This window comes from Cyprinus carpio, chromosome A14, assembly GCF_018340385.1.
Source record: "Cyprinus carpio isolate SPL01 chromosome A14, ASM1834038v1, whole genome shotgun sequence".
Lineage (NCBI taxonomy): Eukaryota > Metazoa > Chordata > Actinopteri > Cypriniformes > Cyprinidae > Cyprinus > Cyprinus carpio.
The window spans coordinates 8,286,832-8,530,239 of record NC_056585.1 but is presented as its reverse complement, the minus strand read 5'-3'; the positions used below and the strand labels follow the sequence as shown (position 1 = coordinate 8,530,239).

Sequence of the window (243,408 nt, the reverse complement as noted above, 5' to 3'; positions counted from 1 at the left end):
AAACTGTAATGAGGATTACAAAGTTAACTGAGCAATGAAATATCAGTTTTACTTTTGGAATTGGATTTGGAAGGCCTCTAAAGCCACACTCCATTCAAAGTTCTACATGAAATATTCAACAAAGGCGCATTAAAAAAAGCCTCTAACAACATTTTCGCAAAACTCCAAAAAAGGCACTTAGCTTATACATACAATTCACTGCAGTTTACGATTGAAATTACACTAATGAGAGTAAAACACCAACACATTTGAGCCCTTTTTACACTAATTAATACAGGACAAATTATGGATTAATAAAGATTTATTTTCATACGGTTCTTTGCAAAAAAAATAAAATAAAATTATTATGTTAGTCAGTTCACCTGTGTCCTTATTATTTGATCTTCCTCAGCTGTTTGTCCCTCGTTAGCTACCCTTTTTTTAATTGTAGTCTGTTCATTTCTTTTTCATCTGGTATTGTTAAATGTTACCCTGTGTGTTAGATCCTCTTCATTGTGTGGATTACCATTAAAAGGATTTGTTGTTATAATCTTCGTTGTTCCTTTGTCTCCCTAACAATAGTTTCGTGACAATGACTTATTCAGCACCGTATGTATGGCTTTTCTGACAAAGTAAACTTGCTCGCTTGTGCACCCGGTAAAGGTTAAAATGTAGATCATGGGGGTACAAATTCTATGAAACACAAGTCATGATAAAAGTTCAAAGACTTTTAAAAGCAAGACAAAATGGTAAGGTTGCTTCACCAAATATGTTTTTATCTCACATTTGCTTTTGTTCACAATATTGGTTAGGTTTAGGGTAAGGTTTAGTGTATACTAGTACCACTCACTGGACACTTCACTTCCAAACCGTTATGATACGTACAACAACCTGTGTAACAAAACAATGCCTCATTCATCTGTTTCAGATAAATCTGAGCACGCTTTCAACGCCACCCCCTGGACATTTCACCAATGAGTCTAGGTTGGGAAAACTTGATCTCTCTGGCTTATGACCATTCTGTGTTCTGTTGATTGTTGTTTAGAAACTAGTGTAGAAAGAAACAAAATGGCAATTTTCTTATAAATTTAATGACTGATAATTATTAACAGCGTGCATCTCTTTGGGTGCTGCAAAGTTCTGACACCATATCCCCACATCCGGTAAAGTCAGGCTCAAACATTTCCACAGTGAGTTGAAAGTAGTTTGAATTTGAAATGCCATTCTATCACGCTTTTCCATGCAGAAAGCTGGAAATTTCACCTTTGCGAGCTGAATGGAACACAATGGGTCAAAATATATATGCTCCAGGAGGTCAAGGTCAAGTGGAGAGCCAGGTTTTTTTTTTTTTTTTTTTTTTTTTTTTGGAATGACAGCATAAGAGAAAATGATTGTGTGTGAGGGAGTGTATGTTTATCTGCTTGACAGGTCTGAGCTACATTTATATTAATATCAAAGGCTGCTGGACACAGGGCTGAGCTCTGACCCAGCTGTGAGGGCGACTTGACTGCCAAGTGCCGAGCACCAATTAGCTCAAAGCTGCCAAGAGCACATCAACCCACAGTCAGCAAGTCGGTACTGCACTTACAAACACATCCATTTCTACCGACTTTAGGACAGCATCAGGGCCAACAGACTTTCCCTAGCCTGATACATTCAGTCCCGCAATCAATCAACCTGTGCTGTTAGGATGTAGGGAGCAAGAGCTGATCAAAGCATTTAAAGAAATCTTTGATTCATCTCAAAGACACTGATAGTCTTCATATGTTCAGTTTTTGATGGAGCTGTTTGTTTAGGTTGTATTGTGTTTGTTTAAAAATGTTTGTTTTCAGTTTGTGGATATTTTTTTTGTTATGGAGTGACCTGAGCCATATTTAGTGACCCAAATATCACTTAGGGACCACACATAACTGCCTAACAACTATTCAGAACACCTTAGCAATTGCATAGCAATGCCCAATGGCAACCATCCAACACTTAAGGATCGTGATGGTTAGTTTTGCACATTTTGTAAATACCATTCATATTTGCTCCAGAAAATAGAGTGTAAAAGTGTTAACATATTTATTATTAATTTAGGCAGTTACTGTTTTATTCAAATTCCAACATTTACGAAAACCCGAGGATTTCTAAACTCATGCTGAGACTTCATTACAACATTAGTCCTATGACTGCTAGCTGATTTACTAATACATTCTGTCAAAATAAACTATAAATCACCTACTAAAAGCATAGCTCCACACTGACTTCTGTTTATAGCTTGTATCCTCTCACTGCATATATTTCAGTAACATGTAATTTGGTTGGATTAGTGTTACAGATATAAGAATAGCAAGCATCTGCTGTAATTGATGGATAATCCTTGGCAAAAACAAGCAGTTTGAGCAAAGACTGAACAGTTTGTTCTTTGATTTTGGAAGCAGAGTCCACCACCTGCTCTTTTTGGACTTGGACGGTAATATATCTGACAGAGATTAAGGCTTAATTGAGTCGATAGTTGATTTATCAACTGTAACTTTCATTGGTTTTGGACATTTTTCTGTAGTTCACTCCAGATTCCATAGTTTGAAAGGTGATATATCTTCTGAATGTTTCTGCATTTTGATGCTTTAATCAATCTAATGTTGAAAAATATGCGAAGGAGATCACATAATGCGTTTGATGCTCGGTGTAGTACAGTTACATCATTAGCTGTTGAAGAACTGCCAGATACAAGCAACCGAGAATCTGTTGTTTATATTGTACAATTCATTGTTGAGTCTGTAAGGAAGTAATCAAGACAAGATGATCTTTTAAGAACATTAATATTAATATTAATCACTGTATTAAGCTAGAAAAATATATCTAAAATGGACAAAACCCTTCACAATAAGGCCCAAAATATATCGAAAAGTAACAAAAGCACATGAAAGTACATGAACGCAAATGCATCTAGACAATATTTGAATGCCTTTCTATTTAAGCTGATTTATATCTACATCTTTATTTTAATGTTTTAATTAAGATTAGATTAATGTAACTAAATGTAAATTATTTTAAGACTTTTTTTTCAACAATCATTGCATACAACAAACATGACTATTTCATATGAATTTGTACAATGTGACAGATTTTTAGGAAAAAGGTAGGCATGATGCTCCACTTCTAACCCAGCGCCTAAACATCATTGGGGCATCAACAGGTCATACAAAAGAGCTTGAACACTCGACATATGACAACGTTGCAGCACACGCTTAAAATAAACAACATTATCATGCACTGGTGTGGAATACTAATACTAATATAGTTATCATTATATTTAATGTTCTTGGTGTGAACAGACCTTTAGGCTTCAGTTGGAACAGGCCTTTCTTGATAAGCAGAATAATTTTGATCCCAGATGGAGCCCAGTTAAAGTTGTGTCACTAATTCCAATGAAATGCAAACTTTCCCATGTTTATCTATACAAAGTCAGACGTCAGTCTAGTCAAGCGGAATTGTCCTCCTCTCATTCTAAAGAATCCGGTTTGACTTTAAAGACAGGCACTGACAGATATCATATGACACAAGACGATGTTGAAACACAGCACGCTCCAGACAGTATCTGTTTCCCTGTTTGTAGACTATCTGTTTCTTTATCTCTATTTCTCTCTTGTCTCGTTGTGTCATATTTTCAGACTTTCTGTCATTGATTTGTCTTCCTCGCAAAGTACTTCCTGTTAGAGGTAAGATAGGCTATATATGTGTCCCCAGGGGCTGAAGTTGACATTACATTACATGCTATTTTTGCATGTTTTGCTCTTCCACGTTCATGGTTCTCAGACTTTTTTACTTGAAGGTTCCCCATTGTCCAACACAATATTTGAAGGCCTCTCATATTTCTTACTGTATTTCTGTTGTAAATATGATTTATATTAAAACAATAAACTAAGATTAACTTTCTGAATGAAAATAACGTATCCGCGTGGCACAGCTGTACTCTCCAAAATGGCGCTAGGGTGACCCGAAGGAGACGAATTGTTAAATAAAGTCCTTATTTTTTGTTTTCTTTGCATTCAAAAAGTATTCTCGTAGCTTCGTAAAATTAAGGTTGAACCCCTGATGTCACATGGATTATTTTAACAATCTCCTTGCTACGTTTCTGAGCCTTGATCATGGTAATTACATTGCTGTCTATGGGAGGGTCAGAGAGCTCTCAGAATTCATCAAAAATATCTTAATTTGTGTTCCGAAGATGAACGGAGGTCTTCCGGGTTTGGAGCAACATGAGGGTGAGTAATTAGTGACAGAATTTTCATTTTTGGGTTTTAAGTTATTCTTATATACTTAAATTTAAGTTACTTTAAGGCCCTTTTTGAAATTTTCTTAGGCCCCGTAGTGGGTCATGGACCCCTGGTTAAGAACCTCTGACCTACAGTATGATGGTAAAAAAAATAATAAAATAAAATAAAATAAAATAAAATAAAATAAAATAAAATAAAATAAAATTAACCTCATAAATGCACTTCAAATATTTTCATTTTGCATCTCAGGGCTTCCATACTTTTCTATACATAGCAGAAAAGTTTTTAGTCTATTTTATGTGAGGGGTGGATATGTTATGCTTGACAAGTCTTGTCAAACAAATTATAAGAGTCAGAGTAGAAACTGGCAACTCTTAAAATTGGGGAAAAAAGTGTCAACTCCTCTATGGTATGTCATTTAAAACAACAGTTAACTGTTATTTTGAGGTGATGGGATGTTCTGGACACAAATGATGAATCTTTCATTGAATGTGACGGTGATTTTGAAAACAGATGTTTCCTTTAAATTCTGTCAAGCTCAGAATCCCTCTGTAGTTCACATCAGTTCATATAGACACCAGACATCTATCTTAACAATCTTGAAACAAGCTCTTATCTTTGACTGTGACAGTCAGAGGACACAGTAAATTCACATAAAGACTGCCTAGTCAAGTCTGCATTAGCGGTGGGTTGACCGATGACCCAAATGGCTGAGACCCTGCTACCTGCAGCTGGTATACACAGTCGAGAGATTAAACTGCAGTTATTGGTGCCTTGTCACCGAGGAACCCCTGCAGAGCCTATTACAACCTAATGCATGAAATAGCTGAGAGGGCTCTCCATTGAGTAAAGTAATTAAATGTGGCTGCCTGCCACCATCGGATGTATAAGACCCCCAGCGCCCTGGTCAGGTAGAGTAATTACCATTCCTCTCTCTCATGCCTGTTTGATAAAAGATGACTATCTTTCTCAACCCTGAAAATTCATCTGTGTATCATAAGCTGTAAAACTGGAATATCTCTGAGGGTTTCTTTTTTTATTATTCCACCCATGATAAAACCTTGTCCATCCATAACATTGCCATAAATCTTGCAAGTTCTGACTGATGGTATTGGATGAAGAACTTTTTGCTGTGAACATGTTTCAAATTGAACAATCCACACACAGATGCATGTCAATGCAGTGACTCATGGTTGTACTTTCTGGACTGAAAGGTTTCGTGGGAAACACTGGGCAGTTTTTCCAAAACTCATGTGGCCACATTATTCATCTAGAGCTAAAAAACAGATCTATTCCTAGTGTGTTACTATAATTTTAATATTAACTGAAATGAATCTTATTAAGTGAGTGATTTGGAACGTACACCATGCAAATAGCACTCCTTACACAAAGCACACTGGATATTGATTCCAGTAGAGTTTGACATTTAATGTGTTTGGTGAAATAAGCCATATTTGGTTGTCTTAGAATTGTTAAATGAAATTAAATATATTGTGCCATTTTTATTTTTTTATTTTTATTTTTGTCTGAAATAGGTGAATTGCATTCTGGGAAAGCCTTCTTTTTTAATAATATATACTGTACTACCGTTTAAAAGTCTGGGGTATTATATATCATCCTGTGCTTTGATCACAGGAATAAATTACATTTTATAATATATTCAAATAGGAAAAAAAAAAAAAAAGTTATTTTAAATTGCACAAATATTTTACAATATTACTGTTTTTACCCAAATAAAAGCACCCTTGATGAGCATAAGAGACTTCTTCCAGGGTTGGGTGAGAGGGGAGCGTGGCTTTTTTTTTTCTCTGTCTCCATCTGCCTCTCTTTTTCTGCCGGCCGGAGAAGCGCCTGATGTATTTGCTGCTTGGCTGCTCTCAGAGATTGCTATCAGCCAAGACTCGTCTGTGGAGGTAAACTCACTACGCATATTTTCCCCCTCCAACCTTCATAACATTTACTTTCAAGCCCTCTGATTTGGCGTCTGTATGCGCGTGTGAATTTTTAGAGCTCTAATAGTGTGCGATTTAAAAGTGTGAGCGTCCGCTTTGGCCTTTCTAGAGATGCGATACAAATGTAATTCAAGATGAACCAATCAATAGACGTGTAATATTGAAGCCAGGACCTCGGTTTGTAGACGTGTTTTCAATAATAATAGCGAAGCGCAAAGCCAATCACCATTTGCCTGCAATCGTACGTGGGAAATGAATGTTGATGTTTCTGGCACATTCGAAGCGTCCAGATGGTGTTTCGAGAAACGTTTAATGTCGCTCCACTGCAACACGACTTAATAATCAGTTTGACTGACATGATATCACTGTGCGAGCTACTGATTTAAAAACTAGTTGTCAGCTATGTATAACATGTACATTCTCACTTCATGCACCCTGTCAACACAACATTATGAGGAATGGCAGATGGTGTTTTACTGGAAGCAGCGCAAGTGTAACACTTTCCTTGGGATACTTTACTGTCTCTAAATCACTTCATGCAAAATATGGTTTGTTAAAATTTCGCATTATGTTAGAGCTGTGGCCAATGGTTAGCACAAATGCAACTACACAGGGTGGAGACAGAGGTTCGAACCAAGTCTGCACCGAGTCCTGGATGGTATGTGATGCTGTATACCAGGCGAAATATGTCAGCTGCTAATGATTTAGCTTTACTATTTATATTGCAGCAGATATATATGTGGGGTCATGAATGGGCAGGACTGCTGCATGATATTTACAGCTGACAATGAAACGTGCAAATACAGAGCGGGTCCCAAACTAGTCAGGATAAGGATGAATTTAATGAATAAGGGATGTTTTTCAAGTACATTGTGATTAAATGTAATTATTTCATCCAATTATTTCATCCAAGTGTGTTCCAATCCAAATTTACAGTCAGAACTATCTATTTTACAATCTATTGTACATGGATGCAAAATTTTGTCGTTAGGGTAATTTTATGTTAATTTTTGGATTAATTATTAATTATTTACAGGAACATCATTAAATCATTAATGCAATTAATCACCCACACCTACCTGTATAAAATGAAGAAATTAAAAAGTAAGAAGTATTTTGTTTTTATCAACTTATTAAATGTTATTAATTTTAGTATTCTTTTCATCTCAGCTCTGTCATAAAAATGTGGTGCTTATGGTGCAAGATGCTGAAAAACTCATTTAGATGTACCTACAAATGTTATTAACAACAAAGTTAACTAAAACAAACAAACAACTAATTAATACATACATCATTTATAATTTATTTATTTAACCAATAAATAAATAAATAAATAAATAAAAATGGTAATTGAAATAAAATTAAAATACAATATTTTAATGAAAAACCTAAACTTAAAAAAACAAACAAATGGAAACAATAAAAAATGTTGCAACTGCAGCTAACTGGATTTATTAATTAGCTAGTTTAACTAATTTATAATTTATTAAAACTAAAACTGAAATAAAACAAATAGAAATATAAAAAATGGGAAATGCACAAAATAAATACAATTACTAAAACTTCATAAAATCGAGAATAAAAATAAAAGCTTATTAAAATATTAATGAATACTATAATAATAATAATAATAATAATAATAATAATAATAATAATAATAATAATAATAATAAAATCAACAAAAAGATCCCACAAGAAAATAAAATAAAAATAATAACAATAATAATAATTATAAAAGTCATTGTGCTTCCACTATTTTCTTTAAATAGCAAAAATAGCAAATAGTTGGTGTCTTGTTGTTTGGAACCATACATAAGGAATCAGGCTTGATTTATGAGACTGGTTGACAGCCATCCTCATATGTCAATGGCAGGAGCAGTGTCTGATCCTCCTATACTGTCTCACACTGCTGCTGTGAGCCTCCTGTTCTCCAACGCTTTGACCTGCGAGGGGAGTGAGAGCTGTCCAAACAGACAGAAGGCATCGGGTGAACAGCGTGACGGTGTTGGAGAGGTCAGATCTCCAGCACAGAGGCTAACAACAGGCTTGGGCTCCAGGGGAAAACAAGACCTTTAGATAACTGTAGCCTTACAGAGACTCAAAACATGTGATAAGCTGTGGGAAGAAAGAGGATTGGGGTCGAGGAGGTGGAAAGAAAAGAGGGAGACTAAGTAGAGGAGACTGGAGGATTCTCTAAATGAAGGGTGAGGAAATAATTTTCTGGAATATGGGATTCTGATCAAAGTCTGTCTACAGCAGTAGACTAAACATCGGATAAACAGCGAGTCCAACCTCAAGTACAACGAAATACAAGTAACAAAGAAGCCAACACCTCGAGTGAGCCTCCTAAATCAAACTGACAGTTATTGAGCTGGGTTACTATTTTTAAAAGGCATTTTCATAGGCATTCCAGGCCAGTAAGTTTATCAAAGGCAAGGTGGTATTAAGTTGCACAGAGAATATTCTCTCCCAACACAGAGCCAAACGCCACAGTGATTCTGCACAACTCTTTGATGATAATTAATATATACATGTATATATATAATAAAAAAACTATTAAAAATGACAAAAACACATAAAGCAATTTCTAAAACTTAAATTAAAATAAAAACTGAAAACTTAAAAAAAAACTACATGCGTTTAAAAAAAAATCTTATTTAAAATATTGGTAAATAATACAATACATAAATAGTATTTTAAAAAGCTGTTTTGAAATAGTGTGCACCGTTGATCATGATATATTTGTGTGTAAATTAGGCTGATTTTGACTTCATGTTAATTTTACATTTTTAAAATGTTTTTAAAACATCAGTTCAAGAACGCGTCAGAACCAATCAGAGAGCAAGAAAAGCATGTCAACCAAGAGCCAATGCCAAATTACACAGCCATACAGGCATTTTTGTTGTCGCCTAAAACATTTTCAAGTATGTATCATGCCTTAAGTGTCATTTTAAAGCAGACTTGTGGTGTGTCACACACCACTTTTGATGCCATAACAATTGCAAGGTGTGACTGTCAGCAAGCGACTTCAATGGGAAAGACTCCTAGGCCTGAGAAAATAATTACACACACAGAATGGCCAGTAATTTTCACAGTCTGTCTGGCTTTTTAGCTTTGATTTGATGCACAGAGTGGCTGCTTCTGGATTAGCTCTTGCTTCCAGGCCTTCCCAGCTCGAGGGTTATAAGTACAGAATGTCAAGTAATTGTGAAAGCCAGGCAGGCAGTCACGCAGGCAGTTTGCTGTGCTATGGAGCCCAGGGCTGAACCGTAGGGGATGTTTTAATGGGCATATTTCATTGTTAGGAGTGTGGCTGCTGAAATTGGGCTAAACCTACATGAACATCACAGGCTCTGGCAGACATTTCACAAATGTATCAGTTCCATGATAATTAAAGTACAACAGGCTGTTCCAACTGCAGTATTATTCAAGCTATGCTTTGTGGACAAGACTTTAAGAAGTTATTAATATAAACACATTACTGTTCAAAAGTTTAGGGACGGTAAATGTTGTTGGATAAATGTTTATGCTTGCCAAATGTGCATTTATTTGAATAAAAATGCTGTAAAAACATTAATATTATGAAATATGATCAACATAATTACATTATTATTAACAATAAATTAACTGTTTTATATATGCATATATATTTTAAAATGTAATTTATTCCTCTGATGGCAAAATTTTCAGCTGCATTTTTATTTTTTTGGATTTTTACTTTCATAAAGCATTCTAACATGCTGAATTGCTGCTCAAGAAACATTTCATATTACAATCAATGTAAAAACAGTTGTTGTGTTTAATATTTTTGTGGAAACCGTCTGATGACCAGAAAATAATATATATATATATATATATATATATATATATATTTGAAATAGAAATCTTTATTAACTATATAAATATCTTTACTGTCACATTTGATTGATTTAATGCATCCTTGCTGAATTGAAGTATTTTAGAAATTGTACATTGAAATTGTACACTTGAACAATACTATACTTTCTAAATGTGTATACATAAAGCATACAACATAGCAACGCTCTAGAAATCACAGCAATCATAGCGAACACCACTCACATTTTTTTTCCAGAACATATAAAAAATATATGATTGATACTAATGAATAATAAATTTACCAATTTATTAAACTTTTTCAGAACTCCGTCCTGTTTATTTGGTACCACTGTTTAATAACAATAGACATAAAAGCATCAAAGAAATAAATACTGGCTGCTTCTACTTCCACTAGAATACACGTAGTCACATTTAAAACTTCCTGAACAAATCCTCTCAGTGCACTTAACCACTATTACTCTAACCATGCTAAACCACCACCCACAATCCCCCACTCCTCTCCTCTCACCTCACTAACTGCAGCTGGGACGCACCTCTGCCCCTCACTCAGAGCCTAGAGCCTTTGGCTCTCAACCCCACACCCACAAACGCTTCCAGCTCCTCCAGTCCCAGATTCCCACTGCGGGAACACGGCTGTAGGCCATGCTTTCTCTCTGTCTCTTTAATGAGGCCCCATTTGCACCTCCTGTTCCCAATCCCAAGCCATCAGGACCACCACTACAGATAAAATGCTGATGAAAATAAATCCACCGTGATGCTATGGAATCGTGTCCTTGACTAAAGATAGTGGACGGATGTGATCCCGGGAGAAGATGGGAATCAAAATAATTAAAACAGCACTGGGCTTTTGGATGCCAACATATAAACAGGCATGAGACATTATGAAAAAAGAAAGAGCCTTCACAAAGTATAATAAACATAAATAATTTGGCATACACTACCTGTCAAAAGTTCAAAATAATTGAAATAATTAGTTTTTTTTTCTGCTAAATATATATATTTTTTAGAAACTGTAATAAACTTTCATTAAAATAAATACTTTTATTCAGAAAGGATTCATTAAGTTGATCAAAAGTATTTATTTGATGACAATAAGAACCGTTATTATTATTATTATTAACATATTAGAATGATTTCTGAAGGATCATATATATATATATATATGTATATATATATTTAGAATGATTTCTGAAGGATTTTTAAATTGCAACAATATTTCAAACTATTTTTTTTCTCTATTTTTGATCAAATAAATGCATCTTTGAGCATAAGTATGAGACTTCTCTCAGAAACATAAAAAAAAAAAAAACGTAATTATTCCAAATGTTTGACCTGTAAAGTATTTCTGAGCATGGGAAAAGTTAGATTCTGTACTGAATGATGTAAGGTGTTATCCACATCAGCATCCACAGCACTTTATGCAAGCGATTACTTCCTGAGCTCCGTCTCTACAAATAACCTGCTGTTTACCCAGCAGCCACACCAGCAGCAGCACAGAATAAGAAATGAATTGGACTTGATTAGTCACTTACTTGAGAGGAGCACTCCTGGGCTTGGGCTTCTCAGCGGCCTGTGAATAAGACAACAGCCCATCAGATTAAAGGTCGAAACCATGCAGAGGAAGATAGAGACTGCAGAAAACATCCAAACACAGCAAGATAGGCAGATCACAATTTTTGAGTGTTTGCTGGTTTCCCCTTATGGACTCACTTGCTCTATGTTTATGTGAGAGTGGAACAGTTAAGCATGACCAGAAACAGTAGATCAGTGTTGCTTGAGGAAATCTATATTGATTTTCTGGGATGGGGATTCTATTCAGGCAGAGCATTTGTAAATTCCTGTGATTTCTTGAGTTCACAGCAGTGTTCAGTAATTCATGTTGCTCATAAGATTCTATAGTGTTTTCTAAGACAAATACAACCAGTTAACTATTATTACCCCTGACAACCCATATAGCATATATAGAGCATATATAGATGGATCTCATAAAAACATGAAGATAAACTTTAATAAAGGCTGTTTAGTACCAATTAGGATTGTAATGGATGTCAAAAATGTTTCCGTTTGAATATTTTTCACTATTCAATTTGGTCATTTTCATGTGAATTCAATCACTGTAAAAAGTGATACATTTCAAAGCTTTTTTAAAACAAAACAAAACACAAAACAAAACACAAAACAAACAAAACAAAACAAAACAAAACAAAACAAAACAAAACAAAAAAGGCTTCAGTGTAAGTTATTTATTATTTATTTATTTATTTTATTTATTATTTATTTAGTTATTTATTTATTAACTTGATATGACCCAGGAATGTTCTTGACAGGCTTTATGAGATTCATCTCTTTGTATCAATCAATTAATAAATACCATAGTACAGTGATGATATCAGACCATAAGAACTGGTATTTTAAATTAACATTCATGTATTAAGCTATTTACCTAGTGTTTTAAATTAACATTCATGTATTAAGCTATTTACCTAGTGTAAAAACAAAATATTATATTATATTATATTTATATATTATATATTATATTATATATATATATTATATTATATATATATTTGTTTATTTGTTTATTTATTTAGTCTTTTGCATGATTTGCTGTCAACAACGACGTTGCTAGGGAGCTAGTAGTGAGAATGCCCACTAACGACCTCATATATATATTTGTTAGTGAATTCTGTGATTTAAACTTGTTGAGCATGAAATATGTTGATGAATTAACATTCAGCAGATTACAGGTAAAATGGTCAGCAAAATTTAAGCATTGACTATGAATTACAATTTCATTTGACTTGGAAAAATTAAAGTATGTAATGCCTGTCAGAGAAATCCTAACACTAAGTGCCCTAGCCTAATATAAAAGCAATCTCTTCACTCAATGAGATTTATTTCCTGAGCTAATCTTCATGTTCCTCTATGACAGCACGCTGTTTATTTGTTTTTTTTTTTTTGTTTTTAGCTGTGAATTTTTCGGCTGTAGTAAATGCATCACAGAGTGCTTTACTGGCCCATAAGTGCCACTTTCAAAATCAGATCTCTCAAGGTAAATAGGGATATATTGAGATATCCAGCACTACAGATGAACACAGTGCCGGGTTACCGCTACCTGGGCAGCTGCAGAAGCAGAGACGCAGGTTTTGGGTTTAATACCGCGGCCATTAATCTGTGTACAGTCCATTTATCATTCAGGGAGGGAGCCAGTGATCTTCACAGTGTATTAGATGAAACAACTCAGATCATCTGTCACAGGCCCTCTTATTGCTGTTTCCCTCTCAGTGGGGAATTTGGGCTCATTCCAGGCTGTTCGCAGATGGATGTTGCTAGGCAACATGGTTGGGGGCCGTTGCTGCTGGCGGTGGTGTGTGTAGGTAAACCCACACGTGGCCTGGGACATACAAATGCTGGCATACACACAAGAACACGTGCTAGTGAACTCTTATGAATGTCAGGTCGCCTCCATCATGAGTGTAAGGAGTATTTGGGCATTTGCTTTAAGGGTATGTATGTGAGAACCAGGAGGAGGAGGGGTTTTTAGGGGGGCATGTGAGAGTGGGCATCACTATTGTGATTCGGATCACATTAGCTTTCCCAAAAAGCCAGTGTGACGGAATGGTTTAGCACAGCGCCTGTTGAATCAACACAGGGCCAAAGCCATTTTAAACATGATCAATGTGTGCTATGTCAGACCTTAACTGTTGAAATCAACACAGGACCAAAGCCATTTCAAACATGATCAATCTGTGCTAGTCAGACCTTAAAAATTCAAATCACAACCATAGCTTAAGACGTCCTCCCCATTATAAACGAGCCATTTATTTAATCAAGCTCTAAATACAGCTTGTTCTGGATCCATGGTAAGAAGTGATGTCACGGTGCGAAGTGACGTTCCAACCATTTGCATATGACAGCCTCCAGCACAAGACAACTACACTCATTTCGTATCGTTGTCGCGCCGCGTGCCTCACAAGTGTTCAGTCGACGGACAGCGATGGGTCTGTGTACAGGAAAATTACAATGCCACGCAGATGTGCTCAAACATATAAGGTTTTATCATTGCAAGAGCCATTGCTTCGAATGCATCACCAGCTACTAAACAGTTATGCTCAATCCGCAAATGTTCTGGCTGGGGGTGTTGATAATTGATCCATAGGCACTGTCGTTAGCCAATCATAACAGTGGGCGTTAACACTGAACTCTTAAAGGGGAAACAACCCCCAAAACAGACTGTTTGAATCAAAGGGATGAGAAACAGGGTGGGAAAATGTCATAATTCACTACATTTTGAAAGTTTTTAAAAAAAAAAAAAAACTATAGTAATACTATAATTGCACCTAGGGGACCATAATAATAAAATAAAAAAAACCATCTCATGACCCCTCTATTCAATTCACAACAGAAACAAGGATAAAAGCCATTTTACGGCAAAACAAGAACATCAGTGTAGTCTGAATGATCAAAAACAATGAAAAATCGTCAACTGTTCAGCTCTGTGTTATGCAGAAATCTGTTACAAATCTCAATATAAAACCATGTAAATGTCCACCCTATAAATTAATATTCTATCATCATTTACTCATTGGTAACCAAAACAATTTTGGATTCCATTGACTTGGGTTCCATTTTTTTTTTTTTTTTTTTTTTACAGGTTTGAATTACATTATAGTTAGTAAATGATGACAACGGTGAACTATAACCCAATTATTATTTCAATTTAGGTGAAAAACAGGCCATTTTTATGGTCAAATGTTATTTAATATAAATTTTTAATTTTGTTATATGTATAACATGTGTAGTAGTAGTATTTTGTGCTGTGGTATTTATTTTGTTTTATGGGTTTAGTATCTTCCATGCAGGGCTCGGTTCATTTGTGAGATAATCCTTTTTTTTTTTTTTTTTTTTCTAATCATTTGTGAGATAATCCTTTTGATTAAATGCTTCACTTGTTGGACCCAAACATCTCAAACCCCATTATCTAGTGATCCATAACAAATTATGTCTTTTTGTACAACCATTTACTACTATCCTTTTCAATTTGAAGGTTGAGAAAAGACATTTGATTATTAAAAAGTAAACTGTTATTAACAATCTTTGCTGTATTATATTCAAGTATTCAAGGACATTGTCGGAGAATGCATTATTATTGAGTTGTTCAAATGCTGTGACTTTAATCAACTTCTAATAGATGATCTTTGACATTTTTTTGTAATTTTTCAAAAAATCCAGTCATTTTCTTTATTATTTTCAAAATGAACAAGGCAGTGTGAAATCTCCATATTAAGAGAATATTGCTGGTTCAGTTCATCTTAATACATTGCCTTTGACATGCTCAGTTACCACAGAAAATATTGCTGACTTGTGTCTCATTTTGTAGAAAAAAGTCTATAGACAACTGCTGTATATTTCCCCCATATGCACATGCCACAAACCTTAAATTGTATTTAATCTGAAATATGCCTTTTAATTGGTGTAGTTAATATTGTAAAATGCCCTAAAACCTTATATATTATATTATATTATATTATATTATATTATATTATATTATATTATATTATATTATATTATATTATATTATTTAGTTTATTTGTTTATTTATTTAGTCCTTTGCCTCCAATATGCATTTAGTGGAAAGAAAAATGATTTGCTGTCAACAACGACGTTGCTAGGCGGCTAGTAGTAAGAATGCCCACTAACGACCTCATATACACATACACACGCAAATATATGGAAGCTCATTGTATTGATAATCCAGCGTTCGCTCAGGCTGAGACTGTGAATCAAGCTCAAACAACATTCTGTCAGACTGTCCAAAGCTTCATCTGTCTGACTGCATCAGTTACCTGTTCATTGTCCTCTTCATCACTGCTGATTTTCAGATCATCCTCAAGCATTCTGCAAAAATAACCACAACCGAGTTTTAATGACATAGCAATCAAATGTGGAGTATTTCTTCAAAGTAAATATTTTATATATATATACTGTATATATATATATATATATATATATATATATATATATATATATGGTGTGTGTGTGTGTGTGTGTGTGTGTGTGTGTGTGTGTGTTTTAGCGTTTATGTACACATATATTGTGTATATAATATGTGTGTGCTTTAGTTTTATTTACACATATATTAAAATATATATGAATACTAATTAATTAGCTGAATTGTTATGAAAAATTTGAATAATAATTTACATTATAAATATGATTTATAGATAGATAGATAGATAGATAGATAGAAAGCAAGCAGTGACATCATCCAGAGAGGTTGCTGAGCCACATGTCTGTATCAACACTCTTCCAAGGCCTGATTGCCAGCAGGACACACCACAGCCATGAAATAAAGACAAACAGACGAATGCTCCCCTAAAACTCAAACAATAAAAGCCCTTTATATAAGAACAAAATGTGTTTATGCTTTAGTTTTCTATGACCTAAGCTGTCGTGCAGGAGTGTAGATTGAGAAGGACTTTGAACAAAACTACCAGTCATTACCCTGGTAATATCTAACAGATGCTGAGAAAGACCTACAGAGGAAACCAGGTGTTAAAAGTGCACTGCTTCTAAAAGAGCAGTTCCTGCTAACAGACGATTTGCAGGTAGAGTTCATGTATACAGTATGTCTCTAGATCATACATTATATAGAACAATATCTAGTTCGTAGACATAAAGCACAGTGAAACGCTTAGAACAGCAAATAATAAATATGAACTTAATAATATATATATATATATATATATATATATATATATATATATATATATATATATATATATAAAACACACACACAACACACACACACACACACACACACACACACACACACACATATATATGATATGGCTTTAACAATGGCTACTATCAACTGTTTTTTTTTTTTTTTACCAACATTCTTCAAAATATCTTCACTTGTGTTTAAAAGAAGAAAGAAACACCTACAGGATTCGAACTACATGAGGGTGAGTAAAATAATAACAGGGATTTTATTTTTGGGTGAACTGTCCCTTTAAGATGGAAGGAGTGTGACTTCATCCTGGTAGCTCTAGGAATATGGGAACACCAGATGGGAAAAAAAGTTTCTAGTTTTTTTGCAAGAAGGTAAAAACCCAGTCACACGGTGAACTCCAGAACGTTCCAGTAGACTTCAGTGATGTTTAGGTGTGGTGGTTTTTGGTTAACACCAAAGCCATTTGACTTCACCCTGGTGTAATTCCAGTAATATGAGAACACCATGATGAAAAGCAAGATTTTTTATTCTTTCTTTGCAAAATGAGGGAGGTGGGGACTCCAGAACTTTCCATTAAGCTTCAATGATGTTTTGAACTTTCAAGTTATCTTTCATCACTACTGTATAAGTCTAGGCAAGACGATTATCAGATAAGTTGACTCACATGGGATGTCCATGCTCTAACATGTTGTTCTCAGACACTGTGTGTTGACGGCACCATCCTAATCTACAGTAAATCTGCCCAGATGTAGGAGGTAGATTAAAAGATAACCCATTATGTAATAAAATACTTATATTGCCTTGCCATTACTTTTCCCATCCACTGGTCCAGGGTTTATTCATATATATGGCTAGTAATTTATTGGTGGAGAAGGACTTAGGGCACAAGATAAACAGATATAATGGCTAAAGCCTCAAAAAGCTTTGACAGCAGCTTGAAAAAAAAACCCTCCAAAACTCTTCTACTGCACATGATGGACAAAGCCTGTTGCTAAACATGCTCCACTGTACAATAACAGATCCATGGAGTAGGTAAGGTGTTGTTCAGGATGTCTAAGTGCTTGAAACAGCATTCACGATCAGGTCATTGATTCTCTTGGCTTTGCCTGCATTGATTTTGCTGCCTCAGTACATGCTGTATAAAAGCACAGAAGTAGGTGGCTCTCGTTATAAAATTCACAACAAAGAGATCTCACTCAAATACCTTTAATTGCTTAAAACACCGCAGAAAGTTTTGAAATTTGTCTAAATGGCTAATGGCTTGCTTAGTTGGGGACGCTTAACTGATTGCACAGACACTATTGGAAGAGAGCTGAACTGGATGACATCACTGAATCATCAATGAACTGACTTTAGCTGGAAATATGACTCTGTTATCGTCTTCTTGCATTATTGACAATCTGTTTTCCTGTTTAACACTGTAAAGCTGCTTTGACACAACCAGTATTGTATAAGGCACTATACAAATAAAGGTGACTTGACTTGACTAAATGAACAGCTGGTTATTAAAGTGAAACCAAGGCCAAGAAAAACAAGTATCCAGAGACAACCTCTAAACTTTAGAACTGTTAGCACATGTAAAAAAAAAAAAAAAACCTGGTGTGCTTTTTCTCAGTGTCACCACTCATTACTGTACAGCTTCAATGGGTTTAAAGGACCCAAAATGCTATGAAACAAATTTATTCCAGAATTCTGGTGTACATTTCCGCCAAGTACTTAATTCTCCATGTTTCTGATGTTCCTCAAAAAAGTTCATACTATGAGTTTAGGATAAAATTTAAAACCAACTAAAAACACATTTGAGCAACATATCAGACTCACAGTGACCTTAAAACATTGTGTTAAGCTGACACATGATAAATAGTTATCTAAAAGACAGTGCCCCATTTAAAAGAAGACTAAGAAAACTAAATCCACAAGCACTGGAAGCAGGTGATTAAAACTCTTAAGGTGTAATTTCAGACCAAGGTCAGATTGGTGTATCTTTGTCACCTTCCTGGCTTCAATGATATTCAGGCAGAGCGGATAGATGTTTTGGAGGACAGAGCAGACATTCTGTAGAGAGTGGGTCATGTAGTTTGCAGTAGCAGACTTGTGCCACATCACTGCTGGGCTTTGGACTCTGGGGTCTTATGGGTCGGCTTTAGGCTGTATGCCAGCTATGCTCCTAATTGTGAGAGTGGAACACTAGCTGGTCATTACTAAAATTTGGCATGTTGCGCAGAGGGATCCTGCAAATTGTGAGGCACCTGCTACTTGTCTCTATAGCTGCCTGCCAGCTACCTGGATGATTAATGTGAAATTCCAGGGAGATTCATGTACATTGACAGAAATGCCAATTATGATCACAAAAACCTTGTAGCGATTTCCAGTTCAATTCCAACTTTGTGTAAAGCACATTAAACAATATATATATATATATATATATATATATATATATATATATATATATATATATATATTATATATATATATATATAAACCTTAAAGGTGGGATAAGTGATTTCTGGCAGCCAATGTTGATATTTCAAACCACCAAAACAAACACCCCCCTACCCCAAAAGGGTCTCGCCCCAATTTTGATGCTCCACTCCACGCATACGTACACAACCCAGGCAACGATTATGGTGAAATCTGCTGTGCCAGCCAGCTGAGGGTATGATGTCATCAATAAGTGAAAGGAATGTGTGTTACTATGGTGATACAGGTTGAATGTGTTTTGGTAGTACTGTGTGTTTTAATGTAAGCCTTCTTTTGTTCCGCAGACGTTTTCCTCTTTTGTTTTTTTATCCACCATCTCTATCTTTCGGTCATTGCTCGGCTTGGCTAATGTCCATCCTGTGCACTGAGCGCTCTCTCATCCCCATCATGAGTAGACAAGCCCCTTACTGCTGATTGGCTACAAGTTTGTTTTGGTACTCGGCCGACTCAGTTTTCTAAAGCGTTTTTGAAAAAATACATACCCCACCTTTAAGGTCTAGATACCAGTAGTCTCGCGTAGCTGAAGGTCTGGAATCTACGGCAGGTTTCATTGGCCAAGGCCCACCCATGAGGCCATTTGAACGACATGTCAAACAACCAATCACAGTTCGTTTCTCTCATCACGTGGAAATGTCACAACAATAACAGACCGTAACAGTTTGTAAAACTCTGGACATATTTTAAAGATTCTATGCCGCGAAAAATCCAGCGTTTAGTTGATCCTGATAAGCGCTCGTCGTCACAGTTGTAAACACTAGGCTTTCTTCTTTCGTGAGGGGGTTTGGCGCCACGGTATCTTTGTTTCCAGGCAGAACGTTAAAGAACGCGACACACACGTCTCACAGAAATCCTGTATAATTCAACCAATCCGATGACGACCGACACTCCTCAAGAGTTTTTTTTTTTTTGCCATATGCATCAGACGTTTAGCCAACGGTCCGTGGGCGTGACGTCTGAGGCTGAGACTATGTTAAGAGTTTTTAACAATAATTTGAAAGTGTTAGTGTATAATATACCTGTGAGTAAAAATGTGGTTAAATTGGAAGTATTGTTCTTTTTCAGTTATTGCAGGCCGCACACAAGAAATTTCAAGGGTGCATTTGGTTTTAAGTCTGGTAAATTTGAAGCTGAGGTGAGTTCCTGACTGTTCTTCAGTTATTAAGTCCTAATATAATACCTAATATACTAGTATTAGAATAAAAGTATTTCTGAGAAATCAGCCCATGGCCAAATACAACAGTCACAAACATGTTTGCTAGCATTTTTACCTGACCCTTCTGCAATAACTCCAAGAGAATTAAGGATCTTGTGGGTAACTAAATTAACATAAATTATAAAGTCTTTCACTCAAATGTAGAGAAGACTGAGGTGTTTGAGGTTATCATCTTCCTGAAAGGACAGGGAATGATCAAGTTTTCACTATGCTGATCAGGGATGGTTAGTCCAAACCCTGGAGGGACACTTTCCTGCAGAGATTAGCTCCAATCCAAATTAAACACACCCAAACCTGCTAATCAAGATCTTCAAGATTACTAAAATCTTTCAGGCAAATCTGTTGTGAGCCAAATTCTGCAGGACACTGGCTCTCTAGAAGCAGGACTGGACACCCTAGATATTAATGGATCAGGATGCTTCTGAAATGGACAGTAATTGTCTTACTGGTTGTGAGTTGTTCAACTCTCCACAAATCACGGTTCTGCTTCATTCCAATATGGGTTGGACCAATATGGGTGAAATATAGACTCATCAGTCCACCAGACCTCACTCTTCAGACGTCTTTTGTGTTCACTCATGTAATTCTGCTTCTATGAAGCATGCTAAACAACTTTGCACAGCCAGTTGTGTTCTAGAGCTTCTTTTGTTTTGATTTTTGGAGTTCTTAAATGTATTTGTTTTTATTTTTGGTTTGACTGAAAATATTAGTTGTTGCAGTTGTTTTGTATTTTGTGTGGATTGGTTGAAGTTGTTTTTTGTTTTGTAAACATTGGCATACACTAGTTTTGCCCAGAATTGTTCCACAATTTGTCTGCATGAGTCGAAACTAATTGCTGAAAGTCAGAACCTGTTTGTAGTTCTTCCTCAAAATCCATCCAAAACAGTTTCAGGCAGAAGTGTACCTACACAAATCCATGCCCTGACCTTCTTCTTGACACCGTGACATCATTCATCAGGACAGCTTGTCACTTAAATACAGTGTACTGATCCAGTTTTCCTGGTCCAGGCTTTGCCATTTCACTGAGTCACACACCTTTATAATAACCCCTCACTCCCCCCGATTCTGCACACCCTCCACCCTCCCCAAAACTACTATTATTAGATGTGTCTCTGGTTATTTTATTTATTTATTTTGTAGGTGCCAAATTGCCATTTAAGAGTGTCCCTCTGGGTTCTCTCTTCTTGTTGTTATTTGATGGTGACAGCCTCCTTTGTTAAAAAGAGCTTTCCCTTAGCCCACTTAGCTTAGCGCTTTGACAGCTCCACAATAGAAGCCTTTTCTCCGGCGAGCTGCCAGGCGACCAGATGTGGGGGAGGAGGGGAAGCACTCTGGAGAGGAATCTTGTGTGCTGGTAACGACAGGGTGGGCGACTGTCACCCTCGTTCTCCATGTCAACATTGGCGCGGTTGAATTAATATTTCGAGGTGAACAGGGAGCGGGGTTCGTATCTAGCAGAGCTAAGAGCATATATGTATGAATATTGCTAACAGAGGGCAATAAATGTAAGTTTATGACAGGGTTTTATATTGAGTTTGAGGGCAGTATAGTTCTTAATAGAACAATAAACAAAATTTCTCCCCTTACACGAACAATGACCCCTATCTGTTAGCTTTACGGTGCGACACCTTGTTTAAAGTGAGAAACTGCTAATTCACTGAGGGTGAAGCACAAAAAGGGGGATTTCTTCTTGACATTCACACATGCTCCAGCATAAATGATTTTCCTTACAAGGCCTGATAGAAAACGTTTCCATCACTTCCTGGGGGTCCCTGAGGAACCCGCTCCTGGTTAAGTTGTTACTGTAGCCCCTTCGATAATGAATCCAGGCCTTATTAAAAAATAAATAAAAAATCCACACAGAGTCACCGCTTCAATCACAGGCAAGTACATGAAAATGCACTTGGACTTGCGCGGCAGTAAATAAACACATTGTGTTTTTTTCTGGGAAGATGAGAGCACGCCGGCACTGCCCTGAGACTCAGCAGCGTTCCAGTTCTGTCAACACCACGCACGTCTCGAAAGCAATTCAAGAGAGAAGGTCCCAAACGCTGCTACTGCTACCCAACTGCCACATACATCCACGTCAGGCCTCAATTACAAAAAGTACTATGGTAATACCATTGTTTACAAAGGCATCCAGATAAAATCATGGTTGATAACACCAAAAGTAGAACCACAGTATTTTTTGTAGTACCTATTATGTAAGTTCAATGCTATGAATAGCTAGTCATTTTGTACCATAGTAAACAACTAGTACCATGGTTTTCAGTGGACTGACATAGCACTTTTTGTAAAGGCTGTTTATGGGGAAATTCCAATAAAATGTCTATGTAAATATGATTTTAGCGTTTTGCAAAGATCCAAGATGCCAATCCTCATCCTCCAAACCTGTAATCCCCCAAACAAACTGTCAACTCAATGTCAATAAACCTAAATAACTGACAGAGAGAGAATGTGTCTGATTGGCTTAAAAAGTACAGGCCACGCCCCCAACTATTTTTGCCATTTACACAACTTTTTTTAGATTTCTCAAGACACCTATTTAAATGATATCTGTCAGGTAGTATGTATTCCAATTCCATATTTATTTATTTATTTTTTCTTTTGGCCTTTTTCTAAACCTGCACCCAAAGTAAAAGTATTGTATGATATAATAAAAATAATAATTACTAAACAGATGACTCAGAATTAATTACAGGTATTACTGCCATCTTGGCTGCTGAGATTAAACAGAAAATAAATAAATAAATAAATAAATAAATAACAGTTGGCGGGTGGAAAAGCACACATAGCATTAGGAAGTGCAAAGGCAACACCCCTCTCCTCCCGTTCTCCACCCTAGGAAAACTTTGATTAAGGAGCCCCTGATGGACGAGTGCTCCAGAGGGCTGATTCCACCTCCAGCCTGTCCCATTCATCCTCACACAACCTCCCCTGTTCTGTCTCGCTCTGTCCAGCGGGTTATTTACCTTGGCCCGGAGCCACTTCCTACTCAGATTCAGAGCTGACCGGAGTGTCACATCAAGTCTGTGTTAATGTTTGTGATGAAAAAGCACCTCCCTCCACCTCATGTCTGGGTTCCCTCTCTTTTCTCCTCAAGAGCAGGGATTCTGTTGTCTGTGTTTATCTTCACTGCTGAGGGAATGCCACTCTTTCAGAAGTGCTCTCTAAAAGGGATGAAAGAAGCTCCTTGCATGCCGTGAATTCAAATGTATGCTTGGACATGAAGACATCAGGAGGACTTTATACGGAGGGAAAATGCTTACAATTCTTTGTTCAAACTTGTTAACTATGTCACATCAATAATAATAGATATCTTTTCTTAAGTAACACTGTGTGGCCGTCCCAGAGGAACACTGCATTGCTCAAAGGTAGTTCTTCCACAGTTCACTTAGATTGACTGTTTTAATTATTAATTTTCAATTAGCTCTGAAGGGTCTCCTTATTTATGTTTTATTTAAATTTTGACTATATGACAGATGTTTGTGAAATAAACAGACATAAATCTGAAAATCAAAAAAAATCAATATCAACAAATGAGATGTGGTACATTTAGGTTTTGTTAATGTTTTTGAAAGAAGCCTCTTATACTCACCATGGCTGGATTTATTTGATTTAAAAATACAGTAAAACAGCAATAATGTGAAATATAATTACAACTGAAAATAATTTAATATTTTAATATATTTTAAAATGTAATTTATTCCTGACGCAATCATCATTACTCCAGTCTTAAGCATCACATGATCCTTCAGAAATCAATCTAATTTGCTTATTTACTGTACAAGAAATATGTCTTATCATCAATGTTGAAAACAGTTGTGCTGCCTCGTTTTTTTATGGAAACCGTGATAAAGTTTTGTATCAGGATTCTTGGATAAATAGAAAGTTTAAAAGAACAGCATTTGTTATAAATTATTGATTATAGATTATTGACTTTATTGCCAAAGTTGGTCAATTTAATACACATTTGCTCAATAAAAGTACAGTTACTGACCACAAAAATTTGAACCGTAGTGTATTATTGAGATCTTCCTTGTGATTTTCTCTCTTATGAAATGGTTTAAAATTAGTTCATCCTCTTCATTGTCTGTGAATGTTTGCCACAATGCTGTTTGAACTCTTAATGCAGATCTGGATGTTTGCGAAGGCTGTCTGACGAACCTCTGACTTTATGGCTGCAGCAGTTCAGAGCATCTTAGCATCATTAGAAACCAAAGTTGAAGACCATCTGCACTCATTTCCATCACGAAGAGAGCACTTACTGCTCTCCTCTGCCCTTCTTTCTGATGACTAATTAAGCCTAATCAATTACAGTTTGATGACTCCCTGAGTTGACTTCATGTGAGATGAATGCTGTATAATGTGCCTGTTTAATGAAGGAGTAATCAGACAGGCTTTTGTGTACTGTATGACAATCAGCTGAATGAAAACTATTTCTAAATACAGATATAAAATCTCACTGCACGGTCTCTGGCTTTGAAATGGCATTAATACATTGACAGCATACATCCTCGTCCACAGATGGACGCTGTTGGTTAGGTTAAAAACGCATAAATACTCAGTACATATCAAACGATCTGTAATATCATGCAAGGCAGTAGTGACCACATAATAAAAACAGTTACTCACACTTGTGTGGTGTGACATGACTGTCGGATTCAATATAGTCGGCACAACATCGTCTTTTAGTTTCAATCTTTCTAAAAATCCTGGTGGGCGTGGCTAAACAGGCAGTGATGTAGAAGCAGGCATTGATCTTCTTCTGTGGGGGCGGAGTCTAGCCACACTATTACATCATAAAGTGGAAAATTCTAGACTAATGAGACTGAGTTTTGAGTTCTGAATCTTGCAGGATGTTTTTATAGTACAATGACCTCTTATATGTTAAACATTCTTTAAAATATTGTGTGTGTGTGTGTGTGTGTGTGTGTGTGTGGGTGTGTGTGTGTAGTATATCAGGTGAATTTTATATTTATATATCAGTGTATCAGTGAATGTAAGTGCAGGAGATTTCTGGCTCAATGCATGGGAGAAAAATCAATTTGAGAAAACGCAAACTCTTTAAAGGCATGTATTGTAATTTAAATCTACAGAGAAAATAGATAAAATGCAATAAAATAAATACTTGGATTTTGCATGTTTTCTCTCCACTAGTCTGAAAGAAGTCAAATTATAAAAGCGAAATAGCCTAAAATCTCTAAATTGACCAGTCTATGAAAAAATAAAATAAAAAAAACATTGGCTTTGTCTGTGGTGTGTTGCTTTAAGGGAATGTGCTGGTCAAAATAAAACACATAGATACTCATAAATTTAATATTCCATAGTGGTACATAACACCATAATAATATCCTCAAGCAGAACATGTGAGCAGAGCGACATCCCTGAGAATATCTAATCTACAAGTAGAGGCTATCCTTGGCTTGCGGCCTTGTCTTTGTTTGACACTAGCCCATATTCTCTGGTGTGCTCTCACAGATGGTGGGAAAAGCGCCAGTTGAGTGTGACTAATATCAGGCTCCAAGTAAATTACACCACTGATCACCGGCACTCGCAAGGAGGTTACAAAATGGCCGATCTGCCGAGGAAAAGTGCCGTTTTACGACCCCTCACCACGGTAAACTTCAAATTAAAGCCTCTGTACTATCCACCTAATGGATGATTGTGGCTCAAGTGGGAGAGATTCAAGTGTTAAAGGTTTATAAGATGGCATATCTGAATCCTCCATGTTAGTCTTGAGGTATCTGTGTGGTAGAGTGAGAAACATTCCTGCCTGAGGTTATGGGACTTGAAGAGTTAACAACACTTATCAAAAAGTGTTACATAAAGAACCAATTAACCAAGATTATAAAGCCCACTTGTGGATCCATAAGTGGATGCAATTTAAAGAGATAGTTCACCCAAAAATAAAACTTGCCATCATTCACTCACCCTCAAGTTGTTCCAAACTTGTACTGTATGCATTTCTTTCTTCTGCTGAACACAGAAGGAGACATTCTGAAGAATGTGGGTTACCAAACAGTATAGAATACTATGGAATACTATATTATGAAATACTTTGGAAGTCAATGGGGACCAGCAACTGTTTGGTTATCAACATTCTATGGAAGTCAACAGTTGCTGGTCCCCATTTACTTCCATAGAATCTGAGTAACCAAAAAGTTACTGGTCCCTATTGATCTCCATATTATGAAATACCACAAAAGTCAATGAGGACCAGCAACTGTTTGGTTACCAACAATCTATGGAAGTAAATGGGGGCCAGCAACTGTTGATTCCATAGACTGATTCCATTATTGATTCCATTATCACTTTCTGATAAACGTGATTTTAAATGTTGGTAACCATACAGTTGCTGGTCCCCATTGACTTCTGTAGTATTTCATAGTGTGGAGGTCAATGGGGACCAGTAACTGTTTGGTTACCAACATTCTATGGAAGTCAGAAGTTGCTGGTTCTTCTTTTGTTCTGTAGAATGTTGGTAACCAAACAGTTTCTGGTCCCCATTGACTTCAATACTATGAAATACTATGGAAGTCAATAGGGACCAGCAACTGTTTGGTTATCAACATTCTATGGAAGTCAAAAGTTGCTGGTACCAATTTACTTCCATAGAATCTGAGTAACCAAACAGTTACTGGTCCCTATTGATCTCCATAGTATGAAATACTACAGTGAGGACCAGCAACTGTTTGGTTAAAAACAATCTATGGAAGTAAATGGGGACCAGCAACTGTTTGGTTTCCAACATTCTATGGAAGTCAGAAGTTGCTGGTTCTTATTTTGTTCTTTAGAATGTTGGTAACCAAACAGCATTTGTTTTGTTACCCACATTCTTCAAAATATATTCTTTTGTGTTCAGCAGAAGAAAGAAACTCATACAGGTTTGGAATGACACGAGGGTGAGTAAATGATTCAGTGAATCACTGAAAGTCCTGTCAATTAAATACATTTTGATTGAAAAAAGTCTCATTCATGATCGTGTTGAATTAAAGCATCTCACTTTACCCATGACGCATAGGCAACAGAATGGTTCTCACTTTCGTTCAAGTTCGTTTCAGCAATGCAAAGACTGGTCAATATCATGTGACATTTCTGTCAGCATGATATTTCCTGATATTCATTTCTGCCTTCACTACAATTCAAACATTCAGCCTAAGTTCATGCTCTCAGCTCTCGAGGACAAAGCCAGTATTGACATAAATGTTCTTACCCTGAGGGCTGCATCCCTAAACATTTGGACTGGTTAAATCATTTAAGACCTTTCAAATATCTGCACATAATTGAGAGGAATACACGCGGAGTGATTCTGAGCAGGAGCAAAGGAATAATGGAGCAATGTAAGAAGACAGTGGGATATGTGCAGTAAACACAAAGAGTGGCGCTCAAGGCTTGCACTGGGTCTTTGGAATGAAGAGAAAATGACATATCAGAGACTGGGGCCAGATCAGCAGATAACTGCAGCCTTTAACTGGCTTCTACGAGTAAACAATGCAGCATTCCTGCAGCTATTGTTTGCAGTATCACCCCATCGCTGCCTCTCCACACACACACACACACACACACACACACACACACACACACACTCACACACGCACGCACGCACGCACGCACACACACACACACACACACACACACATACACACACACACATGTTTGTTTTTGTTTTTCCATAGGCATAATGGTTTTTATACTTTACAAACTGTATGTGTTATTGCCCTACACCAACTCTACACCTAACCCTACCCCTTACAGGAAACTTTGTGCATTTTTACTTTCTCAAAAAAACTCATTCTGTATGGTTTATAGGCGTTTTGAAAAATGGGGACATGGGTTATGTCCTCATACTGTAAGTCACCCTCTCCTTGTAATACCTGTGTCATACCCATCTCATTATACAAAGTTGTGTCCTGATATGTCACAAAAACACGCACACACTCACACACTCACTCACATTTACATTTGTTTGACTTTGTCATATCTGTTTAGAAACATGCTTTTGAAGAGGTTCTAACACATTTCGACACTACTTAAGTTCAATATGTTTTTGCTTTTCATAGAAAATATACTCATAAATTTGGACAAAAAAAAAACAAAACACAAGGTTCTTGTTGTTTTCTTCTTTCTTTTTTAAACCATATGTTTAGTTTTAATTAAATCACTCATGATATTAAAGCATCTGTGTCTTAGCACTCTTACACTGGTAAGTCAGGGCACAAAAAGTGAAAATGGTTTTCAGTCAAGAAATTAAAGGATAAACATCTGTAAAATATATGAAATTTATAGCAACAACTGCCAAGTTTCCATCCACCTTTTTCCTCTGTTCTGCTATCGACAAAGTAAAAATATAAAGAAAAAGTTTGCTGTTTATCTTTGAAAAAAAAAGCACGAGATTTTGCATCAGGCTGTTATGTTGCTAAATGCTAAATACTATGTTCGAAGATGAGAAAAGTGTGGTAAGTGTGGAAAACATGCAAGAATTTGGATAACGTCATAAATATTGAATGGAAAAAAGAAAACATTCTGCAGATACTATTTTACTGTAAATTGAATTATATTAAGGCTTGTTAAATTAGCAAACAGTGTTTTGCTTTAATTATAAACCTCACTAAACCCCTTAATACAGAGATGATATTTGTTTTGATTTATGCTAATAAGCAAAGTAACTTACAGTATATAGATAAGTTATAACTAAGATACTGTATATTCATTGAAATAAAATCTTCATATCTGATGCAATGTTCCTTCTCAAGTAATTTCATTTTGTTTTTAAGAATTAATCCTCACAAATCACTGTATTAATAATGTTGGCTAATTTTTATATTTATAAAAATAATGTTTATTAAATATCCAATAAATCTCCAAGCTCTTTGTTTGATAATCAAAGTTCCTTTAAGCAGTACAATTTACCAGCATGAACACCAGAAGTGTTTTTCTATGAACAGAAATAATGCAGTTTTACATGTTTCACTTAAGATGCCTGAACAAAACAACAGGCAAAAATGATACTGCACAACAAAAATGCATAAAATGTATGATGGAAATGTAAAGCACTCTGTTAAGTAGTTTACAGTAAAATTGGAGTCCTCTACAGTCAATGTCACATTGAAGACATTTAATAAAGTGTTGTTAAATATGTCTGAGGAAGTCTAGGAAAGGGTTAAAGTGAGGACCACCAATTGTAATGTTTGTTGGTGAAGACCGCCTTTTCCCTCAGCTGGGAATTGGCCAGACGTGTCTCACTGGGAATTTTTTTACACGGGAACAAAGCAAAGGCTATGAACATGCTCTCTGTCTCTCTCTCCACCCAGGGGGGCTCCCTCAAAAAATTCATCAAATGAATACTCACGACTTCTGTGGTACCGACTTGGTTGCAGGCTTGTTACTGGAAACATTGCAGCGTTCTGTGAAAAGAATTTCATGGAAATATTAGAGAACAGGTTTGACTGCACATGTCCAAATACCAGCAATCTGGCACAGGATACAATGTGTCAATAACACAGCATTTCATGATATTCTTTTATTGGAAATCGGAAGTTTATTGCTTTTTTTGTCAGTACTGCTTTACTTTCAATTTGGCATGAGCTAAAATGTGAAATGTTGAAGCAAAATGTTTCTTACTTCCGTTGTATCCTGAGGTCACATTCTGGGAATCCTGCAAGAGAGAAAGAATGATATATTGAGAGACAACAGCTACAAAAAAAAAAAAAAAAAATTAAAAAATAATATAATAATAAGATTGGAATGAAAAAAATAAAAATAAAAAATGCTACATTCTGTGTGTTAACTGACTCGGAGCAGCTACAGATGGGAAATAGTTCTGCTGAAAGCTTTAACTGATTTTACACTAATACAATTAGAGCAGGCACACAAATCACACTCGAGAGGGTGAGCGGTGCGCAGATGCCACCATTACACATGGATTTATAGAGTCAGTGTATTATTAGCATATCATCCAAGCCAACTCATGAGATTCAGACCATGTCCTATTAGTATTATTAGAGCACCATGGGATTTGAAGGGAACTTGAGTGGAAAGTCCAATGCTTACTCACACAATGGTTCTTAATAGACCTGTTATTTCAATTTGAAATATCGCTCCAAAACTCCTCTCAGAAAAAAAAAAAAAAAAAAAACTTCCAACATCTCAGGACATCTGTCAAGTGACATCAGGTGACAACAGCCCAAAGTCTGCTCAGAAAAATCAAGAACAACTTTTGTTTTTGGACTTTTACTAGAATATCTCACAGTGCATAAAGCATGTGAGGGCAAAGAAAACAACACATTAGAGATTATTAAATGAGGAAAATGAAACTTTATTGCTAAAGCTAAATGACTAAACTATAAATTATAACCAGATTTGAATGACCTGAAGGACTAATCATGATTTAGTACACAGATATTAGGATGATGTAAATGCTGCCAATTTGATTTTGAATGCTGATGAATGCCAAAAACCAGCTGACACAAAATTGCACTAAAAGTTTATCTTGTGAGAAGCACTATTTGTATGTGTGAGGAGTTGCTGCCCATGCAGAGTGTTTCAGACCGGGTTCAGTTAGGACACTGCTTTATAAGGAGGCTACGCAAGTAATAGAAAGCTTGCTGGGATTTCGAACAAAGCCAGAAACAGTTTAAAGAATATCAGCTGCTTGCCTTGCAAGCTCTGTAATTAGTAATAATGATAACTCAGTAATGTTGACAAAAATCCATTTAGTATAAATAATTCAAAGGTACAGTGAGAGAGAGAGAGAGAGAGAGAGAGAGAGAGAGCACCTTTGAAGGGATGGGAAACTTGGTTTGTTCAGCTTTGCCTGGTGTGTGGATGGCAGTGAGAGGTGGAGGCCAGGAGTGGGTCATCTCCTACAACAATAACACAATAACAGTTATTATAGTAACACAGACAGACCGTCTTACTTGTTGTTGAAATGAATCAGTAACTTGTGAGCACAGATGAAAATCCAAGGCTAAACATAATCAGAGACGTAGAAGCTAAAAGAGCAATGAGCAATATTATGAAAATACAAGCTACATGATATTATCAATTATCAACATGTATCCAGTGGGAAAAGTGATGAAGGTATCCTAAGAGCGTAAGTACATAAGCGAACCTCTTGTTCAATTATCAGAAGTGACACTGAAAATGACGATGGCAAACGATCACAGATAATCCCTCATTTATTACATTGTCTTTCAAGCAAACTGCCATCTTGCCGAACGACATCACACACAGGAATTCGGTGAAATCTCCGGGGCAAGTACAGCACACTCTCTCCCAAGAAAACCTGTGTTATTACATTCCAGAAAAATGCACACAAAATCCATTCATTTCTCCGAGCTTCAGTGGGGGCGAGGCATGGCGGTGGAATCTTTGAGTTGCAAATGAAATTTATTAAAAGCAACGGAGCGTTTCTCCTGGAGCCAAACAAGGTTATCCAAACACGAGCAGGCCGGATCAGAGACTGTTTACTCTTACACTTCTCGGACAGCTCAGCTATACATCCCACACATATCTGTGTTCAGATGGGAAACATTTTGTTCCAACAACCTTTAGTGTACTTAAAAATGTTAGTAAACTGCTACATTCGTATTACATAATAAACATGAGTTATGCATTTTTCTTTACCTTTTCATTTTATGGAATCTTCATTTGCAATGTTACAGTGGCCCCAAGAAATGTTTTAAGTTATACTAAGTTATAAGTGTTTTAAGTCATCTGAATCAGGAGAGAAATATGTACAGATCAAGCACCTTTTACAAGTGAAAACAGTCCAAAACAGCTCGAAACAAATGTGTTGTGGGTTTTGATGTGAGAGACAACAGGGGATGGACTTTGTCACTGGAGGAAGCGTTCTTGTGGATTATGGACTTATATTTTGACCAGAAGCATTGGTTTAAAGTCAAAACCTCTGGATGGATTTGTTCCTTACAAACAAGCATTTTTTTCTTTATAAGTCATTAACTTATAAATCATTGAGTGGTGTGGATTACTTGTGGATTATGTTTTTATCAGCTGTTTGGACTGTGGTTTTTGGGGTTATTTTTTAACGAGGAGGATTGGTTTAAAGTCAAAAGATAAAATGATAAATTTATTGATGTGAGTACATTTTCAGATAATTTTTGGGTGAGCTGTTTCTTTAATTATGTGTGAATGTGAACTGGAGGAGAACTGACTTCACATATCTACTCAAAATCACTAGTTGATTAAAAGTTATTGCAAGAATGGCTCATAAAAGGGAAAGCAGTTCTGAGAAAAGCTCCTGCAGCATTTGATATATTAATGGTTGATTAATGGTTTTTTATTGTATGGATAGTAGTATGACAGACAAGATCATGTCGGTACACATGACACAGTGTGTTAAGTGGTTAAAGAGTGCCTGCATGCTCTCATCTGATTTCCACATGCCTCGCAGTCATGCAGTGACATGCTGCGAAATATTCATGATCTGCTCAGGATCTGCCAGACGAACATAAACTACGTTAACTCACTGTATAAAGTTTAATATTGTTTACATATAAAAATATAGAGCACCAACATAAAAAAAAAAATACACTGATTTTAATCCAGCTATTATTATTATTATTATCATCATTTATTATCATTAATGCTGCACATTTGTCATTAATATATTCTCAGGCACTGTAACATCCAGCTGCATCCAACTAAAGCTGCAAATCTGCTCAACCTGGCTCTGTTCAAGATGTTTTATGACCCTTAAGTTATGTAATGGGAATATGTGCATGAGCCTGGATCAGGATTTTTTGCTGTTTGGAAAACGAGATGATGGCTTAGCCTTTCTCTCCATGAAGAATCACGTCATTTCTTGGAGCTCTTTGATAACAGGAGATAAATGGGATAATGGGAATTTAATGCAGTGTCTACTGTCTTTAAGAAGAACAGAGGTTTGAGCTTATTGAATGACACACTACTATTGAAAACATTGGGGTCAGTAAGTTTTTTTTTTGTGTGTGTGTGTGTGTGTGTGTATGTGTGTGAAAGTAATTAATAATCTTATTCAGTGGGGATGCATTTAATAGAATAAATGTGACCATAAAGACTTTTTATTATTTTATTAATATTATTATTATTATTTTAGAAAACAGTTATTTAAAATTGTAATAATATTTCAAATTATTTGAGTATTAAACTCAAATTATTAAAATAGTCAACAATTAAAATATGAATAATTAACTTTCTTTGTTTTGTATAGATTTGTTAAAATTTTTCAAATTTTTTTATAATAATCTCTAGATATATATACAAAAGAGAACAGTAGAGGTCTCAAGACTGAACTGAACTGTTTTAAAAGTTTGTACGTTGTGTTAAAACACAACATTGAACAACAACGTCTATCTACATGTGTGCATAAATTTACATTAAAATAATCAGTGTAAACTGCTCTGCCTGATAATAGAGTAAATTATTATATTCATCAAATATATAGGCTAAATAGCTGTAACCTTTGGTTGCACAAAACTATCGCATTGCAAGACATAGTGTTTTGTTATGCATAAGGAACATTGCTCACAGCAGGTTATTTAAAGTCCCATACAAACTGTCTTGATGTTGAATGTTTTGGATTTGTTAAAAAGGTGACGCTTTGATGGCTGCAGGGGTGCTGCTTTAAAGGAGAACTTCTCTCAGAGAGTTGACAGTCTACAGCACACTGAAGCACATGCTCTCAGCATGCTACCATCCCACCTTCCTCTCTGAATTCATTACCTTTAAAGTGCTGCTGCCAAAAATATTAAAGCTAAAACAAAAATCTGAATAAATGGACTACTCAACTTCCCTAATCGATGAGTTGACCATCCTGGCCCATGCCTAGCTCTTTGACAATTTATCTATCTATTTATCCATCCATCCATCCATCTATATGTTGGACCATTTTTTGGAATTTAGTTTACTAGGTTACAGATGTTCTCATCAGGAAAAAAAAAAAAAAGCGACATTCAGCGCTGTTCTCTGTGAAAATTAGAAATATATTATTTAGATTCTTCTCTATTAGCTAGTAATTATTCTTCATGACATCACTAGGATTCTTCAGTGGATTTTCCCATGTCATGGACATGACGGAATGTGGACTGAATCATTAGAGACTGAAGCAAAACACGTCCTCATTCATGAGTCACATGTGAGTCAACATCAGCACAGCTCAAGTGTGAGGGACTACAGCGGTTCCTCTGAGCAATCCCACCATGCACTTCAGCAGACAGATGTACTCTGGGTTGCCCTGGCAACATGTTCTGCCTCTGCCCTCACTGACAGAATACAAGATGTGCGAACAGAGTCGGTTGACTGCACTTCAATGATAACTGTGGTGGCATGTCTTAACATTACAAAAAAAGAGACATTTTGAGGAACTTTTACTATGAAGCGTGTATATAAAATGCATCATAGATATATAAATGCATTCACAATCGTCCTTACAGATTCAACCTTAAAATGTAATGCATTAAAACACAAGAACAATAGCAAATTGCATTGTTTGTTTGTGTTTGTTTTGCTAAAGAAATAAATAAGCTATAAAAAAAGTTATGTGATAACATGTTTAATAAAGTATACTCCTTAAAATTGTGAGTATGAATAAGAATTATGTATTTGTAATACTTATATAACTGGGTACAGCTATTTATAGAAAATGTAATAGATTACATTAGAATTTTAGAATGTATATAAAGAATATTTTCAGAATGCATCATAGCACTTTTCATCAATTAACGTATAAAATACGCACTCGAGTGTGAGGAACTATGAATGACACATTTATACATTATAAAGTCATTTGAGACTAATAATAAAAAAGTCATACTAACAAGAACGTAAACATTCTTTTTAGAAAAACAATCAGATGCAGCTGGAAACAAATGAAATATCATGATTTAAATAGCTTTTAAGACTCATAATGAGTATCCAACAATAAACACAGTGAGGGTTTCACTGCCGTTACATTTAAAATGACGTAAAACATGACAGTTTCTTTTCACTGCCTTCAGCTTGTATGAACATATTCTTAAAGGTACATTCTGGAACAATAGGACCATTAGTCCTAATGTAATAGGGCTTCTATTTAAAAACGAACCCTTATTCTCATGACAGTGAAGTGTGTGTAAAACGGCGCTGAGCAGGTGACCAGGCATAATTAGTGTGCTAGAGAGAAAGAGAGTCAATCCAACTCACCCGCAGAATTTCCTCCACACAGCTGGAGTCGCTGGACAGGCTGACCTGTGGAGAAAGGGATAAGAAATCTCTCATTAAAAAGGCTACAATGAACACCTGAAAGAAGAGAGAAAGAGAGAGAGAGAGAGAGAGAGAGAGAGAGAGAGAGAGAGAGAGAAGCTGTTAGGAAAGCAACCAAAGAACAAGGTTGTAAATTATTCACTTTTGTGGGAATGTGTAATTAAAGGTCATTGACAACTTTCAGAAAGCCTATCTATCTATCTAATCTTTTTTATTTAAAATGGAAATAAATTGGCTAAAATATGTCATTAGTGCATCATAATACAAATGTGGGGTCCATAAGCTGGCACAATGGAAGTGATCCGGTTCAGTCTGGGACAGGCAAGGTTTTTGCCCAAAATGAGGTATCTTAGAAGGCAGCAGCTCTCCAAGTAGGCAGCTCACTAGGTTTTGGAACAGAGCAAAATGCTTCTTTTGCCAGAGTTGAAATTCTTAAATGAAAGTCCCACAGAACACCTTTGAAGAGTGATTAGTTGTGAGATGACATCATAATTGAGTGTGTCAGAAGAGGAGGCTGCTGGATAATGGAGGCTCAGGGTTCTCACACCAACGCTTCTTGAAACGCAGGCTGGGAATTGGATAATCACCAGCTTGCATCTGAGCATCATAAGGCATGGAAATATCAGCGAGTAAGCATGTAACCACAATGATTCTCAGACACTTAACAGACAGAAGATGAGAATACTAATTAAGGGCTAGCAAGGCCCCTGTTGACTATAGACTGCAATTGGCTAATAGTATGAGATCAATGGAATAATTTTAGTTGCAAATTTATTTATCAATAAATCATATATTTTCCCTAGAATTAACTAGTTCTTCTTCTAAAGATTATTATTAGTATTATTATTGCTCTAAGCACTTCCAAATCTCTACTGAATGCAGAAGTTTACATATTCATGTCCATACAATAATCTGAATAACAGCTGCTTTACATTCTCTCACACTAGCTAGAAATTTCATAAACACAGACACAAACACTGTCCAAAGCAGGAAATTGATAGATAGATAGATAGATAGATAGATAGATAGATAGATAGATAGATAGATAGATAGATAGATAGCACACTTGGCATTTAAACAGCGGCGGTGATGGGGCTCCATTTGCGTCAGGTGTGCCCCATCACACGCCGCCAGCCCCTCCTCTCTCACGCACCAACTCCTGTCGAGAGCCTGGCAAAGGGCGGCGACTAAGGGACGGGGTGATGATGATGATTAGGGGGGAGGCAGCCCACTCCTCACAATATATATATATATTATGTCCTGCCTAGAATATATTTTAGTCACTGAAGGTGACATTATTTCTCTCTGGCTTTATGTCTTGAGTAGTTTATTTTTTAGGACTTTGTGTGTTTCAAGTCACTGATGTTGGGATGAACTCAGTCCACATGTGAGTGCTGAGTCACAATGTGCCTGTGTTAATGAGATAGTAAATAATAGTGATGCTTTAGCATGGACCAGTAATAATGGCAAAATAAACAGCTTCAGAAACATTTATGTTAATATTTCTTACACTATAGACTAGTGTTCTGGCCACTGGAATGTTGTTAGCCTCACAAGATACTATAATAATATAGATACTGTAAATTTCTAATGACTGATTTAATCTCTGCCTTCTTTCAACCTACGCTCAACATGCCTAAAGATGCCTCCCTGGCCAGCGGAGTCGCACAGGCCGTTGTAAACACAGGTCTCAGACATAAACTTCCTGTTTGCTCAGGCCTGGCACATAATATTCTGTTCCCATAGAAACGGAATGTTGGAGCTCAGCCGCTCTAATCAGATGTTGCTCTGCCATTGTCCTGCTCTGCTCTGATATTAAGAGTGTTGCATAGAGAGCCCATTCCTCTGACACAGGAGTTCATTTCTCCGTTACCTGTGGTGAACCCCATTTCCATTCCAGTCATGACACTAAAAGGTGCTTTGTGGTGTGCTCTGAATGCAAACCTCGCTCTTATTGCCTCTGGCCTGACAGAAAATGTCAGTGATATGAAGGAGGACTTGTTCCCACTGCTAAATTGTTTTTTCCAGAGAAAGTCTCATTTTTGTTCAAGAACAGCTGAACGTTATAGTCGCTCTTATTGAAATTCCTCCAAAATAGGGCAATTTGTAAAGCTTGCAAAAGTTACAGTAAAATTTAATGTGCTTGAGCAAGAGGTTGGATATTAAAATTGTTTGCCAGAGCCTTTGAGGAGTGCAAATTGCTTTTATAATCATGTCATGTGTATATTTAGAGGCCCGAAGAGAACCACAGAGAGTCTCCTGTACACCTCATATCCCCCCGCCGTATTCAGGGAAATGACGGGAAAAAGGGACCGTCCAGCTGCGATCTTATTTCCACGTTTCAGCAGGGAACCTCTCAGTACTTGTGGATACAATGCGATTGAATGGGTTTTCAAATGATTTCCGTGCGACTTGCAATATCCCATCGTGAATCAAAAAGGCTTCTTGGGTTAAGATTATTGGAGAGTCAAATATTGCAAAGCCAAAAAGCAGTGCTACCAAAAGAAATGTCTGAGTAATTTGAAAAAATGAAACATTTTTTATTGCCTGTTGGTGTTTGCATGAACATATTTTTGTGATTTACATCAAGAAAATATTACAATATAAAATACTGTAATATAATAAAAAATATACTGTATAATATTATACAAAATATCTATTATATTATATTATATTATATTATATTATATTATATTATATTATATTATATTATATTACAATCTTGGTGCAAGGGAAGAATTATGTGCATTAATATACAATAACTATATTTGTATATACAGCATTATAAAATGCCACTGCTGTGAAATGAGTAATATTCATAATGTAATGAATAAGGAAACTTACATGCATTTTTGTTTGATCTTTTCTATTAATCTCAATTCTTCACTATAATGGTCACTGAATATTTGTATTCTAATTTTCATATTTATCATGATTTTTAATCAGTTTTAATGTGCAGCAGCTGACATTTTAATTACGACATTTGGTTAATTTGTAAAGTTTTCCATCTCAAGGCTGAGAAGGATGCATATTAAATGTGCGTATATGAAAGTACAAGATGGTTTGTCTGAATAAATTTAAATGTGAAAATTGGATGCAGCTATTTCTCTTTCAAACCCATGTTTTTAAAGTGACTCTCATGCATACGGAACAAAGAAAAGTGTGAAAAAGAGTGATCTACTCAGCTTTGCTAGCTTTAATCACAGTGAATCACTCCAGTGTGTCTTTTTTTCTTGGACAAATTTAGCATGATTTCTTTCTGTCTTCCTACAGGAAAAAATAACTTTTTAATTGGCAGATACAGAGATCACTGGAAGTGTCACTAATTTCTGCGAATTTCTTTTTTTTGCTCGGCTGTGGAGAACGGAGGAGGTGTCAGTCACGTCGTTCTGCATGACTGCGGAATCTTTTCAGCGAGAGAGCAGACCTATTCCTTTGAATTATTGCAGGATCTGCGGGAATAACGCAGTGACAATTGCTGGGTCAGGAGCGCGTTTTTCCTCTGAAATAGCTGTTCAGAGAGCATTTGTGCATCAGCAACAGATAAGATGTAGTAGTATTTGTCATGGGGGGGGGGGGTGTGAATTGACGTGGGGAACTGCTCTACAGCACTTTCCGAGCTCAAAGTGAGCTCTTAAGATACGGAAAGTGAGTGTGAAAAAAGAGTGATCTAGGCAGATTTGCTAGATCACAGCGAAATGACTCCCCGAGCTGAAATAGATTTTAAGGTGTGTATGAGTGACTGTGGGTGTATTTAGGAATGATTTGAGAAGGGAAGTTGGTGGATGATGTGGGAAAGGGCAAGTAGTTCTGATGAAATGCAGGCCAAGTCCATCTAAACACCTGACAGTGGATTGAGGAATGGAATTTCTTTTTTCTGCTCGGCTGTGGAGAACGGAGGAGGTGTCAGTCATATCGTTCTGCACGACTGCAGAAACTTTTCATTGATATATAAGAAAAAAGTCAATTTGGGTGCACATGTCTATGCAGGATAGCACAGATTGGATAACACCAAATGGAGATTTTGGGTGCACATGTCTATGCAGGATCGGTGTCCAATATGCAAATCCAAAAGAGTTTGGTATTGACGTGGGGAACTGCTCTGAAGCACTCTGCCGAGCTCAAATAGCTTTTAAGATGTGGAAGAGTGACTCTGGGAGTAAATAGGCAGATTTGAAAAGCGAAATGAGAGAGACTGAAAGACAGGCCAAGTCCATCTAAACACCTGACAGTGGATTGAGAAACAAACAAGTAAAGGCAGATGATAGATGACATGGAAAAGGCACACAGAGCTGATGGTGGAGAATATGATAGGTTATATGGAAGAGGCAGTGGAATGGGAAAAAAGAGCTGATGGTGGAGAATATGTTTATATTGCATTGACTGCAATATTGCATCTCGATATGGATGAGTGGGCAGATGAGAAGAGAGAAGAAGTTAAAATCTTTCCATATTTTTGGTTGACATGTCTATGCAGGATAGCACAGATTGGATGATTGGAAATATAACAGAGATTTGAGATGTGCAGTTGTGGGTTTCCGGTGTGCAATTTCAAAAGTCCATAGGGAAGATAGGGAAGAGAGATAAAGAGATATGGAGACATGCGGAATGGAATATTAAACCCACAACAATCATGAGAACCTGACCTTGCTCTGAAAGCTTACACAGTCTCAAAGGCTACATTCACACTGTCAATGAACCAGTTTAAAAAAGTAATAAATAAATAAATAAATAAATACACACACATGCACAAACCCATTCGCCCCCACACACACTTTACTGAGCCAGAATCATTAATTGGAATCAGGAGTAGAATCATTCCATAACTATAACATCAAACACAAAACAAAACAAAACAAAACAAAAGACAAATAAACAAACAAACAAAAAACAAGAAGACAAAATACACAAAAAACACAAAGTCAGCACAAGACAAGGCAAAACACACACAAACAAAACACAAAGCAAAAAACAACATAGCACAAGACAAAGACAACACACACACACAACAACATAAAAAAAAACAAGAGATCATAAGACCAGACAAGACACAACACAAAACAAAACAAGAACAAAAAAAACAAAACAGCACACAAATCTTAAAACACAAAACTTAAAAAACAAAAAACAACAAAACAAAACACAGAAAACAGGAAATGGAGAAAAAAATGTTTTTGTGTCAAGTTGGGTTAATAATTTAAATGTAGGTTAAAAGATTTTTTTTTAAGTGACATCAGATAATTTGATTGTAGAATTTGGATGTCACTCATGTTCATAACTAAACTGTTAGTGAACACAATCACATTTAGCTTTATAAAACAGGACAAACAACCGTATTCTGCTGTTGTGTGAACATAGCAAAAGAAAACGACTGCAAGGGAGCATCAGGCCAAAAATTAAAGATACATAAAACACGAAGGGGGTAAAATTGTGAGGCGGGTTTGTTTTCCACGCAAATGGAGATGTGTGTCTCTGGAAGCCTGTCAGAGAGTCTTTGATCTGTCATGTGTAATGGAGTCTTTGAGCTGAGAAGACAGACAGCGAGAGAGAAAAAGAAAGCCGGTTCACGCTCTCTGGCTTCTCGCCCTCGCTCCAACCCGTCCTATCATGCATGATTTAATGTGACCAGACCAAATGTAGTTGTTAAGGAGGCACCTTCACACAGGGTAGGCCATGAAGGGTAGCCTCTAGATGTGTTGACAAAACCAGTTCTACACTTGGATAATTTAATGCAATCTCTTTCAAGTTTCTTCAAGGGCCCCTACTGTTGGAAGACACAGCCTCGAGAAACCCATTCAATATTTAACACGTCTCTCGACAGCGTTTCCCTTTTGTAGACACCTTAAAGTCTGCTATTCAGGGCTGCTATATGCACTGTATTAAAAGCATGCTACAAGGTGTGACATTCAATAACACCAACGTTTGAATGACTGAATATATACATTCATCTTTTGGACTGAAATTCTTCAATATACAGCTCGCAGATGCATGACTGACACTGATGAATACTATGAGATGTACATTTTGGTCATGTCAACTGATAAGTCAGTCGAGAACTGGGAGTGATGCAACGACATTAGGCTGTTTTTTGTTTGTTTTATTTATTGGTCTGACTCTGAATCAGTTATAAAATAAATAAATAAATTAAATACATTTAAAGAGCAATTCATTCAGTGACTTTAATAAACATAATCTATAATGGACATCATTAAAAATTAAGCTTCTGAATTAAAGTTCATTATCATATTTTTGGAAGATTGTATTACATGTCAGTGTGATACAACTGTTCTGGAATAAAAAAAAAATGCAGTGGTTTGACAGTATTTAATTATTATTTCTTAGAAAAAAAATATTATTATTGTGAAGGGTTTTTATAATTATTAATAACTGGAAAACTGTTTCTTAGAAAAGTGTTTATGTATGTGTTTTTTTATGTTTTTTTAAAATCAAAAATCAAAGTCATGTAGTATTACCAACAAAGGTCAACCACCATGTAGTTGGAAATCAATCAATCAATCAATCAATCAATCAATCAATCAATCAATCAATCAATCAATCAAAACACTAAGATCATATTACAGGTTTCAAAGCTCTCTGAGAAGGTCCATGGCTATATTCATTCATTAATTAAACTTACATGGAAGAGGTCAACAGAACTCATTCATTCATGGAAAGAGCAATGCATTCATTTAGTTTAGTTTTTTTGTTTGATGAATATTAATTTGATTGAATTGTTTAAATAGAATTATATAACTTGAAAAAATAACCAAAAACTAATATTAGTAATGTTTATAATATAAAGAGCATTAGTGAATGGTGTTGTGAGGCAACATATGCCTTGTAAAGAAAAGTCACATCTCCATGAGCAAATCCTCTGAGAATCATAATAAATAAATACATGTCCATGAGCAAATCCTTGGATTACATCATGTAAATGAATGAAGTCTTTTAATGCAAGCCTCTCTTCTGCTGCATTCAGTATTCTTCTTAAAATGTTCCATTTTTTACTTGTTTAAAACCTTTTTACTTCAGTAAAATTGAATGAGAAATGCAGAGACTATCCTGGTGCTAACTGGCTCTGTAATGTGCTTGTTCCAGCAATTCTCCAGCTTTGCTTTAATTTCTCATGGCCTTTGCCAGATATGTTTTTTTTTGAGGTTTTTTATTAAATTCAAAGACTTCATAATGGGCTATTTTTCACAGCAGTTCCATTATCAGGCATTTTATTAAATTCAAAGACTTCATAATGGGCTATTTTTTAATTTCTTTGTCAACATTCCTGTACCCACACTTAAGAATTTAACTCAAGGCGGTGCCTGGCTCAAAGGATGAGAGTCATGTCAATGAATGAAGTCTTATAATGCAAGCATGTGATTCGTGTTTCACAAGTTTGTCTTCCGTTGAGCAACTGCCAAGAGAGCAGCAAACCACGTCATACCGCTTCTGCTGAATATGAGTGACATGTGGATATTTTTTCAAAAGTTTGTCTTTCTTTTATCAGATTCAAGGGGAGTAAACTTGATTTTTAGATTTTCTTAAGAGAAATAAGTAGTGCTTGCTTGCACAAAACTCACTGCTAGAATGATTCAGTTTTGAGAGTAGATGCTAATGCTAGTAACTATGAAGTTATGAAGTTATTTAGCAATTTTTTTAGCATACAGTATTGCAAGGGTGCTCTGGGTGCTACAGTATTGCTCTACAAGTGCAATGCTGTACCATGTGAGCTACCGAGCAATTTCACTATTTCAGAAAAGCCATATATAGAGCTGCAGTATATAGAGCTCAAGATTGCAGTGTCTCTTTTTCTACCCACTAAAACATGGGTAGCTGTATAAAATACAAGCTTTATATCTTTTTTTCCCACAAAACTAAATGCAGATTTTGCATAATTTCCTGCTGTTAAAACTTGGCTGTCCAAAGAATAAAATAATTATGATTAATCTGTTGTTATCGGTCTTTAGAAAATAGAAGGAGACCGTAAATGTATCCTATAAATGTGTTAAATAAATAGCTTTCTTAATTTAATTCAGACCCCCTTGAGGCACTTTGGTTGTCCCTGAAGCCCAGTTTGAAAACCCTTAGATTAGAAACACAAAAGCTTTATCAAAACACCAGATCTAAGGTTTAGTTCACATCTGTATCATAAATGTTAAGAGACAAGTTAAATGTATCCAGATCTAAGGTTTAAAAATTAATACTTAAATCTTAGTGCTGCTTGTCTCAGAAAACTCTACTAAGATACATGAAATAAACTTTGGTCATGTACAATAAGAGCGCCATCTAATTTTAAATAAATAAATAAATAAAACAGCCTTGCTATTCAGATGAAAGCTATTTCTGATCCAAGAAAATCTACAATAAGAGCGCCATCATCCATGACATCAGAGGGTCCTATTTCTGATCCAAGAAAACCTAGAACACTGGAATCCAATTTTTTTTTGCAGATCTTATTGCTCTTTTTCTTCTTTTGTGGTCTTTGTGTAAGCGACTGCTGTGACTGTTGACGTACGACGCTGTGACGTGTTATCTTTGTTATTGGGCGCACCAGTGTGTGTGCAGTGTCGTCGGTCTCACGCTGTCACGTTCAGCAGACCCTGTCTGAAGATTTCGTGCACTGGGAAGTCGTGCCGTTTGTTATTTTGTGGCAAAATGGCAGTTCGAATGTTCAAACGTGTGTTGACAGTTTGGCATCCTCCCACTGATGATGTTTTTATTCCCCTCTGGACGTGGAGTGCTATACCGTACCTACATTTTCAATGGAGGGACAGAAAGCTCTAGGACTCATCTAAAATATCTTAAAAACGTGTCCTGAAGATGAATGGAGGTCTTACGGGTTTGGAACGACATGAGGGTGAGTCATTAATGACATAATTTTAATATTTGGGTGAACTAACCCTTTAAATGCTGAAGTTTAATACCTAAAATCAATAGTGCTGCTAGTTTTAGAAAACTCTAATAAGACACATGAAAAAAAAAGAGAGAAAGAGAGAGAAAAAAAAAACCTTTGGTCATCTACAGTAAGAGCACTAATTAAAAAAAAAAAAAAAGAAAAGTTTGCCTAGCTATTCATGTGAAAGCTATTCCTGATCCAAGAAATCTTAGAACACTGGCATCAGATTTTTTAAAAAAAAAATTCTGTGCTCAAAAAAGCTTTCAGAGCACATCCATAACCTTGCAGATCTGTTGCTCTGGGCTGTTCTGTGGTCTTTGTGTGAACTCACTGTGATGTTCTGAATGCGTGTATGTGTGTGTGTGTCTGTCTCTGCTGCTCACTTCAGCAGGCCTGTCTGGATTTTGTGCACTGGGAAGTTGCCGGTTCGGCGGCAGTCGGGATGTTAACGTGTGTTGACAGTTTGGCATCATCCCACTGAGCGTTGTACAATCCCCTGCCACCAGTGCTTAGCCTGACACTAGCCATGAGGCTAAACATCAGCTCAGAGACCTGGGGAAGGCGTGTGTGGTGCACCGCTGCTGGCCTCAGGGACCGGGCTCTCCGCCGTTACCCTTGGGACCCGTCACCATAACGCTGGAACGGCTGCCCGAGCCACAATAGGTTAGCAGATTACATACTATCATAGTATTACGTGCACTGAGATGATAACGATAGCATGCTATTTGATGAATCATCTTGTAAGAGCTGCTATCAAGATGAACTTGATGCCTTTAAATCTAACATGGTTCAATTACACAAAACAAAAGAGATGTTATGAAAAAGAGCTACTGAAAATAAATCTACTGCTCCATAGATTGAATCCTGATTGTGAGAAACATTTTTAGAATAATGAATGTATGCTGACTCTGGGATTCACACTCATATCTCCAGACAAGGGTTGGGGAAAATTCAGAATTTAAGAATTGATTCAACAGTCAAACAACAGAGGAATTTAATTAGTTCAACACAACAACAAAATGACCAATGTGCTAAAAAATAAATAAAAATAAAATTTATTATTATTATTATTATTATTATTATTATTATTATTATTATTATTATTAATAATAATAATACAATTGCTCTTGTACTTAATAAATATTTAATAAAATATGGGTGGCATTACAAAAACTTTGTATTAATAATCTAATGATTATTATTATTTTAAATTAATTAATTTATTATTAATTTATTGTGATTGTTATGATTATTTAGGATATCATTTAGGATGTAATATGATTGATAATTAAATTTTATAATAATGATAATAATAATAATAATAATAATAATAATAATAATAATAATAATAATAATAATAATAATAACAACAGCAACAATAATATCATTATTTATATATATACTTATTATTATTATAAGAATCTAGTTTAGGTGGTCTACAAAGTAGATACAAATTTATATAGGTGTTATTTCAAACACTTTTTATTAATAAACTAATGATGATGATGATGATGATGACAATGATGATGATTATACATTATTTAGAATCTAACAGCATTAATAATGTAATGTTTCTAGAAATACTCAGTGATGGACAGTAACAAAGTAGTTTTACTTCGTTACTGTACTTAAGTACATTTTTCAAGTATCTGTACTTTACATGAGTAGTTTTATTTTGAGTAACTTTTACTTTTACTTCACATTCCAAAGCATAAGATTGCACTTTTTACTTCACTACATTTCATAAAACTTATCGTTACTCCTTATAATATATCATGTGCTTCGAGACGCAGAAGCGGTGTCTGATTCATGAACAAACTGATTATTTTCAATGAACCTGTTAAATTGGTTTTGCAAATCGCACCAAACGATTCATTTACAAATTGGAATGATCCGATTGCAGCTGTTCTCGAGTCAACAACTCAACTGAACCGTTTATTGCGAGTCTCCAGTGAACTGAATTCACAAGCAAGAACCGAGAGATCTTGTGCACGCGCGCATCTGATGCTGTTAAAAGTAAGTTACCAATGTCGAATTTTAGGATTAATTATTGTAACTGAAAATCAAATTTAGGTCAAAGCTGTCAGTCGTTTGTGAAGTGAATCTGCTGTAAAGGGTGATCTGTTTAAGCCCAGTGAAATGCTTGAATGCAGACACATTAACATCAGAATCTCTATGTTTTAGGTCAACAACATTAAAATAACACATAACAAAATAACTCATAAACGTTCATCATCCCTGCTGCTGTAACGTTAGCAGTTTTACTAAAATGCTATGCATTTAGCCCTATGAGATGTCTGTTTTTATATTGTTTGTCAGCACACATAGCCTAAGTTCCTATGTATCTTGATCAACAAACTGTCTAGCTAACGAGCTTGCTGGTGCTAAATTGAGGTTATTTAGAAATATGAGATTTATTTTTTAAATATTTTTATTCAACCACCTAGATAGATTACATCTGGAGGGAAAAAGAAAGGATGTGATGTTCAGAACATGGTAACTACAGTAATTATCAAAGTGGGAAGTGATGCCCTCTGGGGGCATTTGGCCAGGGGTGTTTTTACACCACAGACGAGGATTGAGAAGAAAAAAAAATCATTATGAAAAGTTAATTATATTTTTATTATTATATTCATTATTTACTTATTGGTTATTTTTGGGAAAATCCAAGATATTCTGAGCAGTAGGATAAAAATTTATTAAATTAAATGATAAAAGTAACCTGTATAAAACTGCAAAATAAACATTCATCTATCTGTACTTTTTACTTAAGTACATAAAAAATCAAGTACTTTTGTACTCTCACTTAAGTAAAACTGAGTACTTTTAATTTTACTAAAGTAATATTTTACTATACGGATCTGTACTTTTACTCAAGTACTTGATTTGTGTACTTCACTCACCACTGGAAATACTCCATATAATAATAATTTGATGATGATTCTAATTTTTTTTTTAATCACTCTGTATATTGAGTGAATAATAATAATAATAATAATAATATCATCTGTCTTTTAATATTAACAATAAAAATATTATTAGTAATGGCATTTTTATTTGTAGTAGTAATAGTAGAAGTAGTTAATCATTATCAATAATCATTTAACAATTAATAAAAATGTCTAGAAATACTCCATATGTTGAGTATATGCTAATATGTTTATGGGTAATGTATAGTAGAAAATGAAATGTATTATTACAAACTAACTTATAGTGGCATTTGATTTGTATAGCTACATTACAACAGCTTCCTTTATGTCACTTGAAATTCAAAAACAGGATCACAGTCCTGCTCCAGACGGCTGGAGTCTCTCGGGATTGTTGTTCTTGGAAAAAAAAAAAACTTTTCCAACAGCTGCTGCTGTCTTTTGAGTGAAGATGCATAATTACCATGCGGATCACTACATCTCTCAGATGCTTGCAGAGGTGTGACGGGGCAGGACAAGAAGAAGTGGGTAAAAACGGATCCCTAGGACACTCCAGATATGACCACCCAGGCATAAAGTAGGCCCGGTCAGGAATGCCACCGGAGAGGGAGTCGCGTAATCCTGCCGGGACTGAGATTATTAATCTGAGCTCGCAAATCATTCAACCTGCTACCCACGGTGCCCTCCAGCAAACACTGCCGTGCAGGAGAAACAAAGTTAGCAGTCTTGCCAGTCCCCTCCTGTGGAAATTAATAAGCTCGAGCACTGGCTCTAACAAATGAGGGAGGTAGAGACCACAGGAGGGAGGGAGAGAAAATAAGGGAAGTGAATGAGAGGAATTAAAGCACATCATCTTCACTAAATCTACCTTTGTTAGCTGATAAATTGGCTGGAATAAATCACTTCTGGCTTGTACAGCAGCGATACAAAGAAGTTTCTAATGCTATAACAAATATTATTGGGTGTCAAATATTACCGATTAGCCTTTAGCAAAGTCAGCTTTAACCAAACTAGTCTTTTAGTCCGAAATGCATGGACGCAATTTACAGTGGAAATCGTAGGTGTGGTGTGTCGCCAGCCTGTTTTACTATGGTCAGTTTTGTCCCCATCACTTCTATAATCAGAAAGAGCAACTGAAGTACAGCTGCAGTTCTGGCCCGGATAAATGAGACCCCGGATGACCTCATTATCAGAGCCAAATCATTACCACTAGAGCAACAAGTCATATTTAACATGCAGTTGCTGATTCAAGCATTTACCCACTGACCTACAAAACCGCAGGCCTGACAGCAGCTGATAAATGAAGGAATAAAGTTTTAAAATTAAAGATCTTACCAGTTCATCCGAGCACTTAGTCAGCAAAAAAGATTATGCCTTCAAATCACTGTATAACTAGAGCTGGGGTTTATGTCGAGAAATAGCTCTCTTCTGTTGAAACCGTGCTGTAGAAAAATTATTTATGGACATTGCTAATAATGTAACTGTTTACAGTTCAATTTTGACTGTTAGTTGTATTACTTCTATCGATGTAATCTTCAGATCAATAACACATACATATAAACACAAAATATAGACTATAGACTATAGACTATCCAAAAAGTAAAACTGACATCACAACCATTTTTTTTTTAAAGAAAACAGTGAAATGTAAAAATATATTAATTAGTTTACACACGCACACAGTGGTGACACACACACACACACACACACACACACACACACACACACACACACACACACACACACACACACACACACACACTCATTTAGCACCTGGGTGAAACAGTTAAGTTGCATATACATATTTCTTCACCGATTTTAAAACAATGGGAGACGACAGACATGATTTTTAGCTTTATAATCCTTTGAACACACACACTAGATGATTCGAGCAGACCGCAAGACCACACACTTGTTGACTGTAGGAACGATTTCACAGTGACACAACATCTCACAGAGACTCATCTAACTAGAGAAGAAAAACACATGGACAACATTGTCAGCTGGCTCTTCTGGCATGTGTTCTGTTATACACTGAAAAACAAAATAGAAAAAAAAAGAATATCTGTGACATTCTTTTTCAGTATTCTACTTTCGTGGCATGTTTGTGGCATAAGTTTGGTGATAAAAGCATGCAACATCTGGTAGGAGACACTTGCTCGCTCTCATTGGCTTTCACGGTTATCATGTCAGAGGTTTTTTTGGACGGGGATGCAAATCAGGCTTAAAATTGGCATTAAAATCTTTAAGTGTCTGGCCAGCCTTACTGGACTACCAAGGTCTCCCGAAAAAAAAAAAAAAAAAAAGATTTGTTTTTTTTTATTTATCTTTATTTTGTATTTGTAATGATAAAGTCAAACATTGGGCTAACTTACATAATGTGCTTCTAGCTTACATTATTAAATGTTTCACATATTTGTTTTAACTGTTTTGCCCAGGTGCTGAAACTAAACACATTGTGTGAAAGCGTCTCTGACTGCACAAAGCATATGAATATTTAATTAGGCAAGCATTGTTTAGTTTATGATTGGATGTCTGTTGCTAAACAACTCAGCATAAAATGCAAGCACTGCGTTGTTTCACACTGTATGAGAAGTGTGAACAACTTTTAATGTTCAGTTTCAACTGTCAAAACCTTCATTGGCATGTTTTATTCCACTATTAATGCAGACAAAGATGTTGGGGAAATAATAGGTGAAGACATCGTGATCATTTGAGTTCAGTGTCATTGGAGTTCAGTGCCCTCAGCTGCCAAAAAAAGGGCTTTGTTTGGATCAGTCCCATCGGCATTATGTTTGTATCCAGTAGTTACTTGGAAGACGTCCAGTGTTGTAAAAATGCCCTCACTGAAGGACTATTGAGGAAGGTTAATGAACTTTACACAATTATATTACAAAATCCAATTGTTCTATAATGACTCATTTTCAAAGAGTGATGAATGAAATATGTTTTGCTCCATGCAGACGTGCCTCAATGTGTCGGTGAAACATTTGGATAAGATGTTTTCTGCCTTACTGTGATTTGATGGTGTTCAGGCATGTTTGCTCTTGTAATGTTGACATTCTTGACACATTTAACCTTGTTTTCCAGGAAGTCCTGGCCCTGAAAGCACCTGGTCAGTTCTGCTCCCAACAGACCGAATCAAAGTCCACGCATGACAGATGTGAGAGTGGCAGAGTCATGCAGTCTCACCATATGGTGTCTAGATAACCCCTTTTGCAAATGTTGCATAGCTACCTCAGTTTCACACACGTCATGTTTCTGCTGTCCCTGGTGCCTGTTCTATTTCCCACAACTCTCCTTATAAACAAACACCTTTATCGCTTTACTACAGCATAGCCATATAAATGAATCATGAGTGCCTTTGGGGAATGACAAAGAAAAACACACATTCCAGTAATCTTACTATTACATACAAGTCCTGTGGTGTTATCACATCACAGTGATAGAATTAGATGGTATTACAATGGTAAAACTTGGGAATTTTGAGTAAGAACCAGTTCCTGTTTTGATGACACTAGTTTAATGACACCAGTATTTCACAACTCGGTCAAACATTTGATTGACTTTTACTCACTGAATCATACTGAGTGTATTTATTATGTGTTTTTGTTCAGTATAACATTTATACCATTTACTGTCACTTTGAAAGATTTAATGCGTCCTTGGTAAATAAAATAAAACATTTCTATAGATAGATATATAGATATATAGGTAGATAGATAGATAGAACACTTTTCATGATTCCGCATTTGTACTTCTGTCACATGTACAGTAAGTGTGCATTTAGACACATTCCGCCATCCTGAACCCTGCACCTTTGTTTTCCTTTCCGGCACATACAGAACCTCTGAAATCCAATAGCCCTTCATAGAAAACAATAGCTCTTCTGCTGCCTTCTGCTTTTATTTGAAGGGTCTCTCTCTACCTTGACCTCTGAGCGTTTCCTCCTGCTACAGCTAATTAGCTAAAGCAGTATGTTTCGCTTGCATTCCAATTATGCACTGGAACGTCAACCAAAGTTCCCGCTCTTATCCTAATTATCTGTTACTAATTTAAATTTTGGCTGCGGCTCTGCTCGGGAATGATGTTAATGTAAGTGTTCCTGTCAGTCGGAGAGTAATTTGATTTAGAGCGTCTACGGTCTAATTAAATATGCTGTTTATGCGCAGTATGCAACTTTCGGGCCGAAGCCCCATCTGCGTTTCATCACTTTGAGAGCTCAAGTGAGCGAGGGGGAGAGAAAGAGAGCGAGAAATTAAATGATTTTAAGGACTTTAAGAGGAGAGGAGCTGTGTAACCTTTAAATGAGGTGTTAATACTCAGCACATGCTCTTCGTAAAGTCAATAATTGTAATATTTCTGGAAGAAAACAGAAAATCAAAGATGGAAAAAAGTTTAGTAGGATTGGAGATTTGTAATTCATATATGTCTGTTTATATATATCTGTATAAATGTAAATATAAATTTAAATAAATGTTTATAAAAATTTTATATCAATTACAAAATAATAAATCAAATATATAATAATAAATAAGAAAATATTTATTTATTTTCAGCAGTCTTAAATCCAGTCTTCAGTGTCACATGCTCCTTCAGAAATAATTCTAATATGCTAATTTGGTGCTCAAGAAACATTTCTTATAAATACTAGTGTTGAAAAGAGAAAAGCAGGTGTTGTTCTGCTTTATCTGTTTCCAGAAACCATGATTGATTGACCTTTTTTTTTCTTTTTGCAAAAATGTAAAAATATTTACTGTCACTTATAAATGTATCAATTAAATTTTAATTTTGATACATTTAATACATCCTTTCTGAATTAAAGTAGAAAATATACTAACTCCAAAATACTAAAATACTAACTCCAAACTTTTTAAATAAATAAATAAATGTTTATTATTATAATATTCTTTATTAATTAAATTATAAAATATACTAACTCCAAAATACTAAAATTAATTTAATTTAATTTAATTTAATTACATTTATTTGATTTAATTTAATTTATTTATAGTGTGTGCATAAATTTAATTTAATTTAGTTTAGTTTATAGTTTATTGTGAATGAAAAAAAAAAAAAAAAAACACACAATGAGTCTTTCTGTACCCTTGCTGCATCTCTATAAATGGAATCCACACACAAACAAAATAAACTGTGTGCTCACCCAAAACAAAATTTAGCCAACTAGACAACATGAGGTTATATCTGCACTGCATGGTACTGGATGAAGCATACAGGCTTTTAACACACACACACACACACACACACACACACACACACACACACACACACACACACACACAGAGAGAGAGAGAGAGAGCTTCATTATGCCAAACAAATGCACATTCCATCATTAACACACCTGTGTGTAAGACCACCTAAGCGCACACACACACACACACACACACACACACACACACACACAAACACATCCACAGTGACGAACACACATGCAGAGCACTCATTTGCACCCAGTCTCTCTGCAGTGACTGTGTGTTAGGCGGTGTGTGTGTGTGTGTGTGTGTGTGTGTGTGTGTGTGTGCGTGCGTAAAGGCTGCTCATTTCTCTTGGGGCATTTCCTTGAGATGATTTGTCGGTTGCCTTGTCTCTCCTTACTGATGGCTCCTCAGGCCCATTAATATTCATTTGAGAGCGAGCTGGTTAAAAGAAAGTAAAAACACACACACACACACACACACACACACACACACACACACACACACACACACACACACACACATTGTGCTTCACATCACCGAGTCCTCATTTATTCATACTGTGGACTACAGTCTGATATCTTAGCCTTGCTATTACACATATCTACAGGAACCATGAGCTTAAGTTTTGTGACAAAGAGGTCTACAATACCTAGAGAAAAGTAGCCGCTAGCATTTCCATTCATCTCAATGGCAGTTGCTCAGCTAGCACAGGAGCTCCCAGAAGTTCATGAATTTCAAATCTGCCATATTTGTTCATGCGTGCTCTGTTTTGCAGTAGAGAATGTTACTAGCAACGGCAAGATCATGGGTTTGATTTCAAAGGGATGCATGAAATAATTTGAAATAAATGTAGACTATTAATTCACAACCTAACTAAATGTACACATTACATTCAATTAATCAAAAGTGAGAATAAAATGTCTTTACTTTCACTTTTGATTTATTCATTTTGTCCTTGCAGAATAAAAGTCACATTTGTAATGTTACAAATTATGGTCTCACTTTATTTTAAGGTCCAATTCTCATTATACAATATACTTGAAATTTTCTGCTAAGTTGTTAAGTTCTACATTAGGGATGCAGAATATGGGCATACATAAAAAGTGCTTTATAAGTACTAATAAACAGCCTATATGTTAATAATTGGCATGCTAATAAGCAACTAGTTAATAGTGAGAATTGGTCCCTATACTAAAGTGCTACCCAAATTATTTATATTTCAAATAAATCATGTTCTTTTGAAATTGAACTGAAACTGTTCAAAAGTTTGGGGTCAGACAAATTTATTGATTGATTTAATATTTTTGTTTAGCAAGGACGCACTAAATTGAATGCATTAACTCAAAAGTGACAGTAAAAATGTATATTGTTACAAAATATTTAAAATACATGCTGTTTTATAACTTCCTGTTCAAAGAATCCAAAACAAAAGTGTCACGGTTTCCAAAAAAAAAAAAAACATTAAGCTGCACAACAGTTTTCAACATTGATAATAATCAGACATGTTTCTCAAGCAGCAAATCAAGCATATTAGAATGATTTCTGAAGGATTATGTGACACTGAAGACTGCAGTAATGATGCTGAAAATTCAGCTTTGCATCATAGAAAAAAAAGTAATATATATGTAAATAAACAAGAGTTATCTTAAATTGTAGTAATATTTCTGTTTTTTAATTTATTTTTATTGTATTTTTTAATTAAAAAAAAAAAGTGAGCATTAGAGACTTCTTTGAGAAACATTTAAAATCATACTGACCCCAAACTTTTGGCAGTGTACATTTAGTATTGTAACAGCACGCACAAACATTGACCGGTGAATCAACTCTCACTCAAGCCTCTGCTCCTCATTTTTGGCCTGGATACTCATATTGAAAAAGCAATAATGTGCAGGATTAGAGAATCAAATTTTTTTGAGAAACTCAACAACAGCGTGGCAGGCTGCCATATGGAGGCAGGGCAGAGATAAGCCCCCGCCGAGAGAAGAATTGTGCTGCTGGAACAAACAGGACCACCTCAAACTTCAGCACAAAACAGTGTCAGCGCGTCATAAATCAATGATCAGAAGCGCTGCCTCATGGAATCCACTGCTCAGCACTTGACCTTTGACTGGCCCGGTCCTAACGTACCACTCTGACTTTCAGCTTCCAAAACAGAGAAAGGGCACTTTCTGGTGCCAACAGAAAAACATTTAGCCTATTATATGAAATGTCACCGGATCTGCAATTTCTACTATAAAAAAAAAAAAAAAAAAAAAGATTGTTAGTTTAAACTTTTTAGACGGGCATATCTTTGCTCAAGTTTATTCTGAAAAGGCCAAGGTAAGCCAATGCTAACCTGCTGGATGAACTTTCTGTTATCACTTATATTTGTACATTGTTATAGAGTATGAGCTTAATACCTTTTAAAATCAAAGTAAGCATGAAGAAGACATCTCTATACAATGGAATATAAACTATCCTAAATGTGGCTTTGACTTACTGACATTTCGAGAGTTGATATGCGGCAGACACTGATGACATGGGCATCCTTGAGATGCCGCTACATATATATAACATTCAGACATGAGAGCCACACATTCACAACACCAACACAAAAATCAACAGCATACAGTGCAGCTTCTGAACTGCTTGCTAGAGATGTCAAAGGCAATGATTAAAATACAGATATTTTTAATGCTGCACTCTTACTGGTAGCTAAAAACATTATCAAAATAGCTCAGATGAGTTATAGATGAACACATGTGGGATGGGATATGAGTAAAGCTGGGTGAATGACAGCTGTGGAAATTTGGTGAAGAATTCTGTGGGTGTAGATTCCACACAGGTCTAGTCATGGCTCAAATCAATGGCTCATAAGGCGTTCTGTGTATGACAGCATGCAAAATGAATGCTATATGAGATATTGGCATGTTTGACTAATACGCTGTGTATCTACACAGATAAAACACTAACTTAACAGTTTAGAGTATCACTATAAATCCTGTATAGAGTTTGAAATAAAAGCACACAGATGACTAAACACAGATCAGAGAATATCTACAGCATCTAAACACATAAACACATGCTTGAACACACCTAGACTTGCCTGAAGATTCATGTTTTTCATTTGCTTTTTTAGTTGTGACTTATTATGTTGAAGAGTATTAAAATTGATTTTTTGTTTTCTATATGCCTTATTCGATCTGACTTATTAGTTCACACACACACACACACACAAACAGATATTATTGTAATATGTATATAAGAGGGCAGGCATACAATTTTATTATAATGATACACAGAGTAGGGGGGAATGTTGTTTGTTATATATGTGGCTGAAGAGGAGTGGCAGCTAAACGCTGGCGACTCTCCTCCTTTTATGAGGCCATCACTATAAAATATCTGACACGGTACAATACTGGGCTCCATTTCTAAGATGTCCCGGCCACAACACTTCCATAAAGCAGCCGACAGTGCGCGAGAGAGAGTATCTCCAAACAAGAGTCGCCGTCCTCAGTGGAATCGTAATTTAGTAGTTACTAAGCCACTGGTCTGAGAGCTGTGCTTAAATATTATTACTGCAGCAAATCTAGTTTGGCTCAGCGCTGATGCCGTGGCTTTAATGCTCTACATGAGGCCCTGGTGTACTTGACGCCGGCGAGGGAGCCCTTTCCTGCCCTTGTGAGGGCCGGTGTTTATTATATCAGCTGTAATTGCCTCTCACATAGCTCCGTGCTTGGGATAGAGTTAGAGCAGTGTGTTAGGAAGGCCTCGAGTTGTGAAAAAGTTGATGGTAGCCATTGACTTCAATAGTATTTTTTCCCCCTGTGATATGGAAGTCAATGGCTACCATCAACTGTTTGGTTACCTACATTCTTTAAAATATATTACTTTGTTTTCAACAGGAAAAAAAGAAGAAGAAGAAGAAGAAGAAGAAGAAGAAGAAGAAGAAGAAGAAGAAGAAGAAGAAGAAGAAGAAGAAGAAGAAGAAGAAGAAACTCACACAGGTTTGGAACAACATATAAATGATGAAATGATGAAATATAAATTTTTGGGTGAACTGTCCCTTTAAGAAGCTGATTAGTAATTGCAAATGTTTCTTTTCAATTACATTTCACAATATTCCCTTTTTATATTCTGCATTTCTGATTAAGTGAATGCATTATTTTATTTTATTTTATTTTATTTTATTTTATTTTATTTTATTTTATTTTATTTTATTTTATTATTTATTTTATTTTATTTTATTTTATTTTATTTTATTTTATTTTATTTTATTTTATTTTATGGGCTCTTAAAGGGGTGAAACAGTTTTTTTTTTTTTTTTTCTCCCCATGTTCTTTGACAGAACAGTTCAGAATAGCAAAAATTATTATTATTTTTTCTTTTTTTTATACACCAATCCGAGTAATTAGTCACATGGCATTTACAATTTATATGCCTTGAGAAAGTTACAGTAGTACAATAGTTAATTTGCAGAGCAGTAGAACATGTCTCATACTCAATTTATTTTTTTTTCTGTTTGATTGGGAGTGATTGATTACAAATCCAAAAGGCAGAATTTGTACCTCTCTGTGTGAAGTGTTGCGTCTGTTGAAGAATGTGTAGATGTGTGAATGTAAAATGTGTGATGACAACCGCTCTACCATAGTATCTTTTACAGTAGAAGTGACACTAGCACTTCACCATATAGCTCGCTATCTGCTGCATGGCAGATAAGCATTTGATTTAACATCCAATTAAAAGGCGTCGTTGAAAAATTACTTCAAATAAGCCTTTTATTTTCTTCAATCAGTCTTCGATTCAACTCTTCCCTGGGCCTGCTCAACCACGAATCCAGGACTCATGAATTTTGATTAAAAAATCTAAGCCCGCTCTTAGCCGCCGCCAATTTTTTTCCCCCCTTTTTTGTTACAGGGTTTGATAGAAATTTAATAAATCTATGAGCTCCTGCCAGCTCAATTTATCATCCCTTTTCCACAAGACTGGCCCATAATGCCCACACGGCAAATTACGAAGGAGCCAGCTAACCAAAACTTCACAGAGTGAGATTGAAGAACTATAATCACCGCCACTGAACCATATAATTGCGATAGAATACAGCTAGCTGAAACATTAGCCTCCTCTGTAGTGTGTGACATCCGTGTGTTTGGTAAAAGCAAAGGGTAACTATCTTTTTTCGGATGATGCAGATAGGTGGAGCACTGTCAGTTGTGGGTAAATGCACAACATTTCTTTTATAGAAAAGTTTCCATTAAAGGGTGCATAGAATTGGTTTCAAGAATTGGTTAGAATTGGAGTGCAGGAAAATGAATAAGGGGTCAAAATACATGACACCAAAAATGAAGACAACAGAAGCAGACAATTTAATAATAATAATAATAATAATAATAATAATAATAATAATAATAATAATAATAATAATAATAATAATAATTAGTTTGATATACTACTACTACTACTACTAAAAATAATAATAATAATTAACACTATTTCTATGTATAATTTATTTATTTATTTGATTTAGTAATTACTTACTGTATTTCTGATTAAATAAATGTAGTATATGCATTAAAACACCTATTCTGAATCTGGTATTAATTTATTTACATAATGCAAAGCAGTTTTACCTACAGGTGTCGAGAAACATAAACTGCAAATAATACTTTATATTATAACATATGTTGTGTCTGTTTGTTTGTCAGTTTATTTATTAATGTATTTATATCTATAATTGTATTTATTTTAATAATAATAATAATAATAATAATAATAATAATAATAATAAATAATAATAATAAATTTAATAAATTTAATAAATTTGAATTTGAATAATTGAAATTTTAATAAATGTGTTTATTTATTAATGTATTTATATCTGTATTTAATACATCCAATACGTATCTATATTTAATTGTATTTATAATAATAATAATAATAATAATAATAATAATAATATTTATTATTATTATTATTATTATTATTATTATTATTATTATTATTATTATTATTATTATTGTTGTTGTTGTTGTTGTTGTTGTTGTTTTTCTTCACAACAATGTCATAAGACATTCACAATAAATGTAACTTCCACAATTCAACATATTCACCGCAGAAACAAATTAATAATAATAATAATAATAATAATAATAATAATAATAATAATACATATTATTATTATTATTATTATTATTATTATTAGATATCATCCATTCATTCTATCCATCCATCCATCCATCCATCCAACCATCCTTCTTTCCTGCAGGACTGTATCGTAAGACATTAACAAAACATTTAACTTGCATAATTCAAAATAATTAACAGATTCTGTAAGAAATAATGTAGGGTGAGGTTTCATTTTGTGCATCATGATTTGTTTGGATTATGTATATACAATATCATTTTTATTATATCATTATTTGTCCCTGCTTATTTGATTTGAATTGATCTGAAAGATTTTTATAATAGAAAATAAATAAATAAATAAATAAATAAATAAATAAATAAATAAATAAATATTATTATAATGATATAGTATGAGCTTAAATAAATAACTAAACTTCAGTGTGACAACTATGAAATAAACGCATATACGTGTTACAGTAAATATCCATATGTAACATTTTACCATCAATAACATTTTGGCCAATATTAGTATGTGTGACAAATTCAACAAATAAATCAGCATTTTAAAATGTGCCATCGATTTAAAGCCCAAATCCTTTCCCTCCCTTTTCATCTTTGTTCTCACGCTCCGACCGCAGAACAGGCATCAAGCATAGTTCAAGGAGAGAAATGTGTAAATGCTGGAGATGGCAGGAGCTATTTTTCAAACGGACACCGAGGAGCCCTCCCCTTCATCGCTGTGGGTGACAGCGCTGTGATTGGGCGCACAGACTGTCCAACAGCATATGCCTGTCATGGCATTTCCACGGCGACCCGGGCTCCAATGATGGGGAAAGGCTGGTGGGAAAAAAGACAGCTCTGTGCATACTGTGTCACAAACCCCCTCCCGACTCTCCTCGCTCTGTGCAGAATCCATTAGGAACCCCTTTTTCACATCTCTTTTCTGCTCTTCTTTGTCTACTCAGGCACATAAAATGGCCACCAACATTACATCCAGGCCAATAACACGCTTTTGATGAATTCAGTGCTATTCACGGGGGACATATTTGGCATGCTGGCGAGATTATCTCTTTTGTTTGTCTTCTTTATTTATTTTGTTGGTACAACATAACATTGCCCTCTTATGAGAATTTATGCAAATGCAGTGAGCCGGGTACGACTGTAATTATGCTCTGATTTATACAGCAGTCGCTGAGCATTTTGCCATTAGAGGTTGCGGCTGCATTTATTTTATATTTGTCTCTGAGTTCACAGGTGACTTTTTTCATTTTTTTTAATGATATGATTGACTAAACGAGATAATGAGGTCAATGCATTGTGTAACAGCGCTACTGATTGCACTGAGGCAACAAACTGCCACATCTAAAAAGCAATGCACACTCGCAAAGGAATGCTAAATATCATGTACATGAGCAGATTTCATTATTTCATTAATGTTACACTGTGTCATAACCAGGCAAGACACAATAATGGGATTAAAGCCAGAGCTTTTGTACTGCAAAACATATTATTGTCTTGTTTTTCCAGTAAAATATGCATAATCCTTAAAACAAGATACAGTACATCTATTTGAGTAGCAAACTGCAAATACTGAAAGCTTTTATAATATAGGCCTATTGTAAATTGAACCAAATTTAGTGATATTTATGCTTAAAATATGAAACACCTCAGAAATATATTTCAAAATAAGTAATTTTATCTCGATCCAAGGGTGTATTTTACTAGAAATATTAATATTAATACACTGCACATTGCAGCATTTTCCAACTGACCTGTCACTGGAAACAAGTCAAAAACAATGTACAAAACTACATATTTTCAAAATCAAAAGTCTTAGGGAAGCATTGTATAATTAGTTTGGTTTCACATCTTGGAGCCCAATTATACATGCTTCTTAGGGCCATTTACATAAGACAATTTGTGTTCATAATTAGCTAAACAGTATAGCTGCTAATTAATTAGCATCATTTTAGCATTAGCGTTTAAAGCACTATAGCTAAATACATACATACAAGCATACAGTACATACTGATTGTAAAGTATATTTAGCAATTAAGTCATCTTTAGCTTCTTCATGTTACCACAATGCAGCTTTTATGTAACAATCATATGTTAAATAAAACCAACATAATAATAATAATAATAATAATAATAATAATAATAATAATAATATAATAATAATAATAATAATAATTATTATTATTATTATTATTATTATTATTATTATTATTATTATTTATTTTTCATATCAATCATATGTTATGTATAAATAAATAAATAAATAAATAAATAAATGCCACATTATAATTATTATGTTAATTATTATAGATGGGTATTGGACGATAACATGTACTGTGATGTAAAAGGGGACTAAACGTTAACCCTGATTTAACCCCAAGTCCACTTGAAAGAATTCTTTAGACATGCAACTAGTATTTGCACTAAAAACATGATTCAGAAATTAAACAATAAGGACAATTTTTCACCGTCAGATTAAAGCATTACGACTAATTACATTATATATGAAACTCTTACAAAAAGTGTCCATGACTGGCAGGTCATACTGGAGTAATTTTTTCTGTCTTTGTTTCTTTCTGTTCCTCTTGTTTTTCAAACACTCTTGAAATGTGACATATGGGGCTCAGGTTTATTTTTCAAGTAACCTGCGCCCTAACACATTGTCATTAGCAATCACAAGCACTGTGTAGGCACATGGCATTATAATGGACTTCCATATATCTACCTGGGAGCTTGTCACTGGAAATGATGTAAATGTCTGTGTCATGTTTAACTGCATGAATAATACCATCTGTTAAGCAGGAGCCTGTAATTGTTCCCATATTAAAAATGCTGACCCCTACTTTCACTCCCCTTCAAATATTTCCCTCTCTCTAGGGATCACAGGCTCTGAGTGTGTGTGTGTGTCGTTCTCTCACTTTGACGGGCACAGTGGGCTAATGAAACTCTAGGATGTATGCTCTGTGGCTCAGAGGGATTATCGGTTCTCCATCAGTCGTATCACCTAACACACACTGGGCACACGCCACACTGTCAAGTGTGTGTATGGTGTGTGAAAACACAGGCCAATTGTCATGTTCACGGACACACACTCATACATACTGAAGTGTAAACATTCTTATATGGCTTTTCCACAGATATGGCTCTGGAGCCAGGAAATCTGCTTATCTCTCTCAGGATTAGTTTATAAATATTAATTAGGCTTTGCACAAATAATTTAACAAGATCATTTACTGTTTTGACAAATAAATAGGCTATATGTTGTACTGCTCCGCAGATCAATGGGGGGCTTTGGCGTTTTTGTTTATTTATTGACAAGGTGTAACTGAAATGTAAACAACAACATCACATTTCAAAAGATCTAAAAATTAACATAAAACAGAATAATTTAAGTAATTCTAACTATTTGCAAATATTACATTTTGTAACGTTTAGTTTTAAAATATGAACACAACCACTCTTAATCGCATACCTAATACGCTGGGAATGGCTCTGTTAATGTTTCTTGTTTCATTATATTAAATTATGAATTACATTCCATTTTTCATTAAATTTACTAGGGGTGACCCCGAGTAGTCGACGATTCTATGCTTCGATTCGAGAAGCCTGATTCGACTACCAATCTCAGAATCGAATATTCGCAGAGTGTTATGATTATGCCATTTTGACGAAATGGGGGTGCTCAAATGTCTGATTTCACATAGAACTACCGGTTTTCTCCCAATAAGTTAATATACAGCCTATCATGATAAAGCTGTAAATAAGAATCTGAAAAGAAGCTTCAAATAAATATTTTAAGTGTGTGAATAAATCCAACCACCCCTATAGACCCCTTAAAAGTTTGTAAACATTGCAACGTCTCCGGGTGGGCGGATCTTAGCTGGAGGCAAAAAGAGGCACGGACGCAATGTTGACAAGCGTAAACTAGCACGTTTTAGGAGGGATTTATTAAACATGGATGCAGAAGAAGGTTCGGAACTGTCCGAATATGTACAGTCACTGACTCTGCGGGACCGTGACAAAAAAAAATAATAATAAAAAAAGTGGGAGTTAGCATACATTTATCAATTAATTCAGTTGATCACTCAGTTCACTGACCAAACTGGTTATCTGACCAAAATATAATGACGAGTGATAACATTACAGTAGCCTAATTTATTTATTTATTTATTTTTAGCTAAGCCTGGTGTAGTTCTTGTATCTTGTTCTCATTGGAAACATTTTAACCAGGTTTTGGATATTTCCTAGACAACATATGAATTACTTTCGGGTGGTTTGGGGAATTTTGTCAAGGCTTATTGTCTAATGTAACCTATCGCTGGTCTAACTATGATTAGCAATGTGGATTATTTTAAGAGACCATTCAAAGGATTGGCACACACATCTTTTGCTGTATGTTTGTTTAACATTTAAGCTAGCTAGTGCGCTGAAGGTTGGCGACTTTTTCACCTATAAAACATAAACTTGCTGATTTGTACTAGATAAAACCAACACACCAGTACATATGCATAGATTATTTTACCTAATATGAAGTGTGTACTGCAAACACGAGCATTATTTATGATCGTCTCTGTCTAGTCTGTACGCCGTATTGCATTCAACCACAATTGTCTTCTTGATTTTTGTGAAGGAATGTCGGCCGGGATCCGGTGAAACTTTAGTTTTGAACCAAAAGTGCTGTTCCTTCTATTCTGGCAGCCAAAAACACAACAAGACGACATTTTAAAGTCAAAACCTCAAACTTTTAGCGCGCCTGCTATGAGTTCTTCGTTATGTTTTGCCTCCAGCTAGAGCGGTGACGTCACAGTGACGTAGGCGATTAAGGGGTCTATAGATTTATGTTTCACTTTCCAAAATCCAAGACCGACAGAGGAGCATCATGGCGGCAGGGATTAAAAACTTTAACAAAACTCAAACTGACACAGGCAGAGACTGGATTTTTTCGATCAGGTAGGGTACAAGTGATTTCAAAACATTTCAGCCAATTTATAACTATGGCTGGGACTGTCATACACATACCATTATAATGAGAACACCATTATAATAAAACGCTGTGAATTTTTAAAGTTTAGCTGCCGCGTTTCTGCACGTTGTCGCGTAAACAATGCGTCCACAAAATGAGTTCATTCAGAGCCGCGAAGATACGTTCATGTGCATTCGGGCCCTTTTTGCAGATAGCCTATCAGTCCTAATATTAACGTTATGTTGTATAAATAACAAAACCTTTCTATATGAAATGATGAGTTTAATCCCATTGATTAAAAACTTGCTATCAAATGTGTCACTCTACAGGTCATCTTTAGTGTGTGCAGCTCAAAACAGAAATGCAGAACATTAATAACTACTGTCATATAGCTAAAGTTATAATGAGAGCACTATTGTAAAAAAAAAAAAAAAAGGTGAATTGTTAGGGTTTCGCTGACATTTAGTGTCTTTTATCTTTTAATCAAAACATAAAACATTATTAACCCCGTTTGTATCTCTGAGGCGTTCGTTACACATTTTCCCTGTGTGTTAACGCCATTAATTATGACTGTCGAATGTCTGACTTGACTCAATGTGTTTTGCCCCGCCCCCAAAACATATGATTCGACTATCAGTCGAATATCGTCAAGATTCGAAAATTCTGATTCGACTATGAAAATCCTTAGTCGGGGACACCCCTAAAATTTACACTACATTTTTTTACAATTTGACCAAAAATGTTGAATACTTTATCACTGGATATTACAAGTCTGCGTTTTAACATTTTTTATTGTAAACAGTTGTTAAATATTAAATGTTAAGCTAATTCTTACGGTTAACTTTTTCACCGTTAAAACTGAAGTGTCACACTAGAAATCATGTTCGGGTTGTGTGAGCAGGAAAGCCCCCTTTCTTTGATTTGAGTGGCCATCGCAAACATTTCGACATTGACGAGGACTTGTTACCCTTAATTTCTATTCTGGTTACAGCCCTGCAGTGTTGATTAAAAAGTTTTCAGCATCTAGTTGGTTTTATTACTGGCAGTGTGTCAGAATAAAGAAATTTGGGTAACCCAACCCCCCCCAACTCCACCACCATGTCTTTATTGCACTCTGTTTTATCAGCTCCTACTATAACATTTTGATTTACATCTCTAACTCCAAATTAGCGCCTAATTTTACTTTCGTCATCCCGCCCGCCTTCGTTGTGTGTGAAAATCAAAACCCATTTAACACCCTAAATTACTAACGTCTCTGATAATTCAAATCAGCAACCTCCTAAATGTCAATAGTTTGCAGCCTCCTTAATTGTGGCGGAGGAAATGTGCATCAGATACAATCTCCAAGATCAGAATGGAGAACCCACAATAATAATTAATTGCCTTTCCCACCGTGTCGCCCTGCTACAAGCCAGAGAATAAAGCGTAATTGACAGAGAGCGCCGAACTGTTTTCCCGCATGTCTGTCTGTGGCGTCTCTCGTCTTCTAAGGACCTGGAGGTCCTCGTTTTTTCATCTTCTTTTTCTTTCTGGCTGTAACTGACACCATCTGTATCTGTCAGAGTGGGAATAAACCAGAGCTTAGCCTCAGCGGTTGGATGTGGCAGACGGGATGGGGTGGCCTGCCTCGTTGATATTAAGTAGCATTGATCTGCTTGGATAAACTCGCTTGGGTTCAGTGATCTGCTTGCCGTCGCTGGCCCTCAGGGTCAAGCGTCACCTCATCAACCGCTAATTCACCTTCCCGCAATACGATGTCTTCTCTTGTTTCGGCAGCCGTGCTGCCTTTTCCCTCCATCAATATTACAGCACAGTCCAATCTCTATTTATTGGCACCACCTGGCCTGGCTGCTTACAGTTTGTATCAATTCTACTCAAAACAACACATCCAAAAATGATTACAAATTTGCAAAGTATAATTTTTGCAGATGACACTGATTTCAGTTGCATAGCTAGCCTGCAAGAACAATACATTTTTTACAACATTGCATTTTGGTTGCAATTAGGTTATATTGCAGTATAGTGGTTCAAAAATGCTCTAGAAACCAAAACTTAAAACAATGAATTATTTTGCCAAAGCCAAATCTAGTACCAGCTGGAATGTGGTAATAAGAGATTTATGAGGTGTTTACATGACACCGTTTTCAACAACAACAACAAAAAAAAGCATTTCTGAGGCCTGAAAATGCAATGGGTTTTAAAAAGGTGCAAGTTTTTGGAAACAATACAATTATTGTCTCTGTGCAAACTCTGAAATCACACATTTGTGAAAACAATGATGTCATGCACAAGCGTGTTTAGTCTATAGGTGTATAGTGTTAGTGACATTGCCATCTACTGGCTTGGCATGCATAATACAGCATTTTTAGCTGCTTTTTGCAGATGTGAACAGGGACTTTGTGTAAAAATTGTAAAAAAAATGCTAAGAAAAATAAGGTTTTCATTTAAGTACAAAGTTGTGGTGTAAATCCACAACAATGTTCTTGCAATATGAAAACATTAAAGTGATTAAAAAAAAAAAAAAAAGATCACATTTTGTCATTATTTACTCATCTTTATGTCATTCCAACCTGTATGAGAATACAAAAGAAGATATTTTGAAGAATGTTGGTAACCAACAGTTTTGGCAACTATTGACTTCTACTGTACGGACAAAAACACTGAAACTATCTTTTTTACTATCTTTTCTATCTTATTTTACATTTGACAGAAGAAATAAAGTTATACAGGTTTGGAATGATGTAAATGATGCATTTTTACCTTTGAGTGAACTATCCCTTTAAGTATTTGAGATGAAAAAAAAAAAAAAAAGTTAATCAAACATTTTTTTTACAACAAACCATTGGTGTGTTAACTGGGTAGCTAGCATTTGCTAATCTGAGCTCTTGTGCTGATTTAAACAGCACTCTTATGTGTGTCCAAGAGAGACTTAGTTCCGGTGCAAATTGATTCCTAACGGATCGGACAAAGGTTTCTTGTTTGTTATTACTATATCCATTTTCTCATGCGTTTCACTGAACTGGCAACATCCACAGATGGTTTAACGTGAGGGTGGCTTGGAGTTTTTGGTGTAGAATTGATTCTGTGATGAGGTATATATTATGTGCTGGGTCTTAAGGGTGGGCATTGTTGGGTTTGGTTCCTTCATCCGTGCCAGTACTTTGACCTGGCCATTCCTTTTCTAAAATGTTGCTTAATCCTGTGCTGGCGAAGCAAAACCAGCCACAGTCGCTCAAGACTTCGCCACTGATAATCCAACACACTCACACTCTCTGTTTACTCAATATCAAAAAGTACACAATATCAAAAAGAATTGTGAACTTTTAGTCAAAAGAGTACATATAACAGCTGCAAAGTCTATGTACATCCATATAATTAATGTGTACATATTCATTATTAAATATTTAAGGCTCTTAAACATTTAAGACTTTGAAAGTGAGAGAGATTAAATTACTGTGTGACATTTCTGTTAATAACCAGCATTTAGTTTGGGAATGACATCAATCCACATGCTCAGATGACAAGACTTAATTTAATTTGATTCATTTATATTTGAAGAATTAGATTACAACTAGACTGAAGAAAACGAGAGTGGTCTGTGCCCTATGCAAAACGTGCCGACACAATGCTAGGGTGTTGCCTGGGTGACTCCCAGGGCTTTGCTATGGAGTTGCTAAGGTGTTGCCGAGGTGTTCTATATGTTTTAAGGTAATTCCCACAGGTTTTTTTCTTTTTTAAGCTCTGTTCTTTCTTTTAACATATCGGATCTTCAGATATTAATACAACAAAATATTCTGGGGGCCATGAAAACAATAAAACTCAAAAAACTGGTGGTTGCTAGCAACTTTTAAAAAAATGCTGGCTGGGAAAGAGTTAAATGCTCGAGCACTTTAAAGTCAAATGGATTCTGACTGGCTGTCAATGTTTTTAATGTTGGTCAGCTGGAAAATTGTTCTGAAAGGGAGGCGGTTTTGATTTGTATGCTGTTGGTAACATATGTGCTGATGTTTGATAATCGTATTAGCTTATCAGGAAGCAACTGAAGCAACAATTCTGTCGCTTGTTTCTGCTTCTTCTTCTTCACTTGTTTTTGGATCCAGAGATTTTGTATTATTTCAGAAGATGCATAATAGCGCCCTCTACCATATAACAGTGAAAACATGGATTGCTGGAAAATTCTGTCAATTGCAGTTTAGCATTGGCAATGGTAGGGAAAGAGTTAATTTTTTATAGTTACAGTTAACATTAAGGCCAATACGCACCAATAATGATAACTGTAACAATAACTATATTAGCATCCACACCAATTGAAGATAACTTTCTGTTTATAAGAACTGCAGTTATGTTGTCTACTGCTTTAAATGCTTGAGTGCTTTAAATTTGGGTGGATTCTGATTGTTTGCCATTGTTTGTATTGTTCATCAGCTGGAAAAAGTAGTTCTGAAAGAGACATCAGCAACATCTTTCCTTTGTGTCATTAACTTTATAGCTGAGATGTGGACTGCAATTATTACAGAATTAAAAGGATCTTTATAGTTTTATTATATATTTTAAGGCAACATGCTAGGTTTTGTTGTAGACTTTGTAAATCTATGGGATTATTTTGTCTATTTCATCGTTCACCTGCAAAACTCTGATCTGTTCGCTTAGAAAAAGTAATAGCATAATTGTGTCAATACACCTTGAGGTATCATTCAGTGTCTGTAGCACAAAAGGTGCTGTTAAAAACAATCATAATATGATGCTTGCCTAAAAAGATGATACACTAAAAAACCAAGAGCGTGGCATGTTTTGTTTGAATGATAATTATTCAGTGTGCATTTATATGAAAAAAAAAAAAATGCAGTGTGATTTTAGTCAGGACTCAATCCGTAACACAAGCAGCTCTGTGGCATGAGTCTATGACAGAGCCCGTAACACGATCTATGGAAATTCAAACTCTGCCTTTGTTTCTTTGAGTTGATAATCGGCTTCTGAAATGAAATGATGGAGGCCGTGAGTATCGGCATTCCCGAGCCAGCAGCAGAAGTCCTGGAGGGAGTGAAAGCCAATCCCCTCTATCCCAACCCAACTTCCTCTGCCCACCCAGTCTAGCCCACTCTGCCAGCTTCTGGCCTGCCTAGGGAACAAGGCAACCGCGTGGACAGATGCAAGACTCAAATCACGTTACCCCTGAGATTCTGCAATCCCGCATCAATTCGCATTCCAACTGAGTTGCTGAGGCTACACAGACCAGATTTTGCACAAACTGCAAGTCTGTTGCCAGTCCAAGACGTAACCTCCCATTTGCTTGCATTTCACGGATACTCTACATGATCTGTGACACTATCCTTAGCTTTTCGGACTGATGTCACCGAGAGATGTCAAAAGTGTGTCTGTGGCTCTGACATGAGCGGCTGTGATTTGTTTATGGATGAAACTGATTTTGTGTTCCAGTGGGCTGCTGCTGTCAGAGCTGTCATTTTCTGCCCGGGGACCAATGCTTGCGCCACTGTCTCCACAGGGACGCATCACATGATCTGACCTTCCGGCAGAAACAAGTCCCTGCCCATGATCCCCTGGAGCCCGTGTTTGTAGTGCCGTGGGATATGCAGCGGTCACAAACGTCAACTGCGAACATGCAACAGGGAACATCTTAATCCTTTATCGTTAATTAGCCAGGATAACCAGTAAACACTCATTTGTTAATGTAGAAGGAGCCACCGAGTGACTTCTACCTGGGAAAAATAAAATAAAAAATGCATAACCTTGAAACAATTTCTCGTGCCAGGCTAGCATTCATCAAGCATTCATTGATTAGCTAATGCAATTTACATGTGGATCTTAATTCGGGTGTTATCTCTGGACCGGGCTGTGTGGGAATAATCAGCATGCAGCAAGGAGCGTCGCGGCAACACGCCGCGGTTAATGGATGAGTGTGTCATTTTAAATTCCAACCATCATTAAAGAGCTGAATACATCCACACATTACCCCTAAGCTCCATAAACATAGGCCGCAAAACACATTGCCTGAGAGAGCAAACAGCATGCTGTAACTCAAACGAACATGCGCTCGCAGATCCAAGCTATGCTAATTCTGTTAATTAACGTCATCTGACATCACAGAGAAATTTGTGGATATAGCGCTGTTAAATAAGTTAGTATATTAGGCAGTTGCGTTGAGTCTTGCTAGTCAGCAATGTTTGATATAACTACTACAAGAGTATCTTTCACTACCCGAGTTATCACTATCATGAAGTGTTCAAGACTATTGGGGGTTTTGTCTTTGAAAAATTACAGTATGTAATGAAATAATAACTATAGATGTTACACACATGCTATCATTTATGCAATTTATTATAGATACCAGTAAAATCCCAGTCAAATAATCTCAATTTATAAGCAAACTTTTGTTGGACAAGTTGATTATGCAGCAAGGAATTTTTTTGGAGGTTATGGATCACTTGATGGAGTCAAAATAAGAGAACTCTGGGCATTTGGGATGTGTATTATAGACTTTAACACAGACTTTTAGATGCCACAGATAGACAAATATGATCATTCTCATGTGAGGGACCACAATCCTGAATTTTAAAATGCAACTATATATTTTCATGTGTAAAAACCGACTTTATATTGTAAAAAAAAAATATTATTAATATGTTTAAAATATTAATTGGTTAATATTTAGCTTCTATTATATTATTACTTTTTTATACTGATAGTACTGGACTGTTATTTATATATTTTATTGTTTGTTTGTTTAATATCACGATTTTATTATTATTTATTTATTATTGATTTATTTAGTTAAATCGGTAACTCTTTATTATACTGTGTTGTTACTCGTTACATTGAATAACAGTTAATTATGCATATTTAATGCATAAAGAGACCCTAACCATAACTCTAAACTTGTAGTAAGTTTGTAGTTATTTTTTTATTATTCATTTATGTTTTGCATTTTTGCAAATAAATCCCTTGTGTTTTGAAGCCAAGGACACTTTGCTAAAATACTGTTTAGAAGAGTATATTTTCATATGGTTATGGTTTTTGCATGGACTAGTTTGCTTTGAAAACCTCCAAATAGAAAATCTAACAGCCAAAAGAGTGAGGTAAACTTGATTGATGTAATGAAATTAATAATGTCTACCTGAACTTTTTTTCCCCAACTCATTACACTACAGATATTATGCTTGTTCACAACTGATAGAACAGCAGAAAAATATCTAAAAATGCATTGACCTAACAGTATTTTAAAACAAACTACTATTGTAAAGATATCAAAACCTATAACACAGACTTAGTTTTTAAGGTGGTTTGTTTCCTTGCCCAGCATACCAATTTCAACCATAGTATCTCTGACAGATTCACATGAAAAGGAGCTGTGAATATTGTATATGTCAGCATCCCAGCGTGAGACAAGGCCACCCTGGACAAAGTCTTCACCTCGGGGCACTGGCTCCAGCTATGTGGTCAAAAGTTCAGCACATGGCAACCTGTTTCATGCCACAACCTGACAGTGAGTGGGTTTGTGTTTGACTGTGCTTGTGTGCAGATAAGCCATGTGGTATTTCACACCACTGAATCACATCTAATGCAACAGTTCCATCAGACTCCATCAGGGAGAGTCAGGGAGAGTACAGTGACCAGGCTCACTTAAGCACTGCTCCTGCAGAGAAAGACTTTTATGAGCGGTGGGATGGGGGTTAAATCTGAAATCGATGATACTGTTCACATAATGGTGCAGCAGTCACCTGGAAAGGTTGCAAAGACAACATTTAAAAACAAACAAAAAATCTACACTAACATTTGCCTGAATTACAGATCAGTCAGGATCACTATGTTTGATTAAGATTATTGTAGAGGTCCTGAACATTATTTTGGCGACAGACTTTGCTCTGGAGGTTTAAGATTCTGAGCTGTCCACAAGCAAACCTCACTGAGGTTTGAAACCCCCAAAGCCTAGTTCAATTATCAGAATTTTTAATATGCAACAGATATAAAATTCCATGCAGATGTGATTGAGGTCTGTACATGAGACTGGACAAGATTAAGCAACGATTAGCTGATAGATGATTTCCGTGTACAAGACGCTAAGTGATCATGCCTGTATAAGGAGGAGCTGGGAATGGAGAAGGGCCAGTGCATGTCTGTGCAACAGACTAAGTCATATGTGATTACAGATGAACATATATATATATATATATATATATATATATATATATAAATAATATATATATATACATATATATATATATAGTGCATGTCTGTGCAACAGACTAAGTCATATGTGATTACAGATGAACATATATATATATAAATAAATATATATATATATATAATTTATTTGTATTTGGTGGTATTTCTGAACTACGTTTAAGCTCCATTTGTCACTCAAACTACATTTCTTAAAAATACCTTGTTGTCCTGCTACTGGGTCAATTATGTATACACAGTAAGTGTCCACTATAAAGAAAAATAAAATTATTTTTAAAAGTCTAGTTTAAAACCAAGATTTTAGAATTGTGCTCTTTGCATTCATCTTGGTTTTGAAACAACTTTCAATTCATGTCAAGTAAAAACTAAAACATCTTAATTATTATTTAAAAAAAAAGAAAAAATGATACATAATTTAAACATAGGTAAAAGGTATGTAAATGTTATGAATATTTTTATTGATTTTATTATCATCAATATTAGTTTTGAGATATTTTACAACCCAAACTTGCTTAGTCACACACACACACAATTTTTTTTTTTTTTACCTTTCTTCTCCACTAAAATATCAGGACTGTTGTATCCAGAAATTCATATCATAAACCTACTGACCATATATTCCTGGAACTATAAAACCAAGCCAATCAGATTGTGGCTTTCAATTTTTAGAAAGCTCTTGTCATTTTTATGTGCAACAGGTCTATAGGAGTCAAAACCTGCTCTCCACTATTCCACACCAAAATTCCAACAAAACTCCAGCTCACTCATCACTCATTTCCCCTAAACCAGTGGATTTGAGATCTGAAGCAGTTACACAATGACTAGAGAGAAAAATGCAGACTATATAAGCCTACGCAAATCCAGCCTAATAATCTCCAATTAAAGTATTGGGGAAAGAGAGGAGGGAGCCAGTAACCACAGATAAATGGTGACGGTGAGGATAGGAGGCCTGTAAAACACAGCAGCGGACATTATAGAGGACAGGCGGGTGACACAGACCCTGGATAAAGGTGTGTGTATACAGGAGATGAGCCAAAGCTGCATGCTCAGAGATCAAGGTTTTGAAATGAGCAGTGACATGGTAATTAGTGTCATCAATCACATTTGAGCCACGGGGGGAGCTGGTGGAAGCTGGACTCCGGTTTCGAATAAACAGAAGCCAGTTTGCAACTATCTGCATCTGCGTCAAGCTGACCTGGGAATCACTGCTGATGCACTTGTACTAATGACACCTACGGACAGTGATGTACAACATGCACTGAGTTTTGCATCCTCATCAAAGTCGTTATTGTAAGTCTCTATGGTAGCGGCGTACGTTTTTGAGCTGATGTGTGCACTAGCGTGTCTGCTTGCTAAAGTATTCAGCTCAGCATTTGTATTTTTAGTAACAGGAAGAGCATCTCTGATGACTCAATGTTATTATCGTCGACCATTGGGTGTGAATATTTTGGAGTGATACATGGGCGAAGGAAATTTCTAGGCGCCATGTTTGTGACTGTTTTTGCAATGCTGAAAGCCTCTTTTTTGGTAAATCAAGGGTAAACAAGATCGAAGGTGGGAGAATTTATGTGCTAGAACTGCAGGGGGTGGTTGGTCCAAGAAAAATGGATCTGACCTTGATATGTAGAGATAGATTGGCTGGTGGGGTGCTGGTCACATGACCATTTCGCTCTGTGAGAAACCAGACAGAAAGAGAGAGCGAGACCGATACACCATCAGACAGGAACTCATCCGTTCGAATTTCCATTCCTCATCTGCAATTTGTTATACCATTACACCACATGCTGTGTGCGGCCACTCTGTGAAAAAGAGACAGATTCGAGACAACAAACTAGTTTTTTATGCCGACAAACTGGGGTTTCTATCTAGTGTGGACACATCTTTATTATGTATTCATTGATTTCAAAACTGCTTTTAACAGCTCCCAGATGTGAAAAATCCTCAAAATTCCACTTTGCCACTTCTGTATTAAATTTGCATATCTGGTCATGCTCTGCTTGACACACTTGCAGAATTGCACAGCGGGTATTTCATTACAAGGCACTGCAGATATTCAACAACAGCACTGAGCATCCAAAATAAATTAAAAAGACTAAAGACCCACCAGTAGGCAGTATTATGTATTGTTTTGTAATGCCTAGAGCACCAGAGCTTTTTTCACAAGCAAAATTACATGGAAAGGGTTGACTGGTGGGGTTGTGGGAAAAATAATTGGGGGTTTCAGGGTTTTTACTGGCATTTAACTGACTGGGCTCAAGGCTGAAACAACTTAATACACGGTATTCCACAGGGATCGGTATTATGTCCATTTTCATTTTTTGCTAAATGGCATTCAAATTGATTTCTATGTAATCTTAGTGTATCCGGTGTACACCAGAACATGCAGGTAAATACTAAATAAAGGTTTGACTGAGCATTTGACAGGTATACATAAGATCTGTTTTGAGGATGTGTCTGAAAATAAACAAAAATACAGTGAAACTGATATCAGGACCAACCTGCCTGAAATTACATTGGTCAACGGAATGCATTGATTGACAAAACTGCTTTTAACAGCCCCCAGATGTGAAAAATACTCAAAATTCCACTTTGCCACTTCTGTATTAAAATTGCATATCTGGTCATGCTCTACTAGACACACTTGCAAAATTGCACAGCGGGTATTTCATTACAAGGCACTGCAGATATTCAACAACAGCACTGAGCATCCAAAATAAATTAAAAAGACTAAAGACCCACCAGTAGGCAGTATTATGTATTGTTTTATAATGCCTAGAGCACCAGTGCTTTTTTCACAAGTGAAACATGGAGAGGGTCGACTGGTGGGGTTGTGGGAAAAATAATTGTGGGTTTCAGGGTTTTTACTGGCATTAAACTGACTGGAGTATGGTATTCCACAGGGACAGGTATTAGGTCCATTTTCATTTTTCGCTAAATGGCATTTAAATCGATATCTATGTAATCTTAGTGTATCCTGTGTATTTCATATTTTGCAGGTTGATATTTAATTTTGGTTTTATGTGATCTTATTGTATGTATATGTAAGATATGTTTTGAGGATGTGTCTGAAAATAAACAAAAATACAGTGAAACTGATATCAGGACCAACCTGCCTGAAATTACATTGGTCAACGGATGCATACATCAGAGCATTCAAGCAAAGGTTAGCGTTTTCTCAACTTCTAGTTGCATCTTTGTTTTATTCATTGTTTCCCCTTCTATGTCATTTCAATACATTATTATTACTTAAATTGTCACAATACTGTAGTGTGTTAAAGCTCCTTAACATCAAGGAATCAGAATTAGAAACCATATTATCTTCAACAGTATGCTAATCTGATACAAACCTTAAGATGTCTGGTTTGAGGCCAGCAGCAGCAATAAATATCCACCCCTGAAAGGCACCATACATCTTGATGGTTTAGTAGCTCACAATGTCACACGACAAAGATAAATGCAGCCGAGATAATGCAGCTCTGACCTTAAACTGTGGTGTGGGGAAAGTGTGGGTCCTCTAAAAGAAGATGTTGTGTTTCTTACCATGCCTTCATGCAATTACACCGTTCTTACCTGCAGTCTAATGGTGCTGACTTGTCATTCTGCTTTTATTTATAGTGGCTAAAATACACTACAAAACCTGGTTTAATGGAGGCAAGGGAAGGGAGGCATTTGTTATTGTTATGAGGGTCCAATCCAGGTTTGACGTGGTCCCAGCAGCCCTCTACTGTACCTTTCAGCCATGATGCAGTCATGCAGAGATGGGCTAATTTAATAAGCAAATCTGCTACGGTTTTCCTTCAAGAAGCCAGTTTCATTGAGAACATGTAACCACAAATGGCCAGGGGCTGATGGGATCCAAACAGAGAGAAGAATTCTCTGGACATATATATTTATTTTTTTCTAATTTAAAGGGCACTTATTATGAAAATTCACTTTTACATGTTGTTTGAACATAAATGTGTGTTGGCAGTGTGTGTATACAACCAGCCTATAGTGATAAAAATATGGTGTCACATTTAACGCCCCGCCCAAAACTGTTGACCGACACTGCCGTGAAAAAACTCAGATGTGGTGAAGTTGGAAATAAACTTCGCAGGACAATGGGTCCCCAGGAGCAGGGTTGAAGACCTCTGCGCTAGAGCATTTAAAAGCAGCATTCAAGTAAGAAATGTCTTATTAATGCTATAGAAGTTATTAAGTGCATTGAGTTATTTTCTGTTTTTATTTTATTGTTTGGGTTATTAACATATTAAATGGATACTCCACTCCAAAATGAAAATTTTGTCATTAATCACTTACCCCCATGTTGCTCCAAACCCTTAAAAGCTTTGTTCGTCTTTGGGACACAATTTAAGATATTTTGGATGAAAACCAAGAGGCTTGTGACTGTCCTGTTGACTGCCAAGTAAATTGCACTCTCAAGGTCGAGAAAAGTATGAAAGACATCATCAGAATAGTCCATCTGCCATCAGTGGTACAATCTGAATTTTATGAAGCGACGAGAATACTTTTTTGTACACGAAGAAAACAAAAATAACGTCTTTATTCAAAAATTTGTCTTTTCTGTCTCTCCGCATCACCATAGCACCATTTTGGAGAACATCTGTTGAACGCAAGCAGCATACGCTCTTCTGTGCAATTTCTATCCTAGATGTTTACCTTCTCAGACATAACCGACTGTGTTTTTGTAACTCCTTAGTATGAGAAATTACATTATATATGACATCACATATGATATTAATCCCATTAAATAATACAACAAATAATAAAAACATTTGTGAATCTGACACACAACAGAATTAAAAATTACTACAGATGCTTAGGTACAGATATTGTTCATGGATTCTTGTAAATACCGGATAAAATCTGTCTTGACTGCAAAGCTACATATGCATATGAGTTCTTGGAAGCGCTAATGAACTAGTTTTTGTAGTGCGTTTTTTTTTTTTTTTTTCATCATGATTTGACAAGTAGCCTAGTAAAATGATGGGTATTATGCAAATGATACCAGCTGTTACTTTGGATGGGAAAGACTCCTAATAACTCACCCTCTCTCTTTTTCTCTCATTTTATCTTTCAGTGTGGACGTATTCTCTCATCTTCCTGTTAATCTTTCTGGGCATGTGTGTGACACGTCTGTGAGGGGAAGTGGCGGCTGTAGCCTGGCCTGATTAGCGTCTGGTTGAGGGTACGGTTGTGCTCGGTTCGGCTCAATCTTCTGAGGATGCTAGCAGTGTGTATGGCAGCTGAATAGAACTCATTAACTAGCACTCACAGAGCGCTAGTTCACCATCTGAGGAGGCTGCTGGCTCTCAGTGTAGTCGCTAGTGTCGGGCCAAATGATATCTTCAAGGTCAAACTACGGGCGCTGAGGGGAGCCAGTACACGTCAGGGGACAGCACATCATCACACAGACCTGGTCTCTGCATACAAATCACTGTATGCCCCTTGTTTGTCCTTTTTCAGAATATTTATTTGACTTTTTGCTAAATAAATTCAACAGTTCATGTCACAGCTTTTAGAGGAGTGACAACTGGCTCATTTTTAAAGTCAGAATTCAAGTTACAGTATAAGCCACTCGAGGCTGTGTGCTAGGGATTTCATCACAGATAAGAGTTATTTTATTTATTGTTTTATTTTAATTTTTTTCACAGCCTTGAATTAACAATTATTGTTGTTATTATTACATGACAGTAAAAACAATATGATAAAAAGACACCATTGTTCATGAAGTTATTAACTATAATATTTAGAATAAACAATTCTAGATACTAATATAATTAATAATGGTACATTACATTACATTAGTACACTGTAAAATATTTTTTGAAGTTATTAGACTTAGATTACTGAAGTATGTTTTACAAGAAATAACTAAAATTTCATGTTTAATTTAATGTGTAACTTGCCATTTCTTTTTTTTGTTATTTGTTGTGTTTTTTTTTTTAGTGTTTTTTTTTTTATTTGATTGATTAATTTATATTTTGTGTTCACAGGTTTGTATTTAACACTTTAGAATTGCTTGTCTAATCATATTTCAGAAGCAGAATTATTTAAAAATAAAGGTTAAACATAATATTTAGTAACTGATTTTTTATGCATCTACCTTAACTATCTTAACTTATATGATTATTGATAAAATGAAATTTATAGAAGTGTAAATAAATGTTAAAAAAACAATATAACACCACTTGTAGATGACATTGTCATCATTTATTTCCTATATTTTTCTCCTTTTCCATATTTGTGTCATTTTCATCGTTTATTTCCTATATTTCTGGAGCAAATCGTTTTATGTTTATTAGCCACATTACTGACTATATCAGTGCCTTCACAGCAAAGATTCCCATTAATGAGCCCAAATTAATTTTGAAGCGATATTAAACAAAGGCTGATGAGAACAGCCCATCATGCATGACTTGGAAGAAAAGCGAGAGAGAGAGAGTGACAGAGAGAGAGAGAGAGAGAGAGAGAGAGAGAGAGAGAGAGAGACTGAGAGAAGGCTGGGTAACCTAGTAATTCTGAGATGCAACTAAGCGTTGTCAACTATGATCACTTCTCCCCAGGCCCACCTACAAATGAACTCCTGTCTTTGCTGAAACTACATCAATTCCTCTATGTAAATGTGCTTCTTAATCTCCTCTATCTAACTACTTTTCTGTATCCATTTGAGTCATATTAGAAGTCTTTAGCTCAGAGCCGGCAGCGAGTGCAAATGGCGCTTGTAGTGTCACACTGAGATGTTGAGGATCAGCATGTTTGGTCAGGTGTGATGGCAGTGGTTCATGAGTAAAGACATACACTGCTGAACAAACGCTCTGGACTTTTGAGAGACATATTGCTGAGCTGCTTTGAAAAAATGTGTAATTTACTTCTCACAACACAAGTCCCACTTGTAGCACATTAGCATCTGTTTTTATAAGTGTTTATCTGTTAATTAAAGACACATTTATAGCACTCACTGGCATTGAAATGCAGCTTGATCATAAAGCCCTTAAGTAATTTTAATTCCGCTATAATGTCTATGTCATTAAATACTGAAAACTATTAATAACTTCCCAAGTATTTTACTATGTTTTTAGCATCATTTGCCCAAACAGTGCAAATTAGCAAATCAAATCTGCAAATGTTCACCTAAGCTCAAAAACTGTCTTGTGGCTGATACGTGCTGATGATCTGGCACTAAAAATATCAAAATCAGTCATTGAAATATCCATATCAGTATCCACTAAAATTAGTGACAGTGACACTAAACTTGAGCAGACAGTTTAATTGGCTTATATCTGTGTGTTGGGTCAACTACAGCTTCATAAAATGCATGGTGCTTTAAAAAAATAGTACATTACAAAATGTAATGTATTAAAAGCAATAACTTTTATATGTATGTACTGTATATATATATATATATATATATATGTATATATATATATATATATATATATATAATATATATATATATATATATATATATATATATATATATATATGTATATATTATATATATGTATATATATGTATATATATATATATATATATATATATATATATATATATATATATATATATGTATATATATATTTATATATATATGTATGTATATATATATATATATGTGTGTATATATATATATATATTGTATATACCCAGCCATCCATTCTCCAAACTGCTTATCCTCTTTATGGTCACTATCCATTTCAGCAAAAGGAACCACAGACACCATATTTAGATACTTCAGACTTCTGCATGTTAGATTCTACAGCTAATCAAATCAGAGCCTTGCATCCGTGTTTCCTCACCAGTGCACAGCTGAAAGATGGCTGTCTCTTCACTCGTCCTAGCTCATTAGCCTTTCTGGGGGGAAGTGCTGTTTTTGGGACTGGCGAGCGTGACTCCTAAACAAGCACATATTCAAATGAGCCATATGAAATTTGATAAGTGGAACCAACATGGGTGTGCACATTGTTGAAGAAGCTGAAAAAGAGGAGAGGATTTGGAATGTTTGATTGGAAGACTGTGACTGGATGTCCAAAAAGAGGAAAGTATTTTTCCATTCATTTTTTCCCCCAGTAGTTTTGTTATAGTATAGTATAGTATAGTATAGTATAGTATAGTATAGTATAGTATAGTATAGTATAGTATAGTATAGTATAGTATGTACATCTTTTATTTAAAAAAAAAAAAAGAGAAAATCATAAAATAGACAAAGGTACAAGACTGTGTACTTAACGGTTTTAATTAAGGAAATAACTAAAGCACTATGAATGACAATCAAATTAAAAACGATACATCTAAAATTGTTGATCATATCTATAGAAACCATACATTTCAAGTGTATGTAGTGTCGCTGTCCGGGAAAGTATCCTAGCCATGTAATATGAAAAATAGAGACATTTATCGAAGAAGATACAATTTAAAGTGTACGCATTGTTGCTGTTCGGACACAAGAAAGGGTTTTTTTCATTTTATTGGTTTTTTTGTGTTGTATTTTTCATATTACATGGCTAGATACTTTACAGACAACCTTTGTATACAAATGTTTAAGTACACTGACAGCATAGCAAGTCTCCATCACATTATCTGTGGTGCTTCATTGAAATGAACAGAGCCACAAGCCCTTTTAGTGTAATCTGCTCACTGTGACTCTCTGATTGGTTTTATTTTCTGTAGAGCATCATGGGTAATGTAGTTTTTCACCACAAAATTTAGCTGTTAAACTATTTTAAGAATAAGTTGAAATAATGCAAATAAATGACATTTATTCACAACCTCAGACTCAGCAAAGGTCTGTTTTTATTGATTTATAAATTATCATTAAAAATCAATTTCCTCATAGAGAAATCCTTTGAATCCTGTGATTCTGGAGGACATGCTTGTTCAAAACAAATTCAATGTAATGCATATAATGTAACCTCTAAGTTTAATATATATCAACCCAAGACACAAGCTAAGAATGCAGTACATACTTTACAAAACTATAAAGTCCATTTATCATAGACTGAGTGTCAAAGACTATATTTTCAAAAAGCAGAGCTGTAACAGACTACTGCTGTGAGTGTATACATAAATGTGCTTCATATATATTTAGAGTGAGCTACCCATATGCATCTCATTTCAAACATATATACCTGTTTCTAAAATATACATTTAAAGAAGTATGTATGCAGATGATTGCACTGCCATTAATCATTATAATACACCACAGTGTGGTCTACGTTACAGCTCCAAGCACACGATCCAGCACTAGATGAGTCAGTGTGGGTGAGGATGCTTTCTGGGGGGAAGTGGCATCTTGCTTTGTGAGTCTTGGCAGCCCGGTGTAATCAAATGTTCCTGGAAATGACTTCCTGTCCTTTGAGATGGAGCTGGGCTCCATTCGAGATAAAGACTTCTCTGGCTGTTACGGAAAACTCTGTTTTAATAACCCGGCCGGCTGGGCAGAGTTCGAGCGACTGTCTATTATAGACGCCATTGCGTGGCCGCTGAGAAACGCCATACTAAAAACCCTCTTGCTCTCATTAATGGATGAACAGACCTTATATGGTCCAATTAATTTTTTGAAACATTGAATCTTAATAAGTCAAATGAATTTTGTGTGAAACATTAGCTGGCAACTTTTCTTTGTAGACTGTAAATGTTAACAGTTTTGTTTTAGTAAAGGTATGCATTTTATTTTTTTTATTTTTTTTTGTGATATAACAGTTATGCATGTGGAAAGTATTAGCCCTTTTTCAATGTTTAAATACTTTTATTTATCCAAGCTGCAGCCTATCCAATAGTTTGATTTCCCAGAAAAGTTTAAACACTGTGTGTTTCAAAACATTGCAATGTTTACTTGATCATCCTGACCCGGCAACAATGGCTCAACCAATGGTGTGAGTTTGGGGCGTGACTGTCTGTCTGATTGATCAACCAATAGCAGATGAGGAGTTCTGGAAACTTGCATGGAAACAGTTATTATTCAATTTACTGAAACCTCTCCTTTAATTTCAAAGGTTTACAGAAGTCAATGTGGATTTGGAAACTAAATGTTAATGTACAGAGCTACATTATCAACAGCTGAGATTTTCCTGTGATCTTAATGTGATCGTGCAATCACTCTGCTCTGATCTGGGATCAACACGGCCCAAGGAAACACAGGGACTGCATTGATATGCAGCAGATGTCGGCTTCTCCATTATATCAGATCACAAAGAGCAATCAGAAGGGAGACTGCGGCTTGATGAGAACTCCTCTGCCAGACTCCCGGCCAAGACTCCAGCCCTCCACGCCATGACATCGTTCACCTCTGTTGCCCACTGAGATTGCTTTCAGGTACTGCTATATATAGTCAAAGAACAGACCAGGAATACTTTTGAACAGAAGATAATTCTCGGTGTCACCCAGGCCAAAAAAATACCACAGAGACCATTGGATATTACAAAATTCAAAATGAGTTGACATGACAGCTGGTATTATTATTTTCAAACGCCAAAGTATATAACTGTGTGTAATTGTATATCAAAATAATTACAGTAATATACCACAAAATAAATTAATTCACTTCGTCACTGTAATATCTTATATAAAAATATCATAAAATACATTAAAATAAAAAAAAAAAACAATCAGCCCAACCAGCATTAGCATGCTCTCTCAGCATGTTTGAAGCATCATTTTATATAGCCCAGCATGCAGCGGGAGAATATCTTCACCGGTATTTTTGTCTTGTCAAATATGCGCTTCAAGGAGCTAGTGATAAATCTATTAGTCACATAAAGACTGGGTAATACCGGGTGCAATAACTGTTTTTAGATGGATCAATAGTCTTATCTGTCTGTCGATGTCTCATACACAGACCCCAAAAAAGCTGCTCTTCACAGCAAGCAGCACAATGCTAGACACTAATCAATACACCAGGCGATAACAGAATGCTTCCAAAGCCATTTAGCACAGTCTTATAACTCCGCTGAGTGCTCAACCTGTCAAAATAGTTTTTGGTGGAGTGGCACAAGGGAACATTTCATGCCTATCAAGGGGAACAAGCTTCTGCTCTTCAAGCCAAAGGATGGCAGTTTTAGGATGAACTCTTTCAGCAGTGCAGAGGTGTGTGTGGCAGTCTGAAGACACTGTAATACAATTAAGACACTTATAATGACAATTAACGTTGAGACATTTAGTTTATTTTAGTGTACTGGCTAACAATTTGTTCAAAAAGTCTTGAATCAATATTTCATTATCTTTTTTCTTCAATGCATGGCACTCCAATTGAAACGTTATTGACAATTAGCATTGAAAAGCCTGATTCAGTTTAGCGAATTGGCAAGCTTGGATAGTTTGTTGACTAAGAACTGATAAAAGCAAATGATTGCGTCATTTGGGTCGTCACATATTTTCCATATTGTTTTTTTTAGAGAAGTAAATATGATGTTGAATGCTGCTATTTGTATGAGTATAGTTTTGAATATGTGATATATTAACTCTCAAATGTTGCATTATCTTGGTTCCAATATGTCATTCTCTTTACAGTTTTGTTTTGCCTGAATCATAACAAAGAACCAGCTTAGAAAGATTTGTACGTGAGCCACACCATTACCACTGACAATATTTCCTGTTTAAAAAAAAAATAAAAAAATTAAGCAACTGAAGAGCATTCTGCCAATTTTTGAGCACAATAAAATAACATCCGCTCATGTGACAACAAAGAAAACCTGGGAGGATATACAATCAGGAAAGGCTTTCACACAATTCAACACCTCAGCCAGAGCGAACCTGGATAAATAAGCCTGAAGAGCTGAGGAATAATAAGTAGCCAGCACAACACAGTACAGGTGAATCCCATGAGAGCCGCTTCTACAGAATCCACTCCTTTTAACAAACTAAAGGCAGGGTGGAAAAAATCAAATCAATGTCCTTGAAGATGTTTTCTTTACTCCCGAGAGCCATCTTGAAAGAGCGGCTCTGCATGCGCTCTCTTGCCGTCTATTTCAATCCTACTAGCCCTGTTTTCGTAACTCACTGCTTTTTCTCCAATTATTTATTTATTTATTTTCGTTTTGCATCTCTCTCTTTTCACTTTCAGGCAGTGACTCATCTGTCAGAAGGAGGGGTAGGGAAAGATGGCGTAGGCCCAGCTGGGGCCCACCCTACGGGGGGTCTTCTCTCTCTGTGCCTGCCCCTCTTTGCAATAACAACATCCATCTCCATTTTCCTGCAAGCTGACCAGTATGAGGGCATTCTCAGAGCAATTAAAATTCCCCAGGTTTTCGCTTTTGCCACATGGTTAACTGTACTGCACAAGTGCACCATATGCTTCAAGATGGGCAATAGTGCAATTTGCAGCCTGATAGCCGTCGAGATCCCCATAGAACAAAGAGGAAGAACAGCTGGCTGCCTCGCCATGGTTGGATAGCACAGAGTCAACCTGTTCCATCATATGCCACTCTTGTTTATCGCACCTTATCTTATTTGGTTTGTTTGTTTTATGTGGATTAAGCCCATAGGTAAGAGCGATTGGAATTTCAAACTACTGCTCAAACAAGCTCAAGGCATCGATACAAGGCTATTTTTCAAACCCTGGTGCTGGAAATACAGGAAAATTACGTCTCACAAGATACCACCTCAAAGTGAAGGAATTCATTAGTTGCTGCTGGGTTTTTACAGAGCCAAACATGAGCCTGAAGCATAATAACAGAACTATAAGCCCGCCACAATCTATTATCTTTAATCTAAGACCACCTATTGGCTAAATCCTAAATGATGGTATTCCCTGTCCTAAAGGGCCATGCTGGGTCTTCTACTGTAGTCATTTCTCTCTACAGAATGCCGAGGGATCAAATGCCCCCGCTGGCAGCCATTCAGAGGAAGTGACGGCACTGGATAGCCTGTAAATGGCTTCAGCGTGGCTCATGTATCATGACCCGGGAAAGGTCAACTGAACTCCACTCTAAGCGTCAACCTCACAGAAGGGAAGAAGTTAACATTGCCGGTGATAAAGCTCCCATGTCTTAACCTCTGGAGGGTTAATTTAGAATGTAGGGGGGCCCTCCATTGCTAAGAAATGTATATGTGTCTACATGTTCAAGACATGGAGGGTCTTCCGAGGTGTTTTAGGAACATGACTCTTGAGATGCTACCCAGGGTAAAGGTGAACAAGTCACCTAACTGAAACCAGATCGTATCTAGTAGGCAACCTTTTACATGGACTAGGCACTGAGAAAATAATTATTTGACATCAAAATAAAAGCCATAAAAAGTAAAAAACACATTCACACATCCTTACAAGAACTATTGTATCCTGGAGAAAGATACATCTGCAACTCACAATGGTCTTTAAGAAGGCCACTCAATATCTCTAGACAGTATTTTTCAACATAAAACTAAAGTCTTACAAAAGTTACAAAAAAGATTTCTTCGGACATTCTCAATTATATTATTAATCAATCTTGTCAGTGACTTTTTGAATATCTTGTTTTCAGGGCAAGGCACAGTAGATTCTGTAGCATCATGTTCCTTCAATCTATAGCAACATTTAGGAAATTTTATTTAATGGTAAAGCCACTTGGTTCATTGTAAATATACATCTATGCACATAAAGTATAGCCCAAAATAAACAACAACAAAAAGGAATTAGGTTATATACTTCAATTTGAGACACAGACAGTGATGACAAATTCAATCATTCTTCAGCAATCTGAACACAGCAAATTGCTGAGGTCAGAATTTCCCTCCGTTCAAAACTGTAAAGCTACAAAGAAAGTGATTAAACATGCCAACAAGAGGTTCACAAGAAAGCATGAGGTTCATTAGCTGATTAATAATGAAGCACTCCATTATGTCAACACCTCGTTTTGCCATGTCTCGATGCAAAACAGACCTAGTCAGGGGAAAGTCAACAGAGCCAAGCCTATCTGCCAACTGTTCCTGTCCAAGTACCGCTGCTTCTAATAGAGAGCAAATGATTATAACATCTGCAGGAAGCCTGCCCTATGACTAAGATGATAAACGGTCACACTCACCTCTCCGGATTGTGGCAGTGTCAGCTTAGGAATTTTTCCCTTGGTCCCAGCCGTGGTGCTTTTGGTATCCAGCAGACCTACGAATGGCACACTGTTGTACCCTTCCACCAGCTCCACAGGGGGTTTGAGCTCTGGGGAATCATTTGGGACCTGGTCTTGGCCGTCCATGGGCCTGACGTAGGCAGTGGGTTTCTGCTGCACAGCGCTGCTGGGCTTGCAGTGGAGGCCTTGGGGGAAAGTTGGTGTTGAGAGGCCGCTAGGGAGCAGGGATGTAGAGGCCACTGGCGAGTTTGATCCATGGGAGCACAGGTCCTGCTCGGCGGGAGACTTTCCAAGGCCAAGCTCAGCTGTGGCTGGTCCTTTGCCAGACTGGGCCTGCTTCCTGTTGGAGTGTGACGAAGTTGTAGGTCCGCTAGGATTGGGACTTGAGTCCTCTTGGTCCTGATCATGTCTACTAGAGGTCTGCTCATGACTGGAGTGCTTCCCCCGGCTGACCGGTTGAGCGGTCTGGGCACCACTTGAACCGTGACCCCCTCGGGACCATTCTGAAGAGCGTGACTTTTTGCCTTGATGTCCATGTACAATGCTAGAGCCCGGCATGGTGTTGGCAGGGGGTGGGGGCATGGAGGTGCTGTGACTTCCAGGTTGGGAGGGTGCAGTTCGGCTCCGCTGAGCTTCAGGGAAAAAGCCCGGCTGGTCGGGTTTCTCCACTGGAGTCTGGGGAACAGAGTTCTTAGGAATACCCACAAGGTGACTCTGGTTGGAATGGCTAGTCAGGAGCTCCTTCATTTCATCGTAATTTCCAAGAGTGTTTTGGACCCGGTTGGCCAGGGCATCTCCTTTGTTAGTCTGAAAGAAAAGGATGTCCTTGTTATCTTCTTTTTTTTTTAGATAGATTTTGTATTTTTTTTTATATACATCTTTTTTAATGAACTGTTTATAAAATATTTTAATTATAAAAAGCTGTTTTTTGCACTTTACTACTTCTGCACTACATTTACAGTCTCAGTGTAATAGCTTTGTGTGAAAAACAGACCAAAATTTTAGATATTTACTAATAATATTCACCTCCACCACAACCCTAAATCAAATATGGTACATATGAAGCAGGTTGGACTTAAACAACCTTAAATATCAGTGGTTCTCGAGTATCTAATAAACAGATGGAAATTATTTGATTTAAAAGCTGCAGCAGAGGTGAAGATTATCCATGAATAATAGCAATGATTTCAGGCGGTTACACAAATAATGGTATTGTATAATTTTAAAAGACTTGGAAGTTATTTTAACCAGTTTCATGCTCCTTATTTGGTCCTTTTTGAAGCTTTACCATGCAGTCAGTATGAGCTGTTGAATGAAATATATATATATATATATATATATATAATATATATATAATATATATATATATATATATATATATATATTCATACAAAAAATAACAGGATATGGGTTTGAAGTGACATGAAGGTGCGTAAATTAGTAGAGAAGTTTAAATTTTAGGTAAATTATCTATTTAATTTGAATTAAAAAAAATTAAAAATCAACTGTATTGCAAATGTCAGTGGACTGTAATTTTAAGCTAAAATATAAAGATAAAGACAAAACATTCCACAACACAGCAAGAACTCCATAAAACCCAAAAGTAAGACTCTAATCTGTGAGTGTGAATGCCAAGTCAAGGAGTAATTTAGTTTGTTAGAAGATTCATTTTTATTGTGGATGTATGTGGAGTGTGGTTTTGTCAGTATAAAGAAACTGAGAATTTATCATGAGCTTTAGCTGACTAGACCATTAACATAGTTTTGAGATGCACGCCAGCTCTCCATTTGATGTTAGTCAATATTTATGAAACCCAGCAACGTGTGATCACAGAAATGGCGAGACGCTGTATTTAGAATCTATTCAGTATTTTCTGTTTTTGTGCCGTTCCTATCTGTGCCTGTGTGCTGATCTACATAAAATAATGTTTGTAAACGTCTCCTGAATTTAGGGCGGCCAGAAAGATACAGTATTCTCCTCTCCAGAAATGTCAGTCCAATACTATTCTGTTTTTGCTCACAACAAGAGTCCATTTTTATAATAATCGTTATCTTTTAGGTTGTGCGGCACATCATTAGTTGCACAGCGTTCTACAGAAGAGAGATACACACACACACACTGATTATTTGCATAAGCAATATTTTTCTTTACAAGGCTCCTACCAGCACCCTAATTTTTAAAGAGTCTGAATGATGAGGTAGTAGATGTATTAATTAATTAATTTTTTTTGTTTTTTTTTTAAATTGTTGTTATTGGATGCTTTATTAATAGAAGGAAGGTGAGGTAGAGTGATAAATCTATTAGCATTCTCCATTCATTTCAAATGTATTTGCTACATTTATAACAGTGCAGCTCTTCTAAAATGCAAATGCATCTGTTATGGCTTTCAACAACATAAACAGTCAATAAACAAATAATGTTAAATGATCCACAACCAGCACAGCGCACGAAAGGCTATTAAAGCAGTGATGGAATTATGCACTGGACGGTTAACATGTGACCTTACACACAACAGAGGGTATGGTTATTGATGTTGTGATTGTGTTATGTGTTGTGCTGTTGACTGGGCACTAATGTCAGCAATAAAACCTTATTGACTATATGGTTGTTATTCAGAGATTTATTATAATGACATTTCTGAATTATGAGTGCTGTTCTCTGGCAGCACTTGGATGGGAATGTGGGCCAGTGTGGCTCTGCTCTGGTGTTTTTAGAGTGAAAGATCTGAAAGGGACACTCTTGAGTGAGAGGAGTGCGTAAACCTCCCAGACGAGGTGCTTCGGTCAATGTGAGGGAAAATCCATCTGTGGCTCACACAAAGAGCTGTTGTGTGAGCTCGACTGCTTGAGTGAAGCATGAGAATGCTGGACCGCAGCCAGACACGCATTCTACACGGCAGTTCCAGCTCGGGGGAAGGTGAGAAAGAGAGAAATGCTCTCATTTAAAGTGTTGATTGCTGACATTTTATGTTCAAAGTTTCTTAAAGTTATGAATAAGCCATTTATGAATGATTAATTGTGTACTTCCATTGACGGTTAAAGCTTTTACTAGCTAATTAAAGTGTTCATTGGAATATATAAACACTTTCAAATGGCTAGTAGGTTTAGGAGAGGTTTTGGGAGTTACTACATCAAAAATTAATAAAGTAAAAGAAACACATAGCAAACATATTTTAGAAAACATATTTTACTGCCTTGTTTTCTGCATAAGTGCATCATTATCTGTTCTCTATAAAATAAATTGAATGAATGAATGAATTCATGTTATATCTCTATATTCTTTATAACAACAATTGACTCACCTGTTTCTTTTTCATTTCTCTTAAAGTATTTGTTACACAATAGAACAACAGCCAACATACTCAAAAAGCACTGCTGACTTTGATGTAAACTCTAGAAGTTTCAAAAATAAATCAAGTCACAAATGCTATAATTTCTGGATTAAAGTATTTTAGTATGCAGTTAGGGGGATTAGTGACATCATCAATCACATCAATGTGATTTTAAGCACTCAAAAGTTTAAAGGGTTACAAGAGACTTTGCATTGACCATTACTTAATTGTCCGGATGGAGCATCTTGGGAAGAAAGGAAAGCATTCTTCTTCCCCTAGTGGCCTTCTTTACTTCAAGACAAGGACAGATTACCTACTTAAACATACTTAAGTGCTCCAGTGTCAGCTGCCTCTTTAAAACACTCCACAAAGTCTTGGTAAATGCTTGTAATGACTCGTACAGACTGATTTTTTTGAACTGTGAAATACAGTCCTAGTTGCAGGCCAAAATGAACATATGAACATAGAGGCAAAACAGAGGATACCATCATCAAGAGAAAAGTAGACACGCTTCTTGATAGATTTATGCCCATGTCTGTGTGAATGTTTGTGTCCTAAGTGTGTGTGTTTGTTTGTTTAGGTGGGACCAGCAGTGTAAAGGCAGTTTAATGGGGTCATATTAAAAAGACACTGTGTGTTCTAGAGATTTGGGTACTTGGGTGCTACCACTCTGCGCAGGCTATTCACACGTACAATGAGAGTCTTTGTTTTCTCTCTCAATTGCTGGCCCTTTCCAGCTTCACCAGAGAATTCTCAGTATTTGAAAGAATTTCCTTCATTATGGATGTTAACAAGAACCTCAGTATAAACAATCCGTTCACTCGTGAAAACGAATCAGATGTGTTTAGGAGCTATAAATCGTCTTTTAGGCTGACATGCTGGATAGGAACATTAAATGACTGACGAGTATCTCATCATGCAGTGGATTTGCACTGGCTTGATTTGAGTTGGGAATTTCCACATTTCCTTCCAAGTTATGATCTGCGATTTCCATGGCATATGTTCAAGAGAATAATATAAACGTCACTTCCAGCAAAACTGGAGTTAAATATAAATGGAGGTTGTAGAAATTTTGGAAGCCACTGTTAAGTGTCATAAATTACTTGTGGTTTACAGGGAGCAGACAAAAATCTCTGATGAACTTACAGTTTGCTAGAGAATGACAATGTTCAGTCGCATGATTGAGGTGCTTTTTTTTGATAGCAAATAAAAACTAACCTCAAATTTTCAACTTATGCATTTCCATGCACATTTAAAAAATTGTATTCACACTTTTGTAGATTTTAATTAACACTTTTGACCAGAATGGTTATATGATTTCCTAACATTCGCATTCAAATATTTATTGGAAATACCACTATTGACTCAACAAAATGATGTGAGTTTGGGGTGGATCACTGGTGGACCAGATGAGGGAGTGTCTGGGAAAACCTGTTTGAAAACCTGTTGAAAAGTCATTAGTAGTAGTATTATTAATGCTTCTCTGATTTTACACTCAAATAATATAATCCCAAAGTAGTGTTTCATTCCAGAATGATTCAGAAAAAGTTGAGTAATGATTCAGTGAATGAATCATAAAGGGAGTTGCTGAATTTGGAACCACATACTAGCATAAAGGTAGTTAGAGTAGTCTATCCATCCATCCATCCATCCATCCATCCATCCATCCATCCATCCATCCATCCATCCATCCATTTAAAATAAGAAAAGCAACTTTCTACTTAAGCTTTAATTTAAATAATTTCATTTGTGTGTCATTAAAATCTGCTGGCATTTATCAAACAACTAGACTATGTATATATGCTTTTTTTGTGTATTGTACTTATTTCATAAAAAAATCATATTCATTTAGTCCATCATCATTGCATCATCACTTTAACGCATGACTCTGCTACACTTGATGTGCCTCTCCTGCTTCTGTTTTTAACACTCTCATCTGTTAACATGGGCGCCAAATAATAATAATAATAATAATGAAACATGTATTATGGGTAAATTTACACACAATACAACTTGCATAAAGAGAGCTTTTGAGGAATGGAACTAACCTGTATAGTTACTTATAGTTGTCACTGCATATTACACTGGTATAGAAAAAAGTACAATACTGTAGTTTAAGTACTTTAAATTAGAAGTAGACTGTTATCTGTTGTTTGACATGATGCATGAGTGTGTGTGTGTGTGTGTGTGTGTGTGTGTGTGTGTGTGTATTTTTTTGGTTTTTTTTTTTGTGTGTGTGTGTGTGTGTGTGTGTGTGTGTGTGTGTGTGCATGCTGTCTGTCCTTGACAAGTCATTGGCAGTGTTTACAAAAGGGCCTTGTGCTCATCTGGTGCGAGCACTCGGGGCTCTTGCCCCCGGCCAGAAAACCAACAACTGCGATGGTAATGAAGGTGGCAATACCTCCAGATCTCAGACAAATAGTATCAAAACCTCAGCAGCACTCAGAAACTAAACCCACACAGCACACGTTTCTTACTCTGAAGGACGGTAATGTCAGGAAAACATCTTTGCAATAATTCAATATTTCTTTGCCAGTATATGTATCCTGTCTGGATCACACAAAGACAGGAACAGCAAACAGCAGTGGTCTACAGAGCCTTTAATGCTTCGGATGAAGGATCGATGCTGAGTCAAAAGAGAAAACTCAGACTACACATCATTTAAAATCAATAGAAGATTGGTTAGAGGAAAGGAGAAAAAGAAAGAATGTGTATGGTGAAATTCCATCAGGAAATTACCTTAAACTCTTGTGACAAGCAATAGCTCCAGAAATAACTTGGAGGCAGCTTAAAATTAAAACTGAACCTGCTTAGATGTGCTTGTTCCTTTGTGAAAAGAAAGAAAGAAAGAAAGAAAGAAAGAAAGAAAGAAAGAAAGAAAGAAAGAGTCTCCATATTTTTGCATAAAATCTGTGTACAAACATTTTCTAATGCAATGTATATGGAAATGCTTATATGGAAATGGTTTGACCGCATTTTATTCAAAATTACTACCTAAATATTCCCTCATTTAGAATAATTTGGATTCATAAACATAAGGAATTTTGCACGAGAATACATATTTTGTTCAAAAAGTATGACATTATTAGTAAATGCGGTCAAATGTCTATCTTCATAGTATAATACTCTGACTCTGAAACAACTTTCCTTTCAGGTTAATGTGACCAAGGTCACATTTATCGTTGCTATGCAGAATTTCGGGCAAAATCCAGTCATTTCAATAGGAATCTGTGCAATATGGAGTTTCACATAAAGGGCGAAAACGTTCTTCATGCAGATTTAGCTCTTGTTTAAGTTGGTCAAAGACACTTGGTTTAAAACTGACTTTTGTGCTTTATAAATTGCCACACAATTTTACAGTTGACAACATATTTTTTTTGCTTACAAAACTTTGCTAATGTGGTTTTATTTTTCAACCCCTACAACCATCTGTTATATAGAAAATATTTTTCATCATCTTATCAATTCCTGATGGATAAAATCAAGGATGCAAGTTTTGGGTTGTTGCATCCTCTAATATGAACATAAAAATATAAGCATTAAAGCAGACATAATTGATGATGACAAAGTTCATTGTGTTCACACTGTCGCCAAGTGAACCTGGTGGCAAAAACAAGGCAGCCATAACAACAATTCCCAGTGAGTCAAGCTACTGTAAATACAATTTTGAGCACAACAACTCAAATCACTCCTGAGACTGAGCATTAGACTGATTTTATTCAATTCAGACATACTAACAAAATTAATTAAGATGAATATTTAGACTTAGAATTAGACTGGTTTTTTTAAGTTAAGCAGAAACAAGGCATTGTGTGAACATGCACAGGTAGATGTCTATTCGCCCATTTAGTGCATTTGACTCAGCAAAAGTTGCTTGTGGTAGAGGGTAATTTAGGAATATTTGCCTTGGGGCAAAAAAAGAAGAAGAGAAAAGTCTCTCTGTGACTGGGGTGGTAGAAAACTCTTGGAGTCGCTCCAGATTTCTGACCTTGGCTGGCTGTAAGCTTTTAAAAACAGCCTTGCACAGAAAAAGCATGTCCAACAGGAGCGAAGGGCCATGAAGGGACACTGGGGGGAAGGTAGAAGCACCAGCGGGTGTCGGGGGCACTCGGGCTACGGCGTTAGTACCACTGGAACTGCTTTGAAGGTGCCAAGCGATCTGGGAACCAGTAAATTAGTCCCAAATAGCTGTTAACGGCACAGTTCCATTAAACAGGATTTAGGGGGATTAGCTAATAGCAGCCTTAGATGAGTGGTCGGGGGTGGAGGGCAGCAAAGAAACGAAAAAAAACGAAGTGCTCATGTCCTAGCTCTCATGAAGAGGAAAGTTCGTATTGACTTACGACATGGAAGAATCCATGTGGTTGTTAAATATTTTGCGCAATTTCAGCTATTTAAAGTTTTGAAGGGAAATGTTTAAAGATGCGGTATGTATTATCGGCAGCTAGTGGTTGAAATGAGTACTGCAGTCCAAATTCAAATTTTATTTTGTTGTTAAATTTCCTCCTCAGACTCTATGCCAGACTGAGGTCACGGAATCGGCAGCTAGTGGTTGAAATGAGTACTATGGCTGGTTGTTTTAAACTGTTGATTTATCCGTGTTTTAATATTCGTCTGGTCATTGAGATTTTTAGATGGTTAAGACTTTTTAGGTCGAGTAGAATATGTGTGCAATATGCTGTATTTTCTGCCAAATGGCAACCCGGGGAGTCGAAATACTATTGGGTAAATTGGCAATAGTTGGAATCACACAGACCAAAACAAAAACAGACATTCCGACACAGAACTCATTTCAAAGTAGAATAACTGACTGTAGCATTGTTTTTTGTAGAAACAAGTATGCGAGCTTAGCATTTTTCCTAATTATCTGCAAACATATTATGATATTTTCATGCTTTAGCATGATCAAAAAAATAAATAAATAAATAATAATAATAATAATAATTACATACAGCACCTTTAACTTTCATTCGCATTTTAAGGACATACTCATATTTACGTAGTGCTTTGCTTGTTAATCTATCAAACACTGGAGCGTCTTATGTGGTAAGATGCTCTCACAGAGCTTCTGTCTGGATTCTTCATTGTGCTCCGCTTCAGCGGCCGCTTTGAGCTCCAAATCCCTCTCACATTTGACAGGACACAGTGTGACTCACTGAATGGAGTCAGGTTCAAAGCACAGCACATCATTCAGGAGAGTGATGCAACCGCACAGCTGCAGAGAGGAATGCTGGGGCAGCACATTCCTGTGGGCCAGGAACAATTACATTCTCTATGCAAACTCACTCAGAAATGGTTTGAGCTTCCATTTGTCAAGTGCACCCCCCACCCCCCAGTACAGTGTTCATGTGTAGTGCCTCCAAAATTTAGAATAAATGTGCCTTAATTAAATATGTATGAACTTCATTGAATTGAAAAACAAAACATCACACCAAATGACATATGCAAATGAGACTAATCTTTTTTTTTTCAGAACTTATCTCCCTTTTTTTTTTTTTTTTTTTTTTTTTAAAGACTATTAGCAAACTGGAGTCAATGTGATTTATTGTCTTTTCCAATTGAATACAATTCTCATTATATTCTATTTAGAATAATATATTTGTATCCATTTTATCCTACCAAACATACATTAATAAATAGAAAAAAATAAATGTTATTATTGTTAAACCATTAAAGTAATTAAACATCATATTTTTTCATTTACTCAAATAAATAAAAATAACAACAACAAAAATAGAAATGGTGCCTTGTCAACTAACAGAAGAAAAAATAATTTCATGTGAAAGCACTAAAATTAATAGAACTAAAACTGAAATAAAAGTTGAAGTAGAAACAATAAAAGTAAAAACTAATAAAAATGACAAAAGCACAAAACACAATTACTAAAATTTACACTAAAATTAAAGTTAAACCAGAAAATATTAATAAACATAATATTAGTATAGAAATAATAATATAACAACATAAAATACATAATCTGTATGTTCATCTGTATACACAAAAAAAGTTATACATACAATTATTAACAAGTTAAACAAATGCTTATTCATATAGACATAAGATCACTTCCAGTAGATTAACACAGAGAGTAATTGATGCTCACTGTTTTTATGGTGCATTCTGGGAATTTCTAGGAAATGAACATTTCAGAGCATTGGACAGCTCTAGAAATGGCTCACTCCTTGTCCAGGGCACTAGTGAACTGAGACAATAGGGGAATTCAGTAGGAATGAATTGTGCCCATTGATTGTGCTGTTAATTTGCATGTGCTTTCTGTGTTGTTTTTGTGCGCGATTCACTAAAGGAATTACACAAATCAGGTAACGGCGTACATGCGCCCACAAAATTAGTGCCGAATGCAATTTTCACGGCACAATTCCCCATCTTGCAGTGCAGAATAGAATACAAAATTATTGGTGTGTGCAGTTTTAATGGGATAATTTGAATTAGCTCTGCTGAAAAAATGTTGAAAGTGTTGTGTGCTAAATATAACTTTGATTTTGTGATTTTTTTGTTTGTTTTTCTTTATTATTTCATTTGATGAATAACTGCCATGATCAATAGAAAATTTAAACAAACATCTCTTTTCAACGGAAGTCATTTGACCCCCTGCTTTTTCTAATAAAGCAATGCTAATTGCGACAAGCAAATAGCACTGTGCTTTGTGAATAAATGTGTAATAAGTCTAATTTACACAAAAAGAGGCATGTTTGTGCTGATAAGAATTACAATGACTTACTCAAGACTCCTGGTGGTTTCTCAAGGCTCAATTACGAGGTTTTTGCACTGCAGTGCCGTAAACAACTGGTCTTGGTTTGATTTGAGTTTTGTACTCTAAAGCAATACTTTAAATGTGTCTTAATTGTCCAAAAACCTTTTGGCGCCACTGTAGTTTCTTGTACAAATAGCAAAAAGATTACATGATAGAGACAATGGATTTATGAAGTTTTTCTTCTTGAGCGACCATAGACTGACACGTTCACCTTGTAGCCAATCTCCGTCCTTACTTAGAAAGTTTTTCATTATCACAAACACCTTGTGCTTGCTCACTGGGGATTTAGTCTTGGCATCTTGTAAAGCTGCTTTGAGACCATTTTCATTATTACAAATACTATATAAATAAAGCAAAAGAATCAACAAATGTACCCTTCACCTGATGTCACCCTGTAAGTATTTCAGAGACCAATGATTTTCACATTAAAACTCTGAGCAAAAGCTCTGCTCGCAGCTTCGTCTTGACGTCAGCAGCGACCCAATTTTAACTTTATATATGTGAGGCTGAAGTTTTTTAGTGGGGAGCTCTGATGATGAGGCAACTAATTTCAGAGGCTAAGAGTAAGAGGTCTGGACCAGATGAAGATAAATGGCATGTGTAGAGTTGATTAGAGAAAGAGAGAGAGAGAGGGAATGTAGATATGAAGTTAAGGAGGAAAAATAAATAAATAAACCCGAAACCAAACGGAGGGGGAGAGAGCGTGCCTTGTCTAAGGAGAATTGTAATTAGCCCTCAAAAAAAAGAGGCAGCACTACATATTTCTACTGCTGCTCTGTGGGAAGCAACAGACAAATTTCAGGCTCTTCTTCTAAAAAAAGGCATTCCTTTCTTTAAAGCTCCAGTTTACAGACACACCATCATGTTTGAACACCATTTATGAGGGAATTAGCTCTTCTAGTAAACTAAACTCGGATGTTCCCGATGGTAAATCGAGCTCATACATCATTTTCCATATCTGCATCAATTATCACAGATCCTTTGACAGAACTAAAATGCACAAGCTGACATATGCTTTACTCTATAGTATGATGACTATTCAACTCGACCAAGCTAAACAACCCTCAATCACAGCTTTTGAGGGGAAAATATCACAGTCGTTTAACTGCCAAACTCTAATGGTGTGTTCACAACAGACACGAATGTAATTATTCACGCAAGTAGATTACATACAAAGTCAACGCAGAGACAGGAATAGAGGCGAATTTGCGCCGGGCGACGTGAATCACTTGAAAAATTTCAACTTGAGCGGAAAATTCGCATGACTCGCGCAAGCCAATCAGCGAAGAGCTTCTTGACACGTCCAGTTGAATAGAAGAGAGCATTATTGTAGCCGTCTGTTATTATACAGATCTGGAGCAAATAAAACAATTAAAATCAATTGTACTGGTAGCTGTATTTTATTAGCATGGCTACAGAGATGCTGCTATCAATAATAAAAATAATAGTAATATCAGTGTATATATACAGTAGTAAAATGTAACACACACATTAATACAGAATCCTAACATTATTCATCCTCCTCTGGAAGGTGCTGTGAACCAAGACACGTCGGAATTTGGATTTCCATTGTATTTGGGACTTTTTGACAACAGGTACAAAACAGCGATTGTAGTTATCTCCACCACGGTTGATCATGCTGTTTTTATTCACAAGTGACACGAAAAACATCCCGTGAGTGATCTAGAGTGAGTGATGCAATGCGTATATTCGCTTCTCGTCTGGTGTGAACAAACCATAAGCAACACCGCCACTCAAACCAGAAGAAATCTTCAAACCACGCTCAAGTGAAAACTTTCTATTACAAGAATGAAAATCGCTGCCCTGGATCAGAACCAAAGCTGTAAAATGTTGTCATAACCTGTCACGACTCATCCCTTCATAACTGTTTACATGACAGTATCGCGGAAATGACACAGATGGAACAATTAAGGCATGAGTAAGTGGTGAGTGATGGTAAGATCGTCCTCATCCAGGCTTTCCAGTTCCATGACGCCAAAGGCAGTTCTTCTCCTACTGACTGAATACAGGGTTTCAAGTGGATATTGGTTGTGATGTTTTGCCCCTGAGGACCTCGGGATCGCCGCAATGACAGTTCTTCACTCTCTCTGAGATGGTCTGTCTCGGCCCTTGCTAACAGCTGGCTAAGGAAACAGATAAGCTACCTGAGGCTGGAAGGGCGACCTTGACACTTATTGATGCAATTAAAGTGATGTTCTTTGAGTGGTGACATGTACGGAAGTGTTTTACTCTCCTACTGTAGATCAACAGTTCTGAAAGTCAACAATGACCCTGTTTACTTCTTTAACACAAATTCGAGGGCTTTTTTTTATTTTCCACAAATCATCTGTGTACAATTTTCCTGTTTGCTTTCATAATCCTGAAAAGGGTAATAACTCTCAAAAACAACTTCCCTTTTCGACTGATGTCACATGGGCCACGTGTGAACGTAAAGCAATTTTAAGCAAAAGCAAGATAACTTGATAACAAGATAACTATTTAATCACTGTAATTTACAGTAGGTATGACCTTTCTTGTTAACAGTTGCAATACTGCAGTTATGTTAATGTAATAAAGGTAATGGCAAAGATTGTATATTACCATTTGGGTATGCTGAGATGCTCATGAGCGTGAATTTGACCTTTCACCTTCATGTCTGGGAAACTGGTTGGTTCATAACAAGCACGAGGTTATAAATAATATATATATATATATATTCTTAATTAACTGCAAATTTGCATTCAGTTCGGGCTCCATTTGGTGTATGTAATGCCAACAAAATTGTTGAATATTCTGATTTACTTGTAATATGCAAGATTATCTTTTACAGGTATTATAATTATTATAATTTTTTTTAATGTAGCCAATGTTTTATTGTTAAATAATAAAATAAATAATAAAATAAAAAAGAAAATATATATTTTTATATATTTATTATAATTATATATATATATGTGTATATGTATATATATGTGTGTGTATGTGTGTGTGTGTGTATGTGTGTGTCTATGTGTGTGTGTGTGTCTGTGTGTGTGTGTGTGTGTGTGTGTGTGTGTGTGTGTGTGTGTGTGTGTGTGTCATTTTGTTATTTAACAACCATTTGAATATCTCCCTTTTAAACACTCTATGGATACCTATTTTTCATTGATTGCAAATAAACCGTTAGCATGGACATGATCCCAGTGAATAGCTGGTCGATAGGCTCGAAGGATTGTGATGAATGTAAACATATTACATAAACAAAACATATTAACTAGTAATATGAATATGACAATAAAATTGAATACCATTTAATGCTGATTTTAAAATCTAGCACAGTCATTTTTCAAATGCTTTTTCCAGTTTTGGATATAACTTGACCCATTACAACTTAACTTTAATCCTAAAAGTAATATTTTACTGATGCATCTAAAGAAAAAAAAAAAAAAGTTGCATAACCCTGATCGTAAGCACTCCTTCAAACCAATTCCAGCTGAACCCGAGGGGGGACAGGAGTTGAGTAAATATTGGATGTAAAGAGAGCAACTCAGCATCCTTTAGCTGCCCTGCGTTAGATGATGTGTGTGTGTGCTCTGACTGGGCCTTTTGGCAAAACCCTTACCTTGTACGGCTCACCAAACAGATTAAATCCAGTAGAGAACAAGTCTTCATCTTGCTGCACTTCCTGTGTCCTTCGCTCCCACTCCTTCTTCTTCAGCGCCGAACGGTCTTGCTCGTAATGACTGCGGGAAATGAGAGAGAAAGAACGATAGAGAGTAAGAGCGTGATTCGAGTTGGCATGCGAGAAATCGACTGCAAAAAACCCTGCCTGTAAGAGATTCAAGGGAAGCCCTTATCTGTCTAATAGGCCCGAGCTGACACTAAGCAGATGAGGAGAGCATGGCAGAGGAGATAAAGTAACTGGATTGGTGCACAGATGCTTTGCAGGAACAGACAGGAGACTGCCAGGAAGAGGCAGCTCTGTCTGAAACGCTGTAAGAAGGGCTGGAGCCTCGGGGAGCATTTATTTAGATTTGAAGGACCTCATATGGCAATCAGTGTGGGGGATTGTTACAGGAAATTCAAGCTTATTTTAAACAAAGGCAGATGTCATACTGCGGTAGTTGACAATGCCAAATTCATCGTGTGGAGTAAATGATTTCACAAATGAAAACCCAAGCGCCGCCCTCTGAGGGACTCTGCCAGCCTCGTATTTTTCTTTACGTTCATTAAAATGATGACTTAATCTGAGCGGCTCCTCAAAAGCCTCTCCCAGGTCTCTTCTGAGTTATTTAATGTCTGTAAATGACTTACCGTTTAACCAACTTCATTTATTAGCGAGGAAACAAACATGCAGGGTGCTAAGCTAAGAGCGTGCGATGCTAGCTGTGGCTGGTTGGCCCCGTGGCCGGTGTTATTGGTTGACAGTGGCTGATTAGGACCCGTAGACTCGGTTCTATCATTATCATAATGCAGAATGGCCTCAGGTTAATGCAGACCTCCCTCAGGAACAGACACACACCACAGCCGCTAGCTGTAGCATTAGCATCAGTCCCTGAGGAGGAACAACGGTGTGATAGAAATGGTGAATTTTCATTTTTCTTATTATGTGCATGTATGAGGATGTTTAAGCGATTGTCTGGTCATTTGTTTGTTAGTTCACTCACTTACTCACTGAAGGATACATGACATGCTTCAAAAGATATGCTGTTCCCTAAAAACAAATTAGCTTGCTAACGGCACTTTTCACTATCAAACTTAGGGTGAGGGATTTGAATGGTTGGAAGCATGTAAATGACATGATTTATATGTTTTTCTGTCAATTTAACTTTTTTATTTCATAATGTTTTTTTTTTTTGTCTTGCAAAAGCATCTTTGATTTTTGCTATTGCTATTATGTTGCTTTTTTATTGTGATAAAATTAACCACCTTAACTAAAGCTGCACAATTTGTGCAAAAAAAAAAAAAAAATGTAATTGCAATTTCTGGGATTAAAAAAATTAAATAAAATGCAATTTGTTTAAAAGGCTCCAGGTTTTCTGTGCCTGTTTGTAGAGTTGTACAATTTGATAATATGTCATTATGACTTCAATAATAATCTTAATATTATTGTTATTATTATCATCGACATGGTTTTAGTTTAGGGTGAAATATTAAATAGTACTAATAAAGTAGATTTGTTCTAAATAAATAAATAAATAAGAAAGCATCTTCTTCTCATCTTCTATCCCAAAAATATTGTGACCATATATAAATATAGAAACAGCAATAATAATAATAATAATAATAATAATAATAATAATAATAATAATAATAATAATAAGCTGTTTTATTACTGATGTAATATTTTGTTATATAGATATGTGATTTATTTTTTTAAGTAAACTTAGTAGTTGCTATAGTGTAAATAATAAAAATATACAAATGTGTCATAAAAATAATAAATATATATATATATATATATAAATATATATAAAGAGAAATGTGAAAGGGTTTTATATAAATTTTAAGTGACGTGATTTGGAGCCAAGTATGGTAGGAGCAGTAGGGAGACTTTTTTTTTTTTTGCTGCAGTGGTGAAAATTAAAAAAAAAAAAAAAAAAATCCCTACTGGTACTGAGACTCGAACCTGTGACCTTTGGGTTCCAAGTCAGACGCTCTAACCATTAGGCCAAAACTATCCCCATGTAATTATGAGCATTAACAATAATCGAGTATCTACTGTATAGTATTTTGATCACAGGCAACATTTCAAATGCGTGCCTCAATTCTATTCAACATGCTACACAAGATTTGCTGTTCTAACTCATGACTCATCCCTTCAATTTTATAATTTAAAATATTTGGACTTTCTGCTGATAGAATCATTGCTTTCATCTAATGTCAACATTGCTAAGACCCAAGATACCTCAAACACATATTTCTTCAACCCCTGCTAATAGGACACTTTCCCAGAGCAACAGAGAGTCATCCAGCTCTTGGAGTTGATGGATAGCACAACGAAACCAGAGAACTGGAATCAGTCCGTCTTCAGTCGGCCTTTGCCGTCCTCCGAAGCGCACCTCGGAGTCCCGCGATTCAGCCACGGCGTTTAATCCATCACCAAATTATTCCAGAAGGCGGGAGATGAAACGGTGCGAGAAAAACGAGGCCTGGTCTGAGGGTGACAGGTGCTTCTTCTGAGGGGTCGAGGAAGAAATAAGTGACAAAGAAAAGTGGGAATAAACACAGCGACGAGAGATTGACGGTGCTTCCCAGGCCTTAATGACAGCAAGATGTCAGTTATCTTTATGTCAGCGTGCTGGGCACACCTGACAGGACGATAAATCAAATTTACAGCTGTCAGTGGCACAGCCTTCCAGGCACTTGGGTCTCCCGACACTGCATTACCCTCCAAATACAGAGCGCTGCGCTGGGCAGTGAGAGGGTGCTATAGACGATTAAGGAACTAAAGGAAGAATGCTGAGGTGCAAATAACCCCTAGTTATGACTGCAGCAGTGTGAGACCGTTTAACAGTGTGAAGACAATGGACTGTATCTGTGAGTGTGATTTCTCCTCAAAGTGGGAAAAACAGCAAGTATCCATAATGCCTCATGATGAAACTAATGATGGAGTATACTTTCAGGGCTGTCAAAACTTAAAGTCTGTATTTAAGATATCAATGAAATGAACTATGAATAACACTGAGTTTTATAGCGCGTGGCATTTCATTCATGAAAATACATCTAGAGACAAGAATCAGGGTGTCACGAGTATGTCCTGTTTGATTTTGTTCTAGTTTTTCTAGTTTCCTTTGTTTTGATTTCCCGGCCACTATTTTTGTTACCTTAGTAACTCATTGATTTGATTAGTGTCTGCACCTGTTTGCTTGCTTTGTTTCAGTGTATTTAATGTGTTCTCTTCTGTTCATTGTCAGTTCTTGTTGCGTGTAACCTTAAGTTATTCATTTCCTGTGTCCAGTTTTAAGTTTGTGTAAATCTAAATAGCTGTGCTTAGATCCGCACTGCATCCTTATTTGCCTTATTTGTGACATTGAGCTATTATACTTGTATTATTTCTCATAGTTGCTAAAGCAATATTTCTCATTTACATTTTTCATTCAACTTGATGTACTAAAATAACAAATTAAAACTGAAATAACACTACCTAAAATATAGTAAAAAAAAAGTAATTAAAAAACAACACAAACAAAATGATAAAACACACAACAAAATGATTAAAAATGTACTAAAATTGAAAATACAAATAACAACTAGTTCTAAATATACTTTTATTTTAAAGTCCAATTTTCTGAATTAGCAAACCATTAACTACGACTTTTGTTACAATAAACTTCTTATTGTCTGCTTATTAATAGTTAAGGTAGTTGTTAAGTTTAGCTATTGGCTAGGATTAGCGATGTAAAATATGGTCATGCAGAATAAGTGCTTTATAAGTACTAATAAACAGCCAACATGTTAATAATAAACATGCTAATAAGCAACTAGTCATAGTGAGAACTGGCCCTCATACTAAAGTGTTACCAGACTATCATGGAGACCTGAGGGCAGCAAGTTAGCAAGCGCAAAGCAATCTCTGAAAACACCCTAAAGTAAGACACGATTTAATCTCCTCTTTCGTAATGTCTGTTTTGTTTTTTTTTTTTTTTGTTTTTATTTTTTTTTGTACATGTTTATGATTTTGAGATGAGGACCTTCCTTCCTCTGAGAAAACACCAGTGATATATTCAGACTTCATATAAACACATTACCAACATTTTCTCTTGGCCATATATTCAGTCTTATGCATGCGTTGACAACACGTTGTATGTTAAACAATGGCGGCCAGTCGCTTTATTACGCTGATGTTGTTGGTGGAATGATTACGTTCTGGAATATGTGGCATTGGCAGTTTTCTCCTTCCATTCTTTCATACTCCACCTCTTCCTAACACTGCCGATGAAGGGGGGAAATGAACAGCGATATCCATGGAAAAGCGAATGAATTTAATCTTAGCTGAGCTTTGCTGCATTTGAAAGATAACTAAATAGAGCGCCTGCATCTCTCTCCCCCTGCGCAGCCCCCGGTGAAAGCCTCCCATAGAGAAATAATGTAATAAACAGCCGACGAGTGCCACTGTTATTAGAACGAAGCAGCCGCCACAACAGTGGGCCTGATTTCTGATTTAAGCGGCAATTATTAATTTGAAGCATGGGCTAATTAAAACTACCGCTAAGCATTTAGCCTCTTTTGTTACAATTATTTTGGAGGATTGTAATTATGTGGAGCTGCTTATCTCACACATTAAGGCAGTGACAGAAGAGGTGGAGATCTCCTCTCATTTATTTCCTGATATATCAGCGCTCGGATGAGATTGATGCGAGGAAGATAGCAGGCATTTGTCAGGAGGAAGCTGGGGGTCATCTGGTGGGACAGTCTAGCCTGAAGGAAAACCAAGCTCTCGGTTTTTCACTTTTTGTTTCCTCCTCCGCCTTTTTGACGGATATCACAGAGCTCCTGCAAATATGCTTTCCTTGACATATGTTTGACTAAAAATAGCACACAGATTGTGAACCAAAATGACAATATTGACAGAATTATATTGGGATTCTTTTCTTTCTCAAAATATTTTAATTTAAATCTATCAGATTTTTTTAAATGTTTTTTTAAAGTCTCTTAGGGCTCACCAAGACTGCATTTATTTGGTTAAAACACAGTAAAAACTGTAATATTCTGAAAAACTTTTACAATTTAAAATGTGTTTTTTTTTTTTTGAATATATTGTAAAATGTAATTTATTGCTGTGATGCAAAGCTGAATTTTCAGTCATTACTCCAGTCTTCAGTGTCAAATGAACCTTCAGAAATCATTCTAATATGCGGATTTGCTGCTCAAGAAACATTTCTCCTATAATCATTAACATTTTTGGGAAAACCATGCAATATATATATATATATTTTTTTTTTTTTTTTTTTTTTTCAGGGTTTAAAATTCAAAAGTTCAAAAGAACAGCATAAAAAAAGAAAATAAATAAAGTAGAAGAAATCTTTATAACAATGCAATGTATCTTTGCTGAATAAAAGTATTAATTTCTCACAAAAAAAAACAAAAAAACACAAGTGGTTCATTTATTTATCTTACAGACAATCTTTTGAACGGCACTGTTCTTTTATTTTTTCTTGAATCTTTTTGTTAACCATTTTAACCAGACAGCCAGTGTTGCTTAATAAATACAAAATAATAAATAACAACAATAACAGCAACATATCCAGCCTCAGAAACACCGGAGAGACTAATTCAAAAATGGTCTAAATTTAGCATTCCTTCAGTCAATCCCCCTTGAGCTGCAGAGCGAGCACAAATGAGCAGCCGGGCCAGAGCCACGTCTCCAGGACGGTGAGGCAGCGGTGGCAGCTGCTTGTAGGCGAGTAAAGGACTCTCGCAGATTAATGAGCAGCGCTGACAGTAATTGCCAGGTGCCAGGTTATCACCCTGACCACTGACACCACTTCCCCTCAGGACTCGTTCCATTTCCTCAAGGAGGCCATTGTTTGCACTCACATTAGCAGTGGCTCAGCAGGATAGCGAAGACACTGGCCGAACAATGAAGACTAAAACACGCTTAGTTCAATTCCCAGTCCAATGCTGACACTAACTTTTGATGCCGTTCATTCTTCAGAGCAGAGCTGAATAGTAATAAATGTGATTCTCAAATGCTAAAAGGCAATTTTCCAATCTAGAGAAACATAGTAACTAGTTAGATGTAATTTATTCAGAAATTTGCATATCTAATTAAAATTATATTACATTACATTACTCATAATGCAATATATTTTTATTATTTCAATTATCAAGTAATCATGTATTGTGTATCATGATAATACATTATGTAATAATGACTTTTATTATTAAAAATAAATGCGTGTGTGTTATTATTATTATTGGTATTATTATATTGTGCTCTTAAAATTGTGGCAATTTTTTTGGATTACAGTAGTGTTTGCAGTAATGAGAATGATGACTTACAAAACCTCAATAGTGAAACATCAGTTAATATTATTTAGTAATTTACTGGAAATGGGAAATATTTTTTAAATAATAATAATAATAATAATAATAATTGTATTTTGTATATACTTATATATGTTGTGTATAGCAAAATATAACTATTATATATTGCATATTTTTAAACATTAAGAACAACAACTGCGACAATAATAATAACCATTGTCATTTATTTATTCTTATTATTTCCATTTTTTACAATGTTTTTCCACTGACCATTTAGAAATACCTTAAGTTTTTAAAAACGCATGAACACCATTGCATACATTAAAATATCACATGCGATTGAATAAAACACCTTGCTTCAGATTCCCTCCAGTGAATGATGAAAGAATCTAAACGTCTAGTGATCTATTTTATATATATATATATATATATTAATTGTCTCATTTGTTTAATTGCTTTGTCACACAGCCTTGTGCTGTTTCTAATTCACTCCATCTTCTTCTCTTTTGTTATCTTTTTTTTTTCTGGGCACCCTCAACTCGCAATACAAGGGATCAGTGATTAACTGTGTCAACCAATTAGAAAGCAAGTCTGAAATGTCATTAATGAATATTGCAGGAGGAGCTCCGGCACATTGCCAGAATTTGACCCAATTTAGCAAACAGACGTGGGCGGGCACTGGAACATCAGAGCGGTGTCCACGAACAGCCGCGGCGGGGATTTACACCCGAGTCAAACAGCCAGCACCTGCGCCACCAAACCCGCCAAACAAATGTCAATTTTCCATATCATCAAACTGTAAAAACTGATCCAGACGCAGTAATAGTCAGAGACGCTGAGCGCATTCAGCAGACTGCATAATCGAGAGAGGAAATTATGGCAGCTGCACGTCGATTATCCCTTAATGGGCACCGACTTCAAATTAATGTCTTCTTCATGTTCCATATTTCACATTCATATTGAGGGGAATTTACCACAATTATGGTGTAATTGCAGATCTGCGGCTGAAGTTAACAGCATACAGGGTGCGTTTAAGAACTTATGTTTAATATTTGTCTTTCATATTGAGGGAAATTTAGAAAACCTGAATGCTGAGATAGGCCTTCCATGTGGTTTCGTGACAAATGCATTAGGGAGTTGAATGTGTGGTGGAAACAGCAACAAAATAATGCATAAACAAACAACTACAAAAGTAAGATCTCTCCTTTGAGAAACTTGCATATTATCTCTGGCTTTGAAGCTCAGCTTTTAGACAGAATATGGTTTCGAGACACTTTTTAACCCCTGGCCTGTAATTATGCAAAGGCAGCTCTCGGCTGCAGTGGAGAACAGAAGGAGAGATGGAGAGGCTGATGAAGTGGAAGGAGGAAGAGGTAGGTAGGGAGGTGTGTGGATAGCTATATATGATGTTTGTTTGTGTGTTATGTCTGGTTGATTAAATTTAATTTACATGTTCAACACAGAGGAGATTCAAACACTTCTCACAAAACCTGTCAAGAAATGTCTGGCTCATATTTCACAAAACATACAAACAAAAGGTTTAACTAAGCTTAGTTTATATAATAGATATATATATATATATATATATATATATATATATATATATATATATAATATTTTATATTGTAATATAATTTTTTTTTTTTTTTTTTATGTATTTTATTTTTTTTTTTTTTATTTACTTAAATTTTTTTTAATTTTTTTTTTTTTTTTTTACTTAAAGTATTGTACATTTTTCTGTTGAATTTATGACCTTTTTTTGCATTACTTTTTTATTCGTATATATTGTATATATATATTACAAACAAGCCAGGCTAACTATTTATTAATATCTTCTATATTGCTCTTTAAGATAGATAGATAGATAGATAGATAGATAGATAGACACAAATAATTTATTTGTTATTATATTATAGTTTTAAGAAAGATAGTTATATTCAAAATTATAGTTTTATTGATTGAAGTTTTATTTTTCATTTGTCTTGTAAGTATAAACAAGCCATAACTCTTTTATGATTCATTTTATATTGAAACAGCTGAAAGGGGTTACAAAACCAACCTGTGAAAACTAGCTGGCTCAAACACAACTGCTGGAATGGTAAGCATCAAAAGATGAAAACATGAAAACAAACGGAGCAGATTTCAGAAATCTTTACGCTTTAATTTTCCATTCCTTTGAACTCGTTTCGGCATTCGTTTATCAGCAGCCAGTTCTAAACATTCCCCTCAGAGGCTGGTGTGTTTTTCAGACACAAAAACAGCTGAACACCAAACAACAACTTCCCATCATCGACCGGCAGCCAGATGCCGCTTTCTGTCCGAAAGCTGTTAATTGCTGCATAATATCAAAGCGAATCCACCTGAAGAGATCTCAGGGTCCACTAGCTTGTCTTTAATCATGCTCTGTTCAATTCTGCATGGCAATGAATTTGTCACAAATAGACTGCAGATTACATTGACTGCACTGGAAGCGTAATTACTTTAATGTTTTCAATGAGAGACACTGCGGTTCAGCAAGAATAGTAGTGCGGCTCTCAATGTGGGTGAGACTCACAACCGCCAAGAAAGGTCCAGGTCATATTTCAATCAAAAGAACATTTATTTTTGTAAGAACATTTTTAAAAAGTAATCATCAAGGTTTTATTAAACTGATGTATGTATAATGTTACATGTATAATGTTACAAAATACTTCTATTTCAAATAAACGCAGTTATTTTAAATGTTCTGATCATTAAAGTATCACAGTATCCACAAAAATATGAAGCAACAATGATAATAAGAAACGTTTCTTGAGCAGCAAATCAGCATATTAGAATGATTTCTGAAGGATCATGTGACACTGAAGTAGTGGTCGACCGATATATCGCCAAGGCCGATATATCGGCCGATATTTGGCATTTTTCTAATTTCGGCATGGGCCGATAAGTTTTTCTGTTTGGCCGATGTGTTTTATTTTGACGGCACTGAGAGCACAGTGCTCACATTCTCCCTCTTGTTCACCGTCGTCACTAACAGTTCTGTGTAGAAGTCTGTCTAATAATCAGATAGAACAGTTAAACAAAGGCATTTATGTATTCAAAAAATATTATAACGATTGCTTTTATATTAGTAGTGATAGAAAGGCAAACATTATAACACTTTCTCGTTTGTCGTCAGCATTAAGCAAATACGCATTGTATAATTTAAATGAATCTTTGAATGACTAATGAACATTTCTTTTCACAAACCTTGCAAACTTAGTCTAATCCAGCTGTGAGATCTTGTGAAGTGTGCATTTTTATATCCAGCATGATCGCGTGTTCTCTGTGACGGTCGGTCCGTGTGAATTGAATGCTTTAAACTTTAAACTCATGATTTCAAATTATGCTGTGCTTTATCCATTTGCCCACTGTCATATTCATGTAATTTTCTCTGTGTGCTGTATGTAAAATGAGTGTTACACTGGTTTTATTTGAAAAATATGAGTGGCCGGTTGGTTACAGTGTTTACTTCCTTTTTAATTATATTTTTATTAAAGATTTATTTATTTGTGAAAAATAGTTTGTCATGTAAAGTATACGTATGTTTATTTTACACTTTTATTTTTTAATCCATTGTCAAATTTTTTTCAAATTTCTTAAATATTAAATAAAAGTTTTTAACAATTATATCGGCTTTTTATCAGTTATCTGCCACCCTGTTTTCCAAGATATCGGCATCGGCTGTCAAAAAAAACAAAAAAAAAACAATATCGGTCGACCACTACACTGAAGACTGGAGTAATGATGCTGAAAATTCAGCTTTGCATCACAAAAATAAATTATATTTTAAAGTATATTAAAATAGGTAAACAATTATTTTAAACTCTAAAAATATGTTAGGGTGTTTTTTTTTTTTTTTTTTATCAAATAAATGCAGCCTTGATGAGCTTACGAGACTTCTTTAAAAACATTCAAAAATCTCACTGATCCCAATCTTTTGAATGGCAATGTATTTCCATTGATTCATCCACGTATAAGTGTTTAATATTGATGATTCTTAAGGACGCTTGAGCTAAACTTCTGCGTGATGCTCCATGCTTATCTGCGATGTTCGGCTAATTACACGTTAACCTGACGTGGCTGGACTCAAAACGTGACAGGAATAGAATCTAGGCAATTAACTATTTCATCACCCCGGTTTTATGAATTTCCCTTTTGTCAGAATAATTGGTGTATAGCTCCATACTGTCTCTCTCTCACAAAACGTCTGTTTTCAGAAAATAATACTTATTCCAGGATCTAATATATGTCTTCTCTTGGCTTGGGTCCTGGTTTCTGTGTTACATATGTCACGTTTGAGCACAAAACGTTTTTGTCTGGCAGCTTGCTTGAGTTGAAATGTATGTTGTCTCTCTGGTGGGTGGAGGTTTTCACCTCCGTTATGCTGACACGGACGTTGGCGTCCCCACATGTAAATAAACACGTCTGTCAAAGCTGCTGAAAACAAATGTGGTTTTAGTCACGTCTAGACAACCGCGATGACTTCATAAGCCATATTCTTCCACACTTGTCTAGTCGAGCTGGAGTTACTCCGGCAGAGGAAACAGTTTCCTCAGTTTGTGTCATCCACAGCTGCTGAAGTTTCATCGCTTGACGAGAGAACCAGGTTTGATCCTGTGGAGGAAAATGTTTTGTGAGTTTTTGTCATCCAATGATGCTGAGATTATGATTGTTTTTTTACTAAGGCTGTCAGTCAATTAAAAATTCATCAAATTAATTTATATGATGTGCTCATTTATTCAAGGGGCAAGATTAAACACATACATTTTTTTATTGCATTTTTAAATAAATAAACAAATGACTAAATTAATGCACAGTCCTATAAATTAATGCACAGTCCTATTTTGTTTTTTATAATTTTTTTAATTGATTTTTTTATATATTTATAGTGTTGTTGCTATTAAAATTTAACTTTTACTTTTATATATTATCTATTACTTTATATTTCACCATAATAATAATAATAATAATAATAATAATAATAATAATAATAATAATAATAATAATAATAACTTATTAAATATCTAAATATTAAATATCAAAAAATATCTTCTGCTTATTTGGCATGCCATCACAGGATAAATGACATTTTAAAATAGTAGAAAGCAGTTATATTAAATTGTAATAATGAGTCATTATAATACTGTTTTAACTGTATTTTTGATCAAATGCATGCAGTCTTTGTGAGCATAAAATACTTCTTTTAAAACTTATAGTGTATTCTTGTTCTCATATTATTTATACACTACATTATATAATTTAATGACAGTAAATAAGATGCACCAAAAAATGACTTTACAAAACCCACCAGAAATAGTATAATAATAATAAAAAAAAATGCTGTGCTCCAAATGTCACAATTCAAACGAATACTTAAATTAATAAATTGCTGATAGAATTGATAAAATGAGCATGTATATTTAATAGAGCATATTGACTTCTAAAAGTCAAAGTCTAAATGTGTGTGTGTGTGTGTGTGTGTGTGTGTGTGTGTGTGTGTGTGTGTGTGTGTGTGTGTGTGTGTGTGTGTGTGTGTGTGTGTGTGTGTGTGTGTGTGTGTGTGTGTGTGTTTGTGTAATCTTAAATAAAAAAGAATAAAAAATAAAAATCAAATCCAAAAGATATAAAACAAAAGTTTCATCAGATTTTAATGTAAAGCACAACGAAAAAGGAAAGTTCAATCTGGATGTGCAGAGAGAAATGGAGTGTGTGTGTGTGTGTGTGTGTGTATGAGAGAGAGAGAGAGAGAGAGAGAGCGAACGAGAGAGGGACAGTAGTGGGTTCAGTGAGACGAGTGTCTTTGATCTCTGATTCCAGTGCACAGAGCACGGAAATGAAACCCCAGGCCCTTCCAGCCCCATTTGTGTTATGTGGGCAAAATAAAGCGAGAAACAATTTCAAATTAACTTCAAAAATAATGAACTTCTGGGACCCTTGCATTTCACACATGTGAAGTTCGATTCCTGATTGCTTTCAGTTGCAGGAATCATTACATTGCCTCAAATTTCATTTCATCACATTGTTGATTTAATTATTTGATGTAGGCTAGACATGATAAATGAATAATTTCAATTACAAAAAGAGAAGTATTTGATGTGGGTCAGACATAGTTGAGTTTGATTTTTTGTTGTAGGATTGACATTGTAAAATTTTATTTACTTGGGAAATAATAGCCAATATATAAGATTGCATCATTTGAAAAAAAAAAATATTTATTTCCTTTTAATATTTTCCTCGTAAAAGAAGATTGTCTTTAGCATTACACCGTATTGCAGCAAGAAGACTTTCTATGCTATCCGCTGAATTGCATGAATGAATCCCGACATTCCCAATCCTAGCAATAACAATTTGTGTTCCATTTCACCAAAAACGGCCAGTATCTCAATTCCAGCAGTAACAGTTCAGAGAAACTGAATTTGTTTTTCCAAATATATGAAGCAGTTCTGAGTAACTTTAACGCTTTTCGAACAGTTCCCATGGTGATGTGGCTCCTGTGGGTTGCAGGCTAATCTGTGAATTCTGGGGTGTGAAAGTTTTATTTTGTATTTAAGTTCCTCACACGCAGCCCATTCATAACAGAGCATTTATTAGTTGTGCTAAATGAGGATTTACAGGTATATATGAGAGCATTTATTAGTTGTGATAAATGAGGGTTTGTTTTTATTGTATTTATGTATTTTAATAGGTTAACAGAATTTATAAATGATACAATGTTTTCATCTGACAGTCAGAAACAAGACAAAACCAGCACTGCCTCATCAGTCAAAGCCTGCCAGCAGAGATCAGAAAACAGCAGCAGTTAAAATCATTTTATCTCGCTTTACTCTCACTTACACTGTAATAATGTTCATTTCATTACACCGGCTCAGACTCATGGAAATCCCAACCGGTAAAACAGGAATAAAAGACTTATAACTGATATATTAGTGTCTGATTCATATGGTATTGGGCTGGTGCTTATATGCTGCATGTCAGTAGAAATGTGTTAACTAATGCTGTATTACTACAACATTATGACTGTGCTATTTTATAATATTACTTGTGACTTAATTTTTAAAGGGTTACACAATGTTAAGCTGTTTTTTGCACTGATGTTACACTTTTTATGTAGGTTTGCAATGACAGTTTACTCACTATAGTTTAGAAAATGGTAATAAAATATGACAAGAACTCAGAGTTAAACTGTGTCAAAACAAATTCATCTTGATAATGTCATCCTTCTGTTAGACTGTCTCACAAATTAATTAGGTTGAATAGCTGTCAGCTGTTACATTTAAGTACACAATTAGATAATACCAATTTAGGTCAACCAATTACCAAACAATGCTTAATTTTGTTCAGTCTGTGGTATAAAAAGTTTGCATTAGCAATTAAAAGGGTCATATGATGTTGCTAAAAAGAACATTATGTTGTGTATTTGGTGTAATGCAATGTGCTTATGTGGTTTAAGGTTTAAAAAACACACTATTTTCCACATAATGTATACTATTGTTGCTCCTCTATGCCCCGCCTTCTGAAACGCATCAATTTTTACAAAGCTCATCTGTCTTAAAAGCGAGGTGTAAATGATGGGCCAGCTATCCAGTGCATTGTGATTGGCCGAATTCCTCAAGCATGTGACGGAAATGTTACGCCCCTTAACATACTGTGATGGCGTCTCCCAGCACGACCAGACAAAACCAATATAACCCATTTAAAAAAAAAAAAAAAAACTCTTAAGCAAAACATGGTTAGATCAAAGTGTCTGAATAATTTTTGGTTCCAATTTATTTATTTATTTTTTTTTAAATTTAATTTTATTTGTTTTTTTATTTTTTTTTTTTATTTTTGTATAATATGTTTATTTAGGTATCCAGACTAACATAAATCAACTATTTTGTTCTGCACCCAGTTAATATGTTTATTTAGGTATCCAGACTAACATAAATCAACTATAGTGTCCTGCACCCAGTAGTAAAAAAAATAAAAATATTTCTGGTGTACAAAATATATAGTCTCCCGTACCTTCAATAGATTTTTTGAGAGGTATTTTATCGCATTTGACTGTTTTTTATGTATTTTTTATTGTGTAACACAAAAAACATATTATAAAAATATTTTTTTTTGAGAGATAAAACCAATCAGACACACATGCTTATTTACTAACTTTACAAAATATGGCTACAAAAACCCATATATATATATACAATATATATATGCTTATATACCCCTATATATATATATAAATATATATATATATTGTATTCCAGTAAAAATGAATAGTAATAAAAAAAATATATATATAAATATTCAGACTATATTTTCACTATATATTTTCTATATATTTTTTTGTAGAAATAGTTTTTTACAACATATACTATTCATTTGTTTTGTTATGTTTTTTTTTTTTTTTTCATTTCATTTCTTTATTTAATTGAATTGTGACTAATTTACTAGCATTTATTGAAATTAATTCATCTCAAACATTTGACAATATTGCCAAATTTACCCTTTTAAAAGAAAGTAAAGAAAAGTTGAAACATCAGCAATATATCACACTTCCTATGTGCTTATATTTTGTCACATTCTAATGAAAATCTATATATTACCCTTTTCCTTTGTGATTATATTTTGTCACATTCTAATATGCGCAAGAGAGCGTTTCCATGAAGAGCTGGGTAATCAGTGCCTTTGAAGGGAAGATAGCAGCGAGCTTTCCGAGGGCAGTGTGCCAGCCGTTCTCTCGCTCCCTTTTTTCTCCCCATGTCCTTTAAAGAGACATCCCCTGAGAGGGGCCGTGCACCACAGGAGGATATTGCCTCTCACATCAGCAGGGGCCTCCGCCTCTCTCTTATTAGTCTCTAGTCTCCCGTCCCTTCACATAAATATGCCAGGAAGCTCCATCCATTTTTCACTCCCAGTGTCAGTGTGACGCCCGCCATGAGCTGCCTGTCACATCAATTACAGAGATTACATGTATTGGATCTTCCGTAGTGGAGCTTCCATCAAATGAAGCATGTTTATTTATTACATTAACATTAATGGACTTCAATAACCACAATTACAAGAGCCGCTTTAACACATATTTACTAGAGCTACGTTTTCATTTTTAATCTCTGTTTTTTGAAAACGCAAACTATGCTATGATGCACTGTCAAGAGCATGCCAAGCCAACAGGTGGCGATATAATCAATTAAAGCCATGTTGGCCAATCAGAAGCCTGAAAAAGTTTCCAGTAGGCGGAGATAACAGCACTGGCTCCCACGTCACAAGCCAAAAACCCTGGTTTCACTGTATACACAATAACACTGCAACCGGAGTTTTTGAAAATCTTTACCCTGGCAGGCATTTTCAAAAATGTTCAGTTTCAGTGACCTGGCACTACATTTGCATGTGAACGAATGGCCAAACAGTGTAGAAAAAGCTGCGGTTTTAAAAATAACCGCGTTCATGTGGACAGGGCCTAAGAACAACTGTCTTTATCTTTAAACTTGTTTGAAAGCCACACCCCCAATTGGCAGAGTGACACACCTGTTGCTGATTACAAGGATGTTTAAAGAGTGAGTGCTGCACCTTTTTCAATTGAAATGTGTCTAAGGGTATGTGGAGTTGTTTTAATTTGTTGTGGGTTTGAGTAAACGCTCTAAATTAGTCTATAAAAGTTGAGCTGTCGGCCTCAATCAATGCGTTTAAGATGACGTTGTACAAACGCTTCCTCTCTGGCATGAATTCAGTCGCAAGCCCCGAAGTCTCACTCTACAGCCGACTGAAGCAGAATATGTAATTAGTGCTCAATTCAAAATGAGATTTTTAGCTGAAAAAGTAAGCAGGTATAAATAAAACTCTTCTGAGCATGTATTGTTTGACAGCAAGGCTAAAACACAATCCAGCTCATTGTTCATTCTAAAGCTGACATTGTGATGTGGAAATGTGTCCTGACTTGTGTTTTTAAGCGGTAATACCATCAGATTACAGTGTTTCGACTGTGTTTCTGCAGTATTTTCCACCTGTTGTTTCCACCACCGCACTGACCTGCCTTGCCACAATTAAAACCATGTGGGTTTGCAATAGAAAAGCTCTATTATATTCTGAACAAAAATCCAGCAGAAAGGAATATATCATGTTTGACTAGAGCGCTGGTGTTCTCTGAAGCGACCGGAATGCATTCGATCCTGAAACCTGTGCCAGAACAAATGGTAAAATCCTCAACTCCACACTCACGCACAATCCTGTCCTTCTAGCCATCAGGCCTGCTGTTGAATTTTCAAACAGCCAGGATTCGAAAAACCGAAAACGGCACACACATTCGCTCATGGTATGTAATGCTGTGCTCGGACGAGATGAAATAAACATAAAAAGAGAATCTTTGAAAGTAAAAAGAGCCCTTATAATGGAAGGAATGACGAATACAGTTTTGTTTCCTTAAGCACTTAAGTCTGTCTTAATAAAAAGGAATTAGCTCTTAATTAAAGGATTGGGTTTTATCTCATGTTAATTAACTGATTTAAGGAGACATCTTGAATAAAGACAAGTCCAGGACTTTGAAATCTCAAGTCAGATCTGTATAATCGCTAACGTTACTTCACAAGGGTTTGATTCTTTGAAATGGGGGACAAAATGTTGGTATTCTCGGAGGGCAAAGCAGCAGGGTGTGGGTTTGAATCACTAATTCCAGCAAGTTGCATGATAGCAGAGGCTGATGGAAGCACTCCAATCAGTGTGAAATAACCAGGTTCCTGAACATGTGTGGAAAGGTGCAGTGACCCTGAATACCCACAAATGGGTCAATTCCAGTTCTAATGGACTCAGCTAATATGCAGTACGGCTCCCTTGAGAAGGGTGTTAAACCCCTCTCTTACATGTCAAAGACTTTAAGCCCTCTCACATAAATGGATTACAGACCACTCTCCCTACCTTGCATAGATTATAAAATGAATTCAAAATGGCTATATCGATTGAGCAACAAATCCTTGAGTACAATAAAAAAAAAAAAAGAAGAAGAAGAAAAAAGAGGTAACTAGTCAACCAACTGTCCAACAAACAACTAGTCGATTATTCAGGTTGACTAATTTGTATTAGTAGATGTAGAATTTATAATTTAATAAATTAAAATCTAATATTTAAAATAATAAACAAACAGAAATTTTGTATATAATTTGTTTACGTATTTAATATTAAAATAAACACATTAATACAAAAATCTAATATTTAAAATAATAAACAAACAGAAATTTTGTATATAATTTGTTTACGTATAAATAATAATAGATAATAGATAAAAAGAAACCTAATTGACTAGAGATGGCGTTTTTTTCTGATAGATTCATAGATAGATCTTATATAGATTTTTACAATAGATAAAACATAAAAAAAATAGATAATAGATATGTTTGATAGATTTAGGATATGCTATATTTTTGAGAATATGATACATAGATAGATAGATAGATAGATAGATAGATAGATAGATAGATATGGTTTTGCCTTCATTAGTGATTAAGTTCAGATGGATGCCGCTTTCTGTTGTTTGTATCTCGTGCTTTTTATGTTTTATATTTTATATATTTTTTTTATTTTTTTTTCATGTTTAAGTTTCGATATTTTAGCACAGTTTTAAAAAAAAAAATGTTGCTATAGGTAAACTTTTAAAAAAGCGTATCGAGACCATTTCTACAGCTGGTTTGAAAGCAAGAGAGTCTTATGTAACACCTCTAAAAAACATATGTGATTGCGGTCAGGAGAACATAAAACCAGCATAATTACACTTCTAATGCTTCCAACGCAATTACACAAAACAACGCTTCCTTAACTATCAGTCAACTAGTCGTTCAGATGACCCAGCAACTAAAAATAAATAAATAAATATCAGGCCTAGAAAAAGAAACAGGAGTATAGATGTATATGCAAGGCAAGAGGGAAAAGGAGAGATGACTGGCGAAGGATTTTTGGATCAGATAGGCCGTGTCAACAGATAGCCCCGGAGAGTGCAGTGCGTAAAGGTCACAGCCGTGTGGTAAGTTACATCTACAGACCCCAGTTCTGCCTACGAGCAGCCAACAGCCTGCCAAGTCCTTTGACCCCAAGGGCTCCGCATGCCAAAACCTGATACTGTCACTAATCTTCAGATAATGACTCTCCAGTCACCTCATTGATGGAAAGAAGAAGAGTCGGTTGACTGGGCTTGTCATAAAACCAATGGTGACAGAACACATCGAGAGCAAAAGACCCAGGAGAGAAATTTTACTTGCTGTATTAGCTGTTTCATTCAACTTCATTGTTATTTTGAAGAGATCTTTAAGTAGCTTTAGTTTTCCTGTACACAGTTTGTTATTTTAGAAGCAAGATACACTAATTTGTCTTTTCAGTCTCAACAGCAAGGTGAAATTCCTGCTGTACAACATGGGTAACAAAACGTTTCATTTTCTTTCATATGGTCTGAGTGTCCTTGAAAGGAAAACAAGAGTCCAGAGCAACTGGTATCAGATAATATATGGACTAATTTTATTTAATAGGATTATTTTTTACTTTATTTTTTTTTTATTTTTTTGTTTTTTTGAAGCTTTACACATTCACTTTCATTATACAAAAAGGAAATGCTAGGATATTCATCTTTTGTGTTTGACAGAGTAAAGAAAGTAATACATGTTTAGAATGACAAGTAGGCAAGTTTTCATTGCCTACTTTTTTAATGAGTCTCTTTTTTAGACCACACACAATCAGTCCATCTTTTGAAAACAAAGGGATCAAATGTAAACCCAATACCATTGTTTTATAGTAATGACTCTAGCATGAGTATGTTCCCATCCCTTCATCTCCAAATAAAACTGGTCAACAGGACAGCGCGCTCTCTCTTTATCACATGTGGCTGAACACATTTTACTGCTAGCACTGAACGTTGGCTGGTTTATTTTTTATGCTAGCACTGAAATTAAAACACAGATCTGCAATTATTTTCAGGGGCTGCTTTACAGTATTGTTTTATTGTGCTATAAGCACATGGCTTGTTGGCAGCCAACTCTTGTTTCTTTCGCCTTTTGTCTTTTTTCTAAGTGTTTTCTGTTTTTTTTCTTGGTGACCTTTCAGAGCTCTGTGTTCAGGCTACAGAGGGGTCCTAATAACAGTCATCTGGCATCACACACGGAGCCGGCGAGTTTGGAGGAAACTGGAGAAGTTGTCAGTCTAGAGGGTAATGTCCACCACATGGGGTAAGCAAAGCTGTTGAAGAAGAAAGTATGTGTCACTGCTGTGAGTTTGAAGTCGACAGTTTGAGCCAGGGAGAAAAAAGAAGAAGTAAAATAAAAAAATGCTCGATGGAGCCACATTGGATTCATTTGGCATGAATTCTTTTTTTGATTTTTTGGCTCACGCTCTCCTATTGGCAAAGACAATGAAGGCTGGTACATAAAGCAAGCCATATGAGCGGGTGAATGTGAAACCTTTCACACAGAGGTGCATTATTCATGACATTGGATAAACTGCTTGGACTATTTTTCATTCATTTTCCCCAGTAGTGCTGTCAGAAATTGAATCTTAAGTAAGTGGTTTTATTCAAATCGTTTGCTCCACCATTAACGACAATAATAACAACAAAAATGTTCAAACTAAAGCAATAAATGTTTGGGCGTTAGGGTTACTGCTATTTCATTACTATGACATAAAATGATCAATCAAGAGACTGTGAAATGACTTTACTGCCTCTTTCTTGGCATTAAGTGGCTTATATACTCAAAGTAGGCCTAAATTGTACAAACACACTTTATCTGATGGGAAATAAAGTACAATAAAATATAATTGGGCCTTCTTGGCTCACTAGCATCATTTTCCGTATGTATTCAGCAAAATGATCATGTATACAACTTGGGTTTACAGTTTGTATTTTATACTTTAGAAGTTTTAGTTTTATTTTTTTTATTTTTTTTTTTTTTTTTTGTTATTATTATGTTTTGTTTTTTATCAATCTTGATAAAGTGGTGCAAACATTTGGTTGTGCCTTTGAATAAGAAGGAATTGTTCATCCAAAAATGAAAATTCTGTCATAATTTATTCACCTTCATATTGTTCCAAACCTGTATGAGTATCTTTCTTCTGTTGAACACAAAAGAAGATATTTTGAAGAATGTGTGTAACCAAACAGCCATTGACTTCCATAGTATATTTATGTATTCTGTAGTATAAGAGTCAATGGCTACTGTCAACTGTTTGGTTACCAACCTTCTTCGAAATATGTTATTTCATGCTCAACAGAAGAAAGAAACTCATACAGGTTTGGAACAACTTGAGGGTGAGTAAATGATGACAGAATATTCATTTTTTGGTGAACTATCCCTTTAAGGCTCACTGAATATTTAATGAGATGGGATATTTAAAACTAAATGCAAACTAAATTTGCCAAAACCAGCATTGTTATCAGTGCATTCTTACAACAATGTAATTGTTGGGTTTGCTGAATATCTGAGTAAATACACAGCTCTAATTGTGGAAACACACTCACACACACATTTACAAGCAACAAAAACAAGGCAAATTCGATACTTTTGTTGGTGCAGTTTTGTCATTATTTCCCTTATTAGCTAACTAACAACAAATGTAGCAATCATTTTTGCCTGACTGTGAGTTTTGTCTGCTTATCTTGAGTGCACAGAATCATGAGATCAGATGGAAACACAACAACTGCTTTATCAGGAGAGTAAATTAAGACAAAGAAGAGATTAGAATAATGGGTGAAACCCTCTAACTGTTCTGGAACTGATAGTCCACCTCAAGATGCTTGCAACAAAACTGTGTGAGCTGTGTGTGTGTGTGTGTGTCAGTTCAGACTAGATATGTGAGTGGTTGTGTTTTTAAGTTGAGGTTAGTTGTGTGTTTGGTGTATTGTGTTTATTATTTTGGTGTATTTTTTTAATAAATTTAATAATACTTATATTCAGCAAGAATGTTGTGCTGTTCTTTTGAAATTTATAGTTAAAATGCATTTAATATATTTAAAATGTAAAGTTGAAATGATTTATCTAATTTGAAAAAAAAATGTTAAAATGTGTACGACACTCTCATCATTAAATTCAGAAATTGTGCCCTAATAGCATTTTTAAAAGAACAGAAATACAAGTATATAATATTAGACAGTTTTTGTTTTATTTAAACAGTCTCTAAACGACTCACACATTAATAACTCATGAATGTTCAACATGAATGTAGCACTCTGTACCAAATCCCCATTAAACCAGCTTCATAAGTTAAGGTGCACAAAAGCGTGTCTAAAGTCAACCTCAAATCTGGTGTATAATTTCTTGCCTCCTCTCCCAGCGTGTCTCGTTGTTTTGTCTAGCTTACATTTTTTTTGTCTATTATTTTTGTTTTTGTTAATGTTTTTATCTCTCCAGTTCGTTTGTCACAAGCGGACAGTGGGATTACAATACGGTTAATACGGGGATTTCAAGCAAATCTGGTGGTTTTGAGTGGAGACCTTGGACCCGCACTCATCACTGTCAATGAATGGGCAGAAACATGAAGTGAGACAAGTGGTAGGAGCAAAGCAAACAAGCCCTGGTTGGAGCTCAAGTGTCAAACAAGAAATAGTGGAAGGGTGCTGAAGTGCACATGGATGAATGATCCTGTGGCTCAGTGGTAGAGCATTGCATTAGCAGTGCAAAAGGTCATGGGTTCAATTCCCAGGGAACACATGTACTGGTAAAAAAATAAAAAAAATAAAATGCATTGTAAGTCGCTTTGGATAAAAGTGTCTGCTAAATGTAAAATACATAAATGTAAGGTGAGAAATGGAAAGATAAATCACAAAATTTCTGCCTATTCATTCAATAAATGTGAGTCTTTTCAATGGTTGATACCACAAATATTTAAACTGATCAATCAGCCTGTCCGTTATATCGGCTGCTGCTTTTTCTACAATTCTAAAATAAGAACAGAAAAAAAACAATGTGTCTTATTTCACTCAACCCCCCCCCCCCCCAGAGACATTTTATTTTTTATTACAGATCATGCGTGTACCAATATACCTTCTTCCCACCTCCAATCCACCCCCCCCCCCAAAAAAAAAAAAAAAATGAAGGTGGGGGGGGGGTGGTAGAAGATAATACAATTTCAGTCTCCTGCTGCATTAACTCTTCCTGAGGTTACCATAGCAACGGGCTCCAGGCCCAGACATGGTGATGGGGGGGGGGGGGGCCCCCAAGGACAGATGAGAGAGAAAGAGAGAGAGTGGATGAGGGAGAGGAAATGGTGGTGGGGGGGGGGGGGAGAGAGGGAGAGATGGGGGAGAGAGACACAGAGTGGCAGATGATAGTGAGGGTGAGAGAGTAGTAAGGGTTGACTAGTCCAATCGTCTGGTTTGCATGCTGATGAGTGCAGTCAGACAAACCTTCATAGACAGAAGAGAAAACACTTTCCCTTTACAAGGAATTGATTTAATCACTCGGAAATGAGACATGCAGGAAAGGCATTTATGGTGGAATGGTGAAGTCTTTTTCTTTATTTCTTTTTTTATTATCATTTATGAGTTTTTGATGATAAAATTTTATCTTTCTATTAATCATTCTTAATACACTTTCGGATATAACAATTTGACATTTTGTTTCCTGATTCCCTGAGATTGTACACTGTTCACCATATAACGACAAGATTTAAACACATAACATACATTTACATGATAACTAGACACTAGACTTTATCTGTTTAAAGTTTCAACTTTACAGCTCAAATAACATATTTTTGTATATGGAGGACCAAATTTGATGTCTGTTACCCCATTGATTTCCACTTGAAATACATTACTATTCTACGGAGCCCTGCACATGACATGCAAGAAAAAATAAACAAATCGTGTGCACAATTTACTGATTTGTTCCCTCGATGTACTAAAGAATGCACACGATTACTATTTCATTCCTTCGATTTGCTAAATTGTGCGCACAATTTACTAATTCGTTCTCTCGATTTATAAGTCGTGTGCACGCTTTAGCAAATCGAGGGAACGAATTAGTAAATCGTGCGCACAATTTGTAAATCGAGGGAATGAAATAGTATATCGTGCACACGATTTAGCTTTTTGTTCCTGCATGCCATGTGCGGAGCTCAATACTCTTCAAAAGTTGTTTTATAGTTTTAGATTTTTTTTATTTAATGCCATGTGCGGAATATATATATATATATATATAGGTTATCGTTATTATAATATATATATCAATATACCACAATTCTAATATATATATAAATTCTATGTATTGTAAATCAGTAATATTGTGAAATATATTACAATTTAAAAGAATGGTTTCTATTTGAATATGTGAATAATATTTTACATAATATTTCAAAATGTTAAATTATTTCTGAGAAACCATCGGCAATCATTCTAATATGCTGATTTGCTGCTCAAGAAATGCATTATCATCAATTTTGAAAAGAGCTGTGCAGCTAAATATTTATGTAACAGAAGGCAATACATTTTTTTATTGATGAAAAGAAAATTCAAAGCATTGATTTAAAGTAGAAAACATTTGTAACATTATAAATGTAACTTTTAATTAAATTTAATGCTTAAAAAAAACTTTAAAAAGAAGTGTGCATTAATGCAAATTATTTAGTTAACTAAAGAGACAATTTGGCATTTATTTCTGTAGTATTTGAAATGTGGTGTTGAGTTATGATTAACTTGTATTGAACCCATAACATTCCTTTATAATAGCAGAGGCCAATAAAAAATGAAAATCTGGCTGAAAACATTTCCCTTGGGTTATAAAACCATCCTATTATTGTATTTATGTATTAATTCAAAAATTTGTTTTAAACATAAATCTCGCAAACCTCTCATCTGATAATTGAAATCTAAAAACAAGCCTCGTTCCTGGTCTGTAAGAAAAAGCATTTAAAACAAAATGAAAATAATCCCACTATCCGCTGACTAAAATGTCATATAATTTTAACCACGCAATGCCCACAATAAAGGCAGTGGCATTGCAACATTCCTCCTTGAATTCTTTCACTGTGACTGCTTTCCAAAAATTCCCTGTTGGTTTTGAGCAGGAAATTCTGATGAATGAACAGCTAGGCACCACAAAGCTGCTAATCCCAGAATCCTCTTTCTGAGTATAACTTATCCAACACACACTTTCAAAGTGTATCGTCTACAATACATCAATTTGTCACGCCAAAATGGCAGATATTACTGTAAAGTGCACATTTACATGTCATCCAACAGCCACAAACGCCGCTCCATAAATAACCCTGGGTCATTTTTCAGCTAGATGGATTGCACTTGGCATCAGATGAAATACAGTTTTTAGCTCGAGTTACATTAGTTCCAATTGTCACAGCTCATCCATAAGGAAATCCGATATACATGGCAGCATTAAATAAAATGACATGAATATAATCAGATCTAAGACTTGAACTCTCTAGAGAGCAGTCGGACCCTGAAAAATGTGGCGTGATGGTGAAATGGATGGGAGCGAGGTGTTGAACGGGCAGGTCAGAGCAGACACACTGCCAGCGAGCTGACAACCAGCAGAGCTGGGTGTTGAGTGGGTAGGTCAGTGGGTCAAAGGTCATTCTGTCTCCAGAGGGTCTAATGAGGAAACATGCACTGGAGTCCAGAGCACTGGAGCTCTCTTTAACTCGCAAACACACTCACGGTGACAAAGGTTTGGGCCTCAGGAACTTGAGAGGTCCGCTTGTAATTAATTGGCAATAGAGGACATCTAAAAGGCTTTGGTCTGATTATGTCGGCTACAGATATCTGGAGATGACGGGATTTGATTTCTGTGGGATATTCACAGCATGTTTCTTTTTTTTTTTCCCTCGCTGATAATAACGAACCTCGATAATTATATGGTGCACAAGCGGCAAACTCCTCTAATCAAAGCAAAATGATATTTACTGTGAACATTCACATGAATTTATTTACAAAGAAATTTCCTTAGACGCGCCATTAAATACGCACTGGCTGCGTTCCAAAACCTGGTGAGCTCCATATGTAGGCAGCATAGACGTGTTTCCAACACAAACACTGTTCCAAATGGTAGACTATATTATGTTGCCTTTTAAGGAAGCTTCTTTTCACCAAATTTCATGGCACTCCCATAATGCATAGCATCAAGCAATGTGAAAAAAAAAAATGCCTACACGATGGTGGAAGAAGCAGTGCTGTATTACTCAGTTCCAGACTAAACCAGACTGGGACTCAAGTCTGAGTCTAAAACCGTATTTTCTAAAGCATTTGGACTCTGGTCTGACCAACAAAAGAAAATATAGTCTTGACTTTAGAAGACCGGACTTGAGTACTACAACACTGGGAAAAAAAGTATAATGTAATTCATTAAATAGCAAAAAAAGAAATAATACTATAGTTTAATCCCAATCACAAGTGGCTATTTTATGCAATATTTCAATGTATTTCGTGCTTTTTTAAAGTATTGTGTTGTTAGCTTAGCAACATGCTAATGCCAAATTCAACTGACAACAATTTTGAGTAAAGTCTCGCATGCACTTGCATGCAGTGGAATGAAAAAAAAATGCATTTTTCTAAATGTTGTCATAAACAAAACTCTACAAAAAGATGCAAGACGTGAGCGCAGTGTTAAAAAAGATGTCTGTCTAGTGCATGTAAATCAATGTAAAAGCAGCACAATGAAATGCAAAAAAAAAAACCTTGTTCTGTGTGAACGGCCCCTTGGAAAGCAGCTGCTTATGTAGAAAATAGACAGCTTACTTGATTTTGGAACAGATCCATTGTATGTTGTGAAATTATCATATTTAGGGCAAGCTTCTAAAGATAAAGGTAACGATAACAAAAAAAATGGAAAGCTAAGAAGCAGAATGACCTAATTTTGAAGCATAAATCACAAGAACAAAGGGAGACGCGATGGGTAAAGGAAAGAAATCTTTTTTTTTTCTTTTCTTTTGGAAGGGAGGTAATGCTCTTCTACCTTGATTTTTAGGATAACATGCTGAGTAGAGTCACCAAAGTGATTGTAATTTGGCAGCCTGGGAGGAAAAAGTTTGTACCCCTCTGGCTCAGTCACCTTTCCAGCTGGGTCTCATTTTCCCGGGACTTGGAGGGGCTCAAATGAACACAGAGCTGACAAAGTCATCAAGGTGACTTTTCTTACAGCTACAGAACTCCACCAAGCAGACCCTTAGAGAGATTTCAGCTTGTTAAAGAATGAGAACATCTAACATGGACTCAAATCTTTCACATTGACTAGGGCTAAACAAGCAGCTCTAACATTTTCCTGCCATACTGGGGTAAAGGAACGTCAACATCCTGCAGCGAACTCAATACGAGCCAACCGCATCTCAGCAAACTCCCCTCAAACTCCCACAATCCAGCAGGTTTAATGTTTGTTGACATGTTATGTCCTACCCTATTTATAGCCTGTGGTTGGACCGCTGAACTGCCGAATGGAACAGCTGCATGCCCATACAGTCCCGAGATGAAGTCAGGCGAGGAGGAAAGAGCCGTGCAGAGAGCGAGCAGAGCTTGTTCCACATCTGCTCGAGCCACCTGGATGGCACTGGGTCTTGGTGCAGAGCTGGGGTTATGTGCAGTACAGGGACGAGACGGGGCATTTGGTCCCACATGACCTCTGCGAGGCGTTTTAGGCAGATAGTGGACAGTATGCATTTGATTAATTAATCATATGACATTTTATCTCCGGTTGGACCATAGCTTAATCTGTTGTACACACTTCTAGTGTGACTAGATAAATATAGATGTACTTTGGCAGTCTGCGAGTCCACTAGACATTCGGTAGACTAGAGCTTGACGGCATGATGGTATACCAAACAGAAAAGATTTTGCTCTATTCCAAACTCTCACACAGGGCTAAAAGAAGTTAATAAACAAAAAAGGGGTGAACATTATCAGCCACCTAAGAACAGCAATCAAGCTAGGAAACCAAGAAAACAGGAACTTACCACATAAATGAGAAAACTAAAGAGCAAAATGAACTTAAAATAAAATAAAACAAGACTCCCAAAACAGAAATCCATGAACACTGTATGTAACTATTAGTGGGCGTGACTTCTAAACAGTAAATGTCTGTATTCTAGAAAGGCTATAATGTGAAGTGTTAGTTCACAAGCAACATCACAATCGTATGGGCTTGTACTGTATGTGTTGGAGTTTGGCTTATCCAATCAGAATTAAGAGTCAGAATAACACAGTTTAAATATATTACTTTTAAGTCTCATCTTCACTGGAATATAATAAATAAATAAATAAATAAATAAATGAGTTTGGCTTATCCAATCAGAATTAAGAGTCAGAAAAATACAGATTTAGATTTTTTTATATATAAAATATAATTATATTTTATAAATATAATATAATATAATATAATATAATATAATATAATATAATATAATATAATATAAAGTCATACCATCCAGACCATGTTTGTTTTGTTTTCATACTTACATTCTTACTTATTTACCAGACAGGTATCATGTTTAAGATTATCTTGAATGCAACCTCCCCAAACCCCTTCAAAAAATGTAATGCCTTTCATATTAGCATTGTCTTATCACAGCGGTCTCCATCCCTCTGCAGCGACATGCCTCCCTCTAATAGGTCCTCTATTAACCACAGAGGTCTGACTTTAGACCCCATCATCTGTTTGATTCTGCTCTTGAAGTGAGTGTTCTCCGCTGCCCCCCATACCCCCCATTGGCCATTATGCATTATGCATGCATCAGCCATTATGCATTGTAGATCAGAAATCTCTTTTTGAATAGGGAGGCTTTTTCCAAAGCCAAACAAGTGTGACAGTTCGTTCTTTGAGTGTGTCTGGAAACATTATTTGTTCATTTGTTCTGTTTTTTTTTCTTCTTTTGCTTGTCTTTTATTCCTCCCCTAGAAGCAAGCGATTTGCACAGCCTTTTTAAATATTCCTGCTTTTATTTCCATTTTACATGATCGTTGTCAACATGCAGCCACAAAGACTTCAAATAAGCACAACTTGTCATGTTTATGAGCCAGAATTTAAGGCGAAGCTGACTCTCTTGTTGAGTTATTGTTGAGGGTAAATATTTGATACAAAGCTAGGCTCTTTTGTGTTGTCAAGGCATTCGGAAGATGATAGTAATGGATACGGCTCTGAAAACTCAGCCAGGCACCAAGCGGAAGAAGTCTGCATTTAGACTTCCACTGAGCATCTTCACAAATCGCATATTTTAGTGAGTGACCATGCTGGATAAAAGAGCTTGTTAGCAGGAAGCACTGAGAAAAAAAGAAAGAAAAAAGAAAAGTGACTATGCTGGTTGAATAGTTTCCCGTCAATGTCAGCATGTTAAACACTGCAAAATAAACGCTTATATTGATTCCTCATGGGACCCCGTCGAGATTGAAATTAAATGTGTGATTCAATCCAGGATTTAACTGAAGTCATGTTAAGGAATTGTTTCAAATCTGCTCTCTTACTCCAGAAAATTGGCTGAGTGCCTGATTTGTAATTTTAGAGGCGTCGTGCACACAGACTACAAAATCTCCTCTCTGGATAGTAAAATAAATTCTGCAGTCGGGTTCATGTAATTAACAAGGATATCATTTTAATAGGAGTTACAGCGGAGGGACACGGCATAAATAATCATTGTTCCGCAGTCTTTTGATTTCAAAAACGCATTTTATATCATTTAATGGCCACAGATGCATTCTTTTCACATTACCATAATAAAATAAACGACTCGCGTATCACAATATAAACACTATTATTGAGATTTGGGCCTTTGCATTTGACAACAATGGATTTAATGACTGACATTATAACCATATTCATCTAAAATTACTGCCTCTGTCAATTCAAGAAGCAGGATTTGTCATGACAATATGTCTGCGGGAATGCAACTCTCCTGCATGCGGGGAATATTTCATGACAAAGGTGGGATGTGGTCTATTAAAACAATCCATACAAAATCGGTCTGAGCAACAGCCAATATACCCTGCCATTTCCTCAATTGGGAGTGAGATGGATGGCTGTTTATACGGGCTTTGTTTGTTTACATACGGTTGTGCATTTGCGTGGTGCACCGTATGTACTGTATGTTCCGTATTAAAGCTGTGGTTTGTTCATGAAGCACTGTGACAAGACAAAGAGGCAGATCCCAGCATGCTTCTTGACAGTAAAGTGTGTCAAAGAGAGGTGGGTGGGGGTATCAGCACACTATAGACAAACTCAACCCATTTCCCACCCCCGTGGCTGGTAGTGCGGGGGGTCTGTGGACCACTGAGCCCACACACACACACACACACACACACACACACACACACACACACACACACACACACACACACACACAAACATGCAAAGCTCAGTAAAGCGAGTGTAGATTACGTCAACACTCACTCTCACCAACTGCCTACTGTTGTGACTAATTGTTTGCTCTGATAAAGGGCTGTGAGCATCTGAAGTGCATTACATGGCAACAGCAGAAATATATAGAAAATTTAATGATTGAAAATTGTGAACTATATATGTGTAATTTTTGTTATCTAACTTAACAGATATACATATAATTAATTCAGAATAAAATAAAGCAGATGAATATATATATATATATATATATTATATACAGTGTGTGTGTGTGTATATATATATATATATATATATTCACTACCATTTAAAAGTTTTGTAATTTTAAGATTACTTTCTTTATTAATAAAATTAACTCTTTTTCCATCAACATTTTTGCAAAAAATTGCCAGACACCGCCAGCAATTTTGATGATTTTCACTAAATTTTCACTCTTTGGCGGGGAAGCGTTGCCTTCTAAATGACGAGATAACTCGTCAATGGTGGGGAAAGAGTTAATACTTATTCAGCAAAGATGCATTCGATTTATAAAAAATAACAATAAAGACATTTATAATGTTACAAAAGATTTACATTTCAAATCAATGCTCAAAAAGAATCTTGAAAACGGTATGGTTTCCACAAAATATATTAACTGTTTTCAACATTGATGATAATAATAAGGAATGTTTCTTGAGCAGCATATCAGCATATTAGAATAATTTCTGTAGGATAGTGTGACACTGAAGAATGGAGTAATGATGCTGAAAATTCAGCTTTGATTTCAGGACTAAATTACATTTTATAATATTTAAAACAGAAAACAGTTATCTTAAATTGTAATAATATTTCAAAATATTACAGTTTTTATTGTATTTTTGGTCAAATACATCCGACTGAGGTGAGGCTGCTCTCGGTGGGTTCATGAGCGCTGAACGGCCGCTGACTCCCTGGAGCTCACATATCCGAAAGTGTCGATGCAAATCTTCAAATAGACTTCATTAAGAAACCGCATATTTGAAGTCTATACAAGTACATTTTCATCTAAAAAACTCTTAAAACTACATTATGGAACACAAAAAAATATTGTTTTTACATTTTAGTGGATATGGGCGTCCGCCATGACACTCGCTGTGAGAAATATGGGAAGAGGAGTGATACAAACAACGAAAGGGCGTTCCTGTAGTGATACCAGTACAATATCTCACGGTTCTCAACCAATCAGATTTGAGAACCAGAAAGAACTGTTGTATATATATATATATATATATATACTTACCAACCTCAGTTTTTCAGTGGTAGTACATTACTTCATACTGTTACTGATTAAAACAGCACAAGTTGTGTTTTCAATGTGATTCCCAGCAAGGAATGTGCTGGTATTCCTTCTAAACCTCTTTCCGACATTTATCAGTTATCGGCCATAGCATGATAATAATTATTGTCTCATCTGTATCATTTAATATCATGCATCCCTAGTAATTATGACCAATACTAATTTGCTTCTGTCATGTTTCTTTAACTCACCCCCCAACTAGAGCTCACAGAAAATCCACTGTTTCTCACTGGTAATTACAACACTGTGGTGGCATTCATGTGTGATCATCTTGTAAATGTGATTATTCTGTGATGACTTGAAGGCAGTGTTTGTTCACACACATATAGCGCACCTTCTTCAGATGTGCTACCACTCTTCAACACATCCCTCTCACTCAAGCATCTGCAAGGAGGAGCTGAAAAAAATAAGCTGCACAATTACCGCTAGCACCTCTAGACAACAATCTGGCTATGAGGGCTTTGAGATTTTAACATTATTATGGTTTTGTGTTTGTTGTTTTTTTCTTTTTTGTGTTTCACTTGCATGCGTACCTCAGGGATGTGTTTGTATAACAGGGTGAAACATACAACCTCTGAGTTTGAGGTTTAAATGCTATGACAGTATTTGCTGTGTTTTTCCACTCTTTGTTGGCCTTCTGAAGCATCTGACCTAGACTCGGCCCACAAACCACCAACAGACCATCACTGACCATCAGATGAGATCACAGGTTCTTATCAGTCTGTTAGACACAAAGTCTTATTCACAAGTTCCCCAACTGTTAGAATGAGCATTTCTATTGAAGAACCAGTGGGACAGCTGGGCCAAAGTTAGCAGTGTCAAACTATTGATGAATTTTCAAAAGTTTTGTTTAGAGATTAATTTCCAAGCTCTATCTTTTAATCTATACATTTTTACAATTGATGTCAACATTTCCATTAAACAACCTCTGTAGCAGACTTGGTAGTCACCCAACACAGACATGTTCTCCACTCTAAATTTGACAATTATTATTTTTTTTCATAAGGAATAACAAAATATTAGGAAATATGCACATTTTAAAATAAAGTGAACAAAAAACATTAATTGGTGCGCCAGACTTTGCACTAACTAAGCATGCCATTCACTGCTGCGATCTGATGATTAAGCTAAATTGAAACAAGCCCATTGCAACACACTCTCATAGCTAACTATTTCATGTTTTTTTGAATGGTGGGATGATTTTTTTAATATTGTTTTATATTTTATTTTTAGATTAATAGTTTTTAAAATGGTTATGTTTTGTCTTGGTATCTGTTTGGATGTTTGCAAAAAGAGGGTTGAGTCAGAGTCAAGACTGAGACCTGAAGAGTGTCTAAAGTGATGAAATCATGACCAAGTCAAGAAAGAGACCAGATGAGGGTCCAGTCTAAGTCAAGACCAATACCTGAAGAGGGTTGAGTCTGAGTCAAGACTAAGACCTGAGGAGGATCTTAAATTATGGGGCCATGACCAAAACTGAAACTCAACTATATAACTCAAAAAGACCAGATGGATGACCAGTAAATGGTCCTCCTATAAAATTCAGATAAGACAGATATATTACTTATTGAATCAAAAAACAGTACACAGAATCTCTTGGATTACAATTTGCAACTAGACAGATGTAGTTACTTAAAAATCTGGGTGTTATATTAGACAGCAACTTGTCTTTTGAAAATCATATTTCCCATGTTACAAAAACATTGTTCTTCCATCTTAGAAACATTGCCAAGCTACAAAACATGTTACCTGTTCCTGATGCAGAAAAGCTAGTTCATGCATTCATGACCTCTAGACTGGACTATTGTAATGCACTGCTAGGGGGTTGTCCTGCATCTTCAATAAACAAGCTACAGGTAGTCCAAAATGCAGTGGCTAGAGTCCTTACCAGGTCAAGAAAATATGATCATATTACCCCAATTCTACAGTCTCTGCACTGGCTACCTATTAAGTCCCCTATCAGTTACAAAATATTATTACTTACCTACAAGGCCCTTAATGGGTTAGCTCCTGAGTACATACTGTAACTAGCCTTCTACCACGCTACAATCCATCACACTCCCTAAGGTCGCAAAACTCTGGACCTTTGGTAGTATCTAGGATAGCAAAGTCCACAAAAGGAGATAAAGCTTTTTCACATTTGGCTCCCAAACTCTGGAATAGCCTTCCTGATAATGTTCGGGGTTCAGACGTACTCTCTCTGTTTAAATCTAGATTAAAGACACAGCTCTTTGGCCAAGCATTCAAATAATGCATCTCATAATCTTGTACTGCAGTTATATCTGATCAAATGCAAATTACTATTCTTTAGCTTGGGTTAAACACATAAATTTTGCTTGGTTGGAGCAGCAGCTACGCTAATTATGTCTCTATTTGTTTTCTCTGTTTCTGTCACGTAACTAGGATTTACACAACCATCAGTCTGGATCCAGAACAACTGAGAAGAGATGATGCCAACCCCTCAGAGGACCTCAGATGATGCCAACCCTGAAACAACATACAGAACTCCCAAATTTTGCTATAAGTTAACATCCTTGTTGATCCTGGAACAACATTCCAATCAACCAATCAGAATTGAGGGATATGTTTTCAAGAAATGTCAGTTTTAGGCTTACGATCAGGGTTATATGCTTCTACACCCTTGTTATTCACCTATCATTTCTCTCTGATTTTAGGAATGAATTATGGGTAGGGTTAGGTTTAGGGTAGGGATTGGGTTAGGTCTATATTTTTGGACAGTAATGTTGATCCAGGATCAACAAAAGTTGTTGATCCAGGAAAATGTCTTACTTGGCAAAATCACGGCGACCTACTTAATACAGTATACTGTAGAAACAAATATTGTACAGCTGCTTTGCAATGATTTGTATTGTGAAAAGCGCTATACAAATAAACCTGAATTTAATTTAATTGAAGAGGGTTGAGTCCAAGTCAAGAAACAGTCCAGAAAAAAAGGTGAGTCTGAGTCAAGACTTACACCTGAAGAGGGTCTACAAATGTCAGAGTCAAGACCGAGCCCAATGCTCCAGAGTCCATGGCGAGACCAAAACGTCAGTCTAGAGATGGACTTGAAATTAAGTCTGTTTTGTTACAGCCTCATGAACAGTGACTTATGGGAGAATTATGATCTGAACATAGCAGACAGCACACTGTAGTTTGGAACACAGAAATAATAATAAAAAAGCAACAATATATTTCTGAAAACAGCTTGGATGCCAAAACATCAAATAATTTACCCATGACTTCACATTCCACTGTGAGTCCATTCACAAACCACTTTATAGATTTACAGAATTTATGGCTTATGCCCACAGCATGTTTCTGAAGCTCACATTAACCAATGTGAACAAGTGAAAGAGGTTGCGCTGGTGCGGTGGGCTGTTAGAGCCCCCTCCTCTTCCTTACTCATGGCTGCCAGGATACCCTTATCTCCATCCACAGGGCCTGTGCTATCTGCATCCCCCACCCTGACCCGCCATGGTTTCGCCAGAGCAGTGAGGCCGCAGACTCCAGCTCACGGAGCGGAGTAGGACCTGGCATTCCTGTAAAGCTCAGATACCATTCAGGTTCCTCATTCAGGAAGGCTGCCACAGGAAACGGGCCCTCAGCTGAGACCGAGAGGCCCACCACAGTCAAACGCAACCATGTACTGTATACATCAACACACTCCCAAAACAATCAACTCTGGGTCTTAATAAAATATGTCTCGTCAATGATTGTGACATAATTTTCGCATATTAACACCATAATTGTCATCATCACACTGCTGATAATGCTTCCTGATGTCAAATAATGTAGCCAGCTTTGACTTATGGATATTTAGAGTATAAAAATCAGAGCAGTTTTAATTTGGTTTCGATTTATGTCTGAAAAATCATGATAGATGGCAATAAATTCATGTGCTAGTCTCTACAGCTCCAGTTCCTTGTATACAAGCTAATGAAAATCTTTCACAATCACGTGACCCAATATATCATATGAGACATACTTCTTGCTTAGCAAATGTTGACTGTTAATGCTTTGTCACAACTGTATGGCTTTGCTGTAAGGTGGATAATAACACATTTGCAGTTTCATATCGATTTCTATGTTTTATGGATTGTTGGGCATCAATCAACAACTGCTGACTGTGCCTAATATGACCTTAATGAGAAAGTACAATGTTAATTGGTAGCATAAGCATAGTTTGGCCTGATCAATATTATTTCTATGTACTGTTTTTTGTTTGTTTGGTTCTTCCTCTAAAGATTTCTTTGCCTAGATAGCATGCGTCTGTTGTTTCCTCTCTCTCTTTGCCATTCCTGCCAATATCTTTGTTCTTTTTTTTTTTTTTTGTTTGTTTGTTCATGTTCTTTTATTTTTATGTATTTAATGTAAGGGGTGGATAAACTTACATTCTGAGAGAAATCAACCCATTGTTTCCAATCAAACACATTTAAATTACCATTCAGAAGGTTTGTCGATTATTTGCAGTGCAAGACCCTGCCAGTAAGTAAACTCATTTGGAGGAACAATTACCCTGAGTTAAAACTGGTTGTTTCGAAATCTTCACAAGTTTGTTTTCAGCCACCGTTTCAAGTTCTGATTGGTTTTGATGGATTTTGCCAGCAGTCAATGTTCTTGCAGAAAATATATTGTACAGAGGACTGACTCAATTCGATACCCGAGGTACTGAATCATGTCAAGCCAATCTGAATATGCAGGTCAAGACAGCCGTGACAAAATATGGCTATTCTGCAGTTCAATTTGTTCTGTTGCTTGTAAGTTGTTTCTTTGTTCTTTATTTTATTACTGTTTAGTTGAATAATTACCTGGGGCAATGTTTACTATGTGAGAAGGATTGTTTTATTAATGTTATATGTAACATGTAAAATAACAAAGCATATTCAATAAAACAGGGGGTTTCAAACTAAAAAAGTATTTCTAATTGTTCATCCCTGTATATTTTCTTTATCTTACTTTTTATCTTACCCATAGGGGTTTATAAACAATATTCCCTGTAAAACTGCTTTGGAATAATATTTATTGTAAAAAGTGGTATATAAATAAATTTTAGCGCTCTCTCTCTCTCTCTCTCTCTCTCTCTCTCTCTCTCTCTCTCTCTCTCACACACACACACACACAAAGTTTTACTTTAAGTTTATACATGTAGCTTTAACTTTAACAGTGGTTAGAAAAAGAAGGTAAACTGTCAATATGACAAAAATAATATATTTATATTTTCAATAAATATTAGTCATATGATTCTGCTTTTGTAAAGACAATTTAAAAGCCAATTATATAATTTTGGAAATTTATAATATGACAGTTTTTTTATACTTTAAAATATAGAGCTACCTGTATAAGTATAAAAAGGGGGTCCCTTGCGACCGGATGATCAGTTTTTGGGGTTCCCTGCATTAGTACATTCATTTTTGTACCAATAAACATGGATTTTCAGATATTGATATTGATTACTGAAATTCCCATATCCCTAACCATCATGATAACTTCCCAATTTCAGTCTCAAATACATAACCCTTGAAAAAAAAAAAAAAAAAGTTCTTCTGTCAACTCCGCGTTGTGCACTAGAGAGGCATTTTGCACTTAATTAAACAAGCTTAAAATTAGTCACAGTCCATCAGGAAATAAGAAGCTCTGAGAGCTGTGGGCTTTCCAGAACGTTCCTAATCTGTTGAACGCCAAAGTACTGAGAAAGTTCTTCAACTTCAGATAAATCCAAGGTTACCCAAGCCCTTTTAAGTGATGATCTTTTTTACTGCTTTTGTGCCAACCAAATGAGCTTCTGTCTCTTTATAAGAATGGAGTTTTGAGGTAATGAGATTTATGAATTGTGTAGTCATTTTTTTTTCTTGTGTGGGTTCGTGCATTTGGAAGCTGGGGTGGATGGTAATTATAGTATACATTATTATGACCCCCCTTCCCTCCTCCGCACTCTTTTTGTGGTTAACTGCTTTTGATAACAAATGAATTAATGAAGCTTCACAGGACAGTCAAAGTGGATCAGCAAGTGTAGGAGAGAAAGAGCTGGAAATGGAGAGAATGACAGCGAGAGCGAGAAGTTGGCAGATTACGACTTAATGGTGGCAGAATAATGGTAATTTCGCCACACTCTCCTCTCTCTCGGACTGTGCTAATGGCTTCATTAACACTTCCACTATCCAGCGGCCCACAGAGGACAATGTCACATCCATCTTCGTCACATCACAATAAAACCTGCTAAACACAACTGGCCTATCAGTCCAGGTGCTGAAGGAGGCAAGAAATGAACAGAGGAAAATCAATAGCGAAATATCAATGCAGGTAAAGCTGCGAACATGGAAGTCAAGCAGGCTCCCGCAAACAGAGAAAGTGCTGGATTGATCTCTAGCAGGTATGTTGCTCACACTTTGGGTAATAACTCAATGCCACGGCGGAGGAGGAACAGCATGCTGGGAAAAACAGCAATGTGCCATAAATCACCGGAGCCGGGCTCTTTTGTCGTCAGCGATGAATTGATGACGTTTTCCTCTGCCATCTGGATCATTCCTCTGTTGACTTCTGAAGCCCTGGCTTCCTGTCTGCTGCTGTATGGGCCATTTTAGCATCCCAACGGTGCTTCTGTAATTAAAAGGTTTGATTTTCCAAGCGACGAGAGGACATGCAGGTTTCACAGGGCTACAGAAACAGTGCATGGGGAATTATCTAAACATGGAATCAAAGAGTTAATGTAACACTAATGGTAATGCGTTTGCTGTTCCAACCAATCCAGTTAATTCCAATCAATCAATCAATCAATCAATCAATCAATCAATATATATATATTCATGTTATATTCAGTGTTGCTTGAAAGTTTGTGAACCCTTTAGAATTTACTATATTGCTGCTTGAATATGACTCAAAACATAATTAGATTTTCACATACCAGTCAATATATATATATATATATATATATATATATATATATATATATATATATATATATATATATATATATATATATATATATATATATCACATTAGCTGGAAAATGTGATTGTAATTTCCAATCAGTCGATCAATGACATAGATTTTGCAACCAAAAATTTACATTTCCAGTGTATTAGTTCCATTAATTTGCCCTAAACTCTCTTTAGCAGCTCTAAAAGCTCTTGATGGAATAATAGAGCGTTCTATAAACGTCTTTTGTACAAGACGTGCTGTCTAATCTAAGCGGACTGAAGTAATGGAGCTATTTTGCCACATTCACAGTGATATGAAGAAGTGCTGTGAAAGATTTTTATAAAAAAGAAAGACAGATAGATGCAATCAATAACGTACAACAAGTAGGCTGTGAAGCACTCTGAAGAGTGATTGCTGGGGTGGCACACTGTTTTTCTGTTTATGGCTGAATGAAGAATGAAAAAAAAATGAAAAAAAAATGATGCTACTGAATGACTTTGGGTTGCTTATTAACATAAAAGATATTTACACATTTTTGTCTAGTTTAATCAATTAATCGAATTAATGTTAATAATTAATAACAATTAATAATAATAATCATCATTTATTATTATTGTTATTATTATTTTAAGTTATTAAATTCTAATGTTGTTATATATTTAATGTCATAGTTTTGATAGAAATAATTATTGTTAAAATGTCTTTGTAACTTGTATTTTGTCTTGAAACTAATGATAATTGAAAATCTTATTATTATTAGTTTTAGTTTTAAGTTTAGTTTTAATATTCCAGTTTTGTCCTATTTGTGAATCTAATAAACAAACAAACAAACTATTTTCAGTATAAGAAACATTATATTTTCCTACAAAACTAAATGTAAGTATTTAAGCAAAAGCCTATAAATCATAAGGTTTTAAGGTCATAGCCTTAATTCAGTCATGTGTCTTTTTTACTGGTGGAGTCTACCTTCCCTTATCACCTTCAAAGCAAGATGTCCAGCTCAAGCTAGCATCAAATTGTAAACGTGCTGCTCTCCAGAACTTTCTTGCCTCCGGTGAGATCAGTCTCAATGCATCTGTGGTCCTTTTGTTACTCACAGCTCTTAACAGCTCTATGAGTTTCTCACAGGGAGACAGTCTTCCATTTAAAGCATTTTGGCTTCAATTCATTTTCTTATCTCAGCTTTTCTCTCCTCCTCTGATAAAGATGTGTGTTCTTTTCCGATCTTTATCAAACAATAAAAGCCAGGGGGAGTTTCAGAGCACTGGAGCAGCTAGAATGACAACACTGTTACAACTTTAAGCTCCATGTGAATGAGCCACGTTTAATGGGACAAATTAGCATGTGCTGTGAAAATAGGCGGACAGTTGGACGTGAATGACGGAGCTCCGTGTGATTGTGATATTTGGCAGGCGCGTCTGCTCTTTAGCGCTTCTGCGGCTCCCAATAAACAAGGTGAGATTCAATTTTTAAATGCTGAAGCCAAACGCCGACCGCTGTTTATTCAGTCCTGACACTTCAGAATGTGAACGTCAACACACTCAACCATCTCTGTCACAGTCCTTTGGCAAAATGCTTAAACATAAAGCAATGCTCACAGAATTGTCAGGAATTAAGCTTTGTTGCCTCCCAATATGCATGAACTTGAGCAATAGGCAATACACGTGCCTCTCACTTTCTGAAACAAAAAACATCTGTTCATATTGTTTAGTCGAGACATTCATTAATATTAAGGCTCTAAAAAAGAATTTGCAATTTCCTTCAGCTTACACCAAGCCAACAGCAAAAGGTCAGTCTAAAAGACAAACTGATTCATCTCTCAGAAAGAAATGAGATTGAAAAAAGCGCTCTACAGATGCATGCGTGGCTGTATTGAATCATCATATTTGTCATAGAGTGCTTTCTGTGGAAGCAGTGACCTTTGAGGTAGTGGAGTAAATTGATTTGTGGCATAAAGGTAAGCTGGAAGCTTGAAGCATGAAGCTTGATTAACCTGAAGATCTTTAGACGGAATCCAGCCAATCAGACGGCAACGGAAGTCTGCTGACAAATGAGAAAGGCATTCATTATGGATCTGCCGTCGCTGTTTCATTGCACACCTATCTGTTTGCTTGATTCATTTGATGTGAGCAGGGCAACTTTGATGTCTCTTATTAAATACTGGAAGCAGTCCAGAAGAACATCCATGACCAGTAGTTAATTTCCAATATCTTTGATGGCATTTAACAAAATAGCAGATATACACAACCTTTCAAAAGTTTACTTTTATTCTGCAAGGATGCAAGAATCATTAATAATATTACAAAAGATTTTTAATTCAAATAAATGTTGTTCTTTTGAAGTCATCAAAGAATTATGAAAAAATGTGCATCAGTTTCCACACAATATACAACTGTTTTCAACACTGATAATTATAAGTAACGTGTATTGACAGCAAATCAGCATATTGGAATTATTTCTGGAGTTATAATGCTTAAAATTAGGCTTTGATCACATCAATTACATTGTTAGTGTGTGTGTGTGTGTTACATGTAAAATGTATGGTCTTTGATATATCTAAAAAAAAAAAAAAATAGGCCTAAAGGATTTATGTATTTCAATTACATATAAAATTTCCATTTATTTAGATGGATGCAAATTTTATATGCAATTTAAATACATATATATAGAATTTAGTTCTAAATATTTTTGAGTGTATTCAAACTAATTTGTTCAATCAAATTAGTATTTTTAAATACCAAATCCATCACTTTGGCAACAGAGTCCTTGACCGCTAGTCAAAAACGTACTCAAGGCAAGTATCAAACACATTTACCAACAACACCTTTAAATTTTTAGATTAATCAACCACTATTTATGTAACCTTTCATTGTCCAACAATGACTTAATTAGTCTTTGGCATACAGCCTTAGCTGAAATCATATTCCGTTCATGTTTTGTTTCCTTTTTTATGCACCATTGATGTCTGAGTCAAAACAATCTTTGCACATAGATTGGTGCTGTCTAAACGAAACGGTCAAGGCTAATTGAAGCAGATATTTTAAAGCATTTGAATTTACAGGGCCATTAGCACAGCCCTTAGTGGGTCTATTGTAATTAGTGCTCAGTTAATAACTTCTCTAGAGCCGGACAGCCATCCAGAGACGCGGCTGAGAGACCTTAAGAAGGGCTGTGCTGGAGGAGTTTGCTCTTTCGATATCTCTCCTCGTGCCACTTCAACTGTTCTGTGTCAGACGGCCTGGCATTGAGATGCAGGATCGCTGTGAATCAAGGTAATCTGGTAAATTGGCACCTGCTGGTTCATCTGTGCAGTTTGTTTAGTTACAAATGGGCTATTTGATACTGACTTCAACTGGGTGAACAATAAAAACAAACAATTTGACTAGAAATCACCCAGAATGCCTAAACAATTACATAGCAACATCCTGAAAACCACCCACAATATTCCAGCATTGAAGCAGGGAGTTTTGCACAAGAAAAAATCACCTCAGATTTCCTTCAGAAAATGTGTTGAATATTATGAATATGAATATTCATAACAATGAATATTAATCAATTTATTCGTTTATCTCTATAGTTTTGGCTATGATAGCAGGGAAGTCATTTCAGAGGTGGTCATATATTTTATTTTTTAAATTCTAATTAATTACTTTTAGGGCCACACAGTTTGAACAAATTGTGATTTATTTATTTATTTATTTATTTATTTATTTTTAATAAAAATTCTGATTTTAATTTAAAATGTTGTTTTAGAATATTATTATTATTATTATTATTATTATTATTATTATTATTATTATTAACATCATCACCACCATCAAATAAAACAATAAGCAATATGAAATATTACTATTAAATAAAATAATACTAATAATAATACTAATAATAAAATAAAAATCATTTTATTTTACAGTACAATTGTAAAATTTAAATACTAATATTTATAGCTGTCTTAATTTCTTAATTTATTTTAAATTATGGATCACCAAACTTTTGATTAGGCAGAAAACCGCATGGAGCATATATTCATTTTAATTAAATCGCAGCCTTTGGGAATTGATAATCGCACTAAGCCATATCATCGGTTTATTTTGATTACTCGTGCAGCCCAAAATTTAATAATAGTTATCATTAATTATTTATTATTTATTTTCTTCAGGATATTCGGCATAATAAGACCAAACACATTTAAGATAAAAGTAAATCAGTCTAGATTAGTTTGCAGCTTTCATCTCCTTTAAAAGAAAAAAAAATACATATAACATCATATTTGTGTCTATAGATCTTTAGATCTCTACTCAAATTCGCAGATCTACTGACTGTGTCCCTCCAGAGGAACTCATTAATTGCGTGTCGAGGGCAGAAGGGTGGCACCCCCTCACCTTTTGTCTCTCCCATATAACCTGACTGGCGTGCCAACCTTGCTGCTTTATCATGCCACAGCATTTGGCTTTCTTTTTGCAGGTGGCAAAATGAGATGGGTGGTGCTTTGCTTGGTGGTCTGATATAAAGAATGGCATGTGAAGTGCCGAGCCTCCTCGCTTGTGCGGCCGCCGCAGAGATGTGCTGGGCACAGCCTGGCTTGGCTGCCTTTTCAAGCCGGGCACAAATGAGATTGGCACGGAGCGCAGCTCCTCGAGTGAGCCGTGTGATATATAGTCCCCAGCTGTGGTCAAGGTGGAAGCGGGAAGGCGAGGGAAGCTGGGAAATGTGGTAGATCTGTGCCATGACCACAGAGAATGTTCAATCCCTGTGACTAAACAGCATGGGAGCAAAGAGAAACAGCACATAATGTGCCACAAAGTGGACACGACACACACACATAATAAACCAAGAGAAAGTGTTGTTTCACAGCATTACAGAACATTTTGTTTGTCACACTCTGAGTGCCCTACTTTCTAAACTTAACTAAATAAACGCTACATTATGGAGGAGAGAACTTGGTTTGGCATTGGCAATATGCAGTTTCTGTTTTTGTTTGCTGCCATTAATTTTCTCATAGTTTGTATTGTATTTAACTGGTTTTGAGTGTTTAGCCAACATTTCAACAGTGTGTAAAAATGTTTCATTGCATCAGTCAATACCAGCAATAAAGAAAAATGTAAATAAATGCAACAACGTCTTGGCTAGATTACTCAGAATTGCTCAGTTCATTACTTCAGCATAAAATCATTAATATATATATATATATATATATATATATATATATATATATATATATATATACACACACACACACACAAATCCATCTTAAGTGTGCTACCGAATAAATATGTTACATTTATTTATTTTTTATTATTAATCCTCTTCGTCCCACGTGAGACATAAGGCCGCATTACATTTATATGCTCAATTAATCCTTTTTTATCAATGTAATTCTGTCAACTAAAATTGTCAGAAAGATTTTTTCTGTGTTTATCTTGAAGAAATTGATATATCTCAACATTTCTGCTTAGAGTTTGTAATAAAACCCTAATACTATGTATTACATTTCTGTGATTTTTCTACTTGGAGACTCCTTTCAAACTGTTTTTGTAGCTTTTGCTTAAATTCCTAAAGGAAATGAGAATCTAGTTTAACGTTCATTACCTTAAAAGATGATACACACTTTGAATGTGAACACCTAGAATGAATTAATTAATTAATTAAAAAACACACATTTAAGGTTTTTTTTTTTTTTTTTTTTTTTTTTTTAATATTGATACTAACAATACAAATGTAATGTCTGTTTTTTCCATACGCGAAACAAATGCTCAGAGTCTGAAATTCTGTTAACTTCTCATTCGGCTTTGCACATTTTAACACCAGGATATAAAAATGAGTTATTGGGACAGGAATCCCTGCTGAGAAAGGGCAAGTAAAAAAGGCACAACTGAGTCATTGAATAATCCCTCCTGGTCCTGCTCTCAGGGCGGCCATAAAGTCCCGCCAAATGAAAAGAAAGCCTCAATAAATGGCTGCACCTAATTAGGAGGTCTTCTATTACCACTAAAGGCGCAAACCTATAAAATATAGGCATATAAAGTCTAATTAACCATAGCTCCGGTTCTCTAATCCAAACGCATTGGCTATGACAAATACTTAACTCGCACTCTCATAATACAAAATGATTTACCAAACGAAAAGCTGCACCACACACAGAGAGAAGGGAGCATTTACTTTTGCAAAATAATCGAGGAAAAAAAATAAAAAAACTCACTTCAAAGCCATTTGACTCTGTTAAAGTGAAGAGCCAACATAATTGTGGCAGCCATTCATGTCACGGCTGTGTCAGCACGGAAAAAGCATGTCCCAATCCCCAGCGCCTCAATGCCTCCCATGCTTAACCTTTGTCCACAAATAAGGCACTGCTCTCCATTGAGCTCATTTTGCACCTCACTGAATTTTGCACCACCTAATCTGACTTGATTATATCCAACTCGTGTCGAAGCCCAAACCAACATACGGGAGATCCGATTCAAATCAATATGATTGCTGAAGTACAGCCCTGGGCCATCAGATAAAGATGGCAAGTATTAAGCACAATGACAATGAATTATGAGTGCATTATTATTGTACACGCTTGCTTCTGAAACATTGATTTATCTCTACAAAGCACAGTGCGATCATTCATCTAAGTATTTAGCCGAATCAAATTTTCAAATGTCTTTTTGGTTGGTTGACAGTCTATGGATAGTGGTAAAAATAGGAATGCTGCCTTTAAAACCCAAGACCAAGCAAACTTAGCACACAAAAAAATGTCTTTTTAAATACCCTCATAAATATTCACAGACTTAATGGGTAGCTCAGGGTTATGAATGTGGCAACAACAGACAAAATTGCCACCACTGCAGAAGTAATAAGCAACTAAGCCGGTAGCTGTTCCTGAGAGAGAATAGTTTTAATATCAGCACAGCGCATAGAAAAATAACCTTTAACCTTTAGTTTTGCTATATATGTTTGTAGTGACTATATGGAAAATAAAGAGTGTGATAAGAAACTCCTTTTCAGACAACAGACGGTTTAAGTCAACAAGCCAACGTGCCTTCACTGAAAGGAATTCAAAAAAGGATTCATATTTTATACAGCAAGTCCCTAGATAAAATACTGACATATTATAACACTTGAGAGTCGGTTTGATGGATGATTATATTCTTGTTTAAAATTTTCAAGGGAGGGATGTAACCAAAATATGTGCTAGTCCTTTGTAAACACAATTAAATAACTAAAAGAAAGGTGATATTTTTTCTTTAAAAAAAATAAAAATAGTAGCAAAATCATATGCTCACCTAACAGTTTAAAAAAGAATATTTGGCCACTTAAAACCATATCGTACAAATTATTGTACATTTCTGCTTATAACAGCTCAACGATCCTCTGTTATATGCAGGACAGTGAGTATAAAAAATAAAAAAAAAGACGATGAAGGTGTTGAACATGTGAAGCAACTAAGAATCAGCACAACAAAGGAAAAAAACGCATGTCATCCAGGACAATAGCAACTAAACAAACCGACATATCCATGTTCATGTGAATTTGTCAATATATGCCAAGTGATAAATGCTCAAATCCATGGAGAGGTTTCATTGTTATTGTTCATTTTCTCTGCTATATTGCTTTTGTATGGATTCATATCTGCACTCCACGGGTTCCTGCACTCTGCCACATGGTGGGGATGTAGTGAGTGTTAAAAATCAGCAAAGATTTAAGGCAGAGAATTATGCCGAAATCAAACTCTATTTACATAAAAATATAAATAGCACACAGCCCTGACCAGCAGGTGGCGCAATAGCTGACTGCCCACATTAACAATGATAATTAAACAGACTAAAAATATGCAACATTTATGTTTGCATGATAAAGTAAAAACAAACAAATCCAACTGACAATTACCAATAGAGATTTATAACATAATTCATGCATATCAATCTCTTACACTTTTGCACTAACTCAAATTTTTAAATATGCACATTTTTATAAGGGATTGTTTTATATAAAAAATAAATAAATGCAAACACCTCCAAATTCTACACAATACATAATATAGCTAATGTCCATGTGCATGTATTAAACTGCAGGATTTAAACCACTAATCAAATGAGTTTAGATGATTCATCACAATATATTTGATTAATTTGTATTTGTTTGTTTATTTTGTTTTTATTTGTTATTTATTTGAATGTAATTGCCCAAACGAGTTGACTAAAGTAAAGTGTGTTTAGTTGACTCTTAAGACTTTTGATTCATAATAATCAAATCAAATAATAATCTATGATCTGGTAAATTCAGTTAAAAGTAGCTCTTTGTTTCTTTTATGTAGTTTCAACCTATGCATCTCCACGCAGTTCATTAAAACAGCGATTTTGTAATTAAAGTTTGTCCCAATCATTTTTTTATAAATGCATCTATATAAACAGAAGAGCAGTCCCATCACCGGAGGCAGCAGAAGTCAGCACTACGAAACCTAGCGAGCTTCCTACCAAGACAGCATTTCTGGACATCATAGGCGCTTTGCGAATGCGCGTTCGGAACGCGTCTGCGGTGCCCAAAAACGCTGCGAAGGTAGGTTGCTCACTGGGGTTTGAGACACAGCCGTTATCATGCGTCATAATGGGTTTCACTCGTTGCGAAGGTAGGTTGCTCATCGGAGCGCATGACAAAGACATTTCATTCAATAAACTGAATGAAAATAAACACACAAAGCCCGCAGACGTACCACTGCTGCTCCAGCTCCCAGTCCCTGAAGAAGTCAAACTCGAATAGGTCCATGGTCGGTGTGTTTCAGTGAGGTGCCGGTGGCCGCATATGCAGGAACTGTGTCTGTCTCCCTCACTGACGCGCGCAGCAGCTCGCACTGCCGCTGCCTCTCTCCGCTCAGCGACACGCAGCCCTGCGGAAGGCGGAGTCAGGGCTCGCTGGAGGCGGTCACTCATTCTGAAAAAGACCGGCGCAGCACTTTGAACCAGAGCAGCTCCACCTGTGTCCAGCATACATCACCTGTGAAGTGAACACAGAATCGAGAGGCTTTAATAAAGCCATTTAAAACTCATTCATTCAACTTAAATGTTTTAGCATCTATTTTTATTTAGCCTGTCAAAACAGTATTAACTGTAGGCATATCTTTTTTTTCTTGTGTTGTTGTCCAGTAGTTATAAAATATATAGCTTGTTCTGAGCTAGATGTATTCTAATAATGATGATGATGATGATGATGATGATGATGATGATGATGATGATAATAATAATAATAATAATAATACATATTTAATACTATGTATAAAGCATTGTTAACATTGTTGACCAAAATTTAATGCAATTAATGTAATAATATGTAAATAAACATTTCACTCACAAACAAACAAACAAACATAAATAAATAAATAAATAAATAAATAACTACCTACCTAACTAACTAACTAACGAACTAACTAACTAAATAAATAACAGCTATAATAGCAGAGCTGGGTAAGAAATCTAATCTTAACTACAGTATGGCATTTTTGAAAGAAAATTTTTATGTTGGCTTGACAAGGTCTTTTTCCTCAAATGTAAAATAGTTTGCAGGTTAAGATAGGCAGACAAACAGATGGTTCGGGTTGCTACTCAAGTGTTGCTAGGTGGTTGCTGTGTGGTTGTTTGAGTGTTCTGCATGACCTTCCGTAATCAGCACATACAGACATTCTCAGTGCTTTGATATTTTGACCGTTCTTTCTAGCAAATGTGAAAGTTTTTCTTGCTCATAAAATTGATGCACTAAAACTTGTGATTTATATATCATCCAAGTAGCCTACATAAATAATTATGGTAGACTTACTCTAATGAGTTTAGAGACATTTAGAATATGTTGAGTGTTTACAGTCTTGTTTTCCTTGATATTTTGTTATTAGGGATCCAAGCACTAAATGTAAATTGGATCTCTAATAAATGTATGATTGTATCTGTGAAGAAACAGTCGAGCAACAGAAAAGGACAGCAGATTGTAAGTGTTTTGCCTTGTTTTCTCATTAGACTACAGCACGGGTCATCATTGCTAGGAAACTTTGTTTCATTTACTGTGTTTTTTTCCCGTGGTAAATACGTGCTGAAGTGGCGGGACTCCCCAGTTTCGGTCTGCTAAATAGTAAGGCGTGGCCAGCTGACTTTAATAACAGGTACTCAGGCAAATATAAAAGTGTTTAGTTTCACCGTGAAGACCGATGAGTGTAAAGACCATCGATTCTACCTGCGCGACTCCACCGAGCAAGGACACCGACAAGGCACTTGAGTATTGCTTTTCTCCCCTTTCTTTTCTTTTTGTATAGCTTGTTCTGAAATACTTATTTAGGTCACTTGTACTCACTATGTGCTTTCAGATCTCTACTATTACTACGAACACTCGGAGAGCACGCACTGTACGTCGGAGGCAGGCCTATCCCAATAATCTACGGCCTGGCCCTCTGACCTCTACTACTTTACTCTCTATTCCAGTTGATCTCTGGAACTGCCAGTCTGCTGTTAACAAAGCAGATTTCATGTCTTCTATTGCTACTCATTCCGGTCTCAACCTCATGGCCCTAACTGAGACTTGGATCAAACCTGAAGACAGTGCCACTCCCGCAGCCATCTCCACTAATTTCACTTGTTCCCACACCCCTTGTACGACTGGGAGGGGTGGAGGTACTGGTCTCCTTATCTCAAAAGAATGGAAATTTGATCTTTGACTAGAGGGCTGCATTGGGATTGAGTCCCGCCGGGTCCCGCGGGACCCAACGCAAATCTCGCGGGAGCGGGCGGTTTGAATTTTGCTGCGGGCGGGAATGGCCGGCTAAAAAAAACACCGCGGGATAGGGAGGTTGCCTAGCGACATGATGGAGAAGATGTCAATAGATGATGTAGAAAAGAACCTCAAACATGGTATTCACACATGGAAAACTCCTTAGCTGACAGCTCCCTAAATTATGTGAGACTACAGTTTCCACAGCAACCACACGTTCAACAAAAAGCGCTTCCCAGCGCTATCAAAGGTGGCACGTTTCATCTTTAGTATCCCCGCATCCAGTGCGCCTTCAGAGCGGGCCTTTAGTGTCTGTGGGCGCATCTTGGAAGAGAGACGCACTGGATTGGGACCAGGGGCAGGCCAGGGAAACGAAACAAACAACCCCATGAATCTCTTTAATAATATCAATACAAATACGTGTTTTTTTTTCCTGCGGGACGGGAGAAGACACAAAATCAATGCATCTCTATTTTTGTGCGGGAATTCTCAGAGTTTTGCAGGTGCGGGCGGGAGTGGACATACATATTGCGGGAGCGGGCAGGAGTGTAACACATACGTTGCGGGAGCGGGCGGGAATGGTCAGAAATTCGGCGGGCACGGGCGGGAGTGGGATGAAGAAAACAGTCCCGCGCAGGGCTCTATCTTTGACCATCTATTACAGGTAACGGTTCATTTGAATCATATGCAATTACTATAACCCACCATGTTAAAATCCACTTTGTGGTCGTTTATTGTACCCCAGGTCAACTGGGAATGTGTTACTATCAAACTTTCCTGAGGATGGTACTCCTCTGGTACTGCTTGGTGACTTCAACATCCACCTAGATAAACCCCAGGCTGCTGACTTCAACACTCTGCTCGCCTCATTTGATCTCATGCGAGCGTCTACTACAGCAACTCACAAATTAGGCAACCAACTGGACCTCATCTACACGCGCTGTTGCTCCATGGACAACACTTTAGTTGCTCCACTGCACACCTCAGACCACTTCCTCATAACTGCTAACCTCGCACTTACTCCTGAAGCGGCACACGCTCCACTGCAGGTCACCTTTCGACGGAACCTACGCTCACTCTCTCCATCTCGCCTATCCTCTGTGATTTCATCCTCACTTCCTTCACTCACTCAGTTTTCAGCTCTGGACATGAACAGTGCTACTGACACTCTTTGCTCCACTCTGACCTCTTGATTGGACAACTTTTGCCCACTGTTGTCTGGTGGAGCAAACACTACCCCATCTGCCCCCTGGCTGTCCGATGTTCTCCGTGAACATCGCTCTAAACTCAGGGCTGCAGAGAGGAAATGGCATAAATCAAGAAACTCTACCGACCTTAGTGTGTATCAGTCTCTCCTCTCTTCCTTCTCTGCAAATGTCTTCACTGCTAAAATGTCATACTACCACAACAAAATTAACAACTGTTCTGACTCTCGCACACTTTCCAAAACTTTCTCTTCTCTTCTTAGTCTGCCTCCACCTCCTCCTTCATCGACTCTTACAGCCGACGACTTTGCAGTTTTCTTCACAAATAAGACAAGAACCATCAGTGACCAATTCTCCACACCGCAGACGGATGATAACTTCACAACGACTAATGAACACTCTCTCTCCTCCTTCTCTCCACTCTTAGAGATGGACTTTTCCAAACTTATCCTGTCCAGTCATCCTATTACTTGTCTACTTGATCCTTTTCCCACTCACCTCCTTCAAGGGATTTCTTCATCAGTAATTCCTTCACTTACTCACATTATCAACACCTCTCTTCACTCTGGTACAGTTCCCTCAGCGTTTAAGCAGGCGGGTAAGCTCACTGCTTAAGAAACCATCTCTAAATCCAGCACTTCTAGAAAACTACATCTTCCATTCATTGCAAAGACACTTGAGCGAGTCGTGTTCAACCAACTCTCTATGTTTCTTGTACAGAACAACCTTCTGGACAGCAACCAATCTGGCTTCAAAAGCGGCCACTCAACTGAGACTGCCCTGCTCTCGGTTACTGAAGCCCTGTGACTGGCAAGAGCAGCTTCCAAATCTTCGGTACTCATCTTGCTGTCACAGTTAATCACCAGATTCTACTGTCCACCCTCAGAAAGATGGGCATCTCTGGAACTGCACTCCTGTGGTTTAAGTCCTACTTCTCAGATAGATCCTTTAGGGTGTCTAGGAGGGGTGGAGTTTCTAAGTCAACTTCTTGCTACTGGGGTTCCATAAGGCTCAGTACTTGGACCACTTCTCTTCTCCATCTACATGACGTCATTACGATCTGTTATTCAGAAGCATGGCTTTTCGTATCACTGCTATGCTGATGAACTCTACTTCTCATTTCAACCAGATGATCTAATAGTAGCTGGTCTCATTGCAGCCTGTCTGAGGGACATTTCTAGCTGGATGAATGACCATCACCTTCAGTTCAACCTCACTAAGACAGAACTGCTGGTGGTCCCAGCTAACCCATTGTTACATCACAACTACTCTATACAGCTGGGTTCGTCAACCATCCTTCCAGGACAGCCAGAAACCTAGGAGTTGTGATGGATCATCAGTTAAGCTTCACAGACCATATTGCTACAATGACCCGGTCCTGCAGATTTGCCTTATACAACATTAGGAAGATTAGACCCTTCCTGTCAGAGCAAGCCACCCAACTTCTTATCCAAGCCCTTGTTCTCTCCAGACTGGACTATTGTAATGCTCTCCTGGCTGGCCTTTCTGCATCTACTATCAAGCCTCTACACCACTGGCACAGCACCAATATACCTAAACTCACTAGTTCAAATTTATGCGCCCTCCAGAAGCTGGCGTTCTGCAAGTGAATGGCGCCTTGTGGTGCCATCCCAAAGAGGTTCAAAATCACTCTCACTGACCTTTTCCTGGACTGTGCCCGGCTGGTGAAATTACCTCCCAATCTCAATTCGAACATCCGAGTCTTTACTCATTTTCAAAAAACAGGTAAAGACTCATCTTTTTCACCAGCACTTGACCAACTAATACTAGCACTTATTGTATGAACATGCATACATTATTGTATGCATGTTTGATCCTTTTTATTAACAGATTGTAAAGCACTTTGTGACTTCTTGTCTGTGAAAGGTGCTATATAAATAAATTTTACTTACTTACTTTTTTGTTTTTTTTTCTTGTCTATCCTATTCTTGGAGAAAAAAAAAAAAAAAAACCTGCTACGGGTTCTGTGCTAGACTAACTGAGACTTGTTATGGCACTTGTATACTGTTGTTGTTCTCTCGTTGGTCTGATTGGTTCTATTGTTCTCATTTGTAAGTCGCTTTGGATAAAAACGTCTGCTAAATGATTAAATATAAATGTAAATTCTAAACTCATCAGCCACATTCAAGTTAAATATATATTAATATTTTTCCACTAGAGGGAGCCACAGGATAAGGAATGTTTTATGCCTCATCTTTTTCTATCAGTTTCCATCCCTTTGATTGGAAAATTAATGTAGACAGTATAGTTTTATATAACTAATGTAAATTGAAATCTGTAAAATTCTTATAGAATCTTATAATTTTTTTCATTTTTATTGACCCAATAAAACATTTTTATTCAGTTGCCAGACCTGATGACATATAATGCTATCCATTTAAAATGAAGAGACAATTGTATTTATCTTTTGCAAGATAATATATTTAAATATTATAACATTTCTATAAAGACACACTTTTACTATTGTGGTATGAATAATTAAACAAACACTTAAACTGCAAGCATAAGTTATGGCTATACATAATTGTAGAAATAAATGATAAAACATCCTTGAGAAAAATGCTTCAGATAAAGTATTGAGTTGCAAATGATATCTTCACATTCATTTGAAATGGATGGACATGCTATTAGTCTAAATGTTGAATATAGGTTCACACTTACACCAAATATATTACGATCACAGATCCGCCCCTGTTTTCAGCGTACAAACATCTTCAAAATAAAGAAAACAGGCCCAAGTTTGAGATTGATGTAAATTAATAATAATAATAATAATAAATATAATTATACATTAAAAAAAGATTAAGTGCATTTAATACATTATTAAGTAGTAGTATTATAATTGTTATAATTAAATGCATATTAATTTATAATTAAGGAATTCTAAAATCACTAAGTAGCTACAAAATTAACTTGCATTGTCAAACTAAAGTTTGAATACAAATGATCTAGCTTATTTTATGATATAAAGTTCAATGTATTGATTTACAGTGCTTCTAAGAAATAACCAACCAGAATGTAATAGTTCAGAGTTTGAAATGTTTTACTTTACATGTAATGAATCTAGAATATACGGTGTGTGTATACACATATATATATATATATATATATATATATATTTTTTTTTTTTTTTTTTTTGTGTGTGTGTGTGTGTGTGTGTGTGTGGTTTGTGTGCATGTGTGTTCACACTGTTGTGTGTGTCTGTTATGTTCAAATACTGATGACTGTTGATTGTTGAATTTCCAACAAATCAAGTTTATTGCAGCTCTAACCAGAGAACTGTAGTTGCAGCAGTAGGCATGTGCACCTCTGAAGGCAGTGGTATAAGAGAAATGTGAGCACAGCCGCTTGGCAAATATATTCATATCCCTGATAACACAATAGAAACATTACACAGAAGAATACGCTGTCAGAAATATGCCTCTTTGCATTATTCCTCGATACAAATGTTCAGCACGAGTAATAAAGAGCAAGCTATGAGACAGACACACATATGTTTGTTGTTGACATTGTGATGATTTGGCGAGAGCCATATGGTGATCATGTTCCATGCGACACACTGCCACAACAAATTTCACTTTTTGCATACTTTGCCTGGGGATGCCCTCTAGAAATTCATCGCAGAGCCTTCGAACTGATATTAATCTTACCTTGAAATAACACAGTGGGAGAGGAGAAATAAATTTCTGAGGCAGAATGGCTTTCCGGATGTTATACGAATGAATGCTTTGCTGATGGATTTCACATTGGTCAGGCAGCACAGAGAAGATGCTACTGTGTCTAACAATAGCTCACACTTATACAATACAGTTTATGCCCTTACCATTCGCTCTTTACTAGCAGTGCGATAAAAGTGGAAAAGATGAGTCAGGCTAGCACTTTAAATAAAAATAATATTTATTTTGTCAAAACGCTGAGTAAACCTGATTTTGCATTCAGTCCTATTTTTTTTTTTTTTTGTCAATCATATTGCTTCAATAAATTCCAACAAGCTTTTGAAAATCTCTTTAAGAGGTCATCTCTTCTAAACTGTTTTTTTTTTTTTTGTAAATGATTTTGATAATCTCTTTAAAAACAGCCCATGTTACTCCCTCTCCTCATCAGGTTACACTGGCTACCAGTAGCCGCTCGCATCAAATTCAAGGTACTGATGCTTGCCTACAAAACGACCACTGGCACGGCGCCAACTTACCTAAACTCACTAGTTCAATCTTATGCACCCCTCCAGAAGTTTGCGCTCTGCAAGTGAACGACCGCCTTGTGTTGCCATCCCAAAGAGGTTCAAAATCACTCTCACGGACTGTTTTCCTGGACTGTTCCCAGCTGGTGGAATGACCTCCCGATCTCAATTCGAACAGCTGAGTCTTTACTCATTTTCAGAAAACATCTAAAGACTCATCTTTTTCGCCTGCACTTAACCAACTAATACTAGTACTTACCTTTTTTCTTTTCTATCATATTCCCAAAAAAAAAAAAAAAAAAAAAAAAACCCTGGCTACGTGTTCTGTACTACACTAACTGAGACTTGTCATAGCACTTGTATACCGTTGTTGTTCTCGTTGATCTGATTGTTTCTCTCTACTGTTCTCATTTGTAAGTCGCTTTGGATAAAAGCGTCTGCTAAGATGATTAAATGTAAATGTAAATGTAAATGTTTTGTCAATCATATTGCTTCAATAAATTCAAACGATCTTTTGAAAATCTCTTTAAGAGGTCATCTCTTAGAGCAGTTTGAGAGGCTATTTCAGGATCTAGGCTAGTGTGTGAGCGGACAGGTTGAAGCTTTTCAGGTGAAATGGTGCTTTTAAGCAAGAACGGATTATGGTTCTGTGGAGCCCCGGGGCAACGGCTCTGTTTGGAGGCTGTGAGATGAAATGTCCAAATAACAGGAAATTATATTGAGGAAAAAAAAAAAAAGAGAGAGAGCGAGAGAATTAAAGTCACAATTGTGAGATATAAAGTCACAAAGTTGCAGTTATGAGAATGAACACACGATAGTATTGCTGCAAAAGAGACAACAATGTGCCAGGACTACACTATATTAAAGCTCCAACAAGGTGTTCGGAGGGGACAGTCAGTGCTTCTATATATGTGTTTTGTGTGGGTAGTGGTTTGTTTGAAGGTTATTAAATTTCTGTGTTTAATATTTATTTTTTCCTGCCCTTGATTTTGAACTTTAACAGGCTTATGTGGAAGCAGTTTTGTTGTATCACCAGTGAGGTAAAGGACTGATACCATTTACTGAATAAATAAGCCAGCAGAAAGGATTGCTTTATTTATGTTGAATTATTTGTTTGAGATAAAATGAGATTTAATTGATATAGTCTTCAAATCTTCCAAAAGTTTGTGATCGTTTTATGTCTATTATGTTTTTGAAAGAAATATCTTATGCTCACCAATTTAATTAATAGAGTAAAAACAGAAATATTGTAAAATATTATTAGAATTTATATTAGTCGTCAGTGTCACATGACCCTTCAGAAATCATTTTAATACTTATTTGCTGCTTAAGAAACATATTATTATTTTTATTTTCTTTTTGTGAAAACCATGAAGCAATTTTTTTTATTCCAGTATTCTTTGATGAATAGGGGAGAAAAGCAGCATTTATTTGAAATAGAAATTTTGTAACAACATGAATTGTTAATTTACTTTTACTTTAAATATATATATATTTTTTTTAAATGAATGCATCCTTGCTGAATAATTGTAGTAATTTCTTTCTTAAAAAAAAAAAATACAAGAACATACTGTCTGTGTGCCTCAAGTTACTGTTTACTTCTTTAAAAGTACTGTACATTACACTAACTGTTTGTTTACACAATAATGATGTACAGGTACAAAAAAATAAAAAAATGGAAACATTTTTCATTTAATTTTTGTAAAAATGATTCAGTTCACAGGAATCTGTGACTTAAAACACTGTTTTATGCATCCCAGGCCAGTAGTTGGCGATGTAAAGATGTGTTAGTAAAGAAACAATTGTGTGCCTGCACACATACCTATAGATTGAACATGTAATATGCATGCGCATGACATCACCCTTTTCACAAATTCATGTTTTTGGTAGTTTACACAGAGGCGATAATGGCATTGTCTTCAAAAACATGCACGTCAAAACCTGTTTTCAAAAGTTTGTGTTTCAAACACATGAAACAATGTTGTTGTGTAAAGGAACAGCCACATTTACTGAAAATAATGTGACTGTAACACTTGTTAAAGAAGATTAGAATCATTTAAATGAATTGTTGAAACTCCTGATTGTGAATCAGCCTATAATGAATTTTATCGCCACTCATCAAATGCAGAAGGAAACATTGCAAACCATTGTACTGTTTTTTTGAACAAACAGTTCTCTAATGATGAGTAATTTGTTCCTTCTCAAGCATCACAGCTCATATTTACCGTAGTTTGTTAAACACTTTCAAGTTTAAAAAGCACATGATATCTTCTTGATTACATTTAGTGAGAGATGCTGCTTTCGTTTGTTTATGAATGAAGCAGACTTTTGATGCTCATGTGAACATTCCACCCAGTCGGGCCACACCGCAACCGTTAAAATGGTGGAAATAGCCTCTGGCAGCTGGTGTGATAAATGATTTGAGAAATACTTCATCATAACAGCCAAGGCCATACGACTGGCACCTCATCCCTGTTTAATCTCATTGAGATGGATAAGAGAGTCATTACAGCTGTGCTGATACGGTCTAAAGGGGATCGCCTCCTAATTATACCACTGTAATTTCTGAGTTAATTATCTCCTGTCCACTGTCCAATTCAAACTTTCTACTGTAGTCGTCCTACAGCTGGAACATTCCTTTTATTTCCATGTCCCCCATCATATATGTCTTAATGCATTTGATTAAATATTAATCCCAAATTTTTAAAAGTGGAAATTAATATTCAATCATTTTCAGTCGTTTCATTTTTTGGTTGAGGGGATTTTGATTTTTTTTATTTAAAAAAATATTATTTTTTAATCATTTCTTTTTTCATCATTTTAAATTGTTTTTAAATCATTTTTAACCATTTCATAGGCTTTATCACATTAACTTGAAAAAAAAAATCTCAATTAATATGTTTAAGGCTACGTCCACATGAAGCCAAAGCTTTCCCTATCTGATCTATTTTTCCCCATCGTCTCAAAAAATATCTGCTTCTAGACAAAACCACGAAACCAACACAAAACGATGTAGTATTCATGCCAGACCAGCATGTGGCGCTGTAATTCTGCCACAGAGACACACTAAAACGGAGAAGAAGACTTGGACTATGCACATAAATCTTGCGTGCGGTATACAAACGAACATGGAGCAAAACATTTATTAATCTGTGTTAATGTTAGTTAATAAAAAGACAATTGTTCAGTGTTTGTTAATGTGTTTGTTGCTGTTAAATGACGTAGTGGTGTCTGACTAGGGGCGAGACGTGGACTGATGATGTCATTGTTTCAGAAAATATACGGATTTACTGTCAAGGGTGTCATTTTCAGATTTATCCACACTGGGACCCGGTTTAAAAAAATATCAGTTTCACTCTCCCAAAACGCGGATCCATCTGGACGAAACGCCTATATGATAAAAAACGTATGCGTATACAGCTAAACACGTCTCCGTGTAGACAGGGCCTAAGTGCCTGAACCTGACAAAAACATACTCCTGAAAGTAGTTGTTATATTTTTTTATTATTTTTATTTTAGTTATTATTACTCTTGTGAAAAGGTGCTTCAATTCAGTAGTGTACGGCACAAAAACATTCTTTTAGAAGAACAACAATATTTTGTCTTTGTATTTATTTACTTTAATCAAAAAGGGATAGATTTCTGATTGTTTTCAACAGACTGGCTTTATGTATTGGGTTTTGGAACTCATTCACTGACATCCAAATTTTAAAGATTCATGGTTTATCATTGATAAAATACGAAGCTGTCAAATCATCTTTATCAGTAATTATTTAAAGGAATAATTCATCAGTAGGCCTATCTCACCCCATGCTGTATTTTTCAGAATGTCCAAGCAACTCTTTTCATACACTGACAGTAAACAGTTATCAGTATTTGTCAAATTATTAATTTATACAGCTTTCACATTTAATTCAAGTGCAAAGTTTAAACATCTACATAGACATAAAAAATTGAAAGCTACAGCACAGGCATTTTTAAGCACAGATTGACTAAACTTTGGGTCTGTTCCTTATATAAAGCTACTGTATGGCTTTAAAACACTTGGAATATTTGTATCATCTTGTCTACTTTTATGGTGCTTTTGACAGCCCGTGCAATGCAAGCCTTCATTATGAGGAAAAGAGCAGCATGAACCTTCTTCAAAACATCCTGTGCATTTAAAAAGAACAAAGCAAGTACAGGTCTGGAGCCTGTGAAAGTGAATAAATAATAAAATTATATATTCTTTTCTGGAGAACTATTCCTTCCCTAACTGCAGTTTTAGGGCTTGAACAAAAGACACAACACCTCTGAAGTCAGTCGAACACATTTATTTGATGACTTCCCCTGTAACAATAACCCGGGCACTTTAACACAGATCTCCTATGAGTTCAGTGATAATTGGCAGGAGCACTGGCAGCAGGGCACTGCCATATCAACAGCTCGACAGCACTCCAGCATTCTGAGTGTGATGTGTGATTGGTGTTCTTTGAAAACTGCTGCTACGCTCAGTCTGTGAAAGTTTTTTCTTTTTTTTTTTTTTTTTAACACATGAGATGCTAATAGATTTAATCAAAAATCCAGATTCAGTCAGCAGAGTCGGGTGAATCACCTTGATATCGCTCTATAACTTGGAGTAGCAAGGTGAGTTGATGGATCTGACTCCATTGCATCATTGCTTCCAAAATCTGACATACTTTAGTGTGAAATGGGATATTTAATGAGTACTCTACCCTGATGGATGAAATCATTTTTCACACTTCATTTGTTTGCTAAAATAATGCCTGAACAGCTATTTTGGTAACAATTTATTTTAAGGACCAATTCTCACTATTAACTAGTTGCTTATTATCATGCATACTACTAATATATTGGCTGTTATTAGTACTTATAAAGCACATATTGACCAAATTTTCAATTTCTTAATCACACTTAATCATACCTAAACTTAACAACTACTTTACTAACTAGTAATAAGCAGCAAATTATGAGTTTATGAGGCAAATTACATAGTTAATAGTTAGTTAATAGTGAGAATTGGTCCCCAAACTAAAGTGTGACTGCTGTTTTTCTTTCCTATATTTAATAGTCTGCACAAAAAGAAACCTCATAAACCTGTTTGAAAACATGTCTGCCATTGGTTGGACAAACATATAGCATGCATCCAATGACTGCTAGTTGACATTTAGTTGCACAGTTACTTGTAATTAGCAGACTATCTGGACTATCGAAATAAAGTGTTACCGGACATATTTTTTTCTTTCAACAATGTTTGTGTTAGTTTTTAGTTTTTTTTATTTCAAAATGTTATTTCATTTTTTATGTTTCTTTTTTTTATAATGTAATTTCCTGGGTTACTTATAGTACTGTCTATATATATATATATATATATATATATATATATATATAAATATATATATATATATAGTAGATATTATATATATATATTATATATATATATATATATATATATTAGACATACAGTATATGTATATCTATATATATATACCTGGCTAATCCATCCTTTTGTTTTATATATTCATGTATTGTTTTATTGTTTGCTTGGGGATTTTGTTTTGTTTGAATTTTTAGAGTCATTTTCATTTATATTCCCTGTAGATTCTGCATATCTCCTGTTTCTTTCTCCTGCTTTTAGACAGCAGCCATCCAGAACGTTTGAACAGTGAAAGAAAAAAAGAAAAAAGAAAAAGAAGTGAGAAAAGGGGGGAGGGGGTGTGCTATAATGCAGTGCACAAAACCAAAATGCCTGTGGCTAATTTCAGCAGTAAAATCTCTTTGGCACTGATAGGTTTCTCAATATTTCTTTTGTGCTTTCAAAGCTTCAACTGATCTGGAATAAAAGGAGAGAGGGTGTTTTTTTCCTAATTGCAAAAGTGTCAAAGAAGAAAATCTCTAATGTGAATAAACAAAGCGGCTTGAAATGCAAATTAACATTATTGTAAAGTCATCTTTCTTTTATGATCAATCTAAAAATTACAAAAGTGTCAAAGAAGAAAATCTCTAATGTGAATAAACAACATGCAGAAATTACAATAAGTATTGTAAATATTGTGAAAATAATTCACTACACTATGATTTCCACATTTTTCTGAAGTACATTTTCAGTGGTGGGCCACCTGCCAAAATAAATATTTTATTTATTTATGTTTTTTACTACTGGGTGCAGGACACTATAGTTCATGTAAGTTATGATAGGCCAAAATGAAGTAAAAACTGTGACATATTGTACCAAATAAAAATTTGGGACCAAACATGATTCAGACACTGTTGACCTGACCCGGTTTTGTTTAAGTGTTCTCTGACATTCTCATTAATCACACTTAATCATACCTAAACTTAACAACTACTTTACTAACTAGTAATAAGCAGCAAATTATGAGTTTATGAGTCAATTTTTATTGTTTAGTTAATAGTGAGAATTGGTCCCCAAACTAAAGTGTGACCGCTGTTTTTCTTTCCTATATTTAAGTAGTCTGCACAAAAAGAAACCTCATAAACCTGTTTGAAAACATGTCTGCCATTGGTTGGACAAACATATAGCATGCATTTCAAATGACTGCTAGTTGGACATTTAGTTGCACAGTTACTTGTAATTAGCAGACTATCTGGACTATCGAAATAAAGTGTTACCGGACATATTTTATCATCCAACAAAAATTGCATTAGTTTTTAGATTATGTAATTTCAAAATGTAATTTCCTCCCTAATCCATCTTTTTGATATATATATTATATATATATATATATATATATATATATATATATTATATATATATATATAATATATATATATATTCATGAATCTTTCATGGTTTGCATGGCGCTATTGTTCTCTTCGAAACTAAAGGAGTTTGATTGAACGAGTTCTTGAGTCATTTTCATTTATATTCTCTGTAGATTCTGCATATCTCTTGTTTCTTTCTCCTGCTCTTAGACAGCAGCCATCCAGAACGTTTGAACACTGAAAAAAAAAAAAAAGTATGTCTCATAATTTTCTTAGAAAAGGAAAAATAAGTGAGAAAAGGGGGAAGGGGTGTTCTATAATGAAGTGTGTATAATAATTTTGTTTGTGTTTTGTTTCAACAGTAAAATCTCTTTGGCACTGATAGGTTTCTCAATACTGCTTTTGTTTTTTCTTTCAAAGCTTCAATTGATCTGGAAATGCTTGAGGGTGTTTTTTTCCTAATTGCAAAAGTGTCAAAGAAGAAAAGCTCTGATGTGAATAAACAAAGCTGCATGAAAGGCAAATTAACATTATTGTAAAAGCATCACTCTTTTATGATCAATCTAAAATCTGACTCAAAGTTTATAGAACCAGTGGTGCCATATCAACAACACATGCAGTAATTACAATATTAGTGTAAATATTGTGAAAATATGTCACTACAACTATGATTTCCACATTTTCTGAAGTACATTTCAGTGGTGGGCACCTGCAAAATATATATTTTATTTATTTATTTTTTTTACTATTGGGTGCAGGACACTATAGTTCATGTAAGTTATGATAGCAAAATAAAGTAAACTGTGACATATTTAACCAAATAAAAATTTGGGACCAAAAATGATTCAGACACTTTGACCTGACCATGTTTTGTTTAAGTGTTCTCTGACATTCTCAAGCTGAATTTGTTCTGACACAGTCTAACTCTGAGATCTTTTTCAAAACTATTGCGAATAATCTGTGATGTGTGAAATGTTGAAGGCATCGGAATAAAATTAGGTTTGACTGTATGTGATGCAGACATCAAAATGTATCAGTTTACAAATCATGCATAATCTGCCTCTGTAATCATAATTAATGTAAAAAAAGAATGTGTTTTACTGTCACTGTTTGGTCCATGTGGAAACTGCAGTGAATTGTATATATAGGTGTTGCAAAACTGGAGGTAGAATCGTGTTTGTGCATTGACTTTTACAGCTCAAATAACACACAAGTTCTATTTTATATCCTCTAAAAATGTCCTCATTCACTTACATTGTAAGTAACCTTGATTTTGACTCTTTTGAAAAAAAAGTGCTGTCCATTAAGCTTAACTTGTATTGAACACAGACGATTCCTTTCATATTGTTCCTGTACGTGGACAGAGACTTATAAAAAATAATAGAATAACTTCTCCATCTTGCCAACACTTGACTACATTAACTCACAGGAGACAGTTCACTCAACTGTCTTCACTCACTGCTAGACATCAAGTTATTCTGCACGTGCACACAGTTATTCTTAACTGTGTGGAGTTGTTGTGCACACCCACTTCCTGTTGCCAAAGGTCACTGTCGCTTACGTTGCCACAAGTTGTCAGCTCTCACTGAAAATGAATGATTTCGGGCCACTTTATTGCTGCAAGTCGCTTCCGGTTTGAATGAGGCAAGTGTGCGCAATATAACAGTGATTGCTCGCTTTAATAAAATAAAAGAAATAGTTCATCCAAAAATTAGAATTTGCTGAAAATGTACACATCCTCATACCACCTAAGATGAAGATGAGTGTGTTTCTCTGGAATATATTTGGAGAAATTTAGTATTACATCATTTGCTCCCCAGTGGATCCTCTGCAGTGAATGGGTGCCGTCAGAACAAGAGTCCGAACAGCTGATAAAAACATTATAATAATCCACAAGTAATCCACACCACTCCAGTCCATCAATTAAAATCTTGTGAAGTGAAAAGCTGTGTGTTTGTAAGAAATAAATCCATCATTAAGGTGTTTTAACTTTAAACCATCACTTGAGGCTGAAATATGAGTCCATAATCCATAATAACGCTCTCTCCAGTGAAAAAGTCCATCTCCTATTGTCCTCTCACATCAAAACCCACAGACATAATTATAACTGTTTTGGATTGTTTTCATTGTGCATATTTTTCTCCTGACAAGATGACTTTTTAACTGGAAAAAGCAATATTATGCATGGATAGACGATTGTACTATAGCATTAGTATTGGAGGCAATTGTTTGAAGGTAAAAACATCTTTATAATGGATTTGCTTCTTACTAACGCAGCTTTTAACCTTACACGATGTTAACTGATGTACTGGAGTAGTATGGATTACTGGTGATGTTTTTATCAGCTGTTTGGACTCTCATTCTGATGGCACCCATTCACTGCAGAGGATCCACTGGTGAACAAGTGATTCAATGCTAAATGATCAATATCTTCAGATGAAGAAACAAACTCCTCTACATCTTTGATGGCCAGAGGGTGAGTAAATTTTCATTTTTAGGGGAACTATACCTTTAAATATCATACATGTATTTAACATATATAATATCCAGTACATAGAAATCATGTGAAAGCTATAAAAAACTAAATGACACTAAGACTGTCATGCTTCTATGTGAACAAGCTCAAATAAAGTAAACAAAAATCAGAATAATATTTTCAAAGCTGCATTTGAAACAACAAGAGAACAGTGAAAATCATCGTCTGCATAATGCCACCACCTCTGTGTTTGTGCATTTGACAATGACATGTGCATTATGAGTGTATACAGATGCAATCTCAACTCTGTTGAGAAACATCAATTATTCGGCAACGGTGTCAGTTCGAAAGGCAGCACTTTATATCTGCCAGCCTTTCATTCCAGGCATCATCTGTTTGTGCCGAGTGGGAGAAAGTTCTCTGGCAGAAATAATGACCAAATAGAAGCAGGTCTTTGAAGACAAGAATCAAAGAATTCCAGCTGCTGGATCGAGGGAATTGATAATGACAGTGTTTTTCGTCAGGGCAGTGAGATTAATCATAGACCGAGGGGAGAGGGGTTGGAGGAAAAGAAGAAAAGGAAAGGCAAACATTTCTACCGATCCTAATTTTTCTGGCGTGGACTGACTGCTGAGCTCTATGGGTGCTGGTTTGTGGAGCAGACTGGGAGCGAGCTCATTAATGCTTGTGTGGATGGATCAGAAGAGAGACTTGCTATGTTCTCTCTTCCTTTCACCAGAGACTGCAAAAACACATCCACAAGATGGAAGAGGGAAATGATAAAGGTTGTGCTGCCTTAACTGGGGTTTCTGGTTGCAATGTTTCATTGGTATGTGAGTGGAGTGATCTATGGCAACATTCAAAGTTAGTTTGATGTCACCTTGTCATGCTATTTTGCTTCAGGGCTGTAAGAAATCACAACACTGCTGGAATTGCATTGGGGATTTTGTAAAGTTGTTTTTGTATTTTTCTTAAGGCATATTCTTTTTTTCTTTTCTATTCTGCAATGCATATGTCAGTGATTATACAACAGTTCTATTGACCAAATTGTCTATAAAGACCAGTTCTGGTAGAAATGCTCATGTATTAAAGATGAAAAGCAATAATGCTTGTGTGATATGCTATATCAGTATCAGCCAGTATTAATATGTTTCCCCTTAAATTACGTTACATGTTACATGCACTTAATATTTCAAAAACAATAAATTATGGATAATTGCATGCATGTAATGTTCAGTGTCACATAGATCCTTCAGAAATCATTTTAATATGCGGATTTGCTGGTCAAAACAGCAAATTATTTTTAATTATATTATTAATGTTGAAAAGTTTTTTTTGTGTGTGTGTGGAAACCATTATAAATTAAATACATCATTGACGAATAAAATTATTAATCATAAAAAAGTATATCTGACTTTTGTTCCTTTGATTTTTTTTTTCATTGCACATCAAATTAAAGCCAATTAAATTATTATTTAATATTCATGCATTACATATTAAATGAAACATCTACACTGTTCACTGCTTTTTGAGACTGTCTCATATCCATTAAACATCTCTTATTAAGGAATATTTAGCAAAACAAATATACTTACAGGACAACAACATATGATCCAAGCAACCTGTGACACAGTAATGTGTCCCTCTGCCAGAGCAGATCTGATGGGCAGGACTTTCTGAGCTGAGAGTCGGCGGACAGTGTGACCTTTTAGCGAGCGTAGGGGATAAAATAAACTGCTGTCAGTGGTAATGAGCCATCTGGAGCTCTCATCCAGCCACCGTCCCACCTGAAGGCCCTATCAGTCTGCTCCACTGCTGTTGAGGGCTGAGGGAAACATCTAACCTGCCCCACTCATGATCAGTTTCATCTGTTTTTTTTTTGTGCAGAATGATGTATCTTGTGCCTGGCTCAACTTGACCTGAGTGAGGAGGTTTTTATTGTAGTATGACCTGATGGTGTTTTCTATGGATTTAAAGGTAATAGGCTAATCTAGCTAGTTGTTTTTATTGTTGGTATTTTATTCAATTTTATTATAAGAATGCTAGTAAGAAGAAGAAGTGCATGCATGTGTGATGGACATTGGTTATGATCATCATTGGTATTGTTTTTTATCTCCTTTGAAGGCATTTTGAGTAAAACCGCTCCATATATTATTTGATAATATTTGGTAATAAGGATTTAAACTATATTCAATGTAACTGGTCTTGGAGAAAGTTTGTTAGTCTAGAGAGCCCTCAAGATAAATATTATAGTACCAAGTATCTCTATCTCTATAAAAATGCCACAATAATCTGTCTTGCACACTTTGATAAGTTTGTATTTATCCAGTGTGATACTATTGGGTTAATAATTTGTCAGACGTGCTCCTTTTGGTCAGACACACAGTGCTCCCTGCTGGAAGTGACAGGAACTTTACACTTACTGCCCGAGGGGACAGTTTTTATAGTTGGTAAGAGGTGGGGATCATTTTGATCATTGGAATCAGGGCTAAGCTCTATAAAAAGAAGGTAGTGGTTTGAAGGTCTGGATTAGGTACAACCTCCTGAAACTGGATAAAACCTATATTAAATGTCTAACATAAAATTACATATAAATAATAACTGAACATTAATTGAATATAACAATCATATAACATTTTTTCCTGTGATAGAAAAAAAAGTAGACTACTGTTTGGGGGTCAGTACTACTATCATTTGCTTGCAAAATTACCGTAAAAACAGCAATATTGTGAAATATTATTACATTTCAAATAACTGTTTCCTATTTGAATACATTTTAAAATGTAACATTCTTTAGATGCAATGCTGATTTTCAGCATCAATACTCCAGTGTTCAGTGTCACATGATCCTTCAGAAATCATTCTAATATGCTGATTTGTTGCTAAAAAAAAAAAAAAAAAAAAAAAAAAAAAAAATAAATAAATAAATAAATAAATAAAAATAAAATCTTATTATTATCAGTTGAAAACAGTTGTGTTGCATAACTGTTTTGTGGAAACCATGAAACTTTTTTTAAAATAATTTATTTGAAATATTTTTATAAAATAATGTTCAGAAATCATTCTAATATGCTGATTTGCTGCTTATATTATTATTATTATTATTATTATGCCATTCAGTTTTATCATAATTATACAAAATATTGTAGAATGCCTTGATTGACCAATCAGAATCAAGTATTCCAGAAAGCAGTGTAATAAATTTCAATGTAACAAAAACAAAAGTAAAAAGTAAAAACTGACTTAATATGTGAGAAGAAAAAAAAAAGGTTTGCACAGTATTCAAGATGATGGTGAGCAGTTATTAAATGGTTATTAAATAACAAAAATACATCATAAAAAATTTTTTTTGAAGGTATATCGTTTTGTGTTTTAGTTCACTGAAAATCTTAAACAGAGGTACTGTGTATTGTTTGGCTTCCCAAAGTTTAACGCAGCACACAAGCTATTTGACCCACTGTATATGATAGTGTGGTGCTTTTTATTCTTTTCAGGGCTTGACAGCCTCTGGCCACCAAACACCTTTAAAAGACCACCAGATTATTCTATTTAGTTCCACATAAACAAAGTCATACAGGTTTTAATTGTGGAATAGACTTGTGCATTTGGAGGACTATTTACATTATGGGTCTGACCATGGACACAAAGATCTTGTGTAAACCAACAACAATGGCACAGCCTGTGCAGTGGCTTGCCACTTCTCACTTCTGTTTGGCTTTTTACATCCTTGGACGCTGTCAAACGCAGCACGCACGCACACACACACACACACACACACACACACACACACACACACACACACACACACACACACACACACACACACACACACACACACACACGCACACAGTCTGAAAAACACTGACTCTCTCATTCACTGCCACTACTCCAGAGTCTGGGAGTGACTTTTCCCACATCCTGGCATAGAGACTGCTGCTTCTGACAGCCTAAGTCAAGAGAAGAAAAAAGACTTTGACTTTATGTGTAGAGACAAAGATGTGCCTCGTGGAAGCTAATCCATGTGTTCAGTTTTTTTACAGTAATTGGGCCAGGAACTTCCTCAGAAGGGTTGGTAAACCGAGACGATCCGTGTTTCATAGGTGCTTTCCATTAAGGGTATAAAATAACCTGAAATTCTTAACTCAACAAATGTTCTTAGGTAGGCGTGTGAGTTATGAGGTAGGAGTGTTAGTTTTAAAATCATTAGGTTTAATTTATGTTATTATTTGTTGTTTTTTTTTTATTGTAAGTTTTGTAGCCCAGTTACCAAAATGCGGATATATCAGAAATTTGGATACATCACCAGTTTAAAACACTGATGACAGCAAATGAAATACTACTACACTTGAAAATATTTCATAGTTCTCACAACAAAAATAACACTTTTAAAAAAGGCTTTTTAATAGCATCAGAGGTTTCACAAAGAATGTTCATTTTGATTTTGTGTAAACTGAAAACAACGTGTGACATCTTAATAAATATCTGTGCAGAACCTAAATCTTAAAATTGTATAAAGCCAATGACAACATTAAATGAACCATGACTAAATGTAGGTATTATCAAAAGACTTCGATTAAGAGGACTCTAGTAAGAAGTCCTTTGAAGAGATGTGGGATGTATTTTTCACATCCCGTCTAAAGTATCAAATGTTTTTCAGACTGTTTAACTGACTAGACTGGGTCATCAGTCAAATTCGTGAGACAGTTAAAGCCAGAAGGTGGCCTTTGCTGTTTATTGAAGTGGAGAGAGGGCAGCCTTCAATGATGCTCACAAAACTATTACTATACTTGAATACTTGAAGAATAGAATAAAACATGACTATATCCATTAGCTTAATGGCCTATGTCTATGTCTACAGTATCTTTACAGCTCACATTCACAAATGCACACACCACCACAATAATGTAATTCAACTGTGATTTACCTATGGCTGATATTGATATTGTAAATGTTTATCTTAGAGTTTGCATAGACCAAGATATGCTACAGATATGACTAAAGTCATCATTGCATATGAGCGTTTAACATTTTAAAATATAGTCAAACAGGGGTGTGTTTTCCCTAACAATGACGTAACTCGCTGATTAACCACCATAATACAATGCATGTTTGTGGAAAATAATTCATTACTGTTTCCCAAACACGGTCGCGTCTCTGTTGTTTGAACCACATTGGTTTAACAATCCAGGGCCGTTGTAAATGACATCACACAAATGTGGTTGAGTTATAACTTCTGCTTATTAATTGATTCAAGATCTTTGGGATGCTGCTGTATGGCATCTGATGACTAATTTATAATTTTGCTTTATTTAAATGGTTTCATTTTAGCATGTTTTCTAGTATAAGTGCACTGTGCTCACATTTATTTGTGCATTAAATTACAAATATCAGCTTGGGCCTTATATTGTAATCTACTTTACCACCGGAGTTATCGTGGTGGTTATCAGTGCAGAATAAAGCAGATTTTGGTATTTCAGGTAGACCGGTGTATCAACATTGTTTTTTTTTTTTAATCAAATTTTAAAGCTTATAAGTTTTAAGTTTATACTTACAATTTCTGCCAACAATTGCTACCAGTTTTCCTGTGAATTTAAAGTGACCCTATTATGGATTTTTGAAAATTACCTTTCATGCAGTGTGTAACACAGCTCTAATTGAATGAAAACATCCTACAAAAGTTTCAATTCCGAAAGTGCACCGTTGATAAAGCTATTGTCCCTCAAAAGAAAGAGTCGACTCTGAATCATTGAAACGTGTCATTTTTAAAATGAATCCCAAGCAGTTTCATGTTGAGTCAACATGGAAATCAGCATATTGTCCGCCCACTTGTTGATCCCGTTGGTCTGATCGAAAATGCTAATTCATTCTTTGCCACTATGTGCCGCTTCTGGAGCGGTAAAAATAGTTGTTTTCCCGCTAACGCTGTACACAAAGCAACACTGCGCTCACAAACACTGCTATATCAGGCATGATGAATTGAAAATGAGCAAATGTCGTTGAGCAAGTAAGGTAAAAATAACTGCATATTATTAGACAATGAGCATGTTTTCTGACCTTGCATGCATGTCAACCTGTTGTTGGGGACTCCCAAAACCAAAATATGAACCTTTCATTACCCATAACAGGGGCATTTTTTTAAAATATTTTTTGTGCATGCTTTGTTTTTTTTCTAAACACCATTTATACTTCACATAGTGAGCGTAGGATGGAGAAAAATAATATAAACAACAAAATTTAAAATGTCTATATGAGGACAAGGACGTTTAAGCAGCTTTATTGTTTCTCCTTCAGAGAGATAAGCTATCAGATTGCTCAGACGGACCGACGCGCCGCCTCATTAGGAGCAGAAGACTTCATACTCATCAAAATGCATTAGGAGACAAGCATCTGACACGGGCATTAAAACGGCTCTCGTGTAAATTGAATTTGACTACTCTGGTGAGGGGCCGTCTTGCTCGCGGGAGCACTTTGCTTTTGCTAGACGTCGCTAGACTCTCTTTCTCTCTTTCTCTCTCTCTCTCTGGATGTAAGCATGGCCCTCCATTCGTCTTGAGAAAATACAAAAATCAATAATTTAATTTCACTTTTCAATTAAGTGAACTAACTGAGGTTAGTCCCCGTGTTCTGTGACCAGATTCCTCCCTTGCTATCCGTCTGAATTAACGCTCATTGAAAATAATGACCAGCTCCGCATGCCATGTTATCTGGAAATGCAGGGCCCATAGGTAGGTAACATCGTTTGACTCGTGCTAATTAATACCATGTAGTAGATTTAATGGGCCTTCCTGTCTTTGTTTATCTGGTGATTTATTTCAGGTTAACGGGGCTCAGCGTTGTACTCCATTATCAATTTAATTAGCGTTTCCAAAGATGTATAAATAATTTTTTCATCACGGATGCGCGGTATTGACAGACGTACAGAGGTCAACATCATTCACTTAATAGATCAGAGGCACCGTTGAGCAATATTAATAGGGATAGGAGGGTTGGTCTAATGGTGTTTTTGTGGAGTATGAGGTAAATGATGTTAATTTTATAATTTATACTTGAGCTGATTAAAAATATTATGACGGATGGTTGAAAAACTGCATTTACAGAGTCAAGCTCTTCAACAAATATCAGCACCAATCAATTGTGTTTTACAGTTTGACATTGTCTATACCATTTCAAGTTCAAAAAGACGCTAGAGAATTCCTCCAACTTAGTGGTCAACCAGTGTGGCTTTTTCAATTGCAAATCTTAAACTATTACCCTCAAGCCTAAACATGCTTACAGTGTAACACATGTACTGTACCAACAGTTATTTACTGTTACTAACCCTATAGCCCTGACATTATTGTAATATTGTAATTAAAGTGATTGTACTTTGAATTGTAAATTCTGGTAGCATTAATGTTCATTTAGCTCTATGTATCTGAGGAAAAAATCTGAGATAATGCACTTGACAAGCTGACGTAACATAATTTTTGAACATTTTGTACCAACTCAATTTATTGTGTATACTCTACTTAATATTTGAATTTTTGTTAAACCAACTTGAATCATTTTTGTTGACATAACTAACTAGACAGTGGATCTGTAGTTCCCATCATGCTTTGCAAGGGACTGCATTAGGGGAGTAAGTTTAGTGATTAAGTGTTATTTTTATTATTTATGAACTTAGTGATTAAGTGCTATTGTTTTTCAGTAAAGGGAAATACATGTACTAGATTACTAGATTAAAACTGAACTAAGCCAGCTCAACCAAGTAGACTCATTTATTATGAATGAACTAAATTAAATTGTAAAAAAATAAATTAAAAAATACTAATTACATGAATTAATTGATTGATTGATTACATTAAGTAAGGGCAATGAATTAAATTGGTTGAGTGTGTAAATGAATGAAGCACCATGTGGTATGAAATATGATGCATGTCTGAGAGACCAAACAAATTACGGGTGTATTCAGAAAAGTTCATCATGAAAATATGTTCCATAATCTAAAGTGTTCCCACATATGCGTAGATTACTTGATTACAAATTGTAGTCCGTTACTGGTTCCAAATGACAGGACAAAATCCATTACATTAATACATGTAATCCATTACATGTTTTAGATAATATAATCAGACTGAGCATCACAGATATTAACAATAATTCCTTTGTCAATGGTCTCATCTTTGTCTCTCCATATCACAGTATGTTGTGCTTTATGTTCTTTTTTGTCTTCTGCGCAATGATGATGTGCTTTATTTCAAATCAAAGCTAAATACATGTAGAAACAGCACATCCTTGTGGCGTGGATGATACAGAAGAACATACAGCATACGGTGGTGATATGGAGAGACACAGAGGAGAATGTTCACATAGGAATTATTGAATAAAGTCATTATTTTTGTTTTCTTCACTTACAAAAAGTGTTTCCGTCGCTTCATATAACCCAGACTGCACGTCTGATGGCAGATGGAGTATTCATACCTTTTATTACTCTCATACCTTTTATGGACCTTGACACTGTTATTTACTTGGCCGTCTATGGGACAGTCTCAAGCCTCCAGGTTTTCAACCAAAATATCTTAAATTGTGTTCCGAAGACGAACAAAGCTTTTACGGGTTTTGAACAACATGGGGGTAAGTGATTAATGACAAAATTTTCATTTTGGTCTGGAGTATCCTTTTAATGTGTTTTAAAGACAAAAGCCTTACAAACGGCATATGTATTTGGATTACACATTCAGTAGAGCAATATGTCATATGTCAATTTGGCAGACAACTTTATACAACAAAGCATTTACACTTTATAGTTCTTGCTTTCCCTGGGAATCGAACCCACAACATTATTTGAACTACAGGAAATATATTAAAATATACTAAAAAGTATGAAATATTCTAACTATATGACATTAAGAGCCTAAGTTCAGCATCTGGGATTCTTCCAGAACAATTCGATCAGTCAATGAAACCAACAACACCATGCCTTGACAAAGAGTCTTCTAGCTTTCTTGCGTTGTTGTGATATAAAGATCATTTTAAAGATGGAGAACAGACATTATGTCTGTGGTGTTAAACTGTTATGGAGCTGAAGTGTGGTTTGACAGCAGACTCAGTGTGTGGTCCCTGAATCCGTCTCCAGCACATGCATGAGTCTGACACGACTCTCACAAGCCAGGGGCAACACAGAAATTAGTCATGGGGGACCCAGATAGAGAGAGAGAGAGAGAGAGAGAGAGAGAGAGAGAGAGAGAGAGAGAGAGAGTGTACTGAGTGTACTGATCAGCCACTCTAAGATGAGCTCCTGAAAAATCATAAAAGATTAAACCAAAAAGTGAGACAGAGAGCGAGATAACGACAACAAACAAGTACAAACAACAGAGGAACAATTTGGATTCATGGAAAGACAGATTTTTCTTCTTGAAAAACATTTTAAAACAAGGAAGAAGATTGGAACCTGTGGATTAGCATCTGACTGCTGGATCACCACTCTATCAGCTAACTGCAGATTTCCCTCCAAAACTGTCAAGGGTTTTTTAAAGGAACTCCAGCTGAAAAACTTCTCACAATTGTTGATCTTCAGCTACTAAACAGAGAGGTGAGCTCTATCTGGCACAAAACTTTGACAAAAAAATTATATTTTTTACTTTATTAGAGAGAGTAAAACCTCTCATTATTACAAGCTAAAGGCTAAAGCTATCTGCAGCTTTGGCTCAGTGCCCAGCCTGATCACCATGGCAACCCTGGCGCAAACAAACTGCAGGGAGGTGTGTTACCCAGAGAAGTGCAGAAGTGTGCAGGCACGGAAAAAACACAAAGAGAAAACTCTCAGAGACAATCCTGATGTTTTGTATGCTGACTACATTCAACTCAATGGGAAGAGAATTAAGAACAACCTCATCTTCTACACCACTCTAATTACTACATGGAAATTGGCCATCTGTAAGGAATACAAGCACATTTTTAAAGAAGGAATTGGTCGAGGGGGAAGATTAACTATATGTAAAGATGAAATGCTGGATACAGACAACCCCATTCTCACCATAACCTACTATACTAAAGGCACCTTCCTACTGCAAGGCAATGAAGCAAGCCTGAACTCATTTGAGGAGATTTTTCCCCTGCTGAAGGCCAGAGTCGAGGAGGAAAGAAACGAGCCTCAGGAAGACTGCACAGACTCTGAGGAGGAAGACCCAGTGAAACTTTCACCTTCACCAGCTGATCGTCAACTGAGAGACAGTTTAGCTTTGCTGGAACTGGACTTTACTGAATTCAAAGAACACACTCAAGCCAAAATCTCAGACACACACAACACAAATCTTTACATCCAAGAGCTCAAAAACGAACTTCAGCTGCTGAGGAAAAACACTCACTCCTCCATCACTGAACTCACAAGAGCACTCAGAGAACTACAAGAAGACAACCGAACTCTCCGTGTACAGATAGGCAAGCTAGAAGAGGACAAAGACAGAAAAGAAGAGATCTTCTCCAGACAGCTGCAAGACATGAGAGAGCAGTTACAAAATAAGACAAAAGACAACACATTTTGCTACAGTACAAGTCCTATTACAGACAAATCAGACCACGCATATACAGAAAACAAGCCTGCCAAAAACACACAGACACCCACAGAAACACAAGGCTCACCTGCCCACCATCCTGAACCTGATCCAGATGTCCTCCTCCTCATGGACTCTAATGGAAAGTTCTTGGACCCACAGAAACTTTTCCCACATCAAAAAGTCACTGCAAAACGATGCAGGACAACAGGCCATGCCCACCAGATCATCAGAGACTTCACAGGACACCCCTCACGTGTTATTATACACACTGGAACTAATGACCTTCACTCACTGCGCAACAATACTGCTGATGCTGTGAGGAAAATAGCAGAAATCGCCAGCAAAAAATTCCCAGAGTCCCGAATTATAATTTCCACACTTCTCCCAAGACACGACACACCACCACACATCATCTACAGCATTAATGATGAAATCTCCCATGGATGTTCTTCGCTCCCTAATGTACACCTGGCCCACCACCACAACATCGGCCTCCAACACCTGTATGATGGACTCCACCTACACAAAGATGCAGTACGTGTTTTTGCAAAGACCCTAAAGGATGCAGCCCTAGGCCGCAGACCATCATCACCAAGGCACCTGTTACCGACTCCAGAGCCCTACCGGCCCATTCACCCCTACATGCCCAGACACACCCCTCCGACCCCGGTGAGGAAAGACATCACCTGGACCAGGATCCCACATCATCCACCACACCCACCTATAGCTCCCCACAGAGCTGTAAACCTACAGTCACCAACTTCACATCCACCTGCTGACAGTCAATCCCCCATAAGAAAGAAGAAACCAAAAGCCACCCCACACCAAGAGAAGCCCCCACAGCCAAGAGCACAGAGCTATGCTGAAGCCGCAGCCCGCCCCCCCGCTGCCCCCAGCACCTCCACACCTGCCAGCGAACTGAGCCAGATCAGAGAGATGCTGCAGACACTGTGCAACCAGCTCCTGAACAGATAAGGACAATATGCACAAACACAGTGCGCTAAGATTGATAAAAGATAAAAAAAAAATAAAAAAAAATGCACTAATGTAAATTGTTTACCATATACTGTACATTGTCACAGATTATTTTCTCTCTGTCTTACAAAATAGGTTTATCTTTAATAATACTAATGCGTTCATTTCATATAAGTTGTTGGAATATTCAGAGTCTTCATTCTTCAACTTTTGGTTCTAAAAGCACAGACCCTGAATTTCTTAAAAATATCAAAAATGCTGATGTTATCATTCTCACCGAGACCTGGTGTAGAAATGATGCGCTTACCTACTGTCCCTCAGGCTACTATGAAGTAATTGTGCCCTCAGTTAAATTAAGTACAGTGCATCGTGGACGAGACTCAGGAGGAATTCTGGTGTGGTACAGAGAGGATCTGGCCAAACACATTTCTATTAGTACATTGGGAAAATTTCACTGCTGGTTAAAACTAAACAACCAAATTGGCATTTCAACCACTGACACATATCTCTGTGCCATCTATATTCCCCCAGCAGAATCCCCTTACCATGATGAGGAATACCTGAACAACATCCACACAGAGATCAGCCGTTTCCAGGCCCAGGGAAATGTGCTGCTGTGTGGAGACTTTAATGCAAGAACTGGATCTGAACCCGATAACATAGATCCAAAGGGCAATGAATATATCTTTGGCCAGAGCTCCCTGAGTCTCACAAGAAATCTTCCACAGAGAAACAATCTTGACCAAACTGTAAATAAAAATGGTTCAGAGTTAGTGCACCTTTGCAGAGCTCTAGGCCTGTACATACTTAATGGCAGGATCAGAGGGGACTCTTTAGGGAGGTTCACGTGTTGTTCAGGTCTTGGAGCTAGTGTAGTTGACTATGCCATCACTGACATGGACCCCTCCTCCTTCAGTGCATTCACTGTCATAAATGAAATTGAACTTTCTGACCATAACCAAACTAACATTTATATTAAAACAAATCACACACCAGAACAAAACAAGCTGGAAACCTGCAAAATGTATCAGGTCCAGCAGAGATACAAATGGACTCCAGACAGCGCAGAAAAATTCATCCAAGCCCTGAATTCTGAAGAACTGAAAAATCAAATCACTATATTTATGAATAAAAAATTTGAAACAACTAAAGATGGTGTTAATTTGGCTACAAATGAAATCAATTACATATTTCAAAAAGCAGCATATATAAGTAAATTGAAAAAGAAAAGCAAAAAAAAAAACAAAAAAAAAAAACACCAAAAGATGAAAAATGGTTTGACTCAGAATGCAAAACATTAAGAAAAAAAAATAGAAAATGATCAAATCGGAAACATAAAGAACCATACAACACCAATATAAGAACTGAATACTGTTCAAAACTAAACCAATACAAAGACAAATTTAGAACAAAAAAGCAACACCATCTGACCCAAAAGTTTACAAGAAATAGAACATTCAATAAAATCAAAATCAGTTCTGGGATATGTGGAATAATCTGAGCACAACAAAACCACAAGACCTACCAATACAAGATGGAAACATTTGGACAAAAAACATTTTGAAAACTTATATAAAGAAATCCCACCAAAACAGCTCAATGACAGTTATGATCTGATCAAACAAAATCTACAAACTTATGAAGACACAATTAAAAATAATCAAAATCCACTTGACTTCCCGATTACATTTAAAGAATTGACAAACAAACTCAAAAGCCAAAAATGTAAGAAATCTTGTGGTCCTGACAGCATTCTGGGGTGAAATGCTGAAACACAGCACACCTGAGCTTCAGACAGCTGTGCTCAAATTATTCAACACTGTACTTAGTTCAGGCTGCTTTCCTGACATCTGGAGCCGTGGACTCATTACCCCTATTCACAAGAGTGGAGACAAATTGGACCCTAATAATTTCAGAGGCATTTGTGTGAGCAGTAATCTGGGGAAGTTATTTAGCAGTATTTTAAATCATAGAATGGTAAACTTCCTTAACGAGCACGATGTCCTGAGCCCGAGTCAGATTGGCTTCCTTCCAAATCACAGAACTACTGACCACATTTACACACTACACACCCTAATCAATAAACACGTAAAACAGGTATTAAATGGAAAAATATTTGCATGCTTTGTCGATTTCAAAAAAGCATTTGATTCTATTTGGCACGACGGATTATACTATAAGCTTTTACAAAGTGGTGTAGGGGGTAAAGTTTTTGACATTATAAAATCAATGTATTCAAACAACAAATGTGCAATCCGAATTGGCAACAAACATACAGAATTCTTCACCCAGAAAAGAGGAGTGCGGCAGGGCTGTAGCCTGAGTCCAACGCTGTTCAACATTTACATTAATGAATTAGCGGTGCAGTTGGAACAGTCTACAGCCCCTGGACTCTCTCTACAAGACAAGAACATCAAGCTTTTGCTGTACGCAGATGATCTGGTGCTGCTGTCGTCCACCCCACAGGGACTACAGCAGCACCTGGACCTGCTGGACAACTACTGCCAGAACTGGGCCCTGGCAGTAAACCTCAAAAAGACCAACATTGTGGTCTTTCAGAAGAAGCCCAGATGTCAGGAACACAGATACCAGTTCAGTCTAGGCAGCAGCACCGCCCCAGAACACACGATGCAGTACACCTACCTCGGCCTGATCATCACTGCATCGGGGAGTTTCAGTTCGGCAGTGAATGCTCTCAAAGATAAAGCTCGAAGAGCTCTATACGCTATCAAGAAAAAATTCCCAAAATATTGAAATACCGCTTCCAATTTTGGTGTAAAATCTTTGATAGTGTGATTCAGCCCATAGCACTGTATGGAAGTGAGGTTTGGGGTCCACTCAGTGATCAGAGCTACACTAGATGGGACAGACATCCAACAGAAGCCCTACACACAGAATTCTGCAAAATGATTCTAAAATTACAAAGAAAAACACCCAATAATGCATGTAGGGCAGAATTAGGCCAGTTCCCATTGATTATTAATATGCATAAAAGATCCCTCAAACTCTGAATGCATCTTAGATCAAGTCCCACAGAATCAGTACATTTTAAAAGCGCTACAAACCCAAGAACTGAACCCTGAAAAGAGTCCACTCAGTCAGTTAGTTCTGAGCCTTACTAACCTGACTAGCTCTACTAACACTAACCAGTTTCAGACCAGCACTGCTTCTCACCCAAACATCGAAATAAATCAAATTATCAAACAATCTAAAAATACATATCTGGAACATTGGGATCAAGAAACTAAAACACAAAGTAAATTACAATTCTATCGAACTCTAAAATCAGGTTATGAATGTGAAGATTATCTCCAGAGTGTCAGAGACACAAAGCAGAGACGGATCCTGAGCAAGTACAGGCTCAGTGAGCACAGTCTAGCCATCGAGACGGGCAGACACAGAAAGAGCTGGTTACCCAGAGAGCAAAGAGTGTGTGCTCACTGTCAGACAGGAGAGATCGAGACAGAGACGCACTTCCTCCTTCACTGTCAGAAAAACATATCCATAAGAAACCTATACTTCAACAAATTCACCAACTTAATAAAGAACTTTACAGCCATTAGTGAAACAGAACAAATAAAGATACTATTAGTAGAGGGACACACAGCAGCACTGGCTGCGAGATACGTGTGGACATGCCACAGCCTGAGAGACAGCAGCTGAACGTTTGTGTGTGTATGCATGTGTCCTCAGTGTGTCTGACCGTATTGTGCACCACAGTCATCCTTAGTATGTTTTGTGTGTTTCTATGTAAGTTAAAGACTGTGGTATCAAATGTTCACACATTATAATCTGTTACAGTTTAATATTTTAAGATGTTATAATATTCAGTTCCATTACTGTGATGTTCATTTTAATTATTATTATTGTTATATTATTATTATTTTTTTATTATTATTTTTGTATATGTATAGTAAGCTTTGGCAATATTGTATCATTTACATTCATGCCAATAATGAGAGAGAGAGAGAGAGAGAGAGAGAGAGAGAGAGAGAGAGAGAGAGAGAGAGAGAGAAGAGAGAGAGCGATAGAGAGAGAGAGAGAGAGAGAGAGAGAGAGAGAGAGAGAGAGAGAGAGAGAGGGGGGCGGGGGCTGGAAGCTTCAAAATCAGCATTGAAAAGACAAAATGCTTGCTGCTAGTTACTGGGTGCATCTTTTTTGTTAGAGCTGCGCTATAAAACACACTGTTCTTTACAAGCTGTACAAATAATGATGTCTGGTTGACCATATAAAACCACAGAGAGAACAGAACAGGACATTTATCTAGTAATGGTGATGCAACTACATGCACAATATTATATTTTTATTTCTAGGTCAAATAAGGATATTTGAGATGATGTAAATAAAAAGTTACTAATGATAATAAAAACTATTCATTTCCCCCCAAAATGCATAAAAAGACACAAACAAAAAAAGTTTGTACATTGGACTTAATGACTCTTTAAAAAAAAAAAACTAAAGGAAAGGAATCGTTTTAATGTGATTCAGAATTAGTATACCATGATATATAGAAGCCTGATTCTGCATAGAATACAATAAAATAGTAACTATGGTGCAAGATATGTCAAAACAAGAAGTTAAAATTGCGTGTACATGATAATTTTTATTCACTGTATATAAACATTTATAGCACCATGATTTTTTCTTTATTTTTTTTACTTTTAAAAAATAACATTTCTATTGAATCTTTGTTGTGTAATAACTCGTATCAACGTTACATTAATATGCTACATTTTTTCTTTAAATTAAAGCTCTTGACTGGGACAGAGCTGTGATAGATGTACAGCTTCTGTCATTATATACTAATTAAATAGTGCTGCATGCATAATTTTAAGTGTTGTTCTTAATTTCCAACACTTTTATTAATGATCGCACAGGGAGAGACAGAAAAAGAGGGAGAGAAGGGGGGAACAGGTTTTTGAGCGTTGCTTTAAATGAACTAGACAACATGCCAGTGAGAGAGAGGGAAGATCCAGCATCTCAGGTCACTGTACTGTATGTTGTTCTTGTGGTTGTTAGTGGAGATGAAACTGGGTCAGTCTGGTGAAGCCATTGGGTGGATGATGGCGTGGATTTCTGGGTAAGGCTCCAACAGACTTTGTTTGGGACCAGAGGTAATTGGCTCTTTCCTCCTGCAAAAAGGAAGAGTGGCTAAATTCATGTCAGCAATTGTGGAAATCCAGTGATGCGAGACCAGATCAGGTTTTTTTTTTTTTATAAATTGTACTCTGTCTAGCAGAAGAGTGCCAGAGAAAGCAGTAAGACATTTAAATAGCCAATGTGGATCCTCTTTAAAGATTCACAGTTAAAGAGCAGGTCACATGGGACAAAGTTTTTAACGTATCTATCCTTCAATGTAAACAGTCTGCAAAGCTGTTAATCAAAAAAGTGCATGATGAATAAAGATATTTTCTTTCAAAAGAAAGAGTTGACTGAACCACCTTAATGAGTCGTTATATTTTCGAATCTTATGCTTGTTGTTAAACCCAAAGAGATATTCTTTATAAATATTAAGACTTGTCAACGCCCTCCTAGAAAGCCTCGTTTAAACAAACCCCCACGTCTACGTCACTGTGTAGGAAGATTTGCATAACACCGCCCAAATGTTCACACAAAGAAAGACGACGTACCTTTTATTCTCTCTGTTGCCGCCGACGGCATGTCGTGGAGATGCTGTTTTGTTGTGAAAGCAAAAATACTTAGTTTGGCCTTCCAAAAGAGGACACAACTAGAAATCAGTGGTTAAGATGTATTTACAACACTTTTCCAGAACAGTTCAACCCAAATATTCGAGTGTATGCAATACATTTTATGGAGGACTGTTTCCTGATCCTGGAAGAGAAGACTACAGTGCCAGATGTTCTGACTCACAGTCTGTAAGTATGTTTACATGTGTAAAGGAATAGCATTCCTTCTCCGATGCCTTCAGTTAACCTTAACCATGGCCCTCCAACCGTTAGTTTGCTATGAGAGAGAGACAGAGAGGAGGGGCGCAAAAATAAAACCACACACTCCATTCAATATTATGTTTCAGCTGGAAACACGTCACTACACTGAAATAAAGTCAGCAGCAACTTCCAGTTCACACGGACTTTAAATACTAACAAACCACGTGCAGTTCCACCAGTGTGGCAATGTGGAACGGAAAGAGACGTGACTGATTTGAAAAACCTGTAATATGAACTCATGTAACCTTATAATAAGGCGAGTATCATTGTTACTATTGCTCTTAGTAATTTATTAAACATTAGTGTGCAACACATGCCAAGCCAATTACATGAATGATACTTTTAATTATGCAGCTAATTGAGCAGAGGTGTGCTATTAGTCTTCTAAGCAATCAATTATTACAATGTTCACTTGAAGATGAACAAAACTAATAGATTATATTACTGATGTTAAAAACAGCTACATTTCTACAGCATATATTTGTACTTTACAATATTCAGCTTATTTAAAACAGCTAAACTTCAAACATTTTATTTCCATATAGCGTTTTATTGCATTTTCTATCAAATATATGCACCCTTGATGAGCTTAAGACACAAAAATCTTAACAACGGTTAATCATCTCAATGTCAAAAAGTGTCCCAATTCACCTGCATTCACCCTATTAAAATGCTGATGTACTGCCAGCATTCATTACAGGAGCAGTTGCAGTGTGCATTATATTATGATTTAGCCTGTGCCACAGCGCCACCAAGTGGTGCAACAAAGAAAAAAAACAGACCAACACACACACACAAAGCCAGCAATAGCAAGATTTAAGATGAAGAGGAAGCTGCTGATGTTAACGTGCTATAGAAAAGCCTAATTAAATGGGCTGTCATGTTTAATGATGGGCAGATTTATCACCACATATGGAATATAAAACAACCGATTCCCCACGAGGAATAAAAACACTTCAGATTGCAGAGGAAGATCAACCTTTATTTATTGAAACTGCTTGCATACAAAATATATTGCACTATAACCAAACAATGTCAACATAAAACCCAGTCTGTTCTGCTATTATTATGTACAAAGAAATTATTACCCAAAGTGCAGTAACATACAAGGTCAGTCTACCTCAGTTCAGTATCTACAGTATGTTTAATTTTTTTTTCAGCTCTTTTTCGATCACAACAGCCTACGATGTGTGCAAGAGATGGTTTTACAATTTGTCATTTTAATATACATTCCAAAAAAAATAAATAACTAGAAAACAGTCTGTTTGGCAACACTTTCAAAGATTCGTAACTTTTTTTTTTTTTTTTTTTTTTTTTTTTTAACAGACTGCAGTGAACTAAGCCATCTTGCCAGTTTTACTGCTCGCCCTGGACGTGCAGGTTTTAAAAATACTCAGAGTAAACCCTTTAACACCTTATTTTGATGTAAAGGCTAAATTTTTTTTTTAAGAGCCACACGAGAGGGGCAGGTTTTTATGGTGCTGAGTGTATAAAGTTTGTAGTTTTATTTTGATGTAAAGGGAGATCCTCTGCCAGTCACGGGTTCTTTTCAGCTTTCGTTTTCACAGGCAAGTCACTTCCTAAATTGTTTTTTAGGTTTAAAGGGTTTTGATGGTTATGTGACTATGTGACTAGCGAGAGTACAGGAGCGCAAAGAGAACTGGAAATGTACAGAAAAAGAGCAAAGAGGATACAACCGACTCGAAACGCACGGTTTTCTTGCTGTACAATCAAAGGAAAGCATAAAAACTACCATGGTCATCATCACAGTAGGTTTGGAAAGAGTCGTGGGTTCAGAACAGCATCGCGTCTTCTCAAATGTAAACTAAAGTTTAATGCACAAGCACTAATCGGATAAGACAGACGGTTTTCATATCAAAGTTAACATCGCCTATTCCCCCTTCTCCTCCCTCTCCAAGCGAATTCAGCTGCAAAAGTACAGTAGACTCAAAATTAGCGAAGATATCTAAACTTCAGTTTAGTTCTGTTGACAGCATACATGTGATTCACCTGCTGAGGAAGTCTCATCACATTCTAGTTTATTATAGGTTTAGAGATTATAAAGTACTTGCAGAGTAACACAAACATGATAAGTGCACATTTAAAGTTCAATCTTAAAAGAACAGCAACAATCTCTTTATGGATGACGTAATATACAGTATGCAACCCCACAGTTCAGTTATGATGAGCCATTGTTAGGACACAGACAACGTTACAGAGATCTGGTAGAAGTGCTTCACACCTGATGGTGGTTTATTGTGGGGGGGATGTAGAGAAACGAAAATGAGCATTTCCACCTTGTGGGTGAGAAAAAAAAAAACTAGTCTTAAGTTCACTTTGTGTCAATTATCGTGATGGGAGTAAAATGAGAGACATGAAATTTTAAAGGAAACTGCTTTGCTACCTCTATAAAAAAAAAAAAAATCAGAATTGTCATATAATGCAAAGATATGTTAAATATCAAAATCAATTCATACTCGGTGATGTTGACGTCACTGAATTAGCACTGATATTCTTCTCTGGGTGGTTGGTTACAATTTATGACTTCCACAGTTGACTAGTTTAGTTAGGTTAATACCTTTACTACACACAATTCAGCTATGGCAAAATATGAAAATTCAGCCGACTTGATAGTGTCCTGCTTTTCAGACACACAGAATGTTGGTGAAATACATGCAAAATATAAGAGTTCGGAAGGATTGATAGTTTTTTTTTTTAGTTGTCGGCTGAGATTGCAACACATGTTGCTCAGACAGGTTGTTCACGTCTTCTTCCCTGATTTAAACATCCAAATGATGATGCTATCCACACTAGATAAAGGCACAGATCCAGACAGGAGCTATTTTTTTTTTCTTTTTTGTTTTTTTGCTAATGATGTGGCTAAGATCTCACATCAGAATGGGCTCGAGTAACCATGGACACCAAAGCGCGTAAAAACAACGTATGCCATGAGATGTGGCATAAACTTGGGCCCCGAGCGCTTGAGTTCATCCTCCAATCCGTTTCTTTCCCTTCTGTTTGGGTGTTTTGGATATAAAAAAAAAAAAATAATCTTTTAAGTTTATTTGCTTTGTGTTTGTTTTTTGTTTTAATTTTTGAGATTTATTGAATAATTGGTTTGTAAACATTTCAGGATTCCGTTTTTAGAGAGTTTTTTGTACCTGTAGCTTCAGTTGTGATTTAGAGACCGGTCTCTCTAATCCGTGAAGACTACCAAATCCAATACACCATACACCAAGAGACCTCGTCTTTTAGCCCAACTAACATTTACAAAGTGTGCTTTATGTCATGTCTTGCGACAGCCCTACTGACCTGGTTCTCTTTGGCCTAATGTGTGTCTAATGAAGAAGCATCTGGATTGGTGGAGCTGAGTGGGAGAATGAGGGGAAGGGGGTATGTTATTCTCTAAGAAATGCCGTTCATAACGGCTTGGCTGTCTGGGCCATCCTGCTTGTCTTTCTTCATCCCTCGGTCTTTTATGGGTCTCTGCCGGTTCCCTCCGGTGTCTCCTGCCAGAGTCTGAGAGCCTCGGCTGGTGTGGACGCTCCTCTCGTTATTGCTGTCGATGCGGATCTGATAAACATGTTTTTGTTGATGGTTCTCTCGTTATTGCTGTCAATGTATTTTTTATATATATATATATATATATATATATATATATATATATACACCCCCTTTTTTTTAGGTATGCACGATATATCGTTTGTCATATCGGTATCGGCCCGATAAAAATTTTTTTGGCTGATATCATAAAGGCGATAAATAATGCATTATTTCCTTCAAAAACACTTGACTTGAGACGACTTCTTTGCATTATTTATGCATTATTTTATTTATTTGTAACACTTTGTATGATGAAACTTGGTAATTGGAGAGTAAAACTATTTTTAAAAAGTACACTGTACTTAAACTAGGCTGCTTATGTTGAAGTGTTTGGGTTGTGGCTTTTAATGATGAGACCTTTTTACAATCAGGCTCACAGGAAGTATATAAAACTTTGGATATAGATTTATCGGCCAACATATCGGTTATCGGCTTTCAAATAAAAATTTAATATTGGTTATCGGTATCAGCCAAAATTTTCATATCGGTGCATTCCAATTGTTTTTTTTCTACAAATGACATATTACAGCTGTCATAGATTACATTTGCTTAAATTTCTGTTTGATAATACCTGACAACATTCAAGAACTTTACTTCATTCATGTTTTTATTTGTTCTATCGCATGCTGTTTGTTATTTGTTGTATTACCTTTACTTCCGTAAAAAAAAAAAAAGTTTTGAGAAATATTTAATGAGAAATTTTATTAAAACTTAATTTGAGAAATAAATTAATGCCATGTAGGTTTCAAATTGAAAATGTACATTAATATTAGGGCTGTCAGTCAATTAAATTTTTTTTATCTAATTACATGATGTTTCGATTAATTAATCGCAATTAATCGCAAAATACATTTGACTGTGAAAATACCCACAAAAGGTTAAAGATATTTTTGTTAAACGAGAAAGTATCAAGTAGACATTACAAACTGTAGCTTTAGACATATTTTGAGTCAAAAAAAAAAAAAAAAAATATTACACAAACATTTAGGCTACAACGGCCTAACATAAACTATTGAACATAAAAGAAGATCATTTGAGAAACATCTCAGTATTGTTTGTTCATACAATGAAAGTCATTGGTAACCAAAAAGGCTTTGTACCAACAGCCTTCAAAATACCTTCTATGTTCCACAAAAGAAAGGTTTGAAACGACAAGAGAGTGAGTAAATGATGACAGAATTAAAAAAATTTGGGCAAACTATCCCTTTATTGTTTTTATCATTATTACTGTTATTTCTATTAATTAAATTATACTCTAAATAAGAAACTAAATCTGGCAGCAGGTGGCGGTAAATGTCTTCAGTCAATTTGCTCAAACGGCTTATTCATTCAGTAATGAAGTAAACGGCTCTCTTTATGAATGGATCTTTGTATCATTGGTTCACACGATTCGTTCAAAACGCGGATTCGTTCATAAACTAAACAGGGCTTAGTTGCTCGGTGATGCACAACAATTCTGCTGTGGCTTTAAAGGTAATATATTCTTTGCAAAATTGAACAAAAACACATAATATTGTGTTTAAAATATAAAACAATATCAACTTCTTAGTGAACTGTTGTATAAAATCGCATTAAACTTTTGATATTCGGGTCAAAAACAGCACTCGTGTGCTCTCCCTGCTCATGTGATATCGATATTGTATGATATCAATATGAGACAAAAAAACATAAGAGGGCATTTTTTGCATCAATATCTTGAATTTTAGGGCATAACTGCATTTATGGAGTTGTTGCCCTGCATCATATTTGTCAATAGTCAACTGTATGAAATGTAAGATGATGTACAGGTCTGATTTTAATTACATTATTTTTTTTTTGTAACTAATTAATTAAGTTAACGCATTAAACTGACAGCCCTAATACATATGTTTAACCTTTTAAATAAAACTGGGTGTTTTTTAATATATCTTCATTTGGGCTTCAAAAATTGTAACATTTCACTTGTATTGGTATCAAATATTATGAAAACACAAATTTTCAACACTTTTGAACACACAACTTTGAACACACAACTAGCAAGTGTAAGGGGAAGTTGTGGCCTAATGGTTAGAGAGTTTGACTCCTAACCCTAAGGTTGTGGGTACGAGTCTCGGACCGGCAATACCACGACTGAGGTGCCCTTGAGCAAGGCACCAAACCCCCAACTGCTTCCCGGGTGCCGCAGCATAATTGGCTGCCCACTGGTCCGGGTGTGTGTTCACGGTGTGTGTGTGTGCGCACTCTGATGTTGCTGACGTTTGATGTTTATTTGACATACTTTTTAAAACTATTTTAGTTTCTTTATAAAACTATCTAAACGTATTGCAAATATTAATGATAAACAAATAAGCCGATATTTAGCCATGTTTAGATTACTGATTTTCATTTTGCATTTACATTTATGCATTTAGCAGACACTTTTATCCAAAGCGACTTACAGTGCATTCGGGCTGACATTTTTACCTAACGTGTTCCCTGGGAATCGAACCCACAACCTTTTGCGCTGCTAACGCAATGCTCTACCACTGAGCCACAGGAACATTATCAGGATTTTCACAGGATTTTCACAAGATTACAGGATTTTCACTAGCAACTGCCTTGTTAATTGATACAATTTTACAAGAAAAGAGAACATTTTACTAAATACTGTGTATATTATAAATATTGTATATAAATTAATTAAAAAACATTGTATATATAATCTGTAATGATTATATTGACTAAAAAGCCAAATAACTGATCATATGGTGATAGAACAGGCAGATTGAGTGAGACCTGCAATGTGTCTTCCTGGGGTCTCAGCTTCGAGTCTCTGGAACTACGGGAGCGGGACTCATTCCAGTGCATGTCTTCAGCTGATTTAAGACAAAAAGAAAAATTATTAAAAACACACACGATATTAAAAAATAATGTCAAAATATATGAAAAAGCTGATTAATGTATTGATTGATTGATACTTCAACTGACACACTCAAATACATATATTTTTTTTCAATACTGTAAGAAACATCGTAAAGGGCCTTAACCCTCTGGAGTCTAAGGGTATTTTTGGGGCCTGGAGAAGTTTTGTCATGCCCTGACATTTGTGCTTTTTTCAGTTTCTTATAAAATATCTAAATGGCTAAAATCTAATCTCACTGTAATCAGCACAAACTAGGCTATAATAATATGTGAGCAGCATGTATGTACAAGATTGTGTTTTTTGAGAAAAAAAATGTTATGCGTGGTTAGTGAAAAACTAAAAATGTTTAAATCACTTGAATAAGGCAATAAAACACATACAGAAAATTGGTTCCCAGGAATTTTGAGAACTGGAGCTTGTAGCCTAGAATTTTTTTTTCTAAATGATGTGAAAATCTTCTTGTTTACTCACTTACAGAAAACATATATTGATTTAATTTTTCTAAGACACTTTTTTGTTGGTAAAAGTCATATGCGAGTAGGCGTCACACTATCATGAATTCACACCTGAGAAGACAAAGGCCTGCATATGAGCTGCATAATGAGCCATTCAGTCAGCTGTGTCACTGAGAGGGGGGTGAGTTACAAGAAAGAATGTGGGGAGGACAAAATAAATGGATATAATTGTATGTTTGTAGTTTATTTAGAATATATTTAATTATCCCACAACATAATTTAATATTCACTTGTGAGTGCAGTTAAAACAGTTTTATTAGGAAAAATCAAAGCTGACTTTCAAACTGAATTTTTTGCATCATTACTCCAGTCACACAATCCTTCAGAAAGGAAAAATCAATGTTGTTTTTTAAAATGAATTTTTTGTTGTTATTATTATCATTATTATTATTTTTGTTATTGTTATTATTATTATTATTAATGTTGAAAAGAGCTGAGAATAATTTTTTTTTAGGTTTTTTAGGGGGGATAAATTGAAAGAACAGCAATGATTGTTACATTTGATTACAGTTACATTTATTGTTACATTTATATTATTTACATCAAGCTTTTGAATGGAATAGTAGTGTATATTGTATTGAAACTTCATAATATTTCACTTGATTATACATTTAGTCAGGAATTATAGTTTGGAAAAAGTCTTTGGGAAAAAGTCTACACTATAAAAATGTTTACACGTTATGTGGAAAACTAGTACAAGTATATAAATAAATAAAAAGAGACTTACTCATGTTTTCTGATCTCTGCTGAATAAAGTGCTTTCATTCTTTTTCTGAGGAAATCCAAATCTCAAATCCTCAACCACATCAATCTTTTTGGGGTGAATTATGTCTTATTCCTCTCATCGCGAAGCAAACAGTAAAATAATAAAAACTTGAAGAACAGTCTCGCTGCGTTGTCTTCTGTTGTGTGGGCGTATTCAAAAGCCGCGCGCTTCAGTGAAACATTTGAATCTCAAAAGCGCGCTCAGCGCGGGGGCGTGGGTCGCATTAGAAGATAATGAAGGAAGACGTGAAAAACGGACATCGCGTTGTTTTCATATGGATTACTTTTATCACAGAAATTTGTTTTCAGCACACTTGTTTAGTTTAAAAAGTAGACATGTCAGGCTTTCTATAGATATCTCTCTCATGTCTCTTCTTGAGTATTCACTGAGTTACAGTTCATTTTAATGACGCATTTGTATCTGAAGATCAGCGCAGACAAAGGCTGCAGACAGCACTCCTTGTTTGTTATCTTTATTTTATAAGTGCACAAAGTTTTGTTGTTATTATGTTGTATACAAAAAAAAGTAGACCCTTTACAGATTAGATTGATGTATTGCTCTTATCTGTACGATCAAAACTGAAAGTGGTAATTTAAGTTCTTTTCGGGGTTATCAGGAGAAAATACCCCAAAACGCGTATACGCGTTAATCGACTCCAGAGGGTTAAGATGGGTGATAGCTCAAAAACTGACTTTTGTATCCTCCTCTTCCTCTCCCTCCACGGCCCCGGGGCCCTCCACCTCTTTTGCGTCCATCAGGGGCCCTTTTGGGGTAACCCATGGACTCCTCATCTGTAGGGGCCAGGGACCAGTCACTGAGCTCATCTCTGTGGTCGGATTCGGTCTCAGATGCATTAGAGGCCTCAGAGTTGGTGCCTGGGACAAATACAGTCCATTATGAAGAAAGTGATTAAGTGATTTTTGGTTTTAGGTTAGTTATAGGCTTATGGGTTGGTTCTTGGGACAATGGCTTTTGTATTACACAAAGTAATAGTACATTTAACTCTTTCCCCACCATTGACGAGTTATCTCATCTTTCAGAAGACAACGCTTCCCTGCCAAAGACAAGTTTTTACGGCTTTTCGTGTTTTCACTGTTATACACTCAGGGGCGCTATTACACATCTTCTGAACAAGTACAAAACCTCCCGAACAAAAACACACATGAACAGGACGGAGAAACGAGCGATCTCTAATGTAAACAGATGCGTATTAAAAATAATATGATCATCAGCAATAGACAGCATATAAATGAAAACTGCATAATGTTACAGAGTAAAATGTTGATCCATGAAGTGGTATATGTCTGTGCAAGTTTTGGAGGTTTTGATGGAAGCGATTTACTGGATTAAAGCTTTGATAATCGAACTGAATATTATCCAGATTTAGTTTTTGATAAAAATTAGATTTTCTCACCTTTTTGCTCAAAACTATACATTTTTATGAAACCTACATATATTCAAGTGTTGATAAAATAAGAATGCTTTAAGAATAAAAAGCTAGAATAAAACAGATTTTTTTTATTATTTTTTTTTTAACAGTAGAGGCTCTGATCTTTATTTATATGGTGTATTGAATATTCAAATATTAATACAGCAAAAATATACTGGAGGCCATCAAATTTTAATGAAAATCATCAAAATCGCTGGCGATGGCTGGCAATTTTTTCCCAAAATGCTGGAGGGGAAAGAGTTAAATATTTTAAGTGTGATCTTTGGGGCCACCAAGTTCCATGTCCAGCAAAGCTCTAATTTTATTACTTGAGGCTGGTCATACCTGAAGTCAGTGTTGGGCCCCGTCTTCCTCTCCCTCCACGACCGAAGGGTTTGCCGCCACCTCGTGAGGGTCCCATTCCATTATCAGCCATGAAAGGTTTTTCTTTCTCAGGTCTTCCCGGGAGAGCTCTAGGCCCTCCACCGATCTGTCTGAGCTGTTCATCGATCTGCAGTCTCTCCATTCGCAGCTGATCCACCTCCTGAACAAGAACGAACAAAGATGAAGAATGCACCGAGAGGCTACATCAGAGTAGTGATCATCACGAGTGTCTTGGCGTATTTAGTATATCACTAATCAACAGTTGCTGCTTTTTACTAATGGGCTCTGTGAGGAAAATCTGTTGAACAGGAAGGAAAACTATACATTTACATTTTCTTAAGAAAATGTGGCATTTATTGAAGCAGAACTCATACAAACAAATGCACAAAAGCACAAATGCTAAGATCAAAAAGCCAAACACAGGTCTCAGTTGTATACTGGGGAGCAGATTAATCAATCATTTCTAAAAAAAAAAAAAAAGAAGTTAAAACATTTCTTAACATAAAGTTTGTAAAGAGTTGTAGCACAACTAATAGTAATAGTTAAAAAAAAAAAAAAAAAAAAATAAATGGAGGGTCTCAGATGTGAATGTGCTATATATATCTAAAAATTGCAGTTCCTGACTTCAGTGTGTTACACACACAATGTTGGTGTCTTTGGAAAGAAGACCCTTTGGGATTTACGATTCATCATCCAGAGTTAATAATGCTCAAAAAGATAGTGCCTTGAAAACAATTGTACAACACTGATGTTTTATATTATTTCATTAAAAAATACATGAAGCCAGTCCTGGAGCAATCCAGAAAAGTAATGGGTTGAAAGTCACATGTCTCATGAGTTTCTATTTCAAATCTGAAGATGATACCATGAAAAATTTGATTCCTGCAACCATTTTTCTGAGACTGTCTATCCCCCCCCAACCCTGTTTGAAGAAAAATATTTACCTTTACCTTTAACTGTATTGAAGGGTTCTTCAAACTATTTTAGTCATTAAACATAACACTGCATAGTTTTTCAATTATAAAACAACAGACAGAATCTTAGACATCTTATAAGTTATTTATTTGAGCACTAGGAAAATACAATAAGAATAATTTGAGTAATAAAAAATTAACTATGTATGCCAATTACAGTACATCCTGAGATTGCTAAACATACAACATTCACACTGATAGATGCTCATATAGTCAATAATCACATGTTGATGGCTGGTTATACAGATGTTAATCATACAGATGCGCCATATAGTCAATAATCACACTCTATTCATATGGACCACATTCACACTAATAGGTCATACACCCAGTAATCACACGCTGATGTGCGCTTAAACAGAGGGTAATCATGCAGATACAGCTACATTCCCCAAAAAACACACACACGTTATGAAAAATGTTGAAGAGGAAAAAAAAGAAATAATTATTTGTGCTAAAAACTGATCGCTAAGTTATGCCCCCCATCAGATGACCGGTGCGTCACAGCACGTCACGAGCCATCACGAGAGAGCGCCAGAATTCAAATAAACAATTCCACGTATCTTTGACTTTTTTTTTTTTAGTGGAGGTTCTCATTCTGTTTGTGACACTGTATTCTACAAAACCATGCTGTTTTTTACTACCAAGATGCAGTTTTTTGAGCGTAAGTTATTCCATAACGGATACAAACAATACTGTCCCCGAAGAAGATAATCAAAGGAATTACTATCCACATTACAATATTATTGCTTCGTTGGACTAAAAGTGCTCTTCGGGATGTCGTTCAGTGGACCCTTACCTTTCTAACTAAATTGGGATTTACAGCTGTGGATGTGTTTATGACTTGCTATAACGACGAATTTGGTATGTACTGTGTTTTGATTCTGCATGTTTTGATGTGTACTGCTTACACAAATTTAGCAAATACATTTCGTATAACCTTTCAATTGAAAAACAGCGGTCTGTCGTCGATGCTTGAGGCTTAGATCTTTATAATGATATAGTTGACCCATTTCATTTAATCTATTCTTAAACATTGACACATGCAAACAAAGATCATTCAGTGCGCTGGCGTCCAGGTGCGGGTTAACAGGTTAAAAAAAAAAATTAAAAATAAATAAAAATAAATGCATTAATAAATCAAATAAATCTTAAAATTTCCATCATGACTGGCTTGGCTGGAATTTTAAATGGTTATGTTTTAAAGAATCTGTCTCACGATTGCGGATTTAAGACAATTTGGAGGTTGTCCTAACTTTGAGGTTATTCACAATGATTTTCAAGAATGTTCTTTTCAAAAATTCTTAAGTTTTGTCTTGAGAACTATCTTAAGGAAAAAAAAAAAGAGAAAGAATATTTCTCTGGAAATACAAAATATTCTTTATATACAAAAGAAGAAGAAAATAGCAGTTAAGAAGAACCGTAATCAGAACGTTTCGGGAATCCGAGTCATTCTTTCATTGTAAGACTATGTTTTTTTGCCATCTTATTGAATGTCAAAAAAGAAATTGTAAATCAAGCCAGAAGATTTAAGGTGCTTTCACACTAGCACTTTTGGTGCACACTCGGGTTCGACTGATGTCAGAGTTCGGTTCGTTTGGATGATGTGAACGCTGTCTTCCGAGTCCACTTAAAAAGGGTGGTCTGGGGTACGGTTCATGGCTAATGTGAACGCAATCGTACCAAATCACGGAAGTAAACAACTATTAATGAGTAATGACGTATTATTTGATAAAAATGTGTGTTTGTGTATATTATGTTTCACTCACTTTCCTGATGAGCATGACTGACACGCTTCAAACAGAGAGCTGTATATCTAACCTTCTGCAATCTTTATATCATTTGCAGTGCTTTCGTAAGACAGACGTAAGTGACGTTATGTACAAAAGCTTTGTAAACAAAACAAACGGTTCAAAAACGTAAATATATAAAACTGCAGAGGGCAATGTTATGCATTTGCCGCCACCTCCTGCACCGCCGTTACTAAGCAACGGGGTAAACATTTGCTGACTTGATGACGCAAACGAACCGCTGTTCGGACGTAAATAAAATAATATGAACGCAGTCCAGCGGGGGCAGGGGAAGGGGGAGGCAATCGAACTCGGGTTTGGACCAGGCAAGCGAACCAAGTGTGAAAGCACCCTTATACACGAAAGTTTAATACTTTGAGTTTAAAGTTTGTTTCAAACAATAACCCTAAGTGTGATCAATAGTAATTGTCTTGGCAACAAAAAAACAGTTTTTTACCTTTAGATAATTTAGATGGTAGTCCAGCAGAATACGTGCATTTGAAATGCTTTCCTTCGTCCCCACAAACACAAATGGCACCATTCCCTGCAATTGTAATTCAGGTCAGTATGAATGATTATTAAATATAATACATTAAATATATTCTGTATTTTTGAAAAAATAAACTTGGTCTACTTGGTTTTAAAAGTACTTAAGTACCAAAAGTAAATTTCCTTAAAAAAAGTCAATGCACTGTTTTATTATTGTTGTATGTAATACTTGCAATATCTTATGTATCACAAGAAACTTACAATGCATCACGCCTACTAAATACATGGACTAGCTTGTGGCATCTTTGGAATGAAGAGCTTTTAGAGTGTCAAAAACCTATTGAAATTAATGAGTTGACCAAAAACATTTTTTTTTTTTTACTTAACACCCCTACCCACCCCAACAAAAGCAGCATGGTGATCTCACACAGCTCTGGCAGTGTGTGCACATCTACACGAACCAAGTGGATAGTGAAATTGCTGTAAATACTGATAACACTGGACTGATAATAATAATAATAATAATAATAATGCTCTGGAAGTGTGTGAAAATTTATTTAAAACTTAGCAACACAACTGTAGCTGTTTAACTTTACAACAGCAATAATGCTTCATCACAAATTTCTTTTTTTTTCATTTACACAATTTTACAAAATCAGACAATATTGTGTCTAATATATATCACAATATTAACTTCTTATTATTGAATTGTTGTAAATCAATATTTCATTTGCAAACTGGTCATTATTCAAAAAATGCTGGGAAAACACTTAACAGGTAATCCTACAAGAGTGACTACTGATATGCTGTAAAAAAAAAAAAAAAAAAAAAAAAAAAAAAAAAAAGGGAGTCATGTTTAAGAAAAATAAAAATCGCCAATCATATAAATATATCATTGTTAAATTTCATGTAGCTGGCATTAGAATATTCTCTAAAATACTTATTCCTAATATTGATCAATCAGTTATAATAAAGTACACACCGATTACTATGATTTAATGTATTTTCTCAGCATCATTACTTTTGCCGCCCATAAACACAATGAGAGTTTTGAGCAGTCATTTTTGTGGTCTATTATTATGGAGAAGGGTTTTTTTTAGTTTTCCGGTTACTGTCGTACTCTGACAGAGACTGATTTTTGCAATTTTTCTTGAATCAGCTTCCCACTCTTGCCAATGACTTTTCCTGCAGGACAGGGTAGAAAATTAAAAGAATTTATTTATGATTAACCTCTTGTACAGGCTATGAAGTTTTTTGAGTTTGATTTTTATTGTTCTTGGTGCAGAAATTCTTAGGAACTTTGATAACATCTTCAGAAAATTCCAGGTAGCTTCTGGCCTTCCGAACAGCCTCCTGGTCCTGGAATTCAAAAGAAATCCATCACAAATGTGAAAGCATCTCAGATATCTGTGTTTTGGGCTCACATATTCTAATAGCAATCACATGTAATTGCATTTACCCATACCAGAAAGTCACCAATAAAGCGGTTACCTCTCCATAGATGTGAAACGTGCAGGTCTCTTCATCGAGATCTATGGTTGTGACCCCAGGAATCTTTCTGGCCTGCTGGATATTCGCCCCATGGGTGCCTATGGCCAATCCCATGAGGTCATCACGCACCACAAATTGCTCATGGAACCTTGAGGCAAGTTGCCGAGAACTCTGGAGGGAAAAAAGGCCAGTTTGAATCTTACCAGTGTTCTAATATATACTTTTTTACCATTCTAATATTCCTTTTCCATTAGCCTAAGGGTTCATATCAATGCACATATTAACTTATTAAAGAGGCAAACAAATATTTATAATGCTTTAAATATACATATATTGTACATGATGATGCTATATGTTATGCTTAATTTTTTGCAATTCAAACCATTTATTTTCATGGTTAAAATACAAAAACAAAAACGTTTTGGTTGATAAGAAGGATGCACAAAGATGCGTGTACATTTTTGAGCACATCTCTACTTCTGAAATTGCTGCGCTGCCTCACTCACAAGAGTGCTCTCCGCATAAAATTGAGTTCAAAAGCCATCAGCAGAGCACACTACCAGGCAAAGTCTTTTTTTGAACATAGTCCAGCTGCACAAGTAATGTAAAAACATTATCCAGCACCGTTTAGCACACATATTTGCAAAGTATATTCTCCAAATGAAATATATTTAACTGCATTAATACAGCAGTTTTGTTTATGGACTTCAAGTGCACTCAATAAAACAGAAGTCAATGATGAAGAAAAAAAAAAAATAGACATTTGTAAACTTTTTTTTTCCTCTCAAAATTCACTGAGCAAATATACATATATAGATATTTTCAACGCCTCAATATGTGTACACAAACACGGGTCAAAGACGAGACGTCCCAGTTTGGTGACTGCATCAAATTATATTTACAGAAGTGATTTTATTTATATACACAGAAAGCATATTAAATGCAAATACAGTGTATGCTTTAATATTTCAAATAATGTTTTTGAAGATAAAATGTCAAAATATGGGGGAAATCATTCAGAAAAACAGATATTTATGCAAAATTGAAACAACATACTTATTCTGTATTTATTAAAACATATACATGAATAAGTGGTCATGCTACATTTTATTAAAATTAAAAACCGGTATTACACTTTTATTGATTTCATGCTTGAAAACGCCTTTTCGTCTTTGACCCAAACACATCTCAAGTGCCTATAATTTCACCACAACTTTCTGAACACATTATTTAGTTACAATCAGCAGCATGTGCACAGATAAAACACACTTTAAAAGCTGAAACAATACCTATATGCAGCTTATGCATTGGTAAATATAGCTCTGCATATCAACAGAGTATCATATTATGCCAAAGCAGGGATACGGGCCATCACAACTGTGCATATGCATGAAATACCCTTTAACACCTGTTAAATATAGACTGTCTCTACTGCTACTCCATGCACATGTGCCCACTGATATGCTGCAGGATATTCTAATAGTAATAAACCAAGGAATTTATGATAACACTATCAGCCCTTCTTGAGTCAGTTATATTACAGCAATAAAATATAATACAAAAAAAATATATATATTTTGCATAAAATATAAATTTTGGACTTGACATATGACTGTTTTGTAAGCATTATGAGTGAGTGCAAGTGAGCTGGGAGAACCTGACACTAAACGTCAGGCAGTACCTCCAGCTGTCGGGTTGCTTCCTCATTCCTCATTATCAGCGCCAGCTTTGTGCGCAGACTCCTGAAGTGCATGTCACTCAACATGGCTATTCGCTTTGCCGTAACTTCATTAACGGACTGAAATAAAGAGGAAAGAATCAACTTAATGCAATTTAAAAAACGTGAAATCAGAAATCCTTAAATTGATTTGAAACACTGCATATTACCAAAATAACCAACTGCTTTTCTTCCGAGTCATAAGTGACGTTAAACGCTCCGATCGCTTTTTTGAAGTCTTTATGGGCAGAGTCTTTAAATGATTTTCTTCTGCTTTTCTTCCGAGTCATAAGTGAGAAGGCATAAATACTTTACAACCGCAGGATTGCTGCATCCCAGTTTGAAGTTTGACATGAAAGCTAAACAAATAATCTACTTAAATGTCTTACATCTGTCTTAAGTCTTCAGGAACATCTAGTCTGATTTTGAGAAAGGTGTTCTTTGACGCGGCTTTGTTGGGGTTCACAGGTCGTAACCTCTCTAATGTGACGATTTCATTTAGCGTGGCATCACAGGCTGCGTATTCTATCACATAAAACTATAAGTGCAGGACAGAAAAGCAGAATATAGTTACAACACAATACATAATCAGCATACATGCAAGTGTATAGAAATCAGGAGGGCCCTTCTTGAATTTTGTTTCAGAATTTTAATGACTGTTTATGTTACATTGCTTGTACTTATAAAAGGGAATCTGGTCACAAAACTGCTTACCTCTCCTTTCACCATGCGGACTTTTGCTAGCCACCATCCACAGGGCTCTTTATCATTGGCCCTGGAGTAAACCTGTGGAAGACACAGGTTAATGTGGTAAATTCACAAAGAGTTCGAAACTTCTGTGCATTTGTGTAATAGTTGTTTAATGTTTAAAGACCGTTCTCCATGTTATACTGTATTTGATAGCACAAACCTACCTCCACTTCATTAGTTTATTTTTTTTTTTTATGAGGTTGGGTGTGGAAACCGGACATCATGGAAAGGAATCTGTCGTTCTGGCTGCCAACTGCAAAGCAATAATACATGCAAACCTGATTTTTTCCTTTTCTTTTTTTCTCTGACATTTGATATTGTTCATTGCAGAATTGCATAAGGAACCAATACAGTATCACCTTCGGAATTCGTGAAGTTATATATTAACTTATAACAAGCATATATTAATATTGAATACAAAACAAAGCATGCAAATCTGAATGTGAGAGTATTTTTACATCACAATACATTTGTTTTGGTACTCACTTGTTTTCAAAAGACACTGTGACTGTACTCTCATGAACATCCTTAATAAGAGCCTGAAAGAAATAATGAGGTATTAATAAAGAGCATTTGATAATGAACATTTGGGGGCATCACTGGTGCCTATAATGTCCAACAACTTAGTCAAAAGTGAACGATATTAACAGAATTATAACATTATGATGAAATTGCAATGCAGCGTTTAACATAATAGATAACATTATGATATAACATTTATATTATATAATATCATAAACAATGAATTTACTTGACTTTCACATTACTATTTAAGCTATCCATAAATACAGGCTAAGTATAATGTATAGTTGATGATTATTAGTAGTATTTTTCTTTGAGTGGATCAATACTGAGAAAAAAAAAATAAACTGTTAAATAGAATAAAAATACATTTTTTTCAGTATTGTATTAATTTCAGTAACATTTTCCAGGTGTGGAAACAAGCATTTGTAAATTCCCTGACTTGCTATGAACATGGACACAGGAATGATTTATTATTAGCTGCAATATTTATCATTGCCCTGAACATTTGAATGATTGCATTTGAAAGCATTCGGATTCTAGAAACATATCAATTACTATTAATACCATTTACATTGTAAATTATTAAAAGTCTAGAGCCATGAAGATATTGTTATGCTGTATAATGAAATACATTTAAGTTACATCAATGAGTGGAGGACTCGGTGTACCATACACACATCCAAACAGAACCGAGCCAGCACACTGACACATTCAGGTGTCAATACAGCCGATATGCATTAATAATATGCGTACTATCAAATTATTGTGATGAATGTTTCAATCCTGTTCACGCAAACACTCGTCGGAGAGGCCTTGTGTTAGAGGCAGACTGGGCCTACTGCACCACCGTGCATTGAGATCTGCGTTCACGACGGACTGAATCATATTTTCCAAGCACTATTTTCATCAGCAGGTGAGTTAGACACACACAGGAGGCATCTAGCACGAGATCTGAAGCCCACCTTGTAGAAAGCTCCGCTCGCTCCTCGCACTTCCACCGCGAGCTCGTCCATGACGCCAGTAATCTAATACACAACTGATCACAGCTGCAGCAGACGCACGCTCCCTTTATCACACAGCAGCGTTATGCTCTAACGGACTCGATATTACCGTGTGTACCGATGATCGGGCTCGTTTTTAAAAAAATGACAGCAAAAACATTGATGTGTAGACGCTCCGTAGCAGCCGCTGTTGAATGCATTGATGTAAACACAAGAGCCTCCCTATTTCCCCCGTCACGTGACACGGGCCCGCTTCCTTCACTCGAGAGGACACGCCCCCGTCACGTGACAAGCATCAGCTTCACTTCTTCTGCACGCATTTTTCAGGAATTAAAGTGGTTTGGCCTGTTATGTATTTCCCCCCGTAAAAGATATACCTAAAAATATTATCTAGTCTATTTAAATAAACTAAACTATTAAAATGAATGAATGAATGAATGAATTCTCTGGTCCCGTTACTACTTTTTTGCAGTGATCAACAAACACTATACATCCTATGCAACACAATAAATAGCATAGACAGTAAAAGAAATGGACACAGCGACCCCACTGGAACTCAATTGAGACAAGTGAAGCCCATTTTTAGCGATTTTTAGCACTTCCGTTTCTGATGCGCAGACTCAAACCAAGCTTGATGACGTCAGCAACCTGCCTGACAGATGTAAATCTTCTAGTAGCTGTGCGTGCAAACTGCCATCGTTAATCTTGCAGAGACGGCGAGCTTGAGCGGGGAGTTCTTTGGCCTAAATGAGCATGAGTAAGTATTCTGATTAATTATTTTGTATAGTATTTTAAAATGTAACGCCATACGCCATATCTCTTGACGTGCCTGCGAGCTTCTCCTCCTGTCTGTACGGTAATTTCTCTACTGTGCGACAGAGAGTCGAGTGGTTATGACGCAATCGTTAGCCTATTTTTACAAAACTGTTTCTACGGGGCCATAATGTAACATAGAAGGTAATGGAGCCCTTATACATTGTCGTGTATCTTTAGAAATAAATAATGGACAAATGGAGTCTTTAAACGCCTCAGATGTAAATTTATTCGCTGTCAAAGTGACGCCAAAATGAATGGGAGTCAATGCTAACGCAAGTGAAGTTCTGCTACAAGATGGCGGCACGCGGCCGACTTCAACTTCCGGTCGACTTTCTTCCCCCCTGATAAATAGCAGTCATTAAAGTCCGCGTGGACCGGAAGTTTGCGACCGATTTTAGTTCCGTATATATACACATACTGTACATACACATGTGCTGGTCATATAATTAGAATATCATCAAAAAGTTGATTTATTTCAATAATTCCATTCAAAAAGTGAAACTTGTTTATTACTGTATATTCATTCATTACACACAGACTGATATATTTCAAATGTTTATTTCTTTTAATTGTGATAATTATAACTGAAAACTAAGGAAAATACCAAATTCAATATCCCAGAAAATTAGAATATTATTTAAGACCAATACAAAGAAAGGATTTTTAGAATCTTGGGCAACTGAAAAGTATGAACGTGAAAAGTATGAGCATGCCCTGATAGCATACACTTCCGGGCCTTATCTGGGCCAAATATGGCACATATGGCTGAGCTCTACAGCACTCAATACTTAGTTGGGGCTCCTTTTGCCTGAATTACTGCAGCAATGCGGCATGGCATGGAGTCGATCAGTCTGTGGCACTGCTCAGGTGTTATGAGAGCCCAGGTTGCTCTGATAGTGGCCTTCAGCTCTTCTGCATTATTTGGTTCTGGCATATCGCATCTTCCTCTTCACAAGACCCCATATATTTTCTATGGGGTTAAGGTCAGGTGAGTTTGCTGGCCAATTAAGAACAGGGATACCATGGTCCTTAAACCAGGTACTGGTAGCTTTGGCACTGTGTGCAGGTGCCAAGTCCTGTTGGAAAATGAAATCTGCATCTCCATAAAGTTGGTCAGCAGCAGGAAGCATGAAGTGCTCTAAAACTTCCTAGTATACGGCTGGAAAAAAACTTCCTTATATACGACCTTGGACCTCAGAAAACACAGTGGACCAACACCAGCAGATGACATGGCACCCCAAACCATCACTGACTGTGGAAACTTTACACTGGACCTCAAGCAACGTGGATTGTGTTCCTCTCCCCTCTTTCTCCAGACTCTGGGACCCTGATTTCCAAAGGAAATGCAAAATTTATTTTCATCAGAGCACATAACTTTGGACCACTCAGCAGCAGTCCAGTCCTTTTTAAAGCGAGACGCTTCTGACGCTGTCTGTTGTTCAAGAGTGGCTTGACACAAGTAATGCGACAGCTGAAACCAGTGTCTTGCATATGTCTGTGCGTAGTGGTTCTTGAAGCACTGACTCCAGCTGCAGTCCACTCTTTGTGAATCTCCCCCACATTTTTGAATGGGTTTTGTTTCATAATCCTCTCGGAGGTGCTGTTATCCCTATTGCTTGTACACTTTTTTCTATCACATCTTTTCCTTCCCTTCGCCTCTCTATTAATGTGCTTGGACACAGAGCTCTGTGAACGGCCAGCCTCTTTTGTAATGACCTTTTGTGTCTTGCCCTCCTTGTGCAAGGTGTCAATGGTCGTCTTTTGGACAACTGTCAAGTCAGCAGTCTTCCCCATGATTGTGTAACCTACAAAACTAGACTGAGAGACCAGTTAAAGGCCTTTGGTGTTTTGAGTTAATTAGCTGATTAGAGTGTGGCACCAGGTGTCTTCAACATTGAACCTTTTCACAATATTCTAATTTTCTGAGATATTGAATTTGGGATTTTCCTTAGTTTTCAGTTATAATCATCAAAATTAAAAGAAATACATATTTGAAATATATCAGTCTGTGTGTAATGAATGAATATAATATACAAGTTTCACTTTTTGAATGGAATTAGTGAAATAAATCAACTTTTTGATGATATTCTAATTATATGACCAGCACCTGTATATATTTGTTAGCTTTGTAATATATATATATATATATATATATATATATATATATATATATTACAAAGCTAACAAATATAATTCATAATCCAAATTTTTTTTTTTTTTTTGGTTTTTGTTTTTACAATTTTACTTACCAATTTACTTTCCTGTGTAACAATACCCTAAAGTTAAATTTTCAACTTAATTTACATTTGTCTAGTTAATTTTTGTAATACTAGAATTTTCTCAACATTTTAAATAAATAAATATTTTTTGAGCATTATTAAATTAATAGTTCACTCAAAAGTGAAAATTTGCTGAATATTTGCTCACTCTCAGGCCATCCAAGATAGAGGTGAATTTATTACCTCATTGTGAGAAATGTAGCATTACATCACTTGCTCACCAATGGATTCACTGCAGTGAATGGGTGCCATCAAAATAAGAGTCCAAATTACACTGTCTGAGAGAGCAATAAAAACAAATAAAAGTAAATAAATAAAAAAATAAAAAATAAAAGACCCCCCCCATACAAATAGAAAAAAATGCTAGCAAATTAAGAAAACATCTTCATCAGTTTAACAACACACATGCTGCAAATACAACTAAACACAGAAATCTAAACAAAGAAACGTGCTGCAAATACTCACATTATAACCAAATACAGAAATGTGCTGCAAATACTCGCAACACAAATAAATACAGAAACATGCTGCAAATACTCACAACAAATCCAAAAACAGAAACACACTGCAAATACTCGCAACAAAACCAAATACAGAAACATGCTTCAAGACAGCAATTGTTATGCTCTGATATTGGTTCAGCAAGAATCCAGGATCATGGCCTAATCCCATGTCCCACTGCCTCCATACCCAAAAATCAGTTGTGAATTTACAATTGCCTTATGCATGACTGGGGAACAATAAGAAAAAGGACTAGTATGGTAGGATAGATGAAGACTGTATAACTCTTCACTGCAGTCATCGGGTGGGGATCCACTTTCCTTGATGTTTTGATGATATGTTATGCTGTCCATGATGTGCACATATCTTTCATGGATGTTGCCAGTGAGACACCTTATCCGATGTCCATCAGATCCATGGTTCTGTGCGAACTTTAGCCTGGTTGAAAGATGACTTTGTTGAGGTGATGTTGCCAGTTACCTTTGACCCGGGTGTGTGTGTCACTTTGTTACCTGGTTTTTGGTAGCACTGTGTCCATCCACTTCAGCCACATCAAATGACTGCTTCTGTCGGCAACAGTGGGAAGTTCCCTGACTATCCTCCGTTGGACCTGTCCTCTGATGCCCAACTCCTTCAGCAGTCTTATAGTGGAACTAGCCACAAAGCCCGTGCAGCCCACTTCAACCAGGTACACCTTCACTGTCCAGCCCCGCTCCTCTGCCTCAGATGACAAGTTGGCATATCGCAGCTTCTTCCTTTCAAAGGCCTCGTTAATGGCCTCTTCCCAAGGGACTGTCAATTCAACTATTATGACGATCCAGCTGGAGTTGGACCAGAAAACCAGGTCTGGGCGCAGATTGGTGACTGCAATTTCAAATGGGAAAGTGAGTCTGTGGATTACGTTGACTTACATTTCCCAGTCCCTGGCTATATTCAGATGGCCTGCGTCAGGGGACAGGAACTTAGCCTGCTTTTTCTCCCCTTCCCAAACAGAGGACTGCCTTTTTGGTAAGGTATTCTTGGCATTTTGGGAGATGGCATTTGTTGACACTCTCTTGGTCTCCATTGCTGATGCCAGGCACTTCAGTACTTGACTGTGGTGTACCTTCCCTGGTCAGGCTGTTCTTACAACCCACCAGAATATGTCTATGGTTTGCTGGGGCTGCACACAGGTGGCAGGCTAGGTCTTGTCCACACCATACCTGCAAATTTGTTGGAGAGGGCAGCACATCATAAGCGGCTCTAACAATAAAACTTTGCCTGTTTGTTTCAATGCTCCACAGCTCACTCCAAGTGATTTTAAGTCATTCTAAATCTACCCGCTTCATCCAGGTGCCTTGTTGGGCTTGGGAGACTGCTCCGGTGCATCTAGTTGCTTCCTCCTGACGGCGTACCTCCTCCACCACCAGATGTCTCTGTTCCTTTGGTGTTGCCTTTTGCCATTTTGGTGTTATTATTCCCAACCCAAGTCCTCCTCTGCCATATTGGACAATATCCTGTTGTCTGAGGACCGCCTTTGCATCAGCAACTGCTGTAACTGGATTCCATTTCTTCCCTGTTGCCAAAGTTGGAGCAGCATCTCTTACGCAGGGATCGCTTGATTCTTGCTTGTGGCTCATTTGGCTCATTTGAGAGAGAGCTCCATTGCCGTACAGCCCTATGTTGCTAAGACATCTTGGTAGCCCAATCCATTTCCTCACTTGTGTACTCACCAGTCTCTCCAGGTGCTTGGCATGAGATAAAGTGAGCTTGTATATGGGAATTGGCCACATAAGACGTGGCAACAAACCAAATTGGAAGCACCACAGCTTCAACTTCCCTGGAAGAGCCATAACATTGATTCTCTTGAGTCCACTGACCTTCTCTTGCCTGAGTTGTTCCACCTGTTTGAGTCTTTAAGCTCTGCAGTGTACCATCATCCAAGGCTTTTGATGGGCTTTTATGGGCTGGTATGGGCTCTCCTGATATACAGAACCTATAATTAGTAAGTCGGCCTTTGACAATGGAGATGCTGTGAGATTTTCTGGGTTTTCATCTCCATTTAATCGCCATCTGATGTTTTTCTTAAACTTATCCAGCAGCCGCTTAGTACATACTTTAGCCATCATGATGGTAGACATATCATCCATGTATGCCCTGATTGGAGGGAGCTGCAACCCATTTTTCAAACGTTCCCCTCCAACCACCCAACGAGATACCCAAATTAAAATCTCCATTGCCATAGTGATTGCCAGTGGAAAAATGGTACAACCTGCCTTTATGCCAACCTCCAGCTGCTGCCAGGTGGTGTTACTATCCTGTATGGTAATACAGACCTGAAGATCCTGAAAGTAGGCTTTAATTAACTTTGTTACCTGTTCTGGATCATGGAAGAAGTCGAATGCTGCCCACAGCAGCTTGTGGCACTGTCCCAAAGGCACTGGCAATATCTAAGAACACCACATGTAGATCTTTCTTCTCCTTTTTGGCCATTTGCAATTGGTGCCAAATCATGTTAGCATGTTCCAAACATCCTGAGAAGCCCCCTATCCTCAGGTGTTCCTCAAGATCCGCTATGGGTACTTTAAGGGTACCAGTTTTCTCCTTGCTAAAGAGACTACTGACAAACAAGGGTCTCTATAGAAGGCAGTCTTGGTTTGCTCCTTCTTCTTTTGTTGCTTTCTCAAGCATTCTGCTCATCGTATTGTTGCAAGGTGATGTTTAATATTGCCCTGTAGAACCTCTAGGCCTTTCCTTTCTGCTTCAGTGGCCTTCTTCCACTGTTTTTTTTTTTTTTCTGGTTTCTCCTTTCTTTCTGTTGTTTTTCAATTTTTTTTTCTTTGATTTTGTTTGGGTTCGCATCTCATTTTGTTATGTCAGGCTCTTGTTTTTCACTCCAAACCTTTGTGCCTCATAGGTGTATATAATCTCCCCCATCTTCTCCAGTTTCCTTTCAACATCTCCTTTCAGACTTTCTAGCAGCTGAACAAGATCTGTGTCAATGGTTGCCCACTCATTGTGGCAGGATTTAGGCCAAAGTATCTGAGGTCTCCTTCCATCCATCTTCTTTTCTAATGCTGGCTGTGGTTGGGTGGCTTTTGGGTTAACCAGTGGAGGTAAGTTTGTGCCTGGGTGGGCTTTGTCTGGGGTTCTGATACCCTGTGGACTGTGGTGTTTGTTCCACCACTGGGCTTCACCAAATTGATTTGCCCTACCTCTGAAGAAGTATTGGTCAATGTGAGGCCCTTCAATAAGCTCTCTCACACACTTCTTCCTGTCCTGATGGATTTTAAGACCCTTCTCTGATGTTATCTCCGCACAGCTGCAGATGCATCTCTGTAGTTTTTGTCCTGTCACTCCTATTGTTCTAACATCTGTTGTGGTGTTCTCTTGGCTCACTGTCATTTCCGTTCCTAAGTCTGTTACTGTGTGGTCTGTCCATGAGTCATCTTGCGCCCCCGCTCTCGCAGACTCCAGCGGTATTCTTCTTTTTGTGGTTTTCATAGCCAAAGATGGTTGGACCCTCTGTACTATGTAGTGACAGATCCTGCCGGCATGGGTAGCTAACCCATGCCAGCCCAATGGGGTCTATTCCATCCTGTCAGCAGTCTTTCCTAGGTGTCACTAGGTCTTTCCCTGGTTGTCAGCTGCCGTTTCACAGCAGTCACTGGTTTTACCAGGTAGTTCAATTTGCATAATAAACTAGGTGTTGTAATATCAATATTCAGCACTATTTAGCCACACCATAGAACATTTTCTCCTTCGCTGTGAGCAGAAAACAGTGAGATACAGCAATTGTTACACTTAATGGTATTTCACATATGATGCTAATCTATATTTCCATATTTACAGTGCTTGAAAGGCATACATTTACAAAGATTGATTGATTGATTAATTAAAGCAATATACCAGTTTTCAGTTTACAGTGTTTTATGTTTAAACTCTTTTCTTAAGCATTTTTTAATATTCTTTAATGAAATAATGCAAATACATTTCACAAACTCTTTTTAAAATTTGACTAATATGAGGAGTCCAATGACTAATAAGTCCCCCTTTGATACTAGAATTTCCTTAAAGGGGTCATATGATGCAATTTCGAGTTTTTCTTTCTCTTTGGAGTATTACAAGCTCTTGGTGCATAAAGAAGATCTGTAAAGTTGCAAAGACTAAAGTCTCAAACCCAAAGAGATATTCTTTCTAAAAGTTAAGTGTCAACCACACCCCCATAAAACAGCTTGTTCTAACATGCCCCCATGTTACGATGTGGGAAGATTTGTATAACGCCGCCCAATGTTCACGCAAAGAAAGATGGCATAACATTGATTCTCGCTATTGCTGCCGGCGCTATGTCGTGGAGACGCTGTTTCATTGTGAAAGCAAAAATACTTTTTAAAAATACTGTTTGGCCTTCCAAAAAGGACAAAACTAGAAATCAGTGGTTAAGTTGTGTTTACAACACTGTTCCAGAGCAGTTCAACCCATATATTTAGTGTGCAGCACATTTTATAGAGGACTGTTTCCTGATCCTGGGAGAGAAGACTACAATGCCAGCCGTTCTGACTCACAGACTGTAAGTACATTTACATATGTAAAGGATTTGCCACTGATGATTCAAACGTGAGTTTTGAGCAGTGTAGAGCAGCGGTTCTCGATTCCAGTCCTCAAGCCCCCCTGCTCTGCACATTTTGTTTGTTTCTCTTATCGCTTCAGATTTGAACGTAAGTGCTCTGCGAAGTGGACATCACAGGATATTCTGCCATGATTCCAGTTCGAAGCAAACGTATACGTATGTTCCATTCAAAGTGCATTGAAGGAAGCGAGACCTCAATTTAAATTGTATTTATTTACAGCGGTATATGATGTCACACTTGTCCGTGTGTGAAGATGTAGTGGAGCGCAAATCCATGGATGAATGTTTCGAAGTGAAGTAAACTTCAACAGATTTCCCCTGCTCAGGGAGTAGGGAGCTATGAACACTGTGTAGGGACCATGTCAATGGGTATGGGGAAGTTAGTTCATGGAGGTAGCTTATTTATAGATGGTTGTTGGATTTAGGGTTTGTTTGTGTTGAGAGGGATGGAAATTATAAATATCTGGGGGGCGCGAGGACTGGAATTGTGAACCGCTGGTGTAGAGTAGCGTTTGTTGTTTGTTGTTTCTCCGATCACAAATGCAGACATGGTTTTGTTTACGCGGCGCTATGCAATGCAACGCAACGCATAAAAACACAGTATAAGTCATTATAACCTAAAATTATTTCCCCACTGGATGCAACAAATGGCATATTTATAATGGGTTTTATTGTTTTTGTCTTGTGGTGCCGGTGTTTTGACCGGGAAACGCATCACAGTATAGTAAGGGGTGTAACATTTCCGTCACACGCTTGAGGTATTCAGACAAACACAAAGCACTGGATAGCTGGCCAATCAGAGCACACCTTGCTTTTCAGACCAAAGAGCTTTGTAAAAACAACGTGTTTCAGAAAGGCAAGGCATAGAGGAGAAACAATAATGTACAATGTGTGGAAAATAATGTGTTTTTTGGAACCTTAAAACCACATAAACCCATTTCATTACACCAAATATACAAAGATAATGTTTTTTAGCAAACATAATGGACTTTAAAAACAATATTGGGGGTGTCATGTAGTGGGAGCTATGAACACTGTGTAGGAACCATGTCATGATAATAAAACGGATTGTCAATGCAGCGGAGCTACACATCTAAAAGAGCTGATTAATCGGAATCAGGGTGTGTTAACAAGGAGAGACAATGCAAAATATCCAGAGCTGGGGGGTGGGCGCGAGGACTGGAATTGTGAACCGCTGGTGTAGAGTCGGGTTTTTGTTGTTTGTTGTTTCTCCGATCACAAGATGCAGACATGGTTTTGTTTACGCGGCGCAATGCAACGCAACGCATAAAAAACACAGTATAAGTCATTTATAACCTAAAAATTATTTCCCCACTGGATGCAACAAATGGCATATTTATAATGGGTTTTTATTGTTTTTTTGTCTTGTGGTGCCGGTGTTTTTGACCGGGAAAACGCATCACAGTATAGTACTGGGTGTACATTTGTAACATTTCCGTCACACGCTTGAGGTATTCAGACAAACACAAAGCACTGGATAGCTGGACAATCAGAGCACACCTTGCTTTTCAGACCAAATAGCTTTGTAAAAACAACGTGTTTCAGAAAGGCAAGGCATAGAGGAGAAACAATAATGTACAATGTGTGGAAAATAATGTGTTTTTGGAACCTTAAACCACATAAACACATTTCATTACACCAAATATACAAAATAATGTTCTTTTAGCAACATAATATGACTTTAAAACAATATTATTGTAACCTTAATGTATGTATGTATGTATGTATGTGTGTGTGTGTACGTATATATATATATAATATATAGATTATTATCTATATATATATATATATATATATATATATGGGTAATTACACACAGGAATGGCAACCAACAGTTGCTTTGACATTCAGCTAATTAATATATAAAAGCCTATAATGTGATGTATTTTAAATAACATTTTTCTTCTTTCCAGATTCCTTACAATGCTATTGCACATTGTCATTGTTACAACAGTAAATACTGTTTTATTTTATTTTATTTTATTTTATTTTATTTTATTTTATTTTATTTTATTTTATTTTATTTTATTTTATTTCAATACAGAAATTGTTTATATAATGAACTGCCTTCTATGTAATCAGGCACATTCATTGCATTTTTTGACCTGAAATTGTATACAAAAAATGCTAGAGAGAGAATGACATATAAGAGGAGAGACATGTGACTGGTGTGAGCGATACATCCCTGTCCCTCTGAAGCCCCCTGCTGAGCGTGATCAGATCAGTTGTGTTTGCTCTTGTCACCGGGGCTCTGGCAGGGTGGGCGGTTTAGGTGTGAGCACTGAAAACTCTCTGTGAAGACGGCAGGTGGCCTGCCAGAATACATCATGCAATCATGGACTTCACCACTGGATGTCAGTATTGTATAATGACTGTTTCACGAATCCAATCACAGTGTTACACAATTTAGTGCTCTATTTATTATGTATATATCATCCAGACACCATATAATAGATTGCTCATTATTTAAGTTTCTCAACACTTCGATCATATATATATGAGATTCAGTTGTCAAAAATGCTGAATGTTTCCTTCATTTTACTCAAAGAGATAAATGATAATTAATAAAATGTCATTTTTAATGAAAAAAGTCCAGAGGACAGGAGTTACTCATGTTAATCAACAGCAGAGACAACATTTGTTCACATCACACTCACTTATTGTTCCAAAACAAATCACATCGCAATCGTTTTTTTTATTTTATTTTTTTTTATTTTTTTCTGGACACATAAGAACTTGAAGTCTGCCTGACCACATTACACTGAAGAGGAGCAAGAATGATGTAGGCAAGAGGAGAAACATGTGGCTGGCATGAACGATACTTCTCTGGCCCTCTCAAGCCCCCGCTGAGTGTGATCGGATCAGTTGTGTTTGTTCTTGTCACTGGGGCTCTGGCAGGGTGGGTGGCTTGTAGGTGTGAGCACTGAAAACTCTCTGTGCAGACGGCAGGGGGCCTGCCAGAATATATCACGCAATCATATCTGTTTGATACAGGAGGTGAGGAGGTCTATCAGAGAAAGAGACACAGTGCTAGATGAAGTACACAAAATCTGTACTTGAACTAAAAACAGATGAAACATTACTTCAGGAAAAAGTACACAAAATCTGTACTTGAACTAAAAACAGATGAAACATTACTTATTTTGGAGTAATATTTTGGGTAAATAATTATTATTTTTTTATTATTATTATTATTATTATTATTATAAAAAATAATTTGCAATAATAATATATATTATTATTATTATTAAAATTATAATTTTGATTATTATTATATAGTTTATTATTATTATTAAAATGTATATTATATGCAACAACAACAACAACAACAACTAAAAACAATTTGCAATAAAAATATGAATAATAATAATAATAATAATAATAATAATAATAATAATAATACATATCTATTATTTAAATATACTGTATATGCGCTATTTAAAAAAATATACAGGATGGATTTTCACTACAGTTAATTAACATAATGAAAGTAAGCAATAAAAGTACTTAAGGACTGCTTTATTATTTAATTTAATTTCATTTAATTTCATTCTGTGCTGAGATTACTTAAGGACTGCTTTATTATTTAATTTAATTTCATTTAATTTCATTCTGTGCTGAGATAGTATACTGCAAAAATGAGTAAAATACTTGTAAGTGTCCACCAGATATTTGGTTTATATATAAATGTCTAAGTCATATTTATATTTAATAAAGCAAATATCGACAACTTCACACCAGTTAAATATTTGAGGAATATGAATTAAAACAGGTGTTCAGCTGCAGTCTGACTTTCATCATGTCGTGTTTAAAAATGCATAGAGGCCTTTTGCACAGATATTTTATGTTACATCCTCCAAGACATAAGTAATGTTCATCCCTTACTTCCGCCTAACAGCGAATTTAACATTTCATTTCTAATCCCGTCAGATGTCAATCAGCCATTTCAAGATGAGAAATTGGAATGATTGTCACCTCGATAGATGGAGAGATCTTTGAAACATGGCTGAGGTGACAGACACCCGGGGACAAAGAGTCCCCTTCTAGGCCATTAGAATGGAGCAGAAATTGACGAGCAGTGTCTAATTTAGCTGACTTGTCCATCACCGGACTGTGATCAGGGCAATGCGGGGCCAAGGCCTTGTCATTTTTCCCTTTGTTGTCCGTCTGACTTGCTTCATAGAGCTTGTCTGCCACTGTCACACATGTACAAGTGAACCCAGTGAAAACCTGTCCGCCAGTGTTCGAGATACAGACACTTCTCAAAGCTCTCCTGGTGACTGAAGGTGTCTCAGCAGAGGTGCAGCTACTCAAAGCTATTTCCAGCCATTGTTGACGGTGAGGCACCTTTGGATCTGCTGGGGATCAATGTGGATATTGCAGAGTGGATATCGATGGAAGAGGTTATTTTGAAGCTAGGAATATCAGAAAATGGACAAATATCTGGAGCAGACTATATATTGAGCACATGTGCACACAAATACACAGCAACACTTGAAGCGTCACATATGGTATGCACACACACAGAAACATGACGAGAGAAAAAAGAGAAACCCTGAAGCTAGCTGTACACAAGCCTGACCTCTCAAAATGTGTTAACACTGTCAGAAACACAGAAAAAAAATGGACTTACTGCAGTTTCACATGGTAGCAAATTATTTAAAACAGTTATTAGTGTTTACTGGAGTTTCATATGGTAGTGTTTAATTTGAAACAGTTATTAGTTTACTGTTTCCATATTGTAGACAGAATAAAAGCAATATACAGCATGAACAGGTTACTCGTTGATTTAGTACTCTGTCTAGATGTTTCTTGTCTGTTTACCCTTATTTGCTAGTTCTGTTTAATCCTGCAGTTTCTGTTTTTTTTTGTTTGTTGTTTGTTTAGTTTATTTGTTTTTAGTGCTGTTATTAGTGTTTAGTTTTTTTTTTGTTGTTTCTTGAATCCCAGTTTGTGGATTAAAGTTAATCTGCCTTGAACTCCTGTGCATCACCTGAAACATGAAATATTTTTATTTATTTATTTATTTTTCGCATACAAAGCTGTATGTTAGAAAATAGGTTATGCTTGTGAGGCGACATGATATTGTTAAGGTTTCTGGACATGGTCCCACAATCCCTCAAAAAAAAAAAAATAATAAAAAAAAATTGTTTTTGGATAAAATAATTTTTTTGTAGTATTTAATTGTATTTAATTTTTTATGTTTCTTAACGCTAATAACATCAAATTAAAAGATTAAACATTAAGATTTAAATTAAAGTGCATTTTTAATTATTGTTTAATAATCTTTTGTAATGTTGTGAAGTACACTTATTGGGGAGTGTTGACTAAAGCAAATGTAAAGTACTTAATTATAATTTTAACTTAAATGTGTTAATTGAAATTACATGGATTATTCCTTGATGCTTCAGATACCAGAGGCCTCAAAGCCTCTGGCTGCACAGTCTGAGAACACAAAAAGGAAACCAAGCTAACCACTAGGACTCTCTGTGGATGTAACACAAGCTGAACACTCTTACTTCATAATTGTTATAATGGAAAACATTAAATTATAATTTAAGGTTCCAGGTAGGCATGGCTGATGGGTTTATAATCAGAATAAGAATAAGAGGAAAAAAAGCTTTATTGCCAAGTTGGTTTACACACACAAGGAATTTGTCTTGATGACTGGAGCCTCCAGTGCAAAACAAATACAGACACAATTGTTAAAAGATTTATATTAAGAAGGTAGAATTAAAATGTGAATTAAGACAATACAATTAAAATATGACACAATGATAATAAAAAATGTAAAATATAATACAACACAGTAAAAATGGCATTTGCTAAAAGGAAAGGCTTCAGTGGAGACTGAGGGTGACCTTGTGCCATGCAGGTTACAAATGGATTTCTTAACTTGCAAGAGCCATATATTTTTACTGTTGTTATGTATCGCTCCTGAGATCCTGTATTTGCCAGTTTTTGTGCAGTTTTGTCTGTTGTGCACAAATTAGTGTGCAGAAATTTTATTTAAATCTCTGTGGGAAGAAAGACACAATGAAGGATTTAATTCCAGGACTTTGCAATTACAAAATGTCTTAATATGGGATCTCTAATGTATGCATAAAATGTGTTCAAATTAGGTAAATAAAGTAATATACAGTATGTATAACATCCAGTATCCAATACGTGAAGGAGCATTGACTGATTTTTGTACGTTTATTGATATGTATTTATTTTTATTTATTTATTTTTTTTTTTTTTTGTTTTTTTTATTTTTTTTTTTTTTTTGAGTGTTTTGAGGGGAGTATTGTTGGGGTGGAGAGAGGGGAGTGGGATCAGCAAAGGACCTCAAGGCGGGATTCGAACTTGGGTTCCTGTGAGCGCAGTTGCACTATACGTTGACTCACTAACAACAAGGCTATCTGCATCAACTTGATATGTAATTCTAAAGTAGCAAACAAATATTCAAACCATTCCAGAAAAAAAAAAAAAACATTTTACCAACTAATTAAAAAAAAGCTGGAATTTTACCTGAGGCAAATCATGAGCTAGCAGATATAATAATCATACATACATTTTAAGCTACAGCCGAGCAGATGCATTTTAAGTTCAATGAACACCTTTTAGAGGATGTCAAGAATACATTATTGATGTAAACTTGAATTCATAATTGAAATTAACAATGTACTAGGATTGCTATGTGCTCTGTTATCAGTGTTTTGCAAGTGGCAGCCTGGAGCCAAATCAATTACTGCGCAGGAGACATAATGATGTGGATTCCTGCAGTGAAGCATAGTGCTTGACCACTGACCATATTTATGCCGCCACAAATTCAATCACAGACAAGAATACCAAGTCTAGTTTATCCCAAGGCCTGCATGGAATCTGCAGCAGCTCGATTTCCATAGAATTCAATCAACTATTCACAAAAATCTTCAGATTTCCACTCCTTAGGTGTTACTCTGCTAAATATCTTGGCCAAAGGAACTGTTCTGCCATGTCATGTTGAAGGGCAACACTATTTCATCGTGGGTTTCCTTTGAGATTTCTAATGGCTTTGTAGGATAGTGGTTTTTGATTTATGAGTAAAATAAATTCTGTTGTTAAAATTACTTGAAGAAAGTTTTATATTATACAGTACCACCTTGGCACACCCATCCAAAATCTGTGGATTAAAAGATAGAATGTATGTAAAACTGACACCTTAAAGACGTCTAACAGATGTTTGTACACAGCAAATGCTTTATGGAGGAAGCAATCTTTAACAGACATCCTGCAGACATACACTGTTTAGTGAATGCCCCTATAATTTTATTTGTTTTATATTCACAATTTAGTTTTAATTCAAATGATGCATGTGCTAATGGAGCAAACAGCGATCATGCAACAGAAGTGTGTGCTCTCTCTCTCTCTCTCACTCTCTCTTTCCTTAAATTCAAGTAACTTTAGTAACTTGTGCATTGTTCTACTTACTTGTTTTTGACATATCCAACCAAACTACACTGTTTCCAGTGATCTCTGAGAGAAAGGGATATTCGCTCGACAAGCTCACACATCTTTATCGCTGCATGCTCAATCCACTCTGCGTGCTTTGCTTATCAGCTCACACACATCAGCTATATGTGAATATTGAATATTTATATTACATGTACTTCACAGACATCCTTAATCTCTAATAACTCCATTCACATCACTGTTCACACGCTGTGTGGTATCGGCTTTTGTTATCGGAGCATGAGTATGAGTACAGAAGCGCCCAATATCGATACCAGTATTGGTATAATCCTTTCCACAAAAATGTCTTTGAGGGCAATCAAATTCTATGAAAATAAGTAGATAAAGCACAAAAAGTCTTCACATAAACCTCTATGGGGTTATTTTATTGACAGAAAGAAAGGAGCTCCAGTGCTGGCTTCATAATTAGTTGAGTATTCTGTAACATCGGGCTTAACAAAGATAGTTGAAAGGACCCAAGTGCAGGGCAGTTGACCAAAACCAAAAGCCCTATGGTTAGTAGGTTCCCACGGCCATCACTTTGCTACTGGTTACAATTATGAAATTGGCTCATAATGACAGCTGTGAAATTGTGTCCAGTCAGAACCCAAACCAAAACATGAGGGAATCTTTTAACAAATCAACAAAGCAGAAGTCAAACATAGCCTTCGTCTTCTGTCTCAAGGGAACAGAGAATGCCTTGAAGACCTTGTTTGACCACTTATGCTCCAGCCTTTGAAGGGTCACTGAAGGGAAATCATTAAAGCATATCCCAAGGTGAACAACAATGGATTGGGTCGTCATGCTGAGCCAATGGCGCAAAAATTGTTTAGATCAGTTTCTGACTTGTCCATCTGCTATTATCCAGTCTGTTTTTCAACCAGAGGCTTGGAGATGAAAACAGAATGTGGATCCTAATAATTCATATTTAGTTTATGTAAATGTAACTTTTCTGAATAACTCTTGAATTATTCATCCACTGAATCTATTCAAATTTGGACAAATTTGCTTTTTGGAGGAGAGGGCTGCGTGTAAATCAAACTTCAAGTTCCTACAAGCTGTGAGATTATTTATTATGTCCGACTCTTTTTTATGGCAGCAAAGTATTTATACACATGGCCAAGTGTCTGTATAAAGTAGTATGTGTAATATCTGTTTTAAACATTTGGGTTTATTTTAGACTGCTGAGCAATTGTCTTGCAATGAAAAATTCCCCACGAGGAGCAGCAGTGATTTAAAATCAATCTCTTGGGTTTCCTACTATCAGCCAATGGAGATTCAACACACTGCAGTTTAGCATCGCAGCATGTGCAATCAGAAAGTGAAAGCCATTAAACACATGGTCTAATCAGTTCAGGATCATCAAAGGCATTGATTTAAAGTGTCGTTGAGATGAGAAGAGTGGCCTGCGCTCAGCAGACCTCTATATTTGAGTGGTTGGATGGGAAGGTTGATCTATTTTCAGTACCTGTGGTTTATAGTGTTTGGAGAATATCTAAGTTCATAAAGTTAGATGGAATTTAAAGTTACTTTAGCTTTAATTCGTTGTCCTCACAGTAAGCTCCCTTAGGCCCTTGGGGTGTGAAGGCCTCTCTTGATGGTTCATTGCTTGTCTAATTAAAACTGTTGGTGCAGGGTCCTCTGCTTCATGGGAGGAAAGCGACTTAAAGATTGGCTTTGTAAAAATTGGATTCATACTAAACTTGGTTGAATAGCATTTATTATGCAACAAGGGTGCTGAAGTTACAGTTTAGACTAAGTCTAGAGATACAGGCAATATCATTAATGAATTGGTACTTCATAAATAATAAAAAAAGCATCATATCCAGAGTTTGCCATTGTTTTCTTGAATGATTTATGTTATAGATATATGAAAAATTCAGAATTTGCTGTTTATACAAAAGTGCCTCACAGAAAACCATCTTACACTGCAGTGGTTTTTGTATGCTGCAGTTCGAGTTTTATGATCAACTATTTTGAGAATGAAGATCAAGTGTTTAAGATCTAGTGTATTTCCTAAAGAAAACTCAAATGGTTGGTCAAGACAAAGTTTCTGTGTCAGGTTGATTGATATATTTGAACAAACAGGGCTTTGTTTTGTGTACTCTGTTTAACGCATCCAGATAATTTGACATATGCCAGATCTTGTAATTGTGACAATTGCTCTCTGGTTTATCCATCTAACAGCGTTGTTTGTAACAGCTGTTCTTCTGTACAATGAGGTGCATTTGTAAGGACCCAGTAGTGTAGGCCAAGGTTTCCCCTGTCACATGAAAAAATAAAAATAAATAAAAATACGCACACATTTTTATTTATTTTTTTTTGGTTACACATTCTTTATACTTAATACAACATATTGTAACAGAACAAAATACATGTGTCGTGTTGGTTTTTGGGTTTTGTTTCTTGTTTAGGTTTTCTTGTCTTTTATTTTTTATTCTCTTGTCACTGTCATGTGTTTCCCTGAACATGTCATGTGATCCTGCCATGTGGTCCTTTTGTTCATAAATCTTGTTCTCATTAGGTGCGTACGACTTCATGCGGCGCTGCGCAGATCGATCGGTGGCTGACTTGAAGCAGTGCATGCTAGTTAAAAATTTAGTCCAACTTGAACCAGTGCCGACGCCATGTCACTGTCAGGTGTGCATTTTGAGAGCAGCCAGCTGACTCAGCTGGAGCAGCTTTTTCAGAGCAACTGCAGGAGCGCTGATGACACACAGCTGTTTCACGATTGGCCAAATTCACCACATGACAACAATTACATGTGTTTCTAACATCTTCCGTTCCAATACTCACAAATCTGTGTTTTTAGAACAATAATAACTTTTTTTTACTGTAGTCGCAATGTTATACTGAGTCACATTTATCAAAAAAAAAACAAAATAAAAAAATAAAAACCCTGATAAAAGCATGTATATACCCCCACTTTATTGGTATTTAAATATTATATTTCTGTTGCTCATGAAAACATTTCTGAAACATCTGTGTACTTGACAAATATTGCATGTTATTTACTTCATTTGTATGCAAACAAAGAGAGAGTGTCACTACTTGGAGCAGAAAGTGTCCAACTTGACGTCTCCACTTTCAATTCCGCCCCGGACTGCAAGCGGCTACTCGGTCTGCGCAGCGCTGCATGTAGTTGAACACACCTATTGGTTCCTTTGTATATGTGTCACATTCTTATTGATTGGATTGTATCATGTGACCCCTTTTTTAATATCTATCCCTCATGTTTCACTGTCCATTGATCTAGACTCTAGGAGTTTGTTCATGTTTTTGCCAAGCCAATTGTGTTTCTGCTCACTTTTGGATTTGATTAAACTGCACATGGATTCTCATTCAACTTGCCTGCAGTGGACCTTTTATAAACTATTTTACTGAAACATTGCTGTGATGTTGTTAGCATACTGACTACATTTACATTCACCCTTATAATGTGATAATAATGCACTTTAGACAATATTGCAATTGAACGTTAACACAATACTTTGATCAAATGGATGAGTTTAAGATTATAATAATAGAAATAGAAACCATAACAATGAAATAAACTTAATTTTATATAATATCAAATATATATATTTATTGTAATTCTGTGGTGATATTTGTTTTCATATAGCATCAGTATTTTAGTAAATATTTATGTCAGGTAAATGAACTTCTATCCTTAACCATGAAATGTTGGTTTAGTACAGATAAGTTTCTGTACTAATTTTGCATGTTGTTTATTTTATTTTATTGATTTTAATGTTTAATGTTATTTTATATATTTTAATATACACTTCTGAAGTTTTGGACGACTCACTTTTGATAACTATTTCTATAAACTCCTTGTTGTTAGCTCATGTTAACTGCCTGTTCCATGTAATTGTAATGCATGAATAATAACAGATTAGCTTGTATAAGTTGTATGTATGTACTCTATGTATGTCTTTCTCTCTCTCTCTCTCTCTCTCTCTCTCTCTGTCTCTGTGTGTGTGTGTGTGTGTGTGTGTGTGTGTGTGTGTGTGAGAGAGAGAGAGCTTTCATGAGCACTGTTAATGATACACAAAAACTAATGCGATTTTCAAATTCAGCATGTCAAAGTTAATAAAGAAACATTACGAATAAAAGCAAAACCAAAACTGTTATAAAAATGTGTTTCATGGTGTAATCATATTAACATATGTATAGGGACATGCTAACAATGATTCTAAAACAATTATTATTACATTGTATTTTTGTATTTATTACACCATAAAATCCCTGACATTTTCTGTATTAAGTATGCAAGTTATGACAATTGTTTCACAACAAACATTTTTACATAGTTGAGCTGGTTACCCTAGATCCAAAAAACACACTCTGCTGAAGTAGGACAGTTTTATGTAAAACACACTGTGATTATTTAAATGATACCAAAGATGATTTAGAATTCACACTGAACATTATATATTGATTACTAACATTCTCAATAAACTTACAGTGACCCCAGCCTAGTAGATGAGAGTAAAGATGGATAGAGGAAAGTAGAGGGAGAAGGGAAAAGCATGAGAAGGACTATTAAATGAGAGCTTTCACGCAATCCTGCCCAGCGGAATATAAACATAAAGCATAGGTTTATTATTTTGTGGTGGAGTGGCCCTAGTTTCCTCTGAAACTTCTTGAGCCCATGAGACTCCAGTCTTATATCTTTCTCCTTTGTTAAAAGTAGACCTTGATCATAAGATGAAGATAGTGAAGTGTCAAGAAAGAACAGCAGCTGTGCAAATATATAACTGAAGTGTATTCCTGTTTTATCCTGAATATCCTGTGTAGTACAACATCCAACCCTACAAAAGGAAAGAGGTCAAGGTTTGAGTAGTTAGCATGTAGCTTTTAGCCCTTACTGGTAGATCTCATAACTACAGCATATGGCTCAAAAAGAAGAGTACGTAAGAGATATATTTTGACCATAACAACATGCAAATTTAAGCCTAGCTTTAAACAAGGCAACAATATTTAACATATTTAACTAGCTACATTCATGGATGTTGTGATGTACTATTGCAACAGGCTTTGGGAGTTTAGCTGTATACTGAAGAGAACATTTTCTGTGAGTAAAAGAAAGCAATGATGGTTGTGTCAGAGGATGCTAATATGCTGAGGCAAGCACTCTGATAGGGGTTAGAGGAGGCTGTAGGTCTGGTCATGCCTGTAGGCATAAAGAACCCATTGGGTCACTAACATTAATGAACATTATATCAGTAGACCATGAACAAACCTTCATCCACCGCTGTTGCTTGAAGAGAAAATGCCACTCAGCATTTTGGAACATAAATTATTGAAGTATAGTTGCTGTGCTAATCCACACAGTTCAGCATGGAACTAGATTTGGGGACTTGTTTCGTGATTACCAAGTCTTATAAATAGTAATAGTGACATTTGTCTTACACTTTAAAAAGAAAACCTTGTAATTTTACAGACAAAAATACTGAAACAATGTTAACATATTTACAGAACAACCTGTAAATTGTACAGTTTAAAACTTTAATTTATAAAACAAACAAACCATAATAAAATAGGTGTTAAGGTGAAAGCCACATAAAAATCAAATAAAAAATATTATTAAACTAAAAAGTACAGTAGCACATTTGTTTTATCACCACATGAGGGGCACCAGAGGGTTAACAGTATTTTACTGTAAACTACCAACGCTATCTCACGACCAATTCATATGTATTTTATGAGGTGGCTAATTCGTACAAATTTGTACGACCTCATACGATTTTATACGATTTTTTTATTTTATAGTGTCGGTTAGGTTTAGGGGCGGGGTTAGGTGTAGGTCATTCGTACAAATTCATACGAATTGTGCAACTCGTAAAATACGTACGATTTGGCAAAAATCACATGAATTTTTACGAGTGTGGTCGTATGAATTCATGCGAATTAGCCACCTTGTAAAATAAAAACGAACTGGCGTGAGATCGGGCTGAAACTACCATGACATGTTAGCTTGTCTCTATTACAGTTTTTCTCCATCCATACTGACAAATCCAATTTAGTAATGTTCCACACAATGCCGGCTCTATACCTATAGGCAGAGCAGGCAATTTCCTAGGGCCTCGGGCTTTGAGGCGGGGCCTCCACAACCGTAACATCCCCTATACTCTCCACCAGTCAAGAAAGGCAGCAAAACACTAGCCTCATTGTTCATTGGATATAGTTGAATTGTCACTCACCTGTAATTACCAATTAGCGTTGCCGTTTCAAAGCGGGTCCTGAGCACATCTTTCAGGTGCTGCGAAGCAATAAGCTAAAATAGGCACGCAAAGAAGTACAGCTCCTAATGCAGGTGTGAGAGTTGTCGTCATCTATTTTGGAGTGATTGCAATGTATTCTAAATATAAACTTGTTCTGTCAACATGAATTTTGCCTAGGGCCTTGAAATGTCTAGAACCAGACCAAGTAAGCATCCTACACATGTTGCTGGTCTGAATTAAATAGCAAAATAAAAAAGAAGTCAGAAAGATGTGTGGGCTGGCCTCAGCTCTGTGATGTAAAGCATCAAGTAAGCGTCCTAAAGCGTATTTTGCTGACACAAGGCTCAAGCGTGTGAGAAATGAGATATTGGGGTTCACTGAAGATGGTGGACTCAATTAGGTGTATCAGGATAAATGCCGTGTTGTTAGCACAAAAATAACACTGTTTGGCCCAGAAAAAAAAAAAAAACGGCAAAAAAAAACAGGAGGCAATCACTTCCACTCTTCCATTACCATAAACTGTTTTGAATTATGCAAAGAAAGGAACATAATTAGTTCCTCTGGTGCAAAAGCAGATACAGAGGTGGATATACTGTCCCACATCTTTGCAAACAGAAAAATAACTGCTCATAAAAATAGACTGCTTTCATGTGTGTGAGTCTGTGTGTGTGTGTGTGTGTGTGTGTGTGTGTGATGCACAGCAGTTCTCTGGTGTACCCAGAACAAAGTACAGAACAGTAAGAGTTTTTCTGGCTAGATCAAGGGGAATCTTTTTTTCTTTCTTTCTTTTTTTTAAGAAGTCTGTCTTCATATTCTGCTTTCTCTGATACATTAGTCATTGTACAAAGATCCCCAACCCTTCATGTTTTTGAAACAAAAGCTTCCCCAGCTTAACCCAGAAAAAGGATGACAATCATTAAGTTATTTTTTATTTGAATAGAGAACAATGGGTTTGTTTGCCAGACTTGCACCTGGTTGCATCAGTTTCTGTTATGCCATTTGCCATTCTTACACTTTGTAGACCTCAAGAGCGAGACCTTGATAGTCAGATCGGCGTTCAGAAACTCTGTATTACTTTGATGATGCCTCATGCCATTCTCATAATGCTCAGCTAACTTCACGGTCTCAAACTTTAAATACAGTCTTCAGCCAGGTGAGGTGAGATACCTGACAGTGTAGTATTAAGGAAGGTGATGTGAGATATATTTGTGAGATATAAGTTTGTCTATGATAAGTGTTAATTTGTGTTTTTGTAAGGTTTAAGTTTAATGACTTTAAAGTTAGGTGAACTTGATTTCACCAAGTACAACATGTTCCTGGATCAACATCCTTGTTGATCCTTGAACAACATTCTAATCAACCAATCAGATTTGAGGGATAAGTTTTCAAGAAATGTCAGTTTTAGGCTTACAATCAGGGTTAGAAGCTTCTTCACCCTTGTTATTCACCTATCATTTCCTTTTAATTTTAGGAACAATGTGTAGGGTTAGGTTTAGGGGTAGGGATTGGGTTAGGTCTATATTTTTGGATAGTAATGTTGATCCAGGATCAACAAAAGATTTTGATCCAGGAACGTGTCTTACCAAAATCACGGTGACCATATAATGTATTTCCATAAAAAAAAAAAATATCTGTGATATTTCTTATAATATAATTAGCATCAAACAAACAATATATATTTTATTCTCAGAGATTAAAAGATTAAAGGAAAAAAAAATTGAAAAATGATTGCAATGATTAGGTGGCGATATGAATTAAGTATGTAAATGACCATTGAACAAAAGAAGAAGAAAGAAGCAGCAAGGCACACCTTTTCTTATCATCTGTTTCCACAGTGACTCGTCAGTTCGTAGCTCTGTTGAGAATGTCTTGTGTGTTAACCGTGAACATACTCTGAGAACTCCGTGAACTTTCTCCTGGATGCGTTTTTGGAACCAGCATACCTCAAGTAAGCAAGGTTTGGGTTAATCGACAGAGAGTTCAGGGTATATATGACGGTAAATTAACCTTGCTTTCTGGAATATTCCTCAGAGGTATCTAATCCTGCTCCAGGAGGAGCACTTTCCTGTAGGAATTAGCTCCATCACACCTGCTTGGAAGTTTTTAGTGTTCCTGAAGACCTTGCTAAGATGGTTTAGGTGTGTTTAATTAGAGATTAACCCAGGGCCCAAGCCTTTATGGTGCCCTAAGCAGAATTTTATTTGGGGGCCCCTCAGTGTTGCCAATACGACTGATTATTGTCAATGCTTGATTATTCACACACTATAAATCTAACTCACCCATTATCAGTTTTATTTGTTGTAGCTGTGTTGCTTACATCACACCAATGTTTTTACCCTTCTGTGATTTTTAATTGTAACAGTAGCAAACCCACAAGAGTGGTCAGGTGTTAATTTGCACTTTAACATTCAGTCTTACAGTACTAAGTGGTATATAATGTGGTGTACTGAGAAGTAGCTAAATAATCAAGCAGACAATGCATTTACAGAAAAGAATGTTATTTTAACAACATAAATTATTATACACAGCAGCAAGCCATCTGTACATAAAAAAAACAAACAAACAACAACAACAAAAACTCTATAACTAACAAATTGAGGCATAATGATATTGGAACATACTAGCAAAGACCCCAAAGGCTGGCAAAGGTAAATAATGTTAAACTGTTATTAGTACCAAGTTTATGAAACAGAAATGTATTTTTAAATTTTATTTTGATGTTTTTTATACTAGACTACTTATTGAAAATAGTGGCAGTTACAGTATCTGCACCTCAGTATTGTATTACATTATAAAACAGTATGTGGTAATAACGTATAGAGTGTAAATTGTAATTTTGATTCAATGGATGCCACCTTATTGGGACAATAAGGTGGCAAAGACCTCCCTCCACCTACCCAAACCCTACCCGATAATTTATTTGTAACTTTTTGATTACTTCCTTAATTTTCATTGAAAATTTTTTTTTTTCTGATGCAATTTGAAATTTGAAAAGGGAGAAAATCGTTAAACAAAAGGCGGATTCAAACGGGTCCATTTTTGGAGACCCGCCCCCGCCTGTACCCGCAAACTTGAGCACCAGATCCGACCCGTCACCCGTGATAATATCAAAATGAGAATCCGCACCTGCCCAGAACCGTTAATATTTGGCCCGTTATCTGATCCGTGCCCGTGATAAATAACACACGCTAAAATTATTCCAATTAAAGTGCTTTATTTTTTATCTCGCACCTCTCTCAACATCACAACAGCATCATGAATGAGCTAATGAAACAGGCCCGTGGGTACCCAACCCGTTGTAGGACTCTACCATCTGCGCCACAGGAGCTGACGACTGTCAGCTGTCTTTTGTAGTGTTCACTAGCCAAATCACACATTGGTTGGCGGAGTTAATGTAAATGGCCTCTGCCAACACTTCGGCTATTTGCACAAAAATCAAGCCTTTTTATGTACTCTTGGGGGCCCCCTGGTGGCTACAGGGGCCTAAGCAGCCGCTTAGTTTGCTTATGCCTTGGGACAGCTCTGGATTAACCCTCCAGGAGCAGGATTAGACACTGCTTTTGTACTGGTATACCCCTTCCTCTTCACCAGAGGTGCCAAACTCTGCTCCTGAAGGGGTACTGTCTTGCAGAGTCTGGTTCCAACACTACTCCAACACTCCTGCCTGTAGTTTTCAAATAGTCTTGAAGTCCTTGACTGGCTGGTTCAGGTGTGTTTAATTAGGGTCGTAGCTAAACTCTGCCGGAAGGTGGCTCTTCAGGAGCAGGATTTGACACCCCTGCTCTACAGTGTATCCATAATAACAGCACCTGACAAGAATTTCGAGTTGCAGTGCCTGGGGTTGTTGCAGGTAGAAGCTATGCAGAGGATTCAGAAACATGCCAAACAACATTTCTTTGCTTCCTCTACTGTCAACATGAATCATGAGTCTGCAAATGCAATGCTCAGAGAGGCTTTGACTGAATAAGATCCATGAGCCTATGGGCCCATGACTGAGCCAAACATCTGAGTAATGTTGCCTCAGAACAAAAAAGTCTCATTCAGTAGATTGTAAGCTTTAGTCATCATTCTAGTCATTTTTAGCAGAATCAAATGATGTTCAGAAAGCAGGAAGGGCATGCGTAAACACGGATCTAAAGTGGAGAAACTCATAATTTACCCATGGGATGCAGGGACGTGTTTCATGGATTGAGGCTGGGTCATCAGTCATTGTGCACAGTCGCTGATCTTTTTAAACTGAGAGGATGTTTTGGAATGCAAGCAGGAGGGCCAGAGTTGTAGCTCATTATTCAGAACACCCAAGTTGCTTCCGAGAATATCCAATGAAATTTCAAAGACTTGTTGGTTATTTGTTGTATAATTGCATTGTAACCTTGAGAATATGTCTTCTGTGAAGAGTCTCAAAAATGATGGCCTACATTTTCTTAACTCTGGTTGTGACATAAAGACCTTAGGGGTCCCATAAATCATAACCGAGCATGACAGCATTCCTTTTGATCCTTGCACACCTCCTAGCTCTCCAATGAATAGAAACTCTGGATGGGTTCATTATATGGGTAAGGAAATACAGCTGAACCCTATAGAAGCATTTTTTTTTTCAGTCACATACAGTGTGCTGCTTTATGTTTAAAAACAATGAAAGAGAAAATACAACTAATTAGCAAACCTGTTTCTAGGTCCTCTGTGGAATTCCTTATTAGGCCAAACAATATACAAAAAGTTGTGTTTAACATTGTTGCATGATCACTAACAGGGAATACCTGCTGTTTAAATGCAAAGTGCTCCGTCTGTCAGCTTGTGTGCTACACATTGCTCTTACATCGGGATCATTGTGATCCAGATGCATTTTGACAGCCTCTGCTGGAGAGCACAGGTTATTCCTGTACGAGGTGTGCAGGTCACAGTGCGCTGCTGCTATTGAGAAGCAAGCAACACTGCTCAGATTTAACCTGTTATACAGACTGAATTATTTGAAAGACAGTTTTCCTCAAGAAAACTATGGAACTGAAAAAAAGCTCCTACAGAAATTCAATCAAGGAAGTCTTCGGCATAATTCAGGGTAGTGCAGTGCACTGTCTATAGGGATTTTGGGGGCTTTGGCAATACAAATTATTTAGGCTTTATTCAATTAGCTCTCGGAAATGCTTTTCCAAAGGTCAGACGGGGAAGCGAAACAAACAGTGCTCTGTTTATGTGCAGAGGGTCCTCTGCTTCACCCCCTGACTTGCATTTAAAGCAAGTGGCATCAAAATGAACCACAGTGGTGCCAGTTTTCTTGTTTTGAAGCTGTGCCAGCTTTCGCTTTGTTCCCTCTCTGCCTGCTCATCTAAAAATGATTATGTACCTATAATGGTGCCAATAATAGAAACAGTGCAGCTGCTATATTCATCTAGCTAAACTTAGTCCTGCTGCAGAAGTATGATTCATGTAATTCTAAGTGATATAAGATCAGTTGGAACAGGCATGAAATTAACTCACAACTAGTCGGAAATATTAGCTATTAGCTATTAGCCTCCGCTGATCACACTTGAATAAAAATGAATTAAACTAGTTGGAAAGGTTGGTTGTTATTTTTTGGTTGGAGTATTTTAATGTTTGTTTTGGAACTATGACTGACTGAAATTAAACTGGACCTGTGGGAAGTTTCTCGTAATTGCTTTTTAGAATGGCTGCTGACAAAGTATGGGATTATTGTGATGTGTTCTACCTGTAGAAGAAAAAGTATGCAAGTAGGAAGAACTGTTCTACCTGTAGAAGAAAAGGCTTTTTGTTCTGCACAAGTCTTTGCCTTGTGCATTGGAATATATTGTGCCTTAGAATTGATTTTATTGTTTTGAGTTCAGCTGGGTTTTTGTTGTTGAGTTGGTTTGAAGTTGAGTTGGATGTTTTAGAAATTTCTGCAGCTCAAGTTTATCATGTCAGTTATCACAGATTGTCAAAGACTGTCAAGCTGCTTGAGGATCAAATCAGCCTGTACAATAAATGTACAGGCTGACAACATTCTGAATTTCCAGAAAAAATACAGACTCAACGGTCTGAACACAGAATGATTCTTTTCCTGATGTTTGCATTGGATCAGAATATTACTGAACACAGAATGATTCTTAATTCCTGATGTTTTTTCTTCTATCGGATTTGGATGTTGTTTCTTGGATATAATATGATTATTTTGAATTTTAGGCGCATGTTAACATTTTAACCATACACTTAATAATATTATATTTATCTTTTTCTTTTGCTTTTTATTTTGTTTGTTTTTTCCCACAATGACTTTAAGGACACTGTGGCCCTTCTTTTAAAAATGTTCCTTTATAGTCTTTATGCCTTTTATTTGATAAGACAACTGAACATGACATTGTACAAAACAATACAAAGGCAATAAATAGACAATATGTCTTTGTGTTTTGGTGTTCTCACTGTTTGTACACAACAACAAAGATATTGCACAACCAGTGTAGTCTGCAAACAAATCTAAAAAAATAAAATAAAACTTCTTTAAAATAACCTGACCCCCTTTTACTTTTCTGATCTCCATATTAATTCCATGCACATAACTTCTTTCTAAAGCTCCACCTCTCTTCATCACCGTGTACATCCCTCAGGTGAATATGAACTTTGATTTTAAAATGGAGTTTTAAAAGTATATCTTGAAAGACTGATCTTACAAGCCAATTTTAGAAACCCATATTATGTGCCTGCCACGGTGGTGGTCTAAATAATACAACTTTTTTATCCTTTTATCTCTTTATGAAAGAAGGAAGACTGTAAAAGTTAACACGTTAATGCATGTGATTAACTGAATATTTTTAAGGCCATTCATTTTTAACCGCATTAACGTGTATTGAGACATTCTTATGGATATTTTATTTATAAAATAAACCCAGATTGGGACATTAGGCAAAATCCATTTGTATTTATGATAAAATGTAATTAAGCTCAACAAGTGAATTATAACCCATATTGTTTACATGTAAGATTATGTCCATAAAGTGTTGGGAAAGTATTGTTATGCTTGAATTATTGCATCATTTCTTATTATGCTCTTTTCATGTGCTTTGATGTATTTTGAGGAGTATAATATCTGTTTTATGTTACAGATGTCTGTCGCCGTTATTAAGAACATATGCATATATTTCATAATTAGCATCATCCACAGTCGTCCATACATTTCTAAACCCAATAAATGTAAATATTAAGTTTACTTTTACTTAAAAGGAATATCACAGTGTTCGACTTCCCAAACACATAATGATATTTAAGTATGAATAATATATATACAGTGCACTCCATAAGTATTGGAACAGTAATGACAAATTAGCTTTCTCTGCTGTGGAGTCAAGACATTTGCAAATATGATTTAAAGATGAATATGCGACAAAACTACACATTTTATCATTAGGTCTTTTGACACATACATGTTTTACCAAATACAAAGGACAGCACTTTTAGAGTTCATCCCACTATTTGATGTGAGCATAAGTATTGGAACAGTTGAATTTAAAGCAGATGTAAAAGATTAAAAGCTAATATTTAGTTGCAGATCCCTCGCATGCAATCAGAGCAGTGAGTCTGCAACCCATAGACATCACCAGACTCTTGGTCGTATGCTTTGAAATGCTTTTCTCCAGCTTTTAATGCAGCCACTTCCAACTGTTGCTTGTTTTGGGGAGTTTCTGTCTTTAGTCTCCTCTTCAGCTGGTGAAATTAATGTTCAATCGGATTTAAATCTGGAGATTGATTTGGACAATCTAAGACTTTACATTTCTTAGCCCTGATAAAGCCCTTGATTGAACTGGCAGGGTGTTTTTGGTCATTGTCCTGATCAAATATGAATTGCTTTCTAATGAGTTTGGTGGCATTTTCTTGAATATTGGTAGCCAAGATGATTTTGTACCCTTCCAAATTCATTCTGCTACTGCCATCATACATTAAGTTATCATTAAAATTAAGAGGTCCTGTTCTAGAGACAGCCATGCTTGCCCATGCCATGACACCACCTCCACCAAGTTTTACAGATGAGGTTGTATGCTTAGGATCATTTGCAGTTCCATTTTTTCTCCACACTTTTGCTTTCCAGTCACTTAGATAAAGGTTAATCTTTGTTTCATCGGTCCATCAACTCCATCAAAGTTCCAAAACTCTACTGGCTCACATTTGTGAAGAATCTTGCCTTTCTATTTTTGGTGCTGATCAGAGGTTTGCATCTTGCTGTGTAGCTTCTGTAATTCTGTGTCAAATTCTCCTGCGGACTGTAGATTGACAGAGCATCACCCCAGCCTTCTGGAGGTTGTTGGTGATTTTCAGACATGTATTTTAGGGTTAATTTTCACAGCTTTTATGATTTGTCTGTCATAAACTACTGTTGTTTTTCTCAGCCAATCAGGTCGTCGTTGGTTGCTGATGTCTCCGGTAGTTTCCAAACTCTTGATGTCTCCACGCCCTTTGTTTTTCATTCTAATTGACTTCCTCTTTTCTTTTAGCATCCAAATTGCTTGCTTTTCTTTCAGAGTCAGCTTCCTCGTCTTTATCCTGGTTTGTGTGTGTCATCATCGAATGTAAGACTTAGAATGCAGAAGCTTTGGGTTTAGATGATATGGATATTTCTGTTATTTTAATATCTGAAGAATTAGTTAGTGACAAGCTAACACTTAGAAAGACCTGTGAGGCAACTTTTCCAATACTTATGCTCACATCACATAGGGAGATGAAACTCTAAAAGTGCTGATCTTCTTAGCTGGTAAAACATCTTTGTGTTGAATCACCCAATAATAAAATGTGACATTCTGTAGTTGTGTCTCATATTCATCTTTTAATCATATTTACAGATTTCTTGACTCCACAGCAAACAGAACAATTTTGTCTTTACTGTTCCAATACTTATATATTATATCTCTTAGCCACTCAAAATCTCTAGGAGCATCGGTTTGTAGCCTCATGTGATTCATGTTGACAGTAAGGGAAGCAAAGAAATGGATGTTTGGCATGTTTCCGAACCCTCTCCACAGCTTCTTTAACTATCACAGCCACTGCAGGCCAGACATGTCCAAGATTCTTGTCAGTTGCTGTAGTTATTGTACATGGGGGCCCGGCAAAGGAAGAGGTTGACAGTGGATCTTACTAGTAGATGCATGGTGCATTGCACCACAATATCAATGAGAGATTGGCTCTCTGCTTGTGTTCCCTGTGACTGTCAGTAACAATGAGCTCTCACTCCCTCATACTGTCAGGGCTTGATACAGAGGATTTAAAAAAACATCAAGTTGTTAACAAATGTTCAGCAGTGTTTCAGACCTCTGCACCCCACTGTAAAGCTCAGGTGTTAAAATCTATTCAATTTGTTGAACACTCTGTTAATTTTCTCAGGGCCATCAAAGCAATATGTTTTCAGTGATGACCTGAAGTGTCCACTCACATATGTCAATGAGTCAAAGTTGATTTAAATCATGATCAAATGACTTTTATCAGGTTGTCTCAGAAATTACAGTATTTATGTAATATACCCCTCCTTAAACCAAACAGTGTGGGCATTTCAATGTGAGTGCATATGTCAGTGAATGTTATACAACTGATCATTTGTGCGCCATTAGCAATAAAGATCTAGAGTTTTAATGTCCCTTATATTCTAACTTATATTTTGACACAGACATCAGAGCTGTAAGGCATTATGAGCCTGAAGAAGACCCTGTATAAAACAAACCCAATCTTGCCTAATTGCTCACCACGGACACTCAAAACTCCAATTTCAACCCAACTGGGTAATAAGGATGACTTTCTTTGAGAATGAAGGCTTCACATGTGTAGGTATGAGACATGTTTCAAAGCTGTTCCACAATACAAATACGATAACAGCATGATTAGAGCTTTGAGCTCCATCTGGCTGCAGCGTACTGTGGCCCTCACATGTAGTCCTGAGGGACAAGACTGTTTACGAAGTCTGCTTGTGTCTTTACTAACACAACTTTATGGTCTACATTGTAGTGAATGCAAAATGAGACAGATCTTTGAGATTGAAACACTTCAGTGATAAATTGTGGGGAAGTAATTAAGTTCTCATTTTTTATTCCATATTCATGTGGAACACTAAAAAGAAAAAAACATGCTCTGCTGTGGAAATGATGGGAGTTGAAGTGAGTTCATAAAGTAGAAATATATATATACACACACACACACACACACTGTAAAAAATCCAATTAACAAAATGTTTGAAGGGCAAAAATATTTAAGTCGAACTTATTTTATTGATTTGGCTAAGTTGAGAAGACATATTATATTAAGTCTGCACAAATATACTTTAAAAACATTAAATGAATGGTTATTTTCAAATCCATTGAACATTCAGAATGCCAATGTTTGAATAAATATTTGTAACGTTACTTAACGTCAGACTGAATTTATCAAAACATATATTTAAAAGGTGTAAATGTTTTATTTAAAACGTATTTATTTATCATAGACTGTATAAAAACATGGACGTAGTGTCCGTGACATCACCCATAGGTCTCCGAATAATGTTTTTGAAGCCAAAAGTAAGTGGAGCTGGCCGTCGCCATCTTGGCACTGCGTCACCGCGAGTCACTCTCGTATAATCGAAAATGGGCAATAAGGCGGGAGCTGGTTGCTGAAACCACACCCACCAAGCTCGACGACGGTGACAGCAACGGCAATCCACCTGTCACTTAAGTGGCTGCGCCCTTTATTATGCAGAACTTTAATGCTTAATATAATTTAAACAGATGAGTTATAAATAAATTCACCCCCTCACAGTCGCCACAAATGTTTTTTTTTTTTTTTTTTTGCTGTAAAGTTGGGCATTTTAACATGGAGAATCTATGGGATTGACTCCCTTTTGAAGCCAGCCTCCAGGGGCCAGTCGATGAATTGCAGGTTTAGTCACTTCCTTGTTGGTTTCAAGAGAGGAAGCAGGAGGTTGCCGCTTGATATTTATGCACAAACGTACAACTTATATAAAAACATTGAATAAGCTTTGTATGATATGTCTGAGGGAAATTTAAGTGAAGGGAATGTGGTATTTCCCCTTGTTTAATCCATAAAACACTTAATATTAAAAGCTGTTTTACTCTAATTAATTTTAGCACATTTTGGCGTGTTGTATGATATTTTTTTTTGTGTTTCTGTGACGTGAAGAGATATGAAGAGATCGCGTGGTCTTTCTCTCTTTTATGCTTAATACGATGAACGTAACCGAAATCTATGAAACGTGTAACGTTAACTTAATGTAAACCACAGTAATGCGCTCATTTGAAGTTAACATGGTCGTGTTGAATAGGTTTTTGCATGTGTAAACTTTTGCAATGGTCCCGTCAAGTAAAAAGTTGACATTAAACGTGACTAACAACAAGCCATGGTGAAATGTCGCTCTTTTCAAATGGGGCAGATTACACAGTGTTTCTGTTCTTGTGAATGGCACTTCGGAAGAGAAGTTCATCGTTCCGAATGAAAATTAACAACTGAAACGTTTCACAAGGCCGTTCAAAGCGTCGGAGTCTGTTCCAAAGACAGTGAATCAGCAGATCGTGCACACGAGTCCCTGCACTGGGGAAGACCGTGGCTCAGTAAACACTGGGAAAACTGATCAATCAATTTGTAAAATGTCACCATTTATCAACAATTGGCAGGACCGTTATATTTTGATTGTATTTTTTATGGTATTTGAGGTAATTTAGCCCTATAATATGCAATGTAAATGTTCTATTACACATCCAGTCAACATCAATGCTTCCTTTTGTGAAATGGATTATGGAATGGATTTGTGCCCCCAACTTCTGTTTCATCAAAAATGTAATTAACTGAATTTGTAATTATATAATAGGTTGTAATGTGACGCGCTACATGTCTGCTTTTACAGTACTGTTTTTTTGTTGTTCCGCTTTAATTTGCATTTGGGAACGCAACATTCGTCATTAGAAATGTTTATATATCTGTTGTTGTTTACAAAGAAGTTTCAGTGTCACATAATCCTTCAGAAATCATTCTAATATGCTGATTGGCTGCACAAAAAACATTTCTCATTATTATCAGTTAAAAACAGTTTTGCTGCTTAATATTTTTGTGTGGAAATAATGATACCACTCAAACATTTGTATAAGATTTAAAAACGAGAGAGAAATTAATAATTTTATTCATCATGTATGAAAGTGTCAAAAAAGTGAGTGAAGACATTTAAAATGATTTCTTTTAATAAATGCATTAACAGATTTAATTAATATATCTGATAAATGCAAATAAATGCTGTTCATTAAACTTTATATTTATCAAAAAATCCTGAAAAATAAAGTGCATCATCGTTTCCACACAAAATATGAAGCAGCAAAATTGTTTTCAACATTGATGATAATCAGAAAGGATTATTGGGAGTCAAATAAATTGTAATGATTTCTAAAAGATCTTGTGACAATGAAAACTGGAGTAGTGATAAAGAAAATTCTGCTTTGGAATAACATTACATTTTATAATGTATTAAAATTGATTACAATTAATATTATTATTATTGTTTTTACTTTATTTTGATCAAATAAATTCAGCCTTGATGAGCAGAAGACAGTAATTTCAAAATCATTAATAATTGCAATGTTTCCAAACTTTTGGCCGGTACTTTAATAATAATAATAATTCTATATACTTTACTAAAAATATTATAGTACTTTAGTATATTTTATATATATATCTATATATATATATATATATATATGTATATAATTTTTTTTTTTTTTTTTTTTTTGTTTGTTTTTTACAGGACAGTGTAGTTTTACAATATAAAATATATCTTTTAATGTGCTTAAATATACATTTGTAATAATGAGCGCTGGGGCATGACTTGTGGGTGTGGTCAGTTTTTCCTTCTTTTTTTGTCTCTAGCTGATCACATGCCTGGGAACATGACTTGCTAATGTTCTCTTGCATTATTGATAAACTATTTTCCAGTTTGACTCTATAAAGCTGCTTTGACACAATCAGTATTGTATAAAGCGCTATGTAAATAAAGGTGACTTCATTTGATTTTTTTATATACAAACCGATGCCAAAAAAGTTGGGACACTGTACAAATTGTGAATAAAAAAGGAATGGAATAATTTACAAATCTCATAAACTTATATTTTATTCACAATAGAATATACTGTAGATAAGATATCAAATGTTGAAAGTGAGACATTTTGAAATGTCATGCCAAATATTGGCTCATTTTGGATTTCATGAGAGCTCCAAAAAGGTTCATTCCAAAAAGGTTAGACAGGTAGCAATAAGAGGCAAGAAAAGTGAAATGTACATATAAGGAACAACTGGAGGACCAATTTGCAACTTATTAGGTCAATTGGCAACATGATTGGGTATAAAAAGAGCCTCTCAGAGTGACAGTGTCTCTCAGAAGTAAAGATGGGCAGAGGATCACCAATTCCCCCAATGCTGCGGCGAAAAATAGTGGAGCAATATCAGAAAGGAGTTTCTCAGAGAAAACTTGCAAAGAGTTTGAAGTTATTATCATCTACAGTGCATAATATCATCCAAAGGTTCAGAGAATCTGGAACAATCTCTGTGCGTAAGGGTCAAGGCCGGAAAAACCATACTGGATGCCCGTGATCTTCGGGCCCTTAGACGGCACTGCATCACATACAGGAATGCTACTGTAATGGAAATCACAACATGGGCTCAGGAATACTTTCAGAAAACATTGTCGGTGAACACAATCCACCGTGCCATTCGCTGTTGCCAGCTAAAACTCTATATCTCAAAAAAGAAGCCATATCTAAACATGATCCAGAAGCGCAGGGGTTTTCTCTGGGCCAAGGCTCATTTAAAATGGACTGTGGCAAAGTGGAAAACTGTTTTGTGGTCAGACGAATCAATATTTAAAGTTCTTTTTGGAAAACTGGGACGCCATGTCATCCGGACTAAAGAGGACAAGGACAACCCAAGTTGTTATCAGCACTCAGTTCAGAAGCCTGCATCTCTGATGGTATGGGGTTGCATGAGTGTGTGTGGCATGGGCAGCTTACACATCTGGAAAGGCACCATCAATGCTGAAAGGTATATCCAAGTTCTAGAACAACAAATGCTCCCATCCAGGGGTGCGTTTCCCAAAACCATAGTTGCTAATCTGTTAGCAACTTAGTTGGTTGGCAATGGGAAATTGCATTGCAACCAACAAAGTTGCTAACTTAGTTAGCAACTATGGTTTTGGGAAACGCACCCCAGATGTGGTCTCTTTCAGGGAAGACCTTGCATTTTCCAACATGACAATGCCAGACCACATACTGCAGCAATTACAACATCATGGCTGCGTAGAAGAAGGATCTAAGGATCCTAATACATCCCTGTATCTTACTCAATTCTATTCCATTATCATCTATAGCACAACTGTTTAATCAAAATATTAATTTGCAAATATTTTTTTTTTTTTGTCTGTGTGTTGTTGTCTCTATGTCCTGGAAGCTTATGTCACTAAAACAAATCCCTTGTATGCGCAAGCATACTTGGCAATAAAGCTCTTTCTGATTCTGATTCTGATTATGTGTTGTAAAGTGTGTGTTTTTAGTGATTGATAAACACCAGTTAATCGTTTTTTTAATATATATAAAAAAAAAAAAAAAAAATGTTTATGTAGTTCCCCAGCAATTTCTTACAATGCCCAAATAATAAATCTTAGTTGAAGTAACATTTAAAACACATAGAGTGAACAGTTAAATTTTAATTAACATAAATTGCTGTAGTCTTCTAAATGTTTGACCAATTAAAGTATTTTTGTTGATTTTTGTATAATTATAGTTTTTTAAAGGTTGAGCCAACTAAAAAAATAACAATTCAGATAATACTTCAAAGTCAGAAATTGACTGAACGTAAAATTTCTGTGGAACATGTTACTAAATCTTATAATAAATCTTTATAAATCTTTTATTTAGAAAAGTTAATTTTGTAGAAATTTAACTGTATCCAGTGAATGCTCCATATTTTTAAAGCTGTTTTTGAATAGTTATTTATATTCATCCAAGAAATAAATAAATATTGCAGCTGCTAATGTATTTAATACTTTCCATTATTTCCCTTAGTTTTTTTTTTTTCATTATAAAACTTATTTTGAGCTGCCTACTTGACCAAAACATGAAGTATTAAGTAAAAAGTAACCATTTCGAGTTAGTTAACCATGATGTAATCATGTTTGAATGAAAATCCTGATTCAATGGTGTTAAATCAAAATTAATTGTTTAAAGTGAACAGCATATATATTGTATATTTTTCTTACAGTGCAAGTCATAAACAACGACAGACACTGTCCATCACTGACATTCTTTGGGTGTAAATACCAACCTATTGCAACCCAAACTGAGCAGTCTCATTCAACACAAATGAAAATAACTAAATAAAAAATGACTAACTGAATGCAGCAGACCTGTCTTCACCATCGTCAACAAGGAACTTGTGGGCAGATAACTGTCATGTCTAGCTTGTGATAAGTTGTGTAAAGTGCATATCAATGTGACAGAAAACAAGAAACCGAGCTAACAGTGCTAACATTCGATTGACTAGACTGTCAAGAGTCAATGAAAACATTTGACTTTCTGTATGATCAAAATGTGAGATATTAACATGTTAGTCAGATGCAGTAGAATATCTTGCTCATTTTGAGGCACTTATTTGACTATGCTGTTGCCTAGGAGAATCCTTGTGTGCTTTATTTCTATGAAAAGCTTATAGGTTGTGTGTATGAGCAATGAAGTGCAAACAAACAGCAATCAGACATTTACAAATATAATCAAATGAGTGTCTTAGCATCCAAACAACAGCATTTCTTGTCATATGTAAATCCGATATGTCTTACAAGTCAACTGAGCACCATTACCCACCACTGTGCAAAAAGTACCTGCGTTTCGCTGGTGGCAGGTGTTTATTTCATCCCCTGCTTGCAGTCCTCTAAAGGCTTTTGCCTGCAAGTATTTCTCATTCCCTACACATAAACCTGTGCTGTCTTCACATCCCAGTACGATCCTTCCTGCTTATAAATTCCTCTCTTCATCTCTGAAGCACTAAATTACTCAACTGGATCATATAACTAAATGAGAAATGAAAAACAGCTCTGCACCTAGAGGGTGAAAGCCAAAGTACTGACTCCTCCACAAGCTTGGATTATCAATGAATGTCTGTGTGCTAGTCTCAACATTATGTAATACCACAACCCATGACTTAAGCACCTACCAGCAATTCTTCTAACACATACTTGAATATTGAAATACACACCAATCTAACGAAACAGTTAATAAAATACTCTTGTGTTTTGTGGGTGGAAAACCATATGTTATAAAAATTTTGAATGTGTAAATATTTTACTGTTGTTTTTTGTGGGTGTGTTATAATATCTTATAATATATCGGTGTTTATGTTTGTGCATGTATATTTTGATGACAACCAGAAGTGTGTAAGTTGGTGTAAGAAACCAGACTGAACAACTAGTGGTTAATTACATATTTAAACGTGATTTATTTATTTATTTTTGTAAAAAGTGTATAGGGTCACTACAGACCTGAGATATGTAAATGTGTAAGTATTTTTTTCCTGCGCAACTATATTTACATATCTGATGACTCAATTTGTGCAATGCATCTTTTATTCCTCAGGGTGGCACTGTTTGATACACAATGATGATGTTTCACTCATAATTACGCAGGCATAAAACAAACGAATATCATCAGCAAAAATTGAAGTGGTTTGAATGGCTTTACTGCAGAGCAATTACTATACGCAGTGAAATATAAATGTCACTGCCATTTGATCCTGGATGTGGTGAATAAGCTGCCAGTGATCAAAATATTGAATATGAAGTCATTGAAAATGATAGTTTTGAGAATATGGTTGAGATCGTGAATGTGAGGCAGATGCTGAATGTACTATGGAAGTGCTGCTCAAATTGAACCCTTTTAAGTTTCATAAGGAAACGAAATATGCTTTATTTTATTCTTCTGTAATTGGTCTTAAAATATCAAGATTTTTTTTTTTTTTTTTTTTTTTTTTGCAATTGAAGCAGTTGGAGGTCCATCCAGACCCAAATATGTAATACTGATTGGCGAAACATTCATGCATTTAATGGTTAATTCAGTAGTCATATCCCATGACCCATACATAAATCCATAAGAACAATCAAATACGCCATTACCTGGTGTGTGCTTTCTTTGTTCATAAAGTTTTCAAAAGCATAAAGAGGTGATATATATTTATGTGCTCAATGATATGATCAATATGAGTGGAATCTCTGAAACACATTATACAGTAATTCGGATGTCTGGATTCTGATGTCCTGGTGTTCCGAAAGATATAGTTTTGGAAGTACTTCTTTAATTTTTGAACTACGGCTGAATCTTTTAAAACTTTCTATTAGTCCTGCTGTGCTAATTGTGACTGATGGCCCTTTCTGAGCACATGACCTATGTCCGTCATGAATATGCATGAGCTCAAGACAGCCGCTGCCTCAGGAGTAGAGTTGTAGGAGGTGAAAAATAGAAGGATGGAATGATTGATGGCCAAGTTTGGGACATAACGTCAGTTGTGCTACTGAACCAGAATGCCCCCCCACACACACTCTAAAGTAAAGGTCATCATTTGAAACTTTGAAAATCTAACACAGCCCTTTGACTCAATAAAAGCTGCCGCATAAAGCGTTCTCTCTCTCTCTCTCTCTCTCTTCTTGTAGAAAATGGTAGTTTTCACTCAGTCAAGTTGCTTTGAGGCCGAACAACATAAAGCAAGCACAGATACATATGGAACAGTTTGTCTGTGTGTCTGTAAAAAAGATTGGTATTATATACAAATTATGCTTTTTAAACAGAAACCAGATTTCTTTTGAATTTCTAGAAGGAAATACAAGTGCTTGCAAGAGAGCAAAATATTGTTAAGGCTTATACTCTGAGTAAAGTAAATGCTGTTTCAGAGTTGTTTTGTCCTTCAGCAACTTAATTGCATGAGTTCAGGTTCAAAATAAACCCAGATCTTCATGTTCAAGGAATATCAATACAGTGCTGCCTTGCAAACAGTTTAATATTTAATACATATTTTATAATTTAAAAAAAAAATGAAATAATATTCCACGTTATTGCCATTCCTGAAATCTACTGTAAATGTAGCCTACTGAAGGAACAGAGAGAGTAAGCAGGAGGTAGTGCTTTGCTCAGTGTGTCATGAGCTGGTGAATTCTATCTGCATTCCCTTCTCACACACTCTGCACAGCAGTAATCTATTTACTGTTAATATCTCAGCAACTCTTTCCAATATGAAATGCATTAACATGCAGAGCCATTCTGGGCCACCAGCTGAGCCGTGTCATATTCTCCAAATACATGGACATCAAGATAAATACATAATATGTTTGGTGAGGACAAAACGGGTGCAATCTATCCATGTTCTGATGTTGAAGTTTTGAAGCTCGGAGTAAAGCAACATAAGGGTATTAAACAGAAAAATAAGTTTATATATATAAGTGCTGTCAATGTTAATGCGTTAACACATGTGATTAATTTTACAATCCTTAATGCATTAAAATAGTTTAACGCAAAATTACTGAAGCACAATTTCTATTCTAACCCTTTAACCCAATTTTGCTTCTCTGCTTGCGATCAGATAAATTTAAGCCACTAAACCCAGGGAAAGTTCTCAGTTCAAAGATCCAAAAAGTGAATGCATTCAAATCCGTCCAAAACAGCACTAATATAAAGGAAACCAGGCTGATTACATTAGAGATTGCAGAGAGAACAGAGACTCGCATTGCGTTTTCAGTGAATTATTTAATTGCATGAGTGTTTCGCTTTAAAACACGAGCTCTGTCATATTCTGTGATTGTCTCTGAAGAGCGCGAGACCTCACACGTCACGCTGTGTGAAGTATAGGCTGAATGGATTGTCAACACATCCCACCGCTGTATGGCCAGATGAGACGCAAACTACTTTTTCTCGACTGGACATCCAGTCTCATTAGTAAAGTTTTGATGGATGAAGATTTTAATCAAGGTAAAGACAATTGCGGTGGTGTACAGGAGTCATACAGTAAGCACGTGTGATTCTGTTATATTAATGCATGTATGAGTGCTCTTGATGCACTGATCACACATTGTATGTATGCACAGGCACAGACATTTCCGTACATTCACGTTGTTTCCAAACACATTCATGATAATGTTTTGATTTGTTTATGTTTATGTTGCTGTGTTTAATTATACTGAATGGATCCATGTACTGTAGTAGATATATGCAGTCAGCAAGCGGTTGGTTTAGTTTTTATTTATTGATTAAATTAATTGATTGACAGCCCTAATATACAGTATTTTGTTGATTTTCTACGTCCCTGTGTCCCAATGTTCATAATATCCATCCTTAATAGTATGTGAGATTAGAATAAGTGTGTCCCAAAACGTGTTGAAAAGAGTATGCCAAAAGTCCCTGGATGGTCTACTATTTCATGTAGATTTTTGAAGTGTGGATCCGCATACTTTAATGTTTAATTGCTAATTGAGTTAAGTTTAGTTTAGGTGGTTTAGGTTGTTTATGTTAATAATAATTTTAATTTGGTAAAAAAATAAAATTGTTATTAAGATAAAATAAATAAAAAAAAAAAAATAGGCCCATGGCTGGCAGATCAACATGCTACTGTACTTCTTGTCTCTCCAAAACGGTAGGAAGTTAAATTCCAAGAAATGTAGAGGATATTAACTGTGACAAGATGATTGACAGGCCAGTTTACAGTGACAAGATGCATGTAACTATGCAACAGAGTGGTCAGTTAAAGACGCAATTGTATGACATGATAGTATGTCCAAAAGCTTGCCTACCCTTCTATTTTACACTCAAAAGTGTGTACTTTTTCCTCACCAAAAAAGTACATACTTTAAGGGCATACTATAGGTACATTGGGATAAAGTAATACAGTATGTACCCATAGGAGGAGCGTGTGTAGGCTGGGGAAGGCTTGGGACAAAGGTCACTGGCTTGGGTCAAAATCCTACTGCACAGTCAGTTAAACTAAATCCATTACTGCTATCACAAATACAACCTATAATTTAAGTAAGAGATTTATTCATCAAACAGTGTATAGACAGCTTCACTGATTATAACAAGAGGTTTTTTTGTTTTTTTTTTCTTTGCTTAAACTCGCGCTAGAAGTCAGTCATAGGCTACTGTTCTTTGATAATAGAAATGTTCTTTGCTCAGTATTTTGCTCAGGGTTTGATTCAGTATACCGTACATTAGTTACAAGTGTCTGCTATTAAATGGCATAGCTGTTGTCTTTGCAGCACAAACAGAAAATGCATGATTTAGTTTCAAATACAAGGAGTTAAATGTCATAATTCACCCCATAGTTCGGGTTAGTTGTAACATACCCTGGGGTATGATGTAACATTATGCAATAAGGATTATGACAAAAAAAAAAAAAAAAAAAAAAAAAAAAACTTTGTATTCAACCCTACATTTCAGCATAATTGGTGGTTTGTTTTTTTACTTCCATTCTGAAATTCAAAGAAAACACACACACACACACACACACACACACACGCACACGTACACGTACACATACACGTACACATACAGACATATAACACTTATTTGAGAAATTGCAAGTACTGTATTACAAATGACCCGTGTTACAACCATCCTTGGTCTCCCCTACCCACCCACTAAACCCAACCCTAAACCTAATTGATTGTATAACAAAAGCAAACATGATTTTATTTTTATTTTTTTTTGAGAAAAAAAAAAAAAAAAAACACAAAAAAAAGCTAGCGAGCTAGCAAGCACACTATTATCTCCAAACATTTGGTGTAAATATGAAATTGTATTAGTTTACCAACTGTTCTATGGTAAAAATATTTTAAGGTCATATAGTATTGTGCAAGGAGCCACCCAGTATTCTGCCCATGGTTTTATTATAGTAAAAGTGTAGTAACAATGGTTAATTTTTGTAAAGCTACCGTATTTTAATTAAAATCTCCCCCTGTGTGAAAAAGGATAGAAGTTGCTGGTGTTTTACTGCCACTAGTGTTCACACACAGTAGGTTTATGTGTACTTATGTTTTTCTTATTCTTTTTCTTTTTTTTTCTCCAAAACCAAACGTGTTTGCATCAAACTTGAAACGTTCCAGTGAAAAGGCCTTTCAGTGCATTTCAAGCATGAATGTATGTAATCAATTTTTTTCTCAGAATAATAAGGCCAGTTCTGTCTGTTGTTACACTCAGAAGTACACAGGATTTCACAGTATGTGTAAAAGAGATAATTGTTTTTTTCTTTCAAACAGCCCAAAGACACATTTTCTGAAAACCATAAACTATGCTGTGCAAACATCAGACCTCTTTCAAAAATATGTGATGTTGAATTCAGACTTTGGCTTCAGATGGCACACAACCAAATACAGTCACAAGAAGACTTATCACACACTGAGGAGACACAATAAGCCCTTACTGAAAGGACACAGGCTTTTCAGAGTGAACTTTATGCGTTTTGAACCTTTCAGTAGTAGTACCATGGTACAGTAATCTACATACGTTGCAGGAGAAAGAACACCCACATTTCAAACTTTACCTGAATATGCAGATGAAGTCACAAGAAACCGTGATGGTTAGAGTTATAGTGATCTTTTGAATTCTATGGTTTATTGGGTGTACTGATGTTTTATTGGTTTTACTGTAAAGGCGAGAGAATCAAAGCGTAAAGGCAAGGAACCATATGTTTATGGATATGTGTAATGAGTGTGGATGTGATTTTTTCTATTGTTTTAAATTTTTTTGTTTGGTAATAGTATGCCAAAGAGAAAAGCTCTTTAAATAGATAATTCAATTTCTATGCTGATGCTATGTATCTCCCTCGCGGCCTGTTCCTCTGGTGTCTAAATGTCTAACAGCCGCTGGCGTCTTAATCTCATTGAGTCTGATGACCTCCTCAGCCTTGATGGAGGGAAGATATGGATTGTTTTTCTCTCCAATCTTTTCATTCACATTGAGTGTTTGTATTCAAGTAGAACCTTAGTGAAACTCTGTGACCTGAGCTGTGCAGCCCCGGATGTCAATTAAGAAAACTGGTCCCATGAGTCACCGCGCACCTGCATTAACACAGATAATGAAGCTGAGGCACTTAATGAACTGTTTTGTGCCATGAGTCTATTGCACTGCATTAACACAGATAATGAAGCTGAGGCACTTAATGAACTGTATTGTACCATGAGTCTATTGCAGCATAAATAATTGGATTTTAGTCCTTGTTGAAATCCCTGGTGGACATGTTTTGGAAGAAATCAGTTTTGATGATTTTGATTGCCCTAATTTGCATGCACCTTCTGTGTATGCGTTTGTGACAGAAGGACTCCGTCAACCTGTTTTTTGAGGTTTTCTCCCCCTGCCATAGTTCGAGGGAACTGGTCGTGTTTTTTGTACACACACACACTCACCACACACACTTGCCGTCTCTCCATCACACACACCGTTCACGTTTACGTCCTGCCGAGCCTGTGTCTTCACAGACACTTCTTGGACTATTTTTCTGTGATGTCCAAGATCCTAGAGACACACACATGTCATGCACCACAGTCCACACAGCACACACACACACATGCACACAGTCTGATTGTGAGTTATCATTGGATTATAATGGTTCCTTGTTTGGATGCACCACAAAT

The 243,408-nt window shown here is 36.1% G+C and overlaps 2 protein-coding genes across 3 annotated transcripts; both read right to left on the bottom strand.

Annotated features, from left to right (window-relative positions):
* Nucleotides 1-11,371: 11,371 nt before the first annotated feature.
* On the bottom strand, nucleotides 11,372-146,654 carry LOC109102023 (AF4/FMR2 family member 2-like). Of its 2 annotated transcripts, XM_042769840.1 has the most exons (9): nucleotides 146,406-146,652; nucleotides 99,786-99,906; nucleotides 86,040-86,888; nucleotides 35,665-35,709; nucleotides 31,260-31,346; nucleotides 30,106-30,139; nucleotides 29,834-29,888; nucleotides 15,898-15,949; nucleotides 11,372-11,621 (listed from the first exon to the last, which is right to left on the bottom strand). In XM_042769840.1, the coding sequence occupies exons 1-9, from the start codon at nucleotides 146,456-146,458 to the stop codon at nucleotides 11,580-11,582; spliced, it is 1,338 nt and encodes a 445-aa protein (XP_042625774.1). In that variant the 5' UTR covers nucleotides 146,459-146,652; the 3' UTR covers nucleotides 11,372-11,579. The 2 variants fall into 2 exon arrangements, with proteins under 2 accessions (XP_042625774.1, XP_042625775.1); XM_042769841.1 differs by lacking the exons at nucleotides 11,372-11,621; nucleotides 15,898-15,949; nucleotides 29,834-29,888; ... (1 more) ...; nucleotides 31,260-31,346; nucleotides 35,665-35,709 and adding an exon at nucleotides 79,730-79,937 and having other exon boundaries at nucleotides 146,406-146,654.
* A 36,998-nt stretch (nucleotides 146,655-183,652) lies between these two features.
* On the bottom strand, nucleotides 183,653-199,074 carry fmr1 (FMRP translational regulator 1). The gene is given in 16 exon segments (XM_042769839.1): nucleotides 183,653-184,080; nucleotides 186,865-186,944; nucleotides 188,965-189,147; nucleotides 190,047-190,245; nucleotides 193,307-193,410; nucleotides 194,425-194,528; nucleotides 194,624-194,697; nucleotides 194,830-195,000; nucleotides 196,511-196,627; nucleotides 196,717-196,813; nucleotides 196,936-197,084; nucleotides 197,261-197,332; nucleotides 197,461-197,473; nucleotides 197,475-197,549; nucleotides 197,783-197,835; nucleotides 198,784-199,074. Coding segments are annotated over 16 exon segments (1,710 nt in total). The 5' UTR covers nucleotides 198,835-199,074; the 3' UTR covers nucleotides 183,653-183,912.
* Nucleotides 199,075-243,408: the final 44,334 nt, after the last annotated feature.

Coding starts and splice junctions, on each gene's coding strand:
- LOC109102023 (XM_042769840.1), bottom strand. CDS start 146,458: ATGGACCTATTCGAGTTTGACTTCTTCAGGGACTGGGAGCTGGAGCAG. Junction 30,140..31,259: donor AGTTTCCCATCCCTTCAAAG/GTGCTCTCTCTC, acceptor TCTCTCTTGCAG/GATTCCCAGAATGTGACCTC. Junction 11,622..15,897: donor ATGAAGAGGACAATGAACAG/GTAACTGATGCA, acceptor TCTTATTCACAG/GCCGCTGAGAAGCCCAAGCC.